The sequence below is a fragment of the Ammospiza nelsoni genome, chromosome 19, assembly GCF_027579445.1.
Source record: "Ammospiza nelsoni isolate bAmmNel1 chromosome 19, bAmmNel1.pri, whole genome shotgun sequence".
Lineage (NCBI taxonomy): Eukaryota > Metazoa > Chordata > Aves > Passeriformes > Passerellidae > Ammospiza > Ammospiza nelsoni.
In genome coordinates, this window is record NC_080651.1 from 4,331,208 (window position 1) to 4,617,739 (window position 286,532).

The 286,532-nt window shown below is 49.6% G+C and overlaps 2 protein-coding genes and 1 long non-coding RNA gene across 3 annotated transcripts; all 3 read right to left on the minus strand.

Annotated features, from left to right (window-relative positions):
* Positions 1-23,516: 23,516 nt before the first annotated feature.
* DNAH9 (dynein axonemal heavy chain 9) lies at positions 23,517-170,931 on the minus strand. Its single transcript, XM_059486095.1, has 71 exons — positions 170,906-170,931; positions 170,008-170,692; positions 168,393-168,589; positions 167,622-167,780; positions 166,198-166,328; positions 164,695-164,906; positions 163,283-163,516; positions 161,656-161,823; positions 160,492-160,608; positions 159,052-159,202; positions 157,814-157,917; positions 156,700-156,704; positions 156,416-156,481; positions 154,806-154,932; positions 153,524-153,779; positions 152,300-152,541; positions 151,114-151,249; positions 149,888-150,084; positions 148,979-149,418; positions 146,874-147,096; positions 143,829-143,995; positions 142,138-143,008; positions 141,395-141,525; positions 140,192-140,318; positions 137,531-137,683; positions 135,746-135,871; positions 134,645-134,884; positions 133,563-133,723; positions 132,827-132,983; positions 131,541-131,645; positions 129,631-129,788; positions 129,169-129,307; positions 127,679-127,966; positions 126,604-126,814; positions 124,308-124,435; positions 123,561-123,669; positions 122,569-122,716; positions 121,326-121,500; positions 119,050-119,223; positions 117,825-118,032; positions 114,881-115,046; positions 113,921-114,023; positions 112,764-113,003; positions 109,749-109,910; positions 109,301-109,497; positions 106,617-106,779; positions 105,573-105,696; positions 104,269-104,411; positions 103,175-103,336; positions 101,479-101,712; positions 96,484-96,744; positions 94,270-94,695; positions 90,620-90,739; positions 86,539-86,727; positions 85,285-85,514; positions 82,579-82,701; positions 80,897-81,101; positions 78,770-78,934; positions 76,200-76,340; positions 73,692-73,862; positions 72,627-72,749; positions 61,729-61,922; positions 58,260-58,408; positions 54,437-54,564; positions 42,509-42,736; positions 40,595-40,786; positions 40,162-40,353; positions 39,258-39,428; positions 36,353-36,535; positions 29,058-29,447; positions 23,517-23,915 (listed from the first exon to the last, which is right to left on the minus strand). The coding sequence occupies exons 1-71, from the start codon at positions 170,929-170,931 to the stop codon at positions 23,688-23,690; spliced, it is 13,755 nt and encodes a 4,584-aa protein (XP_059342078.1). The 3' UTR covers positions 23,517-23,687.
* A 574-nt stretch (positions 170,932-171,505) lies between these two features.
* ELAC2 (elaC ribonuclease Z 2) lies at positions 171,506-185,060 on the minus strand. The gene is made up of 24 exons (XM_059485984.1): positions 184,844-185,060; positions 184,712-184,762; positions 184,565-184,635; positions 183,083-183,147; positions 182,455-182,512; positions 181,923-181,991; positions 181,300-181,449; positions 180,760-180,818; positions 179,938-179,996; positions 179,775-179,847; positions 178,901-179,013; positions 177,937-178,035; positions 177,621-177,759; positions 177,459-177,544; positions 176,392-176,501; positions 176,046-176,142; positions 175,797-175,935; positions 174,907-174,945; positions 174,664-174,773; positions 174,153-174,252; positions 173,963-174,083; positions 173,693-173,771; positions 172,928-173,072; positions 171,506-172,371 (listed from the first exon to the last, which is right to left on the minus strand). The coding sequence occupies exons 1-24, from the start codon at positions 185,035-185,037 to the stop codon at positions 172,129-172,131; spliced, it is 2,469 nt and encodes an 822-aa protein (XP_059341967.1). The 5' UTR covers positions 185,038-185,060; the 3' UTR covers positions 171,506-172,128.
* A 73,761-nt stretch (positions 185,061-258,821) lies between these two features.
* LOC132081948 (uncharacterized) lies at positions 258,822-259,693 on the minus strand. The gene is made up of 2 exons (XR_009419757.1): positions 259,503-259,693; positions 258,822-259,373 (listed from the first exon to the last, which is right to left on the minus strand). It is a non-coding gene; the product is annotated as an uncharacterized LOC132081948 (long non-coding RNA).
* Between the last annotated feature and the right edge of the window lie 26,839 nt (positions 259,694-286,532).

The window sequence follows — 286,532 nt, forward strand, 5'->3', positions numbered from 1 at the left end:
AGAGGGTTTCTCTTCCTCCAGCTTCTCGCCACTGCTGAACCTGAAGCAGCAGAACCCGTTCAGCTCCACACTGCTGACCTGTGCTGGGGCAGGTCCCGACCCCACCGAGGCTGCTGCGCCTCTCACCGAGCCTGGATTCTCCCCACAAGTTTCTTTTCCCTATAGCATTTTCCATGGCCCAGTTCCCCTGTTTCTGAGCATTTTCTCCTCCCATTCACAGCCTAGAATCCATATGTAGCAAATCTTTTTGCAGCCCTTAGCAGAGGCACAAGGCTGAGGGTGTCTGTTTACCGAAAAGCAGGTCGGTAACTTTCCGTGGTTCTCTCTCCCTGCAATGGCCTCCCAAGAAAACCTTCCAAATTCCAATTCCACTGAGTCCCAATCCTAACCATGAAGACAGTTACATTTCATGCATATAAATTATATATCCAGCATAATTATAATTAATGGGCATGTTGTATATCTGATATAATGCTAATTAGATATTGTATATTTGTAAAATCTTTAAAACATAGACTCGTGGGTCCAGAATTTGAGAGGGTTTTACCTTTGGCTTTCCAGACAGATTGGGCTTTGCTTTGTTTTCTTGTTAGATTTGGGTTTGATTTTTCTTTTCATTTTCTTTTCCCCCCTTTGATTTGTGTTCCTACCAAACTCTGTAAAAATGACTCCCACCAGAACACACTTCTGCAGCCAGGAAAGGGTCTCAGAGGGTTTGAAGGCCAGCCAGAGCTGGTGATGGAGCTGTGGGTGCTGGACACTGTCCCCAGCGTGCCCTCGAGGCCCCAGCACATGCACGCACCCCATGGGTCAGGGCAGGCACGCTCCTTCCTTGGGGTGAGGTGATGTCTGACTTCAGGCTGTGAGTACATCCCTTGCGCTTCTCTTCGTGTCCCACATCCCCACACTGACTCTTTTCCTAAACAACTCTTCATTAGGCATCCTAAACCTTGCTCTGCCCTCCTCCCTCCCCTCAAATACCTCCCACCTCCTGGCCTTAATGACACTCCCAGCCCAACTGTGCCAAGTCCTGTAGCAAACAATGATTTAGGGCGTGAGTCTCCTGTGGAGGCTCTGGTGCAGCACCAGCATTGTCTGGTGCAGGGCAGGCAGGAGGAGCATGTCCTTACCCCAGTGGGACACACAGGTGGGCCTCAGTGGGGTGTCCAGGTGGCCTTTCTCCTTCCCAGGCTGTCCTGGAGCTGGTCCTATTTCCAGAGCTTTATCCTGCCCCATCTGATGGAGACTGTGCTGAGAAAGGCTCCATCAGTCAGAGGTTACTGGGGCTTTGTTTGACGGAAACTGAGCTGGGAGGGAATAAATTAAATAAATAAATAAATAAATAAATAAATAAAAGTCTCCAGGGTCAGATCCTGCAGCCTTGGGCAAAATCACTCTGGGCAACAACCAGAACTGTCTGTGGATCAGGGTGGCAGTCCATGGCACGGGAGGGATGGGAGACAACAGGCTCACTGCTCGCCTCCTGCCCCCTCCTTTGATGGACACTACTCTTCCCTGACTACCTCCAAGCTCCTCGGCTCAGCCCCTGGATTTCTCCTCCCAGAAGACAATCCCTGTGAAAACATTGCCCTGCTGACCTTCCCAACGGCCAGAGGGTGGGACTCGTGTGAAGAGAAGAGAAGAGAAGCTCTCACGGCTGATGGGGAGGCAGCCCCTGCTGAGGTTCTGGGGCTCTTCCACTCTCCCTTGGCCCAGGCAAAGCCAGGGAGGTCTGAACACTGTGGGAGAGCAGAGTGCACTGTAGAGTCTCCAGGAGCTGTGGTGGCAGAGCTGGAGCAGAGGTGACGTGGGAGGCTGTGGGTAGGTGAACACTCCTCTCTTTCCATGTCCATAGCTATCTGTCTAGTCCAAGCTCTAGTCCTCATCTAAATGTTCCATTTGTGAGCTAAGAAGCTGCTGGACCAGATGCAAATTTGGAAATTTTTCATTCAAGTAGCCTGTGCTGATGCTGAGCTGGGCCATTTGACGTCTGTGTCTTCTCCTGTTGTGGCTAACAAATATCACAGGCCCTCTGCTTTTTTGTGTCTTACCTGGGCAAGAATCCTCCAGAGAAATTTCAGCCTCATTTCCTTGTCTTTTTTCCACCCACTCAACTGCTTCAAGCAGATGTGTCCCACAAGGAGCCTTTTTAGGCCAAATCTCTTCAGGGACTCTGCCGCCACCACAGAAAATTTTCAGCAAATTTCCTTGGGAAGGAACTGTGCCCTGAATACCACCATGTGTTCCCACAGCGCACTCACTCTGTGTGCTGGAATGGGTCCGTGGATGGCATTTCGGCACACACAAAGGTGTCCTTAGGTCATTTTTCTCCCTTATTCCTCCCTCTGAGAATTTGTCACTGAAAGAACACTTGGTCTGGGACCGAGTGTCATCACTCACAGCCTGGTCCCCAGCACTTCATTCCCATGTGATGATAATGGGAATTTCCAGTCCTGTGGAGGGCTCAGACCACAAGGTCTGTGAAGTGCTCTGAGACCCTCTCACAACAGAAACTGTAGAGCAGCAAAGTGTTTTTGTTAATCTTGTTTGTCATTGTCCTGACACGTGGTGTGTGATGTGCCACATCCTCTCTGCCCAGGAGGAGAGTGCTGGGCTGGGATTGCCCAGGTTCCCACTGCTCTCCTCTGGGCAGGGTTCTGGCAGGCTGCAGCTCCAAGGGATGCTGTTCCCTGCCCTGGGACCCTCCTGCTTCCTTCTCCTCGTGTCTGAGTCACCACAACACCCTGCACTCAGGAGAAAAGTGGGAAGCAGCCACATTCCTCTGTACAGTGAAATATAACCTGCCTTGATTAATCTCATATACTCTGAAGAATTGATCTGTATTTTCTCCACCCACAGGTGCAAGCAAACACCTGGGGAGTGTCCAGTTCCCAGAGTGCATGTGCAGGGACTGGGGAAGGGGGATGTAGAAAATTTATAGTATTTCCTACAAGCTGATAATTATTTGCATTCCCTGAGCAGCAATACATCCTGGATGGCTGCACTGGGTTTTATACAATTCTCTGTGTATGTGTATATAAATACAAATATATATATATATACATACATACTGTAAAATGCAATCAACACGTTCTGACTGACCCTGTACCAACTGAAGCTTCCAAACTGTGTTGAATCATTCTTTGAAATGTGGAAAACTATTTTTAATGAACCACACACAGCACCACACGGAACAGAAACTTTGTCATAAAAAGCCTTCTAATGCCACTGAATCGTGTTTTAAGAAAAAAAAAAGAAATATTTTTCAACGTTTTAATGTTCCTTTTATAAATGATGATCTGTTACTTGGGGATGGGGGTGGGTGGGAAGAAACAAGAGGCAGTTGTCCAGGAGTAAGCCCTCCTTCCCTGGCCTGGATTTAATTTCTGTCTGCTGAGCCTGGCTGGCTGCAAAGCTGCTCCCAGGAATCTGAGCTTCCCACATGCACATTTCTGTTCTGTCAGAAGCATTCCCACCAGGAATCTGCAGGAGCTTGGCATCAGGTTTACGTAGCTCCTGGTAGCTGGGAAGACATCCTCATCTTCTTCCACCACCACAAACAAAATCTCCATGGAACAGGATAACTTTAATTGTGTTTGAGATGTGTGTTCTATTTGTGATCAATTTGCCATGTTCAGCTCACAGAGAAATAGCTTGTCTTAGTTTAGTTTCAGATTTACTGCTTAACCTGGAAGGAGGGGCTCTGCTGAAACACCTTTGGCACAAACAGATTTGGTGTTCAGGTGTGTTTCAGCTGAGTGAAAGATGGGAAAGGTGTGAGAAAGGGGCTTAAATATTTTCTAGAGAGTGTTGTTAGCAATAAGCCCATGTTGGGGCTGCTCCTTGGGGAACAGCCACTCCTGTGCTGTGTGTCCACGGGCAGGTGGGAGCAGGGATCATTCCCAGCTCTCCATGGTGAGAGGTGCCCTCCTGAGCCCAAATCCCAGCTGGGAGAAGCAAAATGTGCTTCACCCAAGGCCAGGGGAGAGCTGGATGGAGCTGTCTGAGTGTGTCAGTGTTAATCTGAGAGAGATCTCTGCTCCCACACCCCGGCTCTCCACCGTGGCCACGCCATGTCCGGGAGGTCTCCATGCCAGGAGGTCTCCATCCTGAGAGGTCTCCATCCTAGAAGGTCTCTCTCCATCCTGGGAGGTCTTTCTCCATCCCAGGAATCTCCATGCCAGGAGGTCTCTCTCCATGCCAAGAGATCTCCATCCCTGAAGGTCTCCATCCCAGAAGATAACTCTCCATTGCCAGGAGGTCTCCATCCAAAGAGGTCTCCCTCCCTGGAGGTGTCTCTCTGTCTCAGGAGGTCTCTCTGTGTCCCTGGAGGTCTCTCCCCATCCTGGAAAGTCTTTCCCCATCCCTGGAAGTCTCTCTCCATCCCTGGAGGTCTCTCCCATTCTGGGAGGTGTCTCTCTGTCCCAGGAGGTCTCTCCCCATCCCGGGAGGTCTCTCCCCATTCCTACAGGTCTGTCTCCATCCTGGGAGGTCTCTCCCATCCCTGGAGGTCTCTCTCTCTCCCTGGAGATCTTTCTCTGTCCCTGGAGGTCTCTCCCCACCCCAGAAGGTCTCTCCCCAACCCAGAAGGTCTCTCCCCATCCCTGGAGATCTCTCCCCATCCCTGGATGTCTCTCCCATCCCAGGAGGTCTCCATCCCACCCCTGAAGATCTCTCCCCATCCCACAAGGTCTCTCTCCATCCCTAGAGGACTCTCCCACCCCTGGAGATCTCCATCCCACTCCTGGAAGTCTCCATCCCACCCTGGGAGGTCTCTCCTCATCCCAGGAGGTCTCTCTCCACCCCTGGAGAACTCCATCCCATCCCTGGAAGTCTCTCCCCACCCCTGGAGGTCTGTCTCCATCCCTGGAGGTCTCCATCCCACCCCTGGATCTCTCCATCCCACCCTGTTGCCAGGAGGAGCCTCTCCCCCTCACCCTCTGCTCCGCCGCCCGCAAACCCCTGAGACATTTTTGTAGCAAGAATTTCTTGGCTCTGAGAACGACACTTCTTACTGTAACATTTTTAGTTCGGGGGACAATATTTCCTAAGAGGGGTTGAGTGGATATTTTTGTGCTTTAGCCCAGTTTATGGATTCCATGTTTATTATACAGTAGTACTGAAGAGGAAGTACATTTGTATCTGTAACTTTGCACAGACTCTTGGTTAACCATTAAACAAGCTTCAAGATGAGCAGTATTTGACTGTTTTTCTCTGTATTATTCTTGTTGTTATACTTACCTGTAAAAGCACATTCTGTATGTACTGTAAACAAAAATATTATCAGTTTAGTAAAATTTAGAGTCTTAAGGATTTTTCCACTTTTGTCAGTAACAACTATTTATGGATTAAAAAATAAAGGCAATTTCAACATATAAATTGTTTCTTTTTGATATCTATTGGGGGGAAATAAAAGCCATTTTCTTGGCAGCCTTCCCAATCTTTGTAACCAGCGTTTGAAAGGTAGATACCTGTGATTCTGTGTGTAGTTAAATAGCATCTATTAAAATGAATGCTGCAAGGTCTGGAAGAGTCATTATTTTTATGTATTTATTTACTGCATTTCATCATCTTGCCAGGAAAAAGCAGGGGGAGCAGGGAGACATTGCCATTTGCTGTGAGACAATTTTGTCTCACAAGCCTGGAAGATTTTATTTTAAACTTGCCCTTCCTTCAGTTTGCCTCCATAAACCATGACATTTTCTCCATTTAGAAAGCCCTGAATGGCAAAGTTGGAACCTGTGGAATGCCCCACGGTGATGAGGCTCCAACAGGGCCTTTGCTTTTGCCCTTGGCAGTGGAGCACGGAGGATTTTCCCCATCACCTTCCAGGATGCGAAAGCTCCAAGGAGCTCAGGCTGGGTTTCGCTCAGCAGCCCCCATTGCCACACCAGAGGAGTCAAACTGAATTTTTATTTCTACCAGCACTGAACCTGGGCTTCCTTACCACTCTGCCCAGCTGGGAAATGTGGTGAGGGTTTTTTCCTTGACTTTTGTGAAGGAAATGTGTAATTCCATATTTCCCTTTGCTGGTGCCCCAGGGATCCTTTCCACTGCTGCCTTGTGTGGGGCAGAGGTTTTCACCTCTCCACCACTCACTCACCAAGCCCCAAGCTCTTTTTTTCAGTTTTTGGCACATTGGGACTGCCCAGCCTGGAAAAAATTAAGGTTTCAGGATGAGCTGGCTGGGGCTGCCTGAGTGGAGCCAACAGGGAAAGTGGAGAGACACTCTTTACAAGGGATGGAGTGACAGGGCACAGGGAATGGTTTCACACAGAGACTGGGTTTAGATGGATTTTAGGAAGGAATTCCTCCCTGTGAGGGTGGGCAGGCCCTGGCAAAGGTGCCCAGAGCAGCTGTGGCTGTCCCTGGATCCCTGGCAGTGCCCAAGGCCAGGTTGGACACTGGGGCTGGAGCACCTGGGACAGTGGGAGGTGTCCCTGTCATGGCAGGGGTGGAAGAGGACAATCTTTAAGATCTCTTACAACCCAACGAATTCTGGACATTGGATGAGTAGGAAGATGACATTGGGGCTGGGAGCACCCTGGGATGGCAGAAGGTGTCTCTGCCATGGTAGGGGTGGCACTGGATAATCTTTCGTGTCCCTCCAACCAAACCCATCTGTAATTCAATGGTTCTGTATCTTTCTGTTACTTTGCTGCTCAACTTTAGTAGACCAAACTTAAGTAGATTGAACTTCAGTAGATCAAACCAGCTTTGAGGTGCTCTCCCTAAGCCCAAATCCCAGCTGGGAAAAGCTGACCCTCATCTTAAAGGTGGTTCCAGAGGGAAGGCAAGGTCCTTTTGTAGCCCTTTGGCCAGGCTTGTGGTGTCCTGTGAGAGCAGAGCAGGTACAATCAGCACTTCTCAAGGAGCACGTGGATCCAGCAGAGTTAATTAAAATGCATTTTTCAGGCAGAAGTTTTGTTTTGCCTGGCAGTTCTATTCATAATTACCCAGTTCTGTGTAGCACTAATAAGTGGGGATGGAGCAACGGGGAATTAGCTAATTTCTCCACTTGCCATAAAAGTTATTAAGGAGAACATCAGGATTTGTGGTGTTGAGAGCAAGTGGTGACAGAGATGAAGCTGGGACTGATTCCTACCTCAAAAGACAGCAAATCCCACTGCTCCCAACCCCTATGTTAATTATGGCAGCACTCGGATGCAGAGCTCAGTGTTTGGCTCACTCAATTCACCTTCCCTGGCCGCATTGGTGACCTCCTCAGCCTCTCTGGTGGTGGCCCCAGGTGCTGTGGTGGCCTGGGCAGCTTGGCACCACCCCTGGTGACGGTAGGACATCCCAAGTGTGACCAGAGGGACACTTTGATGGCTGTGCCAGGACAGGAGGAGCCCCTGGCCAGCAGCAGTGCCCTGGGTGCTGTGGTGGGATGACCCAGGCTGAGCCAGAGCCGTGGTTCAGTTGATGAGGAGGTGTTTGGTCAGAGGTTGGACTTGATGACCTCAAAGGTCTTTTCCAGCCTGGTTAATTCTGTGATCCCTCCCTGGGAATGGGGCACAGGGCAGGTCTGAGCAGGGGGACAGGCTGGGCAGGTCTGAGCAGGGGGACAGGCTGGGCAGGTCCTGTGACCCTGCAGGAGCCTCAGGGGGGGGGCTCAGAGGCAGCAGAGAAGAGGAGCAGCTGGTGGACACTTATCTGGAAGGATGGGAATGATGGGAGGCACCTAGGGGACAATTAAACTGGGTTTTTGTTCATTGTCACTCCTACAGCAGGGGCCTGGTGTCCCCTTCTCACAGCAGTGCCATTCCAGCAGCAAAGCAGCAATTCCTGTACCTGGGAAGGCTCGGGGTGCTCACACATGAAAATAGACAAGACTGTGCCCGTTCCTGGAAAGACAGAATGCAGGAAAACTGCTGGGAGGCCCCAGAGGTGCTGCTGAGGTGAGAGCGGCCACTCCAGCAGTCACATCCTCCCAGCAGCTCTGCCACTCTTCCCCCAGCAAAAACACCAGAAATGTTTCCCAAGATAAGGATTAGCTCTGCTCCCAGTTGCCCTGGAAAATGATGAGGAAATTAAGGACTGCAGGGTAATTAACACCTGTCAGCATGGGGTTAAAAAAGCAGATCTTGTCTAACAATCTCCAATCAATTCTCTGAAGTTCTTCCAATTGGGGCTGGCAGGATGGAGGGGAGGTGCAATGAGTTCCACCTTTCCCACAGCCCTGGATCCTGTGCTGCTGGATAATCTGAGAGGGAATTTCATCCCTGCACGTCCTTGGAGGAGCTGGTGGCAAAGGAGGAGCTCAGAGAGGGCTTCACCCTCACAAGGGCCACCTCAGGGGTGTTTGGGCACTCAGGGCAAGGCCACACACACTTACAGCACTGAGCTCAGCAATCCAGGGATAAGAGTGAATTTTTCACTGGTAAAAGTTTCAGGAGATGCAAAGAATTTAGGATGAAAAGAGCAACAAAAGAGGGAAATTCTGAGTGAGGATGGGCTGGGTCCTTTGAAGAGGAGATGTCCTGATGCCACCAATTCTCTCAGACCTGCAGGGACCAGAGCAGGGCTGCTGGGGTGGACATGGATATCTGAGTGGAAAGGCATTCCAGCTCAAAACAGAGTTGAGAAAATGGTTTTCAATGAGGTTTTTACAAAGCTCAGCATTTTAATTCAAAGTGAGATGCTGAGGTGACAGGGTCACTGCATATAAGCACTTTTAGGGGGTGAAAAGTGTAGGGTATTAAACAGCTCTTTAATCCAGGCTCAGGAGGAGCAGCTGCTGAAAGCTGGGGCCAGATCCACTGCCCTGGAAATAAAACTGTCAGGGAGACACAGAATGGGGGCTGTGTGCCTCCAATAAATGCTGGGAGGCTGCCAGCACTGCCTCATTGCCACAGGGATGCTCTGAACAGGAATCCACCTTCCTCCCAGCTGTTGTCCACAGCTCAGCCAGTCCTCATGTCACTTCAAGCTCCTTCCAACCCCGGGGTGTTTTCTGCCCAGGGAGGAGGATCTGTGCCCACAAGGTGTTTCTGCCCCTGCAGTCACACACTTAAAGGCATTTAATAATGAATGGGGCTTGGAAGAGCTTTCAGGAGCATTTCCTTTCCCTGCAGAGCAGAGGGGACATTGGAAGGAGAGACCTTGGGAAGTGACTCACGCCAGGCACAGAGTGAGTCAGGAGCACTCTGGGGATAGGATGCAGCTCCCCATCCTCTCTCCTTGTCCAGATGCCAGGTAGCAGCTCTTCTGTTCTCCCTCCAGCTTCGGGAAGTGCTTCTTTATTTCCCTGAATTTGAAGCACTTTTTTATTTATTTGAATTTGAGCTTCGGGGCTGCCGACAAAGCTCGGCTGCTGCCAGAAGAGCCTCAGCCCTGCAGTGACCACGGGGTGCTGGGGACTGAGGGGGGACAAACCTCACAGGTGACCTGCACAGTGTGTCCCTGTCACCCACACGTGCCCAGGAAGGTTTCTCTGCTCTCCTTGCTGCCTCTCCTTGCTTGGCACAAGGCTGCACCAGGTCAGAAAGCAGCTCAGGGCTGGCTCAGGGGGCTGCAGAGGGTTTAGGGTCACACTGCTGCCCCAGAGCCCTTTAGGAGATGGCTCTGCTCAGGGGCTATGTGGCAGTGCCTGCAGTGATCCAAACAAAGCTCAGGAGCTCAGCACTCATTCCATGAAGAATTTTTTCCTAATATCCAATCTAAACCTAATGCAGGCTGAGCCCATTCCCTCTCCTCCTGTCCCTGTCCCCTGGGAGCACAGCCCGACCCCCCTGGCTGTCCCCTTGTGTCAGGAGCTGTGCAGAGCCACAAGAGCCCCCCTGAGCCTCCTTCATGCAAGCAGAGAGTCCAGAATGACTGCTCTGAGTGATAGCAGAGAGCCTTAGTGCTCATTAGAGACAAATTGCACTGCCTGCTGTGAGCAAAATAAAGAGGCATTTACCCAGGCTTTCCTGGAGGCTGTGTTTGCACAGAAACATCCCCTCCATGGGCTGAAGAGCTGCTTTCGGTCTCTGAGGGGGGTAAATGAGGGCTGCCTGGCAATGGGGTGGCCATAGGGTGGTCTCCTTGTTGTGCCCTCTTGGAGGGAGGTTGGGTTTATCACCAGCTGGGGGCTGTGTACAAATCACAAATCAGGATGGGACTGCTGGGAATGTGCCTTGAGCTGTTGTATTTTCCAGCATCACTCTCATTCCATGGTTATGGCAAAGGGAAGATGCCATCAGCTCACATCCCAGGCAGCAGACCCAGAACTCAATTTTACAACTCACTTTAAAAGCTTCTTGACCAATCACACAAAGCAAAAGCACATTGACAGTAGTTCCATCCAACCACTATAAGCACAGGTACCTTTGGTTAAACAATGCTTGCTTATTTCAAATACAATACCTGCTTGTGAGCCTTAAAACACAATGCACAGAGCTCCATTATTAAGCTTAGAACTTCCTAATACCTCACTAGATAAGCTTTTCTGCAGTTTAGGGAGTTATTCTAGACAATCATTAATACACAGACCATTGTTTTATTTGTCCTTACTTTTCTACTTTTTAAATAATTTTTCTGCTGACCAATCTCATGGCTGTTGCTTAGCTCTAATCACAGTTCTGCTGCCTCTGAGGCCTTTTGCAGCTTTCCCAAAACCCTCTGATTTTATGGATTCCCACAGGCCGGGGGACATGCAGAGCTGGCTGTAAATACAAGCCAGACAAGCTTCACCACCAGAGCAGTTTGGCTTGGATTTTGGTTTGATCTCCTGCACCACCACAGCCCCCTGAGGCTGCTGAAGTGCTGCAATCAGCTCAGTAGAGCGTGACCATCACCCACCAGCTCTCCCTGTCCCTCCAGGCTGGGCTGCTTGCCAGGGCACAGCCACTGCTGTGGTGTGAGGGTCCCCAGGATGAGGTGAGAGATGAGAATTTGATTTCATGTTTTCAGAAGGCTGATATATTATATATTATATTAATGATATATTATATTATATTATATTATATTATATTATGTTATGTTATGTTATGTTATGTTATGTTATGTTATGTTATGTTATATTATATTATATTATATTATATTATATTATATTATATTATATTATATCACATTATATTACATTATATTATATTCTAAAACTATACTAAAGAAAGAAAAAGGAGACATCAGAAAGCTAGAAAGGAATGAATAATAAAAACCTGTGACTGACTAGAGAGTCCAACACAGCTGGACTGTGATTGGTCATTAATTAAAAATTCACATGCTGGGTGAACAATTCTCCAAATCACATTCCAAAGCAACAAAACAGGGAGAAGCTGAAGCTTCCCAGCTTCCCAGGAGAAGAAATCCTGGTGAAGGGATTTTTCATGAAGTATCATGGTGACACGGGAGAACAGCAGATCCTGCTGTGGGTGAAAAGGGAAAGCCCCCAGCAGCTGCAGCAGCAGTTTCTCCATCTCCCCCAGGCAGGCCAGGCTGTGTCTGACCTTCTGCCCCCCTCTCTGGCCCTGCTCTGAGCACTGGGGCTGATAATTCATGGTTTTCACCCAGCCCTGTTATGTTGGAAGGAATTTTTTTCCAAGGCAGCCTGGTAGCAGCTAATTGAGGAGATCAAAGAGTTCAAGAAAGGGATTTAGTCAAATGTTGGATTATCTGATTAATTGCCTTCCAGTGCACGTATTTTTCCCAAGGTAAATTCAAGTTAGCACCTGTTGAAGAGGTTATTACTCACTGTCTGGGCTCTGCTGCATTGGAATTGAAAGGTTTTCTGTGCTGGAATCCAAAGGCTCTCCATGTAAAACAGGACAATTTCTCATTCTCTGCTGGCAGCCACCTCCTTGCTTTGTAATTAAATAAATTTTACATGGTCAAAACACACAGCCACCACATCCAGATGTGTCCCCAAGTCTGAACTGCCCTGCTCTCCAGGACACTGTGAATGCATCTTCCCATCAGAGCCAGAGGTCTCAGAGCAGGCACTGCCCTCCCAACAGAGGGGCTGTTGGAACAGAGGAGCCCTAAATCAGCTGATGGAGGGGTTTGGCAGGGGATACTTAGGCAATGGTGGTGATGTGGAATGGTCATTTCACCCCTGGAAGCTCAGGCTGGTGCTGACACTGATGCCTCAGGTTTTAGTTTCTATATTTTTCACATTCTGTGCTGCTTTAGTGTGTGGGTCTGGGTTCACATCAGGGGATGGTGAGCTCTGTGCACAGAGCAGGGAGACAAAACAATTCCTGCTCCAGCTGGGCACCAAGGACAAATGATCCAAATCTCCATGGGCTGGAGAGAGAAAGACAAGTAGGGTGGGACTGGATGGGCTAAAGCTGGAATGGGACAATGAACTGCAAGGTGCAAATGGAGCAGAGCTGATCACAGTGAGAGACCCCGTGCCTGGTCGTGCATTTTGGGGCCATTTTGGTTCATCTTGGGTTCATTTTGGGGCCATTTTGGTTCATCTTGGGTGCAGCCCTGGCTGGGCTCTGGTGCTGCCCAAGGTGCATCCATTGAGGAGATGCTTTGAATAAATCCCTCCTTTATTCAGTAGCTCTGCCCCTCATTCAGCTCCCCTGGGGATGGCAGAGCAGAGGGGTCACAGCACACAGAGCAAACCCAGAGCAGCTGCTCCTCAGGGTGCTGTGCTTGGCAGGATCCCATCCACATCTCACACAGTTTTGTTCAGTTTCTCCTGTGCTCCCTGGTGCTCTGGCAGGGCTCTGCAGCTGATCCCAAAGTGCCAGCAGTGCCCAGGACTGAGGGGTCAGAACAGCACCATAACTCACCATGACTCAGCAGCAAGGGAGCCAGCTCTGCTCTGAGATGTTCCCAGGGCAGGGAGGTGACTCCAGCCCCTGGGGACTACGGGCTGAGGCCATCCACACACATTAGAGGGATGATAAAAAGGGAACGAGTGCAAAAAGAGCCATAAAAATGATTTGAGGGTGGAAGAGAACACTTTGAAGTGAAGGATTTAAAACCTCAACCTGTTTAGCTAATTGAGGAGACACTTGAAAGACAATGTGCTCACAACACAGAGAGGCTTAATGTGGAAAAACACCAAGTTCTGAAGGGCTCCTCAATAAACTGGGAGAAGCAACAGGAGCAGGGCCTGGGAGCTGAAGCCAGACATTTTTAGAGTGGGAAAAAAATTGTGCAGATCTTTCCCAGGAAGGATGATACAGGAACAAGCACCCTTAGAACTAATAAACTCTCTCACTCTTAATTATTTAAAGGTATCTCTGTAGTATAAGTTGTGTCCTGGGTCCAGCATGGTTTCACCCACCTCTCTGCTCCCTGGAGCAGCTCCAGAGCATCCTCAGCCCCCCAGCAGGCCTGACAGAGAGAAATGTTCATCCTTCAGCCCCAGCTGACCCCACATGCTCCAGGAGTCCCCTCACACACTGTCCTGGCCACTCTTTCCAAGGGGAGGTTGATTTCCTGAGGAATCTAAAATATTGGGCAACCAAGTGCAAGAATGACATGGGGAAGCACTAAAATCCTCTCAGGGTTTTACACATGGTTCTATTTGTCGTCACTTTCTACTTTTTACATAATTTTTCTGCTGACCAATCTCATGGCTACTGTTTATCCATCTCCTGGCCATCTCCAGCCATGTGCTGGCAGCTCTCACCTCCCAGTGAGCAGAGCTGGACCTGCCAGCCAGCAAACATCCTGCCCTTTCCCAGTACAAACAGGCCTTTGGAAGATCTCCCTGAGGGCTGCCCTTTTCCTTGTTCTTGCTGATCCACCTCCCTGAAACCCAGGCTCTTCTGCTGCAGGTTTAACCCACAGAACAATCTTCCAGCAGGGCTGAGAGCATTGGCTTGCTGCCTTGTTTGAGGATGGGTGTGGGCAATGGAATGCCTCAGGCTGTTCTCTTTTCCAGGGAAGAACCAGATGCATCTTGATTTCCCAGTGCAGCCCTTTTGGTTGCCACGATGTCTTGGAGATCATACATTATTAAAATAATGATGAATATTTCTTGTGCACATACAGTGTGCAGCACAACAGAGAGCTGGAAGGGTTCAGGGTGGGTTTGAGGATGGGGCCACAGGGAAGGTTTGGAGGAACCCTTGTGGCTGCCATGCTGTGATCAGCCCATCACAAGGCCATGGATGAGCCAGCAAAGGTGATGGCCAGGCTGGGGGCAGCTCTCACTCCCAGCAACCTCAGCCTGTTCTTTAGACACAGCTCAACATTAAACCCGACATTAAACGAGCACTGTGTGCTCGTGGAGGGTGAGGAGATGGCTCCTGACAAAGCACTTCTTCACTCTCCTGCCTTGGCAGTGTTAATAGAGGTGCTTTATTGTCATCTGCTCCATCCTGCTGCCTCCTGGCTCTGCTCCAGCTGCAGAGGTCAGCTGCACTCGAGGAGATCCCAGCTGGCGCCCAAATGTCTCATTGATTTGCAGAGGTGCTGCTTGTTCTGCCCCCAGCACGAGCAGTGGGGCTGAGCCTTGGCTCTGTGAATGCCACGTGTCCCTATCCCTCTGTCTCTCCTGTCCCTCTGTCCCTCCTGTCCCTCTGTCCCACCTGCCCAGCCTGGCTCAGCAGCAGATACTGGCCCTGCCCCAGCCCAGATGTTCCACACCAAACAAGCTGGGGACAAACGAGTCCCAAGAGGGGACAGATGAGGAAAGTGGCCTGGATAATGCAAGCAGGGACAGGAGCACAGAGCTGTGGGCAGGCAGAGTTGGTACCTGGGCTCGCTGACCACCAGGCTGAGCGGGCTCCTCTGTGATCTCCAAGTGGACACACAACTGGTTCCTCTAATTAGCCCTGATGCCTTAAATTCGAGTTTTCATATTTCCCAGGCTCTGCACTGCATTGGTAAATAACTCTGAACTCCACAGAAAGTGTCAGCAAGGTCTCCTCACAGCTCAGGCACACAGAACAATCCTTTTCCAGCCCCAGAACCAAGGACACCGCTGCAGCTCCAGCCCCAAAAAGTGCAAACAACAGGGAATGGAGGAGAGCAACGTGGGAGGGTGGGACTGCATCCCCTGGAGCTGGGACTGGACACTGAACCCAGCATGGAAATGGACCAGAACTCATCAAAGGGTGAAAACTCCTGACTCTGAGTCCATCCTGGGTCCATCTTGGGTGCAGCCCTGGCTGGGCTCTTGCACTGCCCAAGGTGGATCCTTTGACTCCTTTTAATAAATCCCCACTTTATTCCTTTAACTCTGTCCAGCCTCTGTTCCAGGAGGCTTTTCAGGCATCAGCCTCAAAATCACTTTCTCTGATCTGTCAGGCAGCCATCCCCACCCACTCCCTCTGCATTTCCCAAAGGGAAGTTTTATTTCCTTTATGGTTTTATGTATTTTATTTATAATTAGCACACGATGCATTATGAAATGAAATGCCTCGCCTGCACTAAGCCCATTACCTTTGTCAGCCCAACCTGGAATTGCATCTTTTGTCTGTCTGACAAGACCCAAGTCCTACAAAGCCTCAAAGTCTGGCAGTAATTGTCCTTGCTGGCCTTTAATCCAGCATTAATAACCTTCCACCCATGTTCTCCTCATCCCATCTGGCCATCCCTTGTGGCCTTTTCACCTGGGGGCTTTGGGAATTCCCAGGGATCTCTCTGGAGCCCAGGGCACAGCCCAGGATGTGCCAACAGCCCTGTCAGGCTGCAGAGAGGGGGATTCATTCCCCTGCTTTAGGAGCAGAGGTAAACATCTCCCGGTGTGCAAAACTCACCTCAAAACCACCAGACCTGCTGTCCATCTGTCCAAAGCAGGGATTAGAGCTGAGCACTGGCCATGGTGGGACCTGACCCACTGGGAAGGAATCCCAGGACTGTAATTTTGCCTGGTACAGGCTCTCTCCCACTGCTCTCAGCTTTCCTCAGCAATTTCCCACATCTTCCAGCTTTGCTTTGTGAAGAACTCCTTTTTTCCCCTTTGCACTTGTTCTCCATTCAATTCTATTTGCAGTTGCTAACATCATCCACCCTCCAAGCTTTTAGTCAGAACTGCCTCTCTGCTTGTGGCTCTTTTACCTCCCAATACCTTTCTTTAGAGAACGTTTCACTTTTGTTCCTTTTCCTTTCCCCCTCTACAATTTTCTATTGCTAATTGTCATTAACTTGGAGAACTTGCTCCTTTTCAAGAGCAGATAATTAATTTCCAGGGCTGACAAGATCCAAACCTCATTCCCTCGTGCCCTGTGTGCTGCCTTTTTGTGCTGGGAAGTGAGGGCTGATCTCATGAGGCTCCCAGCACGTCTCCTGGCACTGGTGCTGTGCCACTCCTCTTCTCTTCTCTTCTCTTCTCTTCTCTTCTCTTCTCTTCTCTTCTCTTCTCTTCTCTTCTCTTCTCTTCTCTTCTCTTCTCTTCTCTTCTCTTCTCTTCTCTTCTCTTCTCTTCTCTTCTCTTCTCTTCTTCTCTTCTCTTCTCTTCTCTTCGTCTCCTCTCTCCTCTCCCTGCAAGGGAGGATCTCTCAGGGAAGATCACAGTGTGATATTAGGAGGCAGGAGGGGGCTGGAGCCTCACAATTTTGGTAACAAATGGAAGGAAAATGCCAACAAGCCACTCATTTATTGTTGAAAAATTGCTAGATCCCAAGCTCTCAGTGTGATCCAAGCAGGGAGGAGACTAAGGGTGGATTTGATAATCTCAGAGGTTTTTTCCCCACCTTAATAACTCTCTGATTCTGAGATAAACCTTTGAATGGACCCAAAGCAGCCACAGGGGACTCACCCCACTGTCACAGAGCTGGTAAAGGAAGGCACAGAGGGAATGGCCTCAGTTCCTCCCCAGAAATGAGCCTGGAACCATCACATCAGGGGTCCCCAGCTCCTCCAAAGGTTGTGCCCACCTCAGCTCTTCCTCCCTGTCCCCTCACTCTGCCCAGGGCAGCCCTGGTTCCCCTGGGCCATGGGGAGCAGGGGGGTGGCACAGCTGGGACAGACTCAGCCTTAGGACAGACTGAGGGAACGGCCTCAGGTGTGCCAGGGCAGCTCAGGGTGGGCACGGCGGGAATTTCCCCATATAAAGGGGGCTCAGGCCTTGGAAATGCCCAGGGAAGGTTGGAGTGCCCGTCCCTGGAGGTGCCCAGGGAATTCCTGGAGGTGACACTGAGTGCTCTGGGCTGGGGACAGGGTGGGGATAAGGCACAGGGCGGTCTCAATGGTCTCTGAGATCTTTTCCAGCCTCAGGCATTCTGTAATTCTGTGATTTTATATGATTATCCTCAAAATGCCCTGAATGTGCCAGGGTCTCTAGGGCTGCTGACCTGGACAATACCTCCCTCATGGACATGAGCCACTTTTCCTCGTGTGGCTTTCGTCAAGCCTCCCACAATGCCACAAATATTCTGAATTTTCCACAGGGAGGCTGGGGCACTGAACCAGCCCTTCCCACAGACCAGAGGGGCTCATGCACTGGAGCTGCTCCATCTGACAGCTCCTTTATCCCAGTTCCCATTGGATTCTCAGGAACATTGAACCAAAATACCAAATTCAGGCTCAGGGTTTCTCCTCATTGCTTCTGGCACTAATCAAGATGAAGGATTTAGGAGTTTCCTAGAAGTGAACCCTAAAGTTTGCACATATAAGTGAGTTTCAAGGCCTTTGGACAAATTATTTCCAGCCTCAAATCACCCTCTCCACTGACAGCAACACCAGCACTCCAATTAGAGGGGCTGCTTATAACTCCATGAACGTCTTGTACAGCCTAAAAGCTTTTTAAATGAGGCTCACAGCCATGAACAAGGTAAATACATTTGTAGATTTGTTTGGGCAATTACAGTCATTTAAAAAACAATGCATAATAACAGACATGAATCTAATAAGCCTTTGCTAATTAAATGTATTAATGCCACATTATAAAACGAATGCATCTTGCTGATATGTTACAGCTGCTCCTGTGCTGTAAACACTGCAGCAGTGACACGGGCAGGATTTGCATCCCTGGGCATTGCCTGTGCCCAGGAATAGCTGCAATAATTTGCCCCAGTGGAGCCAATCTCCTGCCCAGCCACCAGGCTCTCCTTTGTGTGCCAGCTCCTCGTTTTCCTCTGCTCTGTGAGCAACAGTGGCAGTAAAATGGAGCTGGTTAACCCCAGAGCATGGGACACCACAACAAAGCATTTGTGAAGACTCCACTTTGAACTGTGCTCCTCTGCCAATTATAATTTGCAGCAGGTTCAACATTCCCAGGCTGTGGAAAAGCCATTTCTCTGTCCTGGGAGAGTTCAGTCAATTTTACCTGACATTCAGTGTTCAATAGCACAATTTCCCTTCTCTGGCTTTCATCTCTTTGCAAAATGTCACCAAACTGGACTTACCCAATTGACCACAGACCTTTGGAGGAGTCAGGCCCAAAGCAGCCACAGGATCCAGGGAAAGGCTGAGAGCCAGGCTGAGATTCCCTGGGCACCCCCAAACACCAACCTGGCTGTTTAAAGCCTTGTTTGCCCAGCTGGGCTGTGCTGGGTGCTGGAGGAAGGGCTGGGGTAAAGCAGGTGTGGGGAGCTCAGTGGTGAAGGAGTGGGGCCAGGATGGAGGGGCTGTAGGGCAGAGAGCACCCTCAGGATGGGCCTGGACAATGCCTGGTGGGACTTGTTCCAGTGATGGCAAAGTCACTCCCCAGGGTCCCCTGTTTTATGTAAAAGTGAGCAGCCATGTGCTCCATGTTATTAAACAGCCTGAAAATGACAGAATACCAGAATGGATTGGGTTGGAAGGGATCAAAGCCCACCCAGTGCCACCCCTGCCATGGCAGGGACAACTCCCACTGTCCCAGGTGCTCCCAGCCCTGCCCATCCCCATCCTGGCCTTGGGCAGTGCCAGGGATCCAGGGGCAGCCACAGCTGTGCCAGGGCCTGCCCACCCTGCCAGAGAACAATTCCTGATTCCCAATCTCCCATCCAGCCCTGCCCTGGGTCATTCTGAAGCCATTCCCTGGGTCCTGTCCCCATCCCCTGCCAATTCTCTCTCTCTATCTTTGCTGCAGCTCCTTCAGGCCCTGCAAGGCCACACTGAGCTCACCCTAAAGCTCCTCCTGCCCAGGTGAGCAATGCCAGCTGTGCCAGCCTCTCCTCCCAGCAGAGCTGCTCCATCCCTGGCATCATCCTGGAGCCTCCCTGGGCTCTGCAGCAGCTCCAGCTCCTGCCCATGCTGGGATCCTCCAGCCCAGCCCGGGAGAGCAGAGGAAGGTGCACATGGCAGTGCCAAGTGGGCAGCTGTCTCAAGAGCTCATGGATAGAAAACCTTGACCTTTGACTAATGAATCACTCCTAATAAAGAGCCTGTCCAGCTGGATTTAATTGCCTGGTTTGGGCAGATATGGCTGGAAAAATCTCATGCCTGTCAAGATTTTTTTTTCACCCCCTAAAGCATCAAATTATTCACCATCCTCTTGTAGCATTTTGCAGCCAACTCTTTCCTGTGATGATTTTCAAAGGATGAAGAATGAGCACCCTGGTGACATTTCTAGTATCTATAAATATCTCCCCACTACCCTGCCTGCCCAACTGGTGAATTATGCAGGGAGATATATATAATAAAACAATCGGATCCATTTTGTTGTCAACAGACCATTCTTCTTCAGCTGACAAGGGAACAGCTCAGGCTGTGGCTCTGGAAAGAGCAGGCAGTGCCTGGGGAGTCACTGAGCTTCTCCTTTCCTGGATGTCCAGCAGCATCTTGGAGGGCAACACTGAGCAGAGAGAGGCCCTGCTGTGCTGGGAAAAGGAGGAAAGGTTTTAAAAGAGAAGAAGAATGAAGTTTAGGTTTGACCGTGTTCACAGGGATCTTATGTTGAGGGAACAGACGAGGATCTGACTCCATTTTACAGAAGGCTTGATTTATTATTTTATGATATATATTACATTAAAATTATACTAAACAAATAGAAGAAAAGGTTTCATCAGAAGGCTAGCTAAGCTAAGAATAGAAAGGACTGATAACAAAGGTTTGTGGCTCGGACAGAGAGCTGAGCCAGCAGACTGTGATTGGCCATTAATTAGAAACATCCAAGATGGCCCAATCACAGATGCACCTGTTGCATTCCACAGCAGCAGATAACCATTGTTTACATTTTGTTCCTGAGGCCTTTCAGCTTCTCAGGAAGGAAAAAATCCTAAGGAAAGGATTTTTCATAAAAGTTGTCTGCGACATTTAGGACGGTAAAAGTCTACCAAATGGCAGGAAATCCCACAGCCAGAGCACTGAGAATCACATGGAGTCACAAACAGCATCACTGAGGTTGGACAAGATCTCAAAGACCATCCAGGCCAAGCTGTGCCTGATCCCCAGCTTGTCCCCAGCCCAGAGCTCTCAGTGCCACCTCCAGGAATTCCCTGGGCACCCCCAGGGATGGGCACTTCAACCCTCCCTGGGCATTTCCAATCCCTGAGCCGCCTTTCCATGGGGAAATTCCTGCTGTGCCCACCCTCAGCTCCTCTGAGGTCGTTCCCTCTGCTCCTGTCCCTGTTCCCTGGAGCAGAGCCCAGCCTGGGGCTGTCCCCTCCTGGCAGGAGTTGTGCAGAATCACAAGGTCCCCTCTGGTAAAAGCAGCCTTGAAGAAGTCCCAGTGAAGGACTAAACCAGCGTGATTGATTACCTGGAGCACAATGAACTTCCTTCCAGTCCTTCTCTTTTGTGTTTAATTCAGCAGTGCTCTGTTTATGCATCTCAACCTCCTGCATGGTGAAATACACAGAGAATTTAATGTGCCCAACTTTGCAGAACTGTGGGAAGTGACCAGTTTGCATTTCATATCTAATTGGCAGGTTTTAATTTAAATTGGGAGGGATTTAATTTAATAGCAAAGCTTTCCCCAGCTAACAGACCTCTTCTAGCAGGCACTCATTATAGGGGATACTCTACAGACCCCGGTGCCTCATTTATGGGTTAGAGGCAATTTAAAGAACTCATCTTAAGACAGCTCTCCCTCTTCCATTAGATATTTGCAAATGGCTTTTCCTAAGCCATAACCAGCTCCTTCATCATTAATTTTTTGGGGCTGTGCCTTGGGGACAGTGCCTAGCAATTAAACAAAGTTCTTACCAGAGAGTTTTCCCTCCTTCCTTTCATCCAGAAGTTTGTCATTCTCCAGGACTGTGATGGTGTTCATAGGGGTTTTCAGATGAGGGAAGAGATGAGGATCTGACTCCATGTTTCAGAAGGCTGATTTATTATTTTAAGATATATATTACATTAAAACTACACTAAAAGAATAGAAAAAAAAGTTCTCATCAGAAGGCTGGCTAATAATAGAAAGGAAAGAATGATAACAAAAGGCAGCTGTCTCTGTCTAACACAGCTGGGCCTTGATTGGCCATTAATTATAAACATCCAAGATGGGTCAATCAAAAATCCACCTGTTGCATTCCACAGCAGCAGACAATCATTGTTTACATTTTGTCCCTGAGGCCTCTCAGCTTCTCAGGAAGGACAAATCCTAAGGGAAGGATTTTACATGAAAAGATGTCTGCAACACAGGACTGCAAGAATGAGTATTTTGGATGTTCTCATTCCTGCAGGAAGAGATCTGCTGTGCTGCCCTGGGCAGGAGAGTTCCTGTGGGTCTCATGCCAAGCCTGAAGGTTTCACCTTCCTGGATGACTCAGTGGGAGCAAAGCTGATCCCCTGGACTGGCAGAGAGTTGGCCACAACTTCTGCCATGTGCCAAAGCCACCCATGAAACCACTCAGGCTGAGATGGGGCTCTGAGCAACCAAACTGTGCCCACAGAAATGCTGTCCTGGTGTAACCCCAGCAGCAGCCACCCCGCCATGCCCCCAGCTCCTTCCCTCCCACGGGGTAAAAGTGTGAAACCTCTCAGGCTGAGAGGTAAAGGCATTTGAGATGCAAAGCCATGAGGGAATGGTGCCTCCAGATGCTGCAAGGCAGGAGCAGGACAGAGCTTGGGGAGGACGTGCCCCGTAAACACAGCTGTGGGAAAAGCTTGTGCAAAAAAAACCTAACAGGCAAAGCATACCCCGACAGAAAAAAAAAAGGAACAATATTCAACATATGGGTTTTGTGAATAAAGTTTTGGCTATTGTGCATGAGGAAACAAGCGTCTTGTCCATCTCTATTGTGACAAGGGACAGCAAATGTCACCCAGAGTCTGTATGAGACTCCAAGCACAGAGAGCTTTCCCAGAAAAAGCCCATTTCCCCAGGAAAAGCCCCAGTTCCCCAGGAAAAAAAACCCCAACATTTTCCCAGGAAAGCACCATTTTCCTAGGAAAACCCCATTTTCCCAGGAATCAGCCCTTTCCCAGGTGCCATTCCCAGCTCTGTGTGCTCAGTGATGCTCTGTCACTGCCACCGTGCCCACCCAGCCACCCCTCTGTGCCCTCTGCACCAAGGACTCTCTGGTCCTCACTGCTCTCCCATTCCAGCTGGGATTAAAGCCCAGTAACCCACACAGGTGTGTGTCAGGTGTGTGCCAGGTGTGTTCTTCCCACCTGGCCCCTGTGCTCTCCTCACCTCAGTAAACCTGCAGCTTCCAGAGACCGTTCCAGGAACAATTACTTTTATTAGTAAGTATCTATCATCACAACATATTCACTTAAATCCTCCCTGTGCTGTGCTTTCACTATTGATTCCAATGAGCACACTGGATATTAACAGCATTTCCAGTGTTTCAGGGTGTTAGCAACACTCAGCTGATAACCACAACATCTGCTCACCTCCCAGCTTCCAACATCACACACACCACAAAGAAACACTCATGGAGGGAGAAGGAATAAATTCTGGAGGATTTCACAAGCCACTGGACTATCTGAGTGTTTTGGAGAAGGCTGCTGATTTTACTGATGGATGATTTTAAAACTGCTTTGGATCATGAAGAGAAATAAAAAACAGATATAAGTTTAGCACTCTCTGGGTGTGGTGCATCAGGCTCTGGGCTGGGATCTTGCAGTGCAGTGTCAGATCCCAGGACATTGCTCTGGCTGTCCTGGAGGACTCCAGACCCTGGCAGGGGGCTCAGAGACCTTGGCACAGAGTCAGAAACACCTGTGCCTTTGATTGTAGCCCATGGAAACAATTAGCAACTATGTGTGAAGATTTACAAGCCACAAGAGTTTGAGCAGAATGATAGTGAATTTATCACTGGGTGAAAAAGTAGAATTTTGGGGTTTTTAGAATGGGAGTTCAAGAGGCAAGATGGAGGAATCTGGGGGTGTCCTGTCCTTCTTCTTCTTCTTCTTGTCCTCCATCTTCTGCTGTGATGGTGGCACTTCTGGATTGGTTTAGAGCAGAGACAGACTGTCTAACATAGGTGATAAGTGTTGGGAAATTATTGTAAATAAAGTACATGTAGTTCTCAGTATTAAAAGCCAACACCATCCCAAGGGCAGGGACTGTGCCACAAACCAACCTGCTGGACAGATCTCAGCAGGTCACAGAAAGAATGTAACAGATAAGAGAAAATAAACAACCTTGAAAAGCAGAGCTGAGGAATCCCAACTTCTTCTTCTGTCACAAGGGTTGGGAAAAAAGACTTTTTAATACCTGGGGAGCCATTTCAGCAACACCAAACCCGAGAGTGCAGCAGTGCAGGAATTACAGGATATTGACGTACAGCAGCCACCAACCTGGGCCGTGTCCCCTGCACCTCTGTCCCCTCCTCACAGGCCCTGTTGGGTCACATCCCCAGGACACAGAGATAACCTGGGAGTCCATCAGAGAGATGGAATTTGTTAATCTCAGCATTGAACTGTTTAAATGCTGTGACATTGTGAGGGGTTTGTAGAGCAGGGCCTGTGCTGGTGCCTCAGACCTGCAGCAGCAGGGCCACCCCAGCAAGCACCCACTTGGATGGGTTCTCCTTGGTTTTCAGGTTAAAAGTCCACACATAGGTCGGGCCTCTCTGGCGTGTTCTGTACAGAGGACATGGGTACAAGCCCCTGGTGTCCTGCTTGTCATCAGGAATGGCCCTGATGAACACCACAGGCATGGCTGGGGTCAGCTCCTTGAGCCTGGCCTCCGTGATGGTCCCAGCCTGCAGAGAGAAGGAGACAAAGGTCACATCCCCAAGGTGTCCACCAGCTGATGGACCTGAACCCATGTGATGTTTATCCAAGCTGCTCCTGCTGGGGAAGTGCAAACAGCTTCTCCAGGGTCAGGGAGCTGGATGAGCTGCTTTGAGGAAGGAGGTCTGGATCCAAGAGCTCCCTGTCTCACCATGACCCTCCTCAACTCACCAGAGTAGATAATCTTGAAGCTCCAGCTGCCTGCACTCCCACCAGGTGCCCAAACCCTCACATCCAAGCTGAATTTGTGTGGGGATGGTGTCCCTGGCCCTGTCCAGCCATATTATCAACAAAGTTTCACTTCTCTTCTCCTGGTTTCTGCTGAGATGCAGCTTGGGGCCATTTCCTCTTGTCCTATTGCCAGGGAACAGGGATAAGACAAGAGGAAAAGGCTTCAAGCTGGGCCAGGGCAGGCTCTGGGTGGACATCAGCAGGGATTTCTTAGTTGAAAGGGTGATTAAACATTGCCCAGGGAGGTCTGGAGTGCCCATCCCTGGAGGTGTCCCAGGAACACCTGGATGTAGCACTCAGTGACTGGGGCTGGGGACAAGGTGGGGATCAGGCACAGCTTGGCCTGGATAGGCTGGGGACAAGATGGGCATTGGGCACAGCTTGGCCTGGATAGGCTGGGGGATCTTTTCCAACCTCAGTGATCCTGGGATTATTCTCATGCATCTCTTTCTCAGAGATCATCATCTCTCAGACCAGAATCACCTTGTGGGAGGTGCTGCTTGTGGTGGGAGAAAGGTTGGACACCTGAACCACGGGGATGGAAAACAGCCCCAAAAGCCAGCACAGGCTTATTCCCACTCTCATGATGCAAGCAAGAGAATTCAAAATGACTTTTCTGAGGGAATATCACCAATAAATATCAAGTCCCATTATTCTCCTCCAAGCAATGCCCTGCCCAGCAGGCTGCCCACTGCAGGAGAGGGAGAGAACCCTGCCAGGGCAAGAAATCAAGTTTGTTTCTCTAATTTGGGTCTCTCTGACATTTTCTCTCTCTCTTCATGACAATAAAATACCTTGCACATCAATCCATTTCCAGAGAAAACTGCCTAATGGGGGCTAGAGAGACCAAATGAAAATAAACAGGGAAATGGAAATGAAACTTTTCAGCACTAAAGAAACTGTCTCTCACTGCAGCTGAGCTTCACATATCATCATTATTCCAAATGCTCTCGGATCAGAGCTGTGGGGTGAGATTCAGCCTCTCCAGCAGTTTATTTAGTTCTGTAACAAGCAAAGAAAAATCATCCCCCTTGCCACACACCTCGGTTTAATTGTACTAATGCCATCTGTTATGCTCAGCTATGAAAAATCCAACTCTCATTTAGGATTTTATATTTCCAACGTGCTGAACAAACATTAAATAATTCGTATAATACCTTGCAAAGTAGCTATTTATGAAACATTATTATGCAGTCTTCTTAAATTCACACCTTTCATTCCTGAGACTGGGTTTTAATCAAGTCTTTCTCTTTTTTTTTTACTGCTGAGAATACTTCAAATGTAATTTCCAAGAGATATTCTACCTGTTTCTGGGTTAACAAGAGCTGAAATCTTCCCGAGGTACCTCCATGTAAGATATCATTTTGTTATGTCTGGGCTGATTCTCATTTGCATTTTTTATCGCTCTCATCATCAGAAAATTAATTCTGCTCTGAAAGCAGTTCTTCCTGACTAGCAGCACAGCCCTCATGGTGCAGAACCATCATTCTGTGGAGCCTGGAGAGCTCAGCCTCAGCTGCTAAAGGATCCCTCAGCCTCAGCTCCTAAAGGATCCCTCACTTCTGCTTATCCCAGCAGGAAACTGAGGGTGGAGTGGGGCAGTTATCTTCTGTTCATGGCGCAGTTTTCTTTATCTCTTCCACAAGCAATCCTCCCTCCAGGAGATCTCTTCTCTTAATAGGTCATTAATTATTAATTAGCCTCTGTTCACGGGCCAGTGAATGACACTGCATGGATGATAAAATTCCATCATCCCACTGGGAGATTCTCCGCCCAGGGGGAGGAGCCAAGCATTCCTACCTGGATATGATCTGAGGTTTCAAGCATTCCTACCTGGATATGATCTGAGTTTTTGGGACACCAGAGCAGCCTTTCCACTGCATTCCCAGAGGAACAGCAGCTGCCTCTTCCACTGGACCTTCAGAGGAAGACTCTACCTTTCTACAAGATCCCTGCTCCACCAGAACCATGCCTGACACTGCAGGAGGGCTGAGCCACAATTCCAATGGGACTGTCACGAACACCCTGACCCACAGGGTGTCAGGTCCTATTCTGACTCTATCAGTGTTATTTTGATTTACTGCATTGTTTATTTTATTTTTATTTTCTTCCCTAAGAGATGTTATTCCTGCTCCCATATTTTTGCCTGAGAGGCCCTTAATTTCAAATTTATAATAACTCAGAGAGAGGAGGTTTACATTTTCCATTTTAGGGGAGGCTCCTGCCTTCCTCAGCAGATACCTGTCTTTTCAAACCAAGACAGGGTCCCAGCACAGGTTCCTTACACCACAACCCCTTTGGGGTCAGCTGGGGAGGGGACATGGACCCAGCAGGGAAGGGCGACATGGAGCCAGCAGGGAAGGGGACAAGGAGCCTGCAAGGAGCACTCCAAGGTGGTCCCTGAGTCATGAGGTCAGTGGCTTCAGCTGGACAAGGGGAATGAAAAAACTCTTCCCTGTGAGGGTAGTGAGGCCCTGCCTTGTGGCTGCCCCATGCCTGGAGGTGTCCAAAGCCAGGCTGGACAGGGCTTGGAGCAGCCTGGGTTAGAGGAAGGTGTCCCTGCCCATGGAGGGGTGGAATGAGCTGATTTTTAAGGTCCCTTCCAGCCCAAGCCAGCCTGGGATCCTGTGGTTCCATGGCAGGGCTCTGCTGTGCACAGCTGCCAAAGCTCCATGGAGCACATGTGGCGTGAAACCCACCCCTGCCCTTGTCCCACCACACTCCAACCCCCTTGGGGAGGGCAAAGGACACTCTCGGCATCAAACTCTCTATTGCAGAGAGAAAGAAAGCCAAGGATCAGCCAACAGCTTGAGATGAAAGGTCTCCAAGTGTCCCCAGCCACAGCATCCCTCTGACTGTCACTGAGTCCCAGTGACTTTAACAGGGCTGCAGCAAGAGATCATTTGCACCCAAAATAATCTGCTTAGTTTCATTTCATCTAATAGCTGCCTGCTGTTTTGTAATGAATGTTTTATAAATTTAAGACACCCAAGGGCAAACATAAATGTTTAAATAAATAGAAAAATGTGAGTAGCAGAACATAGAAGGACTCTTCCCTTTTTTGGAGGCACAACCTAAATGTGAAATATTCTTTTAAAAGTGGAGGTGCTCCCCAGAGGAATTCTTCTAAACGTGGCCTGCCATTTTTATCACAGGATTAATTTGGAAGGAGTAGATAACCCAAAAGAGCTGTGCACCTGTTTTAAAAGTCCTGCATCCATTAATGCACACTGGTACTCACTGGATTATAGGTAAAATGAATAGCTCCACTAGGTAGAAATGATATTTCAGTGGGAGCAGCAGCCCATAAAAATATCCTTTTCCTTTCTGAAATAAATTGGAGCATGATACCCAGAGATTATGAATGGCTCCATGAACATAATTGCTCAGTATCTTTCAATCACTAGGAAAATGTAATCAGAAAACCACATTTCCTGGTGTTGGGATGGTCTCTGAAGACAAATCCCATTGCTGGATTCAATCACCCAGACCAGTTATTGGAGGGAGGCAAAGGGGAGAAGCCAAGTATTTCCCAAAGATTTCTGGCTTTGCACCACCAAAACCTCTCACTCTCCACTTCCAGCTGGTAAAACCCAGACAGAACTCGTTTTCTTGTCATAGTGCCAAAGAAAACATAACAGCAGGCACTGGAATGGAGTATTTGATTCTTAAATGGAGTATTTGATATGCAGGAATATGGGAATTTTTAACAGCTCTCTGTGTCCAGCTGATTTCTGTCGGGTTTTTAGGGCAGCAGAAATCCAGTTCTCCCTGTGGCAAGGGCTGTGATCTCCCAAGGGTTGTGTGAGGAAGGGAACAGCCAGGGAGCTGTGGGGGCAGAGCTGGGAGCTGCACAGGGCTCTGAGATGGTCTCTGTGAGCAGAGCCCACATCCCAAGAGCAGAGATCTGAGCTGACCCACTGAGATCCTCACTGCCGTCTCCCAGTAGAGCCCTTGCCAATGTTCCCAGCTGCCTGTGGCTTCCCAGACCCAATTCAGGCCATTTCCAGAGCAAAATAAAAAACAGCCTGGAGCTTTGAACTGCCCAAGGAGATGTGATGAAATGGCATCCCTCAGGGAGGGCACAGCTTTCCCTAATTTCCTATCCTTCATGGAAAACTACTGTAGAGAGGGAAATGATTCATGACAAATAAGTGGAGAATGTTGGATCAGAATTTCAGGGCTGTTGGGGAAGATGAAACAGGAAAGCCTTACAAATATGATTGCCTGGCAAAAGATTTTGAGAATATGGAAACTATAAGCGAGATTGAAATGAAAGCAAGCTTTGAGATACCTCAGTTACTGAACAACTGGAAAACAATGGTGTGGCCAGCTGAAGGTGATCCCCTTTTGATGGAGCAACACCCTCTGCTTGCAGACAGGCCCAAGGGTCAGAGCAGACCCTACAGCTTGGCAGAAGGGGCCCAAAGAGGAGTTTTTAGGGTTTAAAATGTAACACAGTTTGGTAATGTAATGATTTTTATGGGCTGTGTGTAAATGCTATAGGATTTGTATCTTGTACTATATTGGTTAGTGAGAATCAGAATATTCAACACAGAAGATTATTTATTGTATTGTAACAGGAACCTTGCTCTCTTACCCGTTTTACTCTCTTACACTTCTATGCTCCTGCCCTTTTACTCTCTTACCCTTTACCCTCTCACCCTCTCTCCCCCTCTCTTCTCTGGGGCCTGCTCCGAGCTGTGGCTGCAGCTCCCAGCAGGGCCCTGCACCCAGGCCCTTTGCAATAAACCCCAAGTTCCAGCCCTGGCTGCAGAGATCTCTCATCTCTGTCCATCCTGACCGTGCTACCCCTGATGCTCCTACACAGGGCCACACCTGTGGCTCCTCCCTCATCCCCAGAGCCTTGTAGAGCTCACCTGAGCATCCCAGCGTGCTCCCTCCATGAACAGCCCGTGCACATAGGCCCCCTCACGAGGAGCACTGGCAAAATCCTCTCTGCTCTTCTTGGTCACGTCATACTGCAGCGCCATCCTGTCCAGGGGCCACCTGTTCTTGCGGGCTGTGCTCTGCATGATGGCTGTCAGGAGGGCCTGGGGGTTGAAGAACCCTCCCAGCCACAGCGTGGAGGGCAAGGAGAAGTCTCTGGTCCAGGCTTCCAGCTCACTGCTGCGGGCCAGCAGGTCAGCAAACCACGAGCCAAGGCTGGCTGTGGAGGGGTAGGATCTCCTCACCCAGGAGTCAGGCACAGTGCCAAAGAAGAGGGAGTTCTGTAAGGTCTCCATCTCGCTGGTCATGGTCAGTTCCCCCTGGGGAGAAAGGGTGTCAGCATGATATTATCTGAAAAATCCTCTTTGCCCAGGATTTCTTCTCCTGGGAAGATGAGAAGCCTCAGAGAGGAATGAAAACAATAATTATCTGATTGCTGCTCCTGTGTTTGCTGCTTTGGAATGTGGATTGGGCACTGGTTACCAACAGGTGAATGTTTGATTGGTCCCATGTGAATTGTTTTAGTTAATGACCAATCATGGTCCAGCTGTGTCGAGGCTCTGAGGAGTTACAGGTTTTTATTATTTTTTTCTTGTTAATCCTTCTGATGTATCCTTTCTCTTTCTTTAGTATAGTTTTAGTATAGCATAATATGATATGATATGATATGATATGATATGATATGATATGATGCAATGTAATGTGATAATATAATATAATATAATAATATATCTCAGCCTTCTGAGAACTTGAAGTCAGCTTCTCATCTCTCACCTCATCCTGGGGACCCTCACAAACACCACAAAGGGCACAGCCAGCACTGACACTGCCCAGCAGAGCCTGCTTAGAAGCAGAGCTGGGCCAGAGCATGAGGAAGAGCACAGAATCCCACACAGACACTGCTGGCCACGTACTCTGGGTGACTTCATGAGTTTGGGGTTTTTCTGCACACTTTCTATTGAATATTCCAGCATCCTGCTGTATAAAAACTACTGAGAGGAAAAACTGTGTATGACAGCAGTAGGGGTGTCCCTCAGTTGTGCTGGTATTATTTCTGTTTTCTCTCATGGACTCATAGATTTTCAAAGGTGTAAAGCTGTTCTTGCTCACTGCCAGGGCAGGATACTAGAGTTTCTGATGATCTACTCTAAAACTGTCCAAATATTTGTTATTTTGACTCCTATCCCCCTCCTCTCCTCCACTTCCCCTCACTCCTCCCCTCATTTACTGCTTTGCAGTGCAAGATTTTCTCTTTGACTCCACGTGTTGTCTGCAAATGTAATCACAGCTCCTTCCACATCAGGGAAGGAGCACAACAAAGTAAGATAAGATTCAGCCAAGTGAGATAAAGAGAGAGGTTTGACTTTTCCTTTGTGCAGCAATTAATTAGTTCCAAAGCCTTTAGAAACCTGTATCAGTTCTGCCAGAAGAGCTGAATTCCAGGACATTCCACTGAAAGACGTGAGGTTGGACAACACTGGAACAGGTTGCCCACAATGGAGTCTCCATCCTTGGAAATGTTCAAAACCCACCAGGGCATGGTCCAAACAAGTGGCTCTGCCTGTCTTTGCTCAGGATGGTGTTGGAGTAATGTCCTGACCAACTCTGTGATTCTGGCTCACTCAAACAAAGCAGAATAAAAAGAGAAAACCTGCAAATGCCAGCTCAGCTTCCCTGCTATGGAATGGTCTCCACAGTTCAATCTCTGCAGCTCTGTGCTCAGCTGGAGGGGTACAATACCCCCAGAACTCTGGAGACCCACAGATAATGTCCATCACTGCTCTCCATTGTAAACACTTCCTTTTGTTCCCTTATCGTTTGGCCAAAATTTATCTCATTTACAATTTCTCTTTGCCTCGGGCAAAGTGTTTTTTGGAAAGATTAACTGAAACCAGTGGAGCCATTGCTGAGAACAAGGGGGAGGGAATTGGGTCAGTCTATTCACATTAAAAGATTCCAACTGTTCTTTCACAGGACTTCAGTGCCTCCAGCAGTGAGGTCAGCAGAGGTGCCCTTTGCTGGGGCCACAAAAATCCAGAAAGCTTTAGAAAAAGTTGAAATCTTCTTAAAGCAGCCCCCACAGTTGTTTAGCAATGCTTGGCAGAGCCCAGCAGTTCAAGATCTCTGCAGTTTGTTCCCGTGCTAGCCATGCCCTGTAGGACACACTGACAGCTGAGAAAGACATTTAATATCACCAAATCTAGTCACAGAATTGTGATTTGGACAAAGTGTGACATCAAATTTCATGTGGGGAAGAATGTGCTGTTTAATATTGGTAGGGAAATGAGGGGATGCAGAGTGGAGGAACCAAACACAGGAGCCACAGAGAAGAACCATCAATGGGCTGGGCTGAAGCCATGGCAGGACCATGCAGGGAGAACAAGAATGCTGCACTGGGCACAGCAGGACACTGGAACAGGATCATTCTGTGCTCCTGGAAGTGCTCTGACATGGGTAAGAATATGGCAGAATGTGCACGAGCAGCCAAATTGATTTAAAGACAGCCCCCCTCGATCATATATCATGTCTAGTTTTACTTTCAGGAAACAAATGAATTAGCAAACGTAATTCTCAGCAAGGCTTGAGAAAAGCAATTTTTAAAGCCTGCGCACTCAAGCATGCTTTGAGTCTCCTGTGAGGGTTCAAAGCATCTACAGCAGCAATCTCATAGAGTTGTCCAAACACAATTATGCATAAATTTGCATTTCAGATGCTGAATACTAAAGTGCATCAGAAATTATTCAAGTTACTTTTAAATTTTTTTTTCCCAAACGCTGGGAGTAATTTTCATTTAAAGACACCCTTGAAGGAAATCCTAATCAGCCTGCAGCCATTCCTTCAAGATGAGCACTCTACAGACACAAACTGTTTCCTCAGTTCAGGTTATTTTCACTTAATACCCAGCTTGCCTATCAAAATTTGGTCTTTGTTATTTTACAATATATATTATCCTCATTTTGGAGGCTCATCCTTCACCCAAATTGCAAAGAAGAGGATCTGCTTGCAAAAGATGAGGCTGGTACAACATTAACATGCAAGTGCTTCAGCCCAGCCTCTGGTTCCACCTAAGCCAGCCAGAACAAAGGGCTTTGAAATGCAACATGCCAGTTATTTCTGATGGCTACCAGTCTATTGCAATTTCTCTTCCTCCTAATGGGATGTCTCCTATTTTTGGACCAAACAATCACTTTCCGCTAGGACGACACGATGAATTATTCAAAAATTCAAATTAGGCGTGACATTTCCGAATCGCCTTCTTTTGGCAGATCCTTCAGTCAGTTAAAAACAATAAGCCGTGTTTTCTCTGGGTTTTATTTATTCTCTGCTGAGCTCTGTGGGGCCTGGCTTGTAAACTCTCCTCCTCTGAGTGCTGTCAGTGCAGGGCCGCAGCCCCAGAGAGGAAGGAGCCTTGACAGCTCTTTAATTGTCAGCAAGGGCAATTACAGCAGGATTTCTTCAGTGCAAGGCCCAGAGTCAAGTGAGGGCAGCACCAGGAAGAGCCTTCAGCCCCCTCTGGCTGCTCTGTGGTCCCCCAGGTGTGGGAGGTGATGGGAGGGATGCTGAGCAGGGTTTTGGGTCATGCACAAGCTCTAATTCAGCTCTGCAGGGATCTACACATGGCTTTTGGCTGCAGACACAAGAACTGGGCTCCAGTTTTGCCAGGAGAACCCTGGTTTGGATATAAGGAAAGCTTTCTTCAGGAAAGCTGTGAAGCACTGGAACAAACTGTGGTGCAGTCACCAGCCACAGGCTGACAGAATATTCTGATAGAATATTCCCAGCTGGAAGGGACCCTCAAGGATCATGAGTCCAACTCTTAGACCAGGGATTGAACCCCCAGCGTTGGTGGGGTCAGCACCAGCTGAGCCCAAGTGCCCTGGAAGTGCCCAAAGAACCATCTGGACCTGAGCCCATGGTTTAAGGGTGAGCACGGTGCTGCTGCTGGGGTGATGGTTGGACTTGGGAATCTGAAAAGGCTTCTCCAGCCTTAGGGACTCCATGGTTCTTGGAGCTGCCACTGATGGCCTCTCAGGGCCTGCAGATGTGTGTCTGCAGCAAAGACTAGATTTGCCAAACACTAGAAATGCCAAATGCTGCTCTGCTCTGCTGCTCTTCTCCAGTCTCAGCCCCAGGGTGTCTCTGAATTCCAGCTCAGGGGCTGCTGCTGCCCTCTGAGGAGCTTTTTCTGCAGTCCCCATCTCCTTCCCTGCCATGATCTGGGCAGGGTTTGGGGAGAGGTTTGCAGCCTGTGATACAGATTCCTGGGGTTAATTTTTTGTGGTTTGTTTGCACACTCTGCATCCCCTCATTCCCCTACCAATATTAAACAGCACGTTCTTCCCCACATGAAATCTAATTGCCACCCCTTGTCCAAGTTACAATTATATCTTGTTTGGGGCTCTGGGATTGAAACATTAAATCACTTCTGTTTACCTGTCTCAGGAAATGGAATTTTCAATTCCACTGCCTTATGCTAGAAAATAAGAGAAATCTGTTTATGATAATTGACTACATAAATATCAGCTTCTTTCAAAATGGGCTGCACATACTGACCCACCACCTGTGTCCAGGATTTCTCTGCTTTCACAAGCACCAGCAGCCAATGCAGTGCACACACATCTGCAGCTGCTGCTCCAGGCTGCAGCTGGGATTTGGGAGCAGCTTGGTGCCCAAACCCCGAGCCAAGCCTGCCCCTCCTCGTGCAGGGTGGGCAGCTGAAGGTTTCTTTTCCAAGCTGCCCCTGGCAGAGGTTTGAGATGTCATTCCATCTCAGGCAGGCCCTTCTTGCCCACCCTCAGCTCTCCTATGAAAAGGCTGGGTCCAAGCCATGCTGTGCACATCAGCTGTGGGAGCTCAGCATCCCCCTGAGAAGGAATTGTGAGAAATAGCTCCTCACCTGTCATAGTTTAGGAAGGTTTATTAAACCTTATCAAAAATACAACAGAAGACTGAGTAAAGAAAAAAGGTTATGGTGCTGGCAGCAAAAGATTTTCCCTGCCATGTGCTCAGCCCCCTCACAATGGAGGTTTTTTCCCTTTTAGCCCCTCCAAAAGTTCTGTCTATCAACCTCTTCTTTGCTGTCCAGTGGTGGAGATCTCTTCCTCAAATCCTGACTGGAGCTCAGTGTCACCATAGTGACAATCTGACCCTCCCAGATGTCCCTTGATAACCACGTGAGGGGATACAACATAACTATAAATCTATAAAACTTTTCTTAACCTATATACATGATATTTGTCCATTAATTGTGAGAGCCAATCAACGCATTACTCATCTATCACAGGATCACAGCCTGCCACTCTGGAAATGATGGAGCAGGGGATGCCCCAGGACCCAGCTGGGGCAGGAGGGGGAGGCAGGGCAGTGCTGAGGCTTTGCTCTGCCAGCTCCAGGCTGCATTGCTGTGCTGCACATGTGCCTCCCCAAGGGATGGACAGCAGCTGCCTGTGGGGAGGGGTCCCTGGGAGTGACAAAGTGGAGGGGAAGGGCTGTCAGAGAGCACCAGGACTGCCAGGCAGCTCCTCTCTCCCAGGCAGTACAGCCTGATCCCTGCTGGCTCATCCCTAAGGGCCAGAGGAGCCTTTTCTGTTTTGTCCCACTGAGTGCCTGGGGGGGATGCAGAGGTGACTTCTCCTACAGTGGATGCAGCATCAATCACAGCCCTCCCTCACACCCTGCAGAACCAGAAATCTGTATCCCAAGTGGTGTGGAAAAGATAGCAGCCAGGGGGACACAGATACCGCTGATCTGGACGGAGACAGGGATGAGCTGAGCCATGGGATCCCTGTCTAAAGCAGAGCAGATCCATGGGATCCCTGCCTGGGGCAGAGCTGATGCCTGTCTGGGACAGAGTCTGGTTCCACACCAGTTTGGGGATCAGCTGCAGTGGAGCCCCTTGGATGGGGACACTCTAGCAGGTGGCTCACACCCAGCAAGGAAATTGTATCTTTTCTTGTGATTTCAGCCTTTTTCTCTTACAGTTCTGGACATTTTGTGCCTCCACACAAAGCCAATTTTTGATTTCAGCTCAGCCTGTGCCTCTGAGATATTTTGTTCCAAGCTCCCCCCACTCCTGGACATTTCATGCAAAGGTTTGATTTTTGGCTCACCTTTAACTAGGCCATGTCTCAGTTTGTGAGTGACCTGCTGCTGCTGTGGCACAATCTGGGGTGGCCAGAAGTGCTCATCCCTTGTTCCCACAAGCCAGGCACTGCTGTGTGTGCCTGTGGACACGGTGCCACTGCAAATCCTCCTGTGAGCCCTGTGGAGCCAGGCTGGCTTTGCAGCCAGCAGCGAATTCTTCCCTGAGACCCCTTTTATTCCCTGAGCAGCATCCTGCAGGATTTTCCAGCTCTCCTACTGATGCCTTAAGATTTCAGCTTTTGTATTTATCAAATCCTATGGTGTATTAGTGTATAACTCTAAACTCCACATAAAGTGTAGTTAACTGCCTTCACATTTTGTTCAGACAGAACAATCCCTCTGAGATCCAAGGACACATCACAGGCCCTGAAAAGTATAAACAAATGTGAATTGTGGGGAGAAAACTGGGGGAATGTGACTTCATTACCTGAAGCTGTAATTGGATAATTAACCCCTGATGGGCAAATAGACCAAACGGATATCTGTATAAAAAACTTGTGACCATTGAGATGCCTTCAGTTTTATCTTTCATATTTCCCAGGCTCTGCACTGCATTGGTAAATAACTCTGAACTCCACAGAAAGTGTCAGCAAGGTCTCCTCACAGCTCAGGCACACAGAACAATCCTTTTCCAGCCCCAGAACCAAGGACACCGCTGCAGCTCCAGCCCCAAAAAGTGCAAACAACAGGGAATGGAGGAGAGCAACGTGGGAGGGTGGGACTGCATCCCCTGGAGCTGGGACTGGACACTGAACCCAGCATGGAAATGGACCAGAACTCATCAAAGGGTGAAAACTCCTGACTCTGAGTCCATCCTGGGTCCATCTTGGGTGCAGCCCTGGCTGGGCTCTTGCACTGCCCAAGGTGGATCCTTTGAAGGTTTTTTTTTAATAAATCCCCACTTTATTCCTTTAACTCTGTCCAGCCTGTGCTCCAGGAGCCTCTCCATGCATCAATCACCCATTCTGGGTGCAGCTCTGCAAGGCTTTGCAATGCCCAAGGCATTCCTATTGAAGACCTTTAATAAACCCCCAATTTATCCTCTTTTCTGTGTCCCGGGAGCCCCTCAGGCCATCGGTACCTTCAGGCCCAGCTCCAGCTCGCCCAGCGAGCGCCGCATTCCGGCCGTGAGCGCGTTCATGCACTCGCACTCCTGCAGGGCCACCACAGCATAGGGAGTCCTCTCCTCCAGCCTGGCCAGCAGCTCTGCCATGTTGAACTCGTCTGGCAGCTTCTCCAACATCTCCTCCAGGAGGGTTTGCACCTGTGCCAAAGTGAGGAGAGAGAGGGGGATGCTGGTGAGGGATCCACAGGCTCACAGCCTGAGCTGCGAGAACTCCCTCTGCCCTGTCAGTGCCTCCAAAACCATCCCTGTCAGCCCTGGGCACCTCTCAAAGAGCTTGCCCTGTCCTATTTAAACCCAAATGCTGACAGAAGTTAATGTCAGATGAGCAGCTTGCAAAATGATTGTTTTAAAATGTCCCTGTGACATGTGGCAGCCTCCTCTCTTCTTGGCTCTCTCATTTCTCCCGAGGTCACACTCACGAGGAGATGGATGGGGCTGGAGCCTCAGCTGAGCCTCAGGACGACACAGCTTATGAGCTGGCTTTCTCTGGTGTACTGATGGAGAGAGGTGATTACATAAAATTGAATTTTAAGCTGAATTTGGCATTCCAGACTAATGGAGCCATGGAAGGAGAGCATAGCGAAACAAAATTATTTTCTGGTCACCACCACAGCTTCTTCAGAACTAAACAGGGAAATCTCCAATGCAAGAGGATCTTTGTAGTGTCTAAAAAATTAAATAAACTCCTTTCTGACAGTGAGGCATGAAGCCCCTGCTGTCCATGGGCTCAGCTGCATTTCCCAGGTTTAATGTGGAAGATCTCACTCAAAGCTTTGCTTTACTTCTGAGCTGGAACCTGAGCAAGACTTCTGCTTTCTGGCACCTTTTGGACACACATAACACAGTTAAAATTCCATGATCCCAAGTGCCAAACTTGGCATGCAGGGCCAGTGCCACCTAGGGCAGGGTAATTTTACAGCCAGGGCCCCCAGTATTCATATTTTGGACTCTGTGCTCCAATTCCCTCCTGTTGCTGCTCTTCCCAACCCTGTCAGCAGTGATGATGAGTGGGCTGTTACTGCAGCCACACAGGTGGCTAAAGCTGGAAAAGCTCCTCAGCTGCACCTCAGGGGCACCACAGAAATATCTGCTCATTTGAAATTCCCCTGCAGGTCCCTGTGGCTCTGATTCCTTCCCAGCAATTACAGCTCGTTTGCTGTAGTGTGACCTCAGAGGTCTGTGGGAGGAACTGGACTTGTCAGAGCCTCGGGAAAATGACAGGCTCACATTTTCCCTGGGAGCTCCCTCAAATCACCTCAGCCAAACCAGGCTGGAAATCCTTCAGTGGAGGAGCTGAGGCAAGGCTTTGCTCACTCCCATCCAAGGACCAAGTGGAAGGGACAGCTTGGACAATGACAGGGATCACTTCAGGAAGAAAATGAGCTGTGGGAGTGTGTCCCCAGGCACAAGGCAGGGCACACTCTGCTTGCTCTCAGGCAGATTTTATTCCCAGACAGCCATGAGGACTTCTGTGCTCCTGTTCTTGACTGTCACCAGCAGTTTGCAGGGTGGCCATCACCTGTGGCACCACTGCTGGGGCACTCCCTGGAGGATCATTTTGCTTCTCTGGGCTGAGGAGTTTATCTGTTTCAATAACAAAAGGGGTGGGAGGGGAGAAGAGGAACTCACATTTGCTATCTCTGTACATCTTGTTTGGCTTTGCTACCCCTGGATTATTCCCCTCACCTCAAATTTGAGTATGAACTGAAAATTGACCATGCTGGGCACTTTTAGGAGCCCCTTAGGGAAGGCAGTCAGTTCCCCAGCTTCACACCAAGCCAAAGGAAACTCATGTGAAACCACAGCTCTCTATGAGATGCAATTAGCCACTCATTAAATTGCAAATCTTCAAGCACAGAGCTGGCACCTTAAGACTGCAGGAGTGAAAACCTGAGCATGTGTTGGCTGATTCCAGATCTTGTCAGGGATGTTTGGGCTGTGTTTTAATGAGCTGTGAGTTTCCACAGGGAGGGCTGAGATCAGCCCAGGACACAGGTGCAGCAAAGGAGTTCAGCTGGAAAGAAGGAATTACAAGGCCCTGGGGAGCTGGGGGGACATGGTGACAGCAGCAGGAGGTGGGCTGAGCTCTGGGTGGCACACTGGGGGTGGAAGGCAGTGTGCCAGGTGCCCATTGCTATGCCAGTCACAGGGCTGCACAGGGACTGCTGCTCAGGGAAGGTTTATTTGCAGCACCTTCAGAGGATGATAACGAAGGCTCTGCAGAGCATGGGGTAATTAAGAGGCACTGTCCTGTTACTGCCAACACTCAATTACATCCCACCAGGGTGATGTTCTGCACAAAACCACGCTTCACGCAGGCAGAGGCAGAACACAGAACCATGGACAAGCCTGATGGATGACACAGGCATCAAACCCCAGCAGCTGCCCTTGAGTACTCTCACCATCTCCTCCTGGGTGCCCATTCCTTCTCTGCACTCTCACCATCTCCTGGGTGCCCAGTGCCCCTGAGCACTCTCACCATCTCCTCCTGGGTGCCCATTCCTTCTCTGCACTCTCACCATCTCCTGGGTGCCCATTCCCCTGAGCACTCTCACCATCTCCTCCTGGGTGCCCATTCCCCTGAGCACCCTCACCACCTCCTCCTGTGTGCCCACAGCTCCTCTGCACTTTCACCATTTCCTCCTGGGTGCCCACAGCTCCTGAGAAGTCTCACCATCTCCTCTTGGGTGCCCACTCCCTCTCTGCACTCTCACCATCTCCTCCTGAGTTTCCCCTGCCCCTGAGCCCTCTCACCATCTCCTCCTGGGTGCCCCTGAGCACTCTCACCATCTCCTCCTGGGTGCCCCTGAGCACTCTCACCATCTCCTCCTGGGTCCCCACTCCCCGTCTACATTCTCACCATCTCCTCCTGGGTGCCCCCGGCTCCCTGGCCCGTGCTGCTGTCGCGGGGCTGCAGCTCCAGCACCGTGCGCAGGAGCCGCTCCGAGCGCTGCGTCAGGAACCCGATCTCGGCGTTGGGGTGGAGGCCATACAGGTACGGGGACTCTGGAGGCAGGGCATCATCTATGTACTGCACAGAGACATCCAGGAGCACGTTAGGAACATTCCAGGGCACTTTGTCTGCAGAGCTTCAGCGCTGGAGTCATCCCCCCAAGAGGTCAGCCCAGGCTGAACACCAGGGAAGTGATGGAGGAAGGAGAGTACAAATGTTTACAGAGCTGCTTCTGCTCCTGCTGAGAAAATTCTGTAATTGCTGGAGTTCAGCTTGGCTCCATGTCTCAGGCTGGACCTTCTCTAGCAATTATCTGCTGTGCATTTCAGCATCAGCATCCTGAAATCTCTTGTGGGAATTGAGCTTCCAATAGTTAAGTTTTATGAACAAAACCAGCCTGATGCGCCTCTGCATTTGTGTACAAAGAGCAGATGAGATCAGTAAGTAGATCAACAAGACCCTTCAGTGATTCTCATCAAAACTGATGATAAAAAGAGCTTGAAAGGGCCATTTTAGCAAACAGTATGTGGATGTAATTTTCCAGGAGCCCCACTTAAGTCTCGAGCACCAATACAGTTGCTCTATTCATGCATGAACAGAATGAGCCCATGATGAAGTAGCAAATTACCATTAGATTTGGTTCATCCAGGGGAATGCTGAAACATCCACAGGAACAAAACATAATGGGAAATAAGAGGAATGGTGCAGGAGCACTGCAGCCCTGTTCCTGCCTCCTAAGGCAGATTATGGGGCAGTTAGGGGAGACATTCCATTTACATGCATAAATAATGCCAGCAAACAAAGAGCTTACCTGGTGATAGCCATTATAATCCATGCTCCCTGGGAGGGGAAATCCAGGAGCAAGGCAGAGCTCTCCCTCCAGCATTTCTGGCTTGATAAACTCTTCCAGGTAAGTTCTGCAGAGCCGCCTGTCCCAGTCATCCGTGATGTGCCCTCCGTACATGATCTCACCCACGAGGTAGCGCAGGTCATCGTAGGGGACCTGGGCGTGGACCAGGGTGAGCTGAACCCAGGCACTGCCCTGCACCCTCAGAACTCCCCCCTCAGCAAACAAACAGCAGGCAGGAGTTAAACCCTGCCCCAGCTGGGGCACAGCACAGTGCGGGTGGCACTGATAGCTCCCATCTCCTCCAGAAGCACCCTGAACTGTGAAGTTATAAACTCAAAGATGACAAGGAGATGGCTTCAAAGCCCCCAGAGAGCCCCCCCCGTGGTGCCCCCACCTTGGAGCTGGCCTGCAGGTAGTTGTAGAGCACATTGACAGAGATGGTGAGGTCCCCAGTGCTGAAGGGGTACGGGCGGTTCCAGCCCTGGGGGCCGAACTTGCGTCGCTCCGCCACCACCGCGTGGAAATAACACAGGGCAAAGAGGATGCTCCTGAACTCCTTCTCCTGGCTGCACATCTCCAGGGTGTCCTGCAACACAGGGCAGCTGCCCTCAGCCTCAGTGATTCCCAGGGAACCCAAACACGCTGGGCTTAGGACAGGGTGAATCACAGAATCAGAGGCCAAGGCTCAGAAATGCCCCCCAAATCAAGTTCCATATAATCCATGTTCTCTGGGAACACATTTCCTGCACATCTCCAGGGTGTCCTGCAACACAGGACAGCTGCCCTCAGCAACTCCCAGGGAACCCAAACACGCCAGGCTTTAGATAGTGTGAATCACAGAATCAGAGGTCAAGACTTGGAAACACCCCCAAACCATCAAGTTCAGCCTTCAACCAAATACCCCCATGCACAACTAATTGTGAACTGTATTTTTTGAACAATTCCAGGGATGTGTCTCCACCACTTCCCTGGGCAGCCTGGTCCAGAGCTTTACCAAATATCCAGTTTAAAAATTTTTCCTAATATCCAACCTGAAACTTCCCTGCCGACGCTGGTTACCCGGGACAAGAGGCTGACCAAATTGTCCTTCAGTTCATTTTTTTATCACACATGTGATACAAAACACACACATGTATTTCAAAGTCAGTGGCTTTGCATTGCAGATTTGTTGGAAAACTGGCAAATATTTTCTGATCTAATATTTGCTGAAGTGGCTTTGCACAGGAACACACACAGGGAAGGAAGGACACGTGCACCCACTCAATGCCCCATCACCTGCATGTGCTCAACATCCCTCACCAGGAAGATGGGGAGGGAGCCACAGAATCACAGAATTCTCTGCTGGAACGGACCCTAAAGTCCATGTTTTTTCAGCTCCTCCGCCACGGGCAGGGACACTTTCCAATATCCCAGGCTGCTCCAAGCCCTGTCCAATGTTTATCTTTAAAAAATGCCATGTTAGACCTTTAATCCTCTGAGACCACCACAGAGCCCAGGATCTGTGCAGGAAAAGGGGAATCCATTACTCTAGAGGGTGCAAGACATTGACCAAGTGCATGTGACAATCAAGAACATCCCAAAACCTGTTTTTCCCTGGGTTGGGCAGCACTCTAAGCTCCCTTTAACAGCACTGTGAGGAAGACCTGCTTCAAATACATGCAGAACATCTTTCTCATTTCAGAAAACATCCCCAGAACAACCCAGTTCATTCTCATTCGGCCTCTCTTCAGTTGTCAATTCTTCTTCAGCTACAAAGCAGAACAATTTCCCCTGCACAGAATGAAGGGCCTTCTTTGTAGCCTTCAGCTGAAAGCTAAATTTGAACATCTCTTCTGTATAAAGCAGGGAAATGAGGTGTAAAAGGGACCCCACCCACTCGCTTCAGGATTTCTGATAAGAGATGTTTCATAAACCTCCAGCAATTTAGAAAATGCTAATTACTATTGATTGAAATGAGCAGAGGCAGGATGAAAATGTTACTTGGGGTGAAGGTTCTCCCCTCCCTTGTTCTCCAGGACATTTAGTGGAGCTCAGGATGATGAATGGCAGTAGATAAGTGTGGAATAATCTTTCCTGACCACTGGCATTAATCCTTGCATGGTGCCTCCCCCCCCACCTGCTCAGCAACGTTCCCTCCTGCTCTTGGGGTTCTCTCCACACTAACATCTGAGCGCAAAACCAGCTGTGAGCTGCCCTATGACCCACAATTGGGGCTGCTCTTGCCTCATCCCAAATAACAAAGAACTTTATGGAGAGAATCTCAGAATGGCTAAGGTTGAGACCCCTGTGAGCACCGTCACGCTCCCACCTGGCTGAAGTTGTCCAGGGCCTTGTGCAGGTTGGCGTGGATGCCGGTGGGCGCCTCGTTGGTGATTTTGATGGAGTTCTGCAGGATGCCCTGGGGGATGATGTGGCTCTCGTGGCACGGCGCAGGCTCCGCGCTCAGGAACACGCGGAAATCCTGGTGGCTGCCCTGGCTCAGCTGCTCCAGCCTCTTCTCCAGGGAGCTCAGCCACTTGGCCACCAGGTGGATGTTCTGGCAGGGACAAAGGGACAAGGCTTGCTCAGTGCCCCCATTACACCCCCATGGGCTGGGCAGGCACCAAATCCAGCCCACTGATGGATGCCCTCTTGTTGAAAATTGCAATGCAAGATGTTTTCAGTTACCATCTGTATGACAGATTACCTTTGTCAAGTGGGTAGTTTGCCTTATCTCTCTCTTTGGGTGACCACATTCACACTTCCCTCGGGAGGGGACACCTGCTGATAACAGCTATTGAATGTCACTGCATGACTGATAAGAACTACAGCATCCCATTGGGAGATGTGAGCCCAGAGGGAGGAGCCAAGCATTCCTACCCAGATATAATCCAGAGGTTTTGAGACACCAGCATGGCTTTCTCCACTGGATTCCCCAGAGGAACAGCAGCTGCCTCTTCTTCCACTGGATCTTCAGAGGAAGAATACATCCTTCTCTACAGGACCCCCTCGGTCCAACAGAACCACCCCTGACACTGCAGGAGGGCTGCAGCCACAATTCCAATGGGACTGCTGCCAAACCACCACAGATACAATCAGCAACCTTAAAACCAAAACCTGAAAAGCTCTAACTTCTTCTTCAAGCACCAAATTGAAAAAAGAAACCTTCTAACTTATCTCAAAATCACTCTAACCAACTAAAAGTCTGAATACAGGGGTGTCTGTGCACAGCTCCCATCTCCAAAGAGCCAGGTGCAGCAAGGACATTTGAAAATTCAAAATAATCAGTATAAATCAGCAAGTCACAGCTGGGCTGGTTGGGCTCTTGGTGCTGGAATTCTCCTCATTTCAACAATACCAGCTGAGGCTATTCCTGGGGAGAAAAATTGTTATTCCTGGGGAACAGAGCTGTTATTCCTGGGGTGTAAAGTTGTTTTTCCTTGAGAGTAAAGTTGTTATTCCTGGGAAGCAGAGCTGTTACTCCTGGGTGTAAAGTTGTTATTCCTGGGGAGAAATTTGTTATTCCTGGGGAGTAAAGATTTTATTCCAGGGGACTAAAGTTGTTATTCCTCCCCCCAGCCCCACTGAGCTGAGATAAAAACATTTTGATCATTTTGATCAGAATTACAGTGAGGACCCTCCATAGCAGCTCCTTTGCAAACAAGTCAAGCAAATGATTTCACACAGTCCTTTAACACAAAAGGATTTATTTATTCATGCAACTGATTGGACACATCCCTCAGAAGATTAAGCAGAATCGTGGGGAGATGGTGAAATGGATGAAGTTAAGCCTCAGTTTTTCCCCTGGAGTCCTATACAGCATTATAGTTTCCAGGCAAGAAAACAGCTTTTTTGTTATATTAGGAATGGGATTTGTGGGCTAAACTGCCCTTGTGTTGAAGGCAGGTGTGCAATCCAAACTGGCTGTGCTCACAGGCACTTGGGATGGTGATTTATCCCAGCCCAAGAAAGGACAAGGAACTTGCTAAACCTAAATTAAAAGCAGCCGCCAGAAAGATAAACTGCTTGGAGGTGGCAAAGAAATTACATAAAGGAACCATATTAGAGGCTGAGAATAAATATATATCACCTATAAATGGGGGCAGAAAGAGCTCTCATGGTTAAATAGCAGAGTAATGGAGATTATTAGGAGTAAAATTACATTCCTCAGAAAGTGGAAGTTGTGTCCAAATGAGAAAAAACAGAAAAGAGCACAAAAGCCAGCCATGGTAAAGTCAAAAAGTACTTACAGGAAGCAATTTTTTGAAAATCATAAAAGCTAATAATAAAGCCTTTTCCAGAAACCAGGAACCTACCAGAGAGTCTATAAAACTGTAACATGGTCAGGGTCTGCAGGGAGAGCCCATGGAAGGCCAGGGCAGCCCAAAGCAGCCCAAGTTTGCAGGAATATTCCCTGGGGAGGCTCTCACTGGTCCAGCCTGGTGGAATCACTGAAACCCTGAGGCTGGAGATGCCCCTGGACATCATCCATCACACCGTCCTGCTCCCAGCAGGGTCACCCAGAGCAGGTTTTTAACTGGGTCCAGTTGGGGTTTTGGATTTTTGCAAGGCTGAAGTCTCCACAACCTGTCTGGGCAATGTGTGCCAGTGTTCAACCACACTCACAGTAAAAAAATTAAATCAAAAAATAGTATAAGACAGTGAAGTGAAATTAAATGAAATGAAAGTTTAAGGGAAATTTGTATCTCAGTTTTGACCCTTTGCTTCTTGCTCTTTCACACTATGAAGGTTTTGGCTCCCTCTTCTACCAGAAGGGATTTAAACACACCAATAAACCAAATTTATCCAAATCCCAGCCAAACCCCAGCTTTTGGAGGTTAAATCACCCCAGCCTCTCCTCATGTAACAGATGCTTCAATCCCTTAATTGTTGCAAGGACTCTTGACCTGAAGCAGCAGATGAAGAGCTGTTCAGAGGAATCCATGAGGTAATAAATGAGAAAAGGTCTCTGGGAGCAGATGGGGTCACCCCAAAGGACCCCACATGTGCAGGTGTGCAGCACAGCTCAGGAGGCAGCAGCCAGCCTGGCAGGGGTTCCAGCAGGACACAAGTCACTCCCCAATGTCACCCTGGTTTTTTAAGATTTTCTAAGCCTTCTGATGTTGACATTCTTGTAGTGAACTTTCTCACACACTTTTTATAAATAACTCATTGTTTTGCATTCCTTTATGGAAGAGGAGAAAGTAGATGGACTGTTGGTTTGTCCAGTGTCATTGGAGAGGTGGCACTGTCACCCTCCAATCCACTGTCGCTTTTGGAAATCTATAAATGTTGGAGTCAGAAAATAAACTTTCCTTTTTTCTTCACCTTGAGAACAGTAGTGTGCACTTGTATTTTTTCATGTCCTATAGTAACACCCCAACAGCGCCAGCTAGGAAAGAACGGCAATCTGAAACTCCAACCCATTTTAGAGAGCTCAGATATGTGAGGATATCACAGCCTGGGCTGGTGTGTGGGTGGGGTGGGGTGGAGGTGATGCTGTTGTCCCCAGGAAGGGTTTGAGCAGTGCTGGACACTGGAGGGGTCAGTCAGTCCCTGCTGGGCAGGGTGGACACGGCCAAGGAGCAGCCTGGGGGACAAGGAGCTGTCCCAGCTATCCCCAGGGATGTCCCAGCCCATGAAATCCTACTCAGCAGGAGCAGGAGAAGGCAGGAATGTTGGCAGGGAGGTTGTTTGCCTTCCCCAGCCACCACGGGGTATGACAGAGCCCCTGCCTGCCTGGGGAAATGGGGAATGAATTCCTTCCCTGCCTGGGCAGCTTTTGCTTTCCCTGTTGCATTGTCTGAATCTCAATCTCATTTTTAACCCGACATTCTGCCCCTCCCACCCCTGGGCAGGGAGGGAGCAGCAGGTGGGGCTCAGTTCCCACCTGGGGTTAAACACAGCAGCAGGTGGGGCTCAGTTCCCACCTGGGGTTAACCACAGCAGCTCATCCCCATGAATTCCTTTTTGGGGGCTGGAGAGGGCATGTCCCCAGGCACACCAGCAGCAGGCCTTGTCTGGAGCAGGAATTGTCTCTGTGGGGTCCCTGTATCCCCAGACGTGGATTTTGATCAGTACCGGCTCTTTATCTTCCCCAAACCAGTATTGCTGCAGGGAGAAGGGAAAATCTCACAGGCTACCAACCAGTTAAAACACAGCCAACAGGGGTAAGGAGGCTACTGATGGAGTTTTAACTCCTCACCATATCAAAAAAGCAGCTGAAAGAGCAAATGATTGGTGAGCTGACAAAATAACTCATAAGACAAAGCCATTTGAAGTCTTGCAAATAAAGGCTGGTAGTGAAGAGCTGCAGGAGGATGCCATCATTCTCAGTGACTGGCAATGACACTGCAGCAGGAATTCACCGGTGATAGATGCAAAGTAATGCACTGAGGAAAACAACCCCAGCTACAGATACACACACTGATGGCTTCAAAATTAACTATTATCACTCAGGGAAGAGAGCTCGGAGTCTTCACAGTTATTTTCTGCAAATAACAGCTCGGTGCTTGGCAATGCAAGAGCAGAGGGACAGAGAATAAAGCTGCAAACGGGATTTTGCCACTCCATAAATCCATGGTGGGCTTTCGTCTTGTAAACAGCACCCAGCTCCCACTGCTCTTAAATCCTGCAGGATTTAACTCCCACAAAAGCAGACACTCCATCAGAAGGGACTCACCCACTGGAGAGAGCAGAGCTGGGCTGGAAGGAGGGAGTGAAGGGTGAGCAGAGCAGGCTGCAAGAAAGTGGAAGTGCATTTTTATGTGACACAGAACTAAACTGCCAATTTACTGCTTCAGGGTGTTTGGGGACTTGAGAGAATCACAGAGTGCAGCTGAGCTGGAAGTCACAGAGAGAAACAGAATTGTTAATGCTGGAAAAAAGCTTTTAAAATAAAAAGCTTTAAACTCAGCAAATCCATCACCCCAGCAGCACCAGCATGCCCAGCAGGAACCCAGGTCCCCAGTGCCACAGCCACAGCGGTTTTGAGCATTTCCAGGGGTGGTGATCCTATTACTGTCCTGTTCCAGCATCTCTGTCCCCTTCCCTGAGGCTGTGGATGTGCTGGAACTGGGCTGGCAGTGCCAAGGGCTGGTGCCACACAGGGACACCCCAGGGGCTCTCCCATGGGAACACAGAAACCCCTGCTGGCTTTCCAGGTGAGCCAGGGATGGTCAGATCCCAGCTGGGAGTGCAGAACAGGATGAACACTGTGGAAAGGAAAAGCTGAGGTGCTTCAGGCTGGGACAGAGTGGTGGCTGCTGTCACTTCTGTCAGGATCTGAACATGCTGGAGGGATGGGTCAGCTCTCAGAGAGGGACCAGGGGGTGTGAGCCAAGAGAATTGCTGTTTGGGGAAGCCACTGACACTTTGCTGCCTCCAGTTCTGCTGCCCCAAATTGGATTGATGTGGCTGGGAACAATATTTTTATTTGGAACTGCAGAAATTCAGTCTCCTCAGCTGAAGTGATTTAGGGTTGTGCTCACACTGTGTGGATGAGATGGAGTTTGGGGTGTGGGGAGAGATGAGAAGAGATGCCTGGGCAAAGGGATTGTTCTGGGGTTGTTTTCTCCCAAACAAGGACTGTGCGAGGAGCAGTAGGCAAAATGCAATTACACTGGAGTGCTGCTGCACCACTGCTGGCCTGATGCACTCAGGATTTCAGGATTTTGGGAGATCAGATCATCCCAGGGTCCAGACAACCCATTCATTCTACAAACACAAATCAAACAATGAGGAAGGAGTGGACAGAAACCTGAAACCAAAGTCCTGCCAACACCACAGAGATTTAATAAAGCTGGGAAAGAGCTCAACAAAATATCAAAAGCAAAATCGTGCATTAAGTATCAGTTTAATCATAGTCTGCAGATCTGACCTTAAGTGTTTTCATCTCTAATTGGTAGTTTCTTCCCACATCTGCTTTTGTGGTGTTAGATGCCTCAAAAATAATTGCTTTTGCTTGTGTTGACATGACACCAGTGATCATTATTTGTGGGTATCACTGCCTGCTAACAGCCAACTTAGGGAATATTTCCAGTCCAGTGATAATTGAGTGCATTTATATCCTGTTCTTTTGTGATAGAAGGGATGAAAAAGAGGAATAGATGCAGCCAAACATGGGCTGGTACTAAGAATTCATAATTCAAATGAATATATCTGCCCAGGCCAGACAGGGACGCTGCAGAAGGGATTCACAGGTTGGAAAGAAACTTTGCAAATTAATTCTCAGCAGACAGGTAACAAAACCTGAAAGAACACATCTAATGAGAACATGTGGTTCAGAGTAACTGAGAGATGGGTGAGTTATCAGTAACTGAGATGGGTGAGTTATCAGTAACTGAGAGATGGGTGAGTTATCAGTAACTGAGAGATGGGTGACTTATCAGTAACTGAGAGATGGGTGACTTATCAGTAACTGAGAGATGGGTGAGTTATCAGTAACTGAGAGATGGGTCAGTTATCAGTAACTGAGAGATGGGTCAGTTATCAATAACAAGCCAGAGTGGGCAATGTGGAACAGACCCCTGCACACTGACCATCTCCTCTGACCCTTCCCACTGTCCACCCCCTTCACACTGACCATCTCCTGTGCACTGACCCTCCCCACTGACCACCCATACTGACCATCCCCTGCACACTGACCATCCCATGCCCCCCGCCCATCCCCACAGCCCATCCCATGCCCATGCCTACTGCCCATCCCCTGTACTCTGCCCATCCCATCCCATCCCATCCCATCCCACCCCATCCCCTCCCTCTCAGGGCCGTGCTGCAGGGCTGGGCTGCCCGTGCAGGGCCATGGGAGCCCCAGAGGTTTCCTTTGGGAGTTCCCTGCCGAGCCCCTGTGCTTGCACAAGGCAGAACACGGATCACAGCCAGCATTGCCATGGCAACCATCAGGAACATCACCACATGGACACGGAGCAGCTCAGGCTCCCCTCCCTGTGCTGGCAGCACCTGGGCACCCTGCCCTGCCCCAGAGTGCCCCTCTCCTCCTCACTAATCGCTCCTGCAGCAGAGAACTGATGTTTGTACACAGCCTACTTCCCTGGGAGACCTCAGGAAAAACATTCCCTGATTTTCCATCCCTGTGCCAGCCAGGCTGCACAGCCAGAGCCAGCCCTGCCCTGCCTCTGCTCACTCTGTGGTGCTGGGGGACCCCAGGGGACAGGGAAGGGCACTGCTGTGCCCAGGGCATGGCATGGCCAGGAGATGCCACCAGCCTGGCCTGAGATGTGGTGTCAGAATCACAGAACCATGGAAAGGGTTGGGTTAGGAGGGACCTGAAAGCTCATCCAGTTCCAACTGCTTGTCATGGGCAGGGACACCTCCGACTGTCCCAGGGACACCTCCCACTGTCCCAGGTGCTCCTAGCCCCAGTGTCCAGCCTGGCCTTGGGCACTGCCAGCGATCCAGGGACACCCTGTGCCAGGCCTGCCTGCCCTCCCAGGGAACAATTCCTTCATAAGATCCCATCTAAACCCACTCTCTGTCATTGGGAAGCCATTCCCTGTGTCCTGTCCCTCCATTCCTTTTCAAAGTCCATCTCCAGCTCATCCCCTGTGTCCTGTCCCTCCATCCCTTATCCAAAGTCTCCCTCTAGCTCATTCCCCATGTCCTGTTCTTCCATCCATTATCCAAAGTCCATCTCAGACTCATTCCCTGTGTCCTGTCCCTCCATCCCTTGTCCAAAGTCCATCTCCAGCTCTCTCAGAGCACTTCAGTTCACTTCAGAGCATTCCTCAGCCTGAACACCCCCAATTCTCTCAGCCTTTCCTCCCAGCAGAGCTGCCCCATCCCTCTGCTCATCCTGAAGCCTCCTCTGGACCTGTGCTCCAGGTGACCCTGCTGCACCAGAGAGGTCTCCAGATGATCTCCAGAGGTCCTTCCAACCTACCCTGGGACTCTGTGATTTCTGATACAGTGATGAATCTCACACAGTTTTGCTCCAGGAGCTCACTGTTATTCAATTTAATCCATGAACCTGACTCAGTGAAGCAGCAACCTAGGAAAATGGAAAGACGCTCAAGAATTAAATTAACTGGATCACAAAGAGAGGGAAGTGACATTTTGGCTAATGGGTGAAGACTACAATTAAATTGGGAATATCTAATGTCTGAGCTCTTCCCTGCATCAGTGCATTCAAACATGCATCTGAACAAACACAAACAGATTTCTCTGTGTCTTTGCTGTTAAGCTGATCAACCCCATTTGGGACTGGGATGGCCACTGGATCAGCAAGGGCTTCTGAGAGGGAGAGAGAGAGAAGACACAGCTGGTGCAAACTCATGGCTGAGGGCAAAGCTTCCTGCCTGCCTGCACAGAGGACACTGCAGGCAGCAGGGACACCAGATCCATGGATAGGCATTGGAATGCAGAGATCTCAGAGTCTCTAGGGCTGGAGACATCTCTGGCACCCCCAGTCCCAGCCCTCAAAGCAGGGCCAGGCAGTGCAGTGGCCCAGGAACAGGGCCAAGAGCTTTTGGATGTGTTCAAGGATGAGAACACCACAAACTCTACAGGCAACTCCATCCCCTGTTTGGCCATTCACATGGGAAACAAAAGATGGTATTTACATTGAAATGGAATTTCCTGAATTCCAGGTTGTCTCCATCACCAGACACCACTGGGAGAGCCTGGTCTTTACTCCCCACCATGTAGGGTGATGGAATCATCTCTTGTCCAGGCTGCACAGAGCATCTCCAGCTGTGGGCCCAGCTGTTCCTGCCCCCCAGAGCCATGAGGAGCTGGCAGTGAGCTCTGCCTGAACCCCCCAATGGAGCTACCCCTTGCTCAAAGCCCTCCAAACCCCTGAAGTGCTGCTAAGGAGACCCAGGGGCTGAACCTGCTATAAATGGAGTTTTGTGGAGCTCAGTGATCAAGCTCAGCCCTTCAGCACCAATGGCAGGAGCAGAGGAGCTGCTGGGCTTGAGCTGGGCTGTCATGCAGCCCTCAGGTGAAAAAAGCTCCTTTAAAGAGCTGCATTTTGGACTCAGGGGCTCCTATTCTGCAGTTGGACCATTTGTATTTGTAGAGAATTATTTTAGCTGTGGGCTTCACTCATCTGTCAGCACCCAGTACCAGAGCTCAGCAAAGCTGAAGGCACCAGACAGGAGTGACTGGTGCTGAAGGGGCAGGGAGCTCTGGCCAGGCTCTGCCAGGGTGAGGGGGATTATCTGCCCATGGAAATGAAGGATTGGGAGGCTTTCTGCTGTTCTCTCTCATTAAATGAGTAATTTATGAAAATCTCCATTTTCAGAGTGAGCTGAGGAACTTTTCCCAGGGTGTTTTTGTCTTTGTTTTGCCTCGTGTGGTGTCAGAAGGCACCAGGACTGAGAGGAAGTGGCCCTAGGACAGCCCTTCCCAGCACAGCAGTGATCCTGCTCCTGTCATCCAACAAAAACCTCCCAAACCTCATTCCCTGGCTCATTAATGCTCCAAGCATGTGACTCTCATTATGTCTGGTCCCAATCAAGGACCAGTAATGAGCCACATGTGCAAAAGCCACCCAGATGATCCCCTCAATGTTTGTCCTGGAGAACGTGGGTGTGAGCTCCATGTGAGCTGAGCTGTTGGTCAGGGATGACAAAATACAGAAGCAAAGCTAACAGTTGCTTTTTGTCTGCTCAAAAACAAATGGGAAGCCTGGGTATAACTGTGCTGTGGGTGGGATACAGCCTTCGAATAATGAGTTTAATTAATCTGGGTAAAATTACCCTGAGATCTGCTCTGGCCTCTCTTTTATTATTAATGCAATGATCCACAAATCCTGTGGCACTTTCGTAAATTGAGTCATCTGTGTCATTCCAGATCTTGTACAAACACTCCTGGAGCTGTTTGTGAGGCATTTGTCACCAAAGCCTCTCAGGAAAGATCTTGCTGGATAAACCCAATGGCAGATACTGCTCTGATCCACCCCTGAGTGATGGCAGAACCCAATCATCCCATGCCACCCCTCCATGGCAGGGACACCTCCCTCTGCCCCAGGGTGCTCCAGCCTGGCCCTGGGCACTGCCAGGGACCCAGGGGCAGCCCCATCTGCTCTGGGCACCCTCCCAGGGAGGAATTCTCCTGATTTAGCCTTCAGTGTCTGCCCAACCTCCTACTGATTGCTCTGACCACCAGAGAAGATGGGAATGGATGCAATAAAAACCCTTCAGGCCCCCAGTGCTTGTCTGTTAGCACTGGAACAGCACATGGGGCCTGGCACTGCTGACAGATCCTTTACAGCAGCACACCAGCACTGTAGAAAATAACTTTTCACTCTGCATTACTGAACGGCTCAAAAGGCTGCACATTTCCATCTGCACCACCTCAAAGGCAGATGCCAGGATTGCAGCCCTCTGTATATTGAAAGCTCTGGAGGAGCTCAGCATTGTTTACCTCAGAGGGAGCTTGCAAAAAAAAAAAAAAGGCAAAAATTAGGATCAAAATATCAAGGATATTTAATTTCAATTCATAACCAGGCCTGAGGGCTCAGATCAGGGCTCAGAGCTTTGTCTTAATCTAATTTTATGCAAACAATTCAGTGATAATGAAAGTTTATATAATCCACATCAAGGAAATCAGAGGGGTTCCCAAAACCTGTAATGAGAGCTGACATCACTGAGTGCACATCAGCAAACCCAAACCCTCCCTGAATGAGGGGCTCTAGAGAGCTCCTGACAGAGGCAGAGCTCCCCCACACCCCAGAGGCTCTGAGGGGTTTTGTGGGGCTGTGATGGGACCTGGCAGCATTTCCCTGGTTTGGGATGCTCAGGGGTACTCATGCAGGGCATCCTCAAGGTAGGAAATAGTGAGATCTGACCCCCTGATTCAGGAGGCTGAATAAAGTATATAACTTTATTAAGCTAAACTATATAACACTAATACTACATTATAATATACTATGATAATACTATAATATTATTATTAATAATACTATTATTATTAATATTATAGTATTATTCAGTATTGTCTATAGTAATTGATTATTATTAATACTTTAGTATAGTATATAATAATATAGTTATTATTATTATTATTATTATTATTATTATTATTATTATTATTATTATTATTATTTTAAACTATACTATACTAAAGAAAAAGCCATGACTGTCCCCAAAAATCACAACACAGCTTTGACCCCATTGGCCAATTAGTCCAAAAAAACCCTCACCAGTGTCCATTTAACAAATCCCTCTCAGTGAACAATCTCCATAACACATTCCACGTGTGCAAAAACAACAGGAGCAGCAAGTAGAGATAAGAATTGTTTTCTCTTCTCCCTCTGTGCTTCTCACTGCCTTCCCTAGGAGAAATCCTGGGAGAGGGAATTATGTCTCTCCCTTCCTCAGGAAAATCCTGGGAGGGGGAATTCTGTCTCTCTCTGTTCCGAGTATGTGAATGGCACCCAGGGCAGCCAGCCCCACTGCAGAATTCCCTCCCTGAGTGGTCCCTCTGTGCTCTCTGAGGTTCAGGGGCAGAGGATGAGCCCAGAGCTCTCAGCACAGAGCTCTTCATTCAGTCATGGAACAAACAAAGGCACAGGGAAGTGTGGAACAGGTTCCTGCACTGCACACCTGTCATTATCCACCAGTACAAGTGGGGTTGTGATGGTTCCTGAACTGACCTCAGAGTGCAGAAAAAACACAGAGGGATTTCAGCATTAATAAAATTGCAGTTTTGCCCATTCATCTCCTCCTGGAGGAGGTGTGGCATTGTATTTAGCAAGCAAAGATAAAATCCAGCTTTACCTTTTGCACTGAGGTTTTCAGTCATTTTGTGACAGGACCAAAACCACGGCAGGGAGGTGCAAACTTAAGTTACACAATCACACAGCTCTTGCTGTGTTCCCCTTCACTTCCCTGGGTAGTCGAAGAGACAAAATCTACCTGGGAGGCCCTGCTTAGTTCCTTCAAGTTGTCTCTTCCTTCCCAGACAGTCCAGATACACACACACTAAAATGGTTCTTTTGTGAGGCGACTAAAACCACGACAGGAAAATACCGATTTAAGTTTCACAACCACACAGCTCTTGCTTCCCTGGGTAGGTGAAGGGACTAATCTGTCTGGGAGGCTGAAATTTGCTAATTTCTTCAAATTGACCCTACAAATTTCTTCAAAATGCTCACCACCAGCTCCAGGAGGAGAAACCCAGCCTGACAGAGCCTGATCCCAGGCAGGATGCTGGGGACACACAGGTGACACTGTGTCCTTATGGAGGGGACACCAAGCTGGGAGAGGGGCAGGACTGGCCCCCAACCCCTTACCTGGAGGATGACCCAGTGTCCCTCCTTTGCAGCCACATCCAGAGCTTGTTCAGCCACCACCTCCTGGCCTTGCCCAAGGGAAACGTTGTGCAGGTTCCTGTGGTTGAAGGTGTAGCCCAGCTTCTTCCCTGGGAGGGAACAAGGAGTGAGTTCAGGTACCAAACCCTCACACAGGAGCTGTCACACTCCTGATATCACCTCTCTTGGCTCTCACCCACTCCTTGCCCAAGTGCTCACCCAGCAGCAGCTTCCCCCAAACTCTTTTAGTTACAGTGCAGCCTCCACACAAAGGTACCTTATTACACAGTGCGTCTTGTTTAAAGAACATTATTCCCTTGCAACCTGGTGTAAAAACACGTTTTACAGTGATAAGAAATTAAAATCTTTTCCTGCTGATTAGCCAGGTTTGAACACCAACAGGGGGTGGGGAAAAACCCCTGCAATGCAGGCTGAGTGCAGCAGCTGGGTTTGGACAGGGCAGCTGGAATAGGACAAAATCCCTGGGAGCTTCTTCAGGCAAGGCCTCCCAGGTGTCTGGGGCTTGGAGAGCAGTGAGAAACCCTCCAGGTTTCTCAGCAAAGCCCATGGGAAGGGGTGGTTTGGGACAGATCCCAGTGTCCCTCCAGGGCAGGCTCACTCTGCAGTGCTGGGAAGAGGAAATCACAACTGATGTTAATTTTATCACTCATCCTCACCACTGATGTTCATTCATCATCCATCCCCTGCCTTGGGGTGGTGCCCTGGCTCTGGGATGTGACAGTGTTCACAGGGGTCTGAGGATGAGGGAAGAGATGAGGATCTGACTCCATGTTTTAGAAGGCTGATTTATTATTTTATGATATATATTACATTAAAACTATACTAAAAGAATAGAAGAAAGGATTTCATCAGAAGGCTGGCTAAGAATAGAAAAAGAAAGAATGATAACAAAGGTTTGTGGCTCAGGCTCTGTGTCTAAGCCAGCTGACTGTGATTGGCCATTAATTAGAAACAACCACATGAGACCAATCACAGATGCACCTGCTGCATTCCACAGCAGCAGATAATCAATGTTTACATTTTGTTTCTGAGGCCTCTCAGCTTCTCAGGAGGAAAAATCCTGAGGAAAGGATTTTCCATAAAAGATGTCTGTGACACTGGGATGTGCCCCATCTCTGTGATTTTCCCCTCTCCAGGAACCCCACATCCCTGTCATTCCCTGCCCTGCAGCTCTTCCTGTCCCCTCACTGGTCTCTGATGATCCTTCAGCCTCCCCTGCTCCCTCTGGAGCATCCCAGTGGCTCAGATGATTTCTGTGCTCATGGCTGCAAATCTCCTGGCCAGGTTTTGGGTCTGTCCTGCTGCTCCTCTCACAGCACACCCAGATCTCCCTGCTCTGTGCACGTCAGAAGAAAAACCCAAAGTGTGCTGCAGGAGGGAACAGCCCCACAAACATCCCCAGGATGGGTTTGGCTCAGCCAGGGAGCCAGGACTCATCCCCACAGGGATCCCTGGGGATTGCCCACACTTATCTCTGCATGCAGGTTTGCCTTCCTGCAGATGGTGTGCCCTGAATTCCCAATTCCTGCCAAAAGCAGGCATGTTTCAGAGAGACACAAAGAAAAGATTTGTCTTGTAAGGCTTAGGAACCATCTTGTGGTGCAGGACTGGGAACAGATGGCCATGAGGAGAATAAACCTCCAAACTCCAGCTCTCTGCTGAGCCTCAGCACAGCTTCCCCTGGGACACAGCTCTCCACACATCTCAGAGTTCCCAGCTCTGTTTCCCACCATCTCTGGCTGCTGCCTGCTTTGAAAGCTGCTGATTTTCTCCTCTGCCTTCAAGATTCTCTGCCTGGAGAGGGGATGGGGCGAATCACAGAGCCCGGGTGTCACACACATCTTTTCTGAAATATCCTTTCCTTAGGATTTTTCCTCCTGAGAAGCTGAGAGGGCTCAGAAACAAAATGTAAACAATGATTATCTGCTGCTGTGGAATGCAACAGGTGCATCTATGATTGTTCTCATGTGGTTGTTTCTAATTAATGGCCAATCACAGCTCAGCCACAAACCTTTGTTATCATTCTTTCCAATTCTATTCTTAGCTAGCCTTCTGATGAAACCCTTTCTTCTATTCTTTTAGTATGGTTTTAATATAATATATATCTTAAAATAATAAATCAGCCTTCTGAAACATGGAGTCAGATCCTCGTCTCTTCCCTCATCTCAGACCCCTGTGAACATGGTCACACCAGGGCAACACCCCAGGCCAGGGGATGAGTAATAAATGAGCATCAGTTGTTGTTGTTGTTATTACTACTATTATTATTATTTCCACTGCAGAGGGGTATCAGTGAGCCTGCCCTGGCAGTGCCAACCCTGCTCCCTCCTTGCTGGCTGAGAGGGGAGTGGATGGGCACTCAAGGAGGGCACAAAGCCCTTTGAGCCCTTCTAGCCCAGCAGTGTTTGCTGCAGGGCCCTCCCTCTGATGCCAAGGAAAGCTCCCATGGGTGGGCAGCATCTGCAAGAAGCTGACTTCCATTCACAGGAATTATCCTGCACTTTAATAAAACCTAATGAAGGACAGAGAAATACTAATAACAAGCAGAACCCCAGTGAGGCAGCTGGAAGGCCAGTGCAGCTGCTCTGTGGCAGTGATTTTATTTAATTCCTTCTTTTTTTGCTGTTTCTTGCTGTAAACTTTTCTGGCTGGCTAACCCCAGGTGCTCAGCTACACTCGTCTTTACAATTCCAATTAAAGCACTCATGGTTTGATTTTAGTGCTTCATTTCCTTTACAAGAAAATAACAGGGAGAGACAGAATCACCAAGGTGGCTCCAAAGGGAAGCCAGAGACACCACAGGAGCTTCTTTTGGGGGTGTCTCTTCAATTTCCAGTAATCACACCTGGTTTGGGGGTAGAAAGAGCCTGAAATGCAAAGCTAAGCCCAAGAATTTCCCAGAATGAGCGAAGTTTAACAGCTCTGACAGCTGCTCCTGGCCATGCTGGTAAAGGCTCACTCAAACATTATTTTGGGTACATTGTGGACAGGAAAAGGAAAGCAAAAGTCATTGTGCCAGCCTGGATGATGTTTTGTCCTGTCCAGCCCCAAAGGCATCAGACTCCTCTGCTCCAGAGGGACGTTCAGGCTGAAAATGAGAATTTTTCCAGAGTGGAGCCAAGACCCAGAGTAAATTCCACACAAGGGCAGCTTTGGAGCACAGCAGAGGCTGCAGCCATTGGGGACAGGGGCATCAGTGCCTTCCCAAGGGAGGCATCTCACAGAAGGCCCTTTGGAGCCAGCTGACAGCTCCACAGCTGAGCATCCACATGGAAATCAGCTCAGGAAAGGATGGCAGGAAAGCTGGAAACTTTGCCACAAAGCAGCAATCTGTTACAGGGAGCTGTTGCTTATTCTTAGTGACCATAAAATCACAGATTAGCAGGTTGGAAGGGACCTCAAGGGTCCTTTGGTTCAACCTTTCTTGGCAATAAGCATCTGACAGCGTGTGAGAGATCTCTGACGTAAATTACAGGTTGTGCACAAACCCAACTCAGAGACCCCTGCACTGTGAACCACACTGGGAATCCAGGCAGGGCAGGAAAAAGACAAATTTAATTTAAACTTCGGATGAAAATAAAAAAAAATCTTTAAGAAAAACAATAAAACCAAAGCAAAATCCCATCGCATCCTCTCACAATTATCTATTTTTAACAAATTACTTCATTATCTACAAAGAGATGAGGGGAAAAAAACCCAAACAAAACAGGCATGTCGTGCTAAGATAATAATGCAGCAGATAAATAGCAATGCTGTGCTGTGCCTGGGGACAGGATTGATTTACCATGCTTCTCCACATCCTTCAGTGGGTCTACTCCTGGGGACAGGATAAAAAACATGGGGGTGCCAGGCCCTGACTCCTCAAAGGTCATTGCAAAATCCAGGGATCTCCCCACCACATATTTGCTGCCCAGCTTTTCTTCTACAAAATCTCTGCCAGAGACAAAAAAAAAAAAAAAAAGCCAGTTTGTTCAGGAAATGCAGATTCCCCTGTGAATAATCAATTAATTATGATGGAAACTCAGAATTAAGGTTTGAGAAGACTCCCAAGGTTATCAAGTGTGACCACTGTCAAGTACCACTGTGTTCACCATTAAGCCATGTCCTCAAGTGTCCCATCCACTTTTGAGCACTGCCAGGGTTTGATAACCCTTCAACTGGAAAAGTTTTGCCTAATATTCAATCTAAACCTCTCCTGGTGCAACTTGAGGCTGTTTTTTCTGGTCCTGTCTCTGTTCCCTGGAGCACAGCCTGACGCCCCTGGCTGTCCCCTCCTGTCAGGAGCTGTGCAAAGTCAGAAGTTCCCTCTGATCCTCCTTTTCTCCAGGCTGAGCCCCTTCCCAGCTCCCTCAGCCTCTCCTCATATGTCTTGTCCTGCAATTAGTTTTCACTTTGATCCTTCAAATGATTTAGAAACTGAAATGAGGGAAATGAGCAGGAAATTATTGTGGAGAGGCTCTGTAGGCTGGGCTGTCCCTCAGCAGCAATGCCTCTGTGCAGGGCTGGGATGCCACAGGAGACAGCAGCTCCTGGCAGACAAAGGGAATAGGAAGGGAGAGCAGTGGGAGCTGCATTCAGAAGCACAATACAAGCTCTGACTCAGGAATCTCAGGAGGGAAGAGATGAGTTAAGGTACAAGATACAAGCACCTGCCACGTGTTGTGCAAGCCAAGCAGCCTTGCAGAGGAAGCAGCCATCCACACAAAGTCCAGATGATTTACACAATTGCTTTGATCTGCAAAGCTGAAAGGGAAGAGCTCTAAGAATGTCTGGAGCATGGAGCCTTAGCATGAGAGTGACAAGGGAAAATTCAAAGGAGTGAACAGGGAAAGGCTCAGCTCCACAGCAGCTGCTGGAACAGAACACGGTGCGTGGAGAATGTTCTGGCTGGATTCCCCCAGAGTGAGCTCCTGACATCAGTGCTTTACAAAGACACAGACACTGAGCACTGATTCAAAGGTACCAATGCTATATTCAAACCCCAGGAATGCTGCTGCAGCTCAGATGGATTACTCAGGCCTTTTGAAGGCAGCCAAATTCCTTCTAAGAGAGCTGAGAACCTCCTTCAAGGACTGCTGAAAGGCAGTTGGAATAGAAATGCCTAAGGGATTGCAATTAAAAAAATTAAAAAAGCTTCCACATTTTTGGTACCTCTCCTTCAAGAAGATTTTTCTGTTCAGGGTCAAGATTTGGTTGAAGATTTTTCTGTTCAGGGTCAAAATTGCTGCTGGAAAGGCTCAGGTCACAAAATTTAACCAAGTCCATCAGATTTAAGGTCACAACATTGTTGTTTTACTTCACATCTCAGCTTTTTGAAACAGTGCCTTGGGGACTCAGAAACACAAGGTGCTACAAGAAGCTTTTTGCTGATGTTCTTCAATAAGATTGAAGGGGAAAAGAGATTTACAGGGGATAATCCTTTCTCAGGAAATTACAGCTGTTGGTGCGCTGCTGGCCCTGAAGCTCTAAGCAGTGAGTCAGGGGCTTCTCCTGATGTTCCTTAGGCCTAGGGAATGAACCAGACTGGGCAAACATCCCCAGGGATCTGCTAGGAAGAGTGGATGAAACCCCCAATTTCCCAGAGCCTGTACAGGCTTGGATCATCTTAAATCCCAAAGAAACCCTGCACCATCATCTCAGAGCAGGGACACATGAGGCGGGACACAAAGGGGCTTAGAGCTTCGTGAACAGCAGCTGGAAATGAGGTTGGGATATTCCAGGGCACCTAAAATCCCCCATGGCACAATATTACTCCTAAAATGCACCCATGGACTGGTCAGGATGTCCATGGTCACCAGTGAGGTGTTTCATGCTGGCACACTGAGATTTTGACAACTGAGTTGTATTTCAAGAAGAGTCCCCAGAGTCCTGGGGAAGACTCAGTGAACTGTTGCTGTTTGCACTTTGAGATAAGAAGCAAAACAAAACAATACAAAAACCCATTTAAATACTCCTGTGCAAACAGAAAAGCTTGATGTGCCCTAAAAATATCCAGCCAAGCTTTTGAACTTGGATTCCCTTTTCATAAAAGAGAGACAGGAAAGGGGCTGAAATTTGATATTCCTGTTATTTTTGAGCTGTCTGAGTAAGAAAGAAATGAATTACAGTCGCATAAATGCACTTAAAATTCCAAGAGCTTATTTTACTCAAGCTAAACAACAACAGGAAAACCAATATTTTCAGCTGAGAGACACATGGAGAATCCAGCCATAAGAGTAAGAAATGAAAAAAGATGGATTAGTATTAGTATTATGATAAACTGCAGTATTTATTCTAGTACAAAAATAATAAGAGTGACCACGGGGAGCTTCACTCAGTCTCATCTATGTTTTTCTGTGAACCTTGAAGCACAAACAGATGTAATTCATACACTGAGTAAAACACCCTGCTGTGTGCACACCAGGTGGTGCAGGAATATAAACTAGTGCAGAAACAGGAGCATGAAAGACATCCCAGAAATGGCAAAACATTGGCCAGAGAAGGCAAAACCAAATCCTCATGGAGTGAAAGACCTTTAGTTTGTCCTGGAACAAGGAGGTTGCTTTTGCACGACTTCAGGAAGTTTAGCCTCGCCCAGTTACCTTCACTACATAATTCACCGCTACAACTTTCAGAACCAGCAGCACATAAATTTTGCATTTTACAGGGAAAAAAAAAAAAGAGAAAACCTCTATAAGACTTTACTTTACTCCTATTCTGGTGTTTTAAAGAAGCTCAAACTGATCTAGTTAATAAAATGGATGTTCCTGAGCTCAGACTGCAGCAGATGAGTAACACCTGTGTGGTGATGCCAATTTATGACTTGGCAGGGCTGCCCCATACCCTGCTTACACTGCTCCATCTCTGGTGGTGGCAGGGAGCTTGGATCCCACTAAGCAAGAAATTCCACTTAAATCCCATGTGTTGATTGCCTTGCAGAGTTCAGAGATCAATGAATCACACAATGGTTTGGGCTGGAAGGGACCTTAGGGCTCATCCCATGGGCAGGGACAGCTTCCATTGTCCCAGGGACACCTCCCACTGTCCCAGGGAGCCCAAAGCCCTGGCCAACCTGGCCTTGGCATTCCAGGGATCCAGGGGCAGCCCCAGCTGCTCTGGGCACCCTGTGGTGCCTCCCACCCTCACTGGGCTCATTCAAGACCCCTGAGAGGAAACCATGCTGCAGAATTCCCATGCTAAGAATGCTCTGACATTCCCAAATCCCAGCACCCCCTGAGCCCCTCCTGCTGCCCCCGGGGGTGCCCCAGCCCCACCTGACGGCGCAGGGGACGCGGTCGGGCCGCAGGGCGCGCAGGATGCACAGGCGCTGCAGGGCTGACTTGTTCTTCCAGTCCTGGGGGAACCTCTCCTTCTCTGGACACTCGGACTCCACAAACTTCTTCCACCGTTTCGCAGAGCCCTCGATGTCCCGATCCAGGTTTCTGAATTCCTCCATGGATGAGAGAGCCTGGAAGAATTCAAGGAAGGTCAGGGAGAACAATTCTGAGTGCCTCTGGACGATTTGTCTAACTCTAATGACTCCTTGTGGTTTGCTCCACCAGGGAGCTGGAGCCTGGCACTACAGCCAGAAACCCATCAGGACCAGATTTAGTCCATTCTCCTTGGATGGTTCCAGGGAAGGGAAAGATGGTTGGATGGTTTGGAACCATCCATCTTCTTGGATGGTTCATCAAAGTTTTTGGCACCAACCAGCATGCCCTGTTGGCTACCCCAAAATGGAACAATTCTCCTCTCCTGTTTGGAGCTTTCATATTTCCCAGGCTCTGCACTGCATTGGTAAATAACTCTGAACTCCACAGAAAGTGTCAGCAAGGTCTCCTCACAGCTCAGGCACACAGAACAATCCTTTTCCAGCCCCAGAACCAAGGACACCGCTGCAGCTTCAGCCCCAAAAAGTGCAAACAACAGGGAATGGAGGAGAGCAACGTGGGAGGGTGGGACTGCATCCCCTGGAGCTGGGACTGGACACTGAACCCAGCATGGAAATGGACCAGAACTCATCAAAGGGTGAAAACTCCTGACTCTGAGTCCATCCTGGGTCCATCTTGGGTGCAGCCCTGGCTGGGCTCTTGCACTGCCCAAGGTGGATCCTTTGAGGGATTTTAATAAAATCCCCACTTTGTTCCTTTAACTCTGCCCAGCCTCTGTTCCAGGGAGCCTCTCCAGGCATCAGCCCCATGCCAAATTCCCAGGGATCCAGAGAATTCCATGGAGACTGTGAGCACGGGAGTGATCCAACAGCTGCTGTTTCCATGTGTGGATTTGCACTAACAAGGAGAAATGTCAGCGACAGAAGGACTTGCTCCAAATTCAGCTCCCTACCCTGATTTCTGTGAAAAACCCAGAAACCAGAGCACCAAACATGAGAAACTGAAGTTCCCAGGAATGATGGCACAAGTTCTGACCCGCCAAGCCCTTGGCCTTGCAGCAGTAAATGTATTCAGAGCACCTCTCATGGCTGAGCGGAACACAATGGCGAATGTTGAATTTGGGGAATTCTCAGTGCAACTGCTTATATAAAACATCTTCTCACTGTTGACTTTTGACATGATTTACTTAAAATATCACTTCAGAACTTTGGCTGCTGCTGCTTCGAGAAGTTTCTTGGCTGATGTTAACAAGGTAGACTCTGAAAAATTGTTTATTTCTGACTAAATGACAGACATATAATCAGGAATGATGGTCTCCCTCTCTCCCTGAACAACATATTGCAGAATCATGAAGGCTCTAATTGCAAATAAAACCTCTGTATTATATAAATAAACACTAAAATTATCATTAGTCAACAATGTAAATAGCATTTATTAGGAGTGATTGTATGAATGGGAGATGCTTCTATTTAAAAGCCAGAGGAGTGAAAGGTCTCTAGATCAGTAATCTTTCTGTGAATATTAATTGCTTTTCAATACCCCTGTAGTGAATTTTTCCAAGAAACTTAGCCCAGCACTAAAGGATCCCTGTTCCCAGGCAGGAGTGGTACAGGGGCAGCAGATGGGAACAGCACATCAACCTGTGCAGGGTATCTATTTCTGTCCACATAATGAAAAGTACTTTTGTCACTTAAGAGTTGTCATAGAAATTGAGGGAGACAAAAAATATTGGTCAAAATAGAAAATGATCCAAAGGGCTGGAGGACTTGAGCTCTTGTTTTTGCAGCCCACACTGTGATCACCTCTGGTGGCTGGAAACAGCAGGGGCTTGAGTTTATATCTCAAAATGAGACTTTTCCAGCAAAACAGGGCTGTTTACACCATGTCAGGGAGAGGATCCACCATTGTCACAGACATCTTTTATGAAAAATCCTTTCCTTAGGACTTTTCCTCCTGAGAATCTGAGAGGCCTCAGGAACAAAATGTAAACAATGATTATCTGCTGCTGTGGAATGCAGCAGGTGCATCTGTGATTGGCCCATGTTGGATGTTTGCAATTAATGGCCAACCACAGTCAGCTCGCTCAGACACAAAGCCTGAGCCACAAACCTTTGTTATCATTCTTTGCTATTCTATTCTTAGCTAGCCTTCTGATGAAATCCTTTCTTCTCTTTTTTTAGTGTAGTTTTAATGTAAATATATATCATAAAATAATAAATCAGCCTTCTGAAACATGGAATCAGATCCTCGCCTCTTCCCTCATCCTGGGACCCCTGTGAACGCCATCACACACCATCTTCTCAGAGAAAGTGGTTTTCCATCCAGTGAGTCACAGACAAGTTGCTTTATCACCTCTGGCAGCTCCTAGTCGGAGTGAGAAGCAGCATTTCTGTGGAACTGGAGCCTCAGCAGCTCCCTGGGGTTCACACATCCCCAGATGAGCTCTCCCTGTCCCCCACAGCTGCAGGAAACACAGCAAGGATCAGGCACTGGCTCCAGGACAGGAATCCTGAATGCCACCACAGACTCCACACACAGCAAGGATCTGAGGGAATGGGGGGATCTTTGTGGGGACAACATCTGGGGGGACAGGGAGGGAACCCAGGGAGGAGAGGAATCACTGAGAATGCAGAGGAACCTATGTAGAAGAGGACAGCTCCCCAGGGCTGCTGCCACTGCTGCTGCACACGAGGAACCTCCTGCTGCCAGACACAGCACAACAAGTTCTGGACATTTATTACTTGCTCTGATCACTAAAGGCAACTGTTCTAAGGAAGCCATCTGCTCAAACTGGCCTCAAGTTGAGGTGTGGCTTCACAAGATGTTTAAAATCTTAAAAACCTCCAAACACATATATTAACACTGTTTTCTTCCCCTCAGTTCCAAAAGGAATTATCCTTTAAAAAAAGAGATTGTTTTGCATTTTAAAATACTTCTATAATAAAAACAGCCATCCTTAGAATCATCTGGATAGACAGCAGCTCTGGGGCAAGGCAGGGCAAAATCACCTCATTGCTGAGCCCTGTACTGACACAAAAAGGGTGAAAATAAAACACAGCCAGTAAAGGCAGAGCTGCCAGAACACTCTCAACACCCAGTCTGTAACCACCCCCCAGCAGCCATGGGACTGAGTTATAAAAGACAAAGGGAAATCAAAATAAAGGAGTTTGAAGGTTTTTGTAAAATCTGTCATTATCATTGAAGTCTATAACCACCCTCCCCAGCAGCCATGGGACTGAGTTTTAAAAGACAGAAGGAATACAAAATAAAGGAATTTGAGGGGTTTTGTAAAATCTATCATTATCATTTGAGGCTTCAGGTTGTATCTGGTTTTTACTTTCAGTTTTTATAATATATTTTGCTTTTCTTAAAAAAAAAAAAACTTGTGCCTCTGCTTTAAAAAATTATGTTCTGTAGGGAACACACTGAACATCAAACATGTCTCTATAAAAATCACACAACCTGCCAACACTGGGAAGAAATTATATTTAATATTCTCCCAGTTTTAATAATCGGTGAGATGATTAAATCCTGATGATTAGTCACGATTGCACTTGCAGAATTAAGGAGCTGTGGAATTTATGAATTGAGTTACACAGTTTTTAAGCAGAGATCCACAGAGGTCCTTGGTGGGCTTGAGGGGTTTGGAGTGGCTCGTGGATGAATTTTGTGGTGGGGTTTGGTGACCATGGTGGGATTCAGCAGAAGGTTGGACTCCAGGATCTTGAAGATCTTTTCCAACCTTAACAACTCCACAATTCTGTGATCCCCAAGCACTTTGTAAAGGTCTTACACTGTCCATGGGCACATTTCAGCCAACATTCTTAATTCCTTTCTTTCATTTGCTGCAGCTGGCCCAGGAGTCTTTAGGAAAAGCAGCATCCCCACAAACAGCTGGAAAATGACAGTTCCTGGGAGAATGGCAGAGCCAGAGCTGCACCTGGCTTCAATTGATAGATTGGATCACTCAGGAAAAAGACGTACAGGCAGATGAATTGCTCCATTTAAATACTACTGTTAACTAGAGGAATTAATGTAGCAGATGATGGATTATTTACAATCTCTCCCATCCTAGGATTTGGGTTGTATTATTCATACACTGAAGGTGTTATTTTCTGTTTAGCCGCCCTACCTGAATAATTTAACTAACAAGAAAAACCTCTACCAAGGTGAAAATAAAGATTTGATGGGGTTTGCCAAGTTTCAATCAACTTTCAATCCAAAAATGTTATTTTAACCCTCCTTATTTCTTTCATAAAAGCTGACTGACAAGCTCAAGGCACTGTATGCCCCTGTCTCCCTTCAAACTCCTCCTTGCTGCTTTTACATTGTAATGGGGACAGGAGGTGTGCAGAGCCTCACCCCATCACTGTACAAACCCCCACTTTTTATCTGCAGGGTCCCAGGGCATCACAGCATGTAGGGTGGACACCACAAGCAGTCTGATGAGTGATGGATCAGATCTCAGCATCTTTCCTCAGAAAATTTCCAGTGAAAAATCATAAATTGGGGGACAATGGCTTCAGCTCTCATCTCCTTCCTACCAGTGCCTACTTAGAGCCAGCTCCACTTGATGGGAAAGGTCAGTAACAGAAACGAGACTTAGTCACAATCTTTGTATTCTCATTGCTTACAGCCACCCACCATGTTTTCCTCATTTCGCCTGAGATGTTTCCCAGATGGGTTCATTTTGACATTTTCTCTGCATTTTCTAAAAAGGTTGTTCAAGTGGGCTTGAGAACAGGCCTTGCAAAGTCAGGCTGTTCTCCCAAGCCATGCTTTCCATCTTTCCTCTTCACTCTTGGATGCCTCTCAGCAATCAGGGACACACAGCCAGAACCAGAAGCCGGGCATGGGTCCCCCAGGGCAGCTGAAGGACGGTACTTGTGGATTTCTGAAAACTTCCCTGGATTTGGTTGTTATAAATCCCAGATGGGCCAACACACAGCAAAACTGAAAGAGAAAATATGTCCCATTTTCTGCAAGAATTCAGCTGGGGCAGCTGCTCCAGGTGTCCCTTGCTGGAAAGCTCTCAAGGTCCACTGCCTGCTGTGAATATTTCCTGCATATTTCTTCTCTTTACTGACATAGGGAGCCAAATGCTTTTTCTCTTCCAGAGGAATCTGTTGGAGATGAGACCTTCCTGGCCTCTCAGTTTTGAGGTCCTCAGGCAGAACTTTTCCCCTTTCTTTAGTCTCTTCTCACAGTTGTGTTTTCAGGTGTCTGAGTGAAGGGCAGAGGGTGGCCCCAGGCTCCCGTTGGGGTACAGGGGTCCACTGATGCTCTGAGCTCACATTGTGGGAACCAAACACAAGCCATGAGAGCCTCCAAAAATGCCATTTAATGTTCCCCAACCCAGGGAAAGCTCTGGTTTTACCCTCAGGGTTCCAGAGGTCACTGCCAGTCAGAGTCAAGCTGAGCACTGGGTCTGCAATCTCCAGAGCTCCTCATGTGAACCACCACAGCCAGAGAAAGGAATCAGGGAGAGGGCTCTGGCTCACACTGAGGAGCTCCAACAGGTCCTTCAGCACTGAATCAGAGAATTGTTTAGCTTAAAAAGGACCTCAAATGCCACATCTACATGGCTGCTCCCTCTCCTCCTGTCCCTGTTCCCTGGGAGCAGAGCTTCCCCCTGGCTGTCCTCTCCTGGCAGTACTTGTGCAGAGCCACAAGGGCCCCCCGAGTCTCCTTTCTCCAGGCTGAGCTCCTTTCCAGCTCCTTCAGCTGCTCCAGCCCCTTCCCCAGCTCTGTTCCCTTCCCTGGACACACTCCAGCCCCTCAATGTCCTTCCTGTCCTGAGCTGTCCCCAGCACTGGAGGTGCCCCAGCAGTGCCATCATAGGGGATGGGCACTGCCCTGGCCCTGCTGCCACAGCCCAGGTGCCACTGGCCCCTTTCCCACCTGGGCACACCTGGATTCATGCACAGCCTCTGTCTCCAGCACCCCCAGGGCCTTTCCCAATTTCCCAGCCCCTCTGGTGTGACCCAAGGGCAGGATGCAGCCATTATTTCTCTTTCCTCCCATTTAGAGGGTGAAGAGGCTTTTACACTCCAAATGCTCAGCTGACAGCAGGCTTTGTGTCAGGGAGGATTGAGAGGGTAAGACAGAGGCTTAGAGCATCCAGAAAAACTCAATTTCCACTCTGCAATCAAACTGACAAAGTGCGTCCTTAAATATTTGATGCGATCACAATCTGTGCCATATTTCAGATAAGCATCAGATCGTTAGCCAGCAGGTTAGAAAAGAAAAGGGGGAAAAAAAAGGTAAAACCTTCTCAAGTAGCATTTCTCTGAGACATTGGGAATATTTCTCTGAGACTTGATACAGAGGACAGAAGAATGTCCTTAGGAAACTTCTAGATGAGAGCAGATAAATGCCCATTGAAGTGTCACAATCAATGTTTTCTATCAAAGATGTTCCAAAAGGCTGTACATCTGAAGAACTGAGTTAATGGAAGATATTTAATTAAGACTATGATTTTCTTGCATAATAATAATCCTGAATGTAGGAGGGAAGCTGTGAGCTGCGAGCCTTTCCTGTCTGACCAGCCTGATCAAAGGACATTGCATATGCACAGAGAGCACAATGTATGCAGCAGATTGTGCCACAATGAATCTTGGAGAAGAATGAAAAATTTCCTCATCTAAAAAGTGCAAGAAGTGAAAGTTGGAAGAGAGATTTTTTTCTTTTGTCCAAAAAAAAAAATCCAATCCAGTTTTCTTAAATGCAAAAGATATGATTTGGTATTTTATCTCCTAAGCCACATACGCAATCTTATCATCTGCATTCTGCAAAATTATAAATATGGAGTTAATATACGACTTTGTCTAGGGCTGTTCTCCTCCTCGAAAGCTGAATTCAGTATTTAGAGCTCATTATTCAACATCACATCTATTAAACAATGCCCTTTCAGTGGGGTTTTCATATCTACATAATGAAAATTCTTCCTCTTCAGAAAAAGATGAGGGAGATGATTGGGATAAGAAGTAATCCAGGCTGGCCAGGTGTACTCCTGCTGTGCATTAACTCACTGCACTCATCCCGTGGGACACATCTGCATTCAGCACTGAAGAGGCACTGCAGGAAATGTCACAAAGGAAATCAGGCTGGGGAAATGCACATTTCCAGCTCCAGGGAACAGCCAGACATGGGGACAGCCACGTGCACCACAAGGAGCCACAGGGGACCATGGAGGAGCTGGAGCTGGGAGAGCCTGGCATCCTGGGGTTCCAGGGAACAGCCTCAGAACAGCCCTCCCCTCCTGGTTAGGGCCAAAACCAAAAAGTTTTGGGTTTGAAGACCACAAGGGCACAGCCAGTGGCTCCATCAGCAGTGGGGAAGCTGGAGGAGAGCCCAGCTGGCCCAGGGGATGCTTGGGTGGTCTGTGCCAGGCACACACCCAGGCTCTGCGGCACCCCAGAAATGCCCCTGGTGTGGGCAGAAGGTGGGACTGTGCCCTGTGTGAGGCTGTGCCTGAGCCAGGGTCTAAACTCAGCCCTAAACCCACACCTGCAGAGTAAGGCTGGGTCAGACATGGGCTGCAGGAGTTCCTGCTGTGGGTCTCAGGGCCCAGCACAGCAAGGAGAAGGTGCTGCTCCCTCCCTGCTGATCTGCTTCACCAGGAGGTGGCCAGGCACAGCTCAGGGTGAGCCTCACAATTTGCCAGCTCTGTCCTGCCGGCTCAGCCTTGGCTTGGGTGGACTCTCCTGCTCTCAGGAAATGGCTGGGCATGAGCAGGGCAGGATGCTGCAGGTGGCTCTGGTTTGGGAGCTCAGGGGAGTTTCATTGTGTGCTCTCAGGGCAGCAAACAACTGCTGGCTCATCTCACTGCTGAGTCTGGGTACAGTCTGTGTGGCAGACATCTTTTATGAAAAATCCTTTCCTTAGGATTTTTCCTCCTGAGAAGCTGTGAGGCCTCAGGAACAAAATATGAACAATGATAATCTGCTGCTGTGGAATGCAACAGGTGCATCTGTGATTGGTCTCATGTGGTTGTTTCTAATTAATGGCCAACCACAGCTCAGCTGGCTTGGACAGCCTTTGTTATCATTCCTTTCTATTCCATTCTTAGCCAGCCTTCTGATGAAATCCCTTCTTCTATTCTTTTAGTATAGTTTTAATATAATATATATCATAAAATAATAAATCAAGCCTTCTGAAACATGGAGTCAAATCCTTGTCTCTTCCCTCACCCTAAGACCCCTGTGAATACCATCACCAAGCAAAGACCCAAAAAAGACCCTAAAACCAAATTACATCATTTCACCATCATGCTCAGAGAAGAGCCATGACAGGAGCTGTCTGACCAAGAGCAGCTCAACAGAACTGCCTGCCTTCACACGGGGTTCAAAGGACCACAGAGCATCAACTCAGAGATGAATTCAGAGAACCCTCACCCTCCAGAGGACAATCTCTGCATGGATTCTGTGTTTATTCAATCACACAATGAGCATTCCCAAGTGGCATTTGCACCTGGCTGTGGCCACAGCAGCACTGTGCTCTAAGGTGCATCCACACATTTCCTGGTGAGGAAAGCACCAGCCAAGCCAGGAGACATGGCCAGCTGTGCATGGACACAGAGAAGGCTTTCAGAAGTACCAACAGAAATAAAAACTTTCAAGGCAGACTCTGGGAACACAGAGGGGGAGAACAGCACAACAGGCTGCAATAAAGGAAATTGAAAAGAGACAGAAAACCTCATTATAGGAACAAAAGAACACTTTTGCCTTCTCCAGGGATCACTGCTAAGCCCCTGCAAATGAGAGGCCTTAGGACTGAAATGACCAACTCCACTGAGCACCAAAGGCAGGGGCTCAGCAAAGGCACTGCTTTAATTAAATGACAGAACTCTGTGCCCTTCCTGCTCTGAGCTAATGCTCAGTAACCCAGAGGCAGGGCTGGCACCAAGGCAATGACTGTGCCCTTTCTAACACCTCCCCTGCTCCAGAGCCAGGCAAAGCTCCTCCACAGGTGCCATTGCCTCCCACACATCTCACTGATGAACAGAACCAAGCCCAGAGCAGCTCTCCTCAGCCTTTAGCTTGAATTCAATTCCTGTTTCAGCTTTAAAGAAGCACCAAAGAGCCTGAAATGTGCCTGTTTTCCCAGGTCTCTCAGCAGATATAATTAAAGCTATTCCCTTTCCCTACAAACCACCTCCTTCTGGCCAGGATTTCTTCATCCAGGGGTGAATACCAAACTTCCCTTGCACACAGTTACAGCAAAAGGCTCTGTGAAACTTTGTGCTGAGCTTGAAAGAAGCTGGAAAACTAAATCATAAATGAGTGCTTCCTAAATGAGACACTCCAGCACCACGAGCTGCAAACAGCCAAGCAACTGCAAAGGATTATTGGCCTCTATATATTATTAATCAAGCCCCAACAATAAATAATAAGTCAAGTCACACAAGGCCAGTTGCATGCCCAGAGCCCTCAACATTTAATGAGGTTTCCTTGGAAGTTAATGTGCCCAAAGTGGAAGGCTCAGAATGGGCCACAAATATCAATATTGATTTCTTCTGGCACTATCTTGGCCAGAACCCCCTGGCAAAAGGAGTCCTTTGGGCTGGAGCATTTGCAATGTTTCTGTGAAAAATCAGCAGAATGCTAAATTTCACTTTGAATTTGAAATATAAATCTGAGGAGTACTTTGTTCAAGCTTTGTTGAAGAAACAATTTATTATAGTATTTAATCTTCTTGATATAAGAAAAGGAGATTTTAGCCTGCTAATAAACTGTGTAGAATCCATGACTAATTAACCTAATTATAGCAGTCTGTGACAAAATATGATTTTACTAAACCCGTGCCTCAAGTAACTAGAATTGCCAAAACCTCAGAGGTTAATAAACCAACAGACATCAACACAAACACTAATAAAAGTTGACACCATATTATTTATAGCAAAATCAATAGTACAGTCATCACAAAAGGCAATCTGAAGGGTATTTGGTATCTAATAATGCAAAATGCACCATCAGAAAGTCCTGAAATTCATGAAATTAGTGCAGATTACTGGGCAGTGACTCTTGTGCAGTGACTCTTCCTGGGGCCATCAGATGAAGGCTGAGGACACCTGAGGTGTGCAGCACACCTGGAAACCTTCCCATGCACAGCAGTGTGGTGTTTGTGAGGTCCCCAGGATGAGGTGAAAGATGAGAATCTCACTCCAAGTTCACAAAAGGCTGATTTCTATTACATTACATTATATTGTATATACATTATATTATATTACATTATATTATACCTATACTAAAGATCAATCTATACTCAAAATCAGTGTTGGACCTGAAGAACTCTCCAAGTCTGTGGCCTTTTTGTGCTGCCCCTCAAAGGCAGACGTGTTCAACAAATGCCACAAGGAGCCTTGTCACCATGATATTTTCTGAAAAATCCCTTCACCAGGATTTCTTCTCCTGGCAAGATGAGAAGCCTCAGCTTCTCCATGTTTTGCTGTTCTGGAATGTGGCCTGGAGATTGTTTATCCAAACATGTGAATTGTTTTTAATTAATGACCAATCACAGCCAGCTGTGTCAGACTGAGGAGTCAGCCACAAGCTTTCATTGTCATTCTTGCTAAGCCTTCTGATGTATCCATTCTCTTTCTTTAGTATAGTAATATATGATATGATATATGATATGATGTGATGTATAATATATCAGCCTTCTGAGAACATGGAGTCAAATTCTCATCTCTCACCTCATCCTGGAGACCTCACAACACCACAGACCCTCTGGAGGGTTTTAGAGGAGATAAAGGGAGCTGATTTCTATGGATCAGGTACCTTGATTCCTCCCCAGGCATGGTCAGACAGGAACTCCACAGGGCTTGTGACTCCAGGCTGTGCTGGGTATCTGAGCAGGAAATCCAGTTCTGCTGGGTCGATTTCTTTATTCATCAGAAGTATCTGTAATTCCAAACAAACAAGAAATCCTAGAGCAGCAGATTAATTATTCAGTTAACATGCTTCAAAAATGTGTGGCTGAAATGTAGTGTGCCCTGTGCTGGAGAGGTGTCATGGACACATCCTGTAGGTGCTCTGGGTGTCCCAAAAGAGGACCAGGAAGGAGTGTGGAGATTGGCAAGAAGAAAAAAGTTGGGAAAAGCACGTGGTAAAGGCTGAGTTCCATATGGGTGGAGAGCACCCCGAGGACAAGGTCCTGGCAGCAGAGCCAGATTGGACCAAAAAATAAAAATTATACAAACACTGTGGACATGGGACAGCAGCTCTGTAGCAGGCACTTCTTTAGGTTCAGTGCAAGAGCCCTTCCAGGCCAGTTTGCTTTGCCATTTTCTGCAGGTCCTGCAAGCAGGAATTTCTCAAATAACCTTTGTCAGCATAATTCAAATCCAGCACAGCATCCATGCCTGTTATTGGCAGGAAAAAATCCTGTGAGGAGCAGCTGAGGGAGCTGGGAAGGGGCTCAGCCTGGAGAAGAGGGGGATCAGGGGGAAATTCTGGCTCTGCACAGCTCCTGACAGGAGGGGACAGCCCCAGGCTGGGCTTTGCTCCAGGGAACAGGGACAGGAGCAGAGGGAACGGCCTCAGGCTGGGCCAGGGCAGCTCAGGGTGGGCACAGCAGGAATTTCCCCTTGGAAAGAGAGCTCAGGAATTGGAAATGCCCAGGGAGGGTTGGAGTGCCCATCCTGGAGGTGCCAAGGAATTCCTGGAGGTGGCACTGAGTACTCTGGGCTGGGGACAAGGTGGGGATCAGGCTGGACTCAGTGGTCTGGGAGGGCTTTCCCAGCCTGAATGATTTTGTGATTCCCAGAGAGGCAGAGAAGACAATCAAGCCCCTGCATGGGCTGCTCTGGCAGTGAAGCCTGGCACACAGGGTGCTGCTGGTACCTGGAAGGTGAGCTGGGCACTGAAGGTCAGTTTGTCCCTCTCGAAGAGCCCCCGGGCCGTGTACTGGAACACGGAGAAGGTGATGCTGTCTGTGAGGCTCAGCACCCGCCCTGCCAGGCTCTCAGCAGGAGCTGCCCTCTCCATGGCCTTCTGGAACACCCCCTGGAACGCCTGGGAGGGAGACACGGCAGGAAGGGGCAGTGAGAGATGCACTTTGCACACCCCTGGGGTGTCACAGTGATGCCAGCTCAGGTCCTGCCTCGCAGGGAGCACACAGAGACCACGCAGCCCCTTGCTCTGCCTGGCAGAGGTGACATCTCCAGGGACACCTGGCAGTGGTGACATGCCCTGGGACCCCAACAGGGCACAGGGAGCTGCCACACAAGGGTACAGGAGATGTTTCTGTGCCCAGTGTGCTCCCGTTGGGATGGCACAGCCATGTCCTCTGCAAACAGAGCCAGTGGAGAGTGGAGCTCCCAGGAAAGAGGGGAAAAACTCCATGGGGAAAACTCCAACACAAACCCACCCAGTGCCACCCCTGCCATGTCAGGGACACCTCCCATTGTCCCAGCTGCTCCAAGCCCTGTCCAGCCTGGCCTCAAACACTTCCAGGGATCCAGGGGCAGCCACAGCTACTCTGAGAATTCCACCCCAGCCCCTGCCCACCCTCCCAGGAACAATTCCTAATTCCCAATGTCCCATCCATCCCTGCCCTCTGGCAGTGGGAGCCATTCCCTGTGCCCTGTCCCTCCATCCCTTATCCCCAGTCCCTCTCCAGCTCTCTTGGAGAGCATTGGAAGGGGCTCTGAGCTCTCCATGGAGTTTTCTCCAGCTCTCCCAGCTGGCTCCATGGAGGGGCTCTTGGATCATATCCATTGCCTCTTCTGGACCTGCTCAATCATGCCCACACCTTTCCTGTGCTGAGGACCCCTGAGCTGGACACTACTCCAGGAGGGGTCTTAGCGGAGTGGGGCAGAAGAGGAAAGCACATCTCCCACTGCACAAATATTCAACTCAGAGAAGAGCAATTCCTCAAAAAAATAAATAAAAATTAAAATGGTAAAAAAAAAAAAAAAAAAAAGAATTTTTAAGTCCCATGACTGTTTTACTGTCTGGATTCAGCAAAGGACTGGCTGAGGAGGGCAGGGAGCAGTGAGCTGAAGGAGTCATTGAAGTACCCTCAAGGGTGGGTGTCTGCATGGAGAATAACCCTCTTATATAAGAGGTTAAGGATTATTGCAACAACATTTCTGATCTAAATGAGAAAAGACAAACAAGTTTCAGAGTTGTCCAAATTAAAAGCATGGGGAAATTATCAAATACAGCTGGAAAAAGAAAATTAACACCCCGAGCTCTGCTTAGAAATGCAAAGGCTCCATGTGCTGGGCCCAGCTAAAGGAAATAACCAGGCCAATACACAGTGATGGCACCAACTGGACAAGGCATGACCATGCTGGCAGCCTGATTTTTAGGGTTCTACAAAGGAAAAATGGTGCCTCGACAAATTAAAGTAACACTGATACTGAATGCATTATTAAATAATTGCAGAATGCATTTTCCTGCTTAACATTTCTTTAAATTGTGTTAAAACATGCTGCAGAGCAGCACATAAATCTTTGTGTTCTAATTTATAATGGGCTCCCAGCTGTGTGGCAAGTATTCTAAAATCATCCCTGTGCATCTTTACACAATGTTTTATGATCTGCCATCAAAATTTATTAGATAAAAACATTTCCCCCAATAATTTTCCATGTATATATACACGCTGTTAATGTTCACTGGAAAACATAAAACAAACTAACTGCAGGAGACACAGATTAAAGGTGAAACCTCAGGAACCCCCGGATCTATTATGTATGTGAGAGGGATGAATCTTTCAAAAGGCACAAAAGATATTCTGTACATTTTTTCTGATAAAATTACTTCAACAAACGAGTTGTAGCTATCAAAAAGAAAAGCCTCTTTGTGGATGAGGCTCAACATTCTGTAGTGTCTCCTCAATTCCTTTTTCCAGGTCACTTGTCAAGGTGAGAAATCACTTGCAAGAAGCTGCAGACCAAGATGCTCATTTAACCCTCCATCCCCCAAAATAGCTTTCTTATAGGACAAAAAGTGTTCTATTTCATAGAACATTAAAGGTGCAACTTCTTCTAGGCAGGGTTTGGAGCAACCTGGGATGGTGGAAGGTGTGGAACATGATGGGCTTTAAACCCTTTCCAACCCCATACTTGTGTGATTTGTGATTCTGTGACTGCAATTCTGATTCTATGGACTCCAGAAGCACAGGGCAGGTACCTTTAGGGAGAACTGAATTGTGATTTTATGGACCCCAGAAGCAGAGGGCAGGTACCTTCAGGGAGAACTGAATTGTGATTTTATGGAGCCCACAAACAGAGGGCAGGTACCTTCAGGGAGAACTGAATTGTGATTTTATGGACCCCAGAGGGCAGGTACTTTCAGGCAGAACTGAATTCTGATTTTAGGGACCCCAGAAGCAGAGGAAGGTACCTTCAGGGAGAACTGGTACATGGGGTGGACGTTGTGCAGCTCGTTCATGGTGAAGTAGAGCACGGCGGCGCGGCAGGCCGTGGGCCTGTACTGCTCCCTGGCCTCGTTAATCCTGCCTTCTGTCACCTTGAACTCCTGCACCTGCAAGGAAACAGCACAAATCCTGTCACAGCACCCCTGGGCAGTGCCCACAGCCCTGCCACACTTGTGGCAGCAGCTCCATGGCCAAAGGCAGAAACACAACCTTCCCAGGCATCGTCCTGGGTAAAGGCTGTGAAAAAATCAGAGAAAAGAATGAGAAACAATTCCTATCTTAACTTACTGCACCTGATATTGTGCACATGTGGAATGTGTTATGAAAATTTTTTTACCAAAAGGTGGTTTCTTAATTAACCAATGGTAATGGTGTTTTAACTACAGGACCAATCAATTCTGCCTGTTTTGAACTAAGGTATAAAAAGGAGCAATGGGTTTCTTAATGAAGATTATTAATCATTCTTCTGTAATATACAGAGTCTATACTAATTATTACCCATCTGGGGGCCCGTTGCAATGATAAAGACTGGCCACAAAGCCATCAGGGCAAGCCACAAGCGACCACCATGGGACCAGGCTGGAGCTGCCCTCCCCAGCATCCTCCCCCTCTGGAACCTTCCATTTAACTGCATTTTCCACCCAGTTGCCCCATCCCCCAGTTTTCCTGACTTCTCCCTCGGTTCCCTGCTTTTTGCTGACTGGAATTCAATTTCTCATCCATGAGTTTCTGGTGCTAATTGCCCCCCTCCTGTGCAGGCCATTAACAACCCTGGGCTGAGCAGCCCCAGTGCTGCTCCAGGCAGCTTCCCCAAGGCTGAGAGCTGCTCATTTAGAGGAGCTCTTTGCTGCCTTTCCTCAGGGAAGGAAAAGGCCCTTGGGCAGGGCCCTGCAGCTGCTCTTATGGACATGTGAAAACCTCCTTGGCAGAACCATCACCTCACTCCTGTTTGTTCTTTCATTCCACCTCAGCAGCGAGAAGTGGGATCTCCCTGAGACTGCTGGGTTTTATTTTAGTCCCTGGCTGAGGACAGACAGGTCTAACACCATGGTCAAGAGCTGCTGGGACAGTGCTGACCCAGCCAGCCAAGCAAACCATGCAATGAGATCACAGAATCCCAGAAGGGACCCCTAAGCTCTTCTCATTCCACTCAGGGACACCTTCCACCATCCCAGGCTGCCCCCAGCCCTGTCCAACCTGGCCTTGGACACTTTCAGGGATGGGGAAGCCACAGCTGCTCTGGGCAACGTGTGCCAGGGCCTGCCCACCCTCACAGCCAAGAATTTCTTCCTAACATCTGACCTAAATCTGCCTATTTTCAGCTTGAAGCCCTTCCCCTTGTCCTACCACTGCAAGAAGTCCCTCTCCAGCCATTCCTAGGCTCCCTGTGGCAGAACAAGCCAGCAGGCACCCCAAGGAAGCACAGGATGAGCCTCAATCTGCTGTGGGGTCTGTGGGATGTTTGCACATCCCCATGAGCAGGGCTGGGCTCAGGAACAGTTCTGCCAAACCCAGAGCCAGAGTTGGGCTAGACAGATGCTCTTCATCTGCAGAGCCGGGAGAACTTCCAAAGCAAGGAAAATGTTGGCTGCACACCTTTCTTTGGGTAGGCGGACCAAAAGGAGAGTGAGGCCTGACTTGAACCTCTAGCAGGGCTCTTCCACAGCATTCCAGGTGGGCACAAACCCATAAAACCCAGGTGCAAACTCTAAAATCCATGCCTTGTTGGCACTGCTGGCAGTGAACAGCTGTACAGCACAGCTGGTTTGGAGGGTGAAGCACTTCCAAAACAACTACTTCAAGGGGGAGATGCCAAACTTTCCACATCAAAAAATCCCTTCAACACCTCTTCTGGGGCTTCAAGAAACCCCTCCCCAGGGAGCTGAATGCACCTGATTGTTGCAGTATATTATTCCAATACCTGATGCACCATGAAGGGAAAATAATTCTGTTTTTTAATGGAGGGAGGATCACTCAATATCTTGGTCACTGGGACAGTCCTAGCATGGGAACCACACCTCCCAAATTCCCTCAGTGGCAAGGAAAAACCTTTGGGCATTTACCTAAGCCCCTGCAGCCAGCAAGGGCAGCTGGCAGTGCTCACACAAATGCTGATTTACACTCTGAGGAATAAAAGGGTATGAAATACCTGAGTTCTTTCAGATTTACTCAAGATCACAGACTCCAGTCCCTGGTCAGTACTAAAACCCAGCCTAAGAGGCAGTGTGATGTACCCAGGATTATGGTGGAACAGCTTAAAGCTGCCTTGATACAGTGTGTAAATTTTATTGTCGTCACATCAGGCACCAATGTTTTCTCTTAGTCTTAAATAGGTCATTTAACACAAAAAAAAAAAGCTCCAAAGAACTAAACAGCCTGGAGCTCTTCAGAATGGAGAGCATTTGCCATTTATACCAATTTCTACTCCCGGCTCAGCAGACAGAGCAGAGATGGGCAGAGCAGAGGTTACATTCCACCCAGAAATCCTTAAAGGAGCACAGACATGCTTTTCTCCAGGCTATCAGTGTCTTTGTACCTTCTCCACAATCTCTGCAGCTGTCCTCTTAGTGCTCTCCAGGTTCTCCACCAACGCTGTGTCTCCCAGGAAATTTCCAGATGCTGATGACAGCCGAGAGAGCAAATTGTCCTCCAACGTTTTCAAGGTGATCTTGAATTCGTTCTGTTGCTTTGTGAGATCTGACTGCAAATAATAAATCCAGGAAGCTTTAGCCATAAAGAATGTGGTAAATTAAGGATCAATCAGCTTCACATGGGAACAGGCTTCCCACTGACAATTGCCATGGCCCAGCAGTGCTGATTCCTGCTCTCCTGGGAGTGGACAGAGCTCTGGGGTCTGGGATCAATCCTTATCCAACAAGCACAGAAAGCACCTGGAACAGCACAGAAAGCACCTGGAACTGCACAGAAAGCACCAGGAGAACTGATACGGGTTTCTAGAAATGTTGGAAAACACTGGAAATGAATCAGGAATAGAAGACCTTTATCCCCATCTCAAAACTCATATCCTGTGTCTTTGTAGTTCATTTCTTGGGGTCAAGCCAGCCTGGAGAGCCCCAGCTGCTCCTCACCCCTCCTGCTGAACCTCTGCCCTCACCACTCCAGCCCACAGCAGTCCCACCAGACATGGGGAACACAGGGTTAAAACCTGGTGGCAAAACCAGCAGTGAAATCCTTTGGGTACCAATGTAAGTACAGGGAAAGCTCAGGCTCACAACTGACAGCGTCTCCTGTCCTACACCCATTTCTATCCTGCCCTCAGGGTCCCACTGCCACCAGTGGCTTACTGGGCTACAACTGAGAAGAAGAGGCAGTTCCAACCCAGGCCAGGCAGAAAATGAGTGAGCACATGCAGTAAATTTATTCCCACTCTCAGAAAATATTTAGGATTATTCGTATTTGTTACACCGTTAAAGCTGTCATCAGAAGGGAGGATTTTCTTTATAAAATTGCCTTGAAATTAAAGCCGTACTTGTTAAGAGAGAGAAAGAAAATATTTTGGCCTGTTACAAAGTGGGAGGAAGAACCAGAAGAGAAAAATATCATTTCCAGCCTCACAATATTTACAGAGAGGATCCTTTGCCACAAATGCTGAAAATTAAGCGAGATTAATCCTGCTTCCAAAATTAAATCTGTGAAGTCCAGAAAAAACCTGAGGCAATGAGAAACTCAGCTTTCAGTCACCAGAGGAGGAGGAAAATAAAAAGAATTTTTTGGAGACAAACGTTGAAAATCAAGTACAAGGGTTCTCAAAATACCAAGAAAAGAGAAGGGTGAAGGGGGAAAAAACTCCTCAATGTCTGTCATACAAGGGAAATTTGATTTTGTGAGGAGCTCAGTAACGTCTGCAAGCTGGCATATGAAATGTTGTTTGTTAAAAACAAAAATTAAAAAATACCAATAATAAGAATAAAAATAAAAAAATAATTATGATAATGATGATTGTAACACTTGATCCCAGTGTAAATTCCCAGGTGCTGACTTTCAGCTCCTCCAGATCAGGTCTCTCAGTGTAGACCAATAACAATAATGACAACAATACTAATAACAATATCAATAATTAAAATAATTATAAGTGTAATAATGATGCTGATGATGATTTCTACATGCTCCCAGAGACAATTCCCAGGTGCTAAACTTCAGCTCCTCCAGGTCAGGTCTCTCAGTGTAGAAAAACAACAACAATATTAACAACAATATTGATAACAATATCAATAATAATAATTATCATTATTATTATAAGTGTAATAATGATGCTGCTGATGATTTGTGCTTGCTCCCAGAGACAATTCCCAGATGCTGACCTTCAGCTCCTCCAGGTCAAGTCTCTCTGTTATTGGTGTAGACCAATAACAACTATATTAAGAGCAATATCAATAACAAAATTAACAATTAAAATAATTATATTAAACTCTAAGTGCAATAATGCTGATGATGATTTCTACTTGCTCCCAGAGACAATTCCTGAGTGCTGACCTTCAGGTCCTCCAGGTCAGGCCTCTCAGTGTAGACCAACAACAACAATACTAATAACAATATCAATAACAATATCAATAATTAAAATAATTATAATTAAATTCTAAGTGTAATAACGATGCTTCTGATGATTTCTACATGCTCCCAGAGACAATTCCCAGGAGCTCACCTTCAGCTCCTCCAGGTCGGGTCTCTCCAGGCGCACCACAGCCGCCAGCAGCTGCTCCTCGAGGCCGTCGCGGGTGACAGAGAAGTTGATGAGGGTGCACTGGGCCTGCAGCTCGGGCTGGAAGTGGGGGTTGGCCAGCTTGGTGTGCAGGATCAGACGGAAGGCAGGGTGCAAGGCACACTCCTTGTCCCCAATCTTGATGTACCTGGGGTTTCAGCAGAAGGAGCATCAGCCAGGAGCTGTCACCACAGCACGCACGGTGGTCTCAGTCAGTGGCAGCACCAAATACTTGGCATTCCTCACAGAAATCATGATTTAATTCATTTAAATCAATTCTGATTTAAGGTGAAAACCCCAGAGAGCCTCTCCTCAATTTTGTATCCTGTTTAGGAAGCTCAGATTTTCCAGCAGTGGCACAACCAGTCCAACCAACCATGAACTCTCCTGGCTTTGGGCAGAGGCTGAATTCTCCCAAAAACAGGGAGGAAAAGCCTCTCAGCCTTGAGCTTTTCACTGGTCACAGCAAAAATTACCCAGAGTGTTGGCTCTGAGCAGGCCAGCTCTGCAGCTGCACTGAGCTTGACAAGTGGAGGGTGGTGGCTGCCATTCCCAGGAGGTGCCATCAGCCAGGAAAACCCAGCACCCTCCTACTCTGCACTGCTGACATGCAGTCTACAGCTCACAGGGACCCCAGGAAATTCCAACATTTTCTGAACCCAAGTTTTACCCAGCCCAGAAATCCAACCATGTCCTGGGCTGTATCCAAAGGGGTGTGGGCAGCAGGGCCAGGAGAGGATTCTGGAGAGGCCTGGAAACACAAAACCCTTGGATTTCCTTTGTGGTTTATGACTTATTTTCCCTTTGTTAATAAACAAACTCATGATTTCACAGGGAGACTTGAGAGCAGAGATGCACAAAAGGGGATGCCTGAATGTTCCACTGGAGGGGGGCTCAGATTTGCCACCCTCTCTGTTGCATCCCCCTCTCAACATCCTCCAAACATTTCAATCCTGCCCTGGGACCAATCCTGCCCCTCCATCCTCCATCCTGCAGCCAAACCCATGCTCAGCCACCCCTCCCAGGACGTTTTCCCCAGCAAACTCTGTAGACAGCTCACCTTGCCCACCAGTTTACAACAGCCTGGGATGTTTTAGGCAAGCAGGGAAATAACCCTCAAAGAACTTAAGGGAAAAGAGCCCCCTGGCTGCCTCCCTTGCTGATCTCCTCTCAGCTGGAGGTGACCAGCAGCTGCCATGAGAACTTGACCTCATTAAGAAACACTTGATGCTGAAATCTGTAGCTGCATTTCTAAACACTGTGCAGTGTTTGCTAAAATTCAAGGCTGCTTTTACTTCACAACATAGCAGCAGCTATTTTGGTAATAATTTGGTGTCAGAACAGCCAATTACAGACCCCAAGGTCAGCGTACAATGGGAGAATTACAGGTCTCTCTTTTACACGAGGTTTGAATGATGCTGTGAAATGAAATGAGAAATCCGGGTTGATTTCCAAGCCATCCTATGGCTGAATTACCTGTGATTGCCTGATTAAAAACACAGCCTCTGCTGAAGGCAGGATGTTAGTGCTGCTGGATGTGAACACCCACGGTCTGAGGTCAGGAACAGAGAGCACAGCAGCCCCCAGCCCCCATCCACACGTGTCCCCAATCCCCCTGAGCTCACCTGCCTTTCTTGATTGTTTCTCGCCCCAGTAATGGCCCCAGCACAGGATCCACGGATTCCTCCAGGTTCTCAATCAAAACCAGGTCTCCAGCAGCCAGGGCTTGCTCCAGTGTGTCCAGATACCTGTGGGAAAGAGCACTGGTTCTTCCTGCAGCAGAGCAGGATGTGACACTGTCAGTGAGGAGGGGACAGAGGGGACCCTCGTTACGGTGGCATCTACAGGTGGGTGCCAGCATTTGGAGAGAGGAAGAGGGCTGAGGTAGTGCCAGACCCTGGTGCAGAAAGTGGCACTGACACAGAGAGTTCTGGCAGCCCAACAGAGAGAATGAGGCCTCAGACATCCCAAGGAGAAGAGTGACCACCAAGTCTGTCCCAGGGCAGCCTTGAGCAAAGCTAGCACAGCCTGGAGTTATTTTCAGCACATTCTTTGTATTCTCCAGAGCCAAATGATACAGCTCATCTTAAAGCAAAGATGAAGAGCAGATTTCAGGTCTGTTTTGCCCAGAGCTGAGAGTCATGCTTAGGAAAAATTAATTCCTAACAAGGAAATGAAACACTGTGCCCAGGACACGTGGTGACTGCTCCATACACAAATTCTCTCATTCTCCGAGAGGGAGGGAGCCCTAAGGATCCACCTGGATAAGGCTGGCTCCAAGGAAAAAGCTGTGGAGGAAGCCACGTTGTGGCAGTGCTGTGTTCCCCTTCTCATGCCCTTTGCAGCTGCAGGGTGCCTGGAGCTCTGGGCTTTGTGGTTTTCAGAACCCTAACAGTAAAAATAAAAGCTAACCAGGACATTACAGCTACAACAAGCCTTTGGAGGATACACAGGCCTTTTGTCCAGAGCAGCTGTGGCTGCCCCTGGATTCCTGGCAGTGTCCAAGGCCAGGTTAGACAGTTCTTGGAGCACCCTTGGGTTGTGGGAGGTGTCCCTGCCTAGGGCAGGAGGGGAACTGAATGGTCCCCAAGGTCCCTTCCAAGCCAAGCCAGTTTGGAATTGTCTGATACTGAGCCTCAGCTCACTCCATCACCAGCTTCAGAGGAGTTTCTATGGTAACAGAGTCAAGCACTAAACAGACTCTTGATTTAATAAGAAACCTGTCATTTTGGTAATGAACCAGCAGATAATGTGAGCAGATACAGTGGCAGGTTTCCCTCAGTGTTACTGGCTCAGTGCAGATGAGTGCCCAGTGCTCACCAAACACCCTGGGCAGGCACATCTCAGGCTCACTATGTGGCACTCTCCTACCAATCAACCTATCAGGCCTATTACCATACATATTTACCCCAAACACCCAACTGCCCATAAACCCATCCTTAGCCTTCCTCCCATGACTTGCCACACTCTTCACAGGCCTGTAAAACCAACCTTCTGCCTCCCTAAGCCAGCTCTAAGGCTGCCAGAAGGGTCCCCAGTGTGGAGACAGATAGGCATGGAGTGGTACCCCTGGAATGGGTGATCTTCTCAAACCCTCCTGGACTGAGAAATCCTCCCTGGTCATGGTGAGTCCCCAGCATCCTTTGGAACCCCATGTAGATTTGTTGGGACCGATTGCTTTTTCCCCCTTTGTACCACCCATGCTTTTCCCCATAAAACCCCCAATTTTTGCCCTGTTCAGAAGGGAGCTGCCATCACTGGTGTCCTTTGCAGGATGCTGGAATAAAGGCTAACTGTGAAATAACCACACCATGCTCCTGTCTCTTTGTCTTTGTGTTGGCCAGGGTGCACCTGGCAAGGCAGAGCTGAAATCACTGAGAGCTGAAATGCTCTCAGCTGAGACCCCTAGAAAGTTGTCTCCTGCGGGACGTCTCTCTGGGAAGGTTGCTGCATCCAAGTTAAGCCATCAGACCCTCAACCAGCCACCCAACACCCCAACACCACTGCTGCCAGCCCTCATCCTGACCAAAACAACAAGCCTGCTCATTGACCCTCTAGCCCTCGGTGTGAGCTTCACTGCCAACCTCAAAGCAGGCTGTGGGAACCCAGGAAATTCCTCTGGCTGCCCTGGAGGACTCGAGACCCTGTCAGGGGGCTCAGAGACCCTGGCACAGAGCCCAAGACCACTGTGTCTTTGACTTAGCCCTTGGAAAAAACAATTACCAACCTTCACATGAAGGATTACAAGCCATGGCAGTTTAAGTAGAATGATAGTGAATTTATCATGGGGTGAAAATTAGATTTTGGGGTTTTTAGAATGGGGGCTCAGGAGGCAAGATGGGGGAATCTGGGTATGTCCAGCCTTTCTCCTTCTTCTTGGCCTCCATCTTCTGCTGTGATGTTGGCACTTTTGGATTGGTTTAGAGTAGAAGCTCACAGTCTAACATAGGGATAGGTATTGGATAGTAATTGTAATTGTAAACGTTGTATACGTAGTTTTTAGTATAAAGACATAACACTGCCCCGGGGGCAGGCAGAGTGCCTGGAACTGTCCTGCCGGATGGACCTTGGCAGGGCAGGAGAAAGAATTTTACAGATAAGATACAATAAACAACCTTGAGGCCGAGAAATGAAGAGGTCTGACTCATTCTTCAAGCGCCAGGGTGGGAAAAGAGACTTTCCAACTTTTCTTGGGGTCACTCTGACAAGTTAGAGATCCCGACAGCAGCCCACCTCCTCATCCACAGCCACAACCACCACCATCTCCAGGCTCATCCCCACAGCCACAACCACCTTCAGCACCCCTCCCTCCCAGAGAAGCACGGCGTTACCCTTTCTGCCCGGCTCGTATCACGCGGAGCGTGTCCCCGTGGGTGTTTTTGATCCACTTGCTGCCCTGCAGCTGGGGGTCCACCAGGAGGGGCCAGCGCTGGCAGCTGCTGAGGATGGCGGCGTTCTGGCTGGAGGTGCGGTCGGCGGGCAGGCCCTGGTTCCGCCAGGCCGCCACGGCTGCCTCGTCCGCCAGCACCGACAGCGGCTCCAGCCGCGGTGTTAACGGCACCTGCCAGGCAAAGAGAAAGGCTTCCTGCAGATCCCAGGGAAAGCTGGCTGACGTAAAAAACCAGGGCAGCAGGCCCTGGTGCCGCCACGCCGCCATGGCCACCAGCGGCTCCAGCCCCGGAGTCACCGGCACCGCCACCTGCCAGGCAAACAGAGAGCCTTCCTGCAGATCCCAGGGAAAGATGGATGAGGTGGAAAGCTGGGCTGAGGTAAAAAGGGTTAGGTGGTGTTTATCTGTGTCAGCAGCGGTGGGATTGGGAGGTTTGGGAGGGATTTTGCTGCTCTGCCCTGCTCAGGTGTGACCTCCCCTGCAGAGCTGCCCCAGCCAGAGTTACCTGTGCCAGGTGTCTGAGCAGAATGGGCCTCATTTCTATTGGAATTACAGGCACTTCCTTGGCATTTCTAAGCACAGCCAGGTCATTTTTGAAACCATGTCTTAACTAAGTTTCTGGCTCAGTTAAAAAATACAGAATGAAGTTTCCCTCTCTCAGCCTAAGGTACTGTCTGCTTTGGTCAGCCCTTTGAACTGGGCATCTCTGGGACCTTATTTAAATGCTTCTTGGCACCATTTGTATGAGAAACCTGTTAAAATTAGTGAAATATTAAACAAGTTTCAAGCACAATGATCTCCATCTGGTCCTAACAGCAAGACATGGGTAAAACCAGCTGAGAGGCATGGCCAGCACGACCAGAGCTCATGTCTAGAACGAAAAAACACCTGGAGTTTTTCCAAGCCTCCTGGAGAGCTGGCAGCAAGCTCTGCCTGCTCCAATTCCTTCTCCACATTCTCCCCTCCTTCATGGCCATGGACAAAACTGCAGATCTGGGCTCTGTGTTTGGGATTTTCCTGTGTACATGGAGGAACTTCATTGAGCAAGGACACCACATTATCCCCAGGGAGGAGTGCATGGCCACATCCTGAGGACACAGTGATGTCCCTCACCTGAGAGATCCCCTGTGGGCACCAGGATTTGTGGCCACATTAATCCCAGAAACAATGGCTTCTCAGAGCAGTCAGGACTTACTTTTAGCTGGTGCAAATAGGGTCTCCAGATGCCATCCAGGAGCTCCTGGCGGTATTTCCTGGTGAAGTAGCCCAGGTAGGAGACAAAGGCTGTGACCAGCAGGACATCTCCACACAAGGTGCTCTGCTGCTGTTTGAAGTCCTTCACAGCCTCAGCCCACCTCACATTTTCAGAGGCAAGCCCCCCAACCTGCAAATTCCCAAGTCAAAATGATCATTTGCACAATCATGGAATGTGAACCTGACCAAGTCCTGTTTCCAGCACAATTCCAGCTGCCTCCTGAGGATCAGAGCCACCTTCATATTCCCAATACAAACTCACTGCCGTTTCTATGGCGTTGCTTGTCCTGCAGACACTCCAGATCAAACAGCTCTACTTCAACCATCGTGTACCTCCATACCCCCTGATAAACAGCCAGGACCTTGTGATAAACAGCCAGGATCTCCTAAGCAGAGATGTTATTGGGTTCCCCTCTGGAATCCCCACCCCAGGCCCAGCTCTGCAGAGCACACTCAGCTCCTGCAGCTGACAGCAGCCCTTGTCCTGGGAATGCTGCACACACAGGCACAGCTCTGGACACAGCTTCCCACAGCTGCAGACTTCAGGACCTTCTGACCCACACCTCAAATCCCTGTGCTTAACAGCCACTGATGAGTTTTGACTTCATGACCGAGCTTAAGCTGCTGTGGATATCAGCCCAACTTTTGGCACCTACAGCATCCTGTGAGCAGGAGATCCACAGTTCAGCTGAGCTTTCTGTACAAAAGTACATCCTTTGATGTGCTGCCTGAACTTTTCAGTTGCTGAAACATTTGTCCAGTGCAAAACCAGGGAACAATCCTGCTGGCACCAGCTTCTCTGCACCACTCAGGATTCCAAGCCCTCAGCACCCCTGTGTTGTCTTCTTTTCAGGTTGGAGAGCTTTAGCCTCTTCAATAATTCCTCAGACAGAAGCAGCCTTTTGATTTTCCTTACAATCGTTATCTGCACCGAGTGATGCAATCTTTATTATCCTGTTCCTTTTATTGTTGCTGCCTCTGCACCATTTCCCGTTCTCCTCCAGCCTTTGAGGTGCAGCAGAGGGGCTGGCGGTGATGCTGCCCATTCAAGATTTATTTAGAAGGTATTCACAGAGAAAGATGGGGATTTTTCTGTTTTGTTCTCCCTTCTTTTCCTAATAAACCCTAATATCCGGTTTCAGATGGGCTTTGGGTTTGGTGAGGGCTTTTTGCTTCTGGGAGCACAGAGCTCACATCACTCTTAACTCCATCCTTTCATTGCTGAGTGATAACAATCAGCCCAACATCACTTACAGGCCATGAGAAGTGAAACCTCATTTCTCCAAGGTACTTTACATTACATTTATCTACGTGGCGTTTCATCCCTCCATCACTTGGGATCATTTTTACAATTCTTTACAGACATTGACATCATCACTGCGGAACAGTGCAAGCTCCCACACACCAGCTCATTTATGATTCATACAACCACAGAATCACAGACTGCTTTGGGTGGGGAGAGACCTTAAAGGTCACCCAGTGCCACCTCCTGCCATGGCAGGGACACCTTCCACTGTCCCAGGCTGCTCCAAGCCCTGTCCACCCTGGCCTTTGGCACTGCCAGGGATCCAGAGGCAGCCCCACAGTCCCTCTAAGACAAAGAAATATTTATTGGTCTGATTTTCCAGGTCCTTGGTGCTTCCTTACTCCTAATTAATTTTTTCAGGTTACTTTTTTCCTCCTTAAGTCCTGGAAGTCTTTTCTTCTCTTTTCCTTGGATCACACACTACTGCCACTTTTAATACATTCAAGACACCTCAGGTGTCTCCCACCTCAGATCCTAGAAATCATTGGGATTCTTTTTATTTAGCAAGAGGCAAATTAAAAGCTACTCCTTGGATTACCTTTGATAATGACAGAAAGTGAAAAACCATCCCTCACCCACCTTCTGCACATCCGCCATGATTTCAGAAGCTTCTACACCTTTTCCAAAATGAACACCTCTAATTCATTCTCTCTCTTCTCATGTGGAAGTGATTTTTTACTTTGTTGTAGCTTTTCTAGGCTGCCCACAGCCTTCCTAGACAGGGTGGGCACATGTGGGTTGCAGGCGCTGACAGACCCAATACAATGACGCTTAACTTCTGTTTCCTGAAGTTTTTTCCTACCAATTAGTAATATTCAATTTGTCTTTTTTCCTCCTGTCAAGTGCCACACTGCTGTTCCTGAGAACTCTCTGCAACAACTCCAAGAGCTCTTCTGTGAGTGATAATAGTGCAATTAGGCCCTATCCATGTAACTGCATGATTACAGTTTGTTTTCCCTGCACACGTTATTTAGCATTTGTCATCACTAAATTTCCTCCTCTGCATTAGCACACACCCCCTCACAAACAGCACTCATCAGCCAGCCTCCCTTTCTGCTGCACAGATCCTGTCCTTTGGATGCTGGAGCATCCTCCTTAGGCCACCTGAAGTTCATGAGATGCCAGCCTGGCACTGTGAGAGCTGGGCTTTCCTCAGTCCCCCAGGTTCATTTGTCAATCCAAAGCATCCCTCCCTGCATTCACTTCCATTCTTTATACAACTTCAGTGTTTGTTTCAAAGTCTGAGAACTCATTTCTACCCACAGCCACACCAGTGACACCTCCTGAATGTCAAATGAGCTGCACACCAGCGAGGGCTGTCAGGCCCTGCTCCCAGATCGAAGCCAGGGTGGCACAGGAGATGGTGTGCAGTGCACAGCAGGGAGTTGAGATGCAAGCAGCTCCTTGCCTGCTCTGCAGAAATGATGAATTGTTGACAGTAAAAACTCACAGAATTGTTGAGACTAGGAGCTGTTCCCACGTCATGGGGTGGGGAAGAGATGTAACCAATATGGCCTGGGATGTGGTGTCCCAGAGTCACAGAACCATGGATGGGGTTGCAAGGGACCTAAAATCCATCCAGTGCCACCCCTGCCATGGCAGAGACACTTTCCACTGTCCCAGGCTGCTCCCAGCCCCAGTGTCCAGCCTGGCCTTGGGCACTGCCAGGGATCCAGGGGCAGCCCCAGCTGCTCTGGGCACCTGGTGCCAGGGCCTGCCCACCCTCACAGGGAAGGATTTCTTCTGTATATCTAAACTAAATTTTCCCTCTGCCAGTCTGAAGCAATTCTCCTGTCACCAACCCTTGTCCTGTCACTGCAGTTCCTGATGCAAAATCCATCTCCAGTTCCTCGTAGGCCCCTCTCTAAAACCTTTGTACTCTGGCTCGGAGGAGACTGAGGGTTTTAGAGATATTTTCTCTCTAATTCTTGTCATTTCAGACCCTGCAAAGCTACGGGAATGTTCACACCTTTGTTTTTATGATGCCATTTTTGACTCCCAGTGTTCTGGCCCATCAGCACCTGCTCACACATTTAAGCCCCAAGAAGGAGCTGAGATGGCAGCAGAGCCAGGCACTTTTAATGAGCAGAGCTGCCCCAAACCATCTGGAATACAACAACACTTTCTGCAGCTGCCTCTCCTGGTTTCTTTGAGAAAGAGAATACATTCTGCCACAACCTCATGGAAACAACCTCTATAAAAGTATTTTCACTGCTGAAACTTGCTGCAATGTGGGATATTTTTAGGGTCCCCAGGACAAAGGAGGAATTGAGAATCTGACTCCATGTGCTTAGAAGGCTAATTAATTATTTTATGCACTTATATTATATTAAATAATGCTATACTAAAACTATAGTAAAGAATAGAGAAAGGATCTTATAGAAGGCATAACAAGACATTAATGAAAAAATTGTGACTGCTTCCAGAGTCCTGACACAGCTGGGCCATGATTGATCATTAAGTAAAAACAATTCACATGTTGGATAAACAATCTCCAACCACATCCAAAGCAGCAAAACACAGGAGAAGCAATCGGATAATTCTCTGAAGCTTCTCAGCTTCCCAGAAGAAAAAATCCTGGTGAAGGGATTTTTCAGAAAAAATGACAGTGGCAGCAGTGCAGGAAACATTCCCAAAACCATGAGAGGATGGAAGGTGCTAAGCCCAGCCCTGTCCCTCCCCCTGGGGCCACCAGAGCTGCCCTTGCTGTACTCACCAGGCGGTTGGCAAGGGTGATGGTGCAGGCTGTGGCTTCAGCTTCCTGCTGGCACCTGAGTTTGTCTGATGTGGCCTTCTCAAACTGGGCTGTGAGCTTGGCCAGGTTCTCGTTGAGGCGCTGCAGGGCAAAAACAGGAGAGGTCAGGAACAGCACAACTCAGGGGGGACCTGGAGCTGCTGGAGGAGTCCAGAAGGCCATGAAGACACTCCAAGGGCTGGACCCCTCTGCTCTGGAGACTGAGAGAGCTGGGGATGCCCAGCCTGGAGAAGAGAACGCTCCAGGGAGAGCTCAGAGCCCTTCCACAGCCTAAAGGGGCTCCAGGAGAGCTGGAGAGGGACTGGGGACAAGGGATGGAGGGACAGGACATAGGGAATGGCTCCCACTGCCAGGGGCAGGGATGGATGGGAGATTGGGAAGGAATTGTTCCCTGGGAGGGTGGACAGGCTCTGACTTCCCCTGGATCCCTGGCAGTGCCCAAGGCCAGGTTGGACACTGGGGCTGGGAGCACCTAGGACAGTGGGAGGTGTCCCTGGGACAGTGGGAGGTGTCCCTGCCATGGCAGGGGTGGCACTGGCTGGGCCTTGAGATCCCTTCCAGCCCAAACCATTCTGGGATCCTGTGATCCCGAGGCAAACCCTTGTGCAGAGCTGGCCAAACTCCAGCCCAGCTCATCCACCCAGGGCTGGCACCAGGAGCCAGCACAGAGCACGGCTGGGCTGTGCCACTGCTTGGAACTCACAGCCTTGGCACAGGCAGAGGCAAAGGACACTGAAAATTAATTTATTGGGGCTTCTGGCTGAGCCCTGATGAGGAATGCTATGGCTGAGCAACGAGCAGGCAGCTGAGGAACCCAAATTTGGTATTTCCTGATGCTACAGCCCCTTGTCTCTGAGCAGTCCTTGAGGCTCTGCTGATTCCCCAAGTTGTGCACAAATCCCCAAGGGGCTCCTGGAGCTCTGCCTGAACCCTCTCCAAACCATGCCCTCACATGGTTTCCAGCAAGGAATATAACAAGTGAGCTAAATGGTTCTGCTCTGAGAGCTGCCCCAGCGAGGTGGGGCCATGTCCTGTGCAGGCCAGGGCTGGGAGGGCAGCAAGAGCCAAAGCACCTGCAGAGAAAAGTGGAGAGCCCTGTTCTTGTTCACACTCGGATCTAAACCAAACCAACAGCTCCCACAAGCACTTGGAGCATTTCACTTCTGATAAGAAAAGTAATAATTGATTTTATCTGCACCCAATGCAGACTGCTTAAGGCTAAACTGCTTGTAAATCACTTTAACATTGAGCTACACACTAGAAACAAACCCAAAAATGAAAAAGGATTGTATTCGAGATCTCTGCAGCTCTCCTGGATACTGGCAAACACAAAGCAGCCTCTCCTTGACCTTCCTTGGAACAATAACACCAAAAGTTTCTGTCCCTGTGTGCATGTGGATCTATCAGCCTACAAAGGCTCATGTATATCACATTACACTATAAAAGCATGAGCTGATAATTGATTTTCTCTAGAATATATGCATATCCCTGGTCTGCAGGGGCACACAAATACAGCTGTGTGCAGATGTGGACACACCTTTCACTCCTACCTCCAGCAGCCCCAGGTGCGGAGCACTCAATTCCCAGGTAGGGCAAAAACAACAGAAAGTCCTTAATGTTTTGGATAATCAGAAATTCCTCATTTATTAATAAAAATGAGTATGAGACAGCTTGGGGCCCAGCTGTGAGCAGGTATGAATCAGCAGCCAGCAGTGAAGCTATCCAAGAGATCCCAGATAAGCAAGGATGTACCTCCACATCCATCCCACGCCGCCCTGCATCACTCCCCATCTGCAGAGAAGAGAGAGGCCCTAAAGCTGGCAGTTTTGTAAGAGCCTGCCAGAAGAGCAGCAGTAATCTCCCCAAAGATTGCAATTTTCTTTAACAAAATCCCACTCCTTTGAGGGAAAAAAAAATAAAAAGCCCAGGCATAAAAAAAGCTTTGGAGAAGAGCAACATAAAGGGATGAAAAACGTTCCCCAGCACGGTATGGCACATCTGAGGTGGGAGAATTAGACACCAAAGCCCTCTAAATCCATCCCTGCTTCAGGTGCCTCCTTTCATCTGCAGCAGGAAGGGGAGGCCAGAGAGTTCTGCACCATTTTCTTGTATTTTTAGTTAAAAACTGTAGTAAGCATTTTAAGAATGATAAGCCCTTGAAAGCATCAAAGGAGTGATGTGTTTTCTAACAGGGTGAGGTGCTGGTGGAGGGGGTGAGGGGAGCAGAGGGACCTCACTCACTGGGACCCTGCCCCTGCTGTGGGTCCAGCCCAACAGCCCAGCCATGGAGGGGATCCCACTCTCAAAGAGAGATCCCAAACCACCCCAAAACCAGAGCAGCTGCTTCCCACAGCCTGTTCTTAGCAGGTATCATGCTGGGAGGGAGCAGGGAGGAAAGCAGTATCCTGCAGGATCTGTTTTTACATAGAGATAATTTTCTGAAGGAAAGCGATAAAGGTCTCACTCTGCACTCTGTGGAAATGCACTTTTAATCACGCTGTAATTTCTTCTATTCAGGGATTTTTTTAAATTTTTTTTTTTTTAAGTAGCAAAAATCCAAATAACATCCAAGATGTGCTGCCAGGGAGCTGTGCCGTGACAAATGAGGCTCCTGCAAGAGCACTTGTCATCCTGCAAAAGCAGGCACTGAGTGTGCAGCCAGCCCAGCTCTGTGCTCCCAGCATTGAATCAGCCTCCAAGTCCCATCCCCTGCCCTGTGCAGCACACTGGGAACACCCTGGCTGGAGATAATGAGTTTTCTGAGGGCCCAGGAGAAGAGGTAAATTACATTAAAAAAATTAAGTGGGAATAACAAGGATTCTTATTTAGCATTCCTCTTTGGGTGCAAGCAAGGCTGGAGAAGAACAGAGGAAATTCAGAAAGCAGCAATATTCTGTCACAGAATCACAAAATTCTTTGGGCTGGAAGGGATCTTAAAAACCTTTTCCACCCCTGCCATGGCATGGGCACCTCCCACTGTCCCAGGCTGCTCCAAGCCCCAGTGTCCAACCTGGCATTGGGCATTGCCAGGGATCCAGGGGCAGCCACAGCTGCTCTGGGCACCTGTGCCAGGGCCTGTCCAGCCTCCCAAGGAACAATTTCTTCCCTTTAACTAATCTAAATTTCATCTCTTTCAGTTTGAAGCCATTCCCTGTGTCCTGTCCCTCCATCCCTTGTCCTCTCCTGGAGCCCATTTAGACCCTGGCAGAGGCTCTGAGGTTTCCTTGGAGCCTTCTCCTCTCCAGGTGAGCCCCCCCAGCACTCCCAGCCTGGCTCCAGCCCTGGAGCATCTCCATGGGCTCCTCTGGGCTCTCTCCAGCAGCTCCAGCTCCTCCCTGTGCTGGGGCAGCTCTGCAGGTGGGGTCTGATCTGAGCACAGGGGCACAGGGGCAGAATCCCCCTCCCCTCCCTGCTGCCCACCATGGGCTTAGCCCAGCATAGGGCTGGCTTTTGGGGCTGCCAGTGCAACAGGAGGCACAGAAAACCCTACAACCCCCAACCCCTTGGATTCCCACCCTGCTTTAGAACACAAGCACCAAGCAGCACCTCGGCCCAAGCTGAGGAATCCCACAGATGGGACAAGCAGGACGGGTCCCCCCAAGGTCACTCACAGCAATTTTGGCCTTGACAGTGGCCAGCTTGTCCTGGGCTGCTGCCAGCTCAGCGTTGGCCCTATCCAGGGCCTGTCTCTTGGGCTGCACCTCGCAGAAGACGCGGTGGAAGCGCTCGATGTTCAGCACCCACGAGCACAGCCCAGCCGCTGCTGCTGACTTGGTGGCCACGAACTCGGGGTTGAAGCTGGGGTCCTGCAGATAGGGCTGCAGGGCTTTCAGGCAGTTCTCGTGGATGTTCTCCTTGTTGAACTTGATCAAGGAGTCCAGGAAGCTGTCTACCCTTGCCATTGCCACTCTGGCTGCTTTCCAGCTCCTGTCCTTGGGGATCTTCCCTCCCGGGGCTGTCAGCACCATCACGGCTGCTGTGACATTGCTGACAGCAGAAGGAGGTGACCCAAAGGACCTCAGCTCCGTCAGATTGGTCTGAAAAGGTGAAAACAAGGTTGTTAGGTAAAAATGAATGGGCTTTCTTTTCACTCTGCCACTAATAGAGTCAGGCTCCCAGGCTATCAATCTGATAAATTGGGCTCCTCTGGGCCCCAGCAGTGCTGCCTTTAGATCACTGCTCTGCATGTTTGCAGCACACCTGCTCCATTCCCTGCTCCTGACATCCCACCTGGGACCAGCACTGCTCCTCCCCAGGCTCCTGGGGGAGCAGGAGGTTTTATGCCCTCTCAGGACTGGGATAAATACAAATAAAACCTATAGAAATAATGCTCAGACCCTCTAAAACAACCTTCAGAGCTTCCCCTCATGCTCCCTCCTACCCAAGCTGAGATGCCAGGGCAAAATCCATCCTCTGATTCCCACATCCTGCAGCCCTCAGGGTTCAGGGAATGCAGCTGCTGAGAAAGCCCAGGCACCCTCACAGGGCAATTGTCGATTTCTCGGCTGTTTAGGTGGCCTGGAAAGGCCCAGGGTGGCCTTGGACAGCCCGGCGCTTCAAAGGACGAGGAGAGACTTCTGATCTTGTCTCGGTCTCGGTGTTTATTAATTGTTTATCTAAAAGATTTTCTTTCAGCCCGACAGAGGTCTGCACAGCAAGTCAGCCATGGGCACACTGCGAGCCCCCGGGGCGGTCACTTATCTTTATACCTGAAGTTACGTATACAATATTTATAATTTTTCCCCAATACCTTCTACCCTTATTAACTGGTGCACTTTTAGTAATAACCAATCCCAAAGTGCCACCATCACCACAGAAGATGGAGGCCAAGAAGAAGAAGAAGAACAGGACATGCCCCAATTCCTCCATCTTACTTCTTTAGACCCCCCTGTACAGAAATCCTAAACCCTGTGTTTTACACTCTAACTAACTTATCCCTTCACAATTCACCCAGTGAAACCTTCCCAGTCCTCATACAGGTGTCGTCTCCTGTGTCGGATCAAAGCCCAGCCACCAGACACTTCTGGCAACATTCCAGGACTCCCGAGCCCCCCGAGGGTGTTCTCGGCCACTCTGCACCTCCATACTGAGGTGCTGAGATCCCACAGGCAATCAGCCAAACTGCACTGAAGGAACCAAAAGGGCATTTTTGTCTCCAACTCCTGATTTCCCAAGTTTTCAAACTTGCTATCACACTATGCATGAACTGCAGACCAAAACAAACAGCAGGTCCATCTCTTGGGCACATCATAGCACCACAGAATGAGTGAGGTTGGAAAAGACCTTTGAGATCATCAAGTCCAACCTATGAGCCAACACCACCTCCTCAACTAAACCATGGCACTGAGTGCCATATCAAATGGGAACCTCTGGAGCACCCTTGAAGAACAAACCTTCCAAGGCACAAAAACTCCTTCCAAAACCAATGTCCTGCAATCAGAGCAATGCTAATCTCCTGATCACACTTTTTCCCAGTGACATCTTCCTTTGCACCAGCTTTGTCTGCTCCTCTCCATGGCAATGAGTGACGGGGAACATGGTGCAGCCTTGTGGGTACTCCGAGTTCCACCAGGAACCCCAGAAACACAGAATTAACCAGGCTGGAAAAGACCTTTGACATCAGCAAGTCCAGCCTGTGACCAAACACCACCTTGTCAACTAAACCATGCCACTGATTGCCACATCCAATCATTTTTACACACTTTAGCACCAGCAGGAAGGAAGCTGGAGAAGGGACAATAAAATGCACAGAACTTGGGACATCAGAGGACACAGCCCCCCTCCCCCAGCGAGGAGGAAAACCACTGAGGGAACCCTCACCCTACCTTGTTGAGGGTGTTGAGAGCAGCCTGGGCAGCTGCCAGGGCAGGCTCAGCCTTGGCCAGGTCCTCCTCACAGTCCTTCTGCTTCTGCTCCACCTCCTGGGCAATGAGGGCCACCTTGCGCTCCTCCTCATCAGCCACTGCTTTCTTCCTGCTCACCTTCTCCGTCTCCACCCCCACCACCTGGATCAGCTTGTCAGCATCCTCGTTCTTCTGCTTCAGCTCCACCTCCTGGGCGGCCAGCTTGGCCTTCAGCTCATCCACCTGCAGGGCAGAGATTTGTGTGAGCTGGGCTGCCCTGCCTGCTCCCCAGTGCCCAGCACAGCCTCACACCCAGTGAGGGACCCCTGGCTGTCAGCTGAGTCCTGCTGATGCCTTCACTCTGCTGACTCCTCGTGTTTTACTCCACCAGCATGGCCATGGTGGCAGCTCCTCATCCCTGCTCACACACAGGAGCCCTCAGCAGCATTTGCACAGGAGGAAGCTCACACAGGCTCTCACCTACAGACAGAAAACCTCCTGTAAAATCCCCATTTCAGTGAACTCACCCAGACTCTGGGCAGAGCACAGAGGCTTTCACTGCCTGATCTCAGGCACAAAAAAGGTTCCCTTAGAGCTCCTGAGGTGCATCTTTACCCACACACAAATACTCACAGGAAGGAAAGCAGCCACTGGTTTTGGTGATACCATTGTGATACCAGAAGGGAGAGCACAGCATGCAGTCCATGAACTTAAGCTGCTGACATTTGGCATTGGCTTCATGTGGAGAGCAGTCTTTCAGGGCTCTCCACACGCCCTCCATCCATCACCATGCCCTGCTCCTGGCTCTGTGGGACTGCTCTCAGCAGGACAAAGGCACAGCTGTAAATCCAGGCTCACAGAACCCCCCTCCATGGTGTGACAAACCCAGCAGCAGCTCCTTGTTCAGCTCCAGCTCTCTGGGGGCTGCAGGAAATTGAAGTGGGCTCTGCTGATGGCTGATATGGCTGTGACCTTCTGCCCAGAAATCAGCCTTTGTGTGCTGGATACACACACAAACAGCAGCTCCAGGGGTTTACAGGGCCAGGACAAAACAAGCAGGGGATTAAAATCCACAGGCACTCAACAGCAGCACAAAGAGCAGGTGTAAGCTCAGCCCCGGGCAACACACAATGCCCTGCCAAGCACAATGGAAGGGGAAATGACTTTGTCAGGATTTTAGAAAAGCAAGAATGCTGGAGAAGGAGTGTTTGCAAGGGCCTGAAGCGACAGGACAATTGGGAATTACTTCAGATTGAAGAAGGGCAGGGTTAGGTTGGCTATCAGGAAGAAATCCTTCCCTGGGAGGGTGGGAGGCCATGGATCCCTGGCAGTGCCCAAGGCCAGGCTGGATGGGGCTTGGAACAACCTGGGGCAGTGCAAGGTGTCCCTGTGACAGTGGAAGGTTTCCCTGCCATGGCAAGGGGTGGAAAAGGATGATCTTTAAGATCCCTTCAACCCAAAGAATTCTGTGATTCCATGAGAAACCTGTGAGCAGCTTCCTGAGTGCAGAACAATCTGATAAGCAATTAGTAATGTGAGGTGGAAAGGCAAAGAGCAAAGCAAATGAGAAATTCAAGGGTAATGTGCTGTGACTTCATCAGGGAAAGGAAGGGAGAAGCCCTTGCCTACCACCAGAACAGCATGAGAAAAATTATTGAAGAGAAGAAAACTTGGAGGGCAGGCTCCCAGAAGACTCATTTTATCTGATTGTCCCTGCCTTGTTTCAAGAACACAAAATACATCAAAAGGTCAGCGATTAATTGATAGCGGCAGGCAGGCTGGAATGTAGAATGCAGTGATGCAATATTAACCACAGCCATCCTCAGAATTACTCAGCAATGGGTGCTGACCTCTTGGTGGCACACAGCACTCTGAAAAACAAATTACTCATCCCACACATCTTCCCAATCCATTATCTCCTAACGGGAAGGAGGCTTTGGGAAGGAGGCTTCAGCTTCCCAGAGTGCTGAGGATGCACTGGCCACAGGGAGAGGTGCTTGTAAAACATTCCTAAAGGAGCAAAGTTGGTCAGCAGCATCCAGGTGGCCAAATCTCCACAGGAAAGAAAGAAAAGAAAGGGGTAGAAGTAGAAGGTACCACGGTGAAAGGAGGCAGGGAGGTTATTTTGAAATGGGAACAGCAAAGTAAAAAATACCTGCAGCTCCTGATACAACAGCCCCTAGTGCTGAGGTCACTCTGAGCCTACAGAAATACACAAACCTCATCCTTAACTGAGCCCTGGAGGATGCCAGGGATGAGCACCAGGCCCCAGAGCTACAGCACAGCCAGGTGATGCCCAGGGATCAAAATCCTCCACCTTTACTTTGAAAATTCCCTCAGCACATCACTCCCAATACAACCTGTGGGTGACACACCTGAATGAGAGAGGACTCTCTACTTCCTCAGTCCCAAGTATTTCCATGGGTGAATGTAAATTTCAGCCATTTAAACCCATGTTCAAGATTGAACATGCTGGTATGATTTCCAATACTGATAAATATCCACACTCTGCTTTCAAATCAACAGCAGTTTTGACTATTGCGCACATCTGGTAATTTAGGTGTTTAATTTTAGGCCCCCAGTGCTAATTTTAGACTTGAATTTGACATGTTTGTCCTCACTGCTCTGCATCTTAATTACCTGCTCAAGGAGGCACCTCTCAGCCCAGCCTCACTGCAACCAGACACCAACACTGTGCTCCTTCATCCTCCTTGGGATTTGATTTTCCCATTTTAACCATTGCCTCCAAGTCCCCCACCTCTGCTTTGTGGCTCAGCAGAGAACCCTGCCCACACAGCACCCACTGAAGAGAAGCCTGAAAGATTCTCATGTGTCACAACAGACCCAGGGACTTGTTCTCAAAAATTCATTTCATATTAGCTGCTCTCCCCAAAAAATAAACTTAATCCACCTTACCCACCACTGGGGAGTCCTGAAAAAACAGCAGAACCCCACAGGTCCATCAAAGCTGTTGCCTGAATGGGTGAGGTGAGGTTGTTGGAAAATACAGCAAGTTTAAAATTTAAAATTTATAATTTCAGCAGGTTTGTTTGCCTTTGTTCCCGGGGAAGGGAATTTCTGTTTCTTTCCAGAGCATTATTCCACCAGGTAAGGCCTGATGAATTTAACATCTTAACAGACTGGGAATAGCATAGAAGGTACAGAAAAAATAACAAGCATCAGCTGCAAACATCAGCCCTGTTGTGGTCTGAGACATCTGGTCTGAGAGAAAAGAAATAAGAATAAGAACCCAATTAGCATCAGAGGTAATGAGAACATAATTAGCATTATTACAGCGACCTGAGGAGGTCGCTTGGGGTGAGAGAATGACGAGAATCTTGTTTCTTGATCAGAAGGCTGGATTTATTGATATATGATATATAATACATTATAACTATACTAATAGAATAAAGAGAGAAGTTGCAGAGGCTTGCTAAGCTAAGCTAAGCATAGAAAGAATCTAAAAACAAGAGAATTCTCTGTCCCTGTGTTCCAGAGAGCTTGCCCTGTGATTGGCTCGTAATTATAAACATGGGAACATAACCCAATCGCAGGTGCATCCAATTGCATTCCACAGCAGCTGATAACAATTGTTTACATTCTTCTTCTGGGGCCCTCAGCTTCCCAGAAGATGGACAATCCCAAAGAAAGATTTCTATGAAAAAATGTCTGCGACAAGCATCAGAGGGGAAGAGATCTGGAACCAACAGGAAACCAAAGACTAAGAACTCCATGATATCAAGGAACACTGAACCAATGAATCTCTATGTGTTTTGACTGCATAAAGTTTTTGAAAAAACTGTCAAAATTCATGTGCCATGGAATGATTTTCTCTGCAAACGCAGGTTATGTGTGGATGAAATGATTTCCGTTGCACATCCTGGCCAGAACATGATAATGCCTCAATTCTCTAACACTAAAAGCGTTGTTGGAGGGGTTTTGTTTTCCCTGTAGTTTTGGTGACAGGGTGAGGTGTGTGCTGGGCAGTGAGGACACAGCCCCATGGCTCTGGTGGGTGCCACCAGTGCTCTCTGCTACCCCTTCCCTCCAAAGGAGATGCTAAAACCTGCACAGGGTACATGGCAGTGCCCATCCCTGCCATGCCCTGCTCTATGAGCAGAGCCTGTTTGAAGGCAGATGGAGATATCAGTGCTGAGAGCACCAGCCCAGCCCATCCATCACCTCCAGGCACGCTGTGTCCCCCAAGTGTGACAGATGAGATTGATGCCCCCAGCATGCCCCAGAGCAGATGTGTGGAAGGGGATGGACCTGCCAGTCCTTCCTTCTCATCAACCCCACTGCATTTCTCCAGAGCAGCTCCAGGAGAGCCTCATTTGCCACTGGAGAAGCTTTGTGAGCAAACATTTGTGAGAGTTAATAGAATATGAAATGGAGAGCAAAATGGGAGTGTAGCAACAGATGTAGGTGTCACTGCAGAGGAGGTTGGGATACACCCAGAACAACTTCTAGGCACTACCAGAGGAGAGTGACAGAGGGAGTCTTCAGCTGGGGGATTTTGGGATGACTGAGGTACATTTCAGACATGTGTTAGCTCTCTTTAAAGATGGATTGCATAATAAAAGGAAAAATGAACATCAGCCTCATTTTAACAGCATGCACTGCTTAGTTTGAAAGAGTCTTGCTGGGGTTATTGTAGATTTCCTGGATGCAACTCCAAAAATCACTGACTGTCCTGTATTTTCTAAGCTGAAATTTAACCATTAAAAGAGGATGGCAGAGCCAGCTGGATCCCAATCTCGTTTTACTTACCGAAATCTTGCAGTTACCTCCCAAACAGCAGTCTGGGCACACACACCTCTCCATTCTCCTTTCTAGTGCAGAGCATCACTTCTGTTCCTCCAGAAACCCAGCTCAAGCCAGACTAGAGCCAGGATCCAGCCCAGATTTCTTCCCTCTAAAGCTGCCTCTCAAACCAGACAAGAAAAACAAGGAAAATCAACCCCAAGGAGTACTTACCTGTGCAGAGGTGCTCTTGAGCTTCTCCAGGCCATTCTCCAGGCGCTCCATTTTTGCCTTTAACTCCCTGTCCTTGCTCATCAGCAGGCTCTGGTAGAGTTTGATTTGCTCCAGGAAGGACTTGGGGGTGGTGTAGTTGTAGCGGCGCTCATTGCTCAGGTACAGCTGGGACACCTCGTTGACACTGATGTGGACGTGGGCCATGAATTTGCTTATTGAATCCTTGACTGAATCCTGAAGGGAAGATGGGAAGATGAGGAGAAACTGTTTGAAATAGAAAACTATATATAAACACAGGTGTGTGCTGAATAGAAAGGAATTTGGTAACTTTTGATTCTGCTGCAGCACAATCCAGGGTGTAACACCTCAGCTGTTCCCTTTTCACTGTTATCTCTAAAAGAACTTTGTTGCTCATCTACTTTATACTCCTTTTTTATATCTTTTTATCTCACATTATCGTATTCCAAGCAATTTCTCTACAGAATAACAGCTCTTTTAAGTATAATTTTGAGCTTTTCTCCCGTTCAAATGGGAAAAGTGCACACTCCTAAAAAGAAACATTGTAGGCTTTATTCTTACTAAACCCTGCCTGGAAAAGCTAAATAAACAGAAACGAATCTCTATTCTAGTAGCAGATTGTCATGGCTGAGAACTTGACCTATTTTTGCTCTTGAGATTTCCAGAGGCTCAAACACAAGTGGGGAGAGCAGCAGGTTATTTTCTGTGCAGGTTTGGGGCTGTCCTTGTGCTGGCAGAGCCGTCCTTTCCCTGGCAGGGCCATCAGCTCCCAGTGACACCACAGCAGCTCCCAGTAAGGTCTCAGCAGCTCCCAGTGATGCCTCAGCAGCTCCCAGTAAGACATCCTCACCAGCTCCAAGTGACACAACCTCAGGTCCCAGTGACACAGGAGCATGGTGCCCGTGGTTCTGCCTATGGTCGTCTCCAAAAAAATGTGGAATGTGCCTCAATGATGGTTTGGTTGAGTTTAAAGCACTTCAGTGCCACCAGTGATGCCCCTCTGGACAGCCACCTGGACATGTTGAGGCCAACCCAATCCTCCCTGTAACGGCGTGAGTGACACGGGGCCACCTCTGGTGCCATTGTCATATTTTCTGAAAAAATCTTTTTGCCAGGATTTCTTCTCCTGGAAAGCTGGGAAGCCTCAGAGAAAAATGAAAGCAATAATTATCTGATTTGCTTCTCCTGTGTTTTCCTGCTTTGGAATGTGGTTTGGAGATTGGTCATTAACTAAAAACAATTCACATGTTGGATAAACGATCACGGTCAGGCTGTGTCGGGTCTCTGGAGAGAGTCACAGGTTTTTCATTAGTATCTTATTAAGCCTTCTGTTAAATATCCTTTCTCTATTCTTTAGTATAGTCTTAGTATAGTATAGTATAATACAGTATAATATAGTATAATATAGTATAATATAGTATAATATAGTATAACATAACATAATAACATAACATAGTGTAGTATAACATAATATAGTGTAGTATAACATAATATAACGTATTATAACACAACATAGTATAATATACTATAACATAACATCATATCATATCATAATAAATTAGCCATCTAAGAACATGGAGTCAGATTCACGTTTCCTTCCTGCCACAGCAAACCCTGAAAATGCCGCACCCTGGCTGTTCCCAGCACTGTCCCAGCACAGGATCTGTGTGGTGCTCACCTGCAGGGTGTCCATGTCCCGCAGGAAGCGGAGGCTGACGGACTCCAGGGCCTGGCGGGGCCATGGTTGGAAGCAGTCCATGGTGGTGCAGCTGGCCAGTGCTGGGAAGCGGCGGCTGCGGAGGCGCAGCTTGGGACCCACGGGGGACAGGCACAGAGCCACCTGAGGAGCAGGACAGGGCACTGAGGGGCAGGGCAGGGGCAGGGAGAGCAGCAGCTGCCCTGCCGCTGAAACGGAGGGAAAGTTTAATGGATTTTCATCTATTTCAGATTTAGGTAAAATGCACCGTTTTAAATTATTAAATCTGTAGCTTGCTTACATACATGAGATGTGTTGTTTAGTCTGGGCTCAAAACTACCTGTTCTCACAAAAAGCTTATACTAACAAAAGAATGTAAAAAGAGATAAGAGAGACCTCTTAAACTTTGAAACATAAACTACAAGAAACAAACAAAATTACTTAAGAGTTCTTTCTGTACTTTCTCATAAAAAAATAGCCACAAGTGTAACACAAAACTAGTAAAAACTAGTATATTAGTTTTTAAAATATATTTTAAAACTACTAAGTTTGTAGAATCCATAAATATGTGTGTAATGTAAACAATAAACAGCCTCTGCTTGATGATATTGGTCAGTTCCCCAGGAGTCCTGGATTCCCAAAATAGGAGGCAAAACAATTCCTTCTCTAGCTGGGAACCAAGGACAAATGATCCAAATCTCAGGCCCAAGAGCACAAACAACATGGACTGAAGAGAAAAAACAAGAAGGATGGGACTTCATAACCTAAAGCTGTAATTGGACAATTAAATCCAATATGCAAACGGACCACAGATGGAAACTAAACTTTGTTATGAAAATATGTCTTGAAGAGCTGATTTTTGGCCTTGGTTCACAGAAAAACCAAGATAGGGTAGAGGCCTTGTACCCCCTGGAGCTTGAAAATCTGGAATTTTGTCTTTCTGGCTAGGGAAAAGTACTGGAACTAGCTACTAATACAATAACAGGCTAAAAATATGTGTGTGAAGAACACAGAGAATCGATAAAAGGAAAAAGGCAAAAAATCATTCAGCGCCAACCCTTTGTGCGCCATCTCACCTTCAGCTGCCGTCGGACGCGCTCGATGAAAAACCTCCAGCAATTCTCCCTGGAATCCACCAGCCCCCGGCCCCTGACTTCATTCCTCACACTGCTGATGATGTTTTCCACTTCATCATCAGGGAAGAGATCTAGGATTTCCCCTAGGAGAGAAGGGCATATTCGGGTTTGCACGAGTGGATGTTGTTGTAGTCTCAGAGCAAAGGGAAGGTGCTGTCCCCCTCTTCAGGGGCTCAGGGACATCCCCTTTTCAGGTAAAACCCCTGCACCGGGTTCCCCTGAGCCCCAGAAGCAGCAAAGGGGCACACAAGGTCATTCTGCTGAAAAATAAACATCTCTGAGAGCAAACTTCCTTATAAAACACAAGGGAAAGGATGACAGAATAGAGTCAAGGTACAGAAATTAAATTTTTTTTTAGCTCTGCAGTCTAATTAGATTAAAAAAGAAATATTCGAATCCCTAATATGCCATATGTATTATAAAATCATTGTAGTTTTGCAAGTGCATTAATTACACGTAAAATTTTTGCAGCTGTTCAGGGCCCTTTCCAGCACTGGCCAAATAACTCCCCGACCATCCAAACATTTTATGAGTTACAAATCTCGTAAAAAACTTTTATAAATTAATAGTTAAGCAGCTGTTTGCCAAAAATGCAACCAACCATATTTTTTTCTTAGTGTTTCCTTAATATATCACATATTCACTTCCTTTCTGGCTTCTGATTTGATTAAAATCATCGTTATTGAGCCAGATACTTTCAATACGTGTACTGATCACTTAGGGAAATACACGAAATACACTAATCAGAAATCTGCTCATTCATCAAAAAGATTAAAAGGTATATTTTGTTCCAGATAATGACAACAAGTGAAACAAGTAATTAAGACACCTCACTATCTCAGGTTGCTCCAAGCCCCATCCAACCTGGCCCTGGACATCTCCAGGAATCCAGGGACAGCCACAACTGCTCTGGGCACCCTGTGCCAGGGCCTTCACCTCAAACTTACGGATAGCCAATTAGACAGAAGCCAAAAAGTCCCACCTGAGCAATTTACTAGAAAAATAAGAGAACAAAGAAACTAATTGCTTTTGTGAGGTGTTTTACCAGGAGCACCTGGCTCGGTTTTTCTCTCTGTTTGTTATTTTGTCTTTTATTAAACCTTTTTATTTCCAACACTGCAACAGAAGCCATCCTGCTGATTTTTACACCTCCAAGGGTAGCTGAACTATCTTGGGTGTGTTGTAGACCTCCAAGAGCTGATCAGACCTGGCTGGAGGAGGCTCCTGTAACACGAGAGCTGTACCTGATGCCAGGAAGTCGTTGACCAGCACCAGGAACTGCTCGTCCGCCACCTGCGCGTCGCTCAGGAGGAACACAGAGCCCACGTTCTTCAGCCCGGCCTTCAGGTACAGGTTTGCCAGGTCTGCCTGCAGGGGGGACACCAGGAGGGGTTGCATGCTGCAAAGCATGGGCCAGGCACAGAAATGGGATCATTCAGAACAGGCCAAGTGGCTGAGAACATCAGCACAGCTGAGGGCTGAGGCTCAGGGCTGGGCTGGGATGTTCTCAGGGCACTGCCAGGGGAGCCCAGGTGTGGCTGCAGCCCTGGGCACACACACTCCAGCAAGGCATGTGCTTCTCTCCACAGCAGCATGTCATCTCTGGGGTGTTTCAGTATCTCATTTAGGTTAAAAGAGCCCTCTAAGGACATCACATCCAACTGTTCCCCCAGAGTAGCCAAGGCCATCACTAATCCACGTCCCTAAGAGCCACATCCACATGGCTTTTAAATCCCTCCAGGGATGTGCATTTCACCACCTCCCTGGGCAGCTATGCCAGGGCTGGACAGCACTGTCAGTGAAGAAATATTCCCTAATATCCATCCTAACCCTGCCCTGGTCCAGCCTGAGGCCATTCCCTCTCCTCCTGTCCCTGTTCCCTGGAGCAGAGCCTGGCCTCCCTGGCTGTCCCCTCCTGGCAATAGCTGTGCAGAGCCACAAGGTCCCCCTGAGCCTCCTGTTCTCCAGGCTGAGTCCCTTTCCAGCTCCTTCAGCTGCTCCAGCCCCTTCCCCAGCTCTGTTCCCTGCCCTGGACACGCTCCAGCCCTCAATATCCTTCCTATCCCAGAGCTGTCCTCAGCACTGGAAGTGTCCCAGCAGTGCCAGCACAGGGCATGGGCACTACCCTGGCCCCGCTGCCACCCCAGAGCTGGGTCATCCCAGGAGGCCTTGACCTCTTGCCCACCTGGGCTCACAATAATCCTCCCCATTCTCTCTCCCATCACACACCACCCCTTCAGGGCAAGCTCTGCTCTTTTTTTACTTCCCCTCCAATTCAAGTCCCCCACCTTGAGGTCAGGGACGCCGTAGCCTTTCCTCAGGGTGATCTGGAAGACCTCCATGGAGCAGAGGAAGGCAGCCAGGCGGGTCAGGCTCTGCTTGCCTGTGCCTCCCACGCCGACCAGGAGCATGTTCCCCCGCGGCGCCTCCAGGACGCGGCTGATGCGGCAGCTGCACCGAGCCATGCAAAACCTCTCATTAATAACACAGCTCTCCCATTTCTCTGCCCACTGCTCCTCAATACATATTTTATTCACTAGGAAATTGCCATTCTTCACCCCGCTCAGAACACAGTCTCGGAGATGTGGCAGCAATCAATGCTCATCTCTGATGAGACCTGTCCAAAAACACCCCCAAAGTTTGGTGGAAATTTAAAATGTGCCAATTTTTTCCCCACCTGCCAAGTCCTGCTAGACAGAACAATGTTTAAGTGAAGGCCTTGCAGGGAGTGCAAGGGGAAAAGGATGTTACAGTGACATGCAAAAACAGAGCAAAATTCAAGGCTCTGTCCCCCCTCCCCAGAAAAGCCCCTCTCTCTTCTCAAGGCTTTGGGATTTGTGCACAGGTGAGCCCTACTGAGCATTAGAGAACATCCACACCTAGCTGGAATAGCACAAACCTGCCTGGAAAACAATCTCTGTTCCTTTTATCCACACCATCACTACATAAGAGTGAGATTTTCTCACTCTTGCAATGAATTTGCTGTTATTTCCCAAGTCTGCTCACCTGAGAGTCCTGTGGTGAACTCTGTCTGCCTCCCTTTTGTTGTTCTTAAGCAAATTCTGACACCCCCACATGTTCCCTGCTAGGTGAAGGGGGTCCAGAGGATCCCACCTGTGGAACCCTCCCTGTCCAGGGTCTGAAACACAAGCCCCATTCCTTTATTCAGCTCCCTTCACTATTTTCCTGGATTAATCTAATTATTTTTCATTTAAGACTCTGAGAAACACTACCCTGCTTGATTACAACTCCAGTGTTCCATAATATATGCACAGACTCTGACTGATTTTTTTATAATTTAATAATTTCTGTGAAATTATTTCCATAAAAGCAATCCAGACTGTGAGGAGAGCTTTAGCATTCCTGCTCTGAATTACCCAGGACAGCTCTGCCCGTGTTCCTGCCTTGATGTGCTCTGTGCTGTGACACAGCCCTGGATGAGGTGACTGACAGGTATCCCCCACGGCCCTACACATATTAAGTCATCAAATGTCTTTTTTCCTTCTTTTTCTCTCCCAGTTGAAAATCTTCAGCAAATTCAAGCTGACATTCAGAAGCTACTTGAGATGGAAGAAGTTGTGTATTTCAGCCAAATGCAATTTCCAAATGCAGTGAATGAGATTCACTCAGCTCCTGTGAAATTGGCAAGTGCTGCTGGATGCTCAAATCTTCCTTTCCTCATTATTCTCAGTATGAACCGGAGGGGCAGAGCCATGTTTTGCAAATTCCAATTGCAAATCCCGATTTATGTAAAGTGCAAGAGGAGCACAAGGTCAATATTCCTGACACCATTCTGCAGGCAATATAAGCAGAAGGACTCATGGACAACAGGACAGCAGATTGATTCCATGGCCCCCATGGATGGAGGAGGGAATGCCCAGACTAAACACAGGTTGGGAGCCTTTGGAACAGACAAATTTGTATGTGTGTTTATATATATATTATATACTTATATTCTATTATTTATATTATATATAATGTAAATATATCAAAATAATATATGTAATTATATATTAATATGTTTTTATATATTATCTATTAATATATATTTTATATAGTTTATTTTTATATTTATATTTTTATATATATGTAAATACATATATATATTTGTGTATATATATACACATATACATACACACACACACATTTATTTATATATATATATATATATATGTATTTATATATATGAAAATGCTACTCCTGTATATATACAGATATATATAACAGGCTGCCAGGTCCAGTGAGAATTAAAACCACCCACCCTGGCTGCAGCAGGTCAGGGGCTTCCTCCCAGCTTAGAGTCCCAAATCTGCCAAATCTGCACCTCCTGAGACAAGGTTTCTGTACAAATTCAAGCTCTGATTGCCAGGGCAGCACCATTTCCTGAAGCCACCTAAGGCCAGCTCTGCATCCCAGCACCCAGAAGTGATTCTGTCCCTGCTGGGATTCCCTCAGGCTGTGTGTGAGAGCTGGAGGTCCCCCCAAAGCATGTAAACAGCTTCATAATAATCATCAGGAGGCTTATTTTCATATAGTCCCACATGTCCAATTTCCAGCTGGAATCCACCTGCACCCCCAGGCATCTCCATGCAAGCAGGTTTTCCAAAGGATCAAAGCAGTTTAAATGCCTCCATCCTTTAAAAGCAGTAGCTGAATGCACATAATCTTACTTTATACAGAGGAAAATCCCTCTAAGGGTCTGTGTAAATGTAGTCCTAAACCAACAGTCAGCATTTGGGGAAAGCCCAGTACAACCAGTTCTGTCCTGGCTGGCAAGGGAAGACACAAAAGCACCTGAATGTTGTCACGTCTGAGAAATGTTTATGCAGAGTGCAGACCTGGCACTTCGCCCTGTAGAACTACAAATTATTTGCCTCAGCCCATGGATCCATATTCCTACATCCTCCAGGAAACCCGACAGAACAATCTGCACAGACAAATGATGGGGGAATAAAGGCAGAAAAGCCCTTACACGTGGCTCATGGCATCCTCAAACAGTACCAGGTCCATGGCAGCGTTGACTTCGTTGTAGCTGTCCAAGGCTTCCACGAGGATCTGGTTCAGTTCCTCCCAGCTTAGAACTGGCCTGTAGCCAGGTTCCCCAAGGCCTTTGGCAAAATGGCAGTAAATATTCATGTGTTTGGCCTGCTCTAAAGTGTCCTCAATGTCCTGGAAAAGAGCAGAAAATAGTAGAGAACAAATGCAGGAAAGCCCACTGCAGCTCTGAGCCACCTTCCAAGGGAATTATGGTGTTCCAGCCTTTTTATGTCCACATGGTTGCACCTGCTGTTGGAAAAGGGGAAACAGGCTCAGGAATGAAAGAGTGGGAAAGGAAAATCCCCAGAACTGATCTCCCTTCCAACAAACCCATTCTGTTCCATTCTCATCAGTATTAGACCTCACCAGACCTCCATACTTACATCATAGCATTTCTTCACCATCTCCCGCTGGATTTTATCAAAAGTGTCCCAATCCACTTCCTCAACCATCCTATCCCGGTACACCCGGTTTGACTCGTGCAGGTAGAGCTTCACCAGGTCTTGGGGCTGCTTCAGACATTCAGGGGTAGAGAACAGCAGGCCCTGTGGAGAGCAAAGACAGCCAGGAAACCCAGCTTGGTCCTGAGGGATTCCACCCCAGCACCACCAGGCTGAGTCCCCCTCACAGCCACCTGCACCTGAGCAACCCCACACCAAACACCCAGGGAATGTGTCCTTTGTGAACCCAAAACTCCCAAAGATGCTTCTCAGCCCAGAGGGGTTTGAGTTGGAAGGGACCTTAAGGATCATGCCATGCCATCCCTGCCATGGCAGGGACACCTTCCCCTGTCCCAGGCTGCTCCCAGCCTCAATGTCCAACCTGGCCTTGGGCACTGCCAGGGATCCAGGGGCAGCCACAGCTGCTCTGGGTAATCTGTGCCAGGGCTTCACCACCCTTTACAGCCAAGGATTTCTTCCCAAGATCCCATCTAAACCTCCGCTTTGTCAGTAGGAAGTCATTCCCCCTTGTCCTGTCACCGTATCCCTTGCCCAAAGTCCCACTCCAGCTCTCTCAGAGCCCTTCAGACCACAGTCAGTTCACTTCAGAGCACTCCTCAGGCTGAACAACCCCAGTTCTCTCAGCTTTTCCTCCCAGCAGAGCTGCCCCATCCCTCTGACCATCCTGGTGTCCCTCTGGGCTCCTTCCAGCAGCTCCAGCTCCTTCCTGGGAGCTTCCCTGGTGCTGGGACCCCTGAGATGGACAAGTCTTTCAGGTGAGGTCTGACAAAGCAGCACAGAGGGGTAGAAACCTCCCTCAACCTGCTGCCCACAGCCCTGGGAATGTTTCCCACCTTCTTTTGAAGGTTTAGACTCATTATTACCTCTTTTAATCCCTCACCCAGCCTCCCCTGCCCAGGCTGGGGTCCTGCTCTCAGCATTGGGGCCCTGCAGAGCCAGGCACCAGCCCAGACACATGGTTCTCCCATCCCAGCCCCATGCCATGGGTGCTTTGTCAAGAAGGAAAAAAAGGTTTGGAAATGTTACTGGTGGCTATTTTTTCTTTTAATCAATTAATTCTAATTAGGTGCATTCTGCCTGCAGGAAATATCAGTTGCTGTCTGCTTAGCACAGTATGTTTACCATGAACTCTATTAAAATGCATAAAAGAATTATATTTCAAAGAGGTGTCGCCTATACTAAGCCTATTAACAGCACACAGGGTTTTCAATGGTATGAATTAAACAGACAGCTTTTATTCCTAACATCTAATTATTTATACATTAAATAGTAAATGAATTGAAAGCAATGTAAAGCAGGCCCTCTCAGCTCACTGGTCCATGGTTCAGATTGTTTGGATTTCACATCTGTCATTACAGCTGTCAAATTATTTTATTTATTCCGGAAAAAAAAAAATTGGTGAGAAAAGCTGACATCTCAAAGAGAGGAAGGAAAAACATATCAGATCCTAAACTGATTAAAATTAAAAGTCACTCAATCTTTCTTAAAGGGACTACCTCTAAAGACCCTCACAACCCAAAAGCAAGAAGGGCACGTGGCTGTGGGTCACTGCATCTGGGATGGAGAATAGGGGCCAACATTTAAAAGAAACAAACAAATAAAGAGGATGGCGAAGCCCTGGAAAGGAGAATGAGGAGCATTCCTGTCACCCTCTGGCCCAGAGCTGGGATTTGGCAGGATGTGATCTGGCAGGATGTTTTCTGTTAGCCCCCCAACCCTGGCACAATTTGAAGCCTCCCACTGAAATGCTTCTCTCTGAAATGTTCTCTCCCTGCACCTCCCAAAGCCCAGATTAACTGGAAGGCAGGATTACCCCAGACCCACATCTCATTTCTGAGCTGCTGCTGCTCAGCTGAGCACAGTGACAGCCCTTACTCCTTCCTGCCTCAGTGGAGTTATTCACTTGTTCAAGGTCCCAGATTCCCTGTCTGTCTCTGCTCCAGCTCCTGTCTGATGGCAGGCACAAGGCTCTGAACTTCCACGTGCCCACTTGGTGAAGCAGATGTTAACAAGGACAGTGACAAATGACCAGCTGGGGGTTTCGAACAGGCTACAGTGCTGACCCTCGTTGTGGCTGCTCAGGAATTTATCAAATTTTATTAATCAGCCTGAAAGCCTCTTTGAGCAGTAACACCAGCTGCTCCAAAGCATAAGACTGCTGGGGAAAACAGCAAAACAAAATCTCACCAAGGATGGAAGACAACATTTCTGGAGCTAAACAACTTCACTTTGGTACAGTAGCTGGTAATTCAGTTTCAGTGGTAAAATCAAAGCTGGTTTGGATGGATTTATCAGCTCTTTAACTGCCAGCCTGCATGCTCAATGCTGAGCACCTGAGAGGACATGCTGGTACAGCCACCAAGCTGCCCTGGCTCTGGCAGAGCAGCTGAACCAAAACCAGCTGTGCTCTCCTCAGGTTCAGCAGCCCCCAGAGCCTCCAGCCCCTGCCCCTTGCAGGAGGAACTTCCCAGTGTGGTGGAGTGGTGCCATGGACCCCCACACCACACCATGGGGTGGAGATCACCAAGACAAGCCCAGCTCCAGCACCCTGACAACAGCCACTGCTCAAAGGGCTGGGGTAGGAGCCCAAAGCTCTCTACAGCTTGTCCTTTTTCCAGCCAGAGGACTTCAAACCCCTCAAAACCCACACCACCTTCTGGAGCTGTGCATCCCTCCCCATTGGCCAAAGGAGGCTGGAAAGTAAATAAGCTTTTGACTGATTTTCCCCCACAGTCATAGGTGATGGCCCTGGAATCCATTCAAAACCAACCAGGGATCAGGAAATGGCCCCAGGTCACCCCCTGAGCCCAGGGGACACCCATGCTGTGTCATTGCTAAATGGGACACTGTGTTTGGCTCACCAAGGGCCAGAGGGACCTCAGCTGCCTGTGACACAGGCACAAACTCCAAATGGCATAGGACAGGAGCTGCACTTACTTGGAAGATATTGGAGAGGTCTCTGAGGTTGAAGACGTAGTGGAACTTGACAGCTGTTGGCAGGAACGTGGCAGCCACCTTCCTGTGCAGCCCCAGGGCCAGGGCAATGAGCTGCTGGGCTGATTTTTGCACAGCCTCTGAGAAGTTCCCATTGGCCAGGTGCTGCACCAAGATGGTGCTGTAGATCCTGGACAAGGAGTCCTGGTCAGGGTTGGAGAGAGCGAAGACACAGAAGTGACGCTGAGGAAGAGAAAGTGAGAGGTGGAAAGGTCAGAGAGATGGAAACCACCTCCCAGGTCAGTGCCCTCTCTGTGGCTGGCCACAGCACTGAACATTCTCATCTGGGCTCCACTTCCCAGGAAAGGCTGGCCCAGATGATCATTTGAGGTCTGTTCCAACCTGGGATGCTCTATGATCCCATGACTTGAAGTCCACCAGAACTATGTCCCCCTCCAAATTCCCAGCAGAGGACAGCTGGCAGGAGACACCTTCTGCTGGCTGAACAAGGGATTTTTGGTGACATTTCACAAGGGAAGCTCAGTCCATTGAAGAGCTGAGAGGTCTGAAGGCCCCACAGACCCGTGGTGAAGCCCAGGCCTGTCTCTGGTAGGAGTAGCCCCAGAAGGTGCCACCTCAAGAAGACCTTTTATTCATGAAGAATAAAAGGTCTCCCTTGCAGAGGAAGAGAACACAGAATAGTTAAGGTTAGAAAGACCTCTGAGGTCAAGTCCAACCTTTGAACAAATCCCAAAGCATACTGTGGAGTGCCATTTTGAAGTTCATTTTTGAACACATCCAGACTTGGTGACTCCACATCCAGACTTGGTGACTCCACCACTTCCCTGGGCTGCAAGTTCCCAGTGTCCGACCACCAAAAGACTTTCAAGAACTGAACTATGGTCCAGCAGTAACTATCAGCTAGAGGAAGATAAAAATCTGCCTGTCTGAACCAGAAGACAGTGTGTGAGAGTGTGTGTCCAGCTGCCTGGGAACTTGTGACTTCTTCTTCCTCCCACTGGGCAGTAAAACAAGAGGAAACACAAAGAAGGGAGAAATTCCATCAGGAATTAGCCACTTCATGCTGTTTCCACTGATTGAACGACAACAGGGTCTGAAGCCTTGAGCCTGAACAACCCACCCATGGAGCAGGGCTTTACCTGGAGCCGGGGGTTGATGGTGAAGCTCCCTGCAGTGGGGTTCATGCAGGACACGTACTGCACATTGCTGATCTCCTTCAGGGACAGCCTGCTCCTGTCGTACCTTGGGGCACAGCAAAAGCCACAGATGGTGACCACACACCCCTGGGTGTAACAATCCGTGTCTGCCCAGCTAGCTCAGTCAGTACAGCATGAGACTCTGTCACTGTCACACGAAACAACACGAGCGCACACACTGCTGCTTTTAATGTGAAGAAGAATAATTTTTTGTTAGATGACAGCTTAAGGGAAATATGGGCTTCAATCAAATATTATGCCTTGTGGGAATCTACAAAATCAGAGGGTTTTGGGAAAGCTGCAGAAGGTCTCAGAGGCAGCAGAACTGTGATGAGAGCTAAGCAGCAGCCATGAGATTGGTCAGCAGAAAAATTATTTAAACTGTAGAAAAGCAGGGACAAATAGAACAATGGTCTGTGTATTAATGCTTGTCTAGAATAACTCCCTAAGCTACAGAAAAGCTTATCTAGTGAGATATTAGGGAGTTCTAAGCTTAATAATGGAGCTCTGTGCATTGTGTTTTAAGGCTCATAAGCAGGTATTGTATTCGAAATAAACAAGTATTGTTTAACCAAAGGTACCTGTGCTTATAGTGGTTGGATAGAACTACTGTCAATGTGCTTTTGCTTTGTGTGATTGGTCAAAAAACTTTTAAAGTGAGTTGTAACATTAAATTCTGTGTCTGCTGCCTGGGATGTGAGCTGGTGGCATCTTCCCATTGTCATAATCATGTAATGAGACTGATGCTGGAAAATAGAACAGCTCAAGGCAAGTTCCCAGCAGTCCTGTCCTGTTTGTGATTTGTACACAGACCCCAGCCGGTGTCAATACTTCTGCTTTCCTTGCTTTTAGCAGTGCAGATCTCCCAGTTAGCCACCCCAGAGCAATCCAGCAGCCTCGTACCAGTGTCCATAGTCCAGGTGCTGCCTGAGCAGGGTGTGGGGCTGCACAGTCCCATAGGCATCCACCTGGGGCATGTTCAGGTCATCCATGAAGTACACCAGCCTCTTGGTGCCTGGGGGGCCGTAATTCCTGCCAGCCTTTTTCTCCAGAGGCTTCTCCAGCACACCTGTAGGGGCAGGAGGGACTGGGGTGAGTGCTCAGCCTGCTGCAGGGAGCCCCAGCCCTCCCAGCTCACCTGTGATATTTGTGGCTTTTTAGGAAGGAAGAGCACGAAGAGAAAACTCATTTGGAAGCTCTGGAAAATTCCCATTTGTTTTAGCAGAAGGCTGAGGTTATATGCTGCTCTAGACTGTAGCATATTGGGAGTATTTACAATGCTGGAGTGATATTTAATGCAGATCACCCCACACTGCTGCATAAAATGTTTTATAGGTTATTGATTTCTTTCACTGTGGCCTGAGCAACCTTTATTGCCTCAGGAAGGGGCAAAGCAAACAGCAGCAGCTTTTCTGGGGTGAATTTCCTGCCAGAAGCTTTCCTGGAGCCCATCCTCACTCCCAGGTGCTCCCAGCCCTCCTGGAGATGGAGGCAGAATTTATTTCACTGTCAGATTTTTGGGGTTATCGCCACTCCTGTAAGCAGCAGCAAGGCAAGGAGCAATCCTTTGTAATTAGGGACAACTGGGAGTTTTGATAAAAATTTTGTGCAAATGCACACTTCAGCCATCCCTTATCAAGGGCAAAAGTTATTAGGGAAAATTTATATTCTGGGTTGTTTTTTTTTTTTCAGACCACGAATCTTTTAAAACCCCATTTGTTTCCTGCTTGGGTGCCCTGCAGACAGCCTGGTTACCCACTAAGAATTCAGCTGTTTTCTTGTCACAGACACTTCTGCACAAAGCCATGAATTACGCTTAGAAAAATGATAGATTTTTCCTCAGTGGAGTCTCTCTCCCCCTTCAATAAAACCACAATATTTGAAATTTCTGGTAGCAAGTCAAATTAAGTGTTTCAAATAAGCATTTAATTTAAATTTAATTAGGCCTTAATTAACACATAAAATCAGCCCTTTTCGAGGTTAAACAAGGATGCAGGAGATTCATCATAGTGAAATGCAATTACTGGGGATGAAGTGACATGTTTGTGGAAGTTGCATTTTAATTCAAAGCTTATCCCACAATAATCCTGCAGGGTCCCTGCTCTGGGCTCCTGACACATCTCCATCAGCCCCTCAAACACTCAGATTTGGCAAGTGTGGCCCCTCTCACCCTGATGGCCAAGGGGGAAAGAGTACCCAACCCCAAAATCACCATTTAGTCTCATTTTTTCAAGGCAGATCTGGAGGGGGAAGGTGGGGAACGAGGGCAGGGATGGAGCTGATGGAGGAGCAGAGGTCCAAGAGGGCATGGACCAGCACACCAGAGGTCCAGGCTCCACAGGAAATGGGATTTGGTCACAATAAACCAAAGAAAATCCCCAAAATATGCTCAGGTTTGGGTACAGAGAGAATCTGGCTCCTGTTAACCCCCATGCACATGAAAATCTGTAAGCTACAGGTCCACAATGATTGTTTGAACCACATCCCTGTGCTTCCCCTCAAGAGTGCAGCTCTGCACCTTAAAAAACCTCTGTCCCAACAGGCATCATGACTAAAAATGCCTAGCTTTCAGGTTGGCTCTTTGCAAAGTAAATAAAAACTAGAATCCCAAACTGCTTTGGATTCACATTTTACAAATCTAAAGAGGCACCTGCTGGGGATGAAAAAAAAGCAGCCAACTGACAAACTCCACAAAAAGGGACAAATTAACTAAAAAATGAGCAGTGGGGAAGGATGCCAGGCAGCATAAATCACACTTCCCTGTGATGAAGATGTGCTGGGCTCTGCAGAGGAAGGAAGGGAAGGGCTCAGCCTGGAGCTCAGAGCAGCAGGGACACCCTGTACCTGCCCCACACCTGCACACGCTCACCTGGGCAGGTGGGGAACACGCAGCTGAGCCCCCTCCCAAGCCAGGGCACTCCCCACTCCAGGGGGAAAAGGAAAAAGGGAGATTGCACCCATCACACTGCCCATGGCTGTGAGAATTGCCAAAATAGGAGGTTTTACCCATTGTTTTTTTCTTGAAGGGCTTCCCTGGGGCAAGAAATTCCTCAGGGGTCTGAGCCCCCCAGGCCAGCAAGCTCTGTGTCCCTGGGCAGGGGGTGGCACTTGATGTGGGACATGTTAGGCTGTGGCAGGAGAGGAACACAGCCCCAGGAACAGGCCTGGCTTCCAGCCTGCACGTGGCCATTAGCACCATCCTCACTGCTAATTGGGATGCAGCTCCCATCACTGCACACCGAGGACAGTTTGGATCCTCTCCAAAAAACCCATCTTATTCTTCAATTCCAGCATGTTAAAAACACTTCAAGTCAAATACAAGCCATGAAAACTGCAGCAGATTGAAGCCTGGGCTTTGGCACAACTCTGAACCAGAGTGGTGGGGTTAAGAATGCAAATCCTTAGGTTGGAAAACATCATCTCCACAAAAGCAGGGCTCTGCTGAGCAGAGAGATTCACTGTAGGATTGTGAGTGTGCCCACAAAAACATGGGCAACTCACCCAGGGGTCTTTCCTTCAGATCCCAGTGCACATCAGCTCCAAACCACAATGGGTGCCCCAGGAATACCACAGAAACACAGAATGTTACAGAATCACACAGAATGTCACAGAATTAACCCGGCTACAAAAGACCTTTGAGATCATCGCGTCCAATCTGTGACCTAACACCACCCTGTCAACTAAACCATGTCACTGAGTGCCACATCCAGGCTTTGTTAAACACCTCCAGGGACACTGACTCCACCACCTCCCTGAGCAGCCCATTCCCATCCCCAACCACCCTTTGTGCACAGAAATTCCCCCTGATATCCAACCCTAACCCCCCCAGCACAGTTTCAGAGCTTACCTTGCAGCATGGCAGAGGTGGTGTAGTAGTTAAAGGGCACCTTCTTGACCAGGAAGGCATCGGTGTCCAGCGAGCAGAGCGTGTCCCCCAGCAGCACGGACTTGCCCGTGCCAGCCGTGCCCACCAGCAGCACAGGGCGCCGGCGCTGCAGCAGCCTGGCCACCAGGAACTGCACCCGCACCGTCTCAGCCGTGGGCACCAGGCAGGCCTGGGGGCACAGCACAGCACCACCTCAGTGGCCCTGCCCTGCCACTTTCAGGTTTTAGCCTTTTAGGGAAGGAATGATGGTTGTGGAACCATCAAATCAATATCTAATGCTGCCAGCCATTAAAATTTATCTTTTCAGGGGTGACCCTGTGTCATGGACATATTTTATGGAAAATCCTTTTGTTAGGATGTTTTCTCCTGAGAAGCTGAAAGGCCTCAGGAATGAAATGTAAACAATGATTATCTGCTGCTGTGGAATGCAACAGGTGCATCTGTGATTGGTCTCATGTGGTTGTTTTTAATTAATGGCCAATCACAGTCCAGCTGTCTCAGACTCTCTGCTCAGTTACAAGATTTTATTATCATTCCATTTGTTTCCTTGCTAGTCTTCTGATGAATCCTTTCTTCTATTCTTTTAATATAGTTTTAATATATCATTTTCTTTTAATATAATATATATCATAACATAATAAATCAGCCTCCTAAAACATGAAGTCAGATGCTCATATCTTCCCTCATCCTGGGACCCCTGCAAACACCACCACACCCCTGGGAACAGCAGTTGGATCTCCCCACAAAATCACACCTTGCTAAATCAGTGATGATTTTTGCAAGTCATCTGCTCACTGTGGAACTTCTGAAAAAACACAGGAGTGCAACTGGCAAGCACAATTCACTACCTGAGGAACTCTTTTCTTGGCACAAACATAAACCCATCTCTGCTTACAGCCACAAGAATGACAACAAGTACTGGTGTCTCAGAGGCTTTGTCCTGCTCTGTGTCACCACCCTGGGCACAGCAGCTCCCTGCCCCTGCTGTACATCACTCATGTTTGGAAGATGGATGGAGGTTGTGCTGTTACTGCCAAAGCACAGCAAGAAAAGATGGGTGATTTAGTTGAATCCAATAAAGAATTCCATCAGTGCCTGGCCTTTCACCAGACTTCATTGAAACACCCACGTTCAGTCACTGAAACACAGGAACTCCTCCAGCCCAGTAGGTGCTGGGGTCACCTACCTGCAGTGGCACCTCTGGATCAAATTCAAACTGGGGGATGAGTTTAGACCAAGGCTCAAACTTCTTTGCTTCTGGATCAACGTAAAAGTCAAAGACTGTGCCGTGAGAAGGGAACTTGATTGTCTTGAATTCTGCCACCCACCACTTGCTGAACTCCACTCTGTAATCCACGAGCTGCCAGATAAAGAGAGGAGAAATTAGACAAATCCAGAGAAATTCATTAAAGATGGAGAATATTATTTATCCGAGTCCACCAGAGTGGGATTAGTTCTTAAAAATATATTCCACAGCATAACAATCTTATCCTTTTTCCTATTACTAAGTCTAATTTTTCATTTTCTTCATTTTTTCTCATCACTCCTATTTATACCCCTAAATAATTCATCCTGTGTGTTGATCACTCCTAGTATGTCTGAGATTAGACAGATGGATCAATTTGAAAAAGAGAAATACGTGCCTATGACTAAACAGACACTTGATTGATTTTTGGTGCCTACTTCTTCCAACAGACAAGGACACCACATTCATCTCCATCCGTGGCCATGGACAGTCAGAGCATGCATACCAAATCTCTTCCTCATAAATCACACCACCCTGCAAACACTTCGTTGTTGTTTTCTGGACTCTTTCCAAGCAGGAGCAGCAGACCCCAGTTCAGCAAAGAATGGGAGAGTGGTTGCTGGCACAGAACCCAGCAAGCTCCTGCTTTCCTGCTTTTCCCCCTTCTATCCCTCCATGCATGGAGATCTTCAAGCATCTGAACTTTTCTTTTGGAGCTGGGGTGACAGTTTTTCCTTTAGACACTGAGTCAGGATTTGCAAAATGTACTTAGTCCCCTTCTCTGCCTCAGGTCTCCTCTGTGAAACTGGGCCAGCCACTGTGTGAACCCTTCCCACGCAGAGCACAGGGACTGCAGCCCTCAGCCCTGGGGAGAAACAAGGGGGGAAGGAGGGGGAAAGTGCTGCTACAAAGATGTCTGGGAGAGAGCACACGCATCACTGAGCCAGTTTGAGCAGCGCAGTTTGTTCCTGGGGCATCTCTATTAGGTCTCACCTCCCATTGTCACCACAGAGGTTTTTGGGAGCAGGTGGGACCAGGGACTGCTCAGGCTCCCACAAGAAACCTGGCTTTGAACTGAGTGTCCTCTGAAAAGCTCCCCGAGCCACCACACATCAAAAGATCAGAGGATTTGAAAACCACATCATTAGCATCCAAGGTTTTGCAGTCTCGTGCTGCCCAGAGAGGCAGAATGACTGTAATCTCCTTCCTCCTGCTGTCACAACTCCTCAACCTGGCAGCAGAAAAGGGATGTGCAGCACTGCTAAAAGCTTTCTCACAGTGCTGCCTCGCCCTGCTCCCAGTGCTGGGAGGGGCTGAGCCCTTAAGTGGAGCAGTCCCAGCCCCAGCTCTATTGCCAGAATGGTGTCGAGCTCAAACTGCTTCCTTAACAAAAACCCCGTGTGGATTTCTGCTAATTTGAGGGCCTGAAAATGGCAAATCTATCATCTGCTTTTATAGAGGGGCCCCGCTCCCCACCAACAAACACCGAGCAGTGGGAAGCCTTCCAGCCTGTTTCTCCTGACATTTCAGCAGCAAAAGGTCACCAGGAAGGGCACCTTCAGCAGGGAGCAATAAACAGCTTTTATATTGGATCATTTTTCATCAGGCTCCCCCTCGCTCGGACGCCGTTTGCTCACGCTCTCCTGCCTGACATTTACAGAGCAGCAACGCCCAGAATCCTCCCAGAGGGATGCTGAGCCTGCTCCCAGCTCCTCCTGCCACACACCCGGCTGTGCCAAGCCCTGCCATGCCAGGGCTGGCTGCTGTGGCACGGGAATGCCATGTCCAAGTGCCACCAACCATGCTCAAGCTACAGTGAGGGGCTGGAGGAAGCTGCTGGGCAAGGGCCATTTTCTGAATTAAACCATGCCCCCCAGGCTTGGCTTAAAAGTCACTGAAAGAAGCAGGGCTGAGGTTTTCCCAGCTGGCATCCAGGCAATGGAGGGTTAAATCTTCCATAAGGACCATGAAAGCTGGTCTGGCTCTCCACAGCCTCAAGGTGATGGCACCAAGGGAGCACTACACTGAACTTGGCCATTCTCCAGTGCTACCACCTGGATAATGAGGCCTTTCATGAAAAGGATTGTTTAGTTCAGGTTTCCAGGTCAAACACCAGCACTGACACAGCTTTAGGTCTGGGAAAATAGAAAAAAAATAGGGAAAAAAAGGCAATAAAAGGTCTCTTGAAAATTGCGGATCTTCACATCTCTTCTTACCTGGTCCTGGAACATGGAGCCACCAAAGGCCCAGACAGCAGCAAAGACAAAGTAAAGTTCATAAAGCTCCTTGGGACAGTCAGGAGGGGTGTTGTCCTCTGTCAGGAGGCATTCCAGCAGGTAACACAGCATCTGAACCATGCTCTGCTCAGGAATGGGAATAATCTTCTTAAATCTGAGGGATGGAAATGGAAAACATAATTGGGAAATATAACTGGGTGAAGCACCAGGGCTGCTCCCAGCCCAGGAAAGCAAGGCAGGAATGCTTTGGCAGAATATCAGTATTTTCCTTGTCAGCAGGAAGAAGAGAACACCCATCCTCTGCTTGGCCCTGCTGGCACTGGCACACACACACATAATAACAGTAATCAGAAGTTTCAGGCATTTAAAAACTTTGATCCTCTTGAAAGAAGTAAAATGGAGGAGTTGCTGAAGGCGATGACTTCCTGGGAGCACCAGGAGTTCAAAAGCGGTCAAATAGAGGAGTAATAAAATAAAACCTTTCATCTTGCCATTTTACATTCGTTTAAGCTACACTTACAGAATTCCAAACTAATATTGTAGCAGCACTGAAGTCCTCCATAAAGTAATTAGAGCTATTTGAAAGGTTGGTTCTACAATTTCTGAATTAAGCAAGCTACCAAAATACTCAGCTCGGGGCTGGTGCAGCTAATCCTGGGGATTTCATGGGCTGACAATTGCTCAGCACAGAGAGCTGGAGATGCTTGATGGGCTTTGCTCAAAAAGCTTTAAAGTTTGGGCTCCCAGAGAGCAGTTCCCCAGCAAGATTCCCAGCTCCCAGTCCCAAAGAGCAAGACTTGCACTCATGCAGCTCCTCCTGACACCTCCTTGTTGGGGCTGATGGCGCCCAGGTTCAGTTGTTCACTGACTTTTGTTCTTTTTATTTTTTTAAATGAAATTGCAGGTATGGGTATTATAATATTATATTATAATATTATATTATGTTGTGATATATTATATATAATCTAATACAATGATAATAATTCTATTATATATAACAATATAATTATAACAAACATAATTATAATAAATATTAAAATTATAATGAATATAACACAATTTATATTATATATAAATAAATAATACAATACATCAGCCTTCTGAAAACAAGGAGTCAATTCTCATCTCTCACCTCATCCTGGGGACCCTCACAAACACCAAAACAATTAATAACCACAAACCCTTGCCCTCTGGAGGGGACAAAGGCAGCCTGCAGGGGTACCTGGCTCTCAGGGTGTCCAGGCACACGGGCAGGTATTTGTCAAACAGAATGGTCAGGTTGGCCCTCTCCGACTGCACCTCCCGTCGGTCAATCCAGCTGCTCACGGGGGCATTCCAGCCCAGGTCTGAGGGGTTGATGTACAGGATCCCTTGAGGTGCAGGAGAAGAGACAAGGGTAAGGACACAGCAGGGGCTCTCCCTTTTTTCACCAGGAACTTTCAGCTACTCTCTGAAACAACTGAAACCCTGTCAAATACACTTGGTCCCTCATTAACTGAAACAACTGAAACCCTGTCAAATGCACCTGGTCTCTCACTACCTGCTCCCTCCTCCTGCCCCACTGCAGAGGGGACACATTCACAGTGAAGAGATGCAACTCAGAAAACCAGGACACCTCTCATGACCCTGCCCCAAATTCGGAACATGCTGTTGCCTGAGCCCTGTTATTGCTCTGGGCACCAGCCACCAGGGGACACCTTCATTCCCCGTTCCCATCCTCTGCTCCAAAAGCTCTTTGGGACAGAGGCTGCTCTCTTCTCATCAGACACACACAGAGCTGTGCAGGAGAGTTCTCTCAGCAGTGCTGCAGCCATGACCCCACAGCAGCAGTGGGAACACTCTGAGTAAACCCCCAAGACGATGGCAGATTGGGATCCTCAGTGTATCTGTGAGCTTCAGGAACACTCCCTGCACACCACAGGCAGCTGTGCTTCCAACCTGGCAGCTTTCAGAGAATCACAGAATCACCAGGTTGGGAGAGACCTTCAAGATCATTGAGTCCAATCCAGCCCCAACATCTCAACACCCAGCGCCACATCCAGGCTTTGTTAAACACACCCAGGGATGGTGACTCCACCACCTCCCTGGGCAGACATTCCAGCACTTTATCACCCTTTCTGTAAAAACTTTTTCCTGATATCCAACCTATATTTCCCTTAAGACTGGCCAACAAAGGGCTGCAAAGAGCCCCAGGTGCAGCCCAGCAGGACCCACCTGCCCGGGACACGGTGGCCGGGGTGGCCGTGCGCAGGTGGCTGATCTCAAACAGCAGCCTCATCGTGGGGTTCAGAGGAATCCTCTCGTTGCTGGCCAGAGTCAGCACCTGCAGACAGACAGACAGACAGCTGAAGCTCTGCCAGGAACAGGAATGAAGAGTGTTTAGCACTTGGAACTGCTGGGCTTGGCTGCCCAGCCCAGCTCCTTGAGGCACAGCAGCAAAGGGCTGCAGCCCTAGAAGGACAAGGGGGGATTCTGCCCCTCTGCCCCATCCAGGCCAGACCCCACCTGCAGAGCTGCCCCAGCCCTGGGCTCAGCACAGCGAGGAGCTGGAGCTGCTGGAGAGAGCCCACAGGAGGCACCAGGACCAGCAGAGGGATGGAGCAGGATGCCAGGACATGATTTCTGACAGGCACAGAATGCTCCTTCTCTCTTCCACAAATCCAAAGCACTTCCTCAGAGTGGGGAAAAGACAGAATTATGTACCTAACCTACTTCTAAAGGGCCTGAAGTTATGATCAGGATATTTGCAATTACTCACATGCACGCCTCTCCAGAAAAGGGAAATTCCAATGAAAATAAGTTTTATTTCCCTCATGCACCATTGCCTTTATGCAATATTGTTTGGTGTGTCTGAGGAAACACAGCTGCATTATTCCAGGAGATGTTATTACAATCTGCATTTCTCCCAGGCTGAATCACCCCTGACAAGGAATACCTACTTCTTTACCTGACATCCATTACCTTATTATCATCCATCACAGTGTTCAGAGATTCAATCCACATTGGATCAATATCTCCATCTAGTACCATCCACTTGGGACCATCATGTGAGATGTTGGCCAGCTCTCTCATGATTGATGAAAACAGTCCTGGGAGGGTGACATGAATATGTTGATGAACATTGAAGTTGTCACCTGCTCTAACAGATTTTTCCAACAGCTTCCTAAAAATTATGCTTTCCCCTTATACATTCATAACTCTTTCCATTTGGACATAAATAATACTGTATAATGAGATCTGCTTTGAAGAAAAAAAATATTATCAGAGTTATTATCACTGAGAATGACTGTGGGCCTACATGAACTTCATTCCCACTGAAAACCATAAGACATAGGAAAAATTAAGAGCAGGTACTCAGAGAAAACAGACCCCACAAACTACACGATGCAGAGAAAACCATCTGAATATGCCTTGGAAATTCTTATATTTGGGTTTATTTTTTCCTGTGGTTTGAAGTATATGAGGAAAATCAAGATGCTTTAAACACTGGGTCATGGGTTTAGTGAGACTGAGGGGAGAACAAGCCCAGACTGACATTGAGTGACAGAACAAAATGTCAGTAAAATCAAGGAGACAGAGAATATACAGAGTCTCAAGGGGAGTAAATAATGAATGCTAAGAAGAGTGAGAAGCTGGGAACAGAGCAGAAGTACTGCAGGGCAAATGAGAGCTCCACAAAACCATCACTCTCCTCCATACGAGGAAATACCTAGGGAAAGGCTGGTCTGCATGAAGGAACATCAGGCAAGCATTAAAAGCAGCCTCTCTCCTGAGAATTGTGACAGGCATGCTTTTTGTTTCTCCAGGACCAGCCATTCCCTTGGGATGCAGGTCAGGAGCCGCCGGTGGCACTGCATGACCCAAGCAAAGCTTGTGCAGAACAGCTCAGCCACACAGCTACAGAGGGGGTCAGAGATAAATAACACCTCCCTGGCTCTGCCTAGGCTCCTTTCCTCATGCTGGGCACAGTTTGGAAACCTCTCCAGCACTGCCAGTGCCAGCAGCAGCTCCTGCCTGGGAGCATCACAGCCACGGTGGCAGCAGGAGGGAAGTGCCCCTCTCCCAACCTTGGGCATCCACACCACAGAGGGGTCTTGGGATTTGAAAGGAGAGTTTGGATCTACAAATAGCACTTTTAGGATTCCCTTGTGGGGCCTTTTTCCACCTAACATGTGCAAACTTCCCAGCTGCTGGCAGAAATGAGTGACAGGATGAACTCGGGAAGAGGAGAAGGAGGAGCTGATCCATAAGGGGACACATCATCTCCTGTCAGGCTGTGCTGAAAATGGCCTAGCTGCTCTTTGGCACCAAGAAACAACATTTCCAGGAATGGTTAATGCAGAAAATATCTCCCTTGGGCCATTAGAGAGGAGCCCTGTAAGTTCTCTTGAAGCATTAGAGGATTTAGAACACTGGACAGCCACCTGCCAATGTCCCTCCTGCTGTCCAGTGCCACCCACAGCCCCTGATCCACAATCCCTAATGTGCAGCTCTCTCTGCAGAGGGTTGGCTACATCCCACACTTCCCTCTGTCACTTTGATTTAGGGTGGCCAATCACAATTAAAAAGAAATTAACCCTGGCACTGGAGCGGAGCAGGGGGCAGGAGGGGTGGTGGCAGGGGGAAGGGGAGGTGGTGGCAGCTCCTTCTCCTGGAGACCTCTGGCCGAGGATGATTTATGGAGCTGTCCTCCCTCACCTCCTCCTCAGCTCCCAGGGAATCAAAGCTGCCTTTCTGGATTAGTCACAAGCCAACGTTTGCACTTTGCATCTCTGTAATCTTTCAGCAGGTCTAAATGCTCATCTCATCCTCCTCAGGAGCAATCAGGATCAACATCCTGGCAAACACTGTGTGCTGGAGATCAGGCAGGGATATTCAGAGAAAAAACACCTCAAAAATGCTGCTGGGAGTGTCCAGCCATAGAAACCTGGAAATGACAATTTTTGGGGGGCCTCAGTGCACAGCACTGGGCAGGAGGGAATTCTCTCCCATCAGCAGCCCAGCCCCAAAAAACAACCTGCCTTAATTAGGAATTGGGAAGCATTGGTGTTAACGAACATAATGATTATTCTTATGGCAAAAAGATAAATTCCCAAAAAGCTGTGACACCCTACATGTCCTTCCAACAGCAAACACTCACACAGCTGGGAGCAGCACCTGGGCTGTGAGACCTGCACACAGAGACCCATCATCCACTCAGGAGCTTCATTAAAAATATCCTTTTTATCTCCAAATTCAGCCACGAAAGGACATTTACCATCTCTCCACTCCCTGGTTGCTGGGTTAATGACACCGAAGAGCTCATCATTGGTGACTGCTTTGGGGTTGAGGTCTGTCCACACGGGCCGGCGCTTCATCCTCTGGTAGGTTTTGTGCAGGGACCTCAGCACCTGGGACTTGCCTGTGCCTGCAGCCCCCACCACGAACACGGAGTGCCGGACACTGAGCAGCTCCTCCAGCTGCACCACCTGGGGAAACACCCCAGAGATCAGACACGCCAAAGTGAAGTTCAAATGTGCAAAATCTAAAGGGACAGTGTCCCTGTCCATGGCTTAGGGTTGGAATAAGATGTCCTTTATGGTTCCTTCCAACCCAAATCATTCTGTGAAATTAGCTCCCACTGGGTCACAAATTTCTATACAAGAGCCCCAGACACACAAAGGGATTTTGAGAAAACCCAGTTGAGCTGATGACAGTGCAGGTAAAGCAGTGTCACCATGATATTTTATGAAAAATCCCTTGTCAGGATTTTTTCTCCTGGGAAGCTGGGAAGCTTCAGCTTCTCCATGTTTTGCTGCTTTAGAATGTGATTTGGAGAATTGTTTACCCAGCATGTGAATTGCTTTTACTTAATGATGAATCCCAGTCCAGCTGTATCGGACTCTCTCAGTCATAGGTTTTTATTATTCATTATTGTCTAGCCTTCTGATGTATCCTTTCTCTTTCTTTAGTATAGTTATAGAATAGAATAGAATAGAATAGAATAGAATAGAATAGAATAGAATAGGTATAATATATTATAAAATATATATAATATAAAATTTATGATAATATAATAAAATATCTAATATGAAAACATCTAATATATATCATATATATACTACATGATATGTAATATATAATATATATTATATAATATATATTATATTATATATATTATATTATATTATATATATTATATAACATATATAATATATAATATAATATGTTTACTATAATATCATAAAATAATAAATCAGCCTTCTGAGAACAAGGAGTCAAATCCTCATCTCTCACCTCCTCCTGGGGACCATCACACCACCCCAACAGAGCAGAAAACCCCTTGCCCTTACTTTGAGCACAAAGTTGTCCTCGGGCTGCAGCCGCAGCTCCAGCACAGCCTCCTTCACCACGGCTTCGAAATCCAGGTCGCGCTTCCGAGGCACGTCCAGGGCAGGGAACAGGTCCCCAATCAGCCCCATGAACACTGGGACATCGTCTGTCACGATTTTGGGGATGTTGAAGTCACGGAGGGAGCGCATCAGGACCTGCTCCTCGGGCCGCTCGGGGTCTGCACGCTTCAGGGAGCCTGCCACCACCAGCACTGACTTGATGGCCCTCAGACCCCAGTCATAGTGGTCCTTTGTGAGGGGGAGAAAGAAAGAAATAAAAACAGGGGTGAGTTTATGCCCAGGCAGGGGTAAAAACCAGCAGTCCCAGCTGCCAGAGCAGTCAGCAATGGAAATGCAACCAAATTCGTTATTTGTGTCGTGGTCAGAGACCTCCACCAGCCTGAGTCTCTAATTCACAAGGTGAGCTTTCCACCAGGGAGAGCACTAAGGAGCCAAATAATTCAGCTGTTCATGCCATCACATGGGCTCAGAGCTGGCACTAAGTCAGCAGTAGGACTTGCACTCTGGAGACTTAAGGAATTTTTTCCCCCTAAACCCTAAAAACTGGCCTTTGTGCAAGTTAAACAAGGCCTGCCAGAGCCCTGGCTCTGCAGGAGCTACTGAGGTGAAAGGCTTGTTAGTCCATTCTGAGACAGCCAAATTTCTCCATCACCAGGTTACCAGGGACATTTGGTCCTGGGGACAGTCCACCAAGCAGGGGCAGGGAGGACACTGCTGGAAAGGAATCCTCAAGGAATCCAACAAGTAAATCCTTCTATCTATGCTCCATTGAGACCCTGCAGAGCACAGCCCAACAGCTTGACTGCTTTGTGTGGGTGGCCAAAGCTCCCACAGGGCCTCCAGCTTCACAGCACAAAGTTTCTGTGACAAGGCAGAAACCCACCCAGCTCATGTTGGCACAGGCAAGATCAGGTTTTCCATCTGGAATCCTGATTCAACTCACCCCAGCTTTGATCTATGCAGACAATGCCAAGTTAAAATCTGATTAACCAGGGTTTTGCAGTGGAGGTGACCTTACATGGTCAACACTTGACATGACAGAGAAGTATTGAGTTGGACTAAGAGAGGAACAGTCATCATGAACCCCTTGCAGGAAGGAGAATCAATAGGAACTAAGAGAAAAAGCAAAGGGTCACTGAATACTGCCCCAATCATGGTGGCGTTTGAGGCTTTTGAAAAATCTCTCCAATTCAAAAACTAGTGAGGTTAATGCAGTTGGTCAAATGCTTCTGTCCCTGAAGATCCTCCAGGAGAGCAGTTTGCAAATGTCATTGTAGAGTGTCACATCCCTGATTTTGGGCATCCAGAGCATAATGTCACATTTCTGATTTTGGAGGATCTATAGCAGAGTGTCACATCCCTGATTTTGGGGATTCGGAACAGTGTCACATCCCTGATTTTGAGGATCCAGAGCTCATCAGAGGGCTCACCTGCTTGGACAGGAGCTCCTTGCAGAGTTGGTAGAGTGTGATGAATTTCCTGGCCAAGGCCCGGGCCTGGAGGAAGCCCTCAGCCACCAACATAATCTCACAGATCAGCTCAAAGTCTGGCACAACCATGGCACAGGGCCTAGGGAGACAGGCAGGAAAGGATTGCAGAGCAGGCATTGACTACAGAGCTTGAAGACCGTGGATTTGTAGCTTTATCTTCCAGGTCCTCTCCAGTGAGCCACTGGAGACTCTCCCAGTCTGCCCACAGTGCCTTTCCCATGGCACAGGACAGAGCTCCTTTGTCCTCCCTGCATTCCCTCATCCAGGCTTGGTGCACAAGGCTGAAACCATCTGTGAATCCCCAATGCCAGTGAATTTCCCAACAAAATGAAGTCTGGATGTTCCAAAAGACAATTTCTGCCAGTTTTATCACACAGGTCGCAAAACCTGACCTCAACTCACCTGAAGAGAGCTTTTAAATTCTCAGGTAGCTCGGTTCGTCCTGCATAGCCAGGGTTCATGGTGATGAAAATCCCAACTGAGGGGACTAAGTTAATGTCTTCTCCGAGAAAATTGAAGGATTTCTTCTTCTCCCGGATGGCATCCTGCACACTCTTCACCTGGGGACCAGGGCAGTGCTCAGTGTTGGTGTTCAGCTATGAAAACCCTCAGACAGCCCTGCTGCCCTCCCTGCTCTTGGCCCATGATGAGTGGGGATTATTACTGCTCTGGTCTGGGTTTTTGCTGACCACATAAAGCTTTCTGCACTGTTTGGGGTAAATCTGTGTGTCTCCCATCACAATCCAACTCTGACAAAGCAGAAAACGGCTGAAGAGACTGGACAGTCAAACTGAAAGAGTTCCAAGAGTTTGCTTCATAAGACACTTGGCTGGTCTTTTCTACCTGTCTGATTGCAGCTTTGTTCTTCTCATCCCCCACTTTCCAAAGAGCTCCATTACAGCCAGACCACCTTCCATTCCCATGGAGTGAGTCACAGAATCCCAGAATGACCAGATTGGAAGAGACCTTTCAGATTGAGTCCAACCCAGCCCCAGCACCTCAGCTAAACCCTGGCACCCAGGGCCACATCCAATATTTTGTTAAGCAAACCCAGGGATGGTGGCTCCCCCACCTCCCCAGGCAGATCATTCCAGTACTTTATCACTCTTTCTGTAAAAAACTGTTGCTATAGGACACAAAATGATATCGTGGACACGCAGCTCTCCAAGGTAAAAAAGAGCACTTTTAATTTCTGACTCCAACATTTATAGTTTTCCAAAAGTGACAATGGATTGGAGGGTGACAGTGCCACCTCTCCAATGACACTGGACAAACCAACAATCCATCAAATTTCTCCTCCTCCATAAAAGAATGCAAAACAATAAGTTATTAACATAAAGTGCACGAGAAAGTTCATTACAAGAATATAAACATCAGAAGGCTTAGAAAAATCTTAAAAATCAGGGCAACAAAAAAGTGTTTTCCTAAACAGCTAACACAGCCAGGCCACCCTACTGCCCACCTTCCATTCCACCACCTCACTGCCCACCTCCCATTCCGAGTCCATTACAGCCAAACCTTCCTTCCCCACTTCCCAAGGGAGCAGCTCCTAACACCACTTCATCAGGGAGGAATCTATCTCTGCCCTAAACTCACCCGTTTGCCACCTTAAAGCAAAGCAATTAAGGGAGTTTCTCAGCGTAAGGACCCACATCGACAGGAGCTGCATGACTAAGGCAGCCAATTAACCATCACCATGGTTACCCTCTAATAGCAGCAGAGGCGATGATGGAGTGACAGCCCTGCTCGCTCAGACACCACGCTCCAGCCAGGAGCCAGGGAATCATTAGCAGCTGAGTCATATCTGGGCTTCTTTTGTTCAGCTTCCCCTTTTATTTTAAGATCCTCAAAGGCGTTTTTCAATGACAACTTTAAGCTAGAACCTGATGGAAGGGAAGTGGAGAGGGAAGGACATGCAAATACCTGTACCTGCCTGGGATTTCTCTGGGACATCAGAGGAGGTTCAATGATGAGACAAAGAGGGATGAAAGTGAGGAGTTCGTGGAGGGGTTCAGAACAATTCCTTTGACCAAGACATTTACAGAAGTGTAGAAACTTCTGGTCTGTAGACCTTAATTTCTGCAATGCCAAGCCCCAAAGTGGGTCTAGGATGAATTCAGCACCTCAGTCAAACACTGGGATCCCAAAACCTGCACTCACAGCTGACACTGGTGACCAGAAGAACTTTGAAATTTTAGCAACTCAATTTTCAGCACTGAAGTTCCCCAGGACTCAAATCCTCTGTTCTGGCCCTGTGGGAGGGAGGGAAGGAAGTCTCGCTTGTATTTATCCACAAGCTTTTCTCCACTTACCTGTACAGCAACCACAGAAAGGACTTCAACTGAGATCCTGTTAAATTCATCAAAACAGCCCCAGGCTCCTGTCTGGGAAAGGCCTTTATAAATATTCCCACAAGACTGAAAAGAAAAAAAAAATAAAATTACAAGAGTGAAATCACAAACAGAATCTACTCCAGCAAAAAATAGATTTCATTTCCCTGCCTGTTTATTTATAGCAATTTACAGTCTATTGTGGGTATTTAGAAAGTCCAGGAGAGCAGCAGGCACAACTCAATTATGATATTTATGGCTCTGCACAGTTTGCTACTTGATTTGCTAATTGCCCTCTCTAGACAACTCTGCACTCTGGTTCCATCCAAAGGTCACTTGGGCTGAGTTACTGATGGCCCCACATCCATGAGAGACCTCAGCTGGATAAAATATGGTCCAAGGCCACCAAAGCCAGTGCCCCTGGAGAGCACAGGGATTAGCACCATGACCAGCAGAGGATCCTGTGGAACCAGGAGAGCTCTGTCCCCACACCTGGGACAGGTGTCCTGTGGGTCTGGAGAGAGCGAAAGGATCAGCACAGCCTCTGTCTCCACTGAACAGGCCAGAATTTGTGAAGAATTTCATGTGGAACCTAACTCCAGAAGGGAAGAGAAAGGTGGAGCAGGGCAGAAAGCACAGTTCAGTTCTGCTCCTCAAGAACTTTGTGCAAGTCTCAGAGACAAAAAGAAGGAGGAGCATGAAAAGCTGCTCAGCAGGAAGGGCGGCAGCAGGGATGAGAGGAGAGTGGATGGATCAGAGCAAGCCCAGCTGGATAACTCCCACTCTGCAGGTTCCAGGGGCCCCGAGCAGCCCCAGTTTGGGGAGAGCAGCACTGTGGTGTTGTGAGGTTTTTACGGTGAGGTGAGATGAGAATTTGACTTTATGTTTTCAGAAGGTTGGTTTATTATTTTATGATAATATTATATTATACTATACTATATTATACTATGATATTATATACTATATTATATACTATAATATATTATACTATAATATAAATTATATTCTAAAACTATCCTAAAGATAGAGAAAGGATATATCAGAAGGCTAGAAAGGAATGAATAATAAAAACCTGTGACTGACTCAGAGAGTCTGACACAGCTGGCTGTGATTGTTTATCCAAACACGTAAATTATTTTTAACTAATAGCCAATTTCCAGACCACATTCCAGAAGTGCAAAACATAGAGAAGCTGAGGCTTCTTATCTTCCCAGGAGAAAAAATCCTGATGAAGGGATTTCTCAGAAAGTTTTAGGGTAACACAGCACCTTGTAGTCCATCTGCTCGGAGCAGTTGAACACGTAGACCATGATGCCCAGGGCACGGCCCAGGTCCTTGGTGGTCTCTGTCTTGCCAGTGCCAGCAGGGCCTGCAGGAGCCCCACTCATGGTCAGGTGCAGGGACTGGGTCAGGGTGATGTAACACCTGCACAGGATGAGGGAAAAGGGGAAAGAGACTGAGCTGGTCAGAGGAATGGCAGATTTGTCTTTACAAACAAGCTTTACAACAATAAAGCTTATCTCTAACTAAAATCTTAGCTCCTCTAAAATCCCTAAATTCCTTAATGTCTCATTGTGGTGGTGTTCACAGGGGTCTCATGATGAGGGAAGAGATGAGAATCTTGACTCCATGTTTCAGAAGGCTGATTTATTATTTTATTATATATATTATATGAAAAGAAAATTCTATATTGAAACTATACTAAAAGAATAGAAGAAAGGATTTCATCAGAAGGCTTGAAAGGAATAGAAAGGAATGATAATAAAATCTTGTGACTGACCAGAGAGTCCAAGACAGCTGGACTGTGATTGGCCATTAATTAAAAACAACCACATGAGACCAATCAAAGATGCACCTGTTGCATTCCACAGCAGCAGATAATCATTGATTACATTTCACTTCTGAGGCCTCTCAGGAGAAAAAATCCTAATGAAAGGATTTTTTATAAAATGTGTCCATGACATCTCATAACCACCACCTGAGGTGGCACCACCAGGGCCTCACCTGTCGGTCAGGGGGGTGATGACCAGCCGGGGGGTGTTACCCAGGTACTCATAGCAGTAGAGGAACTGAGCATCACAGATGTTGACCCAGCAGTGCCGCTCCTCGTCCGACCAGCGGTGCCGCAGCTGCGCCAGCCACATGAAGGCCTGGCCATTGTCCACCTGCAGAGGGACACCAGGGAGGCCAGGGGTGGTGCCTTCAGGTCTGGCTTTCGTGTTTTTCAGATTCTGTGCTGCCCAGGTGTGTAGCTCTGAGCTTTGTGTTAAGTGTTAGTAGGTTTTCTTTACAAGGTAGGTTGACAAAAATAATCCTTTTCCAGCTTGGGACCAAGGAAAATCAATACAAGCTTCAGGCCCAAAATGCATAAACAATGCGGAACTGAGAGAGCAAACAAGGAGGATGGGACTTCATGACCTGGAGCTGTAATAGGACAATTAACCCCAATATGGAAATGGACCCAAACTTAAAAAGTGTGAAAACTCATGACTGGGATCCATCTTGGGTGTAGCCATGGCTGAGCTCTGGTACTGCCCAAGGTGTATCCTCTAAGGGCCTCTCAATAAATCCCTGCTTTATTCTTTTAGCTCTATCCAGTCTCTGTCCCAGGTCAGCCTCTCTAGGCATCAGTTCTGGCACCCCAGATGGGACAGAAGGCATCTGGAAAACCCCTGGAGCAGAGGAACACCCACCTCCTGCCCCCTACTCCTGCCAGCACTGCCAGGGGAGCCCAGAAGGTATCAGAGCCAAAGGCCAGGCTGGACAGGGCTTGGAGCACTCTGAGACGGCAGAAGGTGTCACTGCTCATGGCAGGGGTTGGAATGAGAAGAGCTTTAAGGCCCCTTCCAACCCAAACCATTCTGGGAGTATGTGATGGCAGGCACTGTGGGAGTGGTGGACAAATCCCAAGGGATTCCCTGTGGGCCCACACCAGAGCAAGAAAGCTACAGAAAAGAAAAATCCAAATGCTTTTTCTTATGGCCCTGCTGAGGCAGGCAGTGCCCCCAGTGCCTGTCCCTGGTCTGTCCCTCCACGATCTCCCCCTCAAAGCCCAGCATGGCTCACACTGAGCTGGGAGCACCAACCTTCTGTGCTATCATCTTGGCCACCACGTCCCGCGCGTGCACGTCGATGGTGCAGATGGTCATGATCTTCTGCCTGTCGCCCCTGGAGAGCTGCCCCAGCAGCATGGTCACCAGCACGTTCAGCTGGGCCACCTGCTTCTTGTGGTACTCCTTCATGGCCTTCTCGTAGCCTTCCTTCATCCTGGAGAAGGCCATGCCCACCTCAGCTGTCCACCAGATCTGGGCGCAGCAGAGAGCCACCTGAGGAAACAGAGTGGCTCAACAGCAAGGCAACACCAGGCTTTTCTTACCTCTGAGAGGGTCTGGGCCACGGGGAGGTCAGGGATGAGGCATCTCCGATGTGAAATGAAGTTTTGCTGTACAGTATCACAGCAGGAAGGAGAGCAGGGATCCATTTTACATCCATTGAAATTGAAATTCCCATCAGTGACAGACACAATTAGCAGCTGCTTTTTCAGTAAATGAGCCCCTTTCTCATGTCTGAACACATGGGAGACTGCCAGAGGGGCTCCTTCTTCTAGTCAGGCCCCATCAATTTGTTCTCTCACCCCACTGAGGGGTAGGGACCTGCTGTGACCCAGAGCTCAGCCTGGGCACCCATCAAGAGATGGCTAGGAGAAAGGAGAACTGACTTGATACCTTAGCTTTTAGGTTTTTCTGTTCTTCGGTGTGCAGCTTTAGTTTTATATTAAGTCTTACTGGGATCTTATCACAGGGTGGTGGAGACAAAGCAATCACATTCTAGCTGGAGACTCAAGGACAATCTCTTCAAACTTCAGGCCCAAAGCATAAAGAATGCAAGAAGAAGAGGGTGGGAAAGCAAGCAAGGAGGATGAAGCTATTAATTGGGCAGTTAAGTCCTATATGGAAATGGACTAAGATTTATAAAAATGTGAGATCTCATGACTGAGCCCTCTTTTGCTTCCATCTTGGAACCATCTAGGTGCTGCCAGGGTGTGGCCTTTGAAGGCCCCTCAATAAATCTCCACTTTATTCCTCTTAACTCCTCAAGGAACCACACCCTTCCTCTGTTCCCTGGACAGAACCACTCCCATCCACAGCCCAGACCCCTCTGGAAGCAGAGAAGAGCAGGGGCAGTACCTGGGCAGGGTGGTCAAAGAGCCACTGCTCCCTGGGCTTGTCCTCGTAGGCCGCCACAGCCGCGCACATCCCGTCCCTCACTGTGGCCCTCATGGTGTCCAGCAGGCGACCCAGCCACACCTCCACCTGCAGAAGGGGTTAAATCCCACAACAGGCCTTCTTCTCACTGCTGGGTGATGAGGAATGATTCCAGAACACGCCTGCCATCCTTCAGCAATGAGGGGGACAAGCAGCTCAGCTCTCCAGACAAACAAGCCCCAGGCCTCCTCCAGACTGGAGGACTCAGCCATTTCTGCACCCATCCCATCCCTCACCGTGGCCCTCATGGTGTCCAGCAGGTGACCCAGCCACACCTCCACCTGCAGAAGGGGTTAAATCCCAGAATACTCCTGCTTCTCACCCCTGGGTGATGAGGGATGATCCCAGAACACTCCTGCTTCTCATCCCTGGGTGATAAGGGATGATCCCAAGAACATGCCTGCCATCCCTCATCCCATCCCTCAGCAATGAGGGGGACAAGCAGCTCAACTCTCCAGCCAAACAAGCCCCAGGCCTCCTCCAGACTGAGGACTCAGCCATTTCTGCTCCTGCAAGATCAGCATCTCCTCACAGAGAGGTTTTTTGTGGAAATCCAGCCGGAGGAGGAATCACACTGAACTCCACTGAGGACTGAGGAGCAATTGAGCTCAGCGTGTTCCAGCTCCAAGCCATGGCAGAGTCACCTGTGGGACTGGAGCACAATCTGCCAGCAGCAAGAGAATGCTGGGAACACAATTCCTGCTGAATTTAGTGTTTCACAATTCCTGCTGAATTTAATATTTAGTATTTCAGAGAGGAGAGTTGAAATGCCAAGTGCCATCACCGGGGAGCTCAGAGCTGGTATTACTTACTTTAGCTTCCTTTAACAGTCCATGGAGGAAAGTGCAGCTACAGGGACAGAAAAGCTGAGCAGTAATTTGATTCTTAAATTTTGTACTTTAACTCATCCCATGAAATAAGATTTGGAAAACAGGGGAAAAACCCTTTTATTTCCAAAGGTATACAGGCAGAAATACCTTGGAATAATTTAATCTGTTTTCAGTCTGCATCCCCTCCCAACAGGTAAGAGTAACCTTCAGAACATCTCTCAGGAATTAAAATTAAAAAGCCCAGTAAAGAATAGGCCACAGCCCTTCCTCACCCCATGGGCTGTAAGGACCCATCCAGAGCAGGACTAGAGCTGTGGTGTAAGCAAGGATTAAGTTCCACACCTGCTCTTCCAGCTTTTCCAATGGAGGCAGTGCAGTGGAACTCTACAAGACCTTAACTGTTACTGTCATATTTTCTGAAAATTTTCTTCACCAGGGATTTTTCTTCTCCTGGGAAGCTGAGAAGCCACAGAGAAAAATGAAAGCAATAATTATCTGATTTGCTTCTCCTGTGTTTTGCTGCTTTGGAATGTGGTTGGAGATCGTTTAAAAACATGTGAATTGTTTTTACTTAATGATCAATGATGGTCCAGCTGTGTCAGGAATCTAGAAAGTCCAAAGTTTTTCATTGTTGTCTGGTTAAGCTTTCTGTAAGTATCCTTTCTCTATTCTTTAGTATAGTTTTAATATAGTATTGTTTTATAGAATATGATATCATATAATAATAAATTAACCTTCTAAAAACAAAGTCAAATTCATCTTTTCTTCCCACGATGGGGGACCCCAAAAATACCACACTGGGCCAGGGATGCCCACCCAAGGGGGGTGGGAGCAGGTTCCACCAGGCAGCTTGGACAGACAAGGTCTCCCCTCTCACCTGCCCACTGCAGTCACAGGGTTCACTGAACTGGACATATTCCTCCTCTTTGCTGTACATTCCCACGCCCGCCTTGGTTGTCTTCTCCTCAGAGTCCACCTGGAATTTCAGCCTGGCCAAGTTGTCAAAGAGTTTTGAAAGGTGACGCTGCACCTGCCAAAGGGATTGTGTAAATGAAGTGAGGGGGATAGGACACAGAATCACAGAATAATGAGGTTGGAAGAGACCTCTAAGACCATCGAGTTCAACCCAGCCCTAACACTCAACTAGACCATAGCACCAAGTGCCATGTCCAGTCTTTTTTTAAACACACCCAGAGATGGTGATTCCACCACCTCCCTGGGAAGATCATTCCAGTACTTTATCATTCTTTTGTTGAAAAATTTCCTCCTAATATCCAACCTGTCCCTTCCCTGCCGTAGCTGGAGACTGTGTCCTCTGGTTCTGTCAGAGACCGACCCCACCTGTCCACAACCTCCCTTCAGAAGGTGTAGAGAACAATGAGGTCAGCCCTGAGCCTCCTCTTCTCCAAGCTAAACAACCCCAGCTCCTTCAAATGTTCCTCACAGGGTTTGTGTTCCCAGCCCCTCACCAGCCTCGTTGCCTCCTCTGGATGTGCTCAAGCATCTCAACATCCTTCCCAAACTGAGGGGCCAGAGCTGGACACAGCACTCAAGATCAAGGACCAGGACAGGCAGAGCAGAGAGCAGCAGAGGTGTGACATCCACAGTCCTGCTCACAAAGAATAACCTGGACATCTTGGCAGCACCACATCTTCTCACTCATGGCCAGGATGCTGCCAACAGGAGCCTCTTGCTGTCCTTCTCAGGAGCTGGATTTGATGAGCCTGTTGGGTTCCCTGCAGCTCAGGTTGTCCTATAATCCATCCTATGGCTTGTTTGCCCAGCTCTCACTCCCTGTCCCACAGAGGATTCCAGCCCCTCCTCAGGAGCTGTCCCACAGGTGCCCAAATCAGTTTCTTACCTGGCTGAACCCCAGGAGGTGCCAAGTGGATTGAGAAGCAATGGACACTCAGCTTCCCCACCAGGACAAGCACACATCCTTTCAAATCTTACACAAACCATGGAGTCCTGGTTTTCCCCTGCAAGTGGGCAGGCTCAGCGACCCCCACTGTGCTCTCCCAGCCCCTGGCCACTCTAGCAGAGCCTTGGCTGTGCTCCAGCACTCCATACAGCTCTGCCACCAGAGCCCAGAATGCACCTGAACCTGCACCAGCTCAATACCCAGTTCAAGTGGATAATATCATTGTCTATTTAATCCTCCTTTAGGAATTATCAGGCTTTGAAACTACAGTGGAAAGGCTGAGAGCGTATCCGTGTATGATCCTGTCTGACATTTACTTTGATTTTACTGCAAATAGTTTTGAATAACAGAAAGCACCAGGAATTTCTCCTTACTCCGTGGAGCATTTCAGCACAGCAGCTTTTCTCTGCTTCCTGTGTTCTCTTTCTCTCTCTCCATTTTAAGCATCAATCAGCTGTGTATTTATGACACTCTGTGGGCTGAAATCACCCAGCAGCAGCAAACACATCCAAGCTGAGTGAAAGGTTAGTGGCAACAAGAGCATTTCCAAGCCTGCCCCATTCACATCCTGACACAAACGCTGAAAAGGAGGAAAAGCTTAAGGAGGCTGAGGTTGCTCACTGCTAAAAGGTGGAATAAGGAATTGATTCCTTACCCAACAGGCTCTATTTGCTGTGAACACTTTGATCTGGTTCACACACCAACCTCAGGATTATTGATGCCTCCCAAAGCAGGCTGGGCAGGGCCTTGCCAGGCTAAGGGGCTGGCAATGCCCAGGTTCCCTGACAGCAGCTCCACATGGAACAGCACCTGCAGGACTGAATCTTGTGAACTCTGCCCACGGGGGACAGGGGGTTCTGATCCCTGGGAATGGGGGCAAGGGGACTGGGAAGCCATTTCTTACAACAGGAGGGTCACTGCCAGCTCCTCCTTGGGATGATCCAGGAATCCTGCCGAGCCAGGAGGAGGAATGGTGTGTTTAGGGGGATGAATGGTGTGTTTGGGGGATTTGGGAGGAGGAATGGTGTGTTTGGGGGGATTCCCCACACCTGGCATTCAGGGCCCATCCTAGAAACCCAGTGCAGGGTCAGACACCACCTGTCCACAGGCAGTGCACACCTCCTGCAGGCTGGACTCATCCCTGCCCTGCCATCAGGACACCCCAAAGGCTTTGCAGGGGGAAGGAAAAGGCACTTTCTGGAAATTGTCTCTTCAGCCTAAAAAACCAACCCTCTACAAGCCACCAGTGCTCAGCCCTCCCACACTGGAATGCCCAGCCTGGGGCTCTTTGCTTGGTGCCATCCCAGGCTAGGATCTAAGGTCAGCACCAAGTTTTGGATGAGATCATTTTCCTGCAATCTCACTCTATCCCAGCAGGAGCAAAGCCCTGTTTTATGGCACAAAGGCCACAGAGGGGCTCTCTGAACCTGCCACAAGCATTCCCAAGATCAGATCAGACAACAGCCAGGGCAGGGCTGCCTGTCAGTGATGGCAGGTAGAGATGGAGTTGTTAATCCACACAGGGTGGGAGAAAATCCCTCCAGAAAGGACACTGAGGAGAGTCCCAGGACAACAGCTCTCACTGTGACACCCCTGAAAATGCAGCACAAGCCTTACCAGCTGTGGGTTGGTGCCATTGGAAAGAATATCCAGTAAATCTGCAGAAGAAATGAAGTAAAATCTGGGAAAAGCCAACCTTTTCATGTCCAAATATTCAGCCAAAGCCTTCTCACACAGAGACAACCTGGGGAGACAAAGCAGAGCCCAGGACAGGTGGGTGAATACCCTGCCATGCTTCGTGCTGCCCTTCTCAGGCAGGTTCTGCCCACCACGGGGAAATGGCAGGCACGAGCTGAGCCTGCAGGCTGCTCCTTCCCCCAGCCCTGAGCAGACCCACAAAGCACAGGGGAACTCACAGCTCACTCTACTCCAGGGCCAAACACCCAGGAGTCAGGGCAGCCTGATGAAACAGCAGAAGCACAAGTGGAAGAAGAGGTTGGAAAGGTTTGCAGTCTGACCCCACTGCTTTAGACAAGCTCGTAGCTGCCACAGGTGGTGGCATCCACTGGGATGAACATTTCCAGAACTGCTTTTATTCTAATGAGCCACATTTTAAAGTCTGATTCCAACCAACTCAGCTTTTTGTGTTTGCAAAGCATGAAAGGAAAGTTGTTTGCTCCGATCTAAAATGAATCTTGCAGTGTTCACATGCTAAACTGCTGCTGAGCTTACAAAGTTCCTAAATAACATTCTCTGTGAGGAACATTGGCCTTGTTCGATTGAAAATAAAATCAAATCCTTATTTGAAATGGAGAGCTGCTACTGCCACAACAGCTTAGCATGGACTCTGAAGTGGGTTTCAGGCAGATTCATATGTTAAGTGAGAAGTGTCTCCATCCCAGGGCACTCAGGTCTGTCTCAGGGAGCTGTGTGATGCCTCAAGGGTACACAGGGATAATTTTGTAAATTAAATGGGCTTAGCTCTGCTTTGTTTGATCACAAAATCACAGAATGGTTTGTGTTGGAAAGGAGCTCAAAGCCCAACCTGTCCCAGGCTGCTCCCAGCCCTGTCCAACCTGGCCTTGGGCACTGCCAGGGATCCAGGGGCAGCCCCAGCTGCTCTGGGTAACCTGTGCCAGGGCCTGCCCACCCTGCCAGGGTGATGGGTCACAAATGCAGAAACTTGAGAAAGATCAGAAAAGCTGGGGATTTGTGACTGCAGAGGAAGCAGAGCCTCAGAAAAAGCCTCAGAGCACAGGTTCAGCTTTTCATGGCTGATTCCAGCCTCTGACAAAACCCTGGGACTGATGCTCTACCTACCTACTCTGGATGTCCTCCAGCTGCTGGGACAGACCTGCTTTATTGGTGGCTTCAACCACATTTGGGGTTTTCTGAACTTCATTGGCCAGTTCTTTAAAATCCACATCGATGCCTTCAAAACGTTTGGAGTCCTACAAAGGGACACAAAGGACACAGCAATGTTCTCTTGGTGTTCTGAGAGATCCCAGCCTCTGAGAGCAGTGAAAGGCTTGCTCCAGCTCAGCATGGCTGTGAGCCTGGAATTACACTGGGAGCTGGGCTGGAGGCACCTGAGGAGTTCCCCAGAGGAGCAGCAGGAGAAAAGCTGCTCTCCCCCAGCACCAGAGTGGATGGAAAGAAAGGGAAAGCTGCCAAAGCTGCCTGGGCCAGCTCTGTTTGATGATTTGCAGTGTCTGAGCAATGATCTCAGTCCTCTCCCCTCTGAAGGAAGAGGAAACATGCCTACAGCTCTGAAGGAAGGCAGCAGCTCTCACTCAGCACCCAAGAACTGTGTTTGCCAGCGCCCAGGAACTCTGTGATTGCCATGCAGTTCTACAAGGGAGAAGATCAGCCCCTCAGCACAGCTCAAGCACAAAAGCATCCTTGGGGGAACAATCAGAGCACTGAGGGAGCCTCCAGAGGAACAAGGCAGCCGGAGAACAGCCCTGCTTTGGGGGATTCGGCACTACAGATAACCCCATTTAATAATGGAGCCTCTTCTTCAACATTTCCCAAGCAGGAATTTGGGATTTGGGGGCTCATACCTGGGGCAGCTGTGCCCTGATGTCTTCTGAGCCTATGAAAATGCTCTCCAGGTGAGACCACGTGCGCTGCACCTCGAACCAGAGGGAGATGACGGAGTCAGCAGTGGAGAGCTTCCTCTGCCAGGCAGACACCTCCTCCAGGAAGAAGGCAATGTACTTGGAGGACATCAAATTCTGCAGCTGGACCTGGTTGTCTTCTAGAGTTTCAACAAGCTCCTCATCTGACTTCAGCAAGGGGGTGTGGGTGCGAGGGTGAGGCTCATACTGGAACTCCCTGCAGCTCCAGGTCACCCTCAGCTCCTTCAGCACCTTCTCCATGCTCATTTCTCTCACTGCTTTGTCCACAATGCCGTGGACCTCCCCCTCAAATTCATGCAGGTTGAGCTTGAGGAGGTCGGCCAGGGTGGTGTCCGAGTCCATCACAAACCTCACGCCCGTCACCTGCATCAGCTGGTTCCAGTGCCTCTCCCTGATGGCAGGATTTTGAAGTTCTGCCACAGCCTTGAGGGCTGTCAGCATGTTCTTCACCTTGCTTTCCAGCCCGCTGAAAGCATCCCATGCCCTCATTTCCTTGTCCAAATTCCGAATCTCTCTTGCAAACTTCTTGCACTCCAGGTCCATGTTCTCCACGTTAATGTCCACCCATCTGGTGGTCTGCCAGTCTTCAAGGCTGGTGTTCACCAGGGAGATCATGTCCCAGAGCTCTTTGAGCAGACACAGCTCCTTCCTGCACTGCTTCAGCTGTTTATACTCCGGCACCATGACTTCAAACAGACCAGCTGATTCATAAATCGAGGTCATGGCTGACTCCATCTGTTTAATCTCCATGTGCTTTGCATCCAGCAGTTGATAAGGTTTTTCGGTGTCAAACCTAGAAATAAACATTTATGCTTCATAAGTGACACTGTAACAACTTCTAAAGGACCAATAAAACAGACAGAGCCTCTGAGAGCCACAGGAGAGATGAAAGGCCTCTACTACACCCTGATGGCTGAGCCACATGGCACTGCTGACACCACCCAAACCCAACCTCTTCCCAGGCACTGCAGGCACAGCAGGGAGGAGAGCTGTGCATCACCAGGACATGCAGGTGATGCCTTAAGATTTCAGCACCTGTGCCTTTGATTTTAGCCCATGGAAACAATTACCAACTTTGTGTGTAGAGTTACAAGCCACAAGAGTTTGAATAGAATGATAATGAATTTATCACCAGGTGAAAATGTAGAATTTTAAAGTTTTTAAAATGGGAGTTCAGGAGGCAAGATGGAGGAATCTAGACGTGTCCAGTCTTTCTCATTCTTCTTCTTGTCCTCTATCTTCTGCTGTGATAGTAGCACTTTTAGATTAAAGACAAACTGTCTAACATAAGTGATAAGTATTTAAAAATTATTATAAATAAAGTACATGTAGTTTTTAAAAAGATAACGCCACCCTGAGGGCTCTCAGTGTGCCTCAACCTGACCAGCTGAACAAATCTCTGCAGATCCAAAAAGCGTGTATTAAATAAGAGAAAATAAACAACCTTGAAAACCAAAGCCAAAGAACCCTGACTTCTCCTTTGAGTGCAGGGCTGGGAAAAAAAAACCTTTACACCTCAAAAGCCATTCCAACAACAGCAAACCTGAGACAGGCTAAACAACCCCAGCTCCTTCAAATGTTCCTGAGGCTGGTTGGTGCTGGGAGAGCTGTACCTGAAGGGAGCCTCCCTGACGAAGCGCTCGCGGAGCCGCTGCTGCTGGGCATCAAAGGCGGCGCAGCTCTGGCGCAGCGCGGTCACCTCGGCAGCCTGCAGAGGGGCCACCTGCTGCTTCACGGCCACGGCCAGCTTCTTCACCTGGCCCCACTTCTCTGGCAGCTCCTGTGGGCACAGCGGCACTGCTGGGTCACCCTGACACACGGGGGTTAGTGCTGACCCCATGATGTAGAAGGTGTAATTAGCACTGACTCCATGACGCAAAAAGCTGAACTGTGGTGGTGTTTGAGGGTCCCCAGGATGAGAGATGAGAATCTTGACCCCATGTTTTAGAAGACTGCTATTATATTTTATATTATATTTTATTATACTATATTATACTATAGTATATGTTATACTATGTATTGTATTGTAGTGTAGTGTAGATGCTATACTATGTTATATTATGTTATACTTTATTATACTGTACTATATTATATGTTATGCTATGTTATGCTATATGTTATAAATGCTATACTAAAACTATACTAAAGTAAGAGAAAGGAGACACCATAAGGTTAGAAAAGAATGAATAATAAAATCTCGCGACAGACTCAGAGTCTGACACAGCTGGCCGTGATTGGCCATTAATTTAAAACATTTCATATCTGGATAAACAATTCTCCAAATCACATTCCTAAGGAGTAAAACATGGGGAAACTGAAGCTTCCCAGCTTCCTAGGAGAAGAAATCCTGGCAAAAGGATTTTTCATAAAATATGTCAGTGACACTGAACCATTGCTTTATTCTTCTATATTATATTCTTACTCTATTCTTAAGAAACCCATAACCGCCCTTCTAGCCTGCCTGATAGAGCTTTGACCTCATTGGTCAACCTCTAAATGTGGTATTCACATTTTCTGAAAAACCTCTTTGCTCAGGACTTTTCTCCTGGGAAACTGAGAAGCTTCAGAAAAAAGGAAAACAATTATGATCTTATTTGTTTCTCTTGTGTTTTGCTCATCTAGAATGTGTTTAGGGATTGTTTACTCACAAGTAATTGTTTCATTAGATTCTGGTCAATGAGTGAAAACAACTCACACCAATCGGGGCCAAGCTGTGTCAGGACTCTTTCTAGAGTCGCAAATTTTCATTATTATCTTTTTAGCATCGTGTAAGTATCCTTTCTGTATACTTTAGTGTAGTTTAGTATAGTATTCTTTAATATAATATAGTATCATAAAATAATAAATTAACCTTCTAAAAACATAAAATCAAATACATCATTCCTCCCTCCCACAAAAATCTCAACAAATACAATACACCACCACCCTTTGGTAAACAAATCTCCATAACACATTCCACATTTGCCTAGCAACAGGTGCAGCAAGTGCAGATAAGATTTGTTTTAATTCTTTCTCTGAGCTTTCGCACAGCTTTCCCCAGGGAAAATGCCTGGGAAGATTTGTGTTTGCTCTCTGTGGCCAGAGAGCTGCTGCCACACTGCTGGGAGGCAGGAGGGGCTCTGCAGGGTGGGATCTGCTCATGGATAACCATGGAATGGAAAAAGCCACTGATCCCATGGCTGAAACTGCAAGGGAGAGAGGTTGGGATGGCCCAAGTTATGCCTGGGGGAGTTTAGATTGGATATGAGGAAAAACATTCACAGGAAGGGTTGTAAAGCATCAGAAGAGGTTTCCCAGGGCAGGGTGGAGTCACCATCCCTGGAAGTATTCAAAACCCTGTGGATGTGGCACCTGGGGATGTGGTTTACTGGTGATCACAGTTGTGGTGCTGGGTGGATGGTGAGATTTTATCATCTTAAAGGTGTTTCCCAACCTTGACAATTCCATGATTGCCAAGGGCTCTGCTGTCCCCAGGTCCCCTCCTCTTCATGGGCTGTGCAAGCCCACAGGAAAGATTCTAGGTTTCTCTCCATCCCAGCTCACACTCTTGAGGAGATTAATGGAAACCCACCATGGAAAGAAGGGAAGGAGCTGCAGGCAGCTCTGAGAGGGCAGAGATGGCCAGGGCAGGGCCAGCCCCTCCTGACGGGTCTCATACTGGCATTTTTCACCACAGTCTCAGCAGAAATCACCATCCATGACCACTCACAGAGCTGCCCCCTTCTCTTCCTCCCAAGCAGCAGCTCCAGCCCATCCATCTCCAGGGAGGGAGAGGAGCCTGGAGGAGCTTCTGGAGAAGCTTTTCCCCCTCCACACAGGAGGGAATGAATCATTCACACACAAGTGTTGCTGCCACTCGCCAGAAAGAACAATTCTTTGGAGAGAGAGTACCTGCATCTGGGTGGCTGCTCCTGCTCCACACCCTCATTTCTTCTATCAGCAAAGTAAATCAGGTATTTTGGAAGTATTTGCACAAGCAGGGACACACCAGCAGCTCCCAGGCAGGACGGTTTAGTGGAGCTGGGCTCCCCCACAGGACTGGGCTTCATGGTGGATGAAGACAGCTAGCAGGGCTTGTCTCTGTCCCCCAACACTCACCATCTCTTACAACCTTCTCATGGTCCCCTTTGCAGAACAGAAAGGAAGTCCCAAAGAACTGACTCATAAGAGCCAGATGTGGAAAGATGCCAAAATATTTTCATAACCTGTTCCCAGGGCTATCCTCTGGGTAAAGCAGATCTGGTGGTCTCGACCCAGAGGAGAACTGAAGTCCTGTGGGAAGGCAGCTCCTCTGCCAACATTATCCTCCCCATCTCCATAGCTGCCAAGAACCAGCTTATTTAAAAATAATTATAATTCAACCTAATTAACAGATGGATTTGAAAACGCATTAATTTTTTTTCAAGAGCAATCGTTGGGAGTTGGAGCAGGCAATTCCATGTTTTTCACACATAACAAAAGGCTTAATCTCTGCTTTAAAAGAAAAAAATCTCAACATTTAGAGCTACTAAGGCACATCCTGCAATAGCAAAACGCTGCCCAATGAGGCCCTCTAATGACAGGGAGCCTTGAATATCCCTGGGATGCTCCTCCACTCCTGCCCCCTTTGCCTTCTGCTCCTGGGCAAACTGCTGTGCCCACCACAAACCCTCACCCACCTCCAGCTGCTGGTGGATTTCCTCAGGCAGCTGCTGCTCATAGGCCCTCAGCAGCTCAATGGTCTCCTTCAGAGGCTCAAACATGGCATCAGTGGCACTGTGACGTTCCTTCACAGCCAGCAGGTGACCCATGACCTCCACCAAGCCACTGTAGTCACCTTTCTCCACCTTTCTGCTCAAACCTCTCTCGGCGGTTTGGATGAACTCGTCCAGGTCAGCCAAGCTGCAGAGCACAAAGCAGGGGAGGAAGGCACAGGATGAGGGCAGCTCCTCTGGAATTATTATTCTTCCAGCTCCTCTGGAACTATTATTCTTCCAGCTCCTCTGGAGTTAATACCCAGCCTCAGAACTGGAATTCCTGCTCAAAGGTATCCCTGGATATGGTACAGGTTCCTTAAAGGAACAGAAAGACAGATTGGGACTTTTCAAGTTGGAGAGAGAGTACCTGAACAGAGACAGGGAGCTCAGGAGGGGCTGTCTGAGAGCACAGATTTTCCTGTCCCAGTTTTTACTGGGAGGGTGAGGAGACACCAGCATGGGGTGCACAGAGCAGCTGTGGCTGCCCCTGGATCCCTGGAAATGTCCAAGGCCAGGCTGGATAGGGTTTGGAGCACTTGGGACAGTAGAAGGTGTCCCTGCCATGGCAGGGGTGGCACTGGGTGGGCTCTAAGATCCCTTCCAACCCAAACCTTTCTGGGATTCTGTGACAGTTTTCACCCCATCTCTTCCACCACAGGAATCCAAGCTCCCCAGGTGAACCTGACACATTTCAAAGCTGTAACAAACAGGGCTTGTCCTTCCTGCACTGCCTCTCTTCACAGGGCAGCTCCCTCCGGCAGGTGATGCAAATTCACAGCAGCTCAGAAAAGCAAGTGTACATTTTTGGGAGGAAAAAATCCCTCCAGGTCTTTAAAATTAAGATCCCTGTCTCTCAAGCCCTTGAGCCATAAACTATCACGGACAAGAAAGTCTTTGGGACACATTTCCTCACCTGCTTATCCTGTTTTTAACCTCACCAGCTACTGGGCACTTTGAGCAGAAGAGCACTGGGCTCCTGGGTCTCAAAACACTTCTTAAGTGCTTAAATTCTCTGGATGTTGCTGGGCCTAAAAGTATCCTTAAATACTTCACCTAATAAAGACTGAACTGCTGACTCAGGGACTCTCAATAACAGCTCCTAAGTGCTCATTCTCTGCCACACTAAACCTCTTTGCAAAGAAATTATCAGACAGATTTATGGTGCTGAAAAGCACACCAGAGATCACATCACCACCCCACGCAGCAGCCTCCTCTTCAGATGTCTGTGAGCACTCCCCTGGGAGCACCCACAACCTAAGACAACCTTCAGTTGTGACCAATAAATCACCCAAGGCACTGTCCTGCACAGATCTGAGCAGCTCTTCAGGGCAAGGAACACCTGGTAATGCAAAAGTTGGAGCCCAAACTGCTCCATGACACCTCCCCATGACTGCTCATGCCAGGCTACCTGAATCATGGGCTGTTAAAAACCTCACAACATTAATGCAGATTTACTGATGGCCACCATCAAATCCGGTAGTGTAAGTCCAGTGCCCTGGCAGAGATGGGATTCTTTGGCTCAGGAGAAGCAGAACACACACCTTGGGCAAACACAAACTGTCTAACACCCTACATAGGTACCAGGGATGTCAGGGGTACCAAGGGATGCCGCAACTCCCAGCTCACACACAAGCAGAGACCAGGGCATGGAAGATTCAGTGCTGGGATGGAGCTGCTGTGCATCATGAGCCCTTCTCCTGCTCCTGTATTAACTCTGGAGGTTGTCACAGCTCTGAGGCTGCCAGAGCTCCAGGAGTGATCAGACAATGCTCCCAGGGATGCCCAGGATGGGATTGTTTGGGTGCCTGTGCAGGGCCAGGAGCTGCACTGGATGGTCGTTGTGGATCCCTTCCAACACCCAGGGTATTTCAGGATTCTCTATCCTTCAGCCATGAGTGTGAAACGACGCAGCCCAATCCAGACAAGAGAAAATCCATGATTCTCTATCCTTTGGCCATGAGTGGGAAATGAAACAGCCCAATCTAGACAAGAGCATTTCCATGATCAGAGGCAGAACCAACCCTCACCTGTGCGTGACATGGTCCAGGAGATGCTGCTTGAACACCAAGCTCCACCTTTTAATCTCGTTGAGCAAGGCTGCCTTGAAGGGCCGCACATCCAGCCTCAGCCAGCCCTGGAAGGTGCAGAGGGGCTGCATTCGAGCCACCTCCTCGTAGAGCTGCTCGTAGGAGCCCAGCTGCTCCCTGAACTGCTGCAGCATGGCCGGTGCCTCAGGGAGCCCCTCCTCGGTGTCTGCAGGTGTAGGGACATGGAGATGGTGGCCCAGCTCCCTGTTGTCCTGGAGCAGGAGGGGGTGGCCCAGGTCCCTCCTGTCCTGCAGCAGGAGGTGGCAGAAGCGCCGCTCCAGCCCCGCGCGGTGCTCGCGGCACGTGGTGGCCGCTGTCTCAGCCCGCGCCAACAGCTCCTGGCGCCACGAGCACAGCGAGGGCATGGCCTCCAGGGCAGCCTGGTGGGCACAGGGAGAAGGGAGAGGGGAGATGGAGAAAGGAGAAGAGAGAGTGGAGAGAGAAGGAGAGAGAGAGAAGGAGGGCGAGATGAGAAGGGAAAGGAGAGAGAAGAGAAAGGAGAGAAAAGGAGGGAAAGGAGACAGAAGAGGAGAAAGGAGGGAAAGGAGAGAGGAGAAGGGAGAGTGGAGAGAGAGGAAGAAGGGAAAGAAGAGAAGAAGAAAGAGAAGAAGGGAAAGAAGAGAAGAAGAGGAGAAAGGAGAGAAGAAGAAGAAGGGAAAGGAGAGAGGAAGAAGAAGGGAAAGAGAGAAAATGGGAGAAGGGAGAGGAGAAAGAGGAGAGAAAGGAGAGAAGAGGAGAGAAGGCAGATAGGAGAAAGGAGAGAGTGGAGAGGGAGAGGAGAGCACAGTGAGGTGGGAGCACACAGCACCTCCTCACTGTCCCAGCCCAGGGAAGCCCCAGAGCACAGACCTGGTAGTGGCTGAAGCCACTGTGTGCAGCCAGCCGGGACACCAGCGAGGAGATGTGGAAGATGCCCTGGAGAAGACTTTCCACCATGTCACAGAAGCCATCCCTGGTGCCAGGGTCCAAGGGAGGGCGAAACACCAAATCTGGGATCACCAAATCCAGCTGCACCTCAAAGAGGGGAGCAAGTCCTGCCTTGGGATCTGGCAGGGAAGAACAGAGATGTCTGGGCGCTTTTCAAGGAATCTAGAGCCACTGAGGTCCTATTACAAGGTGCCACATGGCCTGTAGGGACAGCAGGAGGGGGTGGTGGCACACACACACTCCCTGGGGCCTGCACAACCCATGGAGGTGCTGGCAAACCAGCTGTGCTGTGGTACCCACCAAAACCAGTGGGGAACAGGTGAGACACAAGTGATGTAAGGAGCAGAAAACACCCTGAGGAGGAAAGGCTCTTCAGGTAATGCAGAGGGAGTCTGAGAGCTGAACAGTGCCAGCATGAAAGTGCTTGCAGAGGAGGAATACAACAGGAACCAAGTGGCTCTTTAATTTAATGGTGAAAGGCATGCAAAAAAAAAACCACAACAGCAACCAGAAACTGAAGCCAGATGCAAATGTGACAACCTAGGCAAGTTTTTAACAAGATGGTGAAGAACTGCCTGCAATTCTCCGGCTCATTGTGCCTCACATCCAGAAGGGAAGCGTTCCTGGGGATGTGCTTCAGCTGCACACAAGCTGCTCTCAGCACAGCAAGGAGACCTGGGCACTCCTGAGCCCGGCTCACCTCTGCCCAGGGACTGAGGGCTTTGTTTGATGCCTTTCAGGAGCAGAACTGGCTCTTGAGACTGCCCACAGAGGAGGGATGGTGCCACCCTGTTGCTTTGGGCATGGAAGGGTGGGAGGTGGCTGATGTCCAAGCACAGATGTGGGAGAAGCCTCAGGTGTCTCTGTCCATTAACCCTTGCAGACAGTGCTGTCACCTCCATCCCTCCCCCTGAGCAATCCAGTGACCAGTGCTGGAGCCACCCTCCCCTTCTGGACACTCCAGTACCAGAGGAAAGCCAGGAAGAAGAGAACAACCACTGAGAATAAGGGGGCACAGCCAGAGATGTCCCCTTGGAGAGGCCAGGAAAAAAGAGAGCAAGCACTGAGAATGAGGGAGCACAGCCACAGATGTCCCCATGGAGAGGCTGAGCAGCCTCTGCAGCCAGGGGACAGGAGTCAGGTGTCACCTGTGTTCTCCAGGAGGTATTTCAGGGAGCACTCAATGGCAGTGAAGAATCCATCCAGAACTATCTCATCCGCATAATCCAAATACCCCTTCCAGGCATCACAGGCTGGCTCTGCACGTAGGAGGCTCTGGTTTTCCTGGAACACAAAGAAGATTCCTTCACACACAACAGGGCTGAGTGTGTCCAAAAATCCTCCTTGAGTGTAATACAGGTTCACTAAGTGTGGGTAAGGAGGTGCTGATGCTGAAAGCTGATGCTTTGTGAAGGCATCCCTGCCCCACAGCCAAGGGCTGATGCTGGGCACCACAGCAGTGCCAGCCTGGTGGAGGTGGATCTTCCTATTGGGGCATGGCCACAATTTGCTCCTGTCAAGGGCTGCTTGGTCTCCAGGAACATGTCAAGGTGAAAATGGAGGGCAGAAGAGCCTTAGAAGGTCTTCCACGTGTTTTCTTCCCTCTTCTCTGAGGCCATGGGACTTGGGGCTGCTTTGCACCCCTGGGGCAGGGAGAACTGGGGGTCTCAAAGGCCCATCCTGATGAACCCATCTGGTTCTCTTCAGAGCCCAAGGCCAGACATGACCTTCAGGAGAGGGCTGGGCCCATAACCCATCTCCTCCAGGCCAGGGCCCTCCCTGACATGCACAACACCTGGCTCCAGGCAGGTGAGGAGCAGAGCTTTGGGCTTTCTCCTGGCCTGCAGAGGACTCTGAGCTCTGGCAAAACTGCTGGGAAGCACCAAGGTTTGGGAGAGCAGTTTCTCCCCTGTCACTCAGCTTCTCCCTGGGTGCTCAGCATCACCTCCTGCTGCACAGAGGGACAGAGCTTGAAACCAAAGGGTCAGCCAGAGCCCCTGTTCCCAGGTAACACCTCAGAGGGGATTTTTCCTTTCCTTGAAGCAGCATCCCAATCCCGATGCACCACTCCCCTCTAGTGGCTCTCCAGCAGCCAGGGCTGCAGCCAGACCCTTCTCTGTGCTGGAGCTGGTCCTGCCCGGGGCTGGGAGCCCAGCCAGCCCCACACCCATCCAGCCCACCCCCCCCTCAGAGACAGCACCAGTTAACTCCGGGGTGGGTTATCAAATGTGTTCAGGGAGTTCATTTCAGGCAAAGCACTCTGGATGTTTCCAGTGCCACAGGGACCACAGGGAGCCTCTGAGGAGCCCCCCAGACCTGCAGGTGCCCCCTCACCTCCACCAGGGAGTGGATCCTGTGCCCAGCCTCCCTGACCAGGCTGTAGCGCCGCTCCAGGCGCTCCTGGCACTCCTCCAGGCTCAGCACTGCCTCCCTCTTGGGGTCCCTCCTCTCCAGCATGGGCGATCCCCATGAGCACACGATGCTCTGGATCTCCTCAACGTTGTCCTTGGCCTTCTGCACCCTCTGCTCCAGGTCACAGACATCACTCACCACCCCGGAGATGTGATCCCAGACACCTGGGGAAGATGAGATGGTTGAGCCTCTATTTCCAGAGCTGCTGGGCCAAGCTCTGGGGTTCTCTCCTTCAGACCTTTCCCCCATGGTCTCACATGTTTCTCATTCATCCTTAAGGTAAGAGATTCACTACCTGGAGCAGCAGAGCCACCTCTACCTCTCCCCTACTGTCACTATGATATCTTCTGAAAAATCCCTTTAAGATTTTTTCTCCTAAGCTGAAAAGCCGCAGAAACAAAATATAAACAATAATTATCTGCTGCTGTGGAATGCAACAGGTGCATCTGTGATTGGTCTCATGTGGTTGTTTCTAATTAATAACCAATCACAATCCATCTATCTCAGACTGTCTAGTCAGTCACAAAATTTTAATATCATTCTGATTCCATTCCTTGCTAACCTCCTAATGAAATAATTTCTTCTATTATTTTAATATAGTTTTAATATACTATACTACAATATACTATAATATACTATAATGCCATAGAATAGAGATGACATTGTTGAGAGGGAGATTGAACTGGAAAAAAGTTTCAACAGGTTTCAAAATGTAGATTTGCAAAAGGACCAGGTATTTTAGAGAATTAGAATTGTGAAAGATACATTGTAACATGACGTCGGGTAAAAATAAAGGTGATTGGTGTTAAATATAGTTAAAATATAGGTGATTGATGTTAAATATAGGTAATATAGGTAAGAATACAGTTAAGAATATAGGGGATTTGTGTTAAATATAGGTAAAAATAGAGGTGATTGGTGTTTTAAGTAACAGCAGCATTGTGGGCCAAAAGTTAATAGGCTGAAAAAGATTTATAAAGTATTGTAACCAGGAAACTGGTTGGCTTCTGATGGAATGGAGTTGAGTTTTACATTTGTCTCACTATTCATTGAAACTGATGATGCAATAAAAGCTTTTAGAACACCTCTCAGCTGCCCCATCTCAGTAAAAGCTGGGAAAACCAACACCACGCAGAGCCAGCTCACCCTCTGTCTTCCAGGTCAGCGTTTCTTCTGCCTCTCTCAGCCTCACGTCGATGTCCTGCAGCTGGCCCTGCACCAGAGGATGTTCCACCTCCAGCAGGGACCTCAGGACCTTGTTGTAGCTGTTGGCCATCAGCTCCAGGCTGGCCACCAGCTGCCAGAGGGATTCCTTGCAGGAATGGAGCTCAGCTGCTGCCAGGGGGATGGCTCCTGCCCCGCTGCGCCTCAGGTAGGTCACCTCCCTGAGCACGGCCACCAGCTGGGGAGGCAAGGCACAGAGCTGGGCTCAGCACGGCCCTAACAGCTCCTGGCAGTCCCTACAACCTGTTCTGATCATCACAGGGTGTTCCTGCTGGTCAGCACGGCCCTGTCAGCTCCTTCTGACCATCACAGGGTGTTCCTGCTGGTCAGCTAAGCCCTCCCAGCTCCTGGAACTCCCTCCAGCCCCTTCTGCTGGTCCTGCTGGTCAGCATGGCCGTGCCACCTCCTGGAACTCCCTCCAACCCCTTTGCTGGTCAGCACAGCCCTGCCAGCTCCTGGCATTCCCTCCAAATCCTTCTGCTGGTCCTGCTGGTTTATTCCCAAAGCACCAAGCTGGAAAGGGCCTGGACAGCTCTTGGTCTGTTTCCCATTGATCTCTGACTCTGGATTCCTTCCCAGCTCTGTTAAGCACCCACCAGCCTCCTCTAAAAGCCACCATCACCTCTGGTGCTCTCAGCCGTCCCCAGCCATGTGCTTCCCCTCTCAGATGGAGGCTGAGCCCCATCACAAGTCCCAGCAATGCTGTTCTGCAAGAGCCATTGGCCATTATTAAAGTGAAAGATAAGATAGCTCCAGCTCTCTTGGTTTGCTGGGCTGGTTGGTATAAAAAAAATAATTTAAAAATAGCACCATGGCCTCAAACCCACTCTGATGCCATCAAAGATTTCTGGAGTCACAAAACAAACCTTCCCTGGGTTTTTCACACCCTTTGAAGCTCAGGTTTCAGGTACACACCACATGAATGTGTGTCTCTAGATGATGTTCCATCACTCCCCACACCAGTATCAAGCAGTATGGTGTGGACATGCTGCCACACCTCTGGCTCCTGAGGGACTTCAGCCACTGCCTTAAACCAGAATTTGCTCTGCTTAAACTCAGTGCTGGTATTACAGAGCAGATCTACGGTAGAGCCTTGTTGCCCCCATGGGAGGGGCTCCACAAGCACAGAGACCCCCCCCACAGCACATGTCCCCCCACAGCTTGGGGACATGTCCTGGGGGGCTGGAGGGGCAGCAGCTCTTACCTGGGGATCAAAATTGACCCTGATCAGTTTGGTCTGTGCCTCTCGCCGGATGAGAGGCTGGGCCAGGTTGTACTGGGATTTCTCTGACACTGTCTGGGACCAGTCCAAATACAGCTTCTCCTGATACCTGCCAGAAGAGAGAAACTTGCACCACACAGTTACCAGACCAGAGGGTGCGGCTGTAACTGAGTGGAGGCCAAGTCCACTCTGAGGACTGAAAAATGAGAAGGAATCTTCAAAACCCACCTATGCCACCTCAACAACAAGGCAAACACCCAAAAGAACAGTGGCAGCATCAAGTCAGGAGGGCACAGCTCTCTCAGGTACCAGTTTTAGCAGAGAATTCAGATTTGGAGACGGACTTTCCAAAGCATTTCGCCTGATGTGATGTATCAGCAGCTGGGGGTTTCCAAGGTCTGAGCAGGGCAGATTCCTGAAGCCCCAGGGATGCTGGGGTGGCTGAAGCTGAGCTCACCTGGCTGGGTGAGGCCATGGCACCCCTGGCATGGGTGCACAGAGGGCAGAGGAGGGCTCCTGGCATCTCACAGGGCATGGACAGCCCCTCCCCAGTGACAAAGTCTGCTCTGAATGACCTTGTCACCTGAGCACCCAGGACACAGCACCTCAAGGTGCTCACCCCACACCACCTGTGGGGCTGCTCCTCTCTGTAAGGCTCTGCTGAAACCCCCCAGCCTTGCTCTGGTGATGGGAACAGGGTTCTCTCCACCCATCCTGCAGCACCCAGGGTGGGCTCTGCTCATCCCAGCTCCCTCCAGTGTGCATGGGTAGCAGGACCCTGCAGGGATCCAGGTCAAAGACATCTTTTATGAAAAATCTTTTCTTTAGGATTTTTTCCTCCTGAAAAGCTGAGAGGCCTCAGGAACAAAATGTAAACATTGGTTATCTGCTGCTGTGGAATGCAACATGTGCATTTGTGATTGGTCTCATGTGGTTGTTTCTAATTAATGGCCAATCACAGTCAGCTGCCTCAGACAGTCTGAGTCACAAGCCTTTGTTATCATTCATTCTTTCTCTATTCTTAGCTAGCCTTCTGATTAAATCTTTTCTTCCATTCTTTTAGTATAGTTTTAATATAATATATATCATAAAATAATAAACCAGCCTTCTGAAACATGGAGTCAGATCCTCGCCTCTTCGCTCATCCTCGGACCCCTGTGAACACCGTCACAGTGGGAAGGGGCTCCTCTCAAGGGACAGCCCAGAGCAACCAGGTGAAACATCAAACACTGAGATGCCAAGTCCTGGGCAGTCACCCCCAGCTCCAACTGTGGAATATCCACATTGCAGCCACTGCAAACACAGCCAGGGAGAGAACAGAGACTTCTCCCAGCCCAGGTGTTCCACCAGGGCTCCTCCACCCCACTGCAGCTCCTTCTGAAGCTCCTGCTGGGCTGCAGAGCCCCTGTTCCCCCTGCAGGAATCTCACCTGAAGCCATCCCAGCAAACCTGAGGCACCCAGTGCCAGCTCCCCGCTCCTCTCCAGGCAGGGAATTCCCTTGGGCTTAGAGAGGGACACTGCCAAGCCCTGGGCTGCCAAATGTCCTGGCAGGCGGCTCAGGGGAGGGGAAGCTTTCCTGAGCCCCCTGTACCTGTCGAGCAGCTGGATCATCTCTTCATATTTCTGCATCACCAATCTTCCACGGGCAGAGTCCAAGCTCCTGGCAGCACAACAGACAGGGGTTCATCACCTTCAGTCCTGGGGGCTGGAATCTGCATTTCCCCCTTCCCATGGTCCCCCACAGCCTGCAGGCACAGTCTGCCTGGATTTCACCCCAAATCCTCTCCTGCCCAAGGCTGCCCAGCCCCCTGGGCTCTCTCTCAGGTGTTTCCCTGCTGTAAAATGGGGAGAAGCAGCTAAGATGGGAGAAGGAGCCAGGGCTGCTGGAAAAATCACTGTAATGTTACCAAACATCACTTTTGAACATTTTGCCCTTGGCAGTTTTCTGTCACAGTTGTGCTCCACTAAATGCAGGTCACAGCTGTGAGAATGACTGTTTATAAAATGTATAAAATGCATTTCTATATAATGTATAGAAAAAATATAAAATACATGCAATAACATACTATATAGTTAATATATATAATATAAATCTATATATACACATATCTTCATTTTTCCTTTTCAATCCTTTCTCCCCCTCAAGCTGCACATGGGAAAGAGCCTCACACCACCCTGCTGAAGGACTTGTCTTTAACTACTCTACACAGAGGGGTAAAATCAATACTAAATGCAGCAGGGACCATGAGAATTCCAGCCCTGTTTGTTTTCCTGATCTTGGGTGATTGCTCCTGTGTTTAATTCTGAGAAAGTTATCACCAAAGAGCTGGGCTGCTCCCAACTGGGTCCTGGAGGAATTACAGTGGGAAAGGTTGCAATATCTATTTTAATTACAACCTAGGGCTCTGCTAAAAGCTGAGGAGCCTATCTACTGTCCCACTGTGCCTCTCAATCACTTAATAACCAACCCAATTAAAAAACTTCTTCAAAAAACCAAGATGGCAGGGAAGTGAACAGCTCCAGGGAACATCTTCAATTCTCACCTCCTCACTAAGGACTGCTTCAGCTGCAGCCATTTGTAGGAGGATAGAATATAAGTAAATAAAGGTAGTATAGCAAGTAATCTTACCCCCTAAAAAGTTGCAGCCGGGTTAATTATTAAAGATTAGGAACAGGCCTGATTTACAGGCCACAGCTGTAGCCAACAAGAAGAGTATTATAAAAGAGTGGATTGGTTGGTTGAGGGGGAACTGGAGTCAGTTGGCTGCTGTGAGGACAAGGAAGAGTCAGTGCCCAGAGGAGATGCCTACAAGAAACACGAGGGAGGTACAAAACTGGCAGTACGGAACCTTTGCAATGTAATGACAATAGAACTCTTGCACTATAATGACAACATCCATTGGATAGCATTCAACGCAGAGAGAACCCCCAGAGAGAGGTTTCCAGATGGTCCCAGCCCATCCGGAGCAGACACTCACAGCCCTGGGACGTGCCGGAGGTGCTCCAAGGGCCGCTGGATCCGCGCGCGCAGCTCCTGCGCCCAGCCCAGCGCTCCGGCCACGGGAGGGGCGTTCTTGTGCAGGGGGGGGAACCCTGCAGGGCACAGGGGACAGATTCCATCAGCCCTGAACCCCACAGCACCCACAGCCCCACAGAGCTGCCCTGGCTCCAGGCTCCCTCCCTGAAATCCAGCCTCTGTCACTCCACGGAGGTCTGCTGTTGCAGACATCTTTTATGAAAAATCCTTTCCTTAGGATTTTTCCTCCTGAGAAGCTGAGAGGCCTCAGGAACAAAATGTAAACAATGATTATCTGTTGCTGTGGAATGCAACAGGTGGGTCTTTGATTGGCCCATGTTGGATGTTTCTAATTAATGGCCAATCACAGCCCAGCTGGCTCAGACAGAGAGCCAAAGCCACAAACCTTTGTTATCATTCTTTCCTATTCTATTCTTAGCTAGCCTTCTGAGTAAATCCTTTCTTCTATCCTTTTAGTATAGTTTTAATGCAATATATATCATAAAATAATAAATCAGCCTTCTGAAACATGGAGTCAGATCCTCGTCTCTTCCCTCACCCTGAGACCCCTGTGGACACAGTCACACTCTGTGACCTACAAACCCCCCTGTGGATTTGCAATAAGGTATCAGAGGAGAAGCCTAGCACGTTCTGGAACCAGACTGGGGGGGAATTATCTGTTTCCCACAGACACTGAGGAAGGGATTTCTGGCTGGAAGCTGGCTGTGACCATCTCAACTCAGAGCCACAGAACAGAGCTCCCCAAAGTCACAGCGAATGCTGGACTCGCCCTCCATTAATCTCCCCATTCCCCTTGTTAACCCAAACTGGTTCCATCAGTGCTGCCTCTCCTGCAACTTCTCTGCTTCCAGAACAGTCTTCCTGACAGGAATTTACCTATTCCCTTCTGTGCAAGCATTCCCAGGGAATAATAAACCTGGGAAAGGCTGAACAAATCCCAGATTCCAACCTCCCTCTTCCATTTCCACCATTACCCACACATCACACATGTACATTTCAAACAAGGACATTGGCATTGCTTTAATGCCACCAACAGGGCATTCCCAGGCACTTCCCACCAGGAAAGCTGAAATCCTTTGCAATTTGGGAAGTTCTGGTGTCCTTAACAAAAGCAAATTATTTCCCCCCATCTAAATGAGCCTAAATGCAGTTTCCTGTAAAATCCATTTTCCTCCTGACACAGCACCCACCGAGCTGCAGCCCTGCCTGGGTGTGCCTGCTGTAGGTGAGCCTGGCCTGGTCCAGGGCAGAGCTGAACATGCTGAGCAGGACAGGGACCTTGTCAGCAGCAACTGCAGCAATCCCAGGGCGCTCCAGAAGGTTCTGGAACATGGCCAGCAGCTGTGCAGGGAAGGAGCAGGGAAAGAATGGGAAAAATCAAACTCCTGCATAAAGTCCCATTGGGATTTTCCTCACTGATGCAGCTCCTCAGTAACTCCGAGGTCTGCCCTGATGGACATTTGTCAAAGGGAAGGTTTTCCCCCCACTTTCCCAAGTAGTTCCTGCCTTTCATGGAGTCATTAAGGTTTGAAAAGAACTCCAAGATCACCTTTGACTGATCCCACCACTAAACCATATCACAAAGGATGTCTTTGTTACAGAAATGCTCAGGCCTGTTCCGTGGGTGAACCATATTTCAATTGTAGTTCTTCAAAATTTTCTATTTAAAAAAACACCAAAACAAACATCTATTTAAAAAAACACCATAACATTAAAGATAAATGTTATGACTTACCATTTCCTATAGTAATTTTTACAATTATTCAGATTTTTTTTTCATACAATACCATTTACTTTCTCTGTAGGATAGATTCACTGGTAAACAAAGCCCCCTCATTTCTAGAAAACCTCAATTTTCAGAGTTGAAATTAATCCATGTATTAACAAATTGATATTAACCATGTTCACCTGGTTTTAACAACAGTTTTCACCAGGAAATCAGAGAATCACAGAATGGTTTGGGTTGGAAGGGACCTTAAAGGCCAGCTCATTCCACCCTGCCATGGGCAGGGACACCTCCACTAGACCAGGGTGCTCCAAGCCCTGTCCAACCTGGCCTTGGAACTCAGAGCAGCCTTTTCTCCAGCTCCCAGGCCAACCAGAGCCACTCCTACCATCCAAAATCCTGATGTGAATCATTTCTCTGGCTGCTCTTCCCCAAACTGAGCAAACTCTTCTGTTTGTGTCAAGAGATGAGGAGCAGGGACACTCCCAGCTCCAGGGCTTAAGAGGGACCCACAGGGCCGAGCATCCCTGCCCAAGCCCAACCCGATCCAACCCAGTGTCACTGTCCCCTTGTCCATCCCAATGTCACCATGTCACCACCCCCAATCCATCCCAATGTCACTGTCCCAAAGTCTAACCCAAAATGTCACTGTCCCCAAATCCATCCCAGTGTCCCCGTTCCCAATCCAACCCAATGTCACTGTCCCCAATCCAACCCAATGTCACTGTCCCCAATCCAACCCAATGTCGCTGTCCCCAATCCATCCCAATGTCACTGTCCCCAATCCATCCCAATGTCGCTGTCCCCTTGTCCATCCCACGGGCACAGCCTGCAGCTGCAGCCCTGTCTGGGCTCTCAGTGGGGCTCCCAGGGAGGGAGGGGAAGCACAGACAGACAGACAGACCTCAAAGATGTGCTCCATGCCCGGGGCGTCGCTGAAGGCCTGGCTGAACACGGTGCCCAGCCGCCGGTCGATGTCCTGCACCTTCTGCTGGAGTTCCAGGGCATCCTGCTCAAACTCCTGTGGGGAGGGCAGCAGCAGGTCCTGGGCTGGGAGAGGGCACTGGGGAGGTGCCTGTCACCCCCCTGTCACCTCCCTGCCCAGAGCTGTTTGCTCTCCTTATTCACCAGGAACAGATTCAGTATATTTGTAGTTTAGAGACAGAAATGCTTCCAGAATCAACTGTGCTGTGCAGCAGCAAGAGACACTTGCATTTGGCTCCTGCCTAACAGGTCCAGAGGTAATTGAGTCTCTTAACAGTTGCTGTCCAAGTGAAGATGAAAAGCAGCATCTTTCATGGCTTTTAAAATGGGATTGTGTGTTTGTGGGGAGAAACAATCTGAAGTAAAACACACTCTTGTAAAGCAGAGCAAAGAATTAATGTATGTATAAACTGAATGGATGTATAATCTTATTCACCAGGAATTTAAACTCTCATCCACAGTCAGGGACACTTCTGTCCCATCCCATGGCTGAGCTCAAGGCCCCCCAGGATGGACCCACAGTCCAACAAGTCCTAAGTTCAGCTGGAGGCAAGACAGGAGGTATCTCCACACTCTATGACCCTGAACTGGCCTGAAGACCATGCCACCACCCCAAAAACCCACAGCAGCTCAAAATCACTGAACCAGCAAGGTATGCTGGACTTCAGCTGTGCCAGGGGAACTTTAGGTTAGACATCAGGAAAAAATTCTTCACTGGAAGAGTCATTGGGCACTGGAATCATCTGCCCAGGGAGGTGGGGAAGTCAGTGACATGTTAAAAAGAGCAGGGATGTGGCACTCAGTGCCATGGTTTAGCTGATGAGGAGTGTTGGGGCACAGTTTGGACTCGATGCCCTCAAAGGTCTGTTCCAGCCTGGTTCGTGGTGTGATTCTGAGATGCGAAGCTGCAAGAAGTGCCAAGTGCCTGCAGAGAAGGCCAGCAGCTCCCTGTCCCCTGCAGGGACAGATCAGAGCACCACAAAGGGAGGAAGGAGCTGGAAGGAGGAGCCAGCTCTGCTGCAGAGAGAGCTGTTCCCTGGAGAGGAGGATGAGCTGCTGCCATCCCCACAGGGGCCCCACCTACCACGTTGGCCAGGTCCAGGCAGTCGTAAGCTCTCTCTGAGAACACCTGGTAGCACTCCTGGAACTCCTCATGCATGGCCAGCACCTGCTGGCCCAGGGCCTTCCCTCTCATGCCCCCAAACTCAATCTTCTCCAGCTGGGCCAGGTCCAGGGCTGTGCTCAGGAGGCCCTGCAGAGCCAGAGGAGGCGCACACAGCTTCAGCCACAAGCACATGACAAGTTAGCACAGCACAGAGCCATGTTTGCTCCTGGGGCACCCTGAGGGTGCTCAGGGTGGGATCAGAATGATCTTTCAGGTCCCTTCCAACCTTCCCTTCCAACCCAAACCACCCTGTGATTCTACAATTGAGTGATTTTTAAACAGATGCCATCCACTGTGCTTTTCAACACAGCTCCTGAAGGAAGGAGCAGAGTTACACACTGTGGTTAAACCAGTAAAACCTTCTGTTCCAGGGCAGGGAATGAGAGAAGGAGAAAAGCAACCCAGACCTTGCCTTGCATAGGCACAAGCAGCCAGTGCAGTGCCCATCTGACTCCCCAGTTGGGAACAGCCCATCCAAAAACAGGGATTGTTGATAGTAAAAGATTTTAAAATAATAGAAAATTTGGGGAGTTTGCAGGAAAGTTAGGTTTAGTAGGCCCTGGAAAAATTTTAAAGGTTGGCCCTGGGGAATGTTAGCCCTTGTATTTGCTAGATCATGTGAAACTGCACCCGTGTAGTCAGTATATGATAAATGATATAGCTGTGAGATGTGTTTAGATATAATTATTGTTTAAAGAATCATGAGAAACTATATTAGGGGTTTGAGGGGATCACCAGAAATCCATGCTTGGATGAAATCAAAATATGCAATAGAACAATGTCAGTTTAATAATTAATATGTAAGTTATGTAATGACAATATAAAATATGTTCAGTCTGAAACCCATGTCGGGTTTGGGTCTGTGTGCTCCTGACATCCAGAGCTCTTAATAAAAGCAGCTGCATATTTTAATTGATTATGTGTTCCTGAGCACTAACAGTGTGCCCAGCAGGTGCAGTGAGCTGGTATCCACAGGAGAGCTCACAGGTGAGCACAGTGTTTGTGTGACAGCTACACACTCTGTGACAGGCACTCACAGAGCCTCAGCCATGCTTGGCGATGATGGCACTCACAACACCCCCTGTCCCTGCCCTGCCTCACAACCACAGCAAACAGGGACACCTCAGAGCTGGGCACACTCTGGGATGGGAAGGGATGCCCTGGTGAGGGATCTGGAATGTGTCCCTGCTCCTCCCCAGGCCCTGCTCCCCCCCTAGACCCCCTGTCCAAGTCAGGAGATGCTCTGGGGTGTCCCTGAATGCTCCAGGAAACCTTAGAGCTTGTCCTGGTTTATTCCCAACTATGCAAAGCATAGCCCCATGACCCCCTTGCCCTTGTCCCAACAGGAGCACCAGTCCCAGAGGACCCCTGGGAGCACTGACACAGCCACCAGGACACAGCAGCAAACCTGACACAGGCACTGAGCAGGACCTGGGCAAACAAGTCCTGGCCTCGATGTCAGGGGGACCAGAGGGCACAGAGTGATCCCCTGTCACCAGGGAGGGAAGGTGCCAGCCAGGCAGCTCATGGCTGCAGGACCTCTCACCTTCACCATGTGCAGCCTCTGCAGGAAGCTGTCCAGCCTTGCAAACACCAGCCTGGAGGGGAAGTCCCAGCTCCTCACTTGCTGGCCTGGCTCATAGTACACCTGCAGGTCTGCCCTCCTCTCCTCCAGCGCCCCTTTGAAGGCACTCAGGATGTCAAACACTGTTTGCACCTTGCCCAGGCTCTCCTCCACCTCTCCTTTCAGCAGATCTTCTGGGGACAGGTACACCACAGCCTGGAAGAGCCAAATCACACCAGAGATGTCCCTTTGCTGCCACAGCAAACTGAACAGCTCTGACCCTTCCTCTCAGTCAGAATCCCTTCGGAAGGAAGCACAGGGGAAAGGAAGAGAGAATTCCTGTAGGAGCAATGGGGGTGGGATGGTCGGGATGGATGGAGAAGAGAGATCTCTGCAGCCAGGGCTTGGAACTTGGGGTTTATTGCAAAGGGCCAAGTGCAGGGCCCTGCTGGGAGCTGCAGCCACAGCTCATTGCAGTAAAGAGAAGAAAAGAGAGTGGGAAAGAGAGAGAAAGAGTAAAAGAGGATGAGAGTGAGAGAGAGAGTAAAAGAGAGCAAGGTTCCCATTACAATACCATAAATCTTCTTCTGTGCTGAATATTCTTATTTTCACTAACCAATCTAGCACAATATACAAATCCTATAGCATTTACATACAGCCTGTAAGAATCATAACATCACCATATTATGTTACATTTTAAACCCCAAAAACTCCTCTTTGGGCCCCTTCTGCCAAGCTGTAGGGTCTGCTCTGACCCTTGGACCTGCCTGCAAGCAGAGGGTGTTATTTCATTGTCACCATGATATTTTCGGAAAAATCTTTTTGCTAAGATTTTTCTCCTGAGAAGCTGAGAAGCCTCAGAGGAAAAGAAAAACAATAATTATCTGCTGCTGTGGAATGCAACAGGTGCATCTTTCATTAGTCCCATGTTGTTGTTTCTAATTAATAGCTAATCAGAGTCAGCAGGCTCAGACTCTCTGGTAGTTACGAGCTTTTGTTATCATTCTTTTCTATTCTTTGCTAGCTTTCTGATAACATTTTTTCTTCTATTCTCTTAGTATTGTTTTACTATACCATTTTCTTTTAATATCATATATATAGTAAAATAATAAATCAGCCTTCTAAAACATAGAATCAAGATTTTCATCTCTTCCCTTGTCCTAGGACAAACACCACCACATTTCATCAAAAGGGGATTACCTACAACTGGCCACATCATTGTTTCCCTGTTGTTCAGTAACTGAGGGATCTCAAAGCTTGCTTTCCTTTCAATCTCACTTATAGTTTCCATATTCTCAAAACCTTTTGCCAGGCAATCATATTTATAAGGCTTTCCTGTTTCATCTTCCCTAAACCCCTCCCTGTCAAGCCCAGGCGCCACAGGCACATCACACCTGCTGGATGAGGAGGTTGCAGATCTCCTGGAGCAGCACCACCAGCCTCAGGGGCACGCTGTAGTGCTGGCAGCTGGCCCAGATCCAGCACACCACGTGCAGCAGGGGCACCAGGAGAGGCTTCACCTTGCTGAACTCTGCAGCCTCCAAGCGCTCCAGGGGCTGCTGCAGGGCTGTCAGGTGCAGGTCGATGTCCTGAGCTTCCCTCAGAGCTGGGGGAGGAAGGGCAGAAAGGGTGAAAAGGGCGGGGGGGTATATATATACACACAAACATATATATTTATATATACATATATACAAACATATATATTTATATATACATATATACACAAACATATATATTTATATATATACACATACACATATATATACACATATATATATGAATATATATCTGTGTATATGTGTGCATATAGAAATATATGTTTGTGTATATATGTGTATAGAAATATATATGTTTGTGTATATATAAATATATATGCTTGTATACATATGTATATATAAATATATGTTTTTATGTATGTGTATATAAAAATATTTATTTTTGTGTATATATATGCATATATAAATATATATGTTTGTGTATATATGTTTGTATATATAAATATCTATGTTTGTATATATATATAAATATATATGCTTGTGTATAGACATATATATGTATAGATACATACATATAGCTAGATGTAGATAGACAGATAGACAGACCTACAGACTGTCCCAACACTGCAGGATCTGGGAGCACAAAGGGGAGCACACAGTCCTGGTGAGGAGCTGGGTGGTGCTGGCACAAAGAGCTGTGTGTCTGGACCCTGAAAAACTACCCCAGAATTAATAATTTATTCATTTTTATTAAATTAATGAATTTTAATAAAACCAGGACATCATCATGCAACTAAACCTGTGGATCAACGTGAAGAGAATCATCATCATCATCTAATCATAGAACCATGGAATGGTTTGGGTTGGAAGGGACCTTGAAGCACATCCTGTTACACCTTCCACTCTCCCAGGTGCTCCCAGTCCCATCCAGCTTGGCCTTGGGCACTGCCAGGGATCCAGGGGCAGCCACAGCTGCTCTGGGCACCTGTGCCAGGGCCTGCCCACCCTGCCAGGAAAGGATTTCTTCCTAATTTCTTCCTAGCATCTAATCTAACCTCTGACAGCATGAAGCCATTTGCCTTTGTCCTGTCACTGCCAACCCTTGTAAAAATCCACCTCCAGCTCTCCTGGAGCCCCTTTGGGCACTGGAAGACCAGAATAAGATCACTCCAGAGACTTCTCTTCTCGGGACTGAGCAACGCCAATCGTCTCAGCCTTTTCAGAAGTGCACATGCAAATAACCCCAAAGCTCAGGACTAAGAGGAAGAAACTCTCCCTTATCAGCATCTCCCTCCCACAAAGCCCCCCTGTCCCCCAGCAGGGAGGGCACAGCGCCCTGGCACCCCAGGCTATGGCAGAGGACAGAAATCAGCACCTGGCAGAGCTGCTGCAGGCTCTCACCTGCCTCCACATCCCTGAGCATGCTTTGGAAGGTGGGCACGTAGATGCTCTGCGCTCTCTCCAGCACCTCCAGCATGTTGCTGACCCTCCTGGATGTCAGCTGTCTGTGAATGCCCTCCAGGTCGGCACACCTGCAGCACAGGACATGTCACCAGCCCGGCTGGGGCAGCCCCAGCTGTGCCCCAAAGCCCCAGCTCAGGATTTTCTGCAGTTACACAAGGGCACAGACTGTCTAGAACTGAGAAGTTAGAGGCACAGCAGGTTTTGGAACTGAGATCCCCAAATAGAGGGAGTCCTGAACTTATTTTTATGTGGGGGAAAAAACCCTTTAAAGAATAAGAAATCTAGAGGGAGGGGTCATGTTTGTTTTAGATTTCGGGGTTTTTTGGAGGACACACAAGAAGTTTTCCAAGCAGTTTTCCTGAAGCCCCCACACCTCTGGAAAGCAGAAGATGTACCTGCATGAGCAAAGAGCTCCAGCACAGGAAAGTAGAGAGGATGTAAGAAGAACAAGGCTGTGTCTGGACAGACAGAAGTGGTGAAATCCTGCAGCCACTGGGAGGCTTTTCTGCGCAGGCTGCAGTGCAAACAGATCTCACCCAGAAAGGAAACATGCCTCACTTTAGGAAACATTTAGTTTTAGAGCTTAAGAGCCCATGTTTTAGTCTGAACTGAGCTGGCAGGAGATGGGGCCAGCCCTGGAGGACAGAGCTGGTGCCAGGCTCAGGTGAAGGCAGTGCCCAAAGGAGCCAGGTGCTGTTCCTGCAGCCACGGCTGACAGCTCTGCACGGGCAGGGCTCTGTCTCCAGCCATCCTGAGCCAGCACAGCACAAAGGGCAGCTGAAATTCCACTCCCTGGCTCATCTGACCCCCCTGTGGCACCCCCAGCAGCCAGCTGACAGCATGGAGAGTGCCCAGTGATGGAAACGCCATTGTGCCATTCACATTCTCTGAATAGAGAGACACAATTGTCTCTGTCAGGGTTTTTACTTAGAGAAGCACAGATAGAAGAAGATAAAAACAATTCTTGTTTCTACTTGCTGCGCCTGCTGTTTTGCACATGTGGAATGTGTTCAGAAGATTGTTTATCTGAAGTGATTTGTCAATTAGATTCTGCTGGAGATTGTTTTGTTTCCTTGGCCAGTTGGCTCAAAGCAGTGTCCTGGCTGTCTGCAGACAACCAAACACCATTTCCAGCTAAATTTCCTGAACTGTGGCTGGGCCAAGCCAAACTGAGCCGACTGCCCAGCCACCCTCACCCTCAGAGATCACCATGATTTTAGCAATATTTTTGGGTTCAGGACTCGACATGACCTGGAGCAGCTGCTCCTGGCTCAGAGCAGCAGCACCCCCTGCACCCAAAGCATCCCCAGCAGCATCCCCAGCACCAGCAGCACCCCCTGCACCCAAAGCATCCCCAGCACCTGCTCCTCCAGAACTGCAGCTCCACCTTCGGGCTGGGGTTGGTGCCTTGCAGTAAGGGCTCTGAGGACTCTTTCCTCAGCACTCTCTGGATCTGCTGGCTCCACTCGATGATGGCTGACTCGGTGGCATGCACAAGGGATTTATTGATCAGCTCCAAGCTGCAGGAAAGAGCACCAGGGTCACTTTCCACTTTTGCATGTGCATTGCTGAGTTGGGTCCACCTCAATGGGCAGCTGGATTTTGCAGCTACAGCCCAGATTCATGTTTCAATACCACAAAACAATAAAGTTCACGAGGGAGAATATTTACAAGGGCAGTTAGAGACAAGATAAGGAGGGATGGTTTGAAACTGGAAGAGAGGAGGTTTAAATTGGATATGATAAAGGAATTTTTCCCTGGGAGGGTGGGGAGACACCAGCACAGGGTGCCCAGAGCAGCTGTGGCTGCCCCTGGATCCCTGGCAGTGCCCAAGGACAGGTTGGACAGGGCTTGGAGCAGCCTGACTGCAGAGTTTGGAGTTTTCCCTCAGTGATCCCAGCAGTTCATTGCTTCTCTACATGCCCTCATCCCCTCCACCTCCTAAGCTTTTCCTGCTTCTATCATTGCAGAGTCCCCAAAGACAGAGCAAAATACCCCTCCTTGGCAGCCTGATGAGCTGCACAGGACAGGGAGCAAGAAGAGTCCCCATGTCAGACAGGGAGGATCCACAAAAGGTGCAGCACATGCAGCAGCAGAGGAAAACCCAGTGGGGAGCAAGGGCTGGCACTCACAATTTCTCACTTTTAGGATCAATGTTCTCGATTCCCTCTGAGGCAGCTGGAAGAGGCAGCAAGGTCTTGCCCTTCACCTGGCCAACAACCTTGAAGACAGTGTTTTTCAGGCTGTGCACGTGGTGGATGATGTCCTGTGACACCACTCGTGGCCAGCCCTGGTGGTTCCTCCGGTTTGTCAGGATGGGCACAATCACCTGCAGCAGGAGCCATGGGAGAGCAGGGGGGAAGAGCTGAAGGAGGGCAGATCTAGGTTTGATTTAGGAAGAAATTGCTCCCTGTGAGGGTGGGGAGGCCATGGCACAGAGAAGCTGTGGCTGGCAGTGTCCAAGGCCAGGTTGGACAGGACTTGGAGCAGCCTGGGACAGTGGAAGGTGTCCCTGTCATGGCAGGGGTGGCACTGGATGGGCTTTGAGGTCCTTTCCAACACAAAACATGCTGCAATTTGATAATTCTATGACAAAAAGCACTATGGATGGACTGGCCACCAGGCTCTGAGGTCCTGGGCAAGCCTGGATGTAGCCATGATATTTTCTGAAAAATCCTGTTGGTATGATGTTTTCTCCTGAGAAGCTGAAAGGCCTCAGGAACAAAATGTGAACATTGATTATCTGCTGCTGTGGAATGCAACAGGTGCATCTGTGATTGGTCTCATGTGGTTGTTTCTAATTAATGGCCAATCACAGCCCAGCTGTAGCAGACTCTGGCCAGTCACAGGATTTTGTTATCATTTCATTCTTTTTCCTTTCCTGCTGCAATAGTAGCAGACTTTGTCTCCATTACTCAAATCACACAGACTGATGATGAGAGTAATGCCACAACCAGTCACATCAGCTGCTTGTATTCTTTTGGATTGGCAAAATGACTGGGGGCCCCTGATGGAACCTCTTGAAGATCCCTTTGGGAAAACATCAGCCCATCTGAGGTAACAGGGCACTCAAATACAGGAGGCTCTTCTGAACAGCAGGAAAAGCCCTTTCCTGAGGGTGACTAAGGGCTGGCACAGGAGTCTCCATCTGCAGGGATACTGAAAAGTCACCTGGACATGGCCCTGGGCTCTGGGTGGCCTGGCTGGAGCAGGGCTTGGATCAGATGTGTGTGAGATGTGCCACGAAGCACCAACTACCCCAGAATGACAGAATGGTTTGGGTTGGGGGGGATGTATAAGTTCATGACAAGGGCAAGGACACCTTCTGCTATCCCAGTTTGCTCCAAGCCTTGAAGTTGCACCCTGGCCTTGATTCCAAGGATGGGACAAGCACAGCTTCTCTTCTAATTAACTCTAATAATTTATAAAAACATTGGTCTTGTAAGCCAAAGATTGAAGACTAAATCCCTTTTTAGGAGTTATCCCACCATCCTATCTCAGGAAGAAAGGATTTAAACCCTCATCTCCAACTCCCAAAGCTGGCATTTTTGACTAAACCACTTCCTGACCCTTCCACTGAACAGCCCGAATCGCCCCCCGAGACAACACTCGCACAAGCTCCATTCTCAGGAACCCACGCTATGACTGTGGAGGACCCTACCAGACACCCAGAGCCCCCACGGCTCATGGTTTAAGAGGTTCCATTGAGCTCTACAGCCCCCAGCACCACTTTTCCCCCCGCCTTACCTCCTCCACCAGCGCAGCGAAGTGCGGCAGGGGCTCGGCGGGCAGGTCCCCGCACAGCAGCTCCGCGGGGCCGGGCCCGGCTGCGGGCGGCCGCAGGAAGAACAGCGCTTTGGTGGCGCTGGGGGGCGGCGGGGGCGGCCCGGGGCACAGCCCCAGCTCCCCGCCCGGGCCCCGCCAGGCCAGCAGCGCCGCCGGCCCCGCCGCGCCCCGCACGAAACCGCGGAGCGCCGGCCCCGCCGCCCAGCGCCGGCAGCGCTCCGGGGGCAGCGCCAGCGCCCGCGCCGCGCACCGGGCCAGACGAGCCTCCTCCGGGGCATCATCCCGGGCATCCTCCGGGAAACCCTCCGGGGAACCCTCCGGGGAACCCTCCGGGGAACCCTCCCCCGCTAACCCGGGATCCCCCTCGCTCTCCATCCCCCGGCTCCGCAGTGTTTTGTTTGCGAGCAGCCGCCGCCGTTGCCCGGGGGACTCCCGGGAGCCGCTGCCGTGCCCCGCCGGGATGCGGGGGCGGTCCCAGCGCTGCCGCCTCCCTCCGGCTGCTCCGGGCCCGTTTCGCTCATCCCGGCAGCGCTGGGCAGCTCCAGAAGCAGTTTCCAAGTCTGGCTCACTCTGCGGGAGTTTTTCCAAATCGAGCTCAGCCAGCTCCCGTCCCTCACCCCCGGTGCTGTTCCCGATACCGGCGTACCTGCAGCAACCACCTGAAGCTGAAACTTGCGTGCTCCTGCCACCGCTGCATTTCCACATCATTAACACCCTCTTCTGTGAGAAGTAGTTCACCATTTACCAAAGATCCTTCTGTAATTCCCTGGAAAGCAGCACATGGATCCTGTTCAGTCCCAGAGCTGCTCGTGTCACCCCAGCCAGGTTCTCTCTCCTGGGCACCTCAGCCTGCTCCTACCTCCACCTGTCCAGTGACAGGAACATTTCGGTTTTCTCCAGTTCCTTGCTATTCATAAAAGCCCAGCACAGCATTTCTGGAGGACACAGATGTGTCAATTCTCCAGTCTCTGCTTTAGATAAGCATCACACTAAAGCATAGCTCATTAACAAAAGATTTGCTGATAGTTTACCCCTTAATTTCCCATAAACTCCAAATGAAGTCTTAAGACTTGTGTGCAAGCATCATTTCCTGAGTGAGGCCTGGGTGTCTAAAAGTTGCCTCCAAAAATGAACTCCTTTATTGGAACAGCACAGAACTCCCCTCCTACTCCCAAACACAGGCAGTGACAGCAGTGGCAAGGGGAGAAGCAAGGCTGACCCACGAAAAGCCTCAGAAAAACTCCTCTTAACCACAGACCTCCCCTCTGTCTGCGTGCTGCGTCACTTTGCATCCAGAACCACAATCTCCCCAGGGACACTCCCAGCCATGAGGCTCCAGCATGAGCCAGATCTGATGAGCAAGATCTTGGTCTTTACCCCAAAGCCAGCCAAGCCAAGGTACTTTGCCAGAGAAATCCAGGTTTTTGTTTCCTCATTAGTGACCCATACACAACACAGCTTTCTGGAGGATGGCGAGTGGTTTATTCAGATTCTAAATAAAGGGTTTGGAAAACTGATCTTTTGAATAAAAAACCAGCAGAGAAAACCAAAATAAAATGGGAACACCAATGTACAGATGTATTCTCAGCCCTAATTTAACCTAAACCCTAAAATTGGGTCTCATTTTACTGTTAATTTTCCTCTTATCACCTGGGTTCTGATAGTGAAGGGGGGCATACCCAGCTGAGACATGCTCACCTTCTTCTGGCAAACCCACAGCCCCTCCAGGGCCTCTCACACCTGATCTCTTGCAAAGGTCACACCTGCTGCTGTTACATTATCAATACCTCATAGCATAAACCCCAAAATTAAAACAGTTCACAGAATTTTTGGTTAAAAGAAGAATTGCCCCACGGACTGGGGAGCCCCCAGGAGAGGAGCTATGTGGGCAGATCCTGTCTCCACAAGGACCAGTGCTGCTGACAGCCCACTGGAGCTGCAGCCCAGGGACATCCATGATGAGCAAGCAGACCCAGATGCACAGGCCAGCCCGTCCCGTGGTGCTGGCAGCACCATGCAGTGCCCAGGCCTGTGCAGAGCCAGGCTTCTCTCTAGAGCAGAGCACTCCCAGCCTTGTCCCTCTCAGTTGGCTGTTTTAAGCTTCTTGTCTGGCAGTTCCTGATGATTCTTGGCTTGTTTTCTTTTCTGGCATGCTGCTTCTGTGCTGTTTCCCCTGGTGAGTTTGTCCAGGACCAGGGCAGTCTCCTTGAGCAGCCTCATCTCCCTCTTCTCCTTCCTCTCCTCCATCTCCACGATGTCATCTGCAAACAAAGCCTTCAGGGGTGGGATCAGCTTTGGGATGGCTGGGAAGTCACCAAAACGAACCTGAAACACAAGCACACAGCTCCTGTGTGACAACTGCAGTTTGATTTCCTCACTCCCCCTTGCCTTTGGCCTGTGCAGGCAGCAGGGCACTGCCCCTTCCAGCACCCAGCAGCCCTGACCTCAATGAGTTATTGATGTTTGCTTCACAGAAATGCTGTGGCCCAGTACAAATTCTGACTGACAGTGAGCTGCCCTCACTGCCACAAATGCATTTAGTCAGCTTCTGTCTGCTACAGAAAGCCATTGGAGCAGCTGATGAGTTGGGATGGGAATGGAAGCAAAATCAGGTTTTTTGGCTGGGAATAGCAAGCACAGACTTGAGGTGGCACGAGGCAAGCACCCAAGAATTGGATTTGAGGGCCATCAGCACCTGGCTCACAGCAGCGTGGGGAAAGGGTGACACACAGTATCTGCTGCCAGCAGTTAAAGGAGCTGTTTCAGACACTGCTCTTGAGGAGATGGAATACTGATACAAGAGGAGCATTTAATTCATGAGGAGCCACCCCAAAATAACACTGACACCATCCCCAGGCCTGGCCCCAAGCTCCCAACTCACCCTCATGTGGTCAAAGGCAATGCCGACCCTGTCGCTGAAGTCCTCGCTGAAGAGCGGGATCTTGGCGTACCTCTGGCTGAAGTGATTGAGCATGATGAACTCTGCATTCATCTTCATGCCAGTCTGGATGGCCTGGGAGGTTGTGCTGCAAAAGGAACATGCCCTGCTCACAGCCAGGCTGGCACCCAGGGTCACACCGCACCAAGTGACCTTATGGGCACAGGCCCCTCTCCCTCGGGCAGCTGCACTGGTGGCACCTCTGACTTCCACACAACCCTGAGTGCAGGAATGCAGCTGTAATTGTTGCAGCCTTGCATTTAAGAGCTCCACAACCTGGGGACAGGCACCTGTCCCAGGGGTACCAATAGGCTCAGCTGTGCCTGGCAGGGAATGCCCAACAGCTGCTCCCACATTTGCCTGGGCAGCACATGGAACCCCTGGCTGCAGGGCTCTCAGTGAGCAGGGGGGTAAAACAATTCTTCTACCCAGGTTGTACCCATGCAGAGGGTCTTTCCCTTGGGCTGCTCTATTTGTAATTACCAATGTCTGCTTGAAAGCTTTCCCCATTTCTTTTGGGGATGTTGAGAGGAGCTGTGGTGGTCTCAGAGCTGCTGCAATGACCAACACCCCATCTTTATTGTGGAGGAATTCTACACACACCAGAACCTTTGACAGGACTTGGGCCCTTCACCACCAGCTCCAAGGACCACACCCAGCTGTGCACTTTCCCTTCCTAGCAGGCACAGACAGCAGAACACACCCCACCTGTGGGTCTTCTCTATAGCTTCCTTTTCCATGCCATCTTCCAGCGTGGCTTCGTGGATCAGCAGGTTGGCATTTTTACCTGTGCAAACAATCACAATTTGAATCCTTAGATGAAGACTGACCTGCCCAGCTACCCACAGGAGCCTCCTGTCCCTCCTCAGCCCTGTGTGGCAGACACAGCACCAAAGATTTGGGGATGCCCACTTTGGATACTGACATATGGAGAACTTTCTCCAAGAGATTCTGCAAGCAGAGGGTTTTGTTACCTACCCATTTGCACTAAGGCCATGCAGGGCATTGTGTCACCAGAGTAAACTACTTTCCAGCCAGACTTGTGGATCACTGAACATGCAAAGGCATTTTTACAGTGTTGGACTTCACAGGTCTGAAACTGAACAAGGATATAAGTATTAGACTCTAGGTCCCCTCCAGCCACAGAGCCCCCAGCTCAGGAACTCACCTCAGCCAGGTCATAGCTCTCTAACAGAGAGCTCACAAACTCCTTGGCTTTGGGTCTGATGTTCTCACAGCCTTTCACAAGACACTGAGAAGGAATCATTCTGAGACGGAGGGAAGAAGAGATAATTAAGGACAGATACAAAATAAAACCTGATCTTCTCTTCAAGCAGCTGATTTCTCCCGTTTCTCAGCCTCACTTCAGTGCCTTGGTGACCTGTATAAATTCCTGCTTTCATTGGTGCCCCAGCAACTCACCCAATCACTTCTACCCCATTACCAAATACTCTTCTTCTTGACCAACTTCCTTTTCCTACAGCAAAGGGAAGCTTGCACATAAACCTCTATTTGAGCAGCACAGCTGAGTACAAACCCCACCCTGCCCTCTGCAGACTGCATATCCTTGTTCTACAGCCAGTGGAAGGAGTCAGAGCCACCTCCAACAAAGGGCTGGAGGAATGGATGAGTTTGCCTTGAATAAAGACCAAGGACATTTCTCCACACAGAACACTCACTTGATGTCTCCAAGGATCTCCTCACAGTGGTTGTGGTACTCATTCAGCCAAGGCATGATCTGCTCAGGTGCCACCAGAAACAGAGGGCTGAAATCCTGACCCAGGGCTGCCTGCAAAAACAAAGGTAGGGGGAAAAAATCAGTGCTAGGTGCACACCAAGTCAGAGAGGAGGAATGCTAGGGAAAGGCTGGTGCTCCTCTCCACCTCACCCAAGCCACATTCAGGAGCATAGAAAGTACTCACAAAAGCTCTCCTCCGCTCCATCAGGATATTCACCAGCCCCTGCAAAGGGAACACAGGACACAGCAAGGGAGTCAGAATTGCCTGGGGAGTCAGAGGCAACAGCTCAGCAAGCCCAGAGTCAGAATAAACAAGAAGGGAGAGGGATTAGAAACAGGCAGATTCAGCAGTGCCTGGGGAATGAATGAAGAGAGGAATGCAGAGCAGGGCTGTGGCAGTAAGGTAGAAAAATTATAGAGAGGCTTCATAAAATCAAGCCTACTCTCCTGAAATCAGTTGCTGGCCTTGTCAAAGCTAGCATTTTGCAAGTTCCCATGTGAATGCAATCCTATTGTGAGCCACTTTCCTGGGTAAAAAAACAACTTGCACCTGCATCAACTGTTTTTGCACCATTAGATAGAAAAATTAAAGCTATATTTCACAACTTCCCTGCACATATACACCAGGGGTTTGAGTGACCATTCAATACAGAATAACAATTTGTTGCTAACCAATAAATGTAATTGGCAAGGAAACTACTAACCAATAGGAGTCACACCTGAGGTCTATAAAACTGTATAAAATGGAGTTATATACATAACTCCATAATAATAATAATTTAAATAATTTAAATAACTATAGATATAAATAAATACATAACTAATAAATATATAAACAATAAATATAAATATTATATAAATAACAAGCATCCTATAAATAATATCAATATAAATAATAATAAAACTCCTCCTTAATAATAAAGAATGGGCTTTTTCCACCATGAAGAAAATGGAATTTGTGTGATTCATTCCCATACAGGGCAGCCCACATTGCTCAGCTGGAGCTACCCAGGTAGCTCTGAACCCAAGGTTCAGAGCAGAGGTGCACAAGCCCTTTCCCAGCCCTGAACTCACAGAGTGATGATCTGTGTGCATGTGGGACACAAACACAGCCACGAGGTTACACAGCACTTGGTCCACTTGCTCTCCATAGTGGCGGCAGAGCTGGCCAAAAGTTCCTTCTCCACAGTCCAGGAGCAGGGACCTGGTAGCACTGGTGAGAGGTGACAGACACATTTAGAAGCCACTCAGAGCTCTGAGCAGGGCCAGGCAGGGAGGGGGATTTTGGGGCTGGAAGGCAGAGATCAGAGCCCTGGGGTTCACCTGGTGTTCAGCAGCGTGGAACTGACATTGCGGATTTTCATTGGGATTGCAGATCCTGTTCCCAAGAACACAATCTCAGGATAAGCACCCACATTTCCTAGAGAAAACAGACAACAGGGATTTGGAGGCAAATGTTCTCTGCACATTGCCCAGTCAGATACCATCTAATTCACCAGCACAGTAACTCCAGAGCTAACATGGCCAGCACAGGCATTTCTGCCCCCCTCAGCAGCAGGTTTACAAGGGAAGGCAGAACAAGCCCCACCACTTCACAGCTTCATCTGGGCTCTGAAGCAGTGAGCCACCAAGAGCTCCTATTTCCCACCACACTGATCCTGATCTGTACCTGGTACAGCAGACAGGCTCTCCTTGCACTCCTTCACACGGGTCTGGAAGTCAGGGAGATCCAAGGCCTCGCTGACAAACTCCTCAGGATCACAGACAGTCACAGCATCTCTGCAACAACAGGCACCCATCAGCATGGGGCAAGGCAGGAGCTGAAACAGCCCATTTCAGAGCAAAGTGCCAAACTCCTGTGACAAAACAGCCCTAAAACAAGGGATCAAACGTTCTTCCCATTTTGAGAGGTTGGAAGACACAACAACTGTGGTATGTGCCAAAAAGGCCTGGTTGGGCTGAGCCAGGCACAGAAATGATCATTCCAGCAAGTGGAGAAGCTCCTGCAATAGCACTTCATCCCATCCAGAGCTGCCAGGCACTAGAGGGCACTGCAAGGCAGCACAGAAAGTCCTGCAAGAGGAGCAGACACCTAAAGGGATCCAGGCACTGATGAAAAGTGTAAGAAACCTGTGACCTGGGTCTGCTTCAGAGCATGTGCAGCACTACAGGTCTTCAGTTACCTCAACAGAGAAGCTTAAACTCTTCTTGGCACCTGCATCTTCCTGTTGTGCCCAGCAAGGACAGAAATCTGAGCCATGGTGGATGAAATCCCCTTGCCCCCTGTGGTCCCTGGCCCTTAAGGTTCTCACCCATTTGCCCACCCAGGAGCAAAGCTAGTAACTGTTTTAGAGCTCTCAGCTCTAATGTCAGGCCTTCTAGGTCTTCAGAAGGTAAGACTCCCCAAAAACTCTCTCCTTGCCCCTCTCTGCTCTGCCATAGCCACAGCTGGGTCACAGCATGAGTCAAAGCAAAGGACAGAGGACCACAAGGCTGCAGGAGCACGGGACAGAAAGAACACTCCCAAGCACTGGCCAGGTGTTGTTTTCAGTGGTCCCCTCCTCCATGTCCTACACCTTGTCTGAGACTCTCAGGGGCAGGGACACAGCCCTCAAAAGTTCCCTCAGCACAGCCACCAGAAAGTATCTGCAGAAGATCCTGACACAGTGCCCTCCCTCACCAAAAAGCTGCTTCAGCAAACCCCCAAAACCTGGGAAGAAAAAGATTCCCACTGACCTCTGCCACTCCTGCTGTGGTCTGAGGTGGTATTTCAGGAGGCACTCCCCTCTCACGATGGGCACAGGGCACACAGCCTCTGCTTCCTGCAGGAGGAGGGTGAAGTGAGACACAGCCTTTGCTGAGGGCAGCAGGCACAGGGGCAAGGTGGGCCTGAATTACCTTGCTCTGGTAGGTGGTGAGCAGAGGGAAGATCTCTGGGTGGATGAGGTTCAGCTGAGTTTGGATCTTGTAGCTGCGTGGGTTGTGCACAGCAGAGGAGTTTTCATTGAGCACCAAGTGCTGAGTGCCAGGCCCAAATCTGCCAGAGGACAACAACGCCCAACAGCTTCATGTTAGAACTGGGTATATCTGCATACTGAGCTAAAAATCTCACCTGAGCCAGCAGAGCCCTCTTTTTAGAGCTCTTTACTTTGGAACAAGATTTGAACCAGCAGAACAGGCTGCTGTCCCCAGAGACAGAGCCCAGCTCACGTACCTGTGCATCCACTGCTGGTAGCGGCTGTCTCGCAGCACTGCCTCAGGGGTCATGTGGATAACCAAGGCCACCTGGTGCTCAGCAGCTCCCTCCTGGTACCTGGGACACATGCAAGCACAAAGAACATCTGTCACCCTAGTTAAGATTTTCTAAGCCTTCTGATGTTGGTATTCTTGTAGCAAACTTTCTCACACACTTTCTGTAAATAACTCATTGTTTTGCATTCCTTTATGGAGGAGGAGAAAGTAGATGGACTGTTGGTTTGTCCAGTGTCATTGGAGAGGTGGCACTGTCACCCTCCAATCCACTGTCACTTTAGGAAAACTATAAATGTCAGAGTCAGAAAATAAACTCCCCTTCTTTCTTCACCTTGAGAACAGCAGTGTGTGCTTGTGTTCATGTCCTATAGTGACATCCATCTGTGCTCCAGTGCAAGTCCTTGCCATCCCTCCCCTCTCCCCCTTTGGTGCTGCCAGAGGTGCCCCCTGAGGCAGGCAGGGCAGGGATTTCTTTTCAGAGCATGGAGCTCCAGGACTGCATCAACCAAGCCACAAGGCTCAGACCATTTGCTGACATCTCCACTGTCCCCCACAGGGCAGTTCCTCTCCTCCATCAGCAATATCTGCAGAGCCTCCAGGAGCCCAAAGGCTTCTGCAGAAGCCCTGCAGAGTTATGTGCAGTCCAGGCTTCCAGCAGCCTCCACTGCTCCCCAGGCAGACACCAGTGCACATTCCTGCTCTGAAGTCCCCGAGGGAAAACAGGCCCATGGCAGTCACAGAACCCACAGGTTCTGCCTTTCCTAAAAGCACCACCAAAATCCTTTCTTATATCTCAAGCTCCTTAACAGTGCCAAAGAGCTCAGACATCAGCCATGAGAAGAAATAGCACACCTGAGCTAGAACAAGAGCAAAACCTGAATTCAGCCCAGGTCCTTCCCCAGGCCCTGCAGGTGCCCCAGCCCTACCTTTGGAAGGTCTCATTTTCACAGACAGCATCCACAAAGCCCTCGTGGGGACACTCCAGCACGAGGAACACTGGGCCAGGGTCAGTGGGGGTGCACAGCTCCTCAGGAAAGAGCTGCAGGCAGATACACAGTGGTCACAGCACACCCAGCCTGCACCTCTGTGTCTGACTCCTTCAGTCACACAGAGCCCAGCAGCCACTCCCAGAGCTCAGTGCACCCAGCCAGGGCAGCTCTGGGGCCCCTTCTGCTCCCATTTCACAGCAAAATCCAATGTGTGTAACAGCAAATCCCAACCCTGGCCTCACAGAAACCACAACCTAACCAAGGAGGGGAATTTCAGCAGTTTTGAGGTTCCCATGACAGATTCAGATGGTAGCAAAAGCATGTGTAAGGACAAAAAGGCTTTCTAAAATTCTTGTGACACAAAGATGTGCTGATCCTGTCTCCTAGGTCAGGATCTTCACTTGCAGATCACCTGGGCATGGCCAGAGCTGGCTCTGCCTCTCACTCCAGTGTTAGAGATGCAGAGCCTGTACCCCAGAACTACTGAGTTTATTTTGGTGTCAGTGATGGCTACACAGGTATTCAATTCCCAGATTTAAACAATGCAGGGATTAACTCCACCAGCTCACTCCTAGACCTGCAGCAGCTTTGGGGAGGGGAGATGAAGCAGCTCTGCCAAACAGCAAACACCCAGCCACACCCACACGGGAGCTCATTCCCTGATCAGCACCCCAGCAGACCCAGGCATGCCACACTCAACAACAACCTGGATGTCCTGGCAGGCAAAGCATTCTGCATAAAAACTGTCACCCTGGGAGCCCAGTGAAGGAGGGAGTGGCAGAGCCACAACAGAAACATAGACACATCTTACCTCTTTGCCTTCATAAGTGATGCTCTCCCCATTTTTGAGAGCTGTAATGATGGGAAGGATGGCTGGAGTTCCCCTGAGAACAAGGCCACAGAAACATTTAGCTGCCAGCACCCCCGTGCCTGCTCCTGCTGCCCCCTGGCCCAGGCTGGGCTCTCATACTCACACTGGCAGGCCCAGCTCCTGGGCTTTAGCTGCAAGGAATTTCCCTTTCCTTGGGTGAACCTGCAGAGTCAAACACAATTACCACCCAAATTAAGAAGGCCATGAAACAGGATCATGTACTGTCAGCTTAAAAGCTTCTCCACAAACCAAGGGAATGTTTTCTCCTTTTTCAGTTCCACAGCCACTGCTCCAATTTACCCCAAAAGGGATTTTCTGGGCTCTCTGCTTTCCGGGATCATGCTGCTGCCTCTTGCTCCCCTCTCTAGCCAAGCAAGCACAACAGCCTGCCCTCCTCTGAGGGTTAAACAAGAATGGAACCTGTACACTCATAACCACTGCTGGATTCTAAAAACACCTCCAGGTTTACACATTCCTACTCATGCTACAGCAACTCTGACACTTGAAAAGCAGAAACACATTAGAGCTTCAAAGTCCTACCTGAAAACACTGTCTCCATTTAAACCCCTGCAGCAAGATGACATTAGGAAACATTTCCTTACAGAGGGTGGTCAATGCCCCAGGCCTGCCAGTGTTTAAGAGATTATTAATGCCCTTAACAATATATTTTAAATTTTGAGCAGCTTGAAGTAGCCAGGCAGCCGGACTGGATGGTTCAAGCCTGGCTGGATTGGGCTTGGAGAAACCTATCTAATGGAAGGTGTCCCTGCCCATGGGGGCATGGAATGAGATTACCTTTAAGGTCTCTTCCAGCCCAACTCATCCTGTGGTTATAGATGATCACTTTATGTCCCTTCCCCCTGAAATACCCTGTTTTATTCTCTTATCTGTTGTGTTGGTTTAGAGACCCTGTGCCCAAACTCACTTTGCAAAGAAAAGCTGTCACCAGCTCAGGATGCTTCCTTGCACATTTCTGCTCATCACCTGTAAAACAAAGCAAAATCACAAAAAAAATCATTACTTGCTTTTCTTAAAACCAAAACATACCAAAATTTGCTAAAGCATTAACAGGAACATTATCCACTTAACTTGGAGCTCAGCAGCAAAATCTTATGAACACCCAAGGCCAGAGAGCCCATGGCTTCAAATATAGGAAGCCAAACTAAAGCCCAAGACTGAAAATCAGCCCAGCATCCACCTGTAATTAAATTACAAAGGTTGGAGCATCTATCCCTGCCAGAAGCAAACTACCACAAGGACTAATCACACCCAAGCACCAATCATGTCCAATTTCTAGGCCTTTTAAGTTCTCCATAACTTCCAAAGAACAATTTCTGCTCCATGGAACCTTCCAGCTCAGCTTCTCTACCAACCTCACTTTCAGACAGCAAATGGCTCAGAGAACAAATTCCTATCCCTTGGAATCATCTCATTCAAGTTAAAAAGGCCATTCCATGTGTTTCACCTGCTTTCTTTGGGCTCTCTCTTCCTTCCTCCAAGCTTTGCTGTGCAGGTCTCGGGGATCCAGGCCCTGTGTCCCCTTTAGAGCTGTTTCCACCTTGGGGAGATGCTCCAGGACTCTGAGGGGGTGAACTTCCAGCAGCCAGTGGTTTTGCTGTCCCAAATCCAATAAAAGCAGACAAAGATCACTCAATCCACAGCAACATAAAAGAAAATCATGAGTAGCATTCCCTCCTCCATGGCAGTCAGGTTTAAACTGCACCAGAATACAGAGCTCCTCTCCCAGTCTAGCTTGCACTTGCATTCTGCAGTCACTTATGTCAGGAGCCATCCCTCATCCAAGTCCTTCTCCCCAAACTGCTCAACTCTGTCAAGTCTGTGCTGCACCCTCAGTATCACATTTTGCAGCAGAAAGAATGCAGCTGGCTGAGAAAGCCAAACCCAGGGATGTCCACAGGTCATTCCATCCACCCACACCTAAAGGAACAAGCCTGACTCAGCAGGTCTTGCTATTTAAATGAGATGCTTCTCCTGAGAAAGGCAAATTAATGAACCTCTGCTTACTCAGAAGCTGCTCCTTGAACCTTCATTGTGCCTCCCCTGTCTCCCTGCAGCAGCAGGGCTCACCTGTCAGAGGGATCTGGCAGACAGTCATTGTCTCATCCTTGTACTCAGGCTCTGTGTGCAACTGCACAGCTGGGAAGAGATCAAAACCCACCATTAACAAGTGCATAAGCAGAGATTCACACTCTTCAAGGATATAAATCAGAAAAGTGTATTTGTCTTTAACACAACCTGCTGAGCGTTCCCCTTCCCTTTCTCTGCCCAACTGAACACTCCAATGAACAATTAAAGTTTTAAAAGCCCATCATCCTCATGGTGCCATGATGAGCAATTTCACTGGCAGACTCTAGAAGCAAACTGCCTTCAGTGTTTTAAAACGAAATGCTGTCTGAATCAGCCAACCTGAGCAGAAACAGAGCTGGAAACACTGTTGTGCGGGGTTTAACAGTGTATCAGAGCAAAAGAAATGTTTAAAACATCCTCTGAGTGGATACAAACCAGAGGCTGAGGCTGCTGCTCGGCAATGCAACCTTGGCTAGAGAGGAAACAAAGTTCCAAATTCCTCTGCTCCACATCCCTGACCCCCCTGACCCACCTAAATCCATCCTTTTGAGGGGCCCAGGGAAGAGGCGAATGGCTTTCAAGTAGTTTTGCTGGAAAAGAGGAGAAAGGCTGTCAGGAGGACAGGAGCAGTGCCATGCCAAACACCCCAAACAGCCAGCCAGACCAAGCTGAGCAGCTCAGACAGCTCTGGGCAGGCACTGTGCCGTCAGAAAGGGAAAGAGCCACTGTCCCCATCCCCTCCAGCAGTGCAATTAGTCAGCAGAAACTGCAAGGAAATAAAACCACTACAACAACGCTGAGGATTGCAAATTTCTGGTCCAGACACGGCATTAGGCTGGCAAGGACCACATCAAACAGGAGAGCAGAGACTGAGTTCTCTCTCATGTAAAATGGGGAGGGAGCAGGCAAGGGAACAAAGATCCTCCCCTCTCCCCAAAGCTGATTTATCAGGATATGAGACTACAGCACAGGTGCAGAAGATTTCTGCTGTCCTGTAACTGAAGAGATTTGGAATTCCAAGCCAACCTGTTGTGCTGACACAAATTCAGAACAGCATTTCACACCTGCACAGAGATTCCCTTTTCTCAGCTCTCCCAGTTCCAGGGTGAGCTTTAACCCTTTGAGGGTTTGCTCTGCCTTGTGCACCTTGCCATACTCACCAGCTTTGGTGGCCCCAGGAACACACACCTCTGGAGCCCTATGGCCTTCAGGGTGAGGATCATCCCTAAGAGCAAGCAGAGAAACAGCTTTATCAAACAGCTTTATCACAGCTCCAGTGAGCACTGGCAGACCCCAAAAGAGCCCTCTCTGTTCAGGAGTGCTTGGCCTCTCCTCAAAGGCCAGAACTGCACCTGGACCTGAATTTTGTGGCAGTTTCAACATGTCCCTTGCCTCTACAGATAAAGAAAATACACATCTTGATAAAATTAATCTGGAGCAAGGCATCAGAACAGATCATGAATCTCCTCCTTTTCTTGGAAACTTCCATAATTTTAATGGACAAGACCCATAGCCATCTATCCTAACCTCATCTGCACTGAGCAAAATGGTGCCCACCAATTTTTGTGTGCTCCTTTAGACTCAAACCACCCTAATCCCCTGCTGGCAACACTGCTAACACCTCCTGCTCAGGAGATTTTGGGAAGCTGAATCCAGGCATGCTGGACATGCAGGGCCTGTCCCACCACTGTCTGCAGTGAGCACTTAGTGCTGTGTCCAGCTCTGGGCCCTCAGTTTGGGAAGGATGTTGAGATGCTTGAGCACATCCAGAGGAGGCAGCAAGGCTGGTGAGGGGCTGGGAACACAAGCCCTGTGAGGAACATTTGAAGGAGCTGGGGTTGTTTAGCTTGGAGAAGAGGAGGCTCAGGGCTGACCTCATTGCTCTCTACACCTTCTGAAGGGAGGTTGTGGACAGGTGGGGTTGGTCTCTGACAGAACCAGAGGACACAGTCTCCAGCTATGGCAGGGAAGGGATAGGTTGGATATTAGGAAAAAAAAATCACTGAAAGAATAATAAAGTACTGGAATGCTCTCCCCAGGGAGGTGGTAGAATCACCATCTCAGGATGTGTTTAAAAAAGCCTGGACATGGCACTTGGTGCTATAGTTGAGGTGTTGGGGCATAGGTTGGACTCAATGATCTTAGAGATCTCTTCCAGCCTCATCATTCTGTGATTCTGCAGTGTCACACAGGCCCTGCCCAGCCCAACACCTCTTGCTCAGGAGATTTTGGGCAGCTGAATCCAGGCACGCTGCTCAGGCAGGGTCTGGGTATCTCACCACGTGTCTGTACTGCACAGAGCCCCAGCCCAGCCCAACTCCTCCTGCTCAGGAGATTTCAGACAGCTGAATCCAGGCATGCCGGACAGGCAGGACCTGTCTCACCACGTATCTGCAATATCACAGACACAGGGCTGGGGCCCAGCACCTTCTGCTCAGGAGATTTCAGACAGCTGAATCCAGGCATGCTGCTCACCCGGGCCCGTCCCACCACGTGTCTGCGCTGCACAGAGCCCCAGCCCAGCCCAACCCCTCCTGCTCAGGCGATTTCGGGAAAAAATCCGCCGCAGGGCCCCAGCCCAGCCTGGAACACCCCACAAACCGCACGGGCCCCGGGCAGTGACCGCGCCCTGCCGCACTCACCGGGCAGCCCCCCGACGTTGGCCCAGGACACGCGGCTCAGGAAGATGCTGTCCAGGTGGGAGATCTTCAGCCTGCGGGGTACCGGGGGTGAGCGGGGCCCGCTGAGCCCCGGTGTCCCCCCGTGTCCCCCCGGTGTCCCGCACTTACTTGTGCTCCTGCATGGCGCGCTGCGTGCCCTCGCCGCAGTTGAACAGATACCTGCGGGGACAGCGCGGTCAGGGCGAGGCGGGCCGGGCCGGGGACCATCACCGCCGCTGCCGCCGCCATTCCCGCACTCACCGGTTGAACTCGGAGAACACGTACACGGCCGCCCCCGCGTCGCGGCAGCCGGCCGCCACCACCTGCACGTACACGGTGTTGGGCCCCGCCAGGCCGGTGCCCGCGCTCCGCCGCCGCTCGCGGGCCCACACGTGCCGGGGCACGTCCTTGGGGCGCCGCCGGGGCCCGCCCGCCGCTGAGGGCCCCTCGGCCATGGCCCGGGCCGCGCCGCCGGGGCCCGCCCGCAGCCGCCGCCACACGAGCGCCCGCGCCAGCGCCCACATCCGCGTGCCCGCCCCGCCCGGCGGGCCGCGGCCAATGAGAGCAGAGAAATGCCCGCGGAGGACCGCCCATCTCGTTACGTCATGCAGACGGGCCAATGGGGAGTGAGAATGGCGGGTGCAGCCCCGCCCCTGAGGCGCCGCTGGGCTGCCCGGCTGTTCACACGTGACTGGGCTCTGCCGGTCGGTGTTCGGCGGATTCCGCTCCGGGCGGTTCTGTGTCCGGTCCGGCCCGTTCTGTGTCCGGTCCGGCCCGTTCTGTGTCCGGTCACCGCCGGTTCAGTGTCCGGTCACTGCCGGGATTCTCTGTTCAGTCCGGGAGGTTCAGTGTCCGGTCATTGCCAGTTCTGTGTCCGGTCACTGCCGGTTCTGTGTCCGGTCCCAGCCGGTTCTGTGTCCGGTCCCAGCCAGTCCTGTGTCCGGTCACTGCCGGTTCTGTGTCCGGTCATTGCCGGGGTGCAGGGGACACAGCCCTGGAGCCCTGACCTCCATCAGGGGATTGAGCCCCTCTGAACCCCTGGATATTTGTTTTGGTTTAGGGCAAATTTGGGAGAGAACTTTGAAAAGGGCTTTTTTAGAAAAGCAGATTTAATTTTATTTTTTTTTAACCCCCTGGGATTCCCCAGTGTGATAGATGAGTAATGCCATGATTGGCAATAGACAAATATCATGTATAGTGATACATATATGATACGATAATAGACAAATATCATGAATATAGGTTAAGAAAAGTTTTATAGTTATGTTTTAGCCCCTTGCATTGTCATCAAGGGACAGCCGGGGTTGGGACATCTGGAAGGGTCAGATTGTCACTATGGTGACACTGACCTCTAATCAGAATTTAAGGAATGATCTTCATGACTGCACAGGGAAGAAGGAGCCAATGGACAGAACTTTGGGAGGGGTTAAAGGGTTAAAAATCCATTGTGTGGTTGAGCACATAGTGGGGGAAATTCTCTGCTCCTGGTGCTGTAATATTTTCTCCACGCAGTCTTCTGTTGTATTTTTGATAAGGTTTAATAAACTTATCTAAAATTATGAAAAGTGAGTAACCATTTCTCTCACCAGGTGTCATGTACATATTTTATGAAAAATCCTTTCTTTAGGATCTTTTCTCCTGAGAAGCTGAAGCCTCAGAAATGAAATGTAAACAATGGTTATCTGCTGCTGTGGAATTCAACAGGTGCATCTGTGATTGGTCTCATATGGCTGTTTCTAATTAATGGCCAATCACAGTCAGCTAGCTTGGACTCTCTGGTCAGTCACAACATTTTATTATCATTCCATTCCTTTCCTTTTCCAGCCTTCTGATGAAATCATTTCTTCTATTCTTTTAGTACAGTTTTAATATATAATTTTCTTTTCATATAATATATATAATAAAATAATAAACATGGAGTCAAGATTCTCGTCTCTTCCCTCTCCCCCATTCCAGGAGCCTGTTCAGGACCTGTGGGCAAACATCCAGCTGCACTGATAGCATCAACCATGACACAGGGGAGATTTAAATGGAGATTTAAAAGCAATATCCTCACAGACCCCACTGACAGACCAAGGGGGATCCTTATCTTTGGGTTTCCCCAAGGTGATATCTATACTTCCCTTTGCTGTGTATTCCGTGATTATCATCATCCCCTGCAGCCTGGGTTTATGAGAAGAGCAGGTTTACACACAGGTTAAAGACAGCACAAGACAATATGGAGAGTTTGGTGTGTCAGTGGCTCATAAAGGTAACCAGTCTGGTCAAGATAAAAACCAAAATTAGTGGAAAGTAGATCTTGAGGGCAAAGCAATAACCACAAGATGCTGATCCCAAGCATAGGGTGTTGGGAAGGATGAAAGTTTGACAAGAAAGTCTCACAGATAGATATGCATGCTTAGCTGAAAGATTTTTGAATGTAGAGTGGGATGGCAGGAGGGTCTCACAAAGGGCCCCCTGTTTCTCAGCATTGCAGCTCAGAGGATTCACATTAAATCCTGCTGAGTTTGGCTCTGCACAGCCCCAGGGGTGGATTTGTTCAGAAACACAGAATCACGGAATGATTCTATGCAGGAGCTGTTATTGAAGAGCTCTGGGTGTCAGGGGTACAGACCCAAAGCTGGCTCCCACATGGGTTCAGGAAGAGCGCATTTTTATACCCTTATCATTATCATTATATTATAATCATATATATATATATATATATATATATATATATATATATATATATATACAAATATATATATATATATATATATAATGTATCACATATCATTATCATTATATAACTACATTATCATTATACTATCATTATAATTATTATCATTATATAAGTACATATTCATTATTAAACTTCTATTGTTCTATTGTATGCATTGATTTCATCCAAGCATGGATTTTGTCATTTCCATCAAACCCCCAAACATCGTTTCTCATTATTCTTGTTACAATTAAACAATAATTATATGCAATTACCAAACAATTATCGCATTTAACAATCATTTATCATAGTCATTAAATGATTTCACAGGGGCAGTTTCACATGATCCAGTAAAGCCTAAAATTTTCCCAGGGCCTACCAGGCCCAACCTTCCTCCCCCTGAATATCCCATGATTTTGGAAACATTTTATCCCTACACTATCAGATTTACCCTGCAAACCTGTGGTTCCTGAGGGATAACTGAGTTACCAATGGCATGGAGTGATGGGGAACACACAGGGAGTCCAGGAGGAGAAAGCAATTTGACAATGCTTCTTTTGCCATGAAGGATTTAATGGAGATTGTGGGGAAGATTACCTTAAGAGGTGAAATTTCAGGTGGCTCATCCCTCAGATTAGAGGCATTTTGCTGAAAAGTTCTTGTTCTTTAGCAACAGATCATGACAGTGCTTGGCAGAGGAGGAAAAAAATCCTCAAGAAGTGGCACAGGACATGACAGGCACTGCCTTAGCCAGAAAAACCTTCAAAATAAAAACCCCCCAAAAATAAATTTGCAGAGATATTGGCTACTAATTAAGAGAAAGATTCATTAGACCTCAGAAATATTTGAATGTAGAATGATTTCAGGAAGCCAACAGCAAGGTGTAACCGAGGGAGCTTCATTAAAGAAGAGTTTACTTATCTGCAATGTGCCCCAGCCCCTGGCCCTGTGTCTGCCAGAGCAGCAGATGCAGGATAAGCCTGGTCCCTGCAGAGCCCAATCTCCCTCTCCCAGCGCTCCCAGTCCAGGGGTATTTCCTTCTGCTCTTTCAATAAAAGAAAGGTAAACACCCCCCACCCAGCTGCAGTGGCTTGGGATTAGTTTCAATATTGCCTGGCAAAGTATAAGCTAAATCAATTCCTGTTTCTTTGAGGAGGAACAGAACAGTGCATTCCCACAGGCCATTCCCCAGCCCTGTCCCACAGCCCATTCCCCATCCCAATGCCCATCCCATATCCCAAATCCCATATCCCATATCCCGATCCCATATCCCATATCCCATATCCCATTCCTGTATCCCATATCCCATATCCCATATCCCAAATCCCATATCCCATATCCCATTCCCATATCCCAAATCCCATATCCCATATCCCATTCCCATATCCCCTTCCCATATCCCATATCCCATTCCTGTATCCCATATCCCATATCCCATATCCCAATCCCATATCCCATATCCCATATCCCATATCCCATATCCCATCCCATATCCCAAACCCCATCCCATATCCCATTCCTGTATCCCATATCCCATATCACATATCCCCTTCCCCATCCCATTCCCCACCCCATTCCCCCATCCCAATGCCCATCCCAATCCCATATCCCATTCCCATATCCCCTTCCCATATCCCATATCCCATATCCCAACTCCCATATCCCATATCCCATTCCTATATCCCATATCCCATATCCCAAATCCCATTCCTGTATCCCATATCCCATATCCATTCCCATATCCCCTTCCCATATCCCATATCCCAAATCCCATATCCCAAATCCCATTCCTGTATCCCATATCCCATATCCATTCCCATATCCCTTCCCATATCCCATATCCCAAATCCCATATCCCAAATCCCATTCCTGTATCCCATATCCCATATCCATTCCCATATCCCCTTCCCATATCCCATTCCTATATCCCATATCCCATATCCCAATCCCATATCCCATTCCTATATCCCATATCCCATATCCCATTCCCATATCCCATTCCCATATCCCCTTCCCATATGCCATATCCCAAATCCCATATCCCATATCCCATTCCTGTATCCCATATCCCATATCCCAATCCCATATCCCATATCCCATATCCCATATCCCAATCCCATATCCCACACCCCATATCCCACACCCCATTCCCCATCCCGCAGCCCCGGCGCTGCCATGGCCCGGCTCCGGCCCTAGGTGGCACCGCGACTCCGCCGCCGCGTCCCGCCGGCACCGGGCGGGGGACAAGAACGGGGCAGCCCCGGCGGGTCCCGGCAGCGCCCGAGCCCCTCCGCCTCCCTCCTGACCCCTTCCCCGCGGTGTCCTCGTGCTGCTCTGTGTCCCCCAGGCTGTCCCGCTGTCCCCGAGCTGCCCCCGGCTGTCCCGCTGTCCCTGTGCTGCTCTGTGCCCCCCCCCCGGCTGTCCCCAGGCTGTCCCCATCCCCTCCGTGCCGCCCCTGGGCTGCTGCACGTCCCTGCCCAGCATCTGCTGCTCCTCCGGGCTCACCCTCTGCGGAGAACGGGGACATCCCACAGGGCAGCGCTCCCACCTCGGCTGGCTGCCTGCCACCTGCCCTCGGTGTCACCTTTGACACCCCCAGGGCAAATCCAGCGGCAGGGCCGGGCTGGCAGGGACCCTGCCCAGGGAGCAGAGCCAGCTCCTGCAGTGGCACCCTGTCCCTGCCCCACTGAGGGTGGCACCTTGCCCATAGCCAGCTCCAGACACAGCTTGGAGAGCCCAGGACCCCAAGCTGCTGCTGGGTTTTCACCAGCTCACCCAGCCCAGGACTGTCACAGGGCCCTGAGGCTGGGTGTGGGCAACTCCTGATGGTTAAAGAGAGCCATGGAGCATTCATGGGATGTATCCCACGTTTGTTCCTCCATGGGAGAGGGATCTCCCAAGGAGGAGCAGTAGGCTTTCCTCCCCTCCCCTTCCTCCTGGATTTCTCTTTCAGGTTTTTGGCAATCTTAGACTTTGAAGAGTAGGCCTATGCAGTTAAAATTTGAGCAATACCTATCTAAAATGCAGGTCCTACAAATCTTCATGCATGAACTTGGCCACAATTGGCCAAATCCTGAGCTCCGGCTCTCTCCCCATCCCCATCCTGCTCCTCTCGTGTGTCCCACAGGAGCAGATCCCTTCAGGACCTCTCTGATTGTTCCATGGATGACCCCCACTCCATCACCTCCTATAGAAACCAGAGCTCAGCATTTCTGCTGGGGTTTCACCAGCAGCTGAGATGGGCCTGGAGGGTGGTGCAGGGAGAGCAGGAGGGCCCAGAGCTGCTCTGTCCTGGCAGAGCCAAGAGGGGCTTTAGGTGCCAGTGGGCTCAGTGGTGTCCATATCCCATATCCCATATCCCATATCCCATATCCCATATCCCATATCCCACTGAGAGCCCCATGCAGACAGAGATGCTGGGATCCCACCTCTGCTCAGAGTGGTCCCTCGGTTCAAAGCTGCTTCCCCTCATTCCCAGTCACCCCATGAACCAAACTGGGGCAAGCACACGCTTCAGTGGGTGGCTGACAGCTCACCCTTGACACAGAACTGGTTTTACTCCATCCCCCTCCTCATTTATTTATGGTCCTTCACCCCAGCGTGGCTTCGCCCTGATGGACGGTGTTTGCACATGTTCCTCTTATCCAGAACATGGGGCTTTGCAGCCACTGCTCTATTTACTGTAATTTTTAGCTCAGACACAACCAGAACTCCCACCCTGTCTGGGCTCTCAGTGCAGAAAACAAGACTAAACTATTTTGGGATGTTTTTCCCTTTTCCTCATACTTGGGTGCTTTCCCATGTGGCAAAGCCTTCAGAGCCTCGGGGAGGGTGAACCTGTTTCACACACCCCTGAGAGCTGCCTCTGACCCCTGCACACACTTTAACCCCCTCCCCTGACCACAGGCACCTCCCATACACGCCAGCTTCATGCTCCACTCGGATTTTAGAGCTGGGAAATGCATCCAGTGTCAGGGATGAGCTGAGAGCACGGCGGATGGGAACGAGCCTCCCAGGCTCCATCCTCGCCCTCCTCCTCCTTGTCACCTCGTCTGGTCTCACCTCCTCAGGGTGCCCAAAACGCCGTGTACTGCTGCCCCAAGACAAGGAGGGAACACGGCTTTGGCCCTGTTTGCCTGGCAAATGTGGAAAAGTGCCCGGAAAATGCCCCTTTGCCTGCATCACTCCCATTTTAGTCCCACTGGGTGGCACCCGCTGGGGAGAGGCCGGCGATGCACACAAATCCTCCCCCCTCCCGCCTCTGTCACAGCCAAGGGTCTCTCCATTGAAGTTTACTTTAAGGTCTAATAAAATTTCCAAGCTGGAAAAATCTTTATGCAGAGGTTTGCTTTGTTTAAAGGAAGAGGACCATAAAGATAAAGCCTCGCCCGCCGCCGCTCCCCTCCCTGCCCGGCCGAGGGGCCGCGGCTCGGCCCCTCCCTCCCAGCCCGGAGGAAGAGCTTGTTTTCCTAACGAGAGGTTTGAAGATTAAAAGGGGAAAAAAATCAGCCATTTGGAATCCTCTACTGACGCTGCAAATACCCTCGTTAATAGATATGTCTCGTTTTGTTACCTCATTTTAATTAATCACTAAACAAAGACAGCTGCCAAATTTCGGCTCTGGCTTTGAGCCTACAACTGACTTGAAGCCCTTGAAAAATAGACTATTTATGGTGCCTGGGCTTAAAGCTTAAATTTCTTGTATAAACTTTACCCTTCCTAAGAATAGCGTGGGGAGAGCATTGCTGGCCCCATGCTCGGTGCCCCCATGCCCAGCTGGGTGTGGGCAGCAGTGGGGCCAGGAGGGATTGGGGTCCCTTGGGCTGCTGACAGCACAGGAGCAGCTGCACCAGTTCCAGGATGTCCCTGAACAAGTCCTGTTGTCCCCACACAGGCACAGGTGCCACCACCAAAGGAGGTGCCCCATTCCCGTTGGCCTCCTCCACAGGGCAGAGCATCCTGGTGCAGGAGAGCATCCCTAGGGCTGGCTGGGTGCCTAAGGGAAGTGTTTGTGTCCCAGACATGCAGTGCGTGGGGTGAAGAAGATATTTCATGTTTTAGGGCATGGCAGCTGCATCCAACCCTGCCACTTCCCCCAAGGGATGGGGCTCCTTCATCCACACCCCAAATAGCAGAGCCCTGGGATTTTGCACTGTGATGGAGCTGCCCACAGCAGGGACACGAGGCTTCTGTGTCTTCCCTTGATGGCAGCTTGGGCCTTCAAAGGCTCTGAAAGGGCATTTTAATTTGTGTATGTATTTTTTGGGGTATCCTAAGGAAAGGCTTCAGCTTGTCCTTGCCCATCCCTTCAGACCACAGGCAGGGAAGGAGCTGGAGGACTGGGGCTTGACAGGGCAGGAGGAGCAGCAGCAGGGTCTGTCTGTCCTGGGTGCTGTGTGCCCTCAGTGCTGTGTGTCCTGGGTGCTGTCTGTCCTGCCATGTGGCTCTCAAGGCTCTGCAGAGCCAACTGGCCTCACTGCTGGCCCTGAACGAGTGCCCGGCGTCTGTCCCACTGCCTGGTGTCTGTCCATCCCACTACTCAGTGTCTGTCTGTCCCACTGCCCATTGTCCATCCTGCTGCCTGCTGTCCCTCTGTCCTACTGCCCAGTGTCTGTCTGTCCGTCCTACTGCCCAGTGTCTGTCTGTCCCGCTGCCCGGTGTCTGTCTGTCCCGCTGCCCATTGTCCATCCCACTGCCTGGTGTCTCTCCTGCTGCCCGGTGTCTGTCTGTCCCACTGCCCGGTGTCTGTCCATCCCGCTTCCCAGTGTCCATCCCGCTGCCCGCTGTCCGTCTGTCCCGCTGCCTGCTGTCTGTCCCGCTGCCCTGTGTCTGTCCCTCCCGCTGCCGCTGTCTGTCTGTCCCACTGCCCTGTGTCCACCTGTCCCGCTGCCCGGCGTCAGTCTGTCCCGTTGTCCATTATCCATCCCAGTGCCCAGTGTCCCTCCCGCTGCCCTCTGTCCATCCCGCTGCCCGCTGTCCATCTGTCCCGCTGCCCGCTGTCCGTCCATCCCGCTGCCCGCTGTCAGTCCTGCTGCCCTGTGTCTGTCCATCCCGCTGCCCGCTGTCCGTCCATCCCGCTGCCCGCTGTCCGTCCATCCCGCTGCCCGCTGTCAGTCCCGCTGCCCTGTGTCTGTCCATCCCGCTGCCCGCTGTCCATCTGTCCCGCTGCTCTGTGTCTGTCTATCCCGCTGCCCGGTGTCCGTCTGTCCCACTGTTCGTTATCCATCCCACTGCCCAGTGTCCCTCCCGCTGCCCTCTGTCCATCCCGCTGCCCGCTGTCCGTCTGTCTCGCTGCCCGCTGTCCGTCCCGCTGCCCTGTGTCTGTCCATCCCGCTGCCCGGTGTCCGTCTGTCCCACTGTTCGTTATCCATCCCACTGCCCAGTGTCCCTCCCGCTGCCCGCTGTCCGTCCGTCCCGCCCGGGGATGGTTCTGCAGCCCCCGTTCTCCGCAGCGGCTCCCGCTGCCCTCCCGGCCCGGGGCGGGAGCAGCGCCGGGCTGCAGGACGAGCTGCTCCAGCTGCAGCCGGGATCCCGCAGCTCATATTTCAGCAGGTCTCCCCCTCGGGTGACACCGAACGCGTGTCACACGCGCTGGAGGCACGGGCTGCCGGCCCCCGCCCGCCCACACAGCCCCAGCCGCGGTCCTGCAGCCGTCTGCTGCCTCCGTGGCTAAAATAAACTGTCTGCTGCACAGGCAGCAGAACTCACAGCAAAACCTCCTGCTGCACAGCGAAACTCCCAGCAAAACCTCCTGGTGCACAGCCGGCACCGGGAATCCAGCCCTGCACACGCCGTGCCAAAAACCCCGCTGGGTCAGCACCTGCTGGGATCCGGGGTGCTGCCACAGCCCAACCCGCGTCCTGGTTCCCTGCATCAACACCCCAGGACATCCCCGGTGTCCCCATCCCGAATGTGCACAGTGACACAGCCACCGCCACACCGCCACCTCCCCTGGTGCACTGCGGCACCCACGGGCAGCGAGTGACCCAAGAACCAGCGCTGGCTGCTCGGTGGGATTGCCAGGGGACAGCCCCAACCGTGTCTGTAGCACCCATGGGCACCAAGTGACCCCAAGAACCAGCGCTGGCTGCCAGGGGACAGCCCTGTCCTTGCTTGCCACCTCCGTGCCACCCACGGGCAGCGAGTGACCCCAAGAACCAGCACTGGCTGCTCGGTGGGATTGCCAGGGGACTGCCCGGTTTGTCCCTGCCACCTCCGTGCCACCCATGGGCACCAAGTGACCCCGTGTACCAGTGCTGGCTGCTCGGTGGGATTGCCAGGGGACATCCCCGTCCCTGCCTGTGCCACCCACGGGCACCAAGTGACCCCAAGAATCAGTGCTGGCTGCCAGGGGACAACCCTGTCTCTTCCTGCCACCTCTGTGCCACCCACGGGTGCCCCTAAGCCATCACCACACCCGTCCTGGGCTGCAGGGCAGAGCTGAGTCCCTCTGCTGAGCATCATTTCAGCTCGGTTTGGATGGGGTCAACTCTCCAGGTGTGGGGCTGGCAGGGGGATGCCCTGTGCCCTCTGGGGTTACACTGCTGCCAGCACGCAGGGCTTGCTCTGGAAGTGCCCCTGAGGCCACCCTGCCTCTCCTCCTCACCCTGGGCCACGCTCTGATGTTGCTGCAGTAAGGTCCTGCCCCACCTGTGGGGCAAAACTGAGCTGAGCATCTTCCTCTGCAAGCAGCAAAAGCTCCAATTTGGAGTGGGCTGGGGCAGTGATGGACAGCAGATGGCTCAGAAGGAACCTGAGGGAAGTGGGAGTTGTTCCACTGCCCACTGTGGATTTTTAACTCTGAGCTCTAAGGATGGCAACCTAAATAACAACCTGTATTGTGTATTGGTACAGAAACACATTCCAAATACACAGGGCCCTGGGATTTCTGTGTTGGTACAGAAACACACCCCAAATAGACAGAGCCCTGGGACTTCTGTATTGGTACAGAAACATATCCCAAATACACAGAGCCCTGGGATTTCTGTGTTGGTACAGAGACACTCCTCAAATACACAGACCCCTGGGATTTCTGTATTGGTACAGAAACTTATTGATACAGAAATACAGTGCTATTTCTGTATTGTTACAGAAACATATCCCAAATACAGAGAGCCCTGGGATTTCTGTATTGGTACAGAAACCCACCCCAAATACAGAGAGCCCTGGGATTTCTGTATTGGTGCAGAAACACACCCCAAATACAGAGAATCCCAGGATTTCTGTATTGATATAGAAACTTATTGATACAGAAGTGCTAAGGTATTTCTGTATTGGTACAGAAACACATTCCAAATACACAGAGCCCTGGGATTTCTCTATTGGTACAGAAACTTATTAATCCAGAAACTCCCACCTCTCCACCCCAGAAATGTCACTGTTCCCCTTTCTGTGCCTGTCCTAAAAACCTCCTGCTTCTAAAGGATATTTTGTATGGACTGCAGCTCTGCCCTGTGCAAACACATCATGATTTCTGGACTTCTGTATTGGTACAGAATGACACCCCAAATACGCAGAGCTCTGGCATTTCTGTGCTGGTACTGAAACTTATTAATACAGGAATACAATGGGATTTCTGTACTGGCACAAAAAGCACCCTAAATACACAGAGCCCTGTGATTTCTGTATTGGTACAGAAACTTATTGATACAGAAATATAGAAATATACAGAAATATAATACAAATACAATGGTATTTCTGTATTGGTACAGAAACTTGTTAATACAGAAATTCCCACCTCTCCACCCCAGAAATGTCACTGTTCCCCTTTCTGTGCCCATCCTAAAACCCTCCTGCTTTTAAAGGATATTTTGTATGGACTGCAGCTCTGCCCAGTGCAAACCCAACACGATCAGAGCTCTCCTGGGTGTGACACTGAAGAACCTTCCAAGTGACCATCACCCTGTCCCATCACTTCTGTGGCCTTTGGGGCTCTGCCTCAGACCGGGAGCTGCCTTGCCAAAAAGAATTCACTCACAAGCTGCTGTGCAAACAAACCCAGTGGGAGCTGGGCATTTCTGCAAGGGCTGGTGGAGATCCCCAGCTCCCCAGGCAGGGACTGCTGCTCTGACCAAAGGGGGATGTGTTTGTTAGTGTGAGCAGCAGGTTCACACTGACACAGCAGGCGGGGGAGTTTACAGCCACGTGGATATAAATAAATAGCAGGAAAAGGACTTTCCCTGCCTGGAGTGGCATCCTGCCCGCCCAGGGAGGGCTGCCCTTGGCCTGGATGCCAGATGGAAGAGGGATTTGCTTCCCTGCTGGTGTCAAAAAACCTACAGAGATTGTTTTGTTTGTTTTTGTTGTTTTGCTTATTTATTTGGTTGGGTTTTTTTGCTTTTTTAGGGGTTGCCACCAGCACTGTCCCCAGCACCACAGTGGCACTGAGGGCACATGTGGGGGGGACATCATTCTGCTTGTTCTCAGTGGGGAGGAAGCACTGGGGATGTATATCTCATTCTTCTCAGGGAGGAGAAAGCACTGGGGATGTGCAAGGTTTATAGGCAGGTCATGCCATTTTTTTGTTTATTTTTGTTTTGTTTATTTGTTTGTTTGGTTTTTTTGGGTTTTTTTTTAGGGGTTGCCACTAGCGCTGTCCCCAGCACCACAGCGGCACTGAGGGCACAGGTGGGGGAACATCATTCTGCTAGTTCTCAGTGAGGAGGAAGCACTGGGGATGTATTTCTCATTGTTCCCAGTGAGGAGAAAGCACTGGGGATGTGCAGGGGTTTACAGGCAGGCCATGCCAGGCCTGTTTTGGGGCTCAGCCTGCTGTGCCCAAGGTGACAGCAGCTCTGGGAGGGCTGGGCAGAGCTCAATAAATGTCCCAGAGCTCAGAGATATGGGGACAGACCGTGGGGTCCCTGAGGCCACACTCAGGAGAGCAGGATGTAGGAAGTGCCACCTCCTCCTGTGTGAGATCTCCACCTGTGTGAGATCAACCCCTGAGAGCTATTGAGAGCAGAAGGCTCCAGAGAGAGCTTAAAGCCCCTTTCAGGGCCCAAAGAGGCTCCAGGAGAGCTGGAGAGGGACTGGAGACAAGGTCTGGAGCACCAGGACACAGGGAATCCCTTCCCACTGCCAGAGGGCAGGGATGGATGGGATATTGGGAATTGGGAATTGTTCCCTGGCAGGGTGGGCAGCCCTGGCACAGGTGCCCAGAGCAGCTGTGGCTGCCCCTGGATCCCTGGCAGTGCCCAAGGCCAGGCTGGACATTGGGGCTTGGAACACCTGGGACAGTGGGAGGTGTCCCTGGGACAGTGGAAGGTGTCCCTGCCGTGGCAGGGGTGGGATGGGATGATCTTTAAGTCCTTTCCAACACTTCCAAACTTTCCTTTGATTCTCTGTGCCCCCTCCTCCAGCTCCCCATTGCCCAATTCCACCCAAGCAGGGGCACTTGGCAGTGCCAAGCCCTGCTCTGCTCACCCAGCCTGGCCTCCCTGGGCTGACAGCAATGCCCAGCACAATCCTGGCAGGGACTGCCCCATCAGTGCCACCCTTGGCTGGGATCCTGCCAGGGCACGACTCTTCAGGTGCCTTGCTCCTCTCTCCCAGTGCACAGACCCTTCATTGGGGTGCAGAGGGGCCGGGGGGGATGCGGTGGGGCTGCCCCCTGGCCATGCAGCCCCAGCAATGGGGCAGCCCCAGCTCGGGGCTGTGCCAGGAGGGGACAGCAGCAGCAGAGGCGCTCGGGCAGCGCTCCCGGGAGGCCCCGGCCCCCGCCTCTGCTCCGCCGAGGGCTGCAAGAAGTTAATTTATTTTTGGAAAAGCAGCTCGCAGAGTTTGTCTAATTCCACCCGCACCAGCTCCGTTCACTCTATTTTAAACCCGTTCTTACTGTGCTTCAAGTTTATAAAACACGATCGGTGCTCCCTGGTCAGAGCAGCCCCGAGCCGCGGAGCAGCGGCAGAGCAGCATCTCCTGCAGGACGCTCGAAAAGCCCTCAGGTAATGAATTCATGTTCCTTCTTGTTGTCCTGTCCTCTGCCGGCTCGGTCACGGTGCCACACGGTGTGTGGGGACAGCTTTGGGGACACAGCAGAGCCGGGCATCGCCTCTGCCCCTGTTGCTGCTGGGGTTTTGAGGGGTGCCAGCGGCACCTGGCAGGTTGTGGAGTGCAGAGAGCTCTCTGAGGAGCTGGCACTCCTTCAGGAGCGGGCACAAGGTGTTTGGCACTCAGGGGACACGGTGTAGTTGGCACTCAGAGCCAGCCTGGCAGCCAGAGGTGGCTGAGCATGGGGAGGATAGAGCTGATGGGCCCTGGAGCTCCCTAAAGTTTCCCAAAGTTTCTGACTATGCTGCAGCCATTGGGACACTGCTCTGGTGGCTTGTCTGGTGTCCCCACCCCAGCTGGCACGGTGGGACCCCCCCACCGTGAGTTTTGTGGTGTCACCCCTCTTTTACTCCTCCTTTGCCATGAGCGTGTCACGGCTCCCTTAACCGTGCAGGGTCATCCTGGTTGTACCAAACCCTCAGTGTTTAATGCAGCCTCTCAGTGACTCACACTGCAACCCACAAGGAGTGTTTAGAGAAGCTCCCGGCATCTCTCACACGCAGAAATCCGGGGCATTTATGGAGCGCTTTGTTTCTGTTACCCGAATCCTTCACAGAAGCGCTGATGTCATGTGCTGAGCGCTGCTCGGGGGAGCTTGGGCAGCCTCAGGCTGGGCTCTCGGGTGTCTAAGGGTTAAAACTTCCCGAAGCAGCCTCAGGCTGGGCTCTCGGGTGTCTAAGGGTTAAAACTTCCCGAAGCAGCCTCAGGCTGGGCTCTCGGGTGTCTAAGGGTTAAAACTTCCCGAAGCAGCCTCAGGCTGGGCTCTCGGGTGTCTAAGGGTTAAAACTTCCCGAAGCAGCCTCAGGCTGGGCTCTCGGGTGTCTAAGGGTTAAAACTTCCCGAAGCAGCCTCAGGCTGGGCTCTCGGGTGTCTAAGGGTTAAAACTCCCCAAAGCAGCGCCCTGGCACCGCAGCCGGGGCATCTCCAGCGGGGATGGAGCGGGGAGGGGGCAGCGCTGCCCGGGAGCATCCTCCCTCCTCATCCCAGGGATTGGTGGCCCCCAGGACGATTTGGTGGCTTCCAGGAGGGTTTGGTGGCCCTGGCAGGGTTTGGTGGCCCTGGCAGGGTTTGGTGGCTTCCAGGAGAGATTGGTGACCCCCAGGAGAGTTTGGTGGCTTCCAGGAGAGATTGATTGGTGGCCCTGGCAGGGTTTGGTAGCCCGCAGGATTGTTTGGTAGCTCCCAGGAGGGTTTGGCGACCCCCAGAATTGTTTGGTGGCCCCCAGGATTTTTTGGTAGCCGCCAGGATTGTTTGGGAGCCCCGAGGATTGTTTGGTGGCCCCAGGAGGACTTCGTTGCTCTGGCAGGATTTAGAAGCCCCCAGAAGGGCCATGCACGAGTGTTTTGGGGACAGGGAGGGCTCAGGGTTCAGCACTGTTCTGAGAGCTCTCTGTATCCTGCTTTACTGCTTCCTCCTGACTCTCATCACTTCAGCTCCGAGCACAGGGGGTAAAACACCCCAAAAGGCAGAAAAATGAAAGTGTTCTTTTTTAGGTGACCTCTCCTATAAATGTCACTTCTCAGATGTCCTCAGGGCCAGCAGCAGGGAGTGACCCCAGGTCCCCCTGCCCAGTGCTGCTCTCTCTGGTGCTGCCTCTCTGTGTTCGCTCTGTGTTTTCTGGTGGTCCAGCGTGGAGGAGAAATGTGGAAATGTGGAAATGTGGTCGTTGTGTGGAGCGTTCAGGCTAAAAATAGTTTCCCTCTCGTGCTCCATGTGAATGGGCAGCCACATTTGACTGTACATGGATTTGTCTGATAGTCCCATTTCAGTGTAAGAGACAAAATATCTTAGTTATGGCTTTGTTCTGCAGCTAACAATGGGTAGCTAAAAATATCCCACTTTGTTCCACTCAATAAAGTTCTCTCAAGGGGAGACACTAACGTTACATTTTTGCCAAATCCCTGCAAAACACGGCCAAAGAAAATGCGCATTTTTGCCAGCAGCTTTTCACAAAACGTGTAACCAGCAGAAAGCTCTGTCCTGTGGGGCTGTGCTGTGTGCTGTGCTGCATCCTGGGACTGCTGGAGCATCCCGGGCACGCGGGCCTTCCTCCCACCCTCATCCTCCTCCTCCTCTGGGCATGCTCCACGGGCCTTCCTCCCACCCTCATCCTCCTCCTCCTCTGGGCGTGCTCCACGGGCCTTCCTCCCACCCTCATCCTCCTCCTCTGGGCACGCTCCAGCTGCTCCCCAGTGCCCAAGGGGTTGGGCTGGGGCTGGGGATGAGGAGCTGTCCATGCCTGGCAGGGGTGAGTGCCCTGCTGTGCCAAGGGTGTGCCCTGCTGTGCCAGTGTGAGTGCCCTGCTGTGCCAAGGGTGTGTGCCCTGCTGTGCCAGGGCTGGCTGCTCGGTGGGCACTCTGGTCTCACTCCAATTCCTTTATTTCCCTTCTGGATGTCAGCCAGGCCAGCCCTGGCATGCTGGGCAGGGCAGGGCTGGTGTGTGGGAGCAGGAAAATAAATAAATATTTATAGTATTTATAAATATTCTAGTGGGGTTTCATATGGGGAAAATAAATAAATAAATAAATAAATAAATAAATAAATAAATATTTCTAATGTTTATAAATATTCCAGTGGGGTTTTACATAGAGAAAATAAATAAATATTTTTAATATTTATAAATATTCCAGTGAGGTTTCATATGGGGAAAATAAATAAATATTTCTAATATTTATAAATATTCCAGTGGGGTTTAATATGGAGAAAACAAATAAATACATATTTCTAATATCTAGAAATATTCCAGTGGGGTTGAATATGGAGCAAATAAATCAATATTTATAATATTCATAACATACTTACTATATATATTTATAAATGAATATATAAATGTATATTTATAAATATATATTTATTTATAAATATATTTATAATATTTATTTATAAATATTTTTAATATTTATATATATTCCAGCTGGGTTTAAGATTGAGAAAATAAATAAATAAATATTTCTAATATTTATAAATATTCCTGAGGAGCAGGGGAGCTGAGGGTGCTGTGCCAAGGCCTGTAGGGTTGGTTTGATGTTCCCGGGCAGCTCAGGGGGTGCAGATGGAGCAGGGGCACAGCCTGGAGGATGATGTGTGGCCCTTCCAGCCCTCATGGCTCCCAAATCCTCCCTGTGCCTGGTGCTTTCCCCACCCCTCCACCACCCCAGGTGGGCAGGAGCTGTCTGTGCTGGAAGGGCCCAGCTCCAAAGGTGTGGTGCCCACCCCAAATGTGATTTTTGGGAAGGAGATGTGGCCTGATGTGATTCATGCAGTGTTTGCTGCTGCAGCATTCCTGGAATGTACCTGCTTTATTTCTTGGCCTTCCTGCCTGCGACTGCAGCGGAGCTGAGCTTGTGCTCTGGGCTTTGGGTGACACAGATCCAGAGATCCAGAGATCCAGAGATCCAGAGAGCCCTGCTCTTGGGCTCAGGGGTGCCTTGAACCAGGACAAAATCCCCGAGCTGGAGGTCAGGGACCTGCTATGGAGGTGTTCTGATAGAAGTGACAGGGCTGTGGTGTCACCTCCCCAGCTCCCCAGGGTTGGTTTAGGTGGGACATTCACCCATCACCCAGCCAGGAGGGTTGGCTTAGGTGGGTCATTTATCCATCACCCAGCTCTGAGTCCTCTCCATCCCCCAGGGACCTGCTATAGAGGTGTTCTGCCACATGTGACAGGGCTGGGGTGTCCCCTCTCCAGCTCTGAGCTCCCTCCAGCCCCGAGACCTGTGCCACATCTGCCAGATGTGACAAATTTGTGTCCCCTCCCCACCTCTGAGCCCCCAGCATGTCCCCATCCTGGGCACAGATACTCTGCAGTGTCCCCTGCTCTGATGTCCCCCTGTGCGTGCTGGGGACACCTTTCATGGTGTCACCTCACCTGCGGGCCCACCAGCACAGCCCCATGGAGGATGGGGGTCCAGGGATCCAGGGATGCTGCACAGACCCCCACACCCAGCAGAGCAGTAGCAGGAGGCACAGAATCCTCTCTGGAAGACAGGAGAGTCACCAGACTGTTCCTGCTCCTCCACAGAGATGGACCTCCCCAGCCCAATGTGAGCCCCCAGAGCAGCAGCCCTGCCCTTGCCTGGCTCCCTCAGGGCTCTCACTGCACACAGGATCAGCCCCAAACCCCCCTGGCAGCCCCAAACCCCCTGGCAGCCCCCTTGGCACCCTCTCCTCAAGAGCCCAGCCCACCCTGGGCATGAGGAGCAAGGAGATCCTGCACTGCCAGGCTCCTCCAGGATTCCCTGGCACTGCCCCAGGCCCTGTGCCCATGTCCCAGGCACTGCTGGCAGTGCCCTGGAGAAGGCACCAGGGAAGGGGACAAGCTGCCAGGGGACTTTTCTGGTTGATTTATGGCCCAACCTCCAGCCAAAAAATGCACCCTGCCTGCACTGGCATTCCTGGAGCAGATGCAGAGGGCTTGTCAGCTGTCCCCAGGGGTTTCCTGGCTCTGAACACTGCTGGGACAGTGGGACAGCACCAGCAGGACAGGGCTGTGTCCCCCTCACTCACAGCACGGGGTGTGCTGAGCTCTGCAGGGATGGCACGGGGCTGGTGCTGTGGGTGTGGGGTGTGCCCCCAGACAGAGCTCTGCCTCGTGGGGACCAGCCTGGAGGGCTGGCTTAGGTGGGAAATTTATCCATGACCCAGCCTGGAGGCTTGGTTTGGGGGGGACCTTCACCCATGACCCAGCCAGGAGAGTTGGTTTAGGTGGAACTTTTGTCTGTCACTCAAGCCAGGAGGGTGGATTTTGGTGGGACATTTATCCACCACCCAGCCAGGAGGATTGGTGGGATATTTGCCCTTCAGCCAGCCAGGTTTTGGTGGGAAATTCTCCAATCACCCAGCCAGGAGGATTGATTTTGGTGGGACATTAATCTACCACCCAGCCAGAAGGATTTGTTTAGGTGGGAAATTTATCCATCAATCAGTCAGGAGGGTTGGATTTGGTGGAAAATTTCTCATCACTCAGCCAGGAGGGTTGGTTTAGGTGGGAAATTTATTCAGCACCCAGCCAGGAGGACTGGTTTCATTCTGGTTTTGGTGGAACATTCTCCCATCACCCAGCCCTGCTGGATGGGGCAGAGGAGTTTGTTGAGCTCCCAGCAGAGGCACACTCAGCCCATTTGCAGTGTGAGTAACAAGGACATGCCTTTGCTGTTGAGATGCCGTGTGGGATTTGCCCCCAGCTCAGGAGATGTTCCTGGGAAAGCCTTTCCCTGCCAGGACAGCAGTGACAGCTCCCAGAGCTGCAGAGTGGCCCTGCATGGCTGCGAGCCCCAGCCACGGGATCCTGCTGCCCTCTGTGCCATCCCTGCCCCACACACAGCACAGGGGCACCAACACGGGGGCTGGCACTGCCCTGCCGAGGAGCTGGCCCAGCACGCAGTGCCCAGCCTGGCCCTGGGGCTGAAAAGCAGCTCGTGGCCTGGGGATGGCCCCTCCCTGTGACACGGGGCATCCCTGTGACATAGAGCATCCCTTCTCTGCATCCCTGTGCCACAGAGCATCCCTTCTTTACATCCCTGTGCCACAGGGCTTCTCCTTTCTCTGCATCCCTGTGCCATAGGGCATCCCTTCTTTTCATCCTTGTGACACAGAGCGTCCCTTCTTTTCATGCCTGTGCCACATGGGATTAACCTTCCTCTGCATCCCTGTGCCACAGAACATACCTTGTCTGCATCCCTGTGTCACAGGGCCCAAGGGTTGGGAAGTGTTGGTGCACAGGACTTCAAACATCATCCCAGAACTCTGTCCTGCTGCCAGGCTTCATCTTCAGGATGGTGGTGATGAAAGGTGGACACACAGCCCTTCAGAAGGGCTCCTGAACACACTCTTTAGTTCAGATTGGATAAGAAGGAAACTAAAAATATATATCTGATATCTATCTTATATCTATCTTACATCTTACCTCTTGTATCTTATATATATATTATACCATCCTACATCTTATATCTATCTTATATCTTATGCCTTATATCTTATATCTTATATCCATCTTATACCTATCTTATCTCTTATCTCTTATTTCTTACATCTTATATCTATCTTATCTCTTATATCTTATGTCTTATATCTCACATCTATAATCTTATATCTATCATATCTTATCTCATATCTTACATCTTATATCTATCATCTTATATTTATCATGTCTATCTTATATCTATCTTGTCTCTTATCTCTTTAGAAGCAGTGCTAGCACTGGTCCCCTCCTGAGGAAGCCCTGCTACTCCATACCCAGCTCCTCAGGGCCATGGAGCCCAGCAGAGGCAGAGGGCTGAGGGGCACTGGGGGTGTTCCTGGTACCTGCTGTGTCCTGAGGGGCACTGGGGGTGTTCCTGGTACCTGCTGTGTCCTGAGGGGCACTGGGGGTGTTCCTGGTACCTGCTGTGTCCCACCTGAGACCCCTCCCACCAGCCTGGACTGGGATAAATCATCATTAAGCTCCTGAGCCCAGCCTCTGGCACAGGCAGATGAGAGGTGCTGGGCACAGCGCTGCCAGGAAAAGGGACAGGGCTGTCCTTGGGGACCATGGAGGAGGCTGTGCTGGTAGGGGAGGTGTTGGCTCAGCCCTGGGGGTGTGTGGGAGGTGACCCTGCTGCAGCTCCTGGAGCACAGGGACTGATGCTGGCAGTGCTGCTCAGAGCAGTTAACCCACAGCACACAGGGGAAGCAGATAAGGGATGTCTGAGCCTGGAGTGGGAGGCAGCAGCTCCTTGGAGGGGCGTGGGGTGTGCCAAGAGCCTGGTTCTGTACTCTGAGGCTGCACAAGAGTCTGCACACCCAGCCCTGGGGACTCTGCCCATGCAGGGCTCAGTGGGACCTGCTCCCCTGCACTGCCTCTGGGGCCACAGCACGCACACCCAGCCTGCCCAGCTCCATTTGTCAGCAAGAAATTCAACTTTCTGAAGTCTGCAAGCTTGCTAAGAATAAACTTCATAAATTAGTGAGCATATTTAAAGTGCAGCGCTGCTCGCTGATCTGGCATTTTAATCTCGTGCTGAAACTATCCAGAGTGTTTGCTCAGCGTGTGGCCAAGTCCTGAAATATTTGCATGCTGCTATTGTCAGTACATCTCCTGACCCTTTGCAAAAGGATGGCAGGAGGAGTGAATTTATAAGAATCTTCCACTGGCGAAGGTAGTTGCTGTAGCACACTCCTGGAGTTATCTCCCTGAGATCATCTCTGCTGCATCAGGCACTTTTAAACAATGCAGCTGTGCTCTGTGCTCTGCAGGGCTGCAGATCCTCCTCAGTGACACACATTCCTCACAGGTCAGCTGGAAAACATGCTGGATGTTGGCACAGGGGCAGCCAGAGCCACTCTTGGCACCCAGGAGTGCTGGGGGTGCCTGGAGAGGCTCCTGGAGCAGAGACTGGGCAGAGTTAAAGGAACAAAGTGGGGATTTATTAAAAGGCCTCGGAGGCTCCACCTTGGGCAGCGCAAGAGCCCAGCCAGGGCTGCACCCAAGATGGACCCAGGATGGACTCAGAGTCAGGAGTTTTCACCCTTTTATGAGTTTTTGTCCATTTCCATATTGAGGTTCATTCCCCACTAGAAATAAACAGTGGGAGAGATGCCACAGGGCAAGTTCTGTCTCTCTCTGGGGTCCCAGCACAAGGAGGAGCTGGAACTGCTGCAGAGAGCCCAGGGAGGCTCCAGGATGATGCCAGGGATGGAGCAGCTCTGCTGGCAGCAAAGGCTGGCACAGCTGGCACTGTTCACTTGGACAGGAGAAGCTTTAATGTGATCTAATTGTGGCCTTACAGAACCTGATGGGAACCCACAAGGGCTTGACAGGAAAAGGGGGAATGGCTTCACAATGACAGAAAGCAGGTTTAGATTGGATATACAGAAGGAATTGTTCCCTGGCAGGGTGGGCAGGCCCTGGCACAGGGTGCCCAGAGCAGCTGTGGTTGCCCCTGGATCCCAATGCCAGGCTGGACATTGGGGCTGGAGCAGCCTGGGACAGTGGGAGGTGTCCCTGCCATGGCAGGGGTGGCACTGGATGGGTTTTAAGGTCCTTTCCAACCCAAACCACCTGGGATTCTGTTACTCTATGAAGAGCTGGTTTGGGTCACTGTGAATTTGATGTGTTCTGAAGGACTCTCACTGCAGGGCTGCTTCTCTATAACCAAATTCCCAGCTTTTCCTCAGCCTCTCAACATTCCCGTGCGCAGTGAGCAGCAGAGCTGGGTGCTGGCACACCCAGGGGCACTCAGGGCACTGGGATTTCCTGTGAGGAGCTACAGCCTGCACAAACTCTGCAGACTCTCTGGGGTCCCACAGCCACCCCTCCCAGGACAGAGCACCCTGGGCTGTCTCTGTGGCCAGTAATCTGCTCCTGGATGTGTAGCTGCATTGTCTGCTTGCACACAGTGACCATTCCATCCATTTGTTTGTCTCAGTGCCAGCACAGATGATTGAATCTATTTCCAGATCATTGATAAGGCAGCTGATCAGCCCAGGGCCCAGCCCTGACCCCCAGGGAGCTCCTTTCCCCCCTCTGGGTGCGGATTTCCCACTGACAGGCACAGCTGGGACACCCCACAGCCAGATTTAATCTGTTAAATATGGCCTGTGTTAATTGGGTATTGTTCTGGTTCCTTCACCAAAATGTAGCAGTGCAATGGCCCTGCAGGAGTCTGAGTGTATTACAGCACCAATATCATTTTATCAATCAAAATGGCAATTCCAGGGAAAAGGTGAGCCTTAGTTTGACACGTTCTGTCTTCTGTAGGTCTGTGAGTTAGCTTTAATCCCAATTTCTCTCGCCTAAATTTCTCTGTTGCTGTCTGTGGCAGCCTTGGCAGGGCCCTGCCCGGAGGTGATGCCCAGCCCCTGGTGAATAAATCAGATTTCTGCTGCAGCTGCTGCCTCTGGTGCACCCACCCTGAGTCTAACACGAGCCACAGACTCCCAGAGCAATAATTATTCCCTTTTCACTGACAGAAGTGCTGCTCCTTCGCTCAGGTTTGCAGCCCAAACGTTGTTCTCAGCTCTTGGCTTTCCTTATCAGCTTTCTGCAGCTCCTCACTTCTCATTCATTAGGATCAGTTTCCACTTTCTTAAGTTATATATGGTTTTCTTATTTTTCACTGTTGTCTTCACTTCCCTCACGAGCCAGAGTTGTCTATTTTTTTTGTAACCAGTGTTGCCTTCTTGCTCAATTGTGGGATTGTGGTTTTGGGGTAACGCGTAAAATGTTTTTCAACAATTCCCACTTAGCATTCACATTTTTATGATTAAATTCTTTCTCCCAATTGATTTGGTTCATAATTGTTTCCAGCTCTGTGAAGCTGAATCGTTTAAGCATTAAGTGGATGTATTTTCAGAACAGAGCTTCACTTTAAATATTCGCTTTATTGTCATTTTGCTTTTCAGTTAAATAAACTAAAGCACTCTTAGAGACTTTTGGCATGCATTGTCGGGTCACAAAACTGGGAAATGGAAATTGTTCCTGAGAAAAGTTGTTTTCATGAAGTGTTTTTTGTCAACATATAGATTAATTCGATTAAACTGAGGCTCATCTGAAATCTGGCAGCTTTAAGATGGCATCATCCCTCCTTTGGCAAATGAAAGTTGAGTCCAAAATTTTTTTTTGGATTCTCCAAGTTTCCTCAACATTCTGCATTTGGCAATTAAAACCAGAAATTCTTCAATTACTTTGAGTTTTTCCAGATTTAATTGGAAATAAAATTTATGCTTTTTTTTTTTTTTTTTTTGTAGGAAAATTAAGTTTCTCTTTGAAATTACAAATTTGATGCCCAGAATGCCAAATTTCACTGACAAGGATTTGAGCAGGCAGTGGTGACTCATTCTGGGGAGGATGCTCAGGGCTGGGAGGTCTCCTGTGGGTCAGCAGCTCCTGTCCCAGACACAGATCCCAGCCCTGAACAGAGCCTGGATGGGGATTTTATCCACAGGACAGGGAGATCCCGTTGGGCAGCTTGGGCTGGAGGGCAAGGGAAGGCAGGAGAAGGAAGGAGGAGGCAGAAGGAGGAAGGAGGAGGAAGGAGAAACAAGGAGAAAGCAGGAGGAGGAAGGAGGATGAAGAAGGAGGAAAGAGAAGGAAGGAGGAGACAGGAAAAGGCAGGAGAAGGAAGGAGGAGGCAGAAGGAGGAAGGAGGAGGCCGGGGAAGGCAGGAGAAGGAAGGAGAAGACAGCATGACCTTGGGATCCTCTCACATTGGCCACCTTCTCCATGTCACAGGGACTGCCCAGACCTGGCCACAGGTTTCATTTTCCTGCGGACACAGTGAGGTGCCCATGAACCTACCCTATGCCATGGGAGAGATGCTTGGAGCCTCCAGGACCCCCAGACCCCAAATCTCAGGTGTGCCTGGTCCTGCTGTGGGACAGCAGCACCCTTGGGATCCTCTCACATTGAGCCACTTCTCCATATCACAGGGACTGCCCAGACCCCACATCTCAGCTGTGGGACAGCAGCTCCCTTGGGGCAGCCTGAAACCCAAGGCAGAGCGATGTGGTCACTCCTGACTCCCTCATACCCCAAACTCTTGGCTGACCCCAAGGAAGGAGAGAGGGATTCACCCTCCCAGGACATCCCCCTGGTGACATCCAGGTCTGCTCCCTCTCCCCCCTCTCCTCACAGCCCTGGGTCACATAACTCGTGCAGCACAGCCCAGACAGACTCTCTGGCAGACTCTCTGGCATCGTTTTGTTGAGCTTGATGAATGGGGCCAACTCCTCCAGATTGAACTCAAGAAAATCCCATTATCTGCTGCTCAGTGACTCAGAGATTGCATTGCAACATCTCGTTGGTAATGTCAGATCGCAGGCAGCGATATTAAAAATGAGCATTTTACCCTGGACAGGGTATTAACCATGAAATGAAATCTGTATTTATTGCTCTTAGCCACGAGCATCCAGAGCCTTCCAGAATAAATGTTTGCAGTTCTGCGCAGGAAGGTTCTGTCATGCACAGGCATTTCCAGCAGGCTGGGGTGCCGTGCCCTGTGATGTCATGGCAGCTCCCATGAGCTCATCCCTCATCTTGCTGGGCTGCTCTGACACACACAGACCTCCCCAGCCTCTTGTCTGAATGCAAACACCAACAAACGTTTCATAGAATCACAGAATTGCAGAATATCCCAAACTGGGAGGGACCCACAGGGCCATTGTGCCCAACTTCTGACCCTACACAGTCCCAAGTGTCCCTCTGGGTGTTTGAGAGCCTTGCTGAGCTCCTCTGAATTTTCTCCTGAACAAGAGGGTTCTGCTTTGTACAGAAAAAAGTGTGTTCTTGGGGGGAAAAAATCAGCCAAGTGAATACAAGTGTCAGGATGGAAGCCAGGTGGCTTTGTTGGAGTGCAAGTGGTTTATCAGTGGCATTTTTCACTTGGAAACCAACAGACCTTTACAAGGATGGTGAGAAATGATGATGTGCAGTTTGATTCAGACTGAAATTCCTCGTGTGTAATTTCTGTTTGCTTTTTGTCTATTAACAAATATTTGGAATGGCTCTTAGGTTGTGCTGAGCTTTAGTTCTGGATGAGTTTCTGGTGGAGCCTGGCTCTCTGACCAGTGCTCCCCAGGGAGTGTTTCCTGGAAGGTGGGAACCATGCACAGCTGTACAAGACACTGCCAAATACACCTGTCATTTCCAGACTGGCAATTCTCAATGAAATTCTGCCAAATCAGCTTTCCAGAGATGTTTCCAGTGGTGGAGATTGATTTGAAGGACAGCACACACAGCCAGCTCCTCATTCAGAAGCTCTGTGGAGCAGCCATGGACTGAAAGGTTTTTGTAGGAGTGACAGGGGGTGGGATGGTCAGGGTGGATGGGGACCAGAGATCTCTGCAGCCAGGTCTGGAACTTGGGTTTATTGCAAAGGGCCAAGTGCAGGGCCCTGCTGGGAGCTGCCAGCCACAGCTCAGAGCAGTAAAGAGAGTGGTAAAGAGAGAGAAGGCAAGAGTGTGGTAAGGAGGATGAAAGAGAGAGGGTTCCATTACAATACAATAAATCTTCTTCTGTGCTGAATGTTCTGATTCTCACTAACCAATCTAATACAAGATACAAATCCTACAGCATTTACATACAGCCCATAAGAATCATTGCATTCCCATACTGTGTTACATTTTAAACCCTAAAAACTCCTCTTTGGACTCCTTCTGCTAAGCCTAAAACTACTCTTTGGAAACCCTAAAAACTACTCTTTGGAGTAGTTTTAAACCCTTAAAACTCCTCTTTGGGCCCCTTCTGCCAAGCTGTAGGGTCTGCTCTGACCCTTGGGCCTGTCTGCAAGCAGAGGGTGTTGTTCCATCAAAAGGGGATCACCTTCAACTGGCCACACCATTGTTTTCCAGTTGTTCAGTAACTGAGGTATCTCAAAGCTTGCTTTTCATTTCAATCTCGCTTATAGTTTCCAAATTCTCCAAATCTTTTGCCAGGCAATCATATTTGTAAGGCTTTCCTCTTTCATCTTCCCTACAGGCTTTTCCAGCCAGTCTAGAGAGCACCCACTCATTGCTAAGCACAAGAAGACATGAAGTGTTCACGTTTTTGTGAACATGAAGTGTTTTACATATACAACAATGAATGTTCTAAATGTAAAATCCCTTTTTGCTGTGTTGTGCAAGCTCCCTGAGGCCTCACACGGAGCCTGCTGGCGCAGGGAGCTCCTGACAGCTCCTGGGGCTGCCTGACCCCTCAGTCAGAGACAAAACAGCAGCAGGATGGACCCTGGGCCAGCCCTTCCCTGGGGCCAGCACGCCCTGCTGGGGACATGGAGCTGGGAATGTGCTTCCCAGCCTGTCCCTGCCTCAGTGTGCCCAGGTGATCAGAAAGATGGCATTAACCCTTTAAATGCTTTCTCAGCCACCTGTGCAGCAGTGTGTTAAGGTACAGGCTCATTTGGAACTTGTGTATCCTCAGCATTGGCCAGGTCTTTTCGGAGTTGAAGCAGTTGCAGCCCCTGGCACGAGCAGTGATGGTCTCCTTTGCCCCATCTGGGAACCCTCAGAGCTGCTGGAGGCTGAGGTGGCTGCCAAGAGCAGCCAGAGATGTGCCCATCAGGACATTCTGGTCATTAAAAGCACCTGGGCAGAGCAGGTGGCATTGTGGTGTCACCAGGCATGTGGTGGTGATGAAGATGGAGGCTGAGGGAGCTGGGTTTGTTCAGCTGGTGCAGAGGAGTTGAGGGCAGAGCTCCCCAGGGGCTGCAGCTCCTCCTAAGGGACAGCTCTGATCTCTGGGACAGGGACAGGCTGCAGCGAATGGCTGGAGCTGTGTCAGGGATGCCCAGGGGGGATTTAGGGAAAGGTTCTTCCCCCAGAGGGTGCTGGCACTGCCCAGGCTCCCCGGGGAATGGGCACAGCCCCAAGGCTGCCAGAGCTCCAGGAGCCTTTGGACACCCAGGGATGCCCAGGGTGGGATTTTGGGGTGTCTGTGCAGGGCCAGGAGCTGCACTGTGTGATCCTGGGGGTCCCTCCCAGCTCAGGAGCTGCCATGATTCTGTGACTCCTCATACTGGGCCAGCAGACTGCTCCAAGCACAAGCCCAGGGCTGTCTCTTGGCCAGCTCTAGCCCAGAACTCTCCAAAGTGTTGTCCAAGCTTTGTGTGGCCATGTGGACAGGGCACCCCTCCCTGAGGAGACAAAGGGGGAGTGAATGGGGGATCCTTTGGTATCACCATGAATCCAAGGGGATTCTGCCTCCCCTGCAGAGATTGAGTGGGATGGGACCTTCAAGACACTCCAGCTGCAGCCCCCAGCACAGGCAGTGGATAAAGGACTAGAAAGATGCCATTAACCCTTTAAATGCTTTCTCAGCCACCTGTGCAGCAGTGTATTAAGGTGCAGGCTCATTTGGAACTCGTGCATCCTCAGCATTGGCCAGGTCTTTAGGAGTTGAAGCAGGAATTTCTTTCTTGGTTGTTTGGGGAGTGAGTCCTCCTGTCTCATACGGTATTTTACTCTGAATTATTGGGATGTACTTTCAGTACAGCAGCACAGTGTGGCTTTTGTCTGATTTTTGTACTGATTAAAAATAATAAAAACCTCCTTGGAACATTAAACAAGAAAGGTGAAGGGAACGTTCCTCCAGCAGGACATCTCCATGTGCTGATCTAACTTCCTGAAGCCAGGAGTACCATCCTTGCATTTCCAAAAAAAAAAGAATGAATATGCCAATTTTATTGATTTCAGCCTGAATGCCAGAAAGAAGGAGAAGGGCATGGGCAGGACCTAGGGTTGTACTGGGCAGGACGTGGAGAGCTGTTCTTCTCACAGGGGGTCAGAGACCATGGCCTGGCGTGAAATGTGCCCAGGAGGTGCCTCTGGCTTGGTTTGGCATCAAAGCCTGCAGTGAAATGTGCCCAGGAGGTGCCCCTGGCTTGGTTTGGCATCAAAGCCTGCAGTGAAATGTCCCCAGGAGGTGCCCCTGGCTTGGTTTGGCATCAAAGCCTGCAGTGAAATGTCCCCAGGAGGTGCCCCTGGCTTGGTTTCCACCCTGGTGCAGGCATGGCTGGAGCAGCAGACAGGGGGAGAGGTTTCAGCAGCCGGCTCGGGTGGACCCGCTGCTGCCAAAGTTCTCCCCATAAAAATGAAACTCTGAGCTCCAGATCTGATACCAGCCCTTGATGTGTGGCTGGGAGCCAGGCACCTCTCAGGGCTGGCCCAAGCAGAGCTGAGAGCTGGGGGGAAAGGGAGAAGCAAGAAACCCCACCTGAACTGGCAGAAGGTCTGCAGAGACTCAAGTGACGAACGTGGCTGGGTATCAATGAAAGCTTCCAGGATAAACTTGCACTCTGTTGGGGTTGGAGATCAGTGCAGGAGGCCAAGGGCTCTCCAGAGCCTTGGAGTTTGCCACAGATCCCAAATCTTTTCTGGCAAGGGCTCACCTGCAAGGGAGGGAGGTGGACGCTGGTTGAGATATGGAACCATGGCTGTTATTAATGGCCAAAGCCTCACACAGGCCCTGGCCAGGGAGTCCTGGAGCACTTGAAGAAGTGATATGTCCTGTCTGTAAAGCAAGAGGACTGGCAAGAAGGCAAAAATTAAGAGAAGCTGAGAAATTAGATGCTGGCACCTTCAAAACTCCCCATTTAAAGGCCATTTCTGGTGTGCAGGGATGGTCCAAAGCTGACCTGAGGGAGCTCTGGCCCTGCCAAGGCTGGGATTTCCTGGCTGTTGTCACCAGAGACCATCAGAGCTGTCTCCAGCCCAGGCACTGCTGCTATCAGTGAGCTGAGGAGAACACAAACCTGATTTAGTGTCCACACCCCTCAGGCAAATCCTGCAGGACATTGCATGGGCAGCCCTGGGGACTCAAACACTTATTTGCCTCCAGAATTGTCACCCTGGAAGTTCTGTAGGTTTACAGATCCCATTATAGGGGCCAATTTCTTCCTGGATGCATCTGGGCTCCCCACACAGGGCACATCCTTAACTCCTGAGGGACACCAGGCTGTCTCTGCAGGCTTTGCAGTGCTTCCCTGAGGATTCCAAGTTTCCATCTACTCGGTCAGTTTTCCATCAGAATGCTGCATCTACTCTGCTTTCCCAGCAGGATTTTTCTTGCCTCCTTCTCTCTCATGTCCAGACCAGCAGAGGTGCAAAGGAAAGGGAATCCTGAGCACAGGAGAAGGAGGGAAGGATCAAACATGCAGTGAGGGGTCAGAGTTTTGCCTGTTTATTCCTCCTCTCCTGCCTCTCAGTCCCTGAAGAGCAGAGACATTGCTCCTCCTGCAGCATTTTGCTTTTTCCTGAGGAATGGGGCCGTGGCAAAGCTGCCAGTTAGAGAGAGTCAGGCTGAGACAAGGGATGGGATGAGGGACTGAGCTGATGCATTTTTGCCACCTTTGGGTGGTGCAGGCTATCAGGAGGGTTTGGAGTCCACCCTGAGATTCCCATTGAGGTTCCTTGGGAATAACCTGGAACAGTAACTTGGGGATAGCTCTGCCTGGAGCTCCTCTGCCCCATTTCCTGAAGTTGTGCTTCTTCTCAGCCCAGGATGAATTGACTGTGGCCCCAGAGCCTCTGTGGTTCTTATCACCAGCCAGGGTCTCTGTACAAAGCCCCAATGGGACAGGACTGCTGGGAACTGCCTTGAGCTGTTGTATTTTCCAGCATCACTCTCATTACATGGTTATGACAATGGGAAGATGCCACCAGCTCACATCCCAGGCAACAGACACAGAATTTAATGTTACAACTCACTTTAAAAGTTTTTTGACCAATCACACAAAGCAAAAGCACATTGACAGCAATTCTATCCAACCACTATAAGCACAGGTACCTTTGGTTAAACAATGCTTGCTTATTTCGAATACAATATCTGCTTGTAAGCCTTAAAACACAGCGCACAGAGCTCTGTTAGTAAGCTTAGAACTCCCTAATATCTCACTGATAAACTTTTCTGCAGCTTAGGGAGTTATTCTAGACAAGTGTTTATACACAGACCATTGTTCTATTTGTCCTTGCTTTTCTACTTTTTTTTAAATAATTTTTCTGCTGACCAATCTCATGGCTGCTGCTTAGCTCTGCTCACAGTTCTGCTGTCTCTGAGGCCTTTTGCAGCTTTCCCAAACCCCTCTGATTTTGGCAGCCCAGCTCCTACCCATCAGGCCAGCAGGGCAGGAACTGTGAGGTGCTGCAGGATGTGGCAGCAGGGCCAACCCCACAGAGCCATCCATCAGCCCAGAGCTTTGGTGTCCCACGTGGCTGCAGCACTGAGCCCTGGGGCTGCCACCTCACAGACATTTGTCAGAGAGTGTCACACCTCTGCTCTGTCCCTTATCTCCTCTCACTGATTTGGTTTCTGCTGATTTATAGAGCCTCCCCCAGCCTTGGGGGGCGTTGGGCACGAGCTGTGGTTAAGAGCAGCTTTCAAGCTGTCAAGATAATCCTTTATTCAGCTGAAATGGATCCACAGCAGCTCGAGCCAGGAACCACAAGGGACCTCCTGTGATTTCACTGGGGTTTCAGCTTTCTCCCTTCCTTCCTCAGGCTGGCCCAGAGCAGGGTGTGGTGGGAAGAGAAGATGACTTTCCAAGGGCCATCACATCTGGGAGGTGATGCAGAAGCTACCTGAGCCTCCTTGAAATGCTTTATCCATCCCACCTGTCTCAGAGCTCCTGGCCAGCACTGCAGACCTGGCAGAGGGTTGGTGCTGTGTCTGCAGAATGCTCTGGGAAGGAGCTGTGAAGAGTCTTCCTTTCCGTGCCCAGGGTGGAGTCCCCATCCCTGGATGTGTTTAACAAAGCCTGGATGTGGCACTGGGGGCCAGGGTTGAGTTGAGGTGTTGGGGTTGGGTTGGACTCAGTCTTGAAGGTCTCTTGCAACCCAGTGATTTCGTGAATTCTGTGTGATTCTGGGATTCTCTGTGATTCTGTGTACCCAGAGATCCAGGTAGGCCCCCGCCTCCCACAGCCCAGCCTCAGGGAGAGGGCCAGGCAGGAAAGCCTTCAAAGAGACCTTCAAAGCTGAAGGACACACTTCTGCCTGGCTCTGACCATCAGGTACATGGGAAGGAGCTGTGAAGAGTCCTTCTCTCCATTTCTATCCCACCCCAGGCTGAGGTGCCCTGCAGTTCCTGTGGCACCACGGCTGTGTCCTGCAGGTCTGAGAGCAGCTGATGGCACTGGGTGTCCCTGGAGCACAGGGTGGAAGTTCAGCATCTGTGGAAGGCTCAGAGGAGTTGTATCCCCAGGGAAAGCACACCCAAATGCATCAGGCTGCTGAAGGGTGCCTTAATCAGAGTGCTTTTCCAGCCCTGCCACGTGCTCAGGCCATGCTGTGAGCCAAGACAGGCCACATCCACAAGGGCTTGGCCACCCACCCTCAGGACACAAACTTCCATCAGCCTGAATTTGCACTGCCACAGCTCTCAGAGCTTCCCCTGTTCTTGGAAAGATGCTGTGTTGTGCTAATTAGTGGGAACATTTGGAATCGTCCTGCTGCTCGTGCCAGTCCTGATTTCTCAGCCTGATTTAAGGAGGGGTAATTCTAAATAACACTCTCCTCTCCCTGCCTGGAGCTGCTAAAGGCACTGAGGCAAAGTTGCACAACCCAGTGCTGCTGCTAGTGTGCATGCTTGAGAAGAAACAGCCACGGAAAAATCCTGTAACATTCCTGGGCTGGTCCCTCTCTGGGTATCAAAGCCTTTCCTGCTGCGCTTTCACCTTTGAATCTTAATCCAAGGCTTTGGAGGAGTGCAGGGGACAGAGGGGATGGGCAAGGGCTCTGTGGAGCAGAAGACCCCTCTGAGAAGGGAGAGGGTGAAAGCTGAGTCCCACTGTGTCCCCCAGAGGTGCAGAGATGCTTTAGTGTCCCTGCCAGAGGAAACCTCCCCTGGGCTGAGCTGGGCTGTCATTGTGGCTGCAGTCAGTGCAGTGCGACTGCTCACCCAGCCCTGGCTCCTTGGGGAGCTCTGGGTGTTCCCTGTGCCCTCCTCGCACTCAGCAGACATGGGGGGGTACCCTCAAACCAGCTGTTGGATCAGAACACATTTCCACCCTGACCTACCATTACTGACCCGCTCCTGTCCTATGAGCCCCAGCCTGTCACGGACATGTTTTATTACAAATCCTTTTGCCAGGATTTTTTCTCTTGAGAGGCTGAGAGGCCTCAGAAATTAAATGTAAACAATGATTATCTGCTGCTGTGGAATGCAACAGGTGCATCTGTGATTGGTTTAATGTAGATTTTTTTAATTAATGGCCAATCACAGTCCAGCTGTCTCAGACTCTCTGGTCAGTCACAAGATTTTATTATCATTTTATTATCATTTATTATTCTGTGATTGTGTGTGGTATGTCTTGGGACCCTCTTCCTCCTCACCCCCAGCTGGCTCAGCAGCCCTTCCAGGAGCAGAGGGGGTGAGATGGCCCTGCTGCCCCCAGGGAGGTCACACAGGCTTTCCATGACAGCCAAAGTGATTCACACACATCCCTCTCCCTCCCCAAAAACTGTGGGGCACAATTGTCACTAGGGTAGCTCTGGCCGCGGGTCTGCAGCAGCCAGGAAGGGATGAGGCTGTTCCCAGCTCTCTGACACCCCTGGCACCCCTCTGCAAGGGCTGCCTTCCCTTACAAGTGTGCAGGAACCTTCCAGCCCCTGAGTTAATCCTCTGGGAGTGTGACACTGAACACAGAGCAGATGGAAACCCTGAAAAAACCCTGATCCCTGCCTGACAGAGCATCACCCCACAGCAGCTCCCACAGCTGCCCACGTGCCAGGCCCTGTAAGGCAATCCAGGGCACATGGACAGACCCTGCTGGATTGAGGAGGTGTGAGAAAGGTTCACTGATGGGCTCAGCTCCCTGCCCAGCCCATGGGGGTGTCTCTGAAGTGACATTTCCCCTCTCTTTGGAGAGCAGACAGGGCTGTTTATTGCCTCCTACCTCGAGGGTGACATTTGGACATTGCCAGCCTCACCCCAGAGCAGCACCTTGGCTCCATTGTATAGATTCACTTCATGACTCACCCTGCAACTTGATGCATTGTGTCCAGATAAAAGACACTTTATCCCTATGATAAAAACGGACGGAGATGATGTCAAAATAAAAGAATGTTTTCTCATCCGAGTAAAAGTCGAAGCTGCCGTTCTTGGGGTTATTTTGCTTGAAAACCTCCAGAGAAAGCAAGACTTTGAGTTTTTACCATTTATAGTTAGTTTCAGAAAATTCAGCATGCAAAGTTTGCTATCTGCCTTCCTGTCCTGCTCTGGAGAGGAGAATCTCTGTGCTGGTTACTTCTCGGGGACAAGGGGAATGGGACATCCTGGATGGACCCAAACCCCAAGGACACTGCTGGGCAGGGAGAGCTGCTCTGTGCTGGGTGCTCACAGCCTCTGCCAGGACAGCTGTGCCACATCTGGGCACCTGGGGGACCTGCAGGGTTCATGGCACTAATGAGGGACTGTCCCTGGCCATGCCACCACCACCATTCCCACAGCAGGATGGGTGACCAAGCACGAGGGCAGCGGTCTGAGGGATGGGGAGGGCCCAAGCCCTGGGGGAGCTGTGTCTTCCTGGCTGTGTTTCATTGAGCAGGGGTTTAATTTTAGCAAACAATGCCAATTAGAGAGGGATTGTTCGATGGCTGCTTCTCAATGGAGAGCGAGAGCTGCTGGCAGGACCCCATCTGGGGAGGGACCCCTGGGACAGGGGAGGGGACAGCTGGGGCTGCTTCAGCTTCTGTGGCTGCTCAGAGGTCACCAGCCTGTTCCTGGAGCTGCAGGGACTCACACAGTGTCACCCTGGTGTCTTGGGCAGGGTCACCCTGGTGTCCTGGGCAGTGTCCCTTGCAGGCACCCAGCCCAGGAGCTGTGAATTCTTCACTCACAGTCCCAAAAGAGCCTGTGCCTCTGCCCACCCTTGTTTGCTGCACCTGGAGAGGGTTCTGGTGGGGCTGAAGGGCCAGAGAGGAGTGGGCAGATCCCTCTGACCACTGACTGAAGGATTGGCTGCAGAAAAAACAAACATGGGTAGGAATCGTGTATAGGAGCATCCTTTGTCAATTCTCATTTCAGAGAATCCAATCCCATTTCAGAGGTGAATCAGTCCCATTCCTTCAGTTAAATTGCTGCTATAAATGCAATTTTTCTGCTATAAATGCAATTAAACCTTTTCTGGGGAAGGGTCGTGGATAACCCACACCCTGAGTGAATGATCCACCAGACTGTGCCAAGGGAAATTGCTCCCTGGGAGCCTTAGGGTGAAATATCAATCCTGGGGCTCCCACAATTTGTTGCCTTTGGTGTTTCTCTGGCTGTAAAGACAAAGTTCAAGCCCTTTCACCAAAATCAATAAATATGTGACCTGCACCCTGGATCTGTCCTTCAGAGAGTGCCCCAGAGTGGAGATGAAGGTGGTAGGACTGATGCCACTGAGAAGCCCTCAGAGAAGATTAAGGTTTCTGAATGTGTCAGGACACTGGGCTCATCCTGAGGGCAAGCAGGCTATCACTGCTGCTGGCCACAGGAATTTCAATCCCTGCTCACTGTGCCCAGCCTGCAGTCAATGTGCCAATGAAACAATTTGTAAAAAAGGTGCCGAGGGACCACGAGAGGGAAGGCAACAGAACCACAGAGAGGTTGAGCTGCCTCATTTTGGAAATGAAAGAGCCTGCTGGCAATGGCAGAGCTTCACATGCTGAGCTGGAATCACAACCCAGGGAAAAGGGGAATGGATTAAACAGACCAAGAACTGAGGGACTCTAAATGCTGTCTTCAACACTTCAGTAGGGGCTTCATAAATCTGGACAATTATGAGATGCACTCAGAGCAGCCCAACACTGTTATGTTGGGGAAGGAGGGAGATTTTGGAAACAAAAGAGTTTCCAAGGAGCTCTGGCATGAGGACATCCCAGAGCAGGGTGACCTGGGTGGCTCTCTGGGATCTGGAAGGGGAAGGCTGGATGAATGGAGAGGGCTGCAAACATCACATTCATTAACTCCTGCAGCACAGGACGAGACAAACACTCCTTGGCTTCAACCTCTCTCCTTTTTTGGATGCTCTGAGTCCTGATCAGCCACTCCTGAGGTCCCTTCTGGGTGTTGAGGTGCCCTGTGAGAGGAGGCTCTGGGCTGAGTCCCGCCAGGCAGCTCATGCTCCTGGTGCTGGCTGATTTTCCACCACACTGCACAGGCTGTGCTCTGCTTGCCAGGAACCTTTAAAGCAAAAAACAGAAGAATAAAGAAAAAGAGGATAAAGGGAAAGAGAATAAAGAAAAAGAGGATAAAGGAAAAGAGAATAAAAAGAATAAAGAGATAATAAAGAAAATAAAGAGAGAATAAAGAAGAAGCTCCCTGGGAGGAGAGGGTTTCCCTGCTTCCCTTCTGCAGGAAGGTGAATGAGCCAGCCCAGAAGAGGCCATTCATGAAGTGGCTGTGGGACCTGCTGAGGTCACAGAGCCCTGGCTCACCCCAGCCCAGGCTGGGCACAGGGGCAGCACAGTCCTTGGCCAGGACCTGCAGGGAGGGATGGACTGTGTCGTGCTCACACCCCTGCTCCAAGAGCAAACCCAGAGGTATTTTATCCTCTGTACATTTGTTTAAGGAAGTTTAAAAGCAAATTTGGCCCCTGCCTTTGAATCCTCGCTCCTATAAATTCAAACACCTTGGACAGAGCATGTCTGTGCAGTCTTACATGTGACATTTAGCTAAAACCACTTACAAACAACTTGCATTACAAGTTTATTCATTCCCCACAGAATGTTGGCTCCGCTGAGTGTCTCACGAGCCATCTGCTGTGGGCGAGCTGCTTATCTGTGCTATCAGAGCCCTCTTCTAAATATTATGACCAAACAGAATTCCAAGAACAACATCCATCCCGCTGCACTGCAAATGCACAAAGCTGATAAACTGTTTATACATTACCAGCTAAATAAGTTGGGTTTATCTGGGTGGCTTTGCAAAGGAAAGGCTCTTGGGGTGCTCAGGAAAAATGTGTTTTACAGGTGGTGCTGGGAGATGGGCAGGTCATGGGGCCTGCCCTTGGCCTGCCAGCCCCCAAGGATGGTGACAGAGGGATGGGGGCTCACCAAAACCAACAGTTCCTCCTCAAAAGTGACCCCAGAGCCTGATAAATTGTGGTGCAGCAATGGCTGAGCATCAGCTCCTTGCTGAGACACTTGCTCCATCTCCAGACCTGATTGCTGCCATGTCAGCCCTGCCTGCTGCTCCTGTGGCTGTCCTGCCCACACCTGAGCCCTGCAGCTCCAGTTTATCCTTGGCCTGTCCTGCTGGACCTTCTTAGCTCAGAAGGGACAGACAGAGGGGCTGTGCAAGATTCCTGCCTGGGCCAGCCCAAGGATGGTGACAGAGGGACGGGAGCTCACCCAGGCCAGCAGCTCCTCCCTAAAAGTGACCCCAGAGCCTGATAAGTTATGCTGCAGCAGTGGTTGAGCATCAGCCCCTTGCTGAGCCCCTTGCCCCATCCCCAGGCCTGATTGCTGCTGCTCCTGTGGCTCTCGTGCCCACACCTGGCCCCTGCAGCTCCAGGTAGCCCTGGCCTGTCCTGCTGGGTCAGGGAGGGACAGACAGAGGGGCTGTGCAAGGCCCTGCTTGGGCCAGCTCACCCTGGGCCAGCTCCCACAGCCCTGACCCAGCGCCCCAGCAGAAATGATCTAAAGGCTTGTGAAATGCACCCAAAGTGTCCCAGCCCTCCCCAGCCCAAACTGGGGATCTCAGGCTGTGTTTACTCTTCCCCACTGGGTTCTGCTCATTGCCTTTTGGTGTCAGAAGACCTTGGGCCCAGGCCATGGGCAGAGCTCAGTGTGGGTTGGCACAGCAGCCCCCGGCTGTCCCAGCAGATGGAGAACTTTCTTTTCCCTGGGGATTTCAGATTTAAGGACATTTTGTCTGCTGGCTGCCAGCAGCACATCCCAGCCCCAGAGGGTTCCTGCTGGCCCCCAGCAGAGTGGGACTGGGCCAGCAGGGCCACCACAGCTCCTGTGGTCACACCAGGGGCCAGGCAGGGACAGGAGGGTCTGTGGCACTGAACATCAGCATATCTGTCCCTGCCAGCTGCTGTTCAGTGCCATTCTAGGACCATGGGCAGTGAGGAGCTGGTGGGCTCAATAAATCCCAGGGCAAGGGCAGCTCAGCCTGGCAGGAGGAGGAGGAGCACGAGTGGGGAGCTGTGATTTTATCATCAATCCTGAAGTGGAGCATCCCAATCCTGGGGCAGTGCAGGGCTGTGAATGGTTCTGTGGTTCTAGGATTCTGGGATTCTGTGGTTATGGGATTCTGTGGTTCTGGGATTCTGGGATTCTGGGATTCTGTGGTTCTGGGTTCTGTGAATGTGTCACTGCTCAGCCAGTGCTGCTCTGCTGACCCAGCACTGAAATGTTCCTTTTGCTGATGCTTGCAGAGGATCCAAACCCCTGGGGAGGGGCAGACAGGGCAGCTGTAGGGAGCCAGACTGGGTCCCATGGCTCAACCAGGGAAGATTCAACATCCAGCAGCTGAAAATTGTCCTCCAGGTGGCTGCAGGTGGTGCCAGCCAGAGGAAACAACCTCATTACACCAACCACAGCCTGGTGCAGCATGTGGAGGACAGACCCTGGCACTTGGTGACACTTGTGACATTGTAGGTAAACCTTGTGACCACAGGGTCCTGTTCCTGCCCAGGGTGGAGGCAGCAGGGCCAGGACAAGCCCAGAATCCCCTGGAGATGCCACCAGCTCCACCTGTGCCCTGCCCAGCTCTGCTGAGGGCTGTGAGCATCCAGAGCAGAAAATGTCACTGCCTCCTCTTTTAGCTGTGAAAATGGAAACTGGAGCAGGCTGCAGCTCCAGGAGGCCTGGCAGGGAGTGATCCCAGGTGCCCAGGGTTATCCATCCTTTTTCTTCCATGCTTTCCTCCTTTTGGCTCATTTCTGGAGGGAAATCCAAGGCAAGGGGGGGGCAGTAGCTAATTATTTTTGTGCTGGTACGCAGCCATGAGGAGAAGTCTGTAGCACAATGAGCAGGGACTGATGAGGGATAAATCCAGCTGAGAGGAAAGCTGCCCAAATGCCAGGAGTGCCAGGGCTGGGGAAGAGGAATGATGTGGGGAAGAGCAGCTCTGTGGGCACTGAGGTGGGGCTGAGCTCTTTGGGGTGCCCAGGCCTCTGTGCCAGCACAGCCACTGCTGGTGGCACTTTGGGGTCACAGCTGCATTCTGCCACCCCTCCCTGAGGGCAGGTTCCCTCGGGTCACTTCCAACTCTGGCCACACAAAGTCCATCTATCCATCTGCAACTTCCCTGGAGGCACCCAGCTATTCCCAACCCACCTGCCCTGCCCAGAGCCTCCAAACACCCCTGCTGTCCCTTTCCAGGCTCCCTGCCATCAGGGTGGAGATGTTCCCAAAGCAGAAGATGGTCCCCAAAGCAGAAGTTGTTCCCTCCCTTGTCCTGAAGCCTCAGCCTGGCTCCCAGCCTCATCCTCCGGCATATCTTGTATATATGAAGCAACTCCTTTGCATAAAGATATGGAGTTTATTAGGAGACACTGGAGCTTAGGAGCTGTCAGGGGTGGAAGTCAATTCTGTCTCTGACACGCAAAGAGCCTTTTATAGGCTGGAATGGGCATGGTACCCAGGCTGGTGCCTCTCCCTCGCCCCTTCCCAGGCACCAGCCCTGCTGGAGCTGCTCCTCACCCTGCTCTGGGTGCAGTCCCCATCCCTGCCGTGAGAGATAACACCACAATGCCAGGAATCTCTGGAGCTGAACTCATTCAAACACACCCACAGGCAAAGAGTGCTCCCCTAGGCTCTCCTTCCCCCCAAGATGATGATTAACCCTTGGCTCCTCTCCTGTGAGCTCAGGGAGGGGACAGGAGCCTCTGAGCTCCAGGAGCTCTGACCCTCTGGCCTTCAGGGACAGTTTATGACCTTCAGGGACTCTGATCCTCAGGGACTCTGACCCTCTGACCTCTGGATCCAAACCCTCCATCAGAACCAGTTCCTTTCCTTCACTATCACCTTGAAGCTTCTCCACCAGAGATAAACCCGAGCTCCTGCAAGCCTGGACTTGTTTCCAAGCACCCAGCTGCAGCATCCAGATAGCCAAAGGTGTCTCTGGGGTGAAACACCACACACCCAGCCAGGCAAAAGTGCTTCAGGTGAAATCACCACACATCCAATTAGCCAAAGGTGTGTCTGGGGTGAAATCACCACAGTTGCCACCTTTGGTCAAGCAGCAAGGGCCAGCCAAGCTCAGGCAGCCCCTTCTGGATATATTGGCAATAATTCCAATAAAACCCCAGGCAGATCCCTGCTGCAGGCTGCTCTGGGGACAGAGCCCTCACAGCACTGCGCCGTGGGCGGTGGGAGACTCCAGCAGAGCTGCAGCCACGTCACTGGGAATCTCACTCATGTGGAGCTCATTCCAGTGCACAGCTGTCTCCTTTAAACAACGTTTACTCAGTGTTTCTCAGCGCTCCAGCCGTGCTGTGCCAGCAGTGCTCGGCTGCAGCGTGTGCGAGCGCGACCCACCGAGCCCCGGGGGATGCTGATCCCACAGGGCTTGGCCAGGGATGGGGTTTGCAGCTCCAGGGAGCTCCTGGGGACCCTGGCCCAGCCCTCCCAGCACTGACACCCACCAGGGAGAGAGCTGAGCAGCCCAGCTTGGCCAGACTCCTCCTCAGCCCATCCCAGCCCTTATTTCTCACATCTCTTTATTGTGAGGGTGAGGAAACAGCAGAGCAAAGCAAGGCATGTGGTGTAGAGGAGGCTGATAGCAATTAGAAATTATTCAGATAATTACACAATCAATACCAGATGTGAAATTATATCATTATCAAGTACTATACTACTGACATATATAGTTTTTTATATATATGTATATAACATATACATATATACATATATACATATATACATATATACATATATACATATATACATATATACATATACATATACAGAAATTATTCATATAATTACACAATCAATACCAGATGTGAAATTATAGAATTATCAAGGACTATAACACTGGCATATATAGTTATATATATATAAGATATACATATATATAGTGGTATAATATAATATAATATAAATTATTATATACCACTATATATAATATATATTATACATAAAATATTTTATATAATGTATTATATATTATATATTATATATTTATTATATAAATAGTGGTATATTCCTATATGCCCCTGCCCTGGCAGTGGTGAGAGGGGACAGGAGGGGACAGTGCTGTCCTGAAGCCACCAGGCTGCAGGTGCTGAGCTCTCAGGGGTGCCGTGCTCCACGTCCCCTGGCAGCTCCCAGTGTCAGGGTACTGACCCCACTCTGGTCCATGGCACAAGGAGGAGGCAGGGCCAGGCTGGGATTCAAAGTCTGGCAAGATCCAGAGGAAGAAATTGGCTTGGGCTGTGCCTCATTGCCCCACTAAAAAAGGAAGAGGAGTGCTCTGAAAACTTCAGGAAAACTTGCTGAATGCCCCCACCATCAGGGATGCACATGAGCCCTGATCCTGAAGCCCCAAGGTGCTACTGAAGCTTTCCAGGTGCCCAGAAGGGGAGGATTTAGGATGTATTCCTGTGGGATCCTGCCAAAATTTCCAGACAGGCTGTTCAAAAGCCTTTTTGGACACTAAGCTCCCCATCAGGCCGTGCCAGGCCTGCCTCCCTCTGTCCCAGTGATGGTGGGAGTGCTGCACAGAGCAGCAGCCAGCAGATTTATGGCCTGGCTGTCTAGACCAGCTCTGCCCTGCCTGGGAGGACAGGTACATCCTCCTGAAAGGCTGGAGTAGGCCTTCTGGCCCTTCACCTCAGAGCCAAGCAGGGGGAACTTGCCAAAAAGCGCTGCAGCATCCCTCTGGGACACGGGGGATTGTCCATCAGGTCACCCCGGTGTGCTGCCTGCTGGGGACAGCAGGGATCACCCCTGCTTAAACTTCCCCCTCTGCAGCACAGGGGTGAACTCAGGGTGGGATCCTGGCCCTGGGATGGGTCTGCAGGGAGCCTGTTGGGCACTGGAACCAAGGGCTGGATGCTGGCCCTGGGATGGGTCTGCAGGGAGACTCTTGGGCACTGGAACCATCTGCGCAGGGAGGTGCTGGAGTCACTGTCCTGGATGTGCTAAACACAGCCTGGACAGGGCACTCAGCTGACAAGGAGGTGTTAGGGCAGCTTGGACTTGATGATCACAAAGGGCTTTTCCAACCTGGCTCATTGTGTGGTTCTGTGGTTTTGGGATTCTCTGATTCTGTGGTTTTGTGGTTCTGTGGTTCTGTGGTTTTGGGATTCTCTGATTCTGTGGTTTTGTGGTTCTGGGATTCTGTGGTTCTGTGGTTTTGGGATTCTCTGATTCTGCGGTTTTGTGGTTCTGGGATTCTGTGGTTCTGTGGTTTTGGGATTCTCTGATTCTGTGGTTTTGTGGTTCTGTGGTTCTGGGATTCTGTGGTTCTGTGGTTTTGGGATTCTCTGATTCTGTGGTTTTGTGGTTCTGTGGTTCTGGGATTCTGTGGTTCTGTGGTTTTGGGATTCTGTGATTCTATGGTTTTGGGATTCTGTAATTCTGTCGTTCTGTGGTTCTGAGATTCTGTATTGCTGGGATCCTGTTATTCCATGTGTCTGAGATTCCGTGGTTCTGGGATTATGTAATTCTGTGATTCTGTGGTTCTGGGATTCTGTGATTTCTGTGGTTCTGGGATTCTGGGATTTTGCAGTTCTCTATTTCTGTGGTTCTATGATTCCATGGTTCTTTGGTTCTGTGGTTCTGATTCTGCTCCATCCCCGCTGGGGTCTCAGCCCCACGGGAGCAGAGCTCGGCTGGATGCACAGCATGGACAGTGCTTTGGGAGGGCTGGAGCAGGTGAAACCCCCAGGCTGCCCTTGTGCCAAGGGGACAAGAGACCAGCAGGGAGGGACTCCCAGCAAATGCACTCAGGGGAAAGGAAGGCAGTTCAGCCTGGAGGCACAGGGATGCCCACCCGTGGTGCTCAGTGGTGCTGTGGGTGGTGCCAGAAGCAGGAGGCACTTCCATTCCACAGGGGAGCCAAAAATCTGGGTGCATGTGGGGGTACCAGTTGTGGGTTTCTCTGGGTCTGGATTGAAGGCACTTGAGACAGTAATTCATATTTGAAGTCAAGTCTTTATTATTTCTTATCAGTAAAACAGCCTCACAGCCATGAGTTCTACAGCTTTACATTAGAAGGCACAAAATGGCCAACAATCTCTTGGTACAAGGTCTTTTAACACTAAACTATCCAATTAAGAACTGACACCTGGATTATTTTCCCTTTTAACCCAATAACTGATCCCAAAGAGCCCCAGTGTGGATTTTTCTGCCCAATTACAAAATGCCACCCAAACCCATGGAGAAGAAGCATGAAGAAGAAACCCAGGATTACACCCTGTGCCCTCCATCTTGCTTCCATCCACAACACACTAAAAATCCCAAAACCTAAATTTCTCACTCAGTGATACACCTACACTGCTCTCTATAATCTATTTCACACTTTTGTGGGTTCCAGTCTATCTTGAAGTCTGGGAAACTTTCTCCATGGATGAGGGTCAGTCAGTGCTGCCCTGGGGGTCAGGGCACCCCAGAGCAGACACAGAAATATTCCTGTGGGTTTCCAGAGGTGCCAGCAGATCTCTGGCAGGGGCTGTGGTACCCAGGGCTGCACAATGTGTGGGACAAGCAGGGCACGCTCAGAGGGGACAGGGACAGGCCCTGCTGCCCCAGGTTGTCCCCTGCCCCCTGGGCTGGTGGCAGATGCAGCAGTACCAGGGTTGGTGTCTGGGGTGGGCAGTGATGCAGTTTTGCAGCTCATTTCCTCATTTTTGCCAATTTTCAGGGGATTTCTCACAGGTGGCAGCACCTTTGGGTGTCACCGTGAAAATCCATGCCCGATGATAAAACACACAGATGTGGATGTGAGGGAAAATGTAAATATATACCATAGTTTTCCACGATTTCAGAGATGTTTTAGAGCAGAAAAATTTCCATTTTTGGTGTAGGAACATCAATTTTATAAATAAAAAGATTTAAATAAACATTAGCATGGCTACATCAACACACACATACACACACACACACACACACACACACACACTCTCACTCTCACAAGTGCATTTAAATAGGCTCCCACACTGTAATTTTAAATAGCACAAAACAAATTAATTCCCCAAATATTGTTTAAACTGGCACAGGGGGTTATGATGTCATTCCTGCAGCAATCATAAACTTGTTTTCCTGTAATGAACATGATCTCTTTTCCCATTAGCAGCTTTTTAGGGCTTTTGGTGTGTGAGGCCAGCCCGGGGCTGGGGTTGCCTTTGATGGTTCCATCCTTACCCTGCTCTCAAACTGGATTTTCTCACCCTTTTTCTCCTGGGAATGAGGCTCAGTGTCCAGCTTGGGAGCAGTTCTGCAGCCTTGGTGGGGCTCTGCTGGCTCCAGCTCTGCCTTTGGTGGGAGCAGGAATGGGGCAGGAGCAGGAGGGATGGGGTGCAGAGGGAGCTGGGCTTGTTGTCCCCATCCCCTGAGCCAGAGCTGGTGAGGAGGAGCCCAGCCTGTGTCACTTCCCTGAGCCAAGGTGTCACCAGGCAAGGTGTGGCACAGCTGAGGTGTCCGTGTGCCCTGGGGGAGCATCCCAGGAGCTCAAGGATGCTCTGACACCTCTGCTGCCCCTTCCCCAGGGACAGAAAGAGTCAGACTGGCAGAGATGGGATATTGGGAGTTAGGAATTGTTCCCTGGCAGGGTGAGCAGGCCCTGGCACAGGGTGCCCATCCCTGCATCCCTGGCAGTGTCCAAGGCCAGGCTGGATAGGGCTGGGAGCAGCCTGGGACAGTGGGAGGTGTCTCTGCCATGGCAGGGGTGGCACTGGATGGGATTTAAGGTCCCTTCTATCCCAAACCCCTCTGGTTCTCCCTGAGGTGCTCATCAGTGGATTTTCATCTGTGGGTGCAGATGACCCCCACTGGGTGCCCTGCAGGGACAGCACCTGTGTCCCCTGTCCCTGCCCCTCCTGGAGCTGGCAGTGACCGTGGCACTGAGTTGGGGACACCCTGCAGCCCCAGAGATGGCACATGCCACACTGCCTGCCATCCTGTGCCCCTGGATCCCTGGCAGTGCCCAGAGCCAGGCTGGACAGGGCTGGGAGCTCCTGGGACAGTGGGAGGTGTCCCTGGGACAGGAGAAGGTGTCCCTGCCATGGCAGGGAGGGTGAGAATGAAATGAGCTTTGAATTCCCTCCCAGCTCAGCCCATTGTGTGATTCCATGCCAATTCCGTGCCAATTCCATGCCAATTCCATGATTTCCCAGCCCCCCAGGGCCGGGTGCCTCCTCCCTGAGGGAGCAGGTCTGGCACACGTGGCTGCTCCTGCAGCTCTGCTCATTCACACCAGCACCAGGACACGGTGTTTCTCAATGACTTAGAATAATATTTGGAAAAATCCATCTTAAGTATATTAGTCCACTAAGCCTTTAAGTCTTCACAAGGGCTTTAATTCCAAGGACGCTGGTGCACGCCTGTGCCAAGGATTTTGCAAGGCAGTGACACAGAGGCAGCCAGGCTCCTTCCACGCCCCATCGTGCAGCCTCCACAATGGTTCACAAATGTCTTACTGCTGGAAATCTGTTTCTGCTTAGCTGGGAAGCAGTGGGGTTCTGAACCCTGCTTTGTAGCACCCTGCTGGCAGCTTTTGTCATTCCCAGGCTTGGCATATTATTGGAACTATTAAATGATGTTGCATTGCCTCATTGTATTTAGATTTTATACATATTTGTAGGGCTTTGAAAAAAAAATAAAAATTGTTCTCATTATTAAAGCAATGTACCAAATACCTTCTAGTAAATAATCTGTCCCAGAAGAGCTCAGCTCACCCAGAGAGGGTTGGAGAGCAATAAACAGCAAAAGGGAAGGAAAAAAAAATCTTGTCTGGATGTCAGAGAGATGTAGAGCCAGGAGGAGGAATGAGAAGTGGGAAAGCACAGGGTGATGCAGCTGCACTCCCTGGGAGCTTCTGTGCACAGGCACGGCCACCCAGCCCGGGGCAGGCAGGGAGGACAGGGACAGGGACAGGGACAGGACAGGGCCAGGGCTGGGACAGGGACAGGAAACAGGGAACAGGGACAGGAAAAGGGGACAGGGAAAGGGGAGAGGGACAGGGACAGGAAACAGGGAACAGGGATGGGACAGGGGCAGGGACAGGGACAAGGACAGGGACAAGGACAGGGACAGGGAACAGGGATGGGACAGGGACAAGGGACAGGGCTGGGGCTGTGCCTGGTGCCCCTGGCACTGCTGAGACAGCCCCACAAACCCTGTGAGGAACCCCTGAGAGAGATGGGGGTGCTCAGCCTGGAGAAAAGGAGACTCAGGGGTGCCCCCATCACTCTCACAGCTCCTGAAAGGTGCCTGTGCTCAGCTGGGGCTGGGCTCTTTCTGCAGGAACTGACACAACCAGAGGACACAGCCTCAAGGGAAATTTAGGTTGGATATCAGGAAAAAGTTATTTACAGAAAGGGTGATAAAGTTCTGGAATGGCTGCCCGGGGAGGTGGTGCACTCCCCATCCCTGGGTGTGTTTAACAAAGCCTGGATGTGGCACTGGGTGCCAGGGTTTGGGTGAGGTGTTGGGGATTAGTTGGACTCAATCTTGAAGGTCTCTTCCAACCCAGAATTCTGTAAATTCTCTGACTTCTTGAAGGTCTCTCTCAACCCTGTCATTCTGTGAATGCACAGAGCAACACTCTACCATTTCAGAAAGCATCATCATTCTGTGAGCCCCAAATGCAGAGTTCAGCCCCTGTGCCCGTGTCCCCAGCTCCAGCACAGCCCCAAATGCAGAGTTCAGTGCCACCCATGTCCTGTGCCAGTGTCCCCAGCTCCAGCAGTGCCACCAGCCTGCAGCACTGGAGCAGAACCAGGAGTCTGACTGACAGCACAAGTATATGTTAGGTCAATCCTCTAGGAGCTGGGAAAACACCAAAAAGCAAACAGAACCAAAACAACAACAGCACAACAAGAAGGCAGGGACAAAGGGAAATAGCTGTGATGCTGCTGTGATGTCTGGGCATGGGTATTTTTGCAGGGAAGGAATGCAGATGCATTTTTGCTGGGTTACAGCACAGCTCTCCACAGAGCAGCAGTGATGCACTGTAAACAGACCATGCTAAAACACAGAGTTCTCTCTGGATCTTTCTGCCGCATTTTCTCTAAATAGTTATTTTGTAATAGGCATTTTATTTGCTTTGCTGAGTCCCTAAATAGTATGGGCCTGAGTTAAGGAACATGCATGTTCTGGGGTTTATTTTAAAGCGCTGTTTATTTAGCAAACATTGTGCCAGGAGATGCCCCCTGCCCACCCTGATCCCCCAGGGCAGCCCCCTCCTCACAAACCCACTCTCCTCACCCACAGGGCAAGGCAGGAGCAGAGCTGCTGGCTCTGGGCTGCAGAACCAGCACAGAAAAGCTCTCCAGGTGGGTTTTCCCTGCTCTAGTGAACAGGAAAGGGACATAGCATGGGAAAAACAGGCACATTAGAGCCCAGCTCTTTGGAATTGTTTCACAGACCTCCAGGCTGTGTGAGGAGGCAAAGCCAAACTCCTTCTCTGCATTTCCCACCCAGAGAAGGCAGCCAAGGGCCTGGATTCTGGATTATTGGATTATTCTGGTGGAAATTGGGCCTTTCAGGTGTCTGATGTGCACCCAAACCCAGCTGCTTTGGCTCCAGAGACAGCAGCTGCAGGTGGGCAGGACAGGCAGTGCCAGGAGCTCTGAAATCTCCCATGCCCTAGGAGAGGGACCAGGATGGAGCCGTAGGAGGGGGGGACAGCCCTGGGGTCTGGAGGATGAAATTGTCTGTCTGTCTGTCTGTCTGCTTCTCCAGGCTGAGGGATGCTGAGCATGGCAGGCCAGAGGGATTTTTAGAGGAGGGACCAGGTCTGGTCAGCACTGCGTGTCACTGGGCTGGAGGAGGGACAGAGCCAGACCCTGGGTCAGTGCTGAGGCTTCCAGCACAGAGCTCTGGACATCACCCAGGCCCTCCTGCCTGCCTTGGGGCACAGGAAAGGCAGCTCTGTAATGAGAGGAACAACAATTCTACAACAACTAGTAGGGTTTTCCATGTCTCCCCTACATATATGTATATTATATATATATATATATGTATATACACACATATATGATGTACATGTATATATATAATATATATATATATATATTATATTTTTTTTCTTTTTTTGGTGAGGAATACAATTTTAAAACTACCTTCTTCGAGACCTTCAACTCTATTTCTCACTGGTTGCTCTCTGATTCACCCTTCCCCCTTCAAATCTCAGCATCACCAATTCCTTTTGGGTTTGTAGAAAACAAACAGAAAGCAAATGACAAAATGTGGAAAAAGGGGTAAGAGCAAACAGAACTTGCAAAAAGGGGAAAGGGCCAACAAAACTTAAAAGTTAAGAAGTTTGAAAAAATCAAAAGTTAAAAAAAAGAAGTTTTAAAACTTTTTTTAAATTAAGAAAATATTTTAAAAGTTAAAAAATTGAAAGTTATTTTATTTTATTGTGATTTTCTGTAGTGGCCTCACTTAGAGTGCTGAGTTTTGCCCATTGCTCAGTGCAGCTCATCCAGGCCAGCAGCAGAGCTGGAGAGCAGCACTTGGGGCTGGGTGAAGCTGTTTGGCTCTGGAGCTCACACTGTGTAATTGCATGGCAAAGGGGAGCTTGCCCTTGTGGTTACCAGCCCCAAATGGGACTGGGATGAGCAGCCAGACTTTTCCCAGGCGTTGTAAATTGTCTTTCCACAAATCAGCTTCCAGGAATAACAGCATGCTTCTCTAAACCAAGCTTGTTTGCTCTCTGCACCCTGCCCAGCCCTCCCCCTCCCCTGCTCTGCTTTTTATTCTTTTCATTCATTCAAGTGATGAAAACTTGGGGAATATTTTGGTGACTTTCACAGACATTTGTGCTTTTTCCTCCTGAAGTGCCAAAGTAACAGTTGGCCAGGGCCAGCTGAGGGATTTGGGGATGGTGAATCAGGGAGAGGCAGCAGCCCAGTGACATTGTGGTTAGCAGTGACAATGCCACTTCCCCCCTCATGAGGAACAGAAAGACAGAAATAACTCCAGGAAAGACTTCCCTGCCTCTGCAAAGCCCCTTGGAATGTGCAGCAAACCCAAAGCTTTTCTTTCTTCCTTCCCTTTCCCTCTCCAGGTTTTGCTTGTTAGAGAGTCCCTGACACGAGCCCTGGGTGCTTTATCTGATAGGAGCAGGGAGCAGCTGCTGGCTGCGCCTCGCAGGAACAGCCCACCTAGGTCGTGTGAAATCTGGGGCTCTGGGGGGGGCAGCATCCTCACTCTGGCTCTGAACCATCCCTGGAGCTGCTCCTGGCCAGGCCATGCTCGCTCTGGGCTGGAGGCTGTGCTCAGCTCAGCTCAGCTCCATCCTGCAGCATCCAGGGCACTGCCACCCATCCCAGCACAGCACAGGGAATGTCCAAGGGTGTTGGGGAAGGTGAAACAGGAAAGCCTTATAAATATGATTGCCTGGCAAAAGATTTTGAGACTATGGAAACTATAAGCGAGATTGAAATGAAAGCAAGCTTTGAGATACCTCAGTTACTGAACAACTGGAAAACAATGGTGTGGCCAGTGAAGGTGATCCCCTTTTGATGGAACAACACCCTCTGCTTGCAGACAGGCCCAAGGGTCAGAGCAGACCCTGCTGGCTTGGCAGAAGGGGCCCAAAGAGGAGTTTTTAGGGTTTAAAATGTAACACAGTATGGTGATATAATGATTCTTATAGGCTGTATGGAAATGCTATAGGATTTGTATCTTGTACTAGATTGGTTAGTGAGAATTAGAATATTCAACACAGAAGAAGATTTATGGTATTGTAATGGGAACCTTGACCTCTCATCCTCTTTACCACTCTCTTGCCTTCTCTCTTTATTTCTCTTTACTGCTCTGAGCTGTGGCTGGCAGCTCCCAGCAGGGCCCTGCACTTGGCCCTTTGCAATAAACCCCAAGTTCCAAGCCCTGGCTTCAGAGATCTCTCATCTCCATCTGTCCTGACCATCCCACCCCCATCACTCCTACACAAGGGGCTCCTCCACCTCTGTCCCAGCTCTGGGGGATGGAGAAAAGTGTCCTGGGGACAGTGATGGGGTTCTCCTTGGTCACTGCAGTGACAGGAGAGGCTCTAGAGCAACACTGGAGCCTCACACCTGAGGCTTGCACTGTAATCTCCATCTTCTTCTGGCTCTGCTGAAGGGAGCCAGCACAGGGCAGCAGTTCATGGGTCTGGCTGCAAGAGGCCATGTTCTTTGTTAGCAAGAGGCTGAAGAAAAGTATAGGATCTCAATGCTTCCTTGAGGAGTCTCACCAAGAAAAGCCAAAACTCCTCTTTTCAGTACCATGGCCTCCTTGCCTCTTGTAGCCAGACCCATGAATTGCTGCCCTGTGCTGGCTCCCTTCAGCAGAGCCAGGAGAAGATGGAGATTCCAGCCCTTACTCATCTCCTGCCCAGTGCAGGACTCTGGTGTGAGGCTCCAGTGTTGCTCCAGAGCCTCTCCTGTCATGGAGAGTTTGCAAGAAAGGGCAATATTTCAGGGGCAGTCAGTAATTAAATAGTGGATGAGTAGAGGGGTTCAGTACCTCCCATTACAGAAGTACAGTTGTTACTCACACAGGATTAAATGGTTCAGTTTAAAACTCTGAGGTTCACAGCTAAGGAGGAGCTACTTCTCTTATGTACTTGGTGCCCAGGCCAGCAGTGTGGGTGAGGAGGGAAACAGAGTTTTAGAGAAGCTTCTCACATAATCACAGATCTTTGGCACACAGGGCTTTAAACAAAGTCAGCTAAGTCCAAAGTGAGTGATCAGAACCTTCTCACAAGGTGTGATGGTGCCCACACCACCTGGAGCTGCTTGGGACAGGGGAAAGGGCCATGAGGAGAAGCCCAGGCCAGCAGTGTGGGGTGAGGAGGGAAACTTACAGAGTTTCAGAGAAGCTTCTCGCTTGCTGATGAATCTTTGACACACAGGGCTTTATTTAAAGTCAGCTAAGACCAAAGTGAGTGATCAGAACCTTCTCATGAGGTGGTGATGGTGCTCACATCACCTGGAGCTGCCTGGGGCAGGGGAAGGCTCCATGAGGAGAAGCCCAGCAGTGTGAGGTGTGGGAGCTGTCAGTGCCCCCTGCACAGACCCCCAGCTCCCCAGGCACGTGCAGACACATCCTGTCCCCTCTGCTGAGCAAGGCACAGCATTGCCTGGGGACTGGGGCCTGGGGATTTGCTATTCTCTGGTGAATTGCCCCGCCTGCAGATCCAGGGCTGAGCATTTTCCATTTCCATACCCACTGCTATAACATCAGGTCCTGGGAATGCTCCCCCCTCCTGCACTCTTTCAGGGGGTATCCATGTTTCCAGTTAATGTGGGGTTTTTTGCCCTCACTAAAGAATTTTACAAATTGTTTGTTTATTGTGTCAATCTCTGCCTTTGTGAGCAGAAGAGGGAGCATCTGGAGAGCATCATGCACTCTTGGCATGGCTGTTCCTGGGAGGCTGAGCCCTCCCCAGTCCCCAGCGTGAGAGCAGCAGCTCATCCCCACTCCCCAAACCCCATCCCAGCCTTGGAGCACATCCTTGTGCTGCCAGCTGTGCCAGGGCGCCGTGGAGAATCACTTCCCCTGCCCTGGGCCACGTGAATTCACCTGCCTGCTTCACTGCAGAGCAATGTCTGTAATGTCTGACTCTGCTGGTGGTGCAGGAGATAAAGAGCTGTGTGCCCACGTGTGCCAGAGCCAGGCAAGGCTGCTGTGCCCACCCATGCTGTGTGCCCACTTGTGCCAGAGCCAGGCAAGGCTGCTGTGCCCACCCATGCTGTGTGCCCATGTGCGCCAAGGCCAGGCAAGGCTGCAGTACCCACCCACCCTGTGTGCCCATGTATGTTGCAGACATCTTTTTATGGAAAATCCTTTCTTTAGGATTTTTTCCTCTTGAGAAGCTGAGAGGCCTCAGGAACAAAATGTAAACAATGATTATCTGCTGCTGTGGAATGCAACAGGTGCATCTGTGATTGGTCTCATAGAGTTGTTTGTAATTAATGGCCAATCACAGCCCAGCTGGCTTGGGCTCTCTGTCTGTGCCACAAACTTTTGTTTTCATTTTTTTTCTATTCTTAACTTAGCTAGCTTTTTGATGAAACTTTTTCTTCTATTCTTTTAGTATAGTTTTAATGTAATATATATCATAAAATAATAAATCAAGCCTTCCGAAGCATGGAGTCAACATTCTCATCTCTTCCCTCATGCAAGAACATGGTCACACATGTGTGCCAGAGCCAGGCAAGGCTGCTGTGCCCACCCACCCTGGGGATCCAGCAGAGCAGCAGCCAACAGCCACAGAACTGAGGAGCAGCAGCTTCACCTCTGCATCAGAATTTTCCATCACAATGGAGTTTCATTGGAGGAAAAAACTGAACTCGTTTGTTAATCAAGAGGAAAATGTCACCCAGGAATGCAGCAGTTTGAGTCAAAGTCTTATCTGGGAGGGTCAGGGGTGCTGGGGAGGGATTGTGTCCTGCAGGCAGGGCAGACCACCCTGCAGGGATGGTCTGGGGTCACAGCTGGGAGGGGACAGCAGAGCCAGCCCTGAGAGCCAGGGGAGCACACACAGCCCTGGGCACACCCCAGCACCAGCACATGCCTCAACTGTCCTGCTGGGGCTGCTCAATTGTGTCTGCTTAATTAATATTCATTAAGGCAAAGGGAAAGTTGGACTGCAGTCTGCTCGTTAAGGTACTGACCCGGGCTGGGGTTCAAGTGCTCATTCCTTTATTTATGCTGTGGAGAGCTGCAGTGGGACAGGCCGTACAAACACGCTGGGCTGCAGCTCAGCTGGGGTCTGGGACACTTCCAGGCAAGTCCCCCCTCTGCCAGCACTGCAGAGGACCTTGGTCCTCCTTCCCACAGCCCAGCTGGTCCCGAGCCATGGCAACCCATGGGGAACATCTTTGGTTTTTCATGGAAATGTCTCGAGCTTTTGGGTTGATGCTGGTGTGGGGTGGGAACATTTCCTGCTGCTTTCCTGCAGAGGTTTTGTTGGGATGGGGAGGATCTTCCTGCCCAGCATTGTGACCTGGCCAGGAGACCTCAGCTCCTGTGTGACCTTTGCAGAAAGCAATGGCACAGCCCTGCAGCAATGCCTGGCACTGTGAGAGGCTCATCCCATCCTGCAGCAAGGCCTGGCACTGTTGGGATGCTCATCCCATCCTGCACAGCCCTGCAGCAATGCCTGGCACTGTGAGAGGCTCATCCCGTCCTGCAGCAATGCCTGGTACTGTGAGAGACTCATCCCTGCCTGGGCACTGCTGTTTCCAGCCTGGAGCTCAGCTGAGCTCAGGGCTCTGCCACTGACACCTGGGTTATCAGGTAGATCGTGGAATGGGTTGGCTTGGAAGGGACCTTAAAGATCTCAAAGGTCCCAGGCTGCTCCAAGCTCCATCCAGCCTGGCCTTGGGCACTTCCAGGGAGCCCTGGGCACCCTGTGCCAGGGCCTGCCCACCCTCCCAGGGAGGGATTTCTTCTTTACACCCCACCCAGCCCTGCCCTCTGGCAGTGGGAAGCCATTCCCTGTGTCCTGTCACTCCATCCCTCATCAATAGTGCCTCCCCATATTTCTTGTAGCCCTTTCAGGCACAATTAGGTCACCTTGGAACTTCTCCAGGCTGCACAATGCCAGCCTTCCCTCACAGGAGAGGTGCTCCATGCCCACAGCAGCAACTCCAGGCCTTGAGGAACACTCCTGCCCTTCCCCTGCCCCAGGGCTTAGTGTGGAGCAGGGCAGGGATGCTCTCACAGTGCCACAGCAGCCCTGTCCCCTTGCTGGGGCAGCAGCAGCCTGCAGAGGGACAAGGACACATGGCTGTGCCTCAGGGGACACTCAGGCTGCCTCCCCCATGCAGAATGGACATGGAAGCTCTGCCTTCTCCAGGGTGTGTGTGCAAGCTGGGCACTCTCTGCCCCTGCCAGGGGGGCTGGCTGGCTGTCACTCGGGCAGAACAGAGGTTGGCACCCAACAGGGGCATCCAAACCCACCAGACGGTGTAGGGAACACAGGATGGGTAAATGAAGGTGGTATAGAATGTAATCTTAGCTCCCAACGAGTTGCAGCTGAAACCAATTACTAAAGATTAGGAGCAGGCCGGATGATAACAGGCAATACCTGTAGCAAATAAGAACAAGTGGCATAAAAGAGTGGATTGGTGGGAACAGAAGTCAGAGGGGTTGGGTGGCTGCTGCAAGGACCAGGAAATGCTTGGAGGAGCTGCCTATGAGAAACATTGAGGAGGTATGAAACTCTGGCAGTATGGAATCCTTGCACCATAATGATAATAGAACTGTTGTAAATATATAAGGTGACAAATCTCCATGTTGGCTGACACCACAGCTTCTCCTGGGAGCACTGGTTTGGGGGCTCCACAGCCAGCACAGTGTGCCCAGAGCCAGGTAGAGAGCTCACAGAGAGTGCTCACAGAGATCTCATAGAGAGCTCACAGAGAAATCTCACAGAGGGCTCTCAGAGAGCTCAAGCTCAGGTCCATCACAGGCACACAGGGATTTGCAGGGCCTGAATCTGAGGAACACCCTGCAGGAAGGCAGGAGGGTGCCCATGTGTGCCTATGTGAGGTGGGCTGTGCCCCATTCCTCTGTGCACAGCCCTGCCAGGAGAGCTGGTCACACCTTCCTGCCAATTCCACTCAATGGAAACTTTCCATAGTCTAAAACTGTTTAGAAAAAACATTGAAATGAAACATTCTGCTGATGTCAAGATACTTGGCTTTTGCATTAGCTGGTGAAATGCCCTGATTTTTTGTTTTGACTTTTTTGTTTCTGTATCCTACTGACTTTGTTATTCCAGTATACCTCATAAAAATAAGAAGTAAAACAATGAAAAAAATTCAAACTGAATTACTTCAGTTGGCTCTAGTGCCATTCTTCACATTACACGAGACTGGCCAGTTGAAAACTTGTTGTTTTCATCCTGATTAGGGACAAAACCCAATCTTGAAAGGGCAAAATTTGTTTTGGATTGGGATTATGACCCACGTGTGTGCACCTTGTGTTCTGCGCATGGGGCTGAGCTCTGAGGGGGCTGCAGGGACAGAGGGGCCCCCATGGGCAGGGCTGATGCTCTCAGCAATTCCCCCTCTCTCTGGGGGTACCAGCTGTGGGTTTCTCTGAGTCAGGACTGAAGGCATATGAGACAGTAATTCATGTTTGGACTCAGGTGTTTATTATTTCTTATCAGTAAAACAACCTCACAACCATGAGTTCTGCAGCTTTACATTAGAAGGCACAAAATGGCCAACAATCTCTTGTTACAAGGTCTTTTAACACTAAACTATCCAATTAAGAACTGACAGCTGGATTATTTTCCCTTTTAACCCAATAACTGATCCCAAAGAGCTCAAATGTGGATTTTTCTGCCCAATTACAAAATGCCACCCAAACCCATGAAGAAGAAACCCAGGATGACACCCCGTGCCCTCCATCTTGCTTCCATCCACAACAGACTAAAAATCCCAAAACCTCAATTTCTCACCAAGTGATGCACCTACACTACTCTCTATAACCTATTTCACACTTTTGTGGATTCCAGTCGATTCTGGAGTTTAGGAAACTTTCTCCATGGATAAGGGTCAAAGTCAGTGCTCTTCTGGAGCTCAGGGCACCCCAGAGCAGACATAGAAATATTCCCCTGGTGCCCTGAAGCAGCAGCTCTGGGGGCAGAATCAATTCTCAGCTCCTCTGGTGGCCTCAGGCTGTGCCAGGGCAGGGTCAGGTTGGGAATCAGGCAGAATTTCTTCCCTGGAAGAGTGGCCAGGCCTTGACAGGGGCTGCCCAGGGAGGGTTGGAGTGCCCATCCCTGGAGGTGTCCAAGGAATTCCTGGAGGTGGCACTGAGTGCTCTGGGGATGGGTAACAGGTTGGACTGGATGATCCTGGAGGTCATTTCCAACCTCAGTGACTCTGGGATTCAGTGATTCTGAGATTCTGCGATTCCAAACCCAGGGATTCTGTGATTCTTGGATTCTACGATTCAGTGATTCTGTGACTCTGGGATTCTGTGGTTCTAGGATTCAGGAATTCTGAGATTCTGTGATGCTGTGGTTCTGGAATTCAGTGTTTCTGGGATTCCAGCCTCAGTGATTCTGTGACTCTGGGATTCAGAGATTCTAAGATTCAGTGATTCTGTGACTCTGGCATTCTGGGATTTTGTGATTTGGGGATCCTGGGATTCTGTGATTTGGTGACTGTGTGATTCAGTGATTCAATGATTCAGTGATTCTGACCCATCTGAGGAAGGTTTGCACATGGCCATCCACCCCTCCCAGCTCCCAGGACAGGTCCCCATCACCAGACAGGCTCTGGTGCCACTCCTGTCCCACTGGCTCCTCTCAGAGCTGCTTTCTGTGCCCTGAGCAGAAGTGCTGGGTGCTTTCCTGCTGCCCAGCCTGCACCATGCAGCTGTGGGGGAAACCCTTCCTGGATTTGGGCTTGTGTCCTTCAGCCAAACCCGGGTTTGTTTATCCTCTGTCTGGGTGCTGGGTGGCCTGTGGGGACAGCAGCATCCCCAGGGCTGCAGGAGGGAGCTGACAGGCCCTGCTTGTAAAAGCTGAGGGCTGATGACCTCTACAGTCAGCCTGAGAAATTCATCCCAGCTCCTGCAGCCCTCAGGGCCCACCCAGCCCCATGCCCAGGCTGCATCCCAGCATTTCTTCACCTGCAGGAGCATCCTGGCCCAGCCCAGCCCAGCTCTCCCAGCTGGGTGGGATTTGCTGAGGCTCAGACACTGCTGAGACACTGAGAAGAGCCCAAGGGGCTGCCCTGGCTCTCCCTGGAAAGCAGAGTGACTCAGTGCCTCCCTGGGAGCTGGGAGGGGTGGATGGCCATGTGCCAGCCTTCCTCACCTGGGTCAGAATCCCAGAATCACTGAATCCCAGTGTCACAGAGTCACAGAATCACTGAATCTTAGAATCCCAGAGTCACAGAATCACTGAGTTTGGAATCCCAGAACCCCAGAATCACTGAATCCCTGAATAACAGAATCCCAGAATCACAGACTCCCAGTGTCACAGAGTCACAGAATCCCTGAATTACAGAATCCCAGAATCCCCAAATCACAAAATCCCAGAACCACAGAATCCCAGAATCTTAGAATCCCAGAATCCCAGAGTCACTGAGGTTGGAAATGACCTCCAGGATCATCCATCCCAGCTGTTCCCCATCCCCACCGTGTCCCCAGCCCAGAGCACTCAGTGCCACCTCCAGGAATTCCTTGGGCACCTCCAGGAATTCCTTGGGCACCTCCAGAGATGGGCACTGCAACCCTCCCTGGGCAGCCCCTGTCAAGGCCTGGCCACCCTTCCAGGGAAGAAATTCTGCCTGATTCCCAACCTGACCCTGCCCTGGCACAGCCTGAGGCCACCAGAGGAGCTGAGAATTGATTCTGCCCCCAGAGCTGCTGCTTCAGCAGGAGAGGTGTGTAAACCCAGGGCAGCACAGGGAATATTTCTCTGTCTGCTCTGGGGTGCCCTGAGCCCCAGGGGAGCCCTGACTTTGACCCTCATCCATGGAGAAAGTTTCCCTGACTGCAAGGTCCAGGAAAGGGAAAGGACACAGCAGCTGCTGTCCAGCCCCTCAGCACTGCTGGAACCCTGAGAATTTTAAACTTTCTCTGCTGACAGGCACAGACCCACAAGAGAGCAATGCATTTGACCTGAGGCTGTGGAGAAGGCTTCCAAAATTCATTAATAACACTAAGATTATGAATGTGTAGTTGGTTAGAAGTGTGCAATATCACAAAGTAAAAAACTTAGAGTTTAGAGTCTTAGAATATAGTGATAAATATGAAGCAGGATGGAGGTTTTAAGGTAGAAGCAAGTTGTTCTTCTTTACCTTCTTCTTCACCTTCTTCTTTCTTCTTCACCTTCTTCTTCCTTCTTCACCTTCTTCTTCCTTCTTCACCTTCTTCTTCCTTCTTCTTCATAAGTTTAAGTCATATTTTATAATTAGTCAAAAAAGTCCACACTTCAAAGGATCAGTTATCGAGTTAAAAGGGAAAATAATCTGTGTCATTTCTTAATTAGATAATTTAGTCTTAAAAGACCTTGTAACAAAAACTAGTTAACCATTTTGTACTTTATGGTTAAAAAACTACCAAATTAATAATTGTAAATATGTATCAATGTATTCACTAATAAGAAATAATAAACACCTAAGTCCAAGTGTGATCTACCATCTCAAGTACCTTCAAACCTCAAAAAACCAATACAGCACAGACTGGCCAAGGTAGAGCCTGGAGGGGCCTGACTGCAGAGAAGAAAGGATGAACTTGGTGCTTGTGGCACTGCTGCAGGAGAGGCTCATCCATCATTCCCACAGCCACAAAAAGGACATTTCCTCTATCCTGGGGCACAGGAACCTCCCAGCAGCAGCCACCCCATGGAGACCAGCTTGGTTTTATGTGGGAAGTGTTTACTGGGGAGCCCCTGGTGTTCCAAAAGCAGAGACCACACAGCAGCCACCCTCCATCCTCTGTGCCTGCCAAACCCCCTTTGCTCAGAGCTGGCTCCTTGCTGGAAGCAGCAGAGCAGATCTGGGGGTAATTTTCTCGTTAGCACCAGGAGGAGCCCCATGTCCTGCTGGCTGCCACCCCAGCTCAGAGAAAGGCCTGGAAATGCCTGGAGTGATTCTGTGACATTCTGCCAGCACAAACCCTGATCCTTGCACTGCCACCTCTATTTAGGATGGCTCAGATGGGATCTGCAGCAGCACATCCACCCCAAGTGCAGCATGGCTTTTATCCCACAGCCAGGGATTCCTTGTTATTATCCTTTTATTATTCCTTGTTATTATCCTTTTAGGATTCCCTTTTATTATTTATTTGTGCACTGTGTGTGTGTTTTTTGTGCAAATGTATTTGTCATTTTTGGAGGCACCTGTGGAGTTTATTCCTGCATTGGCTGTGTTTAATCCAGGAGCTGCCTGAGGGAATTCTGCTGCTGCTGGTGCTGTGCTGAGCCCTGTGAACAGCCCCAGGGAGAGACAGGCCCTGCTCTGGATTCTGTCCCACACAAACAGGCTGGACAGACAGCACCATGGCTCTTACCTCATTGCTTAGGAGGGAGCTGAAGGAAATCAGGGAAAAAATCCCTGCATGTAAAGAAAACATGGTCTGAGAGAAAGAATTGTTTTTCCATTAAATCTTGCCAATTTTTGATCAAAGTGTGAATGGGCTGGAGCTGAAGTTTGGCCCCTCATAGTGCATCTCCTGGCAGATCCACTGCTTGGACTTCCCCATGCCCATCCCATCCTCCTCCAAGGGCTGTCCCTTGGCCAAGGGCAGCACAGGAGCTGCAGGTTTTGGTCATCAATCCCTTCCTGGGAATCTGAACTTGCTGTGAGAATGAAGGAAAAGCTTCCAAACAGTTTCAGGGTGTGTTCCTGAGGGCCAGGAACATCCAGCTCCCTCAGGTTGGTCTGGCACGGCTGGGAGCTGCTTTATCACAGGACATGGGTCAGGAGGTTTGGGAAGAGGTTGAGGTTGGGGCCAAGGCTCAGGTGGGGCAGGACAGAGCTGTGAAAGAGGTTGTTGGATGTGGGCACTGAACTCCTGCAGTCTGCCACCCCAAACCCCAAGTCGGGGCTATAGGAAGATCTTTCCTCCCTCCCCAAGTGGTCCAGCCTGGCAGGGAGCTCTGGCTGCTGCTGCCACACCTGAGAGTGGCCCTGGTCCCTCTCTGTGCTGACTGTCCATGGCACAGGTGTGGCATCCACATTCTCTGAATAATCCCTTCGCCCAGGATTGTTTTCCCAGGAAGCTGAGAAGCCTCAGGGAAAAGGAAAACAATTCTTATCTCATTTGCTTCTCCTGTGCTGTGCTCACATGGAATGTGTTTGGAGATTGTTTACCCACAGGTGATTGTTTCATTGCATTCTGCTGTGAGTTGTTTTCACTCTTTGGCCAATCAGGGCCAAGCTGTGTCAGGACTCTGGAGAGAGTCACAAGTTTTCATTATTATTATTTTAGCATTCTGTAACTATCCTTGCTGGATTCTTTAGTATAGTATTCTTTAATATAATATAGTATCATAATATAATACAGTATCAAAAAATAATAATATATACTAATATAATACTAATATATATAGTATCATATATATAATACTAATATAATGTAGTATCATAAAGTAATAAATTACCCTTCTGAGAACATGGAGTCAGGTTCATCACTCCTGCCTTCATCAGGACATTCCCAGCAAATCCAACACCCAGGAGCTGTGCAGGCACTGCTGGGCTGCAGAGTGACCACATGCCCAAGGAACAGCTCTCTGTGCTTGGAGGGTGGCCCCAGCTGCTCAGGGAGCTGCTCCTGGGGTCCTCATCAGCTCCCTGGGCCTGGAGCATGGGGACATCTCACCATGAGCCCTGCAGGAACAATTTGTTGTCTCTGGTGTCATTCCAGATATGAGGAGGATGGAGAGCAGGGCGGTGGCATCAGTGTCATTCACCACAGGCTGTTTATCAGCAGGGCCACGATCCCAGAGGGCTTGGAAGGTTCAGCTGAGGTGAAATTCCACCCAGCACCAGCAGCCAGTGCCACACACACACACGGGCACAGCCCTGGCACCATGGGAACAGAGCTGCCAGCCCTGTCCCCACCCAGAGGCCAGGACTGTCCCCTCTTTGCTGGGCTGGCCAGAAGCAGGCTGGGGTCTCACTGAGTCTGGCAGCAATTCTGCCCATGACATCAGCCCAGTGGAGCCTTCTCATCGTTCTATTTGCAGAGATTATCTGGAGCAGCCCTTGGCAGCCCTGCAGGGATGGGATGCCAGATTTTCTCCCAAATTAGAGGTGCAATGTGCCAGTAGAAACGCAGTGAGAGCCAGGCTCTGAGCCTCCTGACAGGCAGGGTGCTGGCAAAGGGCTTATCAGGGCCATATCCATCCCTCCAGGGGAGCAGGAGCTGCTGACACCTCAGCCAGCACCTCTGAGTGCTCCTGGCCCTGCACCTGCTCTGCACCTGCCAGACCCTGCACACCTGTGCTCCTCTCAGCATCCCTGTTGGGGAAGGTGAAACAGGAAAGCCTTATAAATATGATTGTCTGGCAAAAGATTTTGAGAATATGGAAACTATAAGTGAGATTGAAACCAAAGCAAGCTTTGAGATCCCTCAGTTACTGAACAACTGGAAAACAATGGTGTGGCCACTGAAGGTGATCCCCTTTAGATGGAACAACACCCTCTGCTTGCAGACAGGCCCAAGGGGCAGAGCAGACCCTGCCAGCTTGGCAGAAGGGGCCCAAAGAGGAGTTTGTAGGGTTTAAAATGTAACACAGTGTGGCAATGTAATGATTCTTATAGGCTGTATGTAAATGCTGTAGGATTTGTACCTTGTACTAGATTGGTTAGTGAGAATCAGGATATTCAACACAGAAGGTGATTTATTGTAATGGGAACTTCGCTTACCTGCTTTCTATACTCTTACTCTTGCCTCTTAGCTCTTGCCTTTTACCCTCTTATGCTTTTACTCTCTCACCCTCTCACCCTCTCTCCCCCTCTCTTCTCTCAGCCTGCTCTGAGCTGTGGCTGGCAGCTCCCAGCAGGGCCCTGCACCCAGGCCCTTTGCAATAAACCCCAAGTTCCAGCCCTGGCTGCAGAGATCTCTCATCTCTGTCCATCCCGACCGTCCTGCCCCCATCAATCCTACACATCCTAAACACCCTCAGCACATCAGGGTGCTGCTGAGGAAGGCTGCTCACCTTCCTCACCTCTCCCAAAACCTGGGTGGTTGTTCACAAGGAAAATGAGGGGAGCTGGGGAAACCAACCAAGAGTCTTGGGATTTCTGCTGCCCACAGTGACTCTGAGATGTCACTGTGAGCAGCAGAAATCCAGCCTGGCAGTTGAAGAAGGAGTCAGAACTCTTCATTTCTCATTCTCAATGTTGCTTATTGTTCCTTATCTATAAAATTCTTTCTCCTGGCCTGCCAAGGTCCACTCAGCACACTGACCACCTTGGGGTGGTGTTATCTTTTTATACTAAAAACTACACGTACATTATTTACCATAACTTCCCAATACCTATCACCTATGTTAGACAGTGAGCTTCTACCTTAAACCAATCCAAAAATGCCACCATCACCCAGAACATGGAGGCCAAGAAGAAAAAGGAAAAAAGGACAAGGCAGGCCCCAATTCCTCCATCTTGGGATCTCAAGCCCCCATTCTAAAAACCCCAAAAAATCTATTTTTCACCCTGTGACAAACTATCATTCTACTTAATTTTTTGTGGCTTACAGATCCTCATATAAGGTTGGTAATTTTTTCCATGGGTCAAAATCAAAGTCTCAGGTGTCTTGGGCTCTGTGCCAGGGTCTCTGAGCCCTCTGGCAGGGGTTTGAGCCATCCAGGACAGCCAGAGGGATGTCCTGAATTCTGACACAAGACAAGTAAAAAAAAGAATTCCAGTTAAATATACTGGGAAATGAGGCTGAGATTTTCAGCATCACCATAATTCTTCCCCCTTTAAGGTGTACCTTTTCCTCCCATGAAATGTATAGGGCAAGGAAAGGTTTGTGCTTTGGGTGCTCAGAGGGTGCTCAAGGCACATCATGGGGTTGAGTTTTGGGCTGAGCATTTTCCTTGGATGCTCTATGGAGAGCACCCACAACTGGCTGGGTTTCCATGCTCATTATTGTTGCAAAAATGTCTAAATGAATAATTGCAGTTTGCGTGCTTTATGTGCACAAATGAAGTGTTAGAGGCACTTCAATGCAAAAGTGCTGTTTCATTAATTTGCTGTAATTTTATGTTTTGGGTTTTTTTTAAACTTATAATATGACATTAGGTATTACTGTACACAAGGCATCATGTTGTTACCTTTTGTACAGTAATCAGACAATATGGAAGTAACTTTTTTGCCTTTCTCGCCATGCTGAGAAAATGTTGAAACTTTTAAACATCAATTTAATGAGAATCAGAAGAAACTTCTCAGTGTTGACATTTCTGATGGCGTTCTTGTGCTTGCCTTCTCAGTCTGATTTACTGGAGCTCTGATCTGCCAGCACATATTAATCATTAATTAAGCCATTAATCCCCACTGTAAATTAGGGTAGGGAGAGTTTGAAGTGACCTGTACACGTGTGTAAACCAGTGTCTGCTCCAAATGCCTGTTGTGCTAAACCCAGTATTAATTCTTCACTTCTCTGCAATAAAGCAAGGCTGGTTTTGGAAGGAGAAAGCTCAGGAGAACTCAGGTTTTGCAAGGAGAAAGATGAAAACACAGCCTGGAGCAGAGAAGGTGCAAACACATCCTTCCAGATGTGACAGCATCACCAGCAGGTCCCCTCAGGAGGAGGGACCAGCCCTCCTTAATCCAAAGCTGGAGCAGAAAGACCCTGACAGGGATTTGGAAAGCAATCCCAGGAATCCTCTGCCAAACCCTGCTGAGATCCTATCCCTTCTGAAAGCCAAACAAAATGATAAGGGGCTGACAAGCCTAAAGGGCACAAGAGCTAAAAGTGGGAAAACCAGCTGAGCAGAAAGGTCACTGCAAACAGGCAAATGGGAGAAGCAGGGAAGTGGAGGAGATGTAACAGCCTGGGGCAGCACAGCTGAGAGCCCCCCAGTGAATTGAACTGCAGGAAAACGTGGGCTGGGTATCAGCACAACCCTGTCTTGCAGGCACTGAGATCTCTGGGAGCAGAGTGGGCTCCCAGGGGACAGAGCAAGCACTCTATTGCTGGAGTAATTTAAAATTGGATGGGACAGAGTGCTTGGGAACAGGCTGCAGAGGCTAATTGTGGGCTTGGACTGTGTGAAAATCTGGCATGCGTGGAAAAGAAAAGTCTGCTGCAGAGGGATCTGTCTGGTGATCAGTCAGGGGTACAAGGATCAGAGTACACAGAGCAGGGGAGGGGGTTTGGGTCTGGGGGAGATGAGCTCAGGAGGTGAGGATTTGGGTCTGGGGGAGATGAGCTCAGGGGGTGAGGATTTGGGTCTGGGGGAGATGAGCTCAGGGGGTGAGGATTTGGGTCTGGGGGAGATGAGCTCATGGGGTGCTGGTCCCTGCTGAGAGCCTGGCAGTGCCCTGAGGGGCTCCACTGCTCCTCCTGCCACCCTGCAGAGAGGGTCTGTGCAGTCCCTCCATCTCCCTCCTGGGGGGTTTTGGTGTTTCTGAGCCAGGGAGGAGTTTGGAGGGTTTTCATGACCTGGGGAGAAGGTGTGATCTCTGCCCAGAGCTCTGCTCACCCCGCCCTGGCAGCTGACAGACAGAGGGATGGCCACTTCACTTTCCTGGCTGCTCTCCTGTGGAAGAGGCTCTGTGACAAGCTCTGTCCTGATTTACAGGCTCTGCACTCCTCTTTCAAGCCCCACAACAAACAGCAGGGCTGGGGGGCTGCAGTGCCTGGTGCTGGCTGAGCTCTGGCCCTGCCTGGGACCCTGTGAGTGGGAGATGCAGACACCCTCCCATTCCCTCTGTTGGTGCCAGGGCTGTGTCCTTCAGCTGAATCCAGGCTTAGAGTGGGCTCTGGGGTGGGGGAGGCCCCTCTGTGCCCCACACTGGCACCCACTGGGTCATCAGGGGTGGGTTCAAACCGTGGTGTCCCTCACCCAGGTGGGGATGGGCACCCTATGCCATGGAGGTGAGACCCCTCACAGCCCTGCCCTGCTTGCCCTGGGCTGGACACAAAGCTTTGCCATGGGATCTCCCCTCTGTGGTGGCCAGCAGGAGAGCCCCACACTGCCTGTGCCCACATCTTCCCCACCAACCAAACCCAAAAGCTGTTCTGGGCTCTGCCAGGACACCAGAGCTTCAGGGTTTGGTGGAACCTGCTCTCCCTGGCAAACCCAAAGCTCCCTGGGCTCACCCTGCCCAGCTGCAGCCTGTACCAGGACTTCCTTGCCCCCCCCCCCCCCTGCTAGGCCTGGCAGAGTTAAAAATAGAGCCTTGCTTATGGAAAGTTCATGTTGGATAGGAGCCTTTGCAGGACGCTGGGATCCTCATCTGGATGGAAATCAATGGTGGGGCTGGCGGGCAGCAGCGGGACAAACCCTGGCACGTGAGATGTCCCCTCAAATTCAAATGTTGATGACTTTAGTGACTGTAAGAGCTGAAATAAGAGATGTGGGACTCCAGACAGCTCTCCAAAATGCAGTTTATTCCACCCAAGATGTCGCAGAGGTCCAGGGTTGTGGGTGACAGCTGTGCCCACAGCTGTCAGTTCCAGCTGCAGGCAGGCCTGGAGTCCCTTTGGTTTTGGTTACAATGAATTATATTTTTCTTTTCTGAACATCTTAATACAGTAGAACCAATTTCTACTGTATTGAGGGGATTGAAGGATTGAAGCCTTTGTGCCACTGTGACAAGCACTCTCCTGTCTGTGGGACAGTGTGGGTGGCTGGGGTGTAGTGGCACCTTTATGAGGGGGCAGTGCCCACCTTTACAAGGTGCCATGGCCTCTCCACAGATCTGGCTGAGCCTGGCACTAGGATTTCTGCCCATGGGTTTCAGCAGGGTCTGAGGGGATTGAAGGCTTTGTGTCACTGTGCCAAGTGCTCTGCTCTCCGGGGAATAGCGTGGATGGGACAGTGGGACAGGGGTTGGGTCTGGCTGAGCTGGCACTAGGATTTGTGTTTCAGCAGGTTCTGAGGGGATGAAACCCTTTGTGTCACTGCTCCTGGCACTAGGATTTGTGCCCATGGGTTTCAGCAGGGTCTGGGGGATTTAAAGCCTTTGTGTCACTGTGCCTGGCACTAGGATTTGTGTTTCAGCATGGTCTGAGGGGATTGAAGCCTTTGTGTCACTGTGCCAAGCACTCTCGTGTCAGTGGCTGGGGTGCAGTGGGACAGGGGTTGGGTCTGGCTGAGCCTGGCACTAGGATTTGTGCCCATCTGAGGGGATGACACCCTTTGTGTCACTGTGCCTGGCACTAGGATTTGTGCCCATCTGAGGGGATGACACCCTTTGTGTCACTGTGCCAAGCACTCTCCTGTCCGTGGGACAGCGTGGGTGGCTGGGGTGGGGTGGCACAGGGGTTAAAGCAGCCCCGGTGTGCTGGGGGCGGGGGCTGCAGCCTCTGAGGAGCAGGAACAGTAATGAATGGAAAAAGTGAAGTGTTTTTTCCCTAAAGCAAACAGCCCGGTCAGATTAGAAGCTCGGAGCGCGCTTTACCCAACTATTAATACATTCCTCGCTCATCTCAAACTAAACAGCCACACTGAGCTCCAAGTTCATAAAAACAGCATCAAATCCATGAGAGCACAGAACATTTATAGTGTCAGCCTGTAAAGCTGCCTGCTGGAGGTGATGGTGCTCTGGCTCCCTGCCTGGCAGGGACAGGCTGGGCCAAGCAGGAGGAAGGCTGGCAAAGGGACCCTCACCCTCCTCAGCAGGCAGCACAGGAGGGAGCCAGGAGAAGCTCCTGCCACTGTTAGAAATGCTGTGCCATGGCAAGCTGGCACTGCCAGCACATGGGGCTGGTGTTTGTGGCTGTCAGGGCTCATCAAGGATGTGGAATGGGCCCAGTGTTCCCAGTAAACACCCTGCAGGAATCCCCCAAACCCAGCTGTCTGTGTTCATCTCCCCACCCTCTCCCAGCCAGGGCAGAGCTGGGTGACATCCCTGTCAGGACAGAGCTGGGTGACATCCCTGTGTGGCACTGCCAGCACAGGAACTGGGGCAGATCCCCACTGCCCTGAGTCCCCTATGGAGCAGAGGGAGATCCCTGTCAGGGACCCTGCAGGGTGCTGGGGCAGGCAGCTGAGAGCACATCCCTGCTCAGCTCTCCTTGGTGACAAGGGGGAGGCAGCAGCTGCTTCCCAGATCCTCACAGCTGTGCAATGCATCTGCAGCTCATGCTGCATGCAGCACAGCCCAGGGAGCTGCAGGGCCTGCAGGGCAGCATCCCTGTGCTCCCACAGCATCCCTGTGCCCCCAGAGCTGGGACACGGCCTGAAATGGGACAGAGAGAGCAGCTCCAAAGCTGGGACATGGCCAGCTCCTGAAATGGGACAGGGACAGCAGCCCCCAGAGCTGGGACAAGTCATGAGATGGGACAAGGACAGTAGTGGTGCCTCAGGTTTTATCTTATCAAGGTTCTTCAATAAATATCCTCTTTATTTCCTTTAACTTTATCTAGCCTCTGTTCCAGCTCCCTAAGGCATCAGTAACCATCACAGCTGGGACATGGCCTGAAATGGGACAGGGCAGCACCCCACATGTGGGACAAGCCCAGCAGGATGGCTTCTGTGGCAGTGTTGGAAACAAAATGGTTTTAATAAAAGGGAAAATGACAGAACTCTTTACAGAGAAAAACCAATGCAGGTGCAAGAGGTCCTCCTACTCCTGGTGAAACACCTCACAAAAGGGATTGGTTTCTTTGTTCTCTTCTTTTTCTAGCAAATTGCTCAGGTGGGAACTTTTGGCTCCTGTCCTGTTAGCTATCCTTAAGTTTGAGGTGAAGTCTCCCAGGTTTTATGAGGTGTCTTTTCACCTTATCGAGGAGAGAAACTTCTGGGCTTATTTCCTTTTTAAGGGACCAAAGGATGGTTTGGTCACTCCATCAACAGGGGGCACATCCCTGTACCCCGAGGTGGCTCTGAGCAGGGTGGCCTCACACACATCTGGGGCTGGCAGAGCTTGGCACAGGCCCCTCCTGGCTCTGCCCCTTGCCAGGGCCCTGTTTGGAAGCCTCACCCTCTGCCTGTGTCAGGGAATAAATGAGGCTTCTCCAGTGACAATTTTATATCCATTTCTGAGCAATAACAGTGCAGTGCTTCACCTTTCCAGAGACTAGAGCTACACACTGCAAAGGTTTCTTGGTAAAGCTCTTCATACCTAATACAGCTAGGCTGGAAAGATCCATAAAATATGCCAGGACATGGGGCTCATTCCAGAATCTGCTGCTTATTAAACCACCAGAGTGGCAGAGGAAGAGGCTGGTCAGAGATGGGCCAATAAAACATGGCTCTGGGAGCTGCCTGACCTCGGTGTCACATTCTGCCCTTTTTTATCTTTCCCACACATTGCAAAAAAGGCAGAGCCTGAAGTGATGCTATATATACAGGCTGCTGTGCCAGCCATCTGGGCAGCCCAGAGGCTGGCTCTGCACAGAGCTGTCTGGCATTAGAGGATCCAAAGGTTATGTTATTGGTACATTTCTGCACATCCCAAGCGTGAGTCATCATTTCCAGGAAGCCAAATACTTACTTAGAGAGTTGTGATGCAAATTGTGTTTCCCAAATATTTTATTCTTCATGCAGCCCTGGACACCAAGTCTGGGCACTCAGTTTATGAACAGCTGATCTACAGCAAAAAGGTTGAGGCAAGGGGTCAAAGCTGCCTGTGAGCTTAGCCTGATTTATGAGCAAAGTAATTTTGTTATGAAAAATAAGCATATCAAGTACTTGGATGCTGCAGTAAAACCATAAACAGTGCACTTTGCCTTCTGCAGACAAGAACTAATTGCAAATATGCAGCAAATAGCAAACATGTAGAGAGGTGCTTGTTTGTATTTTATAGAGACAGCACTGCCAGTCCTTTATATTGCTAGTTGTTGGTGGTTTTGTTTTATTATTACTATTATTATTATTTTATTGGTGAAATAGATTTTGACTGTGTGTTTTGAAACTCTCCTGTCCCCCTGTTCACCAACACTAAATATCGACATTGCTCCCCTAAGAGCTGTGAGAAAAAGCTGCAAAAATCCAAAAAACAGAGGGTGAACCTTCTCCAAAACTATAAAATTTTGAGAAAATGGAAACATTTTCAGGGTGGATGTTTACAGGCCTGCTGGCCTGTCCACTTTGCTGTCCTGGCTGTGGCTGTCACCCTGCTGGGGTGGTGGCAGCAGGGACAGGAGGGAGCTGAGGAACCAGGCTCTGTGTGTGCTGGGCAGCAGAGTGCCAGGGGTGGCACAGCCTGACCCATGGAATGCTGATCATGGATCAATCACAAAATGGGCTGGGTTAGAAGGGACTTTTCCCATTCCCTGGCATGGCAGGGACACCTCCCACTGTCCCAGGTCCTCCCAGCTCTGTCCAACCTGTCCTTGGGCACTGCCAGGGATCCAGGGGCAGCCCCAGCTGCTCTGGGAATTCCATCCCAGCCCCTCCTCACCCTGCCAGGGAACAATTCCCAATCTCCCATCCATCCCTGCCCTGTGTCATTCTGAAGCCATTCCCTGTGTCCTGTCCCTCCATCCCTCATCCCCAGTCCCTCTCCATCTCTCCTGGAGACCCTTTAGGCACTGGAAGGGGCTCTGAGCTCTCCCTGGAGCCTTCTCCACCCCCAGCTCTCCCAGCCTGTGGTACCTGAGAAGGAAATGCAGATGGAATATGTCAGGGAGATTAGGCCCTTACAGCTGAGACTTTCCAGCCTTTAAGCCAAGGGGACAAGATCTAGGCCCTCTTCCAAAAGCTTGTGTCCATAATTCAGAGCTGCAAAGCCCTGCAGTTATTTCTCTTTGTTCTGGTTAAAGCTCCTGGGTGCTGCCAGCTTGGTGACAGTGTTTCTAGCAAACACAGGAGCAGGACATCCTGGCTTTTAGCAGCCTGTGGGGTGGGAGGTGATCCCCTCCTCACTCTTGTCCTGGGGTGGGATGGGGGATCCTGCAGGATGTGCCTGGGCTGGAGGAACAGGGCTCCCTGTCCCCGCCAGGGACACACAAGCTCTGGTTTTCTGCTGAGCTGCTCCTTTGCTATGAAGTCTTTGAAAATTGTAACCTGCAGAAAAGTAATTCAAGAATGGGAGCTTGCAAGGTGTTGCATAGTCCAGATGCTGCTGCAGATGAGTGATTTGCCCTCTAGGAACCTTCAAGTGTGAACACAGAGAATAGGAGATCTCTATCAGGGAATAGGAGATCTCTATCAGGGAATAGGAGATCTCTATCAGATCTCTGTCAGATTTCTGGTTGTAATGAGAAGTTTCCAATTGATGGAAATGGAAATAGCCACGTTCACCAGCATCATCCCCACAAGCAGCTCCCAATGTCTCCAAGAGCTGGAGGAGCAGAGAAAACCCAGCCCAGCTGTGCTCCTTCCTCAGATCTCCCTCCTTGACTGCCACTGTTGATTTGGGGTTGCTGACCTGTTCTAATGCAGATCTGTGCCCTTGCAGCTGCAACCTTCCCAAACCATCAATGAGTTCTTGTGTTTCCTGTGCTTGAAGTGGCTCCTGAGGTGTTAGAAAGTCTCTTTTGTCCCAGCCCTGCGAGAGAAGAAGTTGAGATTCATCAGCTCTGCTTTTCAGGGTTGCTTATTTTCACTTATCTATTCCATTCTTTCTGTTACCTGCTGAGATCTATCCAGCACGTTGGTTCATGGTACACTGACCACCCTTGGGGTGGTGTTGGCTTTTTATACTAAAAACTACATGTACTTTATTTACAATAATTTTCCAATACCTCTCACCTATGTTAGACAGTCTGTCTCTAAACCAATCCAGAAGTGTCACATCACAGCAGAAGATGGAGGCCAAGAAGAAGAAGGAGAAGAAGGACAGGACATGCCCAGATTCCTCCATCTTGCCTCTTGAACCCCCATTCTAAAACTCCAAAATTCTACTTTTTCACCCTGTGACAAATTCACTATCATTCTACTCAAACTCTTGTGGCTTGTAAATCTACACAAAGTTGGGAATAGTTTCCATGGGCTAAAATCAAAGGCACAGGTTTTTGACACTTCCCTCAAATGGAGTCAGAACTGTGCCATAGATGTATATAAAAATTAGGGTAAGGTTCTGCCTCCAAGCAAGTAATTACCAACCCTTATAATTGGTAGGCACAGGTTATGATTCTTTAGAAGTTTTGACTTGCATTCATCTTTTACTTTTTAAATAAATCCTAAAAAGTGTATTTCCTTAGGTTTGTCCTTACTTTCTTCTCTGAAGATTTCCATTTGCAGTTTTTGAAGTATTGGCAAGTATGCAGAAGATATAGGATGTGCTATGGCAAAACCCAGCACAAGTCAGCACCAAGCAATTGCCATAAGGCACCTTAAATTAGAATTATAATGGCCTTGGTAGTAATTGAGCTGATACTTGATTTCTTCAGCTGGCTGGCCATCCAGCAAAATAACAGAAAATGGTTTTTTTCTCTTCTGTCCCAATGTGTGGGATTTTTTTTGAGGGAAAAGGAGTGTTGAAGCTTTCATGTGTAGATACAAACCACACCATCCAACAAAAGAACAGAGTATGTTTTTTTGTCATTTTCTCTTCTGTCCCATTGTGTGGGACTAAGAGTTTTCAGAGAAAAAGAGTGCTGAAGCTTTCATGTGTAGAGACAAACCACATCATTGCAGTGGTCAAAGTCCAGCCCAGAAACTTTTATAAAATAAATAATAAGTATATAAATATATAAATCAAATTTATAATAGTAAATAGATAAATAAAATTTACTAATGCAACCATCTGTCCAGGCATCTCACCAGCCTCATCCTCAGTGGACATGCAGACAGACATGTGGACAGACAGACACAGCAGGAGCAAAGCCTGGCAGTGGCTGGGCAGGGATAAATGCCCAGGGTGAGATGTCCAGCCCAGCCCTGCCAGGCTGCTGCTCCTCATTCCCACGGGCAGCTCTGGGACTCAGCAGCCTGATGTTTCTCAGAACAGAGCAGAGCCTGAGGGGGTGGATAAGCCTGTTTGGGATCCTCCAGGGTGTCTATTCTAAGGTTTGCTGTCCCAGGCTCTGGGAATGGGCTGCCAGGCTGCCTCTCGTGCTGCCCCAGCCCCTGGGGACCTGCTCCTCCCAGGTTGGGTGGCTCTGTGCTGGGGGAGATGCTGCTGGCTGGACCCCTCAGCTTTCCTGGGGCTCTGCAGAGCAGGGACACAGCCCCAGAGCTGGGACATGGCCTGAAATGGGACAGGGACAGCAGCCCCAGAGCTGGGACAAGCCCAGCACCTGAAATGGGACAGGGACAGCAGTGATGCCACAAGTTTTAGCTTATTAAGGCTCTTCAATAAATTCTCTTTATTTCCTTTAACTTTGTCTAGCCTCTCTTCCAGCTCCCTATGGCATCAGTAGCCCCCAGAGCTGGGACAATCCCTGAAATGGGACAGGGACAGCAGCCCCAGAGCTGGGACAAGCCCAGCACCTGAAATGGGACAGGGCCAGAGCCAGCTGGGGCTCTGCTGTGCCCTCAAGCTGTGCAGACCCCCCTGTGGATTCCTGGCCTCTGTTCCAGCTGCTCCACCTCTGTGCCAGGTGCAGGTGTTTGGCACCTGAGGTTTGGAGCAGGGGGGTCTGCAGGGACAAGGTGCAAAGGGATTCTCACCAAATGCACCTTTCTGCTTTTGGCATCTAGGTGACGCCCAAAAGATCTGTGTGTTATCTTGTGGTGCTCTCCTTCTCAGAGCGTCTTTCAGTTCAGGAAGAATTTCTGCCTGCAAAGATGGGCAGGCATTAGAGGGGCTGCCCAGGGATGTCCTCCTGCCTGTCTGGGTGTCCCCTCCCAGCTCTGGGAGCTGTGTCTGGGGTCCCTGTGTGCCAGGAGGGCTCCCCTGGCAGCCTGGCCACCAGTTCTGGCTCTGGGGTCACTCCTTGTCCCACTTATTAATTCAGGCTGAGAGTTTCTAATACACCCAGTTTCTTTTCCTCTCACGTGTGCTCTTAGAGCTCTTGTCAAAGACTTGCAGGGACTTTCTGGCTCCATCTCCCATGGTGGATCTGCTGCACCACAAAATCTCTGCAGTCACCCTCTGTTGGACCCTGCTGGGCCCATGACCAAAGAGAACTTCACCCAAAGATCCAAGTCCTCTTAGGACTGAAAGAGAAAAGAGAAGAAAAAGAAACAAAATCTAACCCAAAGTCTAATTTTGAGAATGGGAACAAGACAGAAATACAAAAGTAGTTGAAAAGGAATTCAAAAGAAAAGCTAAAAGGGTAAAATATTTACAGAAGGCATAAAAACTGTTTAAAGACAAAGTATTAGAGGCTGGGAATAAATATATACAACTAATCTAGAATGTGCTAAAATACCCAGAAAAAAAAAAAATCTGCCATACTTTAGTAGTGAAAGAAGTTACAAGAAGAATGAGAGATTCATCAAAATTGAAATAATTTCCAAAGAAGGAAGATAGAATGGAGTACAAAGTATGTCTGTGAGATGTAATACCCATAAGGACAGGCCAAAAATATTTTTAGGAAAAACTTGCTAAAAGCATAAAAGCCAATATTAAAACACTTCTCCAAGGATAAATAGTAGGAAGCTCATCAGAAACTGTCCCTGGCGCAGATCTGTGTAAGGGGAGACAGAAGAAGGTGAATGTTGAGAGGAAAAGCCAAAGTGCTGCTTGGTGGGAAGGGGAAGGAAATGTCCCATACTGTGCCCATGGTGCACCCAAATCCCAGAGGCAGGGAATGAGGAGCATCAGTGACAGCTCTGGCAGAAATGTCTGACCTGGAGATGCTCTGGATAATGAACATTTGGGGGGGTGGTTGGCCTGAAACCCTGCACCCCACAGTGCGCACAGGCACTCACAGCCCCAGGGACCATCAGCTCCCACCCTTAATGCCACCAACCCTCCTGTGACACCTCCATGGGGTCACACCACCAAGTGTGGGAGCTTCCTGCCCCTCCTTGCTGACCTCTGCTCTGTCTTTGGCCAGCCAAGCATGCTGTGATTCCCTTTTTTCCACAGTGGGGGATTTGAATGCTGTTCCCAGCAAACCCTGTGGGTCCCCCTGGTTTGTCTCACTGCCTGTCCCTGAGCTCTGTCCCCATTCCTGCTGGCACAGCAGAGCCAGGCAGTGCCCTGGCAGCCTGGCAGGGACACAGGGAAGGCTGTGGTGGGCTCAGAGAGGTGCCAGGAGAGGAGGACAAGCCAAGGGCTCGTGCTCTGGGCACCTTGTGTGACCCCAGGCTGGCTTTGCACATAAACAGGTAACAAACTGCTGCTGGCCTGGCCTGGAGCTGCAATAGCTCCTGTCCCAGCCAAGCCCAAAGTGGAACAGAATGAAAAACACGCAGTGGTTGGACTCCCTGCTGGCTGAGCACTGGGCTCTGAATTAGCCATTACCGCTGGGGAAAGAAATCCAGGTTCTTGGGAGAGATCATGGAAAACATCGGCTCTGTAGGGGGCAAGAAATGGAATCAGGTCTTGGGAATGATGAGGAGAGGAACTGGGAGCAAACCAGAAAATGCAGCTCTACTGTGGTGAGCCTGCAGCATCCCCAGAGCCCCAGCTGGCTGGTGCATCCACTCCTCATCCTCAGGGGAGCCCAGAAACCCAGAAAAGGTCTGAGCACAAGTGTTTAGTGGTGCTCACAAGAGCCATAAAATAGACAAGGGCTTTTGGGCTTGTTATAAATGAATACTCCAATTTAACAATTCAGGAAATGGATTAAATTATCAAAGTATAAATTTGGAAAAAGCCACAAGCTAATTGACTCTGAGCCAGGCAATCAGGATTGGGGAGACTCAGGACCAAAGTCCCTGTGGGTCTCCAAAATGCCATTTCTAAGGGATCCATTTTATACAGTCTTTTGGGCTCTGGAAGGGGCCCTTCTTTAGCATATTTTAACATATTATTGTAGTTTTTCTTTCTTGCTGCTGCATTTCCCAGAATCCATAATTCCTGGATATTCTGGTGGATAATTCCTGGAATCCTGTCAGGTGAAAGCTTCCTGGCATAAACTTCTGATGATGCCTCTCAAATGCCTCCTGCTGGAGTCTTGGAAAGAAGTCTATTGAAATATCCATTTCTGGGGACAGTGCTTGAATCTCCATTCTTTATCACGTACTCTGTTACTGCTTGTTGCCTGACACTGGCTTGGTACACAAGATGCTGTGGTTTTAATTTCCTTCAGCACGAATTATTGTACAATATATATCCCAGGCTTCAGCAGGAGACATCCGAGTGGGCTGATGGGGCAGGGTGGCAGAGCCTGGAGCCTCTGTGAGTGGCTGGGGACAGTTCCTGCTCCTTTCTGTTCAAGAATGCAGCCCATGGAATTGCCAGGCACCAGAATTAAAACAAACAAGAGGAAGCAGTTTTACAGACCACTTGTAATTCATCACAAAACTCATTTCCATGGGGCAGCGTAAGGCCAAAACTGTAACTGGTCTCAAAAAGAAATTGCATTCAGGGAGACAAACATGAATTATAGTGATTTAATCATTGAGACTATGAAACACAAGGGTCTGGTGATGGCCTCAAGCTCCCCAGATCCAAGGGGGATCCAAGCCAAGCATCAGAGCAGAGATCCAACATCCACAGGTGACCAGAGCTGGAGAGGACACACTGACAACTCCTTTGCTGCCTAACTTTCATCCTGAGGAGAATTCATTCCTATCTTCCCCTTCAGTTTTGCTCTTTAAACACCCCAAGGACAGCCATGCCCATCAGGGAGAGCCTCTCCAGTGCAGGATTCCTCTGGCTGGGTGCACACATGGCCATGCCCCAGGGCTCTGCAGAGGAGCTGGAAAAGCTCCTCCTGCCAAAGTTCTGCCTGACCTTTTGTTCTGCACAAACAGGATCTCCTCGGGCCCTGAATGTCCATGAGGTGTGCAGGAGTCATCCTCTCTCCTTAGCAACACATCTGTGAGGCCAAAACACACATGTAGGCACATGCTGGGAGCTCTTAGCAGACATCAGGAGCTTGTTTTAGGCTCTGCCCTCTGAGGTTGGTGCAGGAACAGGAATTAACCCCCAGGAGGATCAGTCTTACCTGTCATGGCCTTCAGGGGAGATGAGTGTGTCTGCAGGAGCACAGACAGCACCTCCCTGCCATGGCACTGCTCAGGATGTTGTCACCTGGTTGCAGGGGTTCCATGCTGTTATCTCCTGTCACAGAAGTGTCACTCCTTCTTGGTGTTTCTCTCAGAGCACTGACTCTTTCCCCTTCACAAAGCACCCAACTAACCCCAGTTCCCATCTCACCACCCCACTCTTTTATAGCACTCCTCTTCTCATTGCTCACAGCTGTGGCCTGTTAAAGCCAGGCCTGCTCCTGATCTTTGATAATTGGCCCAGCTGCAGCTCCTTAGGGGTAAGATCACTTTCTACCTATCTTTATTTTCTTCTATTCTGTCCCCCTACACAGGATGCCCCTGACCAGCTCTGAGCCCAACAGAATTCAGGCTTGAAAAGACCTTGGAGATCATCAAAGTCCAACCATAAACATAAAACCCAGGAGGGAACCTGGTGCCCTTCCAGAGGGGCAAATGCCATTTCCTGATGCTGTGCTGTGCCACAGGGCACTTGTGTGTGTTGGGGACATGGGGACAGGCCACACTTCAAGCCTTGGGCTCAGTTCTTGTGCTCCTTATGACAAGAAGGACATTGAGGATCTGGAATACATCCAGAGCTGGGGAAGGGGCTGGAGCACCAGGAGGGGCTGAGGGAGCTCAGCCTGGAGAAAAGGAGGCTCAGGGGGAATTGTGGCTCTGCACAGCTCCTGCCAGGAGGGGACAGCCCCAGGTTGGGCTCTGCTCCAGGGAACAGGGACAGGAGCAGAGGGAACGGCCTCAGGCTGGGCCAGGGCAGGCTCAGGGTGGGCACAGCAGGAATTTCCCCATGGAGAGGGGGCTCAGGGATTGGAAATGCCCAGGGAGGGTTGCAGTGCCCATCCCTGGAGGTGCCCAGGGAAGGGCTGGAGGTGACACTGAGAGCTCTGGGCTGGGGACAAGGACTTGACAGCCTTGGAGCTCTTTTCCAACCTCAGGGATTGGTTGATTCTGGGATTCTGGGACTCTGTTGTTGTCTGTGTGTGTGTTGGTGACCACAAAACAGCAGGGGAACCACAGTGAGCCTCACATCCCCAGGGACACTCAGGAATGCTCAGGAGCACCCAGGAACTCACAAGAACATCCAGGAACACACAGATACACACAGGAATGCCCAGGAACACACAGGAATGCTCAGGAACACACAAGAACATACAGGAGCATCCAGGACACACAGGGAGACACAGGAACACCCAGGAGCACACAGGAACAAACAGGAGCATGCAGGAGCACACAAGAACATACAGAAGCACCCAGGGGCATACAGGGACACACGGGAACACTGAGGAGCACACAGGAACATACAGGAGCACGCAGGAGTGCTCAGGAACATGCAGGAGCACACAGGGACACTTAGGAACACACAGGAATGCTCAGGGACACACAGGAGCACACAGGAATGCACAGGAACACACAGGAGCACTTAGGAGCACAGAGGAATGCTCATGAATGCTCAGGAGCACACAGGAACAGCCAGGAACACCCAGGTGCACACAACAACACACAGGGACACACAGGAACACTCAGGAATACTCAGGGACCCACAGGGACACACAGGAGCACAAAGGAATGCTCGGGAATACATGGGACCACTCAGGAACAGACAGGAGCACACAGGAGAGCAGTCAGGAACAGATAGGAATGCTCAGGAGCACCCAGGGACACACAAGAGCACCCAAGAACACACAGGGACACCCAGGAATGCTCAGGAGCACACAGGGACACTCAGGAACACCTGCAGCCCTGACTCCTGCTCCAGGCCCTCTGGATGAGTCCCCTGGGCTGGCAGGTGCCAGGGCAGCACTGTCCCTGGGCTGTCCCCAGTGCTGCAGCCACACGTGCTCAGTGCAAACAGAGCCCTGGCCAGGCAGGCAGCTCCATGGAAACCAACACACACATCTTCCAAGGACATTCAGTTCGCTGCCCTGCTTCCCATCCACCCCCTCATGGGTGAATGTGTAAATAGAGGATATTCTTAGCAGAGAGGATTCCCAAGAACATGCCATGTCTCCTTGATGCAAGAAAGGGTTGAGTGCAGTGCCATGGGGAAGCACTGAGCTCTTCCCAGTGACAGGAGAGCCAGAGCCTCTGACACTTCCCAGCCTGGGCAGGGAGGAGGGTTTGGGAATGTTTGCTCTGCTCTCCTTTTCTCCACACTGGGAAAAGCTATCTGGAATTGTGTGGTGACACTCCTGACTGTGACAGGGGCTGTGTCCCCTGTTCCCAGCAGTGAGGGAGGCTGCTGGGGTGTGGGGTTGGGATCGGAGAGGTACCTTGTAGGAGCAATGGGGGGCTAGGATGGTTGGGAAGGACGGAGACGAGAGATCTCTGCAGCCAGGTCTGGAACTTTTGGTTTATTGCAGAGGGCCTGGGTGCAGGGCCCTGCTGGGAGCTGCCAGCCACAGCTCAGAGCAGGCCCAAAGAGGAAGAGAAAGAAGGCAAGAGCATGGTAAAGAGAGAATGAGAGAGTAAAAGAGAGGATCAGAGGGCAAGGTTCCTGTTACAATACAATAAATCTTCTTCTGGTTGTGGAATTTGGGGTTTATTGCAAAGGGCCTGGGTGCAGGGCCCTGCTGGGAGCTGCCAGCCACAGCTCAGAGCAGGCCCCAAAGAGGGAGAGAGAGGTAAAGAGAAGGAAAGCAAGAGCGTGGTAAAGAGAGAATGAGAGAGTAAAAGAGAGGATCAAAGGGTGAGGTTCCCGTTACAATACAGTGAATCTTCTTCTGGTCATGGAACTTGGGGTTTATTGCAAAGGGCCTGGGACCTGCTGGGAGCTGCCAGGCACAGCTCAGAGCAGGCCCCAGAGAAGAGAGGGGGAGAGAGGATAAGAGGGTAAAAGAGGCAAGAGAGAAAAAGCATAAGAAAGTAAAAGGGGTAAGAGAGCAAAGTTCCCATTACAATACAATAAATTTTCTTCTGTGCTGAATATTCTGATTCTCACTAACCAATCTAGTACAAGATACAAATCCTATAGCATTTCCATACAGCCTATAAGAATCATTACATTCCCATACTGTGTTACATTTTAAACCCTAAAAACTCCTCTTTGGGCCCCTTCTGCCAAGCTGTAGGGTCTGCTCTGACCCTTGGGCCTGTCTGCAAGCAGAGGGTGTTGTTCCATCAAAAGGGGATCACCTTCAGCTGGCCACACCATTGTTTTCCAGTTGTTCAGTAACTGAGGTATCTCAAAGCTTGCTTTCATTTCAGTCTCAGTTATAGTTTCCATATTCTCAAAATCTTTTGCTAGGCAATCATATTTATAAGGCTTTCCTGTGTCATCTTGCCCAGCAGTACCTCAGGATTTTGCAGCACTTTTCTTCCCCCCCAGCTGCCCCCACAGCTGGCAGGGCTGTGCTGGGCAGGTGCAGAGCCCACCCTGGCACTGAGCAGGGCTGGAAATGCTCAGGATGCGTGTCCTGAAGGCAGCACAAGCTTCAGCTGGGGTTTAGTATAAAGTGCTTGACTGGCATGTGACACCACAGGAAATAAACCATGCTGTTCAAAGAGCATCTTTGTATGAATTCCTGCCCTGGCAGAGCTGGGCACTGGGGCCATTTCCAGCTCTGCTGTCTCAAACCTGCCTGTCCCAGCCTGCTCTGGCTGAGCTCTCCCATACAGAGGTGGTTTGGGGCAGGAGAGGCTGTGCTGTGAGCTGTGAGTGTCTGTCCTGCCCTCAGAGGGGCTGAGATGGCTCTGACACCTCATCCCTTGTCAGGATCTCTAACCTGTCAGAGTGACCCCGAGAAAAGATGGAAAGTCTCTTTTCCCAGCCTGGAGCTTGAAGAAGGAGTCAGAACTCTTCATTTCTTGGTCTCAAGGTTGGTTATTGTATCTTATCTATAAAATTCTTTCTCCTGCCCTGCTGAGGTCCATCCAGCAGGACAGTTCCAGGCACTCTGCCTGCCCACAGGGCAGTGTTACGTCTTTATACTAAAAACTACGTGTACAATGTTTACAATTACTTTCCAATACCTATCACCTGTGTTAGACAGTGAGCTTCTACTCTAAACCAATCCAAAAGTGCCACCATCACAGCAGAAGATGGAGGCCAAGAAGAAGAAGAAGGAGAAAGGCTGGACATGCCCAGTTCCCTCCATCTTGCCCCCTGAACCCCCATTCTAAAAACCCCAAAATCTACTTTTTCACCCCGTGATAACTTCACTATTATTCTACTTAAACTGTCGTAGCTTGCTGATCTTCATCTAAGATTGGTAATTTGCTCCATAGGTCATAATCAGATCCACAGGTGTTTTGGGCTCTGTGCCAGGGTCTCTGAGCCCCTGGCAGGGGGATTCTGGACAGCCAGAGGGATATTCTGGGTTCCCATAGCCCCTGTGTCCCTGAGCTGCAGCAGCCATCCCCTCCTGCCTCACCCTGAGGATGTCTGCAGCGTGTGGGTCCATGCAGATCCCTGAGTGCTGCTTCTCACCCTCCTACGTAATGTTTAGTCCCATTTAATAACAATAAAATTCTCCTTTCACAGCTGCGTTCTGGAAAATGGGGCTGATTTTCCTGAAAACAATGAATGTGAATAGTTCATGGTCTTCTCGCATTACCCAGAGATTTATCACATCTCTTGCATAATTTAATCTCTACATCTGTGGGACACAAATGTTTTACATTTCTTACATTTATGGGCAGACATCGAAAACATCTGTGCAGACCCAACACACCAAAACATCTGGAAGCCATCTCTGCCTTTTATGACACACATCTCCTGATCTTTTGTCTGGAACAAGTGTGCAGCTATCAGTAGTAGCTTTATGTGTCGGTTACTGGGCTTCCCCTTTGGGCTCTGACAGGCACAGGGGAAAATGTGATCAGCTCTGAATTTCAGCTCATTCCAGCAAGTGGGGAAGCAATTCAGGGAGCTTCCCACCCACCCACGCTGTGAGAATTTGGAGCAGGATGAGAACAAGGCAGCCAGGGCTTGCTGCTAGGCTCGTGGACAGGAGATTTTCCTGAAAGTTCAGCCTTGGAGCTGTGCTGAGCTGCTGCTCTTGTTTCTGGAGGATGCCAGGCTGGATCAGCTCCTGCTGCATGGGAATAAGTGCTTTGTGCAGGTGGAAAGGGGGCAATAATCACTCCTGGAGATGTTCTATTCACTCTCACTTTCTCCATGGCCATAGCAGGGTGGCTGGGAGCTCCTCACTGTGCCCAGGTGAGCCAGGAGATCATTCCATGGCCTTGGGCAGGCTGAGCTGGGCTTCGCCAGCCTGTGCCCAGCCCTGGTGCAGGCACAGCTCAGCCACTTTATCTGGTTTTAAGGCAGGGAATCTCTTCTGGGATCAATAAATGGAGTCATCATTCCTAGAGACTTTAGGTGCTGCCATTTGGCCACAGGGCTGGGGAACAGGCCCTGGCTATAGGTTTTACTTTAGGAATAAAATAAAATAAAATAAAATAAAATAAAATAAAATAAAATAAAATAAAATAAAATAAAATAAAATAAAATAAAATAAAATAAAATAAAATAAAATAAAATAAAATAAAATAAAATAAAATAAAATAAGTAAGTAGCTTTTACTTTAGGAGCAAAATAAGTAAATAGCTTTTACTTTAGGAGTAAAATAAAATAAGTAATCAGGTTTTACTTTAGGAGTAAGGATAGAGCCATTGTGACCCCCAGGGCTGCTGTCCCTATTTGTGTTGGAGGTGTGAGTGGGGAGCTGCTGTGAGGCAGAGGATGGATCAGAGTTGTTCTTGCTGCACAGGCTTGAGGCTGAGCAGAGGCTGATGGAAAAAGCAGAGAAGCACATGAAGTGGTAGCAAAGGAAAGTTTTGTGTTCTTGCAAGTTTAAATTTTAACAGATTCGTGCTTTCCAAAGCCAAAATATTTTAATTGAATTTTGTGGATTAATTCCCAGACTTTTCTGATTGCCTGCACAATTTCATTTTCCTGCACTCTGATATTATGTGTGATTACATGATCAGGTATTATTTTTCCATGGGATGTGAAAACCCAGAATTCTGGAGATATAATTGGTCAAATGTCAGTGAGTTTTCCCAAAGACAGCTGGATGGGAGCTCTTGCTCCAAAATGAAGCTGGCTGAACTTCTGAATGGTGGCTTTTAGGAGCTTTTCATCGTGGATAAAGAGAAATATTTTCCCCAAAGTCTGTTTGAAGGAATCTCTGACCTGTTGAAGCTGAGTCCTTGCACAATCCTGGAGTGGAAGCAGACATCCTGGCAGGCAAACCTGGGCTCTGGCAACCTCTCAGCCATGTAGGGTTGAGACAGAGAATTGATATTACCTGTCTGTGTCAATCACAGAGCTTGTTTTCCACTTTTAGTTTTTGGTAATTCTTCTGAATTCCATGATGGAAATCAGAAATCAGCACAGGAGCTTTTTCTATCTTCCTGCACGAGCAGAGCACACCATGGCCTGGACAGTGAGGAGGTGCTGACAGGGCAGGGAGAAGTGTCCATTTCAAATAATTCCTGATTTTGGACATTTTACAGGAGTCAAAGACAGGCTGGGCATCACCAGGACAGGGAATGGCGTTGGGAAAATGCAGAGCAGCAGTCTGGGCTCCTCCTGCTGCTGAGGAGCTGTTGCTGCTTGAGCCCATGGAATAATGCACCCTCCACACTAAAGGGGTTATTTTCACCCCTGACAAAGGAGGAATGATGAGGAGGATTTTATTTTATTAAAAGGTTATTTCATTATTATATTAAATAACTTTCTAACATGGAAAGGAGTGTTTCCTGTCCACATATTATCGTATATATGATATGATATTATTATATTATATTATATTATATTATATTATATTATATTATATTATATTATATTATATTATATTATATTATATTATATTATATTAATTTGTTAAGCATTTAATTGTATTTTACTGCACAGTATCTCATGACTGTCAGTTGACAGTCTCAACACACATGCACACTTGGCCCTGATAGGCCAAGGAAACAAGCTACTATTATTTTAGGTAAAGAATTTTTGTATTATATTTTATTTTTGTATAGTAAATGAGATAAGAATTGGGAGGGGTTTTGGGATTTTCTTGGTTTTTTTTTTTTTTGTTTTTTTTGGTTTTTTTTGTTTTTTGTTTTTGAGGTCCAGAGACTGTGAAACTTAGGAATATTCTTGTGAAGTCGTGCTTTGCTCTTCTCTGTGAAATGTGACTGCAGCACACAGCACATCTGTGGATCCCAGCAGGGTCAGAGCCTTGGTTGTGCCAGGAGGGGCTATTGCTATTTGAGCAATGATGGAATAATGGAATAATTCACCCTGCACCCAGCACATTTGTGATCCCAGCAGGGTCAGAGCCTTGCAACACCAGGAGGGGCTGGCTGGTGTGTCCTCTCCTCAGCCTGGGCTGGTGCCTGTGGGCTGAAGCAGAGCCTGGAGCTTTGGCAGGGCTCAGTGGGGCTCTGACTCCTGAACTGCAGCTCCAAGATGACAAAAATTTACAGCCAAAACGCAGCCAAAGCCCAAATAACGCCCTGCAAACCCCCAGATTTGGGGTGCCAGGGTGCCAGGGCTGCCTTGCTGTGCCCCTGCAGTGGGGCCGTGGGTGGGAGGCTCCCCTGCTCTGCGGGGACAGCGAGGTTTGGGGATGTGCCCATCTGAGCCTCCTGCAGGGATGGGGCCCCCAGGGCTTTGGGAGCTGGCAGCAGCAATAAAATCAGAGCTGAGACTTGGCAGGAAAGGTCTGCAGGAGGAGAGCTCCCCGGGGCAGCCACTGCTCCCCCCAGACACAATACTCCACTGAGTCCAAGCACATTTTTCTCAGGCAGAGCTGGATAATCCAGGGGAATGTTAAACACCAAAATGAGTAACAAGCTTGGCTGGAATTGCTCTGCAGGACGAGCAGTGAGCTCGTGCTCCTCTCCAGGGCCGAGCAAGGAGGAGGTCAGTGCACCCAAGTCACCCAAAGGCCACAGTGAAAGGGACTTGGACACCTCAGGGGGTGAGCAGAGGGCACTGGCAGTGTTATCACTTCCTGGGGTCTCTGTACAAATCAGGAACAGGATGGGACTGCTAGGAACATGTATTGAGCTGTTGTATTTTCCAGCATCAATCTCATTCCATGGTTATGACAATGGGAAGATGCCACCAGCACACATCCCAGGCAGCAGACAAAGAACTCAATGTCACAATTCACTTTAAAAGTTTTTTGACCAATCACACAAAGCAAAAGTACATTGACAGTAGTTCCATCCAACCACTATAAGCACAGGTACCTCTGGTTAAACAATGCTTGCTTATTTCAAATATAATACCTGCTTGTGGGCATTAAAACACAATGCACAGAGCTCCATTATTGAGCTTAGAACTCCCTAATATCTCGCTGATAAACTTTTCTGCAGTTTAGGGAGTTATTCTAGATAAGGGTTAATACACAGACCATTGTTCTATTTGTCCTTACTTTCTACTTTTTACATAATTTTTCTGCTGACCAATCTCATGGCTGCTGCATAGCTCTAACCACAGTTCTGCTGTCTCTGAGGCCTTTTGCAGCTTTCCCAAAACCCTCTGATTTTATGGATTCCCACACTGAGTCACCACCTTGCTGTCCTGTCAGGAGCAGGATCTCTCCTGCAAGGTGTGAAGTTTTAATAAAGCATAAATATAGTATATAGTAATATACTATAGTGTAATATAATTTAGTTTTAATAAAGCATGAATATAGTATATAGTAATATAATATAGTATAATGTAATATAATATAGTTTCATAAAGCATAATATAATATATAGTAATAGAATATAGTATAATGTAATGTAATAGATTGTATTTGAGTTTCTCCCAGATGAAGGCAGGAATTATGAATCTGACTCCATGTTCTCAGAAGGGTAATTTATGACTTTATGATACTATATTATATTAAAGGATACTATACTAAACTATACTAAAGAATACAGAAAGGATACAGACAAAAGGCTAAAAAGATAATAATGAAAACTCATGACTCTTTCCCAAGTCCTGACACAGCTTGGCCCTGATTGGCCAAAGAGTGAAAACAACTCACACCAGAATCCACTGAAACAATCACCTGTGGGTAAACAATCTCCAAACACATTCCAGATGAGCAAAACACAGAAGAAGCAAATGACATAAAATTGTTTTCTTTTTTCTCTGAGGTTTCTCCACTTCCCAGGAGAAAAATCCTGGGTGAAGGGATTTTTTAGATCATGTGAATGCCACATTAATACAGTTTTAATAAAGTGAATATTCAGCATTCCCAAGCCCTGGAGTCAGATGCCAATCATTCCCTGCCTGCCATGACCATACCCACAGGTCATGGTGGCAATGCAGCTTTTCCAGCACTGCAGCAGGGAGGCACATCCAGCCAAGGCCAAAAGCCTCTGGGGCTGTGGGGAGCTTGTGTGGAATTCATTTTTCTTTCCCAAAAACATCGTGTTTTCATCTTTATAATGAAGTGTTCCTGTTTGCATGGGAATGCAGCGAGGCTTGTTTATTTATTTGCTTTTAATAACTGAGAGCTGTTTACTTCTAAAGTGTTCTCCTGGTTTTCTTCCCTGAAAATCCTCCCAAAGAGGTCAAGGGAAGCAAGATGAGGTGTTTGTTTTTTCATTAAAACTTCTGCTCTGGCAAAAACACCTCCCTGCAGTGAGGAACCAAACCATGCTCAGAGCTGGGGGTCGGTGCTGTGGGACAGATCTCCCCGTTTGCAAACAAGCAGCAATTCCCAGGTTGGGGCAGTGGGACCAGCATGTCGAGGTTGTTCATGTTCTGAGCCTCTCCAGGAAACCTCCCTCGGATTCTTGGCTCTGTGATCTGGCATTGACCCCCTGAAAGTCTCATTATCATCTGCTGACCCAACTCCTGTTTTCATTCCTCATGACAGAAATCTGCACAGTGTTTAATGCAAACAGAGGAAACACATTTATTGCCCTTTCTAAAAAATTCTGATGGTTCAAAGCCATGGTCAGAAAGCTGGAATGACTAAATTCTTCTGTCTCTGCACACCCAGCTCTGAATACTTTGTGCTCTCTGCTTAGGAAAACATCTTACAAAATTCTGCCCAGGAGATATTTCTTTTTACACGTACTGGACCTTCACTGAGGGGCTGTAGGGCTCAATTTAAGGTCACTTGTACTGTCTGCTTACAGGAACAGCCAGTTCTGTGCAGGAAACCCGGTTCCTGCTGGAATTCTCCCCTGCAGAAACCAGATTTGACAGTACCTTGATTTTTCTCATGGGCTCAGCCAGATGTGTGGGTCTCAGCTGGGGCTGTGCTCAGCAAAAATGGGCTTTACCATCCTTGAAAGGGTAAATAATGTGTTTTACCATCCTTGAAATGGGTAAATAATCATTAGAACACAACTGAGGAGGATCTAGTGGTGCACCAAGCCTGCAGAGCTGCCCCAGCACAGGGAGGAGCTGGAGCTGCTGGAGAGAGCCCAGAGGAGCCCATAGAGATTCTTCAGGGCTGGAGCCAGGCTGGGAGAGCTGGGGGTGCTCACCTGGATAAGGGAATGCTCCAAGGAAACCTCAGAGCCCCTGCCCAGGCCTAAAGGGGCTCCAGGAGAGCTGGAGAGGGATTGGGGACATGGGATGGAGGGACAGGACACAGGGAATGGCTTCTTACAGAGGAAGGTTGGAGGATATTGTAGGCACATAGCTGGTGGGAATTGGGATGGGGCTGTGTGTGGCACAGTTTGGGGTCATTGGGGCTGTGTGTGACACAGTTTGGGGTCATTGGGATGGGGCTGTGTGTGGCACAGTTTGGGGTCGCTGGGATGGGGCTGTGTGTGGCACAGTTTGGGGTCGCTGGGATGGGGCTGTGTGTGGCACAGTTTGGGGTCATTGGGGCTGTGTGTGGCACAGTTTGGGGTCATTGGGATGGGGCTGTGTGTGACACAGTTTGGGGTCATTGGGATGGGGCTGTGTGTGGCACAGTTTGGGGTCATTGGGGTGTGTGTGGCACAGTTTGGGGTCATTGGGGTGTGTGTGGCACAGTTTGGGGTCATTGGGGTGTGTGTGGCACAGTTTGGGGTCATTGGGGTGTGTGTGGCACAGTTTGGGGTCGCTGGGATGGGGCTGTGTGTGTGGCACAGCCTCTGCCCTGGCAGGAGTTCAGCCAAAGGGGACTCTGGCCATGGTGTCATTTACTTGCCATGAGCTGGCACAGAGCTTTGGGACCTGCCCCACTGAGCAGCTGTGAAAGGAAAAGACCATGATTTTAATCATTGTGCATTTTAATCTCTGTTCATTGCTGCTGAGGGCAGCCTGAAGGATAACACGTTGTTCTGAGAGCACTTCACTGCCACGAGTGCTGTGACCTGGTAAATCACGTCAGGAAAGCCATTCTGAGCAGCTTCAAACACATCTGTCATCTTTAGGGGTTTGTAAATTCCTGCTGATCACAGCACAGTGCTTTACACTTGCATCCTTCCAGAAACTGAAAGGGTGTTTACAGGAGCATGGAGTGACAGGACAAACTGACACAGAGGAGGTGTAAATGAGGTATTGGGAAGGAATTGTTCCTTGTGAGAATGGGCAGGCCCTGGCAAAGGTGCCCAGAGCAGCTGGGGCTGCCCCTGGATCCCTGGCAGTGCCCAAGGCCAGGCTGGATGGGGCTGGGAGCACCTGGGACAGTGGAAGTGTCCCTGCCATGGAGGGGGATAAATGATGGGATGGTGTTCACAGGGGTCCCAGGACGAGGGAAGAGATGAGAATCTTGACTCCATGTTTCAGAAGGCTGATTTATTATTTTATGATATATATTACATTAAAAGAAAATTATATACTAAAACTATAGTAAAGAACAGAAGAAAGGATTTCATTAAAAGGCTAGCAATGAAAGGAATGGAATGATAATAAAATCTTGCGATTAACCAGAGAGTCCAAGACAGCTTGACTGTGATTGGTCATCAAGTAGAAATAACTCACATAGACTAATCAAAGATGTACATTCTACAGCAGCAGATAATTATTGTTTTTCTTTTCTTCTGAGACTTCTCAGCTTCTCAAGAGAAAAAATCCTAATGTAAAGATTTTTTCATAAAACATGTCTGTGACAGAATGAGATGATCTTTAAGGTCTCTTCCAACCCAAATTATTCCATGATTCTATAAAACACTATTTCAATACCCAGCATGTCAGCACAAATCACATTTGCTGGAGCTCTCAGGGACACTCAGGCACCTCATTAATGCTGCAGACTTGGGAGCTTGGGCAGGGAGTTGGTGTCCCTGATACATCCAGACTGACACAGCTCTGTTTTTCCTTGTACTAATCAAACTCCAGTCCAGAAAAAAACAACAAACAAGTTATAAGCCAGGTGAACAATGACTTTCTGTAGCCCAAGATGTTTGCAGGACAGGGTGGAAGCAAGAATTTCCTTGGATAGAGGTGTGTGTTGTAAAGTTGTGTGCAGCACAGGGCTCTGCCTTTTCACCAGACTACCCCAATGCTCCTGGATGTCTGCAGGATCCCTGGGTGTTTGTAGAGACTTTAAAGGCTCCTGTCTCTCTAGATCAGGGCTGTTTTCCCTCTCCAAGGGGCAGTCTGACAGTGATGGGCAGCACATCCAGGCTCTGTTGCTTACAGAGCACACAGCTCAAAATCCCTGCTCTTTCAGTTTTCTGACTGAAACTCCAGCCCAGAAATAAAACAAGTTATAAGCCAGCTGATAAATGATTTTCTGTAGCTCCAAGACATTTGAAGGACAGGGTGGAAGCAAAAATTTCCTGTGGATAGAGGTGTGTGTTGTACAAGTGTGTGCTGCTCTGAGCTCTGCCTTTTCACCAGGCCACGCCAGTGCTCCTGGGTGTTTGTAGGGACTTTAAAGGCTCCTGTCTCTCTAGATCAGGGCTGTTTTCCCTCTCCAAGGGGCAGTCTGACAGTGATGGGCAGCACATCCTGGCTCTGTTGCTTACAGAGCCCACAGCTCAAAATCCCTGCTCTTCAGTTAAGTGAATTGTGTATCTTACCAGGCCTGCAGCTGAAACAAAGTGCTGTCATGCTGAGAATGGCTACACAGCCTTACCCTGTCCTCAACATAAAGATTAAGGAAAGAAGTTCTGCTTCAAGTGTTTGAGTGCTGTATAATTGAATTTCATGCTCGTTCATTCCCTCTGAAGTGGTGTACACAGGCAGTCACTTGAAAGGGGGAAAATCTTGTTCAAGCCCTCTGAACTTTCCTACATTCAGTGAGGTTTTTAATAGTGGGTAAATCCTGTTCAGACCCCTTTGAGCATGGGATGTTGATGAGGAAGAGCTTTGTTTCATAAATGTTTCTGGGAGCAATCCTTGTATCCTGAAATGTTTTCATAAACTAATATGGTGAGTTGGAAGGAGGTGTGCAAGGGCATATCACCAGCCTGTCTTGTCTGCATACAGTCACAGAATGTCCTGAGCTGGGAGGGACACACAGGGATCCCCAATGCACTCCTGGGCCTGCTCAGACCCCCAACAATCCCAATCTGAGCATCCCTGGCTGTCCAAAGGGTCCTTGGAGCTCTGGCAGCCTCGGGGCTGTGCCCATTCCCTGGGGAGCCTGGGCAGTGCCAGCACCTCTGGGGGAAGAACCTTTCCCTGATATCCCACCTAAATCTCTCCTGACACAGCTGTGTGCACATATCAGAAATGATGAAGGCAAATAAATTATTGCAGTGTTTCCTGTAGCTGAGTGACAGAATCACACCCATGCCTGAGCATCCTCTGCTTGCCTGGCCCTTGTGAGAATTGTCATGTTACCATTCTCCAATCATTAAAAGTTTGTACATTACAGTTTAAGATAGAAGTTGTTTTTCAGTTTTCTTGCAGTGGAAAATCCTGAGACCTTTTTTCTACTTGCAACATTTGCTGCCTTGTTCACCTGTGCTCTCTTTCTGCTTGGTACAAACATCTTCTTGTTTGGGGCGGGTTTATCCTTTGCTCTAAGCCATAAAAACCCCTTCTAACTCACACACCCTTTGCCTCCTCACTGGTAATCCAGTGAGATTGGCTCATCAATTCTTTTCTTCTATATCAAAACTTACTGCCATCTCTATTCCTTCTTCAGATTCTACATTCAAAAATCTTTCTGCTAAGCACACACACATCTGTGAGACATTTTGTCAAACTTTTATCCTTCCCCATACCCTCCCTGCGCCCATGCCCACCCCAGGAGCCCATTTCTGCACAGAGGGCACTGCCTGGCACCCCTCCAGGGCTGGAGCTGGTGTTCCCTGGAGGAAGGCAGAGATTTGGAGCTGCACTGTTGCCAGCTGAGGTTTGAGCAGCACCCCTGCCCGTGACATTTGTTTGTTCAGATTTGTGACAGGATTCATGGGCTCCCTGGGAGCTGTGTGAGGCTGTGACACTGAGCATCCCTCCTGTGCTTGGCAGCAGCTCAGCCCTGCTGAGATATGGCTCGTGCCCAGCACCTTCCCCAGCAAAGTGTACTGGTATAAATATGTGAGTAATGCAGGTGACAGCCCTGCCTGTGGCTCTGGCTGATTATCCCTTGCTTTTATGTAATTTATGCTCCAAGAGGAACTGTGCTCAATCTTGTCCATGGGTTTGATTCCTTTCATGTGGTTTTCTGTGCTAACGAGATTAAATCAGTTTCAATAGGCACCGTTTTAATGGAGATGATAAACTTTTATTGAACTCGAGCACATTAAAATGAAATGTAAGCAATAGGTGACTTTAGCATTAGTCTAGAGTCCTTTCCAATCTGGATCAAGCCAGCATACCTTCCCTGTTAAGCAACATCCAGCACCCCAGCACGTTTTATGAGCTTCTAAAAGAGCTGAAAATCCTTCCCCCACGGCGCTTCCCTGTTTCAGTGCTGCTGAGGTGGAGCATTCATTGGAGCAGCTCCATGACCTGGTGCTGCAGCCACGGATCGAGGCATAAACACCGCTAAGTGCAGGACTTCACATCTCCTGAAAACAGGAAAGCAGGGGATGGGTAATTTGGTGTTTTACAGCAGCTTTGTCTGCTAATCTGTGATCTGTTTGGTCTGCCAGTAGGATTATTATGGTGGGTTTACTGAAGAAGTGCCAAAAATGATGTTAAATAAACTGTTTACACAATGTAACTAGAGGCTGAAAAGCTAAACAGAGAGTCCCAAACTCGGCCCCATTGCAGGTTTGAAGAAAAATAAACTCCTCAACACTTTCAACTGGACGCTGCTGCTCTGCAGAGGCTGCTCTGTTTGTTGAATATTAAAACAGAAAATTAATGCATTTCCCCCTCTTTCTGGGGCTCTTTCCAAAGGTCTCATGGTTGGAAACATGATCGGATCATTTTGAGCTCCTTGGCTGTCCTTGGAATTTGCTGGGATCATTTCAGTCGTTATAAAATATTCAAGTTTCAGAATGACTGCAAGGAAAGCCATCATTCTTTAGAAGTGAGTTGTGTAATATTACTCCTGAGAGGACAGGAAGAGCCAGTGCTGGTCCTGTGTTCTCCAAGGACTTGTCAGGGACACCTGGGGGGCAGAAGTGCATGGTGGTCTCCAGTGTAACACTTGTGGAGGGAGGTCATAAAAAATGTCATCTGCACCACTGGTGGGTGATGTGGGAGGGGCTCTCCAGCAATTAAAAGGAAAATTTGGAGGCAAACGAGAACTTTCTTCCCTTTTCTCCACTTTTGCTGCCACTTTCTCTTCCACTTTTGCTTCCACTTTTTCCTCCACTTTCGCCTCCACTTTTTCCTCCGCTTTCTTCAAGGGCGTTTCGTTGCCGAGGAAGGAGCTTGAGCAGAATTTGGAAATATCAGTGGTGTCAGCTTTTTGGCTAGGGAATTGCATGGAAATCTCTGATGAATTCTGAGTATTCCTGCTAGCCATAGCCTCCCCCCAGCAATGCAGACATTTCTGCAGCACATGGGATAAGCACGCAGCTTGTGCAGGGGCCCATCAGTTACTGCCAGGGTTTGAGTCCTTGTTTTAGTGCCTGGGGGTGTGAATTTGTTTTTATTCCACTATGTTGAGATGAACAGGGCATAACTGGCATTGACAACAACCTCAGGGCCCCATCCAGGCTGGGCCTTTGGTGCTTGTGTGGGGTTTGTGAATAACAAATTCCGTGGAGATCAAGGAGCCCCACGTGTGCTGGCCATGCAGGACAGAGGGGTAGGACAGAGTGTGCCTGGCACTGCTTGCACAGAGCTGGTGTTGATGTTCTCTGAACATTTCAAAACAGTGGGCAAAGAGGGATCACTGGCAGAGCCTGCATGGCTCAGAATTCCCTTGTCAGAGATGGCTGGAGTGGCTGGATCATCCACAGCACAGCCAGGGCTCAAAACCTACAGGCAGGATGGAAATTCAGAGCTCTTTGTCCTGGGGGCAGACCCACACCAGGGCTGCCAGGTTTCCTGCTGGGTTTGTGCTGTCAGCTCTCATGGATTTTGTACAAAACCGAGGGAGATGCCATGAAGGTGCAGTGTGAAAATGCCATCTGAACGTGCCTGTGTGGTTTGGCTTGGGCTGATGTGTATGATCCCTGAGAGAGCTTTGGGCATATGGAAACACAATTTATGTATTTTTTCTATAGAAACCAGCTTTACTAATTGCACAATCTTGCTTTGTTCACTGAGATCCTGTGCTTAGATAAGGCAAAGCTGTGGTGACATTGCACACACAATCACGTAGACACTGCAACACATGTTCAATATGTTTAAAAGTGAGGCAGGGGGGAAATCTCAGTAACTAAATGCTGGATTTTTTTTTTCCCAAAAAAGACTGTAAAACCAGCAGATCTGCCTTAGAGCGATGCACAAAAGGTCACTGTAGAGTCAGTGTCCCAAGCATGGTGTGGGTAAGGGCATCTCCTGGTGCCACTTGCTGGCAGCAGAGGAATGTGGGGACCTACGAGCCAGCACTGCAGTGTCCCAGCGCCAACAGCCAGGAGGGACAGTGTCCCTGCCAGCCAGCCCAGGGACAAAGTGACAGCCTGGCACAGTTGCTCAGGGCTCAGGGGCAAGGTGACCTCTGCCATGCAGGCAGTGCCAGGGGCTGTGGGGTGGCCCCACTGGTGTGTGTCTGGGCTGAGGGAGAGGGGCAGGCACAGCAGGCACAGGGGACAGCCCTGGCACAGCTCTGCAGCAGGAAAATCTGCTTTTGAGACCCTTCTGTACCTGGGTGGCTTTGTCACAAGACACACAAGAACAGACCCTCCCCACAGACCCTCCCCAATTTGTCCTGCAAAGCTCTAAAGGAAAGGCTTCCCAGCAAAGCCTCAATAAGAAATCAAGTGTTTCCCCCTTGTTTTTCTCTCCTAAAGGACTGGGCTTGCTGAAGATGTCCTGAGTTATTCTGCTGGAAGGGTTAAAGTTTGGCAGCGCTGCAAGCAACCGAACAATGGGTCATATCATGGAAACTGTCAGGCAACCTTAAATATAGCTGTTATGATCTGCATAGTCTGCAATGCTCTGGAAACCAGGATGAGCAGCAAGGGGAAAAAATTCATAAAGTCCATGGAGTTGTTTAGGTTAGGCAGGAACAGAGAGCACTGCAGGGAGCGCAGAAAGCCAAAGGGCGCCCAGGGAAAGGGGCGGGCAGGGGGAGGGCAGGGGCAGGAGCCCACCAGGAGGAAGATTGGGATGAGCCAGACTGGAATGATGTTGGGGAGGGGTCATGCTCGGTGTCTGGCTGGTTTTGGAAGTTTAATGGATTTATCTGACAGCAGCTGGTGATCCCCATTCCCCCAGACCTTCTCCTTTGGCCGCTCCAGCATGCCCAAGCACTGGAGAACCAGTTTGGTGTTTGCGCAAACCAATCTAACAACAAGCCAGGCCTCAGGGCTGGGCTCAGCAGTGATGTGGGGGTCCCACATCCTCACAGGGACCCTCAGCACTCCCCAGGAGGGGCCACAGCCTGTGGGTGTCAGCTCCTGCCCCTGCAGCATCCCAAGCATCCCTGCTGAGACAGCCAGCAAACGTGGCCTGAACTTGGAGCTTCAAAGTGAGTCGGAAACTATTTTATCACAGCAAGATCAGAGCAGGCTGCTGGAAGCCAGAGGGGCTGGGGAGCTCTCTTACGGGAAGCAGGGTCACACTCTCACTGCTCTGGCTCTGGCTGGCATGGGGAGAGAGGCCTGAGGAGCTCTGAGCTATGCAGGAGGTCACAGCCACCATCCCTCCAGCTCTGCAGGCAGATGCTCAGCTGGAACGGTGCTGCAGCCAGGGAACCTGAGTGATTTATGCTGCTACAAGAGGTTTTTGTTCCCCTTCTTCCTCCCCTGTGCCCTGGAGTCCCTCCTGTTCCAGCAGCAGTGAGAGGCAGCCAAGGGCTGTGGGAGCATCCAAGGGCCCCAGCCCAGAGGTGGCACAGGGAATGGCACCTCATTGGTGGCACCCCAATGACACCAAGGCCCTGCTGTCCCCTTCAAGCACCAACACAGCAGCTTCCCTGCTGGTTCATGAGCTGCTGTTTGCTGGCCATGTCCTCAGAAGCCCCTGGGGACAAAATGCAGGTGTGACTGGGCATAGAGTGACTTTGGCAGGGAGTTTGGCTCCTGTCAGTGCCCTTCCTGTGCACGCTCCCAGAATCCCCACCCATCTCCCCATGAGCTGTGCTCATTGTCCCACGGGCTCCGGTGACTCCCCTGTGACACCCCTGTGGCACCCCTGACACCGCATGGCCCACCCAGCCTCCCCTGTACCCATCTGCTGCCCATCTCCAGCTGCCATCATGGCTGAGATCACATCCTGAGTGCCAGGCAGGGGCAGGAGCTTCTCTTGGACAGGCTCTCAGCCCTGAAATCATTGGAAAATGTGCAGGGACCATCAGGGGCAGGTCTGTGCCAGGGGAGGGCTCTGAGGCACTGAGGGACACCCCCTGTGCTACATGGCACAGCGCTGACCTGAGTATTTCCACTGGCCTTCTCTTGACCATTTTTGGTCCCTTTCATTTGTTTTTGAATCTGTTCCTCCTCTTTGCCCAAGTTCTTTTGTGCTAATTGGGAACTGGCTCCTCTCGGGGTGGGAGGTCTGTCAGGACCGCCTCGTGACAGATTTACTTTGTCTCTCTGTCTCTGCATTTTGGCAGTTTGGTTCTTCTGCAATGTTCTGGATTTGGATTTTGCTTCTCAACGCTGATATCCTCACAATAGGCAGCCTATGGATTGAATAAATTAAAACATAACGAGCTGGAATGCAACTGGCAGATCTGCAAGATCCCCATCAGCACAGCAGGGCTCGTTAATGCACAGCTGAGCTGTGTCTCAGGCAGGCACAGCCTGGCTGGGTGGGGGACCCAGGTGGGATGGAGATGTGCTGGACACTGTCCTGAACCACACCAGAAGGGCTGACAGGTGGGAGGTATCACCCAATATCAGATTCAGAAGGAGGATAAGTCTGGAAGGTAGAGTTCACTCATGTTGATCCTTGCTTTGGGTTCATCAGAGCTCTTTGCTCTGTGACTGGAGCCTCTCCTCCATCCCACTGCCACCAAACCCTGGGTCCCTCCTGCAGGACAGTGTCTCTGTGTTCATGCCACCCTTGTCCCTTGGAGAGAAGTGTCTGTATCATTTTTCCTGCTCCCTTCAGCTGCCCCTGGATCCATCCCGGAGTGTACCTCTCTTTCCTGCTTCTGCTTTCCCTGCAGAATTTCTCGTTTTGTGAACGCAACCTCACCCAGGCTCATTTCCAAGCCAAAGGGGCTTTTGCTAAGCCATTGCTAACTTCAGCCTGGCATGTGAGCAAGTGCCAGGGCCTCAGAGAGCCCCACTGCCTGTCCTGTGTGGAGGTGACACACAGAACACCCAGCTGTGACAGCAGCCAGTGAAGGGAAGCAAAGGAAAGCGCGGGTGGCACAGAGTGTGGGAGAGCATGGCCAGAGTGGGATTGCAGGAATGCTCATCCCAGCTCATCCCAGCTTGTGAGGCAGCAGGAGGAGATCCAAACCAGGGAAGGCCCTTGAGAAATGGATCCCACACGGCCTGGGGCCAGAGCTGAGATGGGAACTCAGGCAGGGAGCAAATGGCAAGCAGGGAAGCAGGGTGGGAACGCGGTTTGCTGTCCCTGCTGAGAATTCTGCTGCTCCCTGCAAGCCAAGATGAGCTGGGGGCAGCTCTGGCACCTCCCCTGCTGCACTGGCCAGCCCTGGGAAGTGCTGTGAGTGCATGGCACAGGTGCTGTTTGCTTTGGGTCACACACACCCATCAGCAGCACAGCAGGAAAGAGAATGTGACACACACACGTGGCAGAGCTCGCTCAGGGTTCCTGCCACAGCAGGGCTGGCCAGAACCTGCTTCTCATTAGGGCACAGACACTCCCCAGAGCCTGTCTGCAGGGGAAAGAGCAGCACGTTAGAAAGTCTGGGATGAACAGAGGGGTCAGGTTAGGGTCTGCCCAGGAATGGTGAGAGGAGCAGAAAAGCACTTTCTGCTGGAAGGAGAACAGGCAGACTGAGGATGAGGAGCATCTTGCATGAACAAGCACTGGCAGGGTGATGGGCAGGAGGGCTGCAGAGGGGTGAGATGAAGAAACCACAGCAGAACAGTTTCTCTGGGTACCCTGAGGTGTGTCAGGGCATTTTCCTTGTTTCTCCTGAGTGTCTCACAATCAGTGAGATTCTTTGAGATCTGGGCAAAACCTGTGCCCTCTCTCCCTGAGGTCTGGGGACTCACCTTGCTCTTGGGAAGAGAATTTCTGCATGGAACCCAGTTCACTTCCAAAACCAGCCATGCTCCTCTTCCCAAGGTAGGACAATAACAGGACCACAGCCAAAGTTTCCAAGATTGGTTTCTCATTTATTACTGTGGGATGCATCTAAACCCTAACAGTGAGGCAGGGAACCATCAAACCTCACCAGTGCAATATATAATAATAATAACCATCAAACCTCACCAGTGCAATAATATAAACCTCACCCATATAATGCAAATTAAGAACTGAAATAGGTGATGAAGTGAAGCCAGAAGATGGCTGGGGAGGGGGCTCAGACATTCACTGGTTAGTTCAAGAAGAGGGATGTCATCTGGCTTGTCTTCCTGCACAGAGCAGGCCAGAGCCCTTCCCCAGTGAGTACTTGCAGAGCACGTATTTTGGGGCTTGTTTTGTATTGATTTTTCAGTTGGCAATAGGAGGAACTCCTCCCATGTTTGAGTTGTTCCAGTGCATTTCATTCTACATCAGATCTTCAAATTAACCTAATGATCAGCTTGATCAAATTATGGTAAATCAAGCAGCATACCCATGTCATCTTTCTGGAAAGACATCAATCTTGCTGAGCTCTGAACCTCCCAAATCAGCTCTCATTTGACTAGCTGTGTCTCTTCCAATCCAATGGGGATTTGGGACCAGACACCCTGCTGAAGTCCCTCCAACCAACATTTCTTCTATTAATAGCTTGTCCTAGAAGAGTCAAAGTCAACCCTTTGCATGGGCTGCAGCTTTTCTGGGACCCCTCAGCTCAGCTCAGCTCCTGCCTTAAACCCAGCACTGTGCCCACCAACCCCAAAGAGTAGAGGATGTCACACTTCACAGACCTGCGTGAAAAATTATGTCTTATATGCATTAAAAATATAATTTATGGCTATTATCAGTGTGAGGGAGACAGGAAAGCAGAGAGGAAGGATTTGTTCCAGAGGGCGAAGCTGCCAGAGCAGGATGGAAGTGTCCAGCTCCTGCCTTAACCTACCACTGTGCGCACCAACCCCAAAGAGTAGAGGATGTCACACTTCACAGTCCAACGACAGACCTGCGTGAAAAATTGTGTCTTATATGCATTAAAAATATAATTTATTGGCTATTATCAGTGTGAGGGAGACAGGAAAGCAGAGAAGGAGGATTTGTTTCAGATAGCAGAGCTCACATGTCCCAGCTGGCCAGGTTAGCGCTGAGATCAGGACTAAGCTAAGGCTGAGGCAGGGAGATAGGGAGCAGGAAAAGAAGTGGCATCCTGAAGCCTGAATTCTGCTTCTGCTCCTTGGATCCAGAAACATTCCCAGTGCACTGTAATTCATGGAATCACACAATGGCAGCACTGGTTTGGGCTGGAAAGGACCTTAAAGCCCATCTTGTTCCAAGACATTCCAGCTTCCAGGAGTTCCTCATACCAACCTGATGAGCCCGCAGGGAACAGCAGGGCTGGGGAGCTGTTCTGGAGAACATTCCAGCTTCCAGGAGGCACCAGGGGCTGTTCTGGAGGACATTCCAGCTTCCAGGAGGCACCAGAGGCTGTTCTGGAGGACATTCCAGGTTACAGGAAGCAGCAGGGCTGCTCTGGAGAACATTCCAGCTTCCAGGAGTTCCCCACCCCAGCCTGATGAGCCCCCAGGGAACGGCAGGGCCGTGACCTGGTGCTCATGGAGAAAGGCAGCAGGAATTAGATCTGTTCCATAAAATAAACAGCACGAGTCTCTAATTTCCAAACAAGCCCCAATGGCCCCTTTCCCTGAGCTCTTCTGCTGTGACTAATGGTGCTGGTAGGTGTTGGGTCAAAATCAACAATGGTTCTCCACTAAGGTCACTCACTTTCTCTGTTTACACTGCTAATTTTATCACTGCTCAGAGTGGCTAATGGGATTATTTATACATTTAGCAGTGATAAATGCTGGTGCTAAATAAAGGCTCCCTGGCACAGGCAGGTTAAGGGCTGATATGGCACATCCAGACCTTTATCATCAAAGGAATGAGCACTGTGGGCAAGAGCTTTCCTGGTTTTCTGCAAAGCTAAACTTTTATGAATGGGGAAATGGTGACAGCAATTAGCAATGGTGGTGGTAATAGCAGTTATTAGCCATGGTGAGGTTTAAGAGCCTGGATTTTACACATCTCCCCAGGAGGGCAAATGTGGCAAGTAGGAAAAAGGTCTCAGAATTTTCCAATACAAGAAAACTGAAAAACAATTTCTAGCTTAAACTGTAATGTACTGACTAACTAATATAACTAACCCATCCTGCTTTTTGTGGTGAAAAGCTGCTGATAGCTGCAGGTGTGTAAATCAGGGGCTGTGGGAGAGCAGACACAGCTGCAGCCCAGCAAACACCCATCCCTCCTTTATGAGAGCTGCTGGAGCAGGGATGGGCAGCCACAGGAGCAGCTCTGGGTGATTGCAGTGCTCAGAGATGGCTTCTCATTCCTCTAGAATAATGTTTATTTTCTAGTGGAAACCCACAGCCCACGTTACTGCAGGGCAGGATGGCTGAAATCCAGGCAGTCTGACCCAGGGATGCCCCTGAGGTGACTCACTGAACTTGCAGTTTGGGAAAGTCCTGTCACTCATCCTGTGTAAGAGCCTAAATGAGAGATTCAGGACTCCAAGCTGCTCTCCAAAATGCAGTTTATTGTACCCAAGGTGTCACAGCAGTCCAGGGTCCTGGGTGACAGAGCTGTGCCCACAGCTGTCAGCTCCAGCTGCAGGCAGGCCTGGAGACCCTTTGGTTTTGGTTACAGTGCATTATAGACTTTTCTTTTTGTTACAATGCATTTTATACTTTTCTTTGCTGAGCATCTTAATACAGTAGAACCAATCTATCCCTTAACTTTTATCTCTAGCCTGTCATAACTACTATCATTACCATATACTAATGCAAAACTCACCACTCTCTCCTCCAGAGTCTGACACAGCTTGACCCCCGATTGGCCATTAAATTAAAACAATTCACATGAAACCAATGAAACAATCACCTGTGGGTAAACAATCTCCAAACACGTTATAAAGCAGCAAAACACAGGAGAAGCAAGTAAGATAATACTGTTTTCCTTTTTCTCTGAGGCTTCTCAGCACCACAGGAGAGAAATCCTGAGCAAAGGGTTTCTTTCATTCCAGAAAATATGACAGTGACAGGAGTCTGGCAGGAGCTGGCTCAGTCCTTGTCCTGGGGCTTTATCTCAGTCAAGAGGTGGAGTGAAGAGGTGGAGGAAGGTCAGGGCTGTGGAACAGGAGGTCCTCAAACAGGGGCCAGTGTGGGCACATCTCTGTCACCCAGCACCTGAGGAAGAGCTCCTCTGTCACCCAGCACCTGAGGGAGAGCTCTGCAGTGGAGCTGCAGGCCCAGGGCAGCCCAAGCACCTCTTTTGTTGAGCTCCCTCTTTTGTAAGCACGGCCGCCTGAGCTGGGTCCTGTCCTCAGGGCTGGAGTCAGGAGCCATACATTGTGTTCTGTGAGCCAGCACATGAATGTAAACAGCAGGCTCCAAAACAGTGGCAGGAGAATTAACTGATGCTATATGCTGCTGCTGCTTCATGTTTTCTTTGGAGCTGAGGAATAGGTTTTGGAGAGATTTTCCTCCCCATTTTCTTCTCGTGCCCTTGGACACAGCTCTGTTATCCCCAGCTGACTTGCCTAAGCCTATAATCCCTGGTGCTCAAGAGAGTGAGAAGAAAATAGGATTCAGAGTCCAAACGCCTCGTGTTTGCCTCTAGAAGATTCCTACCATCTGCTCTGGCCACCAAGCAAAGGGACTGAGCTCATTTTGCATCCTGTCATGTCGTGCTGGGGAGCTGGGAGGGCCAGGGGGGATCTGCCAGTCACAGGTTTGGCCTGAGGAGGACCTGGCAGTGCTGCACACCCCAGGGAGAGCTGTCCCCTGCCCTGCAGAGCACCTGTGCCTCCCCCCAGAGCTACCTGAGGGGCAGATGCTGGGCTCCCACCTCCAGGACAGACCCTGCACAGTTTGAGAGCATTCACCCTGTGTGCTTGGGGCTGAAGAGGTGCCAGCAATCTTTCTGCTGCTGGAGGTCAAGATAACAAATCAGCCAGCACATTTGCTCAGAGCAGCCACTGACATGCAAGGGAAGGGCCTCCAGGATCATACCCAGCTCTCTGCTTCTGGCCAGCCACAGCTCAGAAGCATCCTGAGCTCTACCAGGGGCACCCTGTTTGTTCCTCTGTGCAATGCCAGCTGCTGTCATTGCCCAGGAATGCCCAGCCAGGAAAATCCAGCTGCTTTCCTACCCTGTGTGTTTCCACATCGCTCAAAAGCTGTCAAACTACAGCACTGAGAGTGGATCCCAATTATTTTTGACAACCTGTGTTGGTTTCCATGCTTAGGTACAACCTGGCATGGAAGGAATGCTTATTTATTGTTATCTGAGACGAAATCCTCTTGACAGTGAAGTCAGTTGCTGCCTTATACTGCAGCAAAAGATGAATTCAGAGTCTTAATTTAAGATTCTGTCACATCCCTGGACTCAGAGCAGCCAATACTTCCCCCAGCCATCCCTGCTGGGGTCTGATGCATCAGGGTGGTGACTCCTCCAGATGCTTCCCAGCATCACAGCACAGCTCCAGGGAACAGGCAGCACAACAAGCCTTGGCTTTTCAGGCCAGGTTCAGCAATCCCTGCAAGGCAGGGGAAGCCAGGGGTGGGGATCATCCCAGGGATGTCCCTATGCTGCTCTCCTGATGGAAAAGGGGCAGCCAGGGGTGGGGATCATGCCCAGGGATGTTCCTGTGCTTCTTTCCTGGTACAAAAGGAGCAGCCACCATACCCCTGGGGGGCTGATATATATCCCTGGGTTTTGTGATCTGGCCACCTCTGTCACAGCTGGCACCCTCTCACTTCCAGCAGCAGCCATAAGCCCGGCTCCTTATTTTTCTCCTAAATCAAAGATTCTGCTTGTAGAAATGTGGCCTTATAAACACTGTTCAGTCACTTCATCATATTTTCTTGGAGAAGTTAAATTAATTGACCTACTTTAATCTCCCACTACAACATGCCCTTTGAACACGATGTTTTTCTGTAGCTCCTTTCAGAACCCTTTCATTTCTTCATTTTTCAGGATCTTAAAAGAAACTCATGAGGCTAAAAATGGGAAGGCTTTTCCAGTGCAGTCTTATCAATGTCATAAACAGACAACTTTGACACCATTTTCAGAGCCAGTGTTACCCAGGCTCTGCAGGCAGGGCTGCATTCCCACAGAGGGACAGAGCAGCACTGGGGCAATATTTGCTGATGCTGTCAGCAGTAACCCCAAAGTCACTTTTAAGGCTTTCCAGGGTACAATGCATTGTCCTGCTCACAGCATCACCATCATCCTGCTTGAAAATATAAAGTTGATCTGGCCAATTTTATCTTTATAGTCCGGGAGGGGATGGAGCTGGGGAAAGGGCTGGAGAATCAATTACAGAGCAGCTGAGGGAGCTGGGAAGGGGCTCAGCCTGCAGAAAAAGGGGATCAGGGGGAAATTGTGGCTCTGCACAGCTCCTGCCAGGAGGGGACAGCCCCAGGCTGGGCTCTGCTCCAGGGAACAGGGACAGGAGCAGAGGGAACGGCCGCAGGGCAGGCTCAGGGTGGGCACAGAAGGAATTTCACCATGGAAAGGGAGCTCAGGGATTGGAAATGCCCAGGAAGGGTTGGAGGTGGGACTGAGTGCTTTGGGCTGGGGACAAGGTAGAGATGTTGCCCTGCATGGTCTTGGAAGGCTCTTCCAACCTCAGTGATTCTGTGATTCTATATCAAAATGCATTTTCTGCAATGCCAAGCTAGCCAAACCCTCCGTGACCTCCTTCAAATGCTGCCAGCACTAAATACTGGTGTTTTTCTACTACAACACATTGGAAAGGATAAAAAGGACAGGGAGAGCATTTCAGCTTTGAAAAAACACAGCAGCAAATATTTTTTCCCCGACAAGAACAATTCTCCCCTGCTCACATTAAAGAGCTGGTGCTGAGGGGTTTGGAGCAGGCAGAAATGTTCCTCTCCCCAAAAACTCCTGCAGCAGCATCTGAGGGTGACAATTAGCAGGCACACTTCAGGATCTGACCATGCAAATGTCATTTTTGGTCAGTGAGACTTTCAAGAACAAAATATAACCAAGTTTCAGCCTTTAGAGAAGGCTGGGGTGTTTACAGGCCAAACTCCATGAAATTATCTATTGAATTCATGCTTTGAGAGCAGAAACAGCTTTTGATTGTCTCTCAGAGTAGTCTGGTATCAGCTTGCCACAATTTCAGCTGGGACTGATGTCAAGTTAAGAGGCTGACAGTTTATTCAATGCTCTGTAAATATTTGTACACTGTTGGCCTCTTCCAGTCCTTTGGAACAATATTCCAACTTTTATTAAAAATAAACACGAACGGGGCGGAGCTCAGGGA

Coding starts and splice junctions, on each gene's coding strand:
- DNAH9 (XM_059486095.1), bottom strand. CDS start 170,931: ATGTTCCTGTCACTGGACAGGTGGAG. Junction 137,684..140,191: donor ATGGCACCAACCCACAGCTG/GTAAGGCTTGTG, acceptor TCCCTTTGGCAG/GTGCAGCGTCACCTTTCAAA. Junction 122,717..123,560: donor GGCCACCGTGTCCCGGGCAG/GTGGGTCCTGCT, acceptor CTGCACCTCAAG/GGATCCTGTACATCAACCCC.
- ELAC2 (XM_059485984.1), bottom strand. CDS start 185,037: ATGGCCGAGGGGCCCTCAGCGGCGGGCGGGCCCCGGCGGCGCCCCAAG. Junction 176,143..176,391: donor GAGCCTGTCTGCTGTACCAG/GTACAGATCAGG, acceptor TGTTTTCTCTAG/GAAATGTGGGTGCTTATCCT. Junction 174,774..174,906: donor TGGAGCGGAGGAGAGCTTTT/GTGAGTACTTTC, acceptor TTGTTTTTGCAG/GCAGCCCTGGGTCAGGATTT.